Source organism: Sorex fumeus, unplaced genomic scaffold (genome assembly GCF_029834395.1).
Source record: "Sorex fumeus unplaced genomic scaffold, SorFum_2.1 ptg000009l, whole genome shotgun sequence".
NCBI classification, from domain to species: domain Eukaryota; kingdom Metazoa; phylum Chordata; class Mammalia; order Eulipotyphla; family Soricidae; genus Sorex; species Sorex fumeus.
Genome location: NW_026606066.1, coordinates 9,380,544 through 9,602,478, shown reverse-complemented (window position 1 = coordinate 9,602,478; position 221,935 = coordinate 9,380,544). Strand labels below are relative to the sequence as shown.

Sequence of the window (221,935 nt, the reverse complement as noted above, 5' to 3'; positions counted from 1 at the left end):
ATTTTGTAAAACATTCTATTTCTATGTTTGACAATGCTTTGTTCACTTTTCCTATAAGTGAAGACTTACATGGATTTTATACACTATTTAGCAGGAACAGAAATCCCTTTGCTCCCAAGGACTTCTAAACAGAAAAATGGGTTATTTGGGATTTTAAAATTTCATAGGACCTTAATAATAAGAATAACTTCTCAGACTGGAATAATAGTACAGTGAGTAGGGCGCTTGCCTGGCATGTACCTGAACCATTTGATCCAGCATCCTATATAGTCAGTCCCCTGAATCTCTCCAGGAGTGATCCCTGAGCACCATCGAGTATGGCTCCAAAACTCACAAACTAAAAAACAAAACAGTAAATAGGATTTTATGTTTTTCAGTGTTTAAATGCAAATTTTCAGGTATTTGACCATTTTTTTCTAAATTTTCTTGTATGTGGCATTTTCCTCACCTTTTTTCAAATCTTTTTGATCTCTTTTAAAATATTACAAAAATGGAGCTAGAATGACAGTACAATGGGTAGGGCATTTGTCCTGCATGCAGCCAAACCTGGGTTGATTCCCAGCACCCCATAACGTCCTACCAAGAGTCATCACTGAGTACAGAGTCAGTAGTAAGCCCTGAGTACCTCTGGGTGTGGCCTGATATCAAAATAACAAATGCACAAAAAGGAATAATCCAAAGTTTCATTAGTCCTAAATTTAAAAAATAGCAAAATATTCCTAGTGTCTATCCCTCTAAGGAAAATGAAAGATTTTGTTGCTTTGTTTCATTTTTTTCATGTTTTATAATTTTATTTATTGAATCACCATGAGAGCAGTTACAAAGGTTTCGGTTCCAAGTCTCGGTCATACAATGAAACACCCGTACCTTCACCAGTTGTTTCATTTTTTAAGAAATCTTTTTGTTTGATTTATTTTTGTTTGGGAACTACACCATATAAGGTACCAGGGATCAATCTGGGTTAAGCTGGTGTAAGACAAACACTCACCCTGCTGTACTGTGAACTCAAAAAGAGAGCCTTTGACATATAGATTATTTCACATATTATCAGCAAAATAAAAAGTCAGAATTTGAGACTTGTAAACATGTTATAAATTAATTATATGATTTGATTTTCAAAAGTTATAGATGTAAAAATCAAAGAGAAATTTATTAGTAGTTGCTAGCAAAATACCCACCATAGTACCTCACTATATTCAGTGTTTACCAATTAAAAGCAGTTAGCACAGCGGGTAGGGCGTTCGCCTTACAAGCGGCCAACATGGCCGACCCGAGTTCGATTCCTCCACCCCTCTCGGAGAGCCCGGCAAGCTACCGAGAGTATTCGATATGCCAGACACAGTAACAACAAAGTCTCTAATGGAGACGTTACTGGGCCCGCTCGAGCAAATCGATGATCAACGGGAGGGCCTTTACCTTTTTTACCTAGTATGCATTTAAACTGACCTTGGATATACAGTCACATAATGTTCCATTTAATGGAGATGATCAAATGTCATTTCTCTTTTAATTCCTGCTAACATACCTTACCCCCCATGGTAAAGTCAGTGAGAAAAACTAATATATATTCTAAGAGATAGAAACTAGTTTTTGAGCTAAAAAAGGCAGCCATTGGGGTGCTAGATAAAATTTGAAACTTGTGAGAATACACAATTTAAAATATTTTTAAATTTTATTAAAGAACTCTGATACACAAAGTTATTGATAGTTGCATTTTAGACATATGATATTCTAACACCAATCTCCCCCACCGGTGTCAGATTTCCTACACCAGTGTTCCCATTTTCCCTCCCACCTCCACCCCCAGCCTGCCACCTTGACAGGCACATTTTAAAGTGTGGTGGTTTTAATTGTATCTCTTATTTTCACCATTGTTGATTCTGTTGCTTGGTTATATAGTTGTACTACCCATTACTGGTATCCCCAAGATCCTTGACCCCAGCTCTCCGTTCCTTCCTTGTCATATCTTGCTTACTTTCCTCCTTCAGTTCTTTCCTTCATTGTCCTTTTCCACCTATACTTTGGGGTTAAGGGTGGTTTCGACATTCCCCCTTTACAACATTGCATAGCTGCTCTCCTTCGTGTAGGGATTATTTTCTCTTTTTATGTGTCAGAATGGGAGTGAAACATGATTTAGTAGTAAAATTTTCAGCCTTGTATAGAAATTTAAGTATTTTCTATTTACACTGTTTTCTCGTCAGTGCATCTTCAGCATTTATTTTCCTACATTCATTTCTTACATTTTTAGTACATTAAAAATGTATTTGCTGAATTTTCACAATTCCACCTCAATTTATGCTTCCTGTCCTATCATAGACTACTAGACCCCCTCTAGATTGCTATACACTGAATTTAAGATATTTCTTTTCCATACCTATGCATGAGATGTTCTCTTCAGACTTTCTCTAATAATTTTACCCTTAGAAGTTTGAAGAAGGTACTTGTTAATGACAGATAATGTTTTAACTTGATAAGCCATCTAATTATATTCTAGGTTTTAGCTAACATATAAAAAAATTTATTTGACCTTAGTACTAAATTCTTCTGAAAGATGGTGAACTTGGGCAGGGAAAATACATATTTGTAAAGTGATTGGTCAATTGATATCTACAATCAGTTTACATATTTATATTTCATATAGCTACTCTGTTTTGCTTTGGTCATATTTTAAAATGAGACATTCTGTATTTTTGAAAGATATTGAAATTTAATCCTCGTTTAAAAATCCTTCTTTATAACTGCTATTTGATAAAATCTGAACTCTGCTTATGCTGGATTTTAGTATTCTCAAATATAATTTTCTTTCCTGACCACTGGTTTATGTAACCCTTCTAAAAGTTTTTCTCTATACCTAAAACAATTTTAACTGGAAGTTTTAATCAGAACTATATAAACCTGAATGTTAACATAGCCACTAAAATTGAACTTATTAGATTGGCCTTACACCAACTGAGAATTGGCCTTACACCATCCTGCCAGCTGAGAAGCAAGTAGACTCTGAAATCCAATCTACATCAGATTCTCCAATGAAGAAATATTTTTGTATGTTGTAGAAACATATTTTGTATTTTGTATGTTGTAAAACTGGAGCGATAACACAGCAGGTAGGGCGTTTGCCTTGCACGCAGCCAACAAGGCCGGCGTGAGTTCGATTCCTCCACCCCTCTCAGAGAGCCCAGGAAGCTACTGAGGGTATCTCATCCGCACAGCAAAGCCTCACAAGTGACATATTCAATATGCCAAACACAGTAACAACAAGTTTCACAATGGAAATGTTACTGGGCTCCTCAAGTAAATCGATGAACAACGGGAGGACAGGACAGTTGTAGAAAAACATATTACATGCTTAATCTTCATAAATTATCTCTGCTTAAATATCTTCCAAAAATAATTCCCCATGGTACTCAATGTCTGCAAATCAAATAATCAATGTAGAAAAAATATTTTGAATTTTTCACCATAATTACTGCCAAGAGGTGGGTGGGGAGGGCGGTTGAATGTTCGGTTGATTACATTTTTCAACCCAGACCATCTGCAACAAGACCCTAATTTTTAGATCTCCATTGAGCTGTCATTCCATATGCGATAGTATTTATTTACTTTGCCTCAGAAGAGATGATTGTACTTTAAAGTTCTGTGTAATTTATGCAGGCACAAAGTGAGATTTACAAATATCTCCATTTTCTTCAAGGGCTAAATACCAGTAATCAATTATTTTTAAATCCAGTATTTCTATCTTTATCAAAAGTCAGGATATCAGAAAAGAAATAAAAGTGAGGATATCTGAACCAAAATCTTAAATTCTAGTTCATTTCCCCAGTGACTAGTGTCAAGAACTTATACTCTTCTGATCCTAGACTGGAAAAAATTATTCACACTTAATAAGTGTTTCAGGTTTTAAGTGTCCTAAAAACAGAAAATTAGATTCAATCTTAGAAAAAAAGGAGGAGAATTTTGGATTGACTTTCAAAGTACTAATACTAATTATACTTTTCTGGTAATGTGACTTTTTTCTTATACCTAAGAACATATTACAAATGTCAAAGCCACTGCATTTTGACATTGCAAAGCATGCCTTGAACTCTTGAACTACTGTGAAAAGAATCACTGTTGTAAAGACTAATTGTAAGCCAGCTGATATTTTATGTATGTAAAAGATACTGCCTTTCAAAAGACAGGGTCAAATCAATGTATATAAGAAATATAAAAAATAAATTAGGTTTTAAAATAAGAATTAGGCAACAAATTCTATAAAAATATGTAAACGGTAATTTGAGTAGTAAAAATTTTATTGTCGAAGATGAAGAGAATTTCAAATTCTAAAGAGAAATGAATGATATCAGATGTTTGTTATCTTCAAGTCTGTAGAAATATGCATTTTATAGTGATAGATATTTATAAATAATAGTTTAGAATTTAATAAGAAATCAGTGATAGGCTTCATACCAAAATGTTTAATTTTACCAACAGCAAGTCATAAAAAGTATTTATTTTAAAGCTTTTAAAAATTTTATTGTATAACTTTGAGCTGCCTCCAGATATAAATATGTATCTGCCTAAGTGTAATATTTTTATGTATGCACTTCATGAGAATGTATTGTTTTGTAAAATAGGAAAGATAATTAATTAAGCACTCCTTGCACTTGTTTCTGTGATGCATATAGAACTCTATTTTAAATAAAAAGAAAATGGGTCACAGTTTGGTTTCTATGAATTTTTCTTTTTATTATTTTAAAATTTTATTTGTATTGGCATGCAGTATGTGGAGATTGATTTTTGGAAACTTAAATGTTGACTGCAGTTGAATTTTGCTTCTTTCATTCGTGCAAGAGATACTTTCTTCTACAGTCATTTTTCCAGATAACCCTTTAGAATAATACTTTGTTCTTTTTTTCTATAGCATAAACATTCTTTACACACATTTAAGAGTTTTAGCATTTATTGAAAGACCACTGACTTGACTTGAGTTTTCACCTAAATAGTTTCCACATGAGATCGTTTTCATCACACTTAAAATTCTAAACACTCTGGTTATCTAGAAGGTCTCTGAGAATGTGGGACCTGACAACCTCTCACTGAATTTCCAGTTTCCCCCCAATCCTTCCAGTCCCAGCTGCAGACCCCTGCTCCTTCCTATTTCTTGAACTTGCCAGACACTAGCCTTTCCCAGGATTTGCTCTGACTACTGCCTCCATCTGGGTCTTTTCTCCAGATATGTGTATAACTTGCCTTTGTTATAATATCATATACCAAAATGGGTGTTTTCATGCCTTACATTTTATTCAAGTAGCTTAATTTATTTTTCTTTATAACAGTCTTCATTGGCTAACATTTTATTTATCTCATATATAATATTGGTATCATGGTGACTAAATCTATGAGCATTATAATAGGGGTCTTTCCACTTATGTTAGAAGATACAGTTCTGTTGCTTTATTTTTAAAGATTGAGAGGGTGTTTGAGTCAAACATGGTGGTTTTTAGATCTTAATCCTGGCTCTTTGCTCCTGGCAGTTCTTGGAGGACCATATGTGATGATGAGAATTAAAACAGTTTTGGCCTGTGCAAAGAAAGCACCTTAATTACTGTGCTATATCTCTGTTCCTTATTAATCATATCTTATTAATTTAAAATTTTGTGGCTTTTGAAACTCACCCCACTGTGCTGAGGGTGTTTTGCTCAAAAATCATTCTGGTGGTGCCTGGAGACCATAGATAATGCTGGGGACTGAACCAGTGACTTGTCATATATGACAAGTACTTAGCCCTTGTACTATCGCCAAAATCTATTACATTTTTAAAAGCATTTTTGCATTATAGTTTAGTTGCGTGTATGTGTTTCTTTAATGATGATAGAATCATTTTTGTACTTAGTGGATTATTGTACATAATGTAAATATTTTCCTAAGTGTGTCTTTATAGAAATATTTGGATCCTTTGCCCATTTTTCAATTGAGATGCAATTTTAAAAGACTGAGATTAATAAGATATTTGTCCGTATTGTAAGAAATATTCTATGAAAGTATTAAAGCTTGGTGTGTAATAAACTTTAAAGAGATAGTTGTAAATCCAAGCAAAAATAGTTTAGCCAAGATTAAAACATATCTAACTGACTGGGAGAAAATATTCACACAAAATACTTTAGATAAGGGACTATCATCCTTAATCTACTCACAAAACTCGGTAACAACAAAAAACAATAATCCCATCAAAAAACATGGAGAAGAGAAACAAAAGGACACTTCATAAAAACAGATAAGCGTATGAAATATGCTTATACTCACGAGCACTTAGTGAAACACAAATAAAAACAGTGAGGTATTATCTCACACCAATGAGAATGGTATATATCAAACAACCCGAAAAGCAACAGGTGTTGGTGGAGTTGTGGCAAAACAACAATTTGAGTCTCTGTTGGTCAGAATGTCTTCTTGTTCAGCCTTCATCAAAATCAATATGGAGATCTCTCAAAAAAAATAAGGCAGGAACACCCATTTCACCCAGTAATTCTTCTAGTTATTTACCCTAAACACAAAAGTATTAATTTGTAAAGCACCTATGTTCATTAGTGCTCTTAATACAATATTCAGGATATAGAATCAACCTAAATGTCCCCCAAATAGATGAATGGATAAAAAATTGTGACATATATATGTCACAATTGTGCTTTGTAAATCTATGCAGCAGCAATAAAACCCATGCTGTTCACAAGAGAAAAAAATACAGTTCATGTAGTTCACAAAATCATCCATGCAAAGAAACATCATGGATATTGGGCAATAGCAATTGATAATAAAACTTGGCTGCTGGAACACAGGTCAAAGGGAACTGAGGGAGGTGAATTACTGGCTTGTTTATTAGAAGTGAGTCAGAAAGATAGGTGGAGGGTTTGGAGCTCTGTAGGTGGTGGCTTAGGGAGGTGACAATATGCATCAAAACCATAAATGCCAATCAACAAATAATTGGGATGGGTATGAGGAAAGGAATGTCAAACCAGAGGTGTCGTGAGGCAGGTGTGGCAATGATGCAGTAACCTATATATCAGTACCGTAAACTTGAGCATTGTCATAATCCTATTACCTAAAGTACTATTTAAAAAATTTAGCGAAATTTATAGTGTCTATTTCAAAACAAAATTATGAACAAGTGAGGTTGTTTCATTTTAACTTTCAATTCTACAAAATTGATGTTTTACTGGGGACTCAGCATAAAATGAGCAAAGCCCTGTACTGGCTTTATTTTTTCATATGTGCTTATGGTTCTTTTCCTTCATTTTTTTAAAGTATGGGGGGTGGAGTTTTGTTAATAAGTGTTCTCAATATCTTAAGTAAATATCAACCTGATCCAAAAGCCATATTTCTGGTTTAATAATTACAATAGAATAATCAAAACACTTCACAACTAACTCTGTGTTTCTTCTCTTTCCTTCCCTTTCTCACCCCTCAAGCCCTTACTCCCACCTCTCCACCCCCAACACACACACACACACACACACACACACACATACACACGTACACACACTAAGGACTCTACAGTTTTGAGAACAAAAGCAGGCTTGTTTGAATAGATTTTGGACCATACATAACTCTTCTCTGGGAGACCACTCCCCCCCTTTTCACTTTGATTAAACCAAAACAAAGCCTTGACTAATACTTGTACTGATCCAGATCCTAGACCACTGGGTTTACAATATTAATCAGTGGAGACTGTGAAATGGAGCCTCAACTTTTAATCACTTTTCTATCCACACTGAAAAATTACCCTGATAACATTTTCCCACCATTTTCTGTATATATCATGTATGATCATATATGTCCTATGTATGTTCCTCCACTGTGCATGCCCATGTTTTACCCTCCTAAATGTGTCTGGCGTTTCTATTGAAAAATTAATAGATGTCAAACCTGTTAGTCACCTTAATTAACTCTACTGATCTAAAACCAGATTCCTATTTTCTCTCTTGAAAGTATGCTCATAAGACTCTCTTTTCTATTGAATCATTCTTATTTCTTTTAAAACCACATAGTTGTTAAATAAGGTTTTCAGCTGACTCCATCATTAGCTTTATCTCAGAGTTGTAGAGAAAGGCACATTTTTTAGTATTCTAGATTGTGAAGCCAATGCTTACAATATGTTTTGGTTTAAATAGCACTAGCAGTACTCTTCTTTCTTCAGTTGGAGCTTTGTAACAGCCCTGGCATTTTTATTTTTTAATACCAATACGTGCAAAAACTAAATGAATAGTCACAATAATGAAAAATTTACCAGTTCTTCCTCCTTAGGATAAATTCCTGGAGATTAAGTGGGTTTTTACTAAAACTAGACAATTTTATGTAATCTAGAAGTAAGATTTTAAAGAAATGCTTTTGTGTCAGAACCATATATTGTGGTTAAGAATAATTACTAATACTTTTAGTTGAGTAGTGTTTTACATTTGTATACTCAATAGGATTTTTTTTCTGTTGATTTTTTTTTAATGTAGGAGTACTGCTATTTACTCAACCACTGATTAGTTGATTGAATTGGGCATGACTCCACCTTACTTTTTTTTATAATTTTATTTATTTTTTTCTTCTTATATTTATTTGTTGAATCACTGTGGGAAAAGTTACAAAGCTTTCAGGTTTAAGTCTTGATCATACAATGATCAAACACCTTTTCTTTCACCAGTACACATTTTTTCACCACCAAGAACCCCAATATACCCCCCACCCCTCCCTATGCCTGTGAGGCAGATGATTTCTAATTAACTCTTCTCTACCTTGATTAAATTCATTATTTCGACAAAAGATGCACCATTATTGTTTAGAATCCCCCACCCCAAAAATCAGAATTGCTGAAAAGGCATTGTGAAATACTTTGTTTTCTATAGCTGGTTGTGAGAATCATATAATGTCTATTATATAGCTATCGTCGCCGCGCGATTTTGGATTTCTGTAAAGAGCCAGATAATTGCAAGATTGGTTTCTGTGCATCTGGTGTTATGGCTGTGCTGGAGAGCTGCTCGTGGCAGGGAGGGGGCAACTCGTGACCTCAGTAGGGCGTGAAGGACGAGCGGTACTGTCCCCCTTCCAATTAGACTGCAGTTGCCCCATCACTGCCAGCTCATACCTGGTTTTCCAATAAGCTCTGAGGCAGTGGCCACCTTGCTGCTGGGCGGGGAAAAAGGCGGAAGGGAGCAACACCCTTTGCCTCCCGGGGAGGCATGGTGCTGCAGTTTAACGCATGGTCCATTCACTTTTCTGCCACAAGGTGCTGGGCTCTGGACTAAGTCCTTTTTCCTCTGGAGCCATAGCCATGCCGGAGAGCCGCTTGTGGGGAGCAACTTGTGAACTCGGTAGGGCGTGAAGGATGAGCCGGTACCGTCCCCCTTCCCATGACACTGCATTTGTTCCGTCACTGCCTGCTCATACCTGGTTTTTCAATAAGATCTTAGGTGGTGGCCACCTTGTATGCGGTCCAGATGCATTTCTGCCAAAAGCCACTGAGTTTTGAGATTTGTTTCTGAGTCTCTGGGATCATGGCCATTAAGCAGCTTGATCAGGAGTCAGAGAGACCATTTGTAGGCGGCAATTCGGGGTCTCATTGGGATGGGGAGGAAAGGGCCGGTTCTACCCCCATCTGGTGAGGTCCATGTGTCTCATCACTGCAGACCCAAATCTGACTGTCCAGTGGCCTCTGAAGGATGGCGGTCACCGGGCCGCCAGGGGCAACAGGCCAAGGCACAAAACCTATTCCCACCTGGAGTGACCCAGCACCAGTAACCTACTGCAGGAACAGGACTCATTTCTGCCAAAAGCCTTTGGGTTCCGAGATTCGTTTCTGAGTCTCTGGGATCATGGCTGTTAAGCAGTTTGATCAGGAACCAGAGAGGCCATGCCTCCAATTATATAGCTGAGCCTGAGGTGGTTTGTAGGTGTGTACCTAACTTTTGGCCGTTTACTTTCTTGGTAAACTTTGCCCCAAGTTTTTGGGGTCTGGCCAAAGTCATAGCGGCAATTTTGGGGTATCTGAAAGTCTGACGGTGCCATTAGGCTGCTGATGCACTTGCCTCACATGTACAGATTGACCTGCTGGTGGCACCATACCCCCGTGTTGATCTTTTTTGTTAATTCTTTATCTAACAAAAGTAATTTTAATCACTTATATTATTGATATAGGTTACATTTTTCGACTGAACTTAATACCATTGCACGGGTTTCTATGGAACAAGGAGCTCCTATGTTTTAAGAAGCTTGTGTATGACAATAAGCTAACGATATAAATAGCTACCTAACATTAGAATCAGTAGCAATTTGATGCTGTTGGTGGGAAAGTTTTATGTACAAAGAATAGACAGGGAAGACAACCTTTTGTCCAAACAAAGGCAGGAATAATGATGGCAGGGAAAAGCCTATAGAATTAGAATTTGTATAAGGTTCAAATTACAGTATTTAAACTTAATCTTGCCTTTGAGGGAGAGAGAAAAATCTCAATACAGCAAGGATGATGATGTGAAGTTGGTAGCTAATACAGATTGTAAGACTTACCCTCTTTGGAGATTCATCAAAGAAACCTGAATATTGTACCATAACATTTGATTCCTAATTGGTGTGTATTTAACAATACCAGACAAGTGAATTTCAAGATGAGCTCTACAGTTGGTATGATGTAGGTAATTTTATTTGTGATATTTCTCCCCTCCCCACACACACTTATTTTGTTGTTGCTTGTTTTGTGACCACACCTGAAGGTTCTCATGGCTTACTTCTGATTCTGCACTCAAGTATCACGCTTGGTGGGGTATGGGGGATACTACGGGGTGAGAGGGAATCAAACTTGGATCTGTCATATGTTAGGCAAACGCATTTCCTGGTGTACTATTGCTCTGAGCCCTCCTCCCACTTTTTAAAGCACCCTAAAAGCAAAATTAAATGAACAAAAAAATGACGTATTATTTATTCATTTATGGCTTTAGGGCCAAACCCAGTGATGCTCAGGGGTTATTCCTGGTTCTTCACTTAGGAATTACTCCTGATAGTGCTAGGAGGGAGCATCAGATGCCAGAGATTGAACCTGGGTCAGCTGTGTAAAAGGCAAATTCCCTACCTGCCGTACTATCACTATGCTTCCTTTTTATTTTTTAAATTGTTGGGGCAGGTTCACATTGGTGACACATGTCTTTACTAAATTTTATAACAACATGACCAAGAAATGAGAGAGAGAAATTTTTAAAAGTATACATCATATTCCATCTCTGCATAAAGAAATTTCCAGGTTCCACTGAACTGTGTGCAGTAAACTTTAAATATAATCAAATTAGGTTTAGAAATACTAATGGCAATTTCATAGAAACCCTTCATAGAACCCTTGCTTCAGCAACTTAGGAAATTACACTTGATTTTCTTTTGAGTGTTACTCAATTGTGCTTGAAATTGTTCATTTGAACTCTTCTAAACAAGAAGCAGGTGGTTAAACGCAGGCACTGTTTAACATTTACACAACACATTCCAAACACAATGCACTTCTGCCCTTTGAATGTCAGCCTTCCCTTCTTTCACCTAGCCTGTCCTTCCTCGGCCATTTCAGTTGACCTCACTGCATCCCTGCGGGGAGAATTGGTTCAAAAGTAGTTACCTGTGAGGGAGCATTAGAGTATTTTTATAATCTTCCAGCAAAAGCTTTTAATATGACCATTGCTGGCTACTGAAGCAGTTTAAGAAAAAGGAACTGCTGAGTTTGCCTTTTGTTTTTAAATGGAGAAACAAGGTGACACAGTAGTATATGAACTAGAACAGGAAAATTGAGTTAGTCTGCACACAGCTAAAGAAAGACCATGGAAAACAGATGTCAATTCTACATTCATTTCTATATTCAATTCTAGAACTGAAATTCAAATTTCAATACTAAAAACAAATGTCAGTCTGGATTCTTGCTATTATATCATCCACAAAGTAGTTCATGAATGCCTTTGTCTCCAAGACTTTTCTTCTGTCGTAAATATATGAGTGATATTATGAACCTCTTACTGAGGTCTATTTGTTGTGGTGCTTTTTTTAAAAAAAATGTCTCAAATTTACAATCTGGTAGGAAGGAGACATTCAGAAATACAAAGTGTTCACTATTTCATTATTTTTTCTATCCTCTCTGAAACAACTTTTGTGGAAGTAGTATCCCTCCTCTGTCCCCACATCACTGCTCTTCCTTTACTACTCTGTTCACCTCCATCCATCTCCTGTTCTCATTGCTCCTCTAAAACTGCTTGCAGTGCTCACAAATGATCATTTTACCTTTGAGCATTTTGCCTTTTCTTTCTTTCCCTCTGAAATCCTTGACACAGAATGTTCTTTCTTAGAACTATTTTTCTTATTTTCCAAAATAAGAAGGTTTCCAAATTAAAAGTTTTCCTCTGGCCATTTACTACCTGTCTTCTCTTTCTCTGTTCTTTCATCACTGTATCACTGTCATCCCATTGTTCATCGATTTGCTCAAGCGGGCTCCAGTAACGTCTCCATTCGTCCCAGCCCTGAGATTTTAGCAGCCTTTCCTTACTCATCTTTCCCAATGCTGCCGTATTGGAGGCTCTTTTAGGGTCGGGGGAATGAGACCATTATTGTTACTATTTTTGGCATATTAAATATACCATGGGGAACTTCCAAGACTCTGCTGTGCGGACAGGATACTCTCGGTAGCTTGCCGGGCTCTCTGAGAGGGATGGAGAATGTATATAAGAGAATACAAGCAAGTATGTTAAAACCAAACACATGTGTGCTGCTTTAGGTACATCAGTGGGCTAGACTTTCATAATTTCCTTTTTACTATATGTCTCTTAATATTCTAGTAATTATCTGGTGCTGCTCAGATGACCAGATGGTTCTGGGCTCAAATTCTGTCCAGTGTATGTGACACTTGCAGCCCAGAGCACTGAGTTATCGCCCAGGCCCCTCTTAATCACTTTTAATCCTATATTGTATCTATTCTTTTATAGAGGGTCTCATATATATGTGATGAGATAACTTGATGCTGTTTCATTGATCACTGAGGTGCTCTTCACTTTTTTTGCCATTTTATTTCCACTGTTTAAAATGTCAGTTTATGACTCTTTTGTTTACATTTTCCCAGTTTCTGAATATACCCTTTCAGTGAAATTTTAATTTCAGAACTTGCATTTTCCAGCTCTAGGTATTGCATTTGGATCTTTTCTTTTCCATACCACTTCTCCTCCCATTATACCTTTAGCATACATATAATAGTTACCTTAAAGTATTTGTTTTACTCTATTTTATCTGTTTTAACCTTTATACATGGATCATGTTTTCCTCCTTATGTGTTTATCTATTATTTTTTATTAAAAACTAGACATTGTTAAAGCTACATTATTGAGTATTTGCATGGTTGAAGTTTGATTTAGGTCTTAGTGATTTTGGGGGAAGTTAGCCTCACCTGGCAATTAGGAGCTATCTTTGCTCTGTGATCAGGAATGACATCCAGTGGTATAGAGGGGTAAGGTGGTGCCAAGTTGTGAGCTGAGGTCAGCCTTTTTAGGAGGCATTATGGCATGAAGCCTCAAGGAATCACTTTACTCTCTCTTGTTTTTTTCTTTTGTTAGGATAGGACTAGAGTATCTAAAATCTAGATCGAGTTTAAGCTTTGTACAAAAAGCTAGCACTCAAGTGATTTCCTCTGAATGCCTCAGGTTTCTCTATACTTTGCCTTCTCAGTATTCAAACATTTCCCAGTTCTATGTGAGTTCAGGGAATTATTTAATTTACAGCTTCTCAGAAATTATTCTTTGCCTTGTCTCTAAAAGACTCATGTAAGCTACAGTCTTTGACATCTAGCAAAAAAAAAAATCAAGAAGACTTCTTAGAGTTATTGCTCTGTGAAACTCCCTCCTGTTCTTCAAATATGAGTTAACATAACCTCTTCAAATTTTCATCTCTGTTTTGTTAACAGAGCAAGACTCTTTTGTTTAGCTTGGTTCCTTCTTTCTACTCATAATCCTCCAGGAAGTGCCTTCATGAAAAGATCCTGGACAATAATGGAAATGCTATTTTTATGTATTCCCTTATTTTAGGATTATGTCTTGTTTTGTAGGACGTTTTACATATATGTGTGTTAAAATGGACATATATTATAAATAAAACATAAAATATTTACTGTATTTTACATATGTTTTATATATTATTGCCTTACAGTTTATTCATTTCTTTTTTTTGCTATTTATGGCAGGGGAAATTATAGTACTAGTAGAGTGTTATAGATGGAAACAAATTTCTGTATGAATTTTGAATTTTTTAATGTGTTAAATATTTTTTATTATTATAATACAACTTGTCTGTGAATGAGTTCCAGAACAAGTCCTGTGCAACAGAATAAGTAATCAAAATCATTTTTGACCACACCCAGATGTGCTCAGAGCTTATTCATGGCTCTGTGTTCAGTGATTACTCCTGTAATAAGGTTTAATAATAAGAATAAGTTAAGAATAAGGCTTAACTTCAGTGATGGTTGTCAGAGACAATATGGGTTGTCAGGGATTGAACACATGTCAACTCATGCAAGGCAAACACCTTACCCACTGTATTATATCTCTGGCCCCAACCAAAATCAATTCTAAAACTTAAACAATTCTGTTTAAGTTATTAAAATGTGTTAATACTATAAAGATCTGGATATGGACAAAGGGGGGGACAAAGAAGAATCACAAGAACTTCGCCACAGTCCTTTATTTCTTTGAGGTATTGTTACATACAAATGTTGGAAGATGGTAAATAAAAATAAATTTTTTAAATTTTTTTATTAGTGAAACACCATGAGGTACAGTTATAGACTTATAAATTTTTGTGCTTGGGTTTCAGTTATACAATGATCAAGTACCCATCCCTCCACCAGTGCCCATCCTCCACCACCACGGGTCCCAGCATCCCTCCCACCCCCCATTCTCCTCATCCCACCCTGCCTCTGTGGCAGGGCATTCCCCCTTGTTCTCTCTCTCTTCTTTTGGGTACTGTGTTTTGCAAGAGAGGCATTGAGTGGCAATCATGTTTGGTCTATAGTCTACTTTCAGCATGCTTGTCCCACCTAGGAGGATCTTCTTAACACCTTTTATTTGGTGCTCTCTTCTCTATCTGAGCTTCCTTTTCCCCTAGCACGTGTGGCTAGCCTCCAAGTCATGGAGCAAAATTCCTGGTAATAATCTCAGTCATTCCTGGGTGTTAGTCTCTCATTTTGTTGCTTTATGTTCCCCAGATGAATGCAATCTTTTTGTGTCTATCCTACTCTTTCTGACTCATTTAGCTTAACATGATACTTTCCATGTAGTACCACTTGCATGTAAATTTCATAAATTCATCTTCTCTAACAGCTACATAGTACTTCATAGTGGAAATGTACCAAAGTTTCTTTAACCAGTCATCTGTTCTCGGGCACTCAGGTTTTTTTCAGATTCTGGCTATTGTAAAGAGTGCTGCAATGAACAAACAATTGCAGATATCACTTCGACTATACTTTTTTGCCTCTCTGGGATATATTCCCAGCAGTGGTGTTGCTGGGTCAAATGGGAGGTCAAATTCTAATTTTTTGAGAATCGTCCATACTGTTTTCCAAAAGGGTTGGACCAGCCGGCATTCCCACCAGCACCGATTGCTTTTGTTCTTGTGGATGTGGGCCAGTCTATGTGGTGTGAAATGATATATCATTGTTGTTTTGATCTGGATCTCTCTGATGATTAGTGATGTAGAGCATTTTCTCATGTGCCTATTTGCCATTCGGATTTCTTCTTTGAGAAAGTTTCAGTTCATTTCCTCGTCCCATTTTTTGATGGGGTTGGGTGATTTCTTCTTGTGGAGTTCAACCAGTACCTTGTATATCCTTGATATCAACCCCTTGTCGGATGTGTACTTGGTGAATATCCTTTCCCATTCTGTAGGCTGTCTTTGTATTTTGGTCACTGTTTCTTTTGAGGTGCAGAAGCTTCTTAGTTTAAGATAGTCCCATTTGTCTATCTCTGTTTTCACTTGCTTGGCCAGTGCCGTGACATCTTTGAAGATACCATAAGCTTCAATATCATGGAAAGTTTTGCCAACTTGGTCTTCAATAAACATTTTGGATTCCGGTCTGATATTGAGGTCATAAATCCATTTCGATCTTACTTTTGTGCATGGCGTTAGGCAGAGATCTGAGCCCACTTTTTTGCATGTAGCCATCCAGTTTTGCCAGCACAATTTATTAAAGAGGATTTCCCTGCTCCATTTCACTTTTCTTGCCACCCTTATCGAAGATTAGATGATCATATGCTTAGGAGGAGATGTCAGTATATTCAACTCTGTTCCATTGGTCTGCAGCTCTGCCTTTGTTCCAGTACCATGCTGTTTTAATTATTACTGCTTTGTAGTAGAGCTTGAACTTAGGTAGGTTGATTCCTCCCATTTTCTTTTTCCCAAGAATTGCTTTAGCTATTCGTGGGGGTTTATTGTTCCATATAAATTTCAGGAATGTTTGCTCCATTTCTTTGAAGAATGTCATGGGTATCCTTATAGGGATCGCATTGAATTTGTACAGTGCTTTAGGAAGTATTGCCATTTTGACAATGTTGATTCTCCCCATCCATGAACAGGGAATATTATTCCATTTCCTCGTGTCCTCTTTTATTTCCTGAAGTAGCGTTTTGTAGTTTTCTTTGTACAGGTCCTTTACTTCCTTAGTTAAGCTGATTCCCAGGTACTTGATTTTCTGGGGCACAATTGTGAATGGGGTTGTTTTCTTCATGTCACTTTCTTCTCTTTCACTATTTGCATATAGGAAAGCCATGGATTTTTGGGTATTGATTTTATAGCCTGCCACTTTACTATACAAGCCTATTCTTTCTAGGAGTTTCTTGGTAAAGGTTTTAGGGTTCTCTAAGTATAGTATCATATTATCTGCGAATAGTCAGAGCTTAATTTCTTCTTTCCCTACCTGGATGCCCTTAATATCTTTTTCTTGCCTAATCGCTATTGCAAGTACTTCCAGTACTATATTGAACAGTAGTGGAGAGAGTGGGCATCCTTATCTCGTCCCTGACCTTAGGGGTAAGGCTCTCAGTTTTTCTCCATTGAGGATGATGTTTGCTGTAGGTTTATGGTAGATGGCTTTAATTATATTGAGGAAAGTCCCCTCTATCCCTATTTTGGCAAGGGTTTTCATCATGAATGGGTGCTGGATCTTGTCAAATGCTTTCTCTGCATCTATTGATATGATCATATGATTTTTACCTTTTATTTTGTTGATATGATGGATTATGTTGATTGATTTCCGAATGTTGAACCCTGGGATGAATCCCACTTGGTCATGATGTATGATTTTTTTGATGAGTTGTTGAATTCTATTGACTAGTATTTTGTTGAGAATCTTTGCATCCGTGTTCATCAGGGATATCGACCTGTAGTTTTATTTTCTTGTGGTGTCTTTGTTTCCTTTTGGTATTAGATATGGGCTTCATAGAAACTGTTTGGGACAGTTTCTGTTTTTTTCTATTTCCTGGAAACGCTTGAGAAGAACTGGCAAAAGGTCCTCTTTCAATGTTTGAAAAAATTTGCTGATAAATCCATCTGGACCTGGGCTTTTGTTTTTGGGAAGACTTTTGATTACAGTTTCAATTTCCTTGATGTGAATAGGTCTATTCGGGTACTCTATATCTTCTTGATACAGCTTTGGGAGATGATAGGAATCCAGGAATTTATCCATTTCTTCTAGGTTCTCTTGTTTCATGGCATACAGACTTTCAAAGTAGTCTCTGATGATCTCTTGAATTTCTTTAGTTTCTGTTGTGATATTCCCATTCTTATTTCTTTTTTTTTCTTTTTTTATTAGTGAAAAACCATGAGGTACAGTTATAGGCTTACAAATTTTGTGCTTGGGTTTCAGTTATACAATGATCAAGTGCCCATCCTTCCACCAGTGCCCGTCATCCATCCCCATGGGTCCCAGCATCCCCCCCACCCTCATCCCCCACCCCCCCCCGTCCCATCCTGCCTCTGTGGCAGGGTATTCCCCCTTGTTCTCTCTCTCTTCTTTTGGGTACTGTGTTTTGCAAGAGAGGCTTTGAGTGGCAATCATGTTTGGTCTATCGACTACTTTTAGCATGCTTCTCCCACCCTGGGAGGGCCCTCACAACACCCTTCATTTGGTACTCTCTTCTCTATCTGAGCTTCCTTTTCACCTAGAGCCTGTGACTGGCCTTCCATTCATGGAGCAAAATTCCTGGTACTAATCTCAGCCATTCCTGGGTGTCACTCTCCCTTTTTGTTGCTTTATGTTCCCCAGATGAATGCAATCTTTCTGTGTCTATCCCGCTCTTTCTGACTCATTTCGCTTAACATGATACTTTACATGTAGTACCACTTGTATGTAAATTTCATAACTTCATCTTTTCTAACAGATACATAGTATTCCATTGTGTAAATGTACCAAAGTTTCTTTAACCAGTCATCTGTTCTTGGGCACTCAGGTTTTTTCCAGATTCTGGCTATTGTAAAGAGTGCTGCAATGAACAAACAATTGCAGATGTCACTTCGACTATACCTTTTTGCCTCTCTGGGATATATTCCCAGGAGTGCTATAGCTGGGTCAAATGGCAGATCAAATTCTAATTTTTTGAGAATCGTCCATACTGTTTTCCAAAAGGGTTGGACCAGCCGGCATTCCCACCAGCAGTGAAGGAGGGTCCCTTTCTCGCCACATCCGCGCCAGCACTGGTTGCTTTTGTTCTTGTGGATGTGGTCCAGTCTCTGTGGTGTGAAATGATATCTCATTGTGGTTTTGATCTGCATCTCTCTGATGATTAGTGATGTAGAGCATTTTCTCATGTGCCTTTTTGCCAGTCGAATTTCTTCTTTGCGAAAGTTTCTGTTCATTTCCTCACCCCATTTTTTGATGGGGTTGGGTGATTTCTTCTTGTGGAGTTCAACCAGTACCTTGTATATCCTTTATATCAACCCCTTGTCGGATGTGTACTTGGTGAATATCCTTTCCCATTCTGTAGGCTGTCTTTGTATTTTGGTCAATGTTTCTTTTGAGGTGCAGAAGCTTCTTAGTTTAAGATAGTCCCATTTGTCTATCTCTGTTTTCACTTGCTCGGCCAGTGGCGTGACATCTTTGAAGATACCATTAGCTTCAATATCATGGAAAGATTTGCCAACTTTGTCTTCAATAGACATTATGGATTCTGGTCTGATGTTGAGGTCATAAATCCATTTTGATCTTACTTTTGTGCATGGTGTTAGGCAGAGATCTGAGCCCACTTTTTTGCATGTAGCCGTCCAATTTTGCCAGCACAGTTTGTTGAAGAGGCTTTCCCTGCTCCATTTCACTTTTCTTGCCCCCTTATCAAAAATTAGATGATTATATGTTTGGGAGGAAATGTCAGTATATTCAACTCTGTTCCATTGGTCTGCAGCTCTGCTTTTGTTCCAGTACCATGCTGTTTTAATTATTACTGCCTTGTAGTAGAATTTGAAGTTAGGGAGGTTGATTCCTCCCATTTTCTTTTTCCCAAGAATTGCTTTAGCTATTCGTGGGGGCTTATTGTTCCATATAAATTTCAGGAGTGTTTGCTCCATTTCTTTGAAGAATGTCGTGGGTATCCTTATAGGGATTGCATTGAATTTGTACAGTGCTTTGGGAAGTATTGCCATTTTGACAATGTTGATTCTCCCCATCCATGAACAGGGGATATTTTTCCATTTCCTCGTGTCCTCTTTTATTTCCTGAAGTAGCATTTTGTAGTTTTCTTTGTACAGGTCCTTTACTTCCTTAGTTAAGCTGATTCCTAGATACTTGATTTTCTGGGGCACAATTGTGAATGGGGTTGTTTTCTTGATGTCACTTTCTTCTCTTTCACTATTTGCATATAGGAATGCCATGGATTTTTGGGTATTGATTTTATAGCCTGCCACTTTACTATACAAGCCTATTGTTTCTAGGAGTTTCTTGGTAGAGGTTTTAGGGTTCTCTAAGTATAGTATCATGTCATCTGTGAATAGTGAGAGCTTAATTTCTTCTTTCCCTATCTGGATGCCCTTAATATCTTTTTCTTGCCTAATCGCTATTGCAAGTACTTCCAGTACTATATTGAACAGTAGTGGAGAGAGTGGGCATTCTTGTCTCATCCCTGACCTTAGGGGGAAGGGTCTCAGTTTTTCCCCATTCAGGATGATGTTTGCTGTAGGTTTGTGGTAGATGGCTTTAACTATATTGAGGAAAGTCCCCTCTATCCCCATTTTGGCAAGGGTTTTCATCATGAATGGGTGCTGGATCTTGTCAAAAGCTTTCTCTGCGTCTATTGATATGATCATAAGATTTTTATCTTTTCTTTTGTTGATATGATGGATTATGTTGATTGATTTCCGAATGTTGAACCATCCTTGCATCCCTGGGATGAATCCCACTTGGTCATGATGTATGATCTTTTTGATGAGTTGTTGTATTCTATTGGCTAGTATTTTGTTGAGAATCTTCGCATCCGTGTTCATCAGGGATATTGGCCTGTAGTTTTCTTTTCTTGTGGTGTCTTTGTTTCCTTTTGGTATTAGAGAGATATGGGCTTCGTAGAAGCTGTTTGGGAGAGTTTCTGTTTTTTTCAATTTCCTGGAAAAGCTTAAGAAGAATTGGCAATAGGTCCTCTTTAAATGTTTGGAAAAATTCGCTAGTAAATCCGTCTGGGCCTGGGCTTTTGTTTTTGGGAAGACTTTTGATTACAGTTTCAATTTCCTTGATGTGAATGGGACTATTCAGGTACTCTATACCTTCTTGATTCAGCTTTGGGAGATGGTAGAGATCCAGGAATTTATCCATTTCTTCCAGGTTCTCATGTTTCGTGGCATAGAGACTTTCAAAGTAGTCTCTGATGATCTCTTGAATTTCTTTAGTTTCTGTTGTGATATCCCCATTCTTATTTCTGATTCGATTTATTAGGGTTCCCTCTCTCTGTTTCTTTGTGAGTGTTGCTAGTGGTTTATCTATCTTATTTATTTTCTCGAAGAACCAGCTCTTGGTTTCATTGATCTTTCGGATTGTTTCTTTGTTTTCCATGTCGTTGATTTCTGCTCTAAGTTTTGTGATCTCTTTCCTTCTGCCCGATTTAGGTTCTTTCTGTTGATCCTTTTCTAAGGTCTTGAGCTGTGAGGTCAAATTGTTTATGTGCATCGTTTCTATCGACTGAAGATAGGTTTGCAGAGCTATAAATTTTCCCCTTAATACAGCTTTCGCTGCATCCCATAAGTTCTGGTAGTTTGTGTCTTCATTCTCATTTGTTTCCAGGTATCTTTTGATTTCATCCTTGACTTCGTTCCTGACCCACTCATTGTTCAGCATCGAGTTGTTTAATTTCCAGGTGTTTGATTTGGTTCTCCGTGTCTGTGTGTGATTCACTTCTATCCTCAGTGCATCATGGTCTGAAAAGATGGCTGATACTATTTCTATCTTCTTGATTCTGTTGAGGTATGTTTTGTGTCCTAGCACATGGTCTATTTTGGAAAATGTTCCGTGCGCACTGGAGAAGAATGTGTATTCTTTCTTTTTGGGGTGTAAAGCCCTGTATAAGTCCATAAGCCCTTTCTCTTCTATTACTTCTTTCAAAGCCAATAATTCCTTGCTGGGTTTTGTTCGTGTTGATCTATCCAGAGGTGATAAGGCGATGTTGAAGTCTCCAAGTACTATTGTGTTGGTAGTGATGTCCTCCTTAAAATCTGTTAGCAGTTGTTTTAAATATTTAGCTGTTCCCTCATTAGGTGCGTATACATTTAAGAGTGTGATTTCTTCCTGTTGTACATATCCCTTGATGAAGAGAAAATAGCCTTCACTGTCCCTTCTAATCTTTTTCAAGGTGAAATTAATGTTGTCAGATACTAGTATGGCCACCCCAGCTTTTTTGAGGGAGTTGTTTGCTTGCAGGATTGTTTTCCATCCTTTGACTTTGAGTCTGTGTTTGCTCTGGCTGTTGAGGTGAGTTTCTTGTAGGCAGCAGAATGTTGGGTTCTGTCTCTGTATCCATTTTGCCACTCTGTGTCTCTTAACTGGTGAATTTAGACCGTTGACATTGAGAGAGAGAATGGTTATGGGGTTTTGTGTCATGTTTCTGTGCGGGTTTGTTGTGGTTGTAGGGTTTGTCTTTTCTTATAGTAGCCCCTTTAGGCCTTGCTTTAGGTTTGGTTTTGAGTCTATGAAGTTCCTGAGCTGCTGTTTATCTAAAAAATAGTGTACTGTTCCTTCGATTTTGAGGGAGAGTTTAGCCGGGTAGAGTATTCTTGGGGAAGCATTCATTTCCGTGAGTTTTTTGACTATATCTCGCCACTGCCTTCGGGCTTGGAGGGTTTCCTCTGATAGGTCTGCTGTGAATCTATGGGATGCTCCTTTGTATGTGATTTCCTTCTTTGCTCTTGCTGCTTGCAGTATTGTGTCTCTATCGGCAGTATCGATCATTCTAAGTATGATATGTCTTGGAGTGTTTTTGTTGGGGTCTCTTTTAGCTGGCACCCTTCGAGCTCCTTGAACCTGAATGGCTGCATTGTGCAGCTCTGGGAAGTTTTCAGCAATGATTTGTTTGACGGTGTTTTTTTCGTTGGGATTGTTTCCCTGAGGTTCAGGTAGTCCCATGATTCTAATATTGTTCCTCTTGGATTCGTCTGCTAGGACTCTGATTCTCTGTAGAGCCATTTTGAGGTCCCTTGCCACTCTCTGTTGTTGCGTGTTGGCTTGTTGCAGCTGATCTTCCAGGTCACTGATTCTCTCTTCAGCTGTGGTCATTCTATTTTTAAGAGAAGAAACTGAATTTCTCATTTCATCTATGGAATCTTTTAATCGTGACATTTCTGCCCTCATTTCTTCTCGTAATTTGTCTATTTTTTCTGTGGTGTTACTGGCTGTCTGTCTGACTGTTTCATTGAGTTGATTGAACATCTTGATGACTTCGTACCTGAACTCTATGTCAGAGAGGTCCCTTAGGTGAGCTGTATTGACAGAATGGTCTAGATTGTTTTCGTTGTTTTCCCCTTGTGTTGGAGATTTTCTTTGTTTCTTCATATTGCTGAGTAGGTTGGGTTACTAGATTCCTTGGGTACTAGGTTCCTTAGTGTGGGAAAACAACCTGCGGCCGCCCGCTGGAAATTAAGCCACGCCCACTTTTGTGGCCACGCCCACTTTGAGGAGGCCACGCCTCTACAGAACCCTGGGTTTGGGATGAGATGGGCGCCGCCGTCAGGTCAGGAGTGAAGAGGGCAGGGCAGACGCTCAAAACTGCTTCTTTTCAGGCATCTCGGGGGACACCTGGGGTCCTGCAGGGAAAGATGGAGGTCCCAGGGTCGCGAGCCGGCAGCTGTTCTGACCTGGAATTAAGATGAGATGGGCGCCGCCGTCAGGTCAGGAGTGAAGAGGGCAGGGCAGACGCTCAAAACTGCTTCTCTTCAGGCATCTCGGGGGACACCTGGGGTCCTGCAGGGAAAGATGGAGGTCCCAGGGTCGTGAGCTGGCAGCTGTGCTGACCTGTAATTAAGATGAGATGGGCGCCGCCATCAGGTCAGGAGTGAAGAGGGCAGGGCAGACGCTCAAAACTGCTTCTTTTCAGGCATCTCGGGGGACACCTGGGGTCCTGCAGGGAAAGATGGAGGTCCCAGGGTCGCGAGCCGGCAGCTGTTCTGACCTGGAATTAAGATGAGATGGGCGCCGCCGTCAGGTCAGGAGTCTCCCATTCTTATTTCTGATTCGATTTATTAGGGCTCTCTCTCTCTGTGTTTCTTTGTGAGTGTTGCTAGTGGTTTATCTATCTTATTTATTTTCTCAAAGAACCAGCTGTTGGTTTCATTGATCTTTCAGATTGTTTCTTTGTTTTCCATGTCGTTGGTTTCTGCTCTAAGTTTTATGATCCCTTTCATTCTGCCTGATTTAGGCTCTTTCTGTTGATCCTTTTCTAAGGTCTTGAGCTGTGAGGTCAAGTTGTTTATGTGCATCGTTTCTACAAACCTAAGATATGCTTGCAGAGCTATAAAATTTCCCCTTATTACGGCTTTTGCTGCATCCCATAGGTTCTGGTAGCTCGTGTCTTCATTCTCAATTTGTTTCCAGGTATCTTTTGATTTTGTCCTTGACTTCGTTCCTGACGCACTCATTGTTCAACATCGAGTTGTTTAATTTCCAGGTGTTTGATTTGGTTCTCCGTGTCTGTGTGTGATTCACTTCTATCCTTAGTTCATCATGGTCTGAAAAGATGGCTGATACTATTTCTATTTTCCTGATTCTGTTGAGGTATGTTTTGTGGCCTCGCACATAGTCTATTTTGGAAAATGTTCTGTGTGCACTGGAGAAGAATGTGTATTCTTTCTTTTTGGGGTGTAAAGCCCTGTATAGGTCTATAAGCCCTTTCTCTTCTATTTCTTCTTTCAAAGCCAATGATTCCTTGCTGGGTTTTATTCTTGTTGATCTATCCAGAGGTGATAAGGCGATGTTGAAGTCTCCAAGTACTATTGTGTTGGTAACGATGTCCTCCATAAAATCTGTTAGCAGTTGTTTTAAATATTTAGCTGTTCCCTCATTAGGTGCGTATACATTTAAGAGTGTGATTTCTTCCTGTTGTACGTATCCCTTGATGAAGAGAAAATAGCCTTCACTGTCCCTTCTAATCCTTTTCAAGGTGAAATTAATGTTGTCGGATACTAGTATGGCCACCCCAGCTTTTTTGAAGGAGCTGTTTGCTTGCAGGATTGTTTTCCATCCTTTGACATTGAGTCTGTGTTTGCTCTGGCTGTTGAGATGAGTTTCTTGTAGGCAGCAGAATGTTGGGTTCTGTCTCTGTATCCATTTTGCCACTCTGTGTCTCTTAACTGGTGAATTTAGACCGTTGACATTGAGAGAGAGTATGGTTATGGGGTTTTGTGTCATCTTTCTGTAAGGGTGTGTTGTGGTTGTAGGGTTTGTCTTGTCTTATAGTAGCCCCTTTAGCCCTTGTTTTAGCTTTGGTTTTGAGTCTGTGAAGTTCCTGAGCTGCTGTTTATCTAAAAAATAGTGTACTGTTCCTTCGATTTTGAGGGAGAGTTTAGCCGGATAGAGTATTCTTGGTGAAGTATTCATTTCAGTGCGTTTTTTCACTATATCTTGCCACTGCCTTTGGGCTTGGAGGGTTTCCTCTGATAGGTCTGCTGTGAATCTAAGGGGTGCTCCTTTGTATGTGATTTCCTTCTTTGCCCTTGCTGCTTGCAGTATTGTGCCTTTATTGGCAGCATTGATCATTCTAACTATGATATGTCTTGGAGTGTTTTTGTTCGGGTCTCTTTCAGCTGGCACCCTTCGGGCTCCTTCAACCTGAATGGCTGCATTGTGGAGCTCTGGGAATTTTTCAGCAATGATTTGTTTGACGGTGTTCTTTTCATTGGGATTGTTTCCCTGAGCGTCTGGTAGTCCCATGATTCTAATGTTGTTCCTCTTGGAATCATCTGCTAGGACTCTGATTCTCTGTAGAGCTATTTTGAGGTCCCTTGCCACCGTTTGTTGTTGCCTGTTGGCTTGGTGCAGCTGATCTTCCAGCTCACTGATTCTCTCTTCAGCTGCGGTCATTCTATTGTTAAGAGAAGAGACTGAGTTTCTCATTTCATCTACGGAATCTTTTAATCGTGACATTTCTGCTCTCATTTCTTCACATAATTTGTCGATTTTTTCTGTAGTGTTACTGGCTATCTGTATGACTGTTTCATTGAGTTGATTGAACATCTTCATGACTTTGTATATGAATTCTATATCAGAGAGTTCCCTTAGGTGAGCGGTATTGACAGAATCTTCTCGATTCTTTTCATTGTCCTCCCCTTGTGGGGATTTTCTTTGTTTCTTCATATTGCTGAGTAGGTTGGGGACTGGATTCCTTGGGGACTAGGTTCCTTAGTATGGGTAAACAACCTGTGGCCGCATGAGCGTTGGCCTGCCGTAAAATTGGCCACGCCCACTTCTGAAGAAGACACGCTCACTTGCGAAGAGGCCACTCCTCTACGAAAACCTTGGTTTGGGAAGAGGTGGGCACAGTGTGAGGAGTGAAGAGGGGAGGGCAGACATTCAGAACTGCTTTTCTCCTGGCATCTGGGGGGATGCCTGGTGTCTTGAAGGGAGAGATGGAAGTCCCGGATTCAAGAACCAGCAGCTGAACTGACCTGGGTTTGGGACGAGATCGGTGCAGCGTGAGGAGTGAAGAGGGCTAAAATAATTTTTGAGTGATAGACTTCTTGTACGAATTGAACACTTCACCAACATTATTCCTGCATATTTAATTTCATTGTAGGCAAAGCCTGAAAATAATGTTTTGCATTATACTTTTATTTCTTGGATTATTGCATTCTTTATGAAATTTTCAATTTTTAAAAACTCTAGAACAAAATCATTGATTATTAATTTAAATAAGTGTAGGTAATTATATATACTTTTGACCTGTCTTATTTCTTACATTTATCTATTTTTGTCCTCTGGAATGATGAAGGTTGGAGTACAAGTGCTTGGAAACCTTTCTAATGTGGTATTGATCTCACTTTTTTTTTTTTTGCTTTTTGGGTCACACTGGCAATGCACAAGGGTTATTCCTGGATCTGCACTCAGGAATTACTCCTGGCAGCGCTCAGGAAACCATATGGGATGCCGGGAATCAAACTCAGGTCAGCCGTGTGTAAGGCAAATGCCCTACCCGCTGTGCTATTGCTCCAGCCCTGATGCTCCCTTTTTCACTACCATTTTTCCTTTTGTTCTTATTTATCTTTTTTATTCTTCATTTTTTACCCTTTATTTCTCAATGAGCAGTCCATTAAGAGAATGAGAGCAGTGGAGATTATTCTAGAAGAAGAAACATTTTGCTTCATTACTTTTCCTTCACATAGCTTGGCTATGTGTATTGGCCATTAAATATAGCTTAGACTTTTGAGGCTAGAATCATGAAATCAGAGCTTGTTTATTGAATCTGAGAAAGAACAACTCTTTGGACAGTTCAACACAGTCTCCATCAGGCTTCCAGTACTAACATGATGTACTTCTTTAATGCCTACTCTAATGGAAAGGAATTTTGAATTGCTACAAGTTGATTTTTCATTTCAGTTGAGAGCACTTTTAAGGATAGGATGCCTCAAAGAGATAATATATGTATGTTAATTGCAGCACTATTCACAATAGCAAAATCCTGGAAACAACCCAAGTGTCCAAGAACAGATGACTGGTTAAAGAAAGTGTGATATCTATCTATCTATCTATCTATCTATCTATCTATCTATCTATCTATCTACACATCTATCTATCTATCTATCTACCTATGTGTAGATAGATAGATAGATTTATACATACACACAATGGAATATTACTGGGTTATAAGAAAAGACAAAGTAATGCAATTTGATGCTATGTGGAAGACACTGGAGAGAATCATGCTGAGTAAAGTCAACCTTAAGAAGATGAACAGCAGCAGAATGATCTCTCTCATCTATGTGATATTAAAACAAACAAACTGTAGTACACAGCGGAGAGATTGGTGTAGGACATGGGGGTATGACTGAAACTCAATCATGAATAACTTTGGAACTGTGTATCTCAATGTGATTCAGTAAAAAAAATCTTTTTAATATAAATAAAAGTTAAATTTAAAATAAAAATACCACAGAGTAAAGGAATAAAAATAGACTGTAGGCAAAAGAATCTAAAAACTGGATTACAGAATTGAGCTTTCACTGGTGGGGAGACAGGACTTCTTCAGGAGGACTCTGAGATAATGGTGGAAGGGAGTAAACAATATGGTGGAGGGTGAAGTGTTTGAATTTTGTATGCATGAATCTATGTCATTAACAGTATTTTAATTCAGTGACTAAAAATTTAAATATATATATGTTGCTTAAGAATATATAATGAATAACCCAATATTTATTGGATTTTAAGTCTATATATTATATAATTTAACTTTTTAAAATCATTGTTCCTTTTTTATCCTGCTAATTCCTCTGAAGAAATATCTACAAAAATGACTTTCTGCATTATAGAAAAGAGATTACTTTAAAAAATGTATTCTAAAAATATTGTACACTATGATTAAATCTGTGGTGACATTTAGTTCCATATTTTTCCTGGCCACTGATATTTTAAAAATATGAAGGGTACTTTCCACATTAAAAGTAATTATTCATGGGGCTTGGGGAGATAGCTTAAGTGGTAGCCCATGTATCTTGCACATGAGTGTCCCTAAATTTGATCTACAGCATCACATAGTCCCATAAACACGGCTAGATGTAGTGTTGGTGACCTCCCAGTACCACTGTGTATGGTTCTGGAGACTCCCTGATATTCATCAAATGGTGAGACCAACACTACCAGACTGACTACCACAAGACTGGTCCTGCTCCTCAACCCAGTACTGCTGAGGGTGGCCTCTATAAAATTTTTACACATTTATCTATTCAGGAGAGTCTATATCCAATCCATGGTTTCTTTAAAGACCATTACTATACATATTAAAGTAGTTAAGAGAGAAGAGAAATGTATAATTTTGGGGGTAGGGACTACACCGGTGGTGCTCAGTGATTACTCCTGACTCTGTGCTCAGAGATCACTTTTAGTGTGCTTATAAGAGGTACTAATATGAACTATATGAGGTATTAAGTATGGAACCCAGGTTGGCCATGTTCAAGGCAAGTGCCCTGCCCACTGCACTATCATTCTGTTACCTCCTGGAAAATGTATGTTTTAAGAAAGAAAATTCAGATACCCTTTGCCAATGTCCCATATGTGGGAGCTATTTATCTTTCTGTCTTTCTTTTTTTTTTTTGTTTATGTTTTTGAGCCACATCCTGCCATGCTCAGGGATTTTGGCTGGCTCTATATTCAGGAACCCACCAGGTCTGGCACATGCAAGACAACCCCTTACCCACTATACTATATATCCAACTCAAGCTATTTCTTCTTCATTTGAACTTGTGCAGCCTGTGTACTGACGTACTGAACAAAATACAGCAGAAGTGACATACCTGACTTCTGGATCCATAAGGTTGTATATCTCTTCCTATGGGATATTTGACTAGTTCTCAAAGTGATCATTACTGAAATCCAGCCAAGTTCTAAGGAGTTCTAAGACGTGTAGATTATGTGAAGATGATCCAACCAACATAAGCAATAAAAATCTTAACCATCAGCCAGTTATAAAATTATTATAGTCTACAAGTCAACAATAGCATACTTCTATCAGCTGCAGCCCCAAATGCATCATGGAGCAGAGACAGCAATGGAATTCAGTTCTTAGCTTTTGAGCTGGCCCTCCTAAGACTTGAGTTGAGCAAAGATGAGCAATCCCCAGAGAGTCATTTTCTGATCACAGATTTCTAAACAAAACAAATGATATTCTTCTAGGACATCAAGTTTTAGGGCAGCTTGATAGCAGAAGCAGTAGTTAGCTGGAACACATATTGATTGTACAAGGAAAATACAGTCAAAACTAAAGCTAATGTACGTAGTAGTAGTTGTAGCAGAACAGGAGGCAGATGAAAATAGAAGTCTTCTTTACAAGAGTGATGGTGAAACCCTAACAGAGATCAAGGAGACTGTTAGAGGAGCTCCATCAGCTTTGAAAAGGCTATTAGTAAAAAACTTGAAGGTAAGGGAGAAAATGTCATTATTGGAAGCCAGCGAAAGGGAACTCTTATTATGTAGTGAAGAAAGTTTTGCAACAATGCCTCCTGCAGCAATGTGGAAAATAAGAAACATACCTATTTTCTAGCTAAGGCGATTTATTGAGAGTTGAAAGACTTTACCTCCTGTCTCCTAGCTGCCTGTAGTAAAAAGTAGGAAGCAAGATGAGCTAAAGAAAGAACTGCTATATATAAAGTCTCAGGACTTGCTGGGTTGGAAAAGAAAACTGTTTCTCATTCCCAGCCTCTCCAGATGGCAAATGCTGCTAAAATTAAGATATGGCTTGTGAACAGAGATCAAATCCAGGGTGTTGTCAGGAAAACATGTGCTAAATATAAAGCCTTTGTTAAGACTTAAGATTTGGAGATAATGCCACACTGACCATTTCAAAGGGACAAAAGGCCTGGCAGGTAACTTAAGGTATGCCTTACAGATTCCTTTCCTTAATCAACAGGATTTCTAATCATCATAAGGAGATATCCTTAAAAAGAGTCCAAGTTATAAATGAAGATGTATTTCAATACGATTTAGACATATTTATTTTATTTAATGGGGTTATATTATAATTGATTCATAAGAAACCCACAAAGTATTTAAAGGAATTTTATCACTTAGTACTGAAAAGGATACATACAGTGGAGGATTTAAAGAGATCTTTGGACTCCAAAAAATATATGGGCAGAAGGTGACTAAAAAAATTCAACTGCAAATATGACTTACACTATATGGAATTGAAAAGACTCCAGATGGTTGGTAGAGCCCAAAAAGCAGAGCGAATAGCCATGGAGAGTAATTTTTTCCCCATAGTAAAGGAGTTCTGATGCCTAATCAAGGAACTTATAACATGTACCAGCTGCATTTTGAAACTGTTAACAACCAGTGACTGCTGCCCTTCATATGATATCCCCCTTTTTAAATGTGAGTACATTTAATGATCTTCCTCTATCACACCATTGTATGTAAGGTGTGTGTAGAGTTAATTATCATCTTTTAAAGTCCACACATTTGCAGATCAAGAGGAACGAACGTCGCTCAGAGTACAGCCAAGTAAAAACACCCTCTAATTTTATCTGATCCAAATGACAATTTCTGAAATTTAATGAACTTAAAAAAGAGCTCATGGGAAGAGAGGATATATGTGTTTTGCATGAGGAAAATATGTGGAATTTTTGTGACCTAAAAGTGAATTGTAACAGTAACAGTAATACTTTTGGCTCCAAATGCTCTTACAGAAAATTATTTCTCCTCTATTAGTGGAATAATATGTCTCAACTTTTAGGGTCCAAAAAAGACATCAGTGCAAAAGTTACGCTCTAGATTTTCTCTTGAAACGTTTGCATTTGGAACCCAGACTCCATTCTGTAGATTGACAGTAAGAGGCTAATACAAAAATGTTGTTACTGCTACCATTAGTTGGGACATTAGACAGCCAGAATTAAATGACAGACCAATGATTAGAAGAGCCTTGCCATAATTCAGCCTTTACACTGAGTGAAGTAGAGTTTTCCCCCAGCAGACTCAGATTAGAGAATTTTGAGCAAGATAAATATCAATTTTTAAGACACTGGTTTATGAGATAGTTTGTTGGGCAGCAAGTCATGTGTCAAACAACCACTATATACTCTGTGATATGTATGATAACCTAGTTTTACAAGCAAGGAGATAAGCTGAGATTTACCTACACGTGGATAGCAGAGTTAAGCTGAGAGTCCCAAGGTATCTTAGTTCTTTCCACACTTTGATTCTCCCCAAACAAGAAGACACAATCTGACCAGAAAGTCCTTGAGTTGATCTAGAAAGTCCATTAAACTATAGCTTGAAAAGATTGAGCCCAGTAGTTAGAAAATAAGATTTGTAGTCTTCCAACAGTTAAAGACCTTTCTTGAAAACAAGGCTTATTTCGCTGTCAAAAAAAATTTATGGTCAAATTCTACCCTTTTATTTATGAGTTTTGGTATGACCTCAAGCAAGCTGCACAATTTCTCTGTGTTCAAGTTTCTTCAGTCTGCTAAAAGAATATAAAATTTGTCTTAAAAATTACAAGAATTTGAATTGTTTTTGGGAGTAAGAGAAACTGTTATTAGTTCAAATGTCTTATGTAGCCATCTGAAAGTCCTGTTGAAGTATGAGATACACAAATCCATTACTTGGACTTCTGCTCAGAGTGTCGGTGAGACTACTGTTTTTCTTGAAATCCTGCTACTACCTGCCATCTTCCTCCTGGCCTCAGTAACACACTTCCCCCAGGGCTTTGAGCTCTCTGAGGTCTTTGACTTGCTCCCACTCCGAAAATAGGCTCTTATTGTCTCTCCCATTTTACCAACTTTTATGCCTTGACTTTAACCTAAAAATGATTATTTGTTTAATAATATTTAGGTGCACATGAGGCTTAACTCTATGAGCCCTTTGCACTTTTATTTTTTTAAAATTTTTATTAGTGAAACACCATGAGGTACAGTTGTAGACTTACAAATTTTTGTGCTTGGGTTTCAATTATACAATGATTGAGTACTGATCCCTCCACCAGTGCCCATTGTCCACCTCTAATGCTCCCAGTAACCCTCCCACCCGCCTTCCCTCCCATCCCACCCCACCTCTGTGGCAGGGCATTCATTTTTGTTCTCTCTCTCATTTTGGGTGCTGAGGTTTGCAAAAGAGGCATTGAGTGGCAATCATGTTTGGTCTACTGTCTACTTTCAGTATGCATCTCTTATCCTGGGAGGATCCTCCAAACACCCTTTACTTGGTGCTCCCCTCTCTATCTGAGCTGCCTTCTCCCCTAGTATGTGCGGTTGGCCTCCAAGCCCTTTGCACTTTAAAAGAACAGCTCCTTAACTACTATGAATCTCTAACTGATAGAATTAGTGGGAGAGATTTTGTTCCCAGAGTTCTTTGCCTACTCTCTCTTTCCTCCCACAATTAGCAAAAAATATTCCTGAAAACTACTTTGTAACCTTTCTGCACCCTTTGTGGAAAACTCTATATCCCAACAAAACCCAAGAAAATGTTTTTCCTTTAAACCGAAATCCATTTTTGTTTTTGAAATTTTGACATTTTATTCCCTACCTGTCACTCTTCTTAAAAAATCGGGTGTGGGGAGGTGGTTGGGGGAGAGGCTTCCACTTTTCAGCTGGCCACAATGACATATCAGGTATTGGAAGCAACTTTTATTTAATGCCATTGTCTCCTTGCATATTTACCTTCTGCATTAAACAAGTTTAATTTTAAAAATATAATTACCATTAATGCATTTTTAATATTTTATATGGGAGGGGAGACAGAGACAAAAACCAAAAAAAAAAGGGACAGTAATTATGCTGTGCTTTTGTCTGTCATCAGGTGACACTATTCCATTTTTTCAAATGCAACATAAAGTATTTCCCTGTGCTGCTCCGTGAAGGATAATGAAGCAGAAATTACAAAGAATAAAATATATCATTGGAAGATCTTTTAAGCAGGCCTTTGATTTACATCTTAGGAAATGTACAAGGGAGAAAGGACACTATACATTCATCTAGAACAGCTACGAAAGCTACTCTGAAGGTCACGCCTCCCTATTGCTGGCTTTATAGACTAGCAGTTTAGAACTGTGGTCTCACAAGACCAAAAATATTGGTAAACTTTTAAAAAATTGATGTCTGAGGATTTGGCATCCAATAAGTCAGAAACTTGGTGCAAAGAGAATATCCCTATGTTTTGCATACTACCAGTTTTGGCATACTCCCAACAATGGGTACCTATCAATAATTAGGCTATGTAGACCAGGAAACCACACACAAAATTATGATTATTAGGTTGATGTCCCTGAACACCATTGATGAAAACTTTCTCAACAAAATATTGACAAATGAAATTCAACAAGACTTTGAAAGAATCATGGTCAAATGGGATTCAGTTCAAGGATTTAAAATTAGTTCACAAAATAATATAATAAATCAATAGAATTAAGGACTAAAATCACACAGTCATTTATAAACATAGATAATGAATTATACAAAATTTTACATTCACTTATGAATTAGAAAATACATTCAGTGTAGAGATAAAACACTCCCCCAAAATAAAGATTATATATGATAAACCCATAGCAAATTTAATCAGTTGTGAGGAGCAAACACATTTTTTTTAAATTAAGAGGACCCAAGTGGATAGCTCAAGATGTAAATTGCATGCCTAGCATGTACCAGAACCTAAGTTTGATCTACATCACTTCATGCCTTACTGTTTCACTCCACCCCAGCCACTTCACGTGTGAGGAGCAAGAAAATACATTCACTTTGCCCATTTTATGAAAAAGTATTAGAGAGGTCAGAGAAATTAGTCAGGAAAAAAATAATTTTAAAGAACAAATTAAATCTAAATAATGGCAGGAGCATAATTTTATATAGAGAAAATCTTAAAAACTCTTCCCCAAAATAACTGAAAGAAGAAAAAGATATTTAATTCTCATGAGTTTAAAGCTCACGATCATGACATGACCATCCTGTTATTCGTCGATTGCCTCAAGCAGGTTCCAGTAACGTCTCCTTCATCCTATCCCTGAGATTTTTGAAAAGGTGCCATATTCAAGGCTCTTTCAGGGTTAGGAGAATGAGACCCATCATTGTTACTGGTATTTGGCATATTGGGTACGCCACAGGGAGTTTGCCAGACTCTGCCGTGTGGGCAGGTTACATTGGGTAGTCTGCTAGTTTGTCCAAAGTAGGAATGAGATAATAAGATGTCGCGCGGCCGCAAAGGCGGCTGCGCACTTCCGGGAGCTGGGTTTTATAGTCTCTGAGTCTTGGCCGTTGATGGGATTACACAGCGCCAGGGGGCCAGTTGGTGGGTGTAACCCCTGCCTACTGGGAGGTAGAGGATCTGGGTGGAGGATGCTCAGCCCTGATCCGAGCAGGCTTGGAGATCTCAGCCCCGGGACACGCATGAAGGTACCGGCAGAGGAACAAAGGCATGTGTGTCCCGGGGCTGAGATCTCCAAGCCTGCTCAGATCGGGGCTGAACATCCTCCACCCAGATCCTCCAAATTCCAGTAGGCAGGGGTCGCACCCACCAACTGGCCCCCTGGCGCCGAGTAATCCCATCAACGGCCAAGACTCAGAGACTATAAAACCCGGCTCCTGGAAGAGAACAGTGCAGAGTCTCCTGCCCCCGCGCCTGGCTGTCCTCGCCGGGGGGCCCCCTTGATGGGGAGCGGGGAGCCGGTTGAGTTTCCCTCCCCGCCCCGACCAGGGCCCTGGCAGCCAAAGACCTCCAGAACTAGCCACCACCATGCTGAGACCACTCTCCACATGCATAAAGGTACCGGCAGAGGAGTTTAAAGAAATAATGTCAATGTCCATATTAACCAAGGCAATCTACAGATTCAATGTAACCCCTATAAAAATTTAAGTATTTCTTACATTAGTAGAATGATCCTGAAAGTTGTATCTAACCACAGAAAAGCCCAGATAGTAAAAAAATCTTGAGAATCAAATTTTCTGAATTCAAGCCATATTGAAAATCTGTAGTAATTATAGCTATGATATTGGCAGAGTCGAACAGATCAATGGAATAGTGAATATAAATTTAAATATATATATATATGTTCAATTAATTTATGTCAAAGAGGAAAAGAAAACAGAAGGAGTGAAAAGCAGTGTCTTAAATAATAAAACTTGAAATGGATTAAAGGTTTGACTGAAACATGAAACTATAAAATGCTTAGAATAAAACCTACTAAGTTCCTCAAAATAAAGCAGTAAGCTTCTCAAAATATGATATGCTTATTTAATATTCTTCCAAATTTGACCCCGTAGGCAATGGCATAAAAGAAAAAAAACTATCAAACAGCACTACATCTAGCTTAGAAACTCCTGAAGAGTAATAGAAACCATAAATGAAAAGGAACACAAAGAAATGAGAGATGTTCATAGTCATATGTTTTTAAAGAAGTTTATATAAAAATAAATAATTCAACAGAAAAAGGAGAAACAATCAGATTCAAAATGGACAAAAGAACTGAAAAGCTATTTTTTCTAGAGAAAACATAAAGATGACCAATAGGCACAGGAAAAGATGGTCATCATCACAATCAACAAGAAAATACTAATATCTATAATAATATAAATATCTCTTCACCTTTGTTAGAATAGATGATATCAAAGGGAAAGGAAATGAATGGTAAAGTTTGGCAAAGCTGATAAGAAAAGTTAGCTTTCATATACTGTTGTGATTGTAAATTTTCTCAGCACTGGAAAATAAAAAACAAATTATTGAGTTTCCTAAAAAAATAGAAAGAAAGAAAAGAAACTAGAACTAACATATGACACACTTCTATTTTGGAGTATTTATCAAAAGAAAACAAGAACATGAATCCAAAGAAATGTATGCAATCTGCGATCTTTGCACCATTTTTTAAAATTGAATCACTATGAGATATAGTTATGAAGCTTTCATGATTGAGTTTCAGTCGTACAGTGATCGAAAACTCATCACTCCACTAGTATACATTTTCTAACATCAATATCCCCAGTATCCCTACTGCCACCTTAACCCCACCCCATCCCACCCCCTGCCTCTGTGGCACATAATTTCCTTTTTATTCTTGCTCTACTTTAAGGCATTACGGTTTGCAATACAGATACTCAGAGGTCATCGTGTTTGGATCTTATTCTGTTTTCAGCAAATGTCTCCCATCCCTAGTGATCCCTCCAATCATCATTGACTTAGAGATCTCTTCCCTATTCCAGCTGCCTTCTCCCCAAACTTCTGAGGCAGGCTTTCAACTATGGAGCAATCTTTCTGGCCCTTTGTCTCTACTGTCCTTGGGAATTAGTTTCGTATTATGATACTTTTATATTCCATAAAAGAGTGCAGTCAATCTATGTCCGTCCCTCTCTTTCTTACTCATTTTCTCTTACGATATTCTCCATGTCCATCCACTTATAGTCAAATTTCATAACTTCATCTTTCTTAACAGCCGCATAGTATTCTACTTTGTAGATGTACCATAGTTTCTTTAACCAGTTATCTATTATTGGGCATTCGGGTTGTTTCCAGATTCTGGCTATTGTGAACAGTTCTGCAATAAAAATAAGGTGCAGGTATCATTTCTACTGTGCTATTTTGTACCCCTAAGATATATTCCCAGAAGTGATATTGCTGGGTCATATGGAAGCTCAATTTCTAGTTTTTTTGAGGAATGCCCATATTGTTTTCCAGGAGGGCTGGAGCAGTAGACATTCCCACCAACAATGAAAGAGAGTACCATTCTCTCCACATCCACACCAGCACTGGTTCTTTTTGGTCTTTTTGATGTGTGCCAGTCTCTGTGGTGTAAGATGATACCTCATCATTGCACAATTTTTAAAAATTATAGTCAAGACAAGGGAGAAACCTATATGTCCATTGGTGAATGAATGAATGAATGAATAATATTGTGGTATATACAATCATGTATCATTCGGCAATAAGGAATACTTCCTGAAAAATGCATTTTTTAAGGATCTCAACATCATGTGAAGAATATCAGAGAGTATAATCTTATAAACTTGCAGGTTATAACTTACTACACACCTAGACTATATAGTATAACATGTAAGAATGATCACCATTTTATATGTAGACGATTGAATGAAAAAAATTGTTAAAGGGCTTTCTCTGTGCACGCGCCCCAAGCATCCTCTAGGATCCTGGGATGGCCGGCATCCCTGAGCCTCTTCCTGTTCATCCCCAATGCTATGTTGGTCTTCTTACCCTCCCAGGTCTGTTAACCCGCCAGTATTTAAACCCAGGACTTGACTTTCTCCACGCACACGCCACAGGTGTCCTTTAGGACCCTGGGATGCCCAGCATCCCTGAGTCTCTTCCTCTTCATCCCCAACGCTTTGCCAATCTTGTTCCCCTCTCAGGTCAGTTATCCTGCCAGTATTCAAACCCAGGACTTGGCTTTCTCTGTGCACGAGCCCCAGGCATCCTCTAGGACCCTGGGATGACTGGCATTCCTGAGCCTCTTCCTGTTTGTCTCCAACGCTGTGCCGGTCTTCTTCCCCTCCCGGGTCAGTTAACCCGCCAGTATTTGAACTCAGGACTTGGCTTTCACCACACACACACCCCAGGCGTCCTCTAGGATCCTGGGATGCCCAGCATCCTTGATTCTCTTCCTGTTGGTCCCCAATGCTGTGCTGATTTTCTTCCCCTCCAGGTCTATTAACCCGCCAGTATTCAAACCCGGGACTTGGCTTTCTCTGCGCACATGCCACAGGCATCCTCTAGGACCCTGGGACACCCGGCATCCCTGAGCCTCTTCCTGTTCATCCCCAATGCTGTACTGGTCTTCTTCCCCTCCCAGTTGGTACACCCCACACACACCAGGTACCCGTGGTGGCGTGGCCTCTTCAGAAGTGGGCGTGGCTTCTGTAGAAGTGGGCCTAGCCTAATTTTAGGCAGGCGGCCTCTCACACAGCCGCAGGTAGTTTAGTCATACCAAAAAATCTAGTGTAACATCTCAGTCCCCATACCTCCACACCAACATGAAGAAGCAATGCAAATATCCACAACATGGGGAGGACGATGAAAAGAGTCCAGAAGCCTCGGTAGGTGCTACTCACCTAAAGGACTTCTCTGAGAAAGACTTCAGATAGCAAGTAATGAAGATGTTGAATGAACTCAATGAAACAGTCAAACAGATACCCAGTAACATGAGAGAAACTATCGAGAAATTGTTGGAAGAAATGAGCAGAAATTGGAAAGCTATACACAGAAATGTCACAGTTCAAAGATTCCGCAGATGAAATAAAAAACTCAATCTGTGACCTCAACAGTAGAATGACCACAGCTGAGGAAAGAATCAGTGAGCTGGAAGATCAGCTACACAAAGCCAACAGGCAACAACAAACAATGGCAAGAGACCTCAAAATAGCTCGAGAGTGAATCAGAATCCTAGGAGATGAATACAAGCGAAACAACATTAGAATCATTGAACTACCAGAAGGTAAGAGAAATGATTCCAATGAAAAAGCCACAGTTAAACAAATTATTGCTGAAAAGTTTCCAGAGCTGTACAATGCAGCCATTCAGATTCAAGGAGCCTGAAGGGTGCCAGCGAAGAGACCTAACAAAAACACTCCAAGACAAATTATAGTTAGAATCATGGGTGGCACGGATAGAGACACAATACTGCAAGCAGCAAGGTCAAAGAAGGAAATCACATACAAAGGAGAACCCCTAGATTCACAGCAGACCTATCAGAGGAAATCCTCCAAGCCTGAAGGGAATGGTGGGATATAGTGAAAAAACTCATTGAAATGAATGCTTCACCAAGAATACTCTATCCGGCTAAACTCTCACTCAAACTCAAAAGAACAGTACACTGTTTTCTGGATAAACAGCAGCTCAGGAACTTCATAGACTCAAAACCAAACCTAAAAGAAGGGCTAAAGGGGCTACTGTATGACGAGACAAACCCTACAAGCACAACAGACCATTACAGGAAGATGACACAAAACTCCATAACAATAATCTCTCTCAACATCAACACTCTAAAATTCACCAACTAAGAGACACAGAGTGGCAAAATGGATTCAGAGACATAATGCAAATTTCTGCTGCCTACAAGAAACTCATCTGAACAGTCAGAGCAAACACAGACTCAAAGTTAAAGGATAGAAAACAATCCTGCAAGCAAACAGCTACCTCAAAAAAGCTGGGGTGCTGAAAGTAGACTATAGATGGAACATGACTGTCAATCAATTCATCTTTTTCAAATCACAGCACCCAAAAGGAGAAAGAGAACAAAAGAGAGTGCCCTGCCACGGAGGCAGGGTGGGATGGAAGGATGGGGGGTGGGAGGGATACTGGGATTAGTGGTGGTGGAGAATGAGCACTGGTGGAGGGATGGGTACTCGATCATTGTATAACTGAAACCCAAGCACAAAAATTTGTAAGTCTACAACTGTACCTCATGGTGTTTCACTAAAAAATTTTTTAAAAAAATCTGGGGTTGCCATACTAGTATCCGACAACATAAATTTCAGGTTGAAAAAGATTAGAAGGGACAGCGAAGGGTATTTTCTTTTCATCAAGGGATACGTACAACAGGAAGAAATTGCACTCTTAAATGTATACACACCAAATTAGGGAAACAGCTAAATATTTAAAACAACTGCTAACAGATTTTCAGGAGGACATTGCTAGCAACACAATAGTAGCCAGAGACTTCAACATTGCCTTATCACCTCTGGATAGATCAACAAGAATAAAACTTAGCAAGAAAACATTGACTTTGAAGGAAGAAATAGAAGAGAGAGGGCTTATAGATCTATACAGGGCTTTACACCCCAAAAGAAAGAATACACATTATTCTCCAGTGCATACGAAAAATTTTCTAAAATAGACCATGTGCTAGGACACAAAACATACCTCAATAGAATCAAGAAGATAGAAATAGTATCAACAATCTTTTCAGACCACGATGAATTGAGAATAAAAGTGAATCACACATAGACGCGAAGAACCAGATCAAACACCTGGAAATTAAACAACTCAATGTTGAACAACAAGTGGGTCAGGAAGGAAGTCAAGGACGATATCAAAAGATACCTGGAAACAAATGAGAATAAAGACATGAAATACCAGAACCTAAGGGATGCAGCTAAAGTCATGTTAATGGGAAAATTTACAGCTCTGAAAGCATTTCTCAGGAAGGAAGAAAGGGCCCACATAAACAACTTGACTTCACAGCTCAAGATCTCAGAAAAGGATCAACAAATAGAGCCCAAATCAGGCAGAAGGAAAGAGATCATAAAATTTAGAGCAGAAATCAATGACATGGAAACCAAAAAAACAGTCCAAAAGATCAGTGAAACCAAGAGCTGGTTCTTTGAGAAAATAAACAAGATAGATAAACCACTAGCAAGACTCACAAAGAAAGAGAGAGAATCCTAATAAACCGAATCAGAAATAAGAAGGGGATATCAAAACAGAAACCCAAAGAAATTTAAAAGATCATCAGAGACTACTTTGAAAGTCTGTATGCCATGAAACAAGAGAACCTGAAAGAAATGGATAAATTCCTGGATTCCTATAATCTTCCAAGGCTGAATCAAGACGATCTAGAGTACTTGAACAGACCTATTAACATCAAGAACATTGAAACTAATCAAAAGTCTTTGCAAAAACAAAAGCCCATGTCCAGATGGATTCACTAGTGATTTTTTCAAACATTTCAAAAGGACTTATTGCCAATACTTCTCAAGCTTTTCCAGGAAATTGAAGAAACAGAAACTCTCCCAAACAGTTTCTATGAAGCCCATATCTCTCTAATACCAAAAGGAAACAAAGACACCACAAAAAAAGAAAACTACAGGCCAAAATCTCTGATGAACATGGATGCCAAGATTCTCAACAAAATACTAGTAAATAGAATTCAACAACTCCTCAAAAAGATCATACACCATGACCAAGTGGGCTTCATCCTGGGGATGCAAGGATAGTTTACATTTGGAAATCAATCAACATAATCCATTATATCAACAAAAGAAAAGATAAAAACCATATGATCATATCAATAGATGCAGAAAAAGCATTTGGCAAGATCCAGCACCGGTTTATTATTAAAACACTCACCAAAATGGGTACAGAGGAGACTTTGCTCAATACAGTTAAAGCCATCTACCACAAGCCTACAGCAAGCATCATCCTCAATAGGGAAAAATTGAGAGCCTTCCCTCTAAGATCAGGGATGAGACAAGGATGCCACTCTCTCCACTGATGTTCAATATAGCACTGGAAGTACTTGCAACAGCGGTTAGGCAAGAAAAAGATATTAAGGGCATTCAGGTAGGAAAGGAAGAAATCAAACTCTGACTATTCGCAAATTATATGAAACCATACTTAGAGAACCCTAAAACTTCTACCAAGAAACTCCTAGAAACAGTAGAATTGTATATTAAAGTTGCAGGCTATAAAATCAATACCCCAAAGTCCATGGCTTTCCTATACACAAATAGTGAAAGAGAAGAAAGTGACATGAAAAAAAAAAAATCCCGTTCACAATTGTGCTCCAGAAAATCAAATACCCAGAAATCAGCTTAACTGAGGAAGTAAAGGACCTGTATAAAGAAAACTACAAAACACTACTTAAGGAAATAACGAAGACACAAGGAAATGGAAAGATATCCCCTGCTCTTGGATTGGGAGAATTAACATTGTCAAAATAGCAATACTTCCCAAAGCATTGTACAAATAAATTCAATGTGATCCCTGTAACGATACCCATGACATTCTTTAAAGAAATGGAGCAAACACTCCTGAAATTCATATGGAACAATAAGACCTCAGGAATAGCTAAAGCAATCCTTGGGAAAAAGAAAATGGGAGGAATCAACCTCCCTAACTTCAAACTCTACTACAAAACAGTAATAATTAAAACAGCACAGTACTGAAACAATGGCAGAGCTTCAGGCCAATAGAACAGGGTTGAATATACTGACACCTCCCCCCAAACATATGATCATCTAATATTTGATAAGGGAGCAGGAAATGTGAAGTGGAGCAAGGAAACCTCTTTAACAAATTGTGCAGGCAAAACCGAACAGCTACATGCAAAAAAAGTGGGCTCAGATCTCTGCCTAACACCATGTACAAAAGTAAGATCAAAATGGATTAAAGACCTCAACATCAGACCAGAATTCATAAGGTACATTGAAGACAATTGATCACTTGATCACTTGATACCCCGTCACTCATCGATTTGCTCGAGCGGGCACCAGTAATGTCTCCATTCATACCTGTTGCGTGCTAGTGTATCCCAGTGGCATATGCTCGTTCTAGGAACATGAAGAGCCTTAAATAGATCATTCAGGGTCTTGACTAAGAAGTCTGACCATCTCATAGGTGGGAGTCCCCATGATCTTTTGACGTCCCATGGAATCCAGTCAGTAATGGCTCTAGTCCAGCGGTCGTCTCTAAACCTCATTACGTGTCCAGCCCATCTGATTTTTGATGCCTTGGCAAATGAGACAGAGTCCCTGATTCTTGAGCGTTGGTGGAGATCGAAACTCCAGATTCTATCTCTCATTTGAGTGAAGCATGATACTCCAAGCATAGCTCTTTAGATTCCTCTTTGAGAGACCCAAATAGCGCTCTCATCCTGTTTTCACAGGGCCCAGGTCTCTGATGCATATGTCAATGCAGGAAGAACAGTGGAATCAAAGAGATGTGCATGGAGCTGGAGGTTCTTTGTCCTCTTAGTTATTTCTTCAATGCTCTTGAAGGCATTCCAAGCCGCTCTCTTCCTCCTGCGTAACTCAGGTGCCAGGTGATTCATCATGTTGATTTCTCGACCTAGGTATATATAACCGTTGCATTCGGAGATGGTCGTTCCATTGAGAGTGAATGAAATATCAGGAACAAGACTGTTTCTCATGAACATTGTCTTTGTGAGATTCAGTTTTAATCCAACCTTTTCACACTCACGGTCCAAGTTGGTTAGCATTTATGCCGCTTGGCTGATGTTTGGTGTTATTAGAATGATGTCACCAGCAAAGCGGAGGTGGTATAGTTGCCAACCACCTATCTTCACTCCCATTTCTTCACATTCCAATCATCACATGATGTTCTCAAGGGTAGCATTAAAGAGTTTCAGTGAAATAGTATCACCCTGCCGAACCCATCTCTTGACATGGATGATTACTTCTTTGTAGAATGGTGAGATCCTGGTAGTGAATCCATAATATAGCTCATGGAGGATCCTGATGTATTGAGTTTGAATGCCATGATTGGCTAGGGCTTCGATGACAGCTTCCATCTAAACAGAATCAAAGGCCTTATTTAAATCAATGAACGTTAGACAGAGTAGCATATTGAACTCCTGAGAAACCTCAATTAGCTTGGATATCATATGGATATGGTCAATTGTGCTGAATCCTTTTCAGAACCCAGCTTGCTCGCATGGTTGTCCTTCATCTAGTGTTCTATCAATCCTATTCAGGATGACTTGAGTGAACAGGGTGTAGATGACAGAAAATAGGCAGATTGGGTGATAGTTGCCAATGTCGTGGATGTCTCCCTTCTTGTATAGTAGTACAGTCCTGCTAGTTTTCCATTGGGACGGAACCTTGCATTCAGACAGGTAGCGTGTGAAGAGCTGAGCCAGTGTATTGATGAGTACTGACGGTAAGTTCTTCAGGTGCTCAGGTCTGACCTTATCTGGGCTAGGTGCTCTTTGTTTCTTTACCAACGAGATGGCATGTTGGATTTTGGAAGGGAGAACATTGGGAACAACATATCCATCCTGTGGAATTTGGTATGTGGGCAAGTGGACGTGGCTATTAAAGAGATCTGAGTAAAAGTCATGAATAATCTTCTCCATTGCCCTTCTGGAAGATGTGATAAATCCATCAGGATGTTGGAGGGCAGTCATCTTGGTCTTGTAATTGGTGAAGGACAGGAGGGCATTACGAATGCTTTTCATGGCTTCTGCTGCATCTAACAGCATTGCTGCTCTTCTGTCTTTGAGGTCATCCTTGATCGCCTCTCTGCACTGTTTTGCCAGCTCGGACGTTTGCTTGCAGTTGCCTGTGGCATGTGCCAAGCCAGGTTGGCGAATAAGGTCAAGAGTGTTCGAAGAAAGGCATTTTTTTGTGGTTATCTCTCTCTTGGCATTCCTTGCATAATCATGGAGCTGCTGAACCATTCGCTCATATTCCTCATCAATGTTGTCAATGACGGCATCTTCCCATGTTGCCACAACAGAGCCAAAGAGCTCCCAGTTGGTGGTCGTTCTGGGAGTTCTCTTTTAAACTTTGCATTCTTTTCTCCCCGCTCTGTAAAGTAGAGTTTTGCACGAAGGAGATGGTGATCTGATCCCATTTGGAATTTTGGAACAACAGCAGCATCAGTCAGGAAAAATTGCTGATTGAATATGATGTGGTCTATTTCATTGTGGAACCGTCCACTGGGAGACTCCCATGCCCAACATTTAGATTCGGCCTTTTGGAACTGTGAGTTACCATGGATGGTCGTGGTTGACATGATGAACTCAGACAGTCTGTCACCCTGTTTGTTCCATTCTAGGCCATGGGTCCTGATGTGGAGTTCATTGGCTGATCTTCTTGGTCCTATCTTGGCATTAAAATCACCAGCAATGATCTTTTAGAAGGCATGGTCTTCTTTATAGAACTTCTCCAGCTCCCTGTAGAACTTCTCAATTTCTCCTTCACCATAATTGGATGTTGGTGCATAGACAACGAAGATAGAAACTGCCAGCATTGAGCCACATCTATTCAAGTGTAATCATCCGATTCAGGTTGTTAGGCATTCGAATGAATCAATGCTCATGGTTAAGTTCGTGTTGACAAGGATACCAACATCACCGATGCCTCTTTTGTCACATGTTCCAAGGAACAGTTCTTCTCCAGTGTCAAAAACGAAGTGATGTGATTGATGCCTTCTCGTTTCTGTCACACCAATGATGTACTTGATCTTTCTCACTTGTAGCATCAGGTCCTCGATGGATGCATCAGATGCCAGAGTATGTGCATTGAAAGTACAGACAATCATTTTTATCTTTCTTTGTTTTGGCAGCCTAGTTCGGCCTTGAGATTTTATCAGCTTCTCCCTCCACATCCTTCTTGACTCTGCTGTATTCAGGGTTAGGGAAATAAGATCCATTTTTTTTACTGGATTTGGCATATCGAATATACCACGGATAGCTTGCCAGGCTCTGCCGTGTGGGTGGGATATTTAAGGTAGCCTGAAAACATAAATAAACTTTACAGGTGTTCTTATTCAGGCATATGTGCTGTTATGATACTCTCAGTAGCCTGCTGGGTTCTATGAAAGCAGAGTTAGAGAATAAGAAATTGTGCGGCCGTGAATGTCGCTGTGTGCTCCTGAGAGCTTGGTGTGATAACCCTGGATCCTGGCCATTGTTGGGGTTACACGGCAGTTGGTGGGTGTAACTCTCTAGCTACTGGAAGGTCCAGTCCTAAACTGTGCAGGCTTGGAGATCTCAGTCCCGGATCCTGCACACCTGGGTTCCTCTGCTGGTTCCTTTATAAGTGAGGCTCATCCAAGAGTGTGGAGAGTGGTCTCAGCATGACTTTGACTGGGTCCCGGAGGTCTTCAGCTGTTGGGCCCTAGTGAGGACAGTCAGGCACGTGATAGGAGACTCTGCTTTGCTCTCTTCCAGGAGCTTGATGTGATAACCTCTGGATCCTGGCCATTGAATTGAAGACAAATTTGGCAGAACCATCCATATCATTGAAGCTAATGGTATCTTCAAAGATGTCATGCCACTGGCCAAGCAAGTGAAAACAGAGATAGACAAATGGGACTATCTTAAACTAAGAAGCTTCTGTACCTCAAAAGAAACAGTGATCAAAATACAAAGACAGTCTACAGAATGGGAAAAGATATTAGCCCAATACCCATCTGACAAGGGGTTGATATCAAGGATATACAAAATACTGGTTGAACTCCACAAAAAGAAAACATCCAACCCTATCAAAAATGGGGCGAAACTAAACAGAAACTTTCTCAAAGAAGAAATCCGAATGGCTAAAAGACACATGAGAAAATGCTCTATATCATTAATCATCTTGGAGATGTAGATCAAAACAACAATGAGATATCATCTCACACCACAGAGACTGACCCACATCCAAAAGACCAAAAGCAACCGGTGTTGGCACGGATGTGGCGAGAAAGGGACCATCCTTCACTGCTGGTGGGAATGCTGACTGATTCAGCCCTATTGGTAAACAGTATGGACGATTCTCAAAAAAGTAGAAATTGAGCTCCCATTTGTCCCAGCAATACCACTCCTGGGAATATATCCCAGAGAGGCAAAAAAGTATAGTCAAAGTGACATCTGCACTTGTTTGTTCATTGCAGCACTCTTTACAATAGCCAGAATCTGAAAAAAACCTGAGTGCCTGAGAACAGATGACTGGTTAAAGAAACTTTGGTACATCTACACAATAGCGTACTATGTAGATGTTAGAAAAGATGAAGTCATGAAATTTACATCCAAGTGGTACTACATGGAAAGTATAATGCAAAGCGAAATGAGTCAGAAAGAGAGGGACCGACATAGAAAGATTGCATTCATCTGGGGAACATAAAGTAACAAAATAAGAGACTAACACCAAAGAATAGCCGAGATAAGTACCAGGAGGTTTATTCCATGGCTTGGAGGCCAGCCACATATGCTAGGGGAAAAGGCAGCTCAGATAGAGAAGGGAGTACCAAATAAAGGGAAGGATCCTCCCAAGATGGTATATACATGCTGGAAGTAGACTGTAGAGCGAACATAATTGTCACTCAATGCCTCTTTTACAAATCACAGTACTCAAAAGGAGAGAGAGAAAGAGAGAACAAAAGGGAATGCCCTACCCCAGAGGCAGGGTGGGATGGGGCTGGGATGGGGGGTGAGAGGGATACTGGAATCAGTGGTGGTGGAGAATGGGCACTGGTGGAGGGATGGGTACTCAATCACTGTATAATTGAAACTCAAGCACAAAAATTTGTAAGTCTACAACAGTACCTCATGGTTTTTCACTAATAAAATTTCAAAAAAAAAACCCAAAAAATTGTTAAAGGACACCCTGACTGAACATCTACTGAATAATAATATTCAATTGTGCAAACAAGTGAAGTCTAGGCATTAGTAACAAAAAAATAGACCTTGAAGGAACTAAACTAGCTTAATGTAAATAAAATAATTACAGACAAAAATGATCTATTTCACTTGTTTGCAGAATTTTTTAAAAAATACCTAAACTAATTTTAGTTTAGGTCACTGTCACTGTCACTGTCCTTCCAGTGTTGATCGATTTGCTCGAGTGGGCCCAGGAAATTTTCCATTGTGACCATTGTTACTGTATTTGGCATATCGAATATGTCACTGGGAGCTTGCAAGCCTTTGCCGTGCAGGTGAGATACTCTCGGTAGCTTGCTGGGCAGTCCGAGTGGGAAAGAGGAATCAAACTAGGGTCGGCCTTGTTGACTGCTTGTAAGGCAAATGCACTACCCACTGTGCTATCGCGCCAGCCCTTTTAGTTTAGGTAGTTTTTGAAAAATTCTACAGAAACAGCATAAAGTTGTGACCAACAGTTGGAGATTTAAAAGAAAAATGAGAAGAGGATAGTGAGTTATAAATTTTAGTCATAAATAATATGTCAAAGATATCTAATCTCTAGAGTGAGGAATACGGTCAATACTATGATATGACAAATTTAAGAGTTCTAAGGACTTGATCTTTACAATTCACAATATGTATGATGTTATGTTGTACACTTGAAACTACAATAATATCGCCTGTCAATTTAATTTTTTTTTATGTAGGAGTACTGCTATTTATTCAGCCACTGAATAGGCTGATTGAATTGTGCATGAACTCAACCTTACTTTTTTCCCATTTTTTATAATTTTATTTATTAAATCACCATGAGAGCACTACAAAGCTTTCAGGTTTAAGTCTCGGTCATACAATGAAACACCTGTACCTTCACCAATGTCCACTATCCACCACCAAAATCCCCAGTAGGCCCCTATCCCAAACTCTCCCCCTACATGTGGGGCACATGATTTCCAAATTAGTCTCTCTATACTTTGATTACACTCAACATTTCAACACCACATCCACCATTAGTATTTGGGATTTTACCCCAACACTCAGATCTGCCAAAAAGGCAACAGTAGACAATTTGTTTTCTATTACTGGTTATGAACAACATATGATGTCACGTGGCTGCAGTAGTGGCTGCATGATTTTGAAATTCCGAAATTCAACAATCAAATCTGGAGAGATTTCTAGCCAAAACCTGCTGGCTTCTGAGATTTGTGGTGCGGAGGAAAGTGCTGGCTCCATCCACATCCTATGAGGCCTTGTGTGTCTCGTCACTGCGAGCCCAAACCTAACTGTCCAATGTCCTCTGGCGGATGGTGGACACCGAGCCGTCAAGAGGGAGCAGGCAGAGGGACAGCACGCTTTCCCCCCTGGGGTGGCCTGGTGACAGTAACTTACTGCGCGGTCCAGACACATTTATGCCAAAAGCTGCTGTGTTTCAACATTTGTTTCTGAGTCTCTGGGATCATGGCTGTTAAGCAGCTTGATCAGGAGCCAGAGAGGCCGTTTGTGGGTGGTGACTCAGGGTCTCATTGGGATGGGAGGAAAGGGCCAGCTCCACCCCCATCCAGTGAGGACATGTGTGTCTCATCACTGAGGGCCCAAACCTGACTATCCAGTGGCCACTGGAAGATGGTGGCCACTGGGCCACCAGGGAGAACAGGCCAAGGCACGAAACCTATTCCCACCTGGGATGGCCCAGTGCCAGTAACCTACTGCAGGGACTGGATGCATTTCTGCCAAAAGTCGTTGGGGTTCATGATTTGTTTGTGAGTCTCTGAGATCATGGCTGTTAAGTAGCTTGATCAGGATCCAGAGAGGCTGTTCATGGGCAATGATTCGGGGTCTCATTTGGACGGGGAGGAAAGGGCCGACTCCACCCCCATCCTGTGAGGCCCCGTGTGTCTTGTCACTGCTGACCCAAACCTAACTGTCCAATGACCTCTGGAAGATGGCAGTCACCAGTCTGCCAAGGGGGAGCAGGCAGACGGACAGCACCCTTTCCCCCCTGCCCCCGGGGTGGCCCAGCAACAGTAACCTACTGCGCAGTCCAGATGCATTTCTGCCAAAAGCTGCTGGGTTTTGAGGTTTTTTCCTGAGTCTCAGGGATCATGGCCATTAAGCAGTTTGATCAGGAAGCAGAGAGGCCATGCCTCCAATTATATAGCTGAGCCAGAGTTGGTTTGTGGGTGTGTCTCTTTTGGCTGTTTACTTTCTTGGTAAAGTTTGCCCCAAGGTTTTGGGGTCTAGTCAGAGGCACAGCAGCAATTGTGGGGTATCTGGAGGTCTGAAGGCGCCATGATGCTACTGATATACTCACTTCACTGGTACAGATTGACCTGCTGGTGGCACCATTTCCCCTCTGTCAATTAAGTTTTTATTAAAAACGCGATTTGGAGAGCTAGGATAGAGGTTAAAGCACTTCTTGCAGGTGGCAGAATTCAGTACAACTCTTAGCACCATCTGGACTCCCAAACATGTCTGGGTGTAGCACAGAAAGCCTGCCAGCACTGCCAGATAAAGCCCTGGAGACTTTTGAGCACTGTTGATGTAACTGGATGATCCCTGGAACCACACGTCCCAACCAACACTGCATCCTCACTCCCTTGCAATGAACCACCAGTCCAATAGGCCAGAAATCACTGGAGGGGCCTCAGGTTTTCTGAACGTCACTTGGTGGCTTTCATCCAGTGCATTATAATTTAAATAAATATTTAGGAATATTTATTATTAAACAATGTTAGATATCACCATCCATGTCTCTGACTCTATTTCCTGTCAATACAAAGTTGTGTGATTTATTATAATCCCATTAATATTCTTACAACTTAGCTTCTGTATGTGTAAATTTTCAATAAATTTGAATTTTTTTTATTTTTTATTTTAAAGAATCATCGTGAGATACATTTACAGACTTACAGACTTTCATGACTTCATTTTAGTCAAACCATGTTGTAGTACCCATTCCTCCACCAGTAATCATTCTCGGCCACCAATTTTCCCAGTATCTCAGTATCCCAGTATCCCTCCCCCTACCCCCACAACTCCTGACTCTGTGGCAGGCACAATCCCTCTTACTCTCTGTCCTTTTGGGTGTTATGGTTTGCAATACAGGTAACAAGCAGCCATCATGTTTGGTTCATAGTCTACTTTCAACATGCATCTACTATCCTGAGCAATCCCTCCAACCATCATTTATTTAGTGCTCCTCTCTCCATTCCAGCTACCTTTTCCCATAGGGCATGATAGAGATAGCCTATCAAGCTGTGGGGCAGTCCTCCTGACCCTTATTTTAACTGTCCTTATGTGTCAATTTCCTATTATGTTACTTTACATTCCACAAATGAGTGTAGTCCTTTTATATCTGTCCCTCTCTTTCTGACTCATTTTACTTAACATGATACTCTCCATGTCGATCCACTTTATACACAAATTTCATGACTTCATTTTTTTCTTCATGGTATTTCATTGTGAGATATAAACAGTCGTCTGTTCTCGGGCACTCGGGTGTTTTCCAGATTCTAGCTATTGTAAATAATGCTGCAATAAACATATGAGTGTATATGTCAGTTCTACAGTACTTTTTTGCATCTCTGGGATATATTCCCATAAGTGGTATTGCTAAGTTAAATGGGAGCTTGATTTTTAGTTATTTGAGAAACGTCCATATTGTTTTCCAAAAAGGCTGAACCAGTAGACATTCCCAACAGCGGTGAAGGAGAGTCTCTTTCTCCCCACATCCATGCCAACACTGTTGATTTTGTCCTTTTGGATGTGTGATAGTCTCTGTGGTGTGAGATGTCTCATTGTTGTTTTGATCTGCATATCCCTGATGATTTGTGATGAAAAGTATTTTTTCATGTGTCTTTTGGCCATTCGGATTTCTTCTTTGAGAAAGTTTATGTTCATTTCATTGTCCTATTTTCTCATGGAATTGGATGTTTTCTTCTTGCAGAGTTCAACCAGTGCCTTGAATTTCCTTGATACTAACCCCTTATTGGAGGGGTATTGGGTGAATATCTTTTCCCATTCTGTAGACTGTCTTTGTCTTTGTATTCTGGTAACTGTTTCCTTTGAAGTACAGAAATTTCTTAGTTTAAAATAGTCCCATTTATTTATCTCTGTTTTCATTTGTTTGGTCAATGGCATCTTGTTCTTGAAGATATCTTTAGCTTTAATGTCATAGAGGGTTTTGCCAAATCTTTTCTTCAATGTACCTATGGATTCTTGTCTGATGTTGAGATCCTTAATCCATTTTGATCTGACTTTTGTAGCACAGCGGGTAGGGCGTTCGCCTTACAAGCGGCCAACATGGCCGACCCGAGTTCGATTCCTCCACCCCTCTCGGAGAGCCCGGCAAGCTACCGAGAGTATTCGATATGCCAGACACAGTAACAACAAAGTCTCCAATGGAGACGTTACTGGGCCCGCTCGAGCAAATCGACGATCAACGGGAGGACCTTTACCTTTACCTTTACATGTTGTTAGGTAGAGGTCTGAGCCCATTTTTTGCATGTAGCTGTCCATTTTTGCCAGCACCATTTGTTAAAGAGTCTTTTCTTGCTCCACTTCGCATCTCTTGCTCCATTATCAAAGATTATATGATCATATATTTGAGTATATGTGTAAGGATGTTCAACCCTATTCCCTGGTCTGCGGGTTTGTTTTTGTTCCAATACCATGCAGTTTTAATTATTACCACTTTATAGTACAGTTTGAGGTTGGGGAAGGTGATGCCCCCCATCTTGTTTTCCCCGAGAATTGCTTTAACTATTCATGGGGGATTGTTGTTCCATATGAATTTCAGTAGTTTCTGATCAATTTCTTTGAAGAATGTCATGTCCCTTGTAGGGATTGCATTGAATCTGTATAATGCTTTGGGGAGTATTGCCATTTTGGCAATGTTAATTCTCCCAATCATTGAGTAGGGGATGTGTTTCCATTTCTTCATGTCCTCTTTTATTTCTTAAGGTAGCTTTTTGTAGTTTTCTTTGTACAGGTCCCTTACCTCCTTATTTAAGCTGGTTCTGAGGTACTTGATTTTCTTAGGCATGATTGTGAATGGGATTTCCCTTTTCATATCACTTTCTTCTCTCTCTTTATTTGTATATAGGAGAAAGCCTTGGGCTTTGGGGTATTGATTTTATAGCCTGCAACTTTACTATACAAGTTTACTGTTTCTAGGAGTTCCTTGGTAGAGACTTTAGGGTTCTCTAAACATAGTGTCATGTCATCTGCAAATAGTGAGAGTTTGATTTCTTCCTTTCCTATTTGGATACCCAGAATGTGTTTTTCTTGCCTCGAGGTCCTTTAAATAGGGTCTCTTTTAGCTGATACCCTTCAGGCTCCTTTGATCTTGATGCCTGCATTCTTTAGCTCTGGGAACTTCTCAGCGATGATATCTTTAACTGTTGCTACTTAATTGGGGTAGCCTCCCTCTCCTTCTGGCACTCTGATGATTCTTATGTTGTTCCTCTTGAATTCGTCTCCTATGTCTCTTATTCGCCTGAGTGCTATTCTGAGGTCTTTTTTTCCCCATTATATCTTGTTTCCTGTATGCTTTCTGCAGTTCATCTTCAAGCTCAATGATTCTATCTTCAGCTGTTGTCATTCTACTGTTGAGGGCGCCCACTGAGTTTTTTATTTTGTTTGTGAAATCTTTTATTAGTGACACTTGTGCTTGTAGCTTTCTTATTTCTGTTCTCATTTCCTCCTGTATCTTGTTGGCTGTCTGTTTCCACTATTTTTTTCATTTCTTCCTTTAATTTACTGGATTCCTGTTTCAGTGTTTCTTTGAGCTCATTGAACATCCTCAAAATTTCATCTCTGAATTCTTTGTTGGAGAGATTATATTTGTGGGAATTTCCTGATGAGGCTTCAGAAAATTTTCTTTTCTTCATCCACTCTTTGTGTATGTATGTGTGGGAGGAGATCTGCGCTGTTTCTTCATGTTGCTGTGGTAGAATGGAGGTGGATCCCTCCAGTTCACTATCATTGACCACCTCTTGTGGCAGGTTGCTTCAGTGCCTGTGGGGGGGTTAGAGCTCACTTCTGGGACTCCTGGGGCTCGTGGGTTTTCCCCTGACCAGGCAATTCACGGGGGCCTTGGCTGGGAAAGTGGCCTTCAGGGTCCCAGGTCTGGTTATAGGACACGCCCACCAGCCCTCTTACTTGTGCAGGGGGTGATGGGTCGCTTCAGTGCCTGTGCATGGCTTGAAGCTCACTTCTGTCACTCCTGGGGCTTGCGGGGTTTCCCCCAGCTTAGATTTGAATTCTTATCTAACTGACTTCTTATCACACACATGTCTAACAAAGCTTTCTGCTTTAATTTGGACTACCAAAACAAAAAACCATAGAAGATTTCTGGATGCTGAAAAGTACAATGTTAAAATCTTGACAGCTTCAGTGCCTAAAGGTTTTTATTTTTTTTTCCTGATCTTCAGAATGCTGACTCCTGTCCATTGTCGCATAGAGAGAAATCTCTGGTTTTCCTTTCTCTTCTTGTGCAGGTGTTATTTACCATTCTCCTGACTTCATCTGTTATTCATCGATTGCCTCGAGCAGGCCCCAGTAACGTCTCCTTCATCCTCGCCCTGAGATTATATTCAAGGCTCTTTAGGAGAATGAGACCCATCATTGTTACTGGTATTTGGCATATTGGGTACGCCACGGGGAGTTTGCCAGACTCTGCCCTGTGGGCAGGCTACATTCGGTAGCCTGCCAGTTTGTCAAAGTAGGAATGAGATGTCATAATAAGATGTCATTCGCACCCGCGCAGTTCCGGGAGCTGGTTTTTATAGTCTCAGAGTCTTGGCCGCTGATGGGATTACATGGCGCCAGGGGGCCAGTTGGTGGGTGTGACCCCCGCCTATTGGAATTTGGAGGATCTGGGTGGAGGATGCTTGACTCCAATCTGAGTAGGCTTGGAGATCTCGGCCCCGGAACCCACGTGGCTTTGTCCCTCTGCCGGTACCTTCATGTGTGCGGAGAGTGGTCTCAGCATGGTGGTGGCTGGTCCTGGAGGTCTTCGGCTGCCGGGGCCCTGGCCAGGGCGGGGAGGAAAGCTCAACCCGCTCCCCTCCAAGGGCCCCGGCGAGGAATAGCCAGGCACGGGGGCAGGAGCCTGCGCTCTTCTCCTCCGGGAGCTGGTTTTTATAGTCTCAGAGTCTTGGCCGCTGATGGGATTACACGGCGCCAGGGGGCCAGTTGGTGGGTGTGACCCCCGCCTACTGGAATTTGGAGGATCTGGGTGGAGGATGCTCGACTCCAATCCGACTTCATCTAAATGTAATTATTTCCCAAAGGCCGTTCCTTCTAAAATGCCATTATTTATGTCATGAGATGCCCTCCCGTTGATCGTCGATTTGCTCGAGCGGGCCCAGTAACGTCTCCATTGGAGACTTTGTTGTTACTGTGTCTGGCATGTTGAATACTCTCGGTAACTTGCCAGGCTCTCCGAGAGGGGCGGAGGAATCGAACTCGGGTTGGCCATGTTGGCCGCTTGTAATACAAATTTTGCTGAAATAATTAATCCATATACCTTTAGTATTATTAAAGAATTTATTCACAAAATTTCTTTTTTTTTTCTTTTGGGACACACCTGACTATAATCAGGACCGATTCCTGGTTCTGTGCTCAGGTGTCACACCTGTTGAGACTCAGAGGACCAAATAGGGTGCCAGGGATTGAACCTGGGGCAGCCACAGGAATGGTAATCGCTCTACCTGCTATACTATTGCTCTGGAATATATTCACAAAATTCCTTTTAGGTCATAAATTATTTTTTTATTATTCAAATAATTTTGAACTTTTATAATTTCTACTTTCTCTTTATTCATATTCATCAAGTTAATATTTCACACATTTGAGACCAGAGAGATAGTACAGTGGGTAGGGTACTTGCCTTGCATGCAGCCAATTCAGATTTGATTTCCCATACCCTATATGGTCCTCTGGGAGTGATCCCTGAGTTCAGAGATAGGAGTAAGAACTGATCACAGCCAGGTGTTGAGCAAAATAAAAATTTATAATAGGACCATATGAGGTACTGGGTTACTGGGTACGATATGGATCTTGGTCAACCACATGAAAGCAAGCCCTATCCACTGTACTATATCTATCCAGCCCCAGTCTTGATGCTTCTTTACCTCTACCTACTCCAGTATATATCTTCTAATCACAAGGACAATATCTTAGATAAGCATATTACAATAACAAAATAGAAATTAACATTGAAACAATACTATCTTTTAATTCACAGAGGATGAGAATGCAAATATACATCTGCAAATTACCTTTTCGTTGAGAATGGATAAATAACTCTTATAACCCAATTACAGAACAAATGTGGGGCAGAGATATAACTCAACAAACTGAAGTGTATGCTTGGCATATATAAGAGACAGGTTACATTTGTTCTGCTGCATGATCTCTAAGACACCAAACATAGCATCTAGCACCTCTAGGTATGACACAAAATCAAAAAAGTGAAGGGAAGAAAAGAAATAGAAAGCAAATGCTTCCCTCTGGAACAAAGACCAGACACTTCACAAAAGAAAGCTGACAAATGATCAGTAAGATGTTAGGGGGGTATTAATATTAGAAGTGCAATGAGATGCCCATAAAATCAGTTTAATACCTAAAGTTATAGAGATAATTTAGCACTGTAGCACTGTCCTCCTTTTGTTCATCGATTTGCTCGAGTGGGCCCAGTAACATTGTGAGACTTGTTACTGTGTTTGGCATATTGAATACGTCACAGGTATCTTTCCAGGCTTTGCCGTGTGGGCGAGATACTCTCGGTAGCTTGGTGGACTCTCTGAGAGGGGCGGAGAATTGAACTTGGGTTGGCCATGTTGGCTACATGCAAGGCAAGTGCCCTACCCGCTGTGCTATCGCTCTAGCCCAGAGATAATTTAACAACCTAAAAAGTTGCCAAGTAGATGTGGTTGGAACTATCACGTATTACTTATGAAATAGAAACTCATTCAATCACTTAAATAAAAAAGTAAGTAAAAGTAAAGTAAAGGCCCTCCCGTTGATCATTGATTTGCTCGAGCGGGCCCAGTAACGTCTCCATTGGAGACTTTGTTGTTACTGTGTCTGGCATATAGAATACGTCACGGGGGACTTGCCAGGCTCTGCCGTGCGGGCGAGATACTCTCGGTAGCTTGCCGGGCTCTCCAAGAGGGGCTGTGCTATTGCTCCAGCCCCTGTTAATCTTTTTTGAAAAATGATAGGGTTTCATGTATACAATGTTCCAACACCGCACCCTGCACCAGAGTGTCTATTTCCTTTTACTATAACCTATGCCTGCTAGGTTTCCCTTCCCACTCCCACCTCCTGAACAGTATGAAGTTCAGTTCTGTAAGTAAGTTCTTTTGTTCTTTTCCTTTTGTCATTTGTTATGTTCCTATTATGCTTATTTATATCCCACACATGAGAGTGATTTTCTGCGTCTGTCTCCTTCCTTTCCACTAACTTCCCTTAGCATGGAGTATCTTAAGGGGAAATACAGAAAGATATCTGTCATTCACCTTATTTTTATACAACCTCAAAGAGTTTGGTTTAATTGTCACAGTGGTAGTTTGGCTAAAGTACTCTACAGATTGAGATGATTCTAAATGAATGACTAACTCTGGAATTTACCTGATTAGTAACACTAGTGAGGACATGATGGAATCAGATTTGGTGTAGTGGTGCCTCTCCTCTCCACACTCTATGCTCTCACTGTGTTAAACTCAGCTCTGTAAACTGTAGACCAGTTCTCATGTTACCTTTGGCCATTTGTTTTTCCATTATGATGTTTCTTTATATCCCACATATGAGAGAAGTCATTCTGTATCTGGGTTTTGTTGATGTTGTTTTTGCTAGGGGCACACCTGTTTGTACTCAGGGATCATTCCTGGTGTTGCCTCATGCGCCAGGGATTCAACCAGTGTTAGCCTTGCAAATCGAACGCCTTAACCCATGTACTATCTCTCCAGCCAGATCATTCTCTATCTGTCCCTCTTTTTCTGACTACACTCAGCATGAAACTCTCCAGATTGATCCATGTAACTGCAAATTGCATGATTTTATTTTTACTTTTAGCCTAGTACTATTCCATTGTGTATATATACTGTAGTTTCTTTATCTAGCCATCTGTCTTTGGATACTTATGTTGTTACCAGATGTTTGGCTATTATGAATAGTTTTGCAAGGAATGTAGAAACATAAATGTCTTTATAGGATAAAGTTCTGGGGCCATAATGCATTGTTAGTGAGTATTTTGATTAGTTTAACCTTTTTGTAAAACAATACGAACACTTCTCAAAAACCTTAGATTTCAGTTTCCAGAGCTTCACTTTTATCCTTGATCTTTTAGTTGTAATTCTTGCCAATCTTTTTTCTTTGTTGGAGCTATACTGACTTTTTATTAGTAAATCTGCTCACTCATGCAATTCCATGTATCCACTAATACAGAACTTAACATTATTTCAATAGGTTTCCATTGTTTCAAGACTAGGAGATTATTATGCTCATTTTTTTCTTGTTTTGAAGGTGAAATCTTGGTGCGTGCTGCAACTTGGATGGAAATAAAGGGCATTGTGCTAAGTGAAATAAGTCAGGGGGAGAAGAACAAATGCTGGATGATCTCACTCATCTGTGGTATAAAGATGAGCAAAAAATGGGGTATACAATACTGAATGAAAACAAAATTTTGGTCTTTGAATGCAAAACAGATATTCCAAGCAGTGGGGTGGGGGGTGCTGTAGTTCTAGGGATGACACAGAGACTATGATGGCAGGACTTGTGCATTTAGGAGATGGTGAAATTGTAGTAACTTTGGTCATCAAAATCATTAAAGCAGATACTTTTGTGACTATTTTACCTAAATGATAAATAATTAATACTAAAAACCCTGTTTTGTCTTATTTAGCAACATATCACTCCATCATCTTCCAGAGCACCAGTCATACTAACCTTTCTGCTCTGTTCTTCAGGGTCGTTGAATGCATTGTCTGCTTTTCTGGCCTGTTCCCTCCTTCGCTTTCCTGGGTTTCACTGGGGTAATCAGTACTCATCAGCAAAAACTCAATTCAAATATCACCTCCCCAAGGAAACCATTCCTAACATTTCAAAGACTGTGTGTACTCGCTGGACCCTTTACATATGTGTGAATATGAATCCTTCTGAGGGAGACATTCAAGGAACTATCTCAAATGGGAGATATTTAAATTTTATGTCATCTCCTTTGTCTGAGGTTATGCTTGGTTGGTTACTGAGGCATTATTACTATTGGCATTCATGAGAAAATATCCTTAGAAAAGTCACAGTGAAGTCTTGTTTAATGACAAGGTAGGAAAAGAGTCTAGTGTAGGATAACTGGTTCAGCAAGTATGCAAAGCTGCTGAAGTTCTCTCAGATTATGCCGTTAGAGACAAGGGATTCTGATTCCACTTTGAAGAATGAGTGCTGACTTGGAACGCATCTTTTTGGTTCAGGATGAAACAGGTACCACTGGGTCTAAACCAGCAGGGGCGCTTCAGTGCAGGGAAAGCCCAGAAGCTCCTTGTGGTGGACAGGGCCCTGAATAGCGACACCATGTGGTAGCAAAAACCAAAAACGGGTAAGGTTAGATTTCAAAATGTTTATTTATTTTTTTTAAGTGAACAATTAAATAGTTGTTTTGTTTTTGCTTTTGAAGTGACATTGTTTGAAAAGACATTGTTTTAAAAAGTGACATTGTTTAAAAAGAATTAAAATGTAAATGTTTATGTGTTTTAGAGGTACAATGTTGTCATATCATACCACCAAAGCGCCATCTCCACAGTCTACTGAACTCTTTCAGCCCTTTTCTCCACCTCCTTGCTAACCTCTAAATCTAAGGGTTTGTTTTCATGGAATAACCTGTATTCCTGTTCTAATGGAGATAGAGGAGAGTGGGAAGGGGTGCCACTGTCCACTGTCCTCCCATTGTTCATCGATTTGCTCGAATGGACCCATTAATGTCTCCATTGTGAGACTTGTTATTTCTGTGTTTGGCATATTGAATACATCACGGGTAGGTTGTCAGGCTTTGCCTTGTGGATGAGATACTCTTGGTAGCTTGCCGGGCTCTCCGAGAGGGGTGGAGGAATCGAACCAGGTCGCCTGGGTTGGCCATGTGCAAGACAAACGCCCTATCACTGTGCTATCACTACAGCCCAGGAAGGGGTGCTAGGTAATCTAATAAAGACAACTAGTCTTTTATGTCTTGCCAACCTGAAGCGTAGTCAGTCATATAGATAAGGAAAGTGGCTGAGGGGAAGGGATATTAGTACTCAGATGGGTATCATAGATCAGGCAACTTCCTCTCTTTGACACTTAACTGCCCCCAGTTGAAGTTCTCAGCCACATGCACCTGGTTGGAGACAAAAGGAAAGCCAAAGGGACGCTGATGGGCTATAGACCTGGAGAGGCAAACCTCAGAGTTCCAGTGACAGACTACAAAGCATCAGTGACTGACCAGGGAGGACAGCTGTGGACAGAGAGAGAGAGAGACAGAGACAGAAAGAGACAGAAAGACAGAGAGAGAGACAGAGACAGAGAGACAAAGAGATAGAGGGAGAGAGAGGAGAGAGGGGAGAGAAGGGAGAGAGGAGAGAGGAAAAAGGAGAGAGAGAGAGAGAGAGAGAGAGAGAGAGAACCAGTGAGAGACCGGCATAAGCTAGGATGGCATATATGGAAACCAGCATGAGACCTGGACATAAAACACTGGGGAATCCAACACTACTTTTTTCAAAACTGCTAAGTAAGTAATTATATCTTCATAAGCATTGGGAGATTTTGTTTTGCTGTTGGACTACACTAGTGATGTTCAGGGCTGTGTTCCAATAATTCCTGACTGATAAATTATTCCTGGCAGTACTTATTTATATTCCTCTTTTTGTCTTATTTTGCACTATGTGATACTCTCCAGTTATGAGTTATAGCCAAATGCAAGATTTGGGCTGGACCTTTTGGAAAACGGTATGGGCGATTCTCAAAAAATTAGACATTGAGCTCCCATTTGACCCAGCAATACCACTCCTGGGAATATATCCCAGAGAGGCAAAAAAGTATAGTCGAAGTGACATCTGCACTTCTATGTTCATTACTGCACTGTTTACAATAGCCAGAATCTCGAAAAAACCTGAGTGCCCAAGAACAGATGACTGGTTAGAGAAACTTTGGTACGTCTATAAAATGGAGTACTATGCAGCTGTTAGAAAAGATGAAGTCATGAAATTTACATACAAGTGGTACTACATGGAAAGTATGTTAAGCGAAATGAGTCAGAAAGAGAGGGACAGACATAGAAAGATTTCATTCATCTGGGGAATATAAAGTAACAAAATAGGAGACTAGCATCAAGAATAGTCGAGATAAGTACTAGGAGGTTTACTCCAAGGTTTGAAGGCCAGCTGCACATGCTAGGGGAAAGGGCAGCTCAGATAGAGAAGAGAACACCAAGTAAATGGTGTTGTGAGGATCCTCCCAGGATGGGAGATGCATGCTGTGCATGCTGAAAGTAGACTACAGACCGAACATGATTGCCACTCAGTGCCTCTTTTGCAAATCTCAGCACCCAAAAGGAGAGAGAGAACAAAAGGGAATGCTCTGTCACAGGGGTGGGGTAGGATGGAGGGATGGGGGGGTGGGAGGGGTACTGGGATTAGTGGTGGTGGAAAATGGGCACTGGTGGAAGGATGGATACTCGATCATTGTATAACTGAAACCCAAGCACAAAAACTTGTAATGTCCACAACTGTACTTCATGGTGTTTCACTAATAAAAATTAAAAAAATAAAGATTTGGGCTGAAGCGATAGCACTGCAGTAGGACATTTGCCTTGCATGGGGCTGGCCCGGCTGAGCCAGGTTTGATTCCTCTGCCCCTCTCAGAGAGCCTGGCAAGCTACCGAGAGTATCTAGCCCTCATGGAAAAGCCTGCCAAGCTCTCCTTGATGTATTTGATATGCCAAACATAGCAACAACAAGTCTCACAATGGAGACGTTAACTGGGCCTGCTCGAGCAACTCATGAACAATGGAGGGACAGTGCTAATCTTTTTTTATTTTTATTTTTATTTATTTATTTTATTAGGGCGTTTGCCTTGCATGCAGCCAACATGGCCGACCCAAGTTCGATTCCTCCGCCCCTCTTGGAGAGCCCGGCAAGCTACCGAGAGTATCTCGCCCGCATGGCAGAGCCTGGCAAGCTCCCCGTGATGTATTCGATATGCCAGACACAGTAACAACAAAGTCTCCAATGGAGACGTTACTGGGCCCGCTCGAGCAAATCGATGATCAACGGGAGGGCCTTTACTTACTTACTTACTTAAATCACTATGGGAAAAGTTACAAAGCTTTCGGTTTAAGTCTCGGTCATGCAATGATCAAACACCTTTCCCTTCACCAGTACTTATTTTTCACCACCAAGAACCCCAATATACTCCCCTCCCACCCCTGGCAATGCCTGTGAGGAAAATGAATTCTACTTAACTCTCTACCTATTTTGATTACATTCATTAGTTCAACAAAAAATGCACCATTATTGTTTAGAGTTTATAACCAACAATCAGAACTGCTGAAAAGGCATTGTGAAATAATTTGTTTTCTACAGCTGGTTATGAGAACCATATGATGTTGTGTGGCTGCTGTTGCAGCTGCATGATTTTGGATTTCTGATATTTTACTTATTAAGCTGGAGGGATTTCTGCCAAGAGCCAGATAATTACGAGATTGGTTTCTGTGGCTCTGGAGCCATGGCCGTGCTGGAGACCTGCTCTTGGGGGGCAACTAGTGACCTCGGTAGGGAGTGAAGAATGAGCTGGGAACACCCCTCTTCCCATGAGGTTGCAGTTGCCCCATCACTGCCAGCTTATACCTGGCTTTTCAAAAAGCTCCAAGGCGGCTGCTGTCTTGCTGCCCAGGGGGAAAAAGGCAGAAGGGAGCGACACCCCTTCCCTCTGAGGAGGCATGGTACTATGGATTAACGCATAGTCCATTCACTTTCCTCAGTGCTAATCTTTTTTAGACGTGGAGGGTTGAGGGGGTCTAGAGGGCTCTTAAGCAGTTTCAGGGGACCCAGGTGCCTTTATGCTGATGGCCAACCAGACCAGCAGTTTTTGTGCAAGCCCCAAAATGTGGTGCTGTGTGAGACCTAAGGTTCTGAAGATCACATGGGTTATACTTTGTGGTGCTGAAGACTGGACAGGATCTGGCCACATGCAAGCCATGCAACCCTTGTGCAATTTATCTAGCCCCTTATATTTGAGAAGGATTTCATTATGTATTTGTACCATGTCTTTGTCACTCATCTGTTACCAATTACTGGGATTATTTCCTGATTTTTGTTGTTGTAAATAGTGCTGCAGTGAACATAGGTGTGCATGTACCTTTTCAAAATGGTACTTTTGTGTCTTGGGATATATAACTAGGAGTGGAATTGCTGGATCATATAACAGTTTGAGTATACACTTTTGGAAAATCTCCATATTTTTTTCTGGAGAGGTTAAATCTGCTTACATTACCCCAAACAGTGAATATGGGTTTTTTTTTCTCTTCATCACTCGTTTCTGACATTTTTATATAGACCATTCAAACTATAGAAAAGTGTCATTGTTCTTTTGATTTGCATTGGGCAATAGATTTCAGCAAATCAGACCAGACCCCTTGAGACCATCAAGGTCACATCAAGGGAGGATTCAGCAGTTTTCCTTTACAATGCCTAGGCAATGGCTCCCCAGGCAGGATAACTTGGAAAAACACTAGCAGACTGTCTTTGGGGCCAGAGAAAGAGTACGGGGGTTAAGTTGCATGCCCTTAATGTCGTTCCCTCCTTTCTGTCTCAAAGTTCCAGAGTCATTGGGTGAAGCTAGAGGCACCCACCCCAGCACCAAGCCCCTGGGGAATGGCCTGGGAAATCACTGACACTGCAGGTCCACGAGCAACAAGCACCCATCCTTGGGCCTTACATTGAACCTCTGCCCGGATGGCCAAGAACCTGTGCCCAACCCTGGAATTTGACAAGAACTCTCTCTGCCAAAGAAGGACCCTTTTTGAAGAAGCAAGATGAATACCCTACATCTTATCTCAGAGTCATCCACATCCCATTACTCTGAACATGCCTTTCCCCCCCACTATAACTTTATGGGACACACTGTGTGTCTGGACTTGTTTTCATGCTACCTTGAGGTGTGTAGCTCTTCTGTTTGACTCTCTCCAATCTTGCTTTCTCTCTGTCTCTGTCTGCCTCTGTCTGTCTGTCTGTCTGTCTCTCTCTCTCTCACTCCTTCTCCCTCTCTCTGGAAAAACACACATTCCCCCGGAACATGTTCCTTCTCTCTCTCTCTTCTCAGATATATTTCCCATGGGCAACTCACAGTGAGGTTGTGGTGGGCCAGGCAGGAGGTAATGGCAGCACACATTTAGGTGACCACTTTCCCCTCTGTGGCTTCCATACCCCCATCAGCAACAATATCAATAGTGGTGTGGTTTACCCAATACTATACATTTATGTTGACAATTACTCAATTGTACAATAATGTAAAAAATGATGGTATATTATCACATAGCACTGTCCCCCCGTTGTTTATTGATTTGCTCCGGCAGGCCCTGTAACATCTTCTTTGTGAGACTTGTTGTTACTGTGTTTGGCATATTGAGTACATCCTGGATAGCTTGTTAGGCTTTGCCGTGCGGACAAGAACTCTCGGTAGCTTGCGGGGCTCTCTGAGAGGGTCAGAGGAATTGAAACAGGGTCGGCCGGGCTGGCCTTGTGCAAGGCAAATGCCCTAGTGCTGTGCTATCGCTGGCCTCATTTTTTGGCCAGTTATATATCAGAACATTTTTGGTAGGTCTTAGACATTTATGGGTATTAGAAATATATCAGGATTAAGGCTTCTTGGGTGAACTTGGGAAGGGAGCTGCCAGCTCCCACCCTACCAAGTTCCTTGCAGCCTCATTCATGGCCCAAAGTTGCCACTATGCCTCTGGCCAGGGTATCCAGTTAAATATTCTTGAATTTTATGGAGTGATATCTCCAAACTCTACAATACAATGCAATGCAATGCAATGCAATGCAATGCAATGCAATGCAATGCAATGCGATGCGATGCGATGCGATGCGATGCGATGCAATGCAATGCAACGTAATACAATACAATACAATGATGTCACATCAGTGTAGTAGCACACAAGATTGGGTGGGAATATAACACACAAGTCAACCAATCTTGACTAATAAAAACATTAACACAGAAGGCTTAACTTGTAGCAACAACTTAGTAAAACCTCAGACAAGGACTTATTGTCACAATGGTGAGATACAAAAATTTTCATGAATTTTTTACACAAATATTTTTTGACAATTTGTTAGCTATTTAGAAGTCACAAGCAATATAAAATAAATTATTGTAAGCCTGCTACAGGGGCAGGCATGAGGGGTATTTGGGGAATTGGAGACAATGTGAAGGGAAGGTGACAGTGGAGTTGGTGTTGGAAATTTTTAAAAATTTTTAACTTTCTTTTTTTATTAGTGAATCACCCTGAGGTACAGTTACATACTTCAAAACTTTGGTGTTTGCGTTTCAGTATTACAATGATCGAGTACCCATCCCTCCACCAGTGCCCATTCTCCACCACCAATAATCCCAGTATCCCTCCTACCACACCCACCCTACCTCCCCCCCAACCCATCCCTCCTCTCTTTCCTTTTGGGTGTTGTGGTTTGCTATAGGGTATTTGAGTGGTCATCGTGTTCAGTCTACTTTTGGCATCTTCCAACCCGAGCAGATCCTCCCATGGTGTTTTGAATTTTGAATGCCTGCAAAAAATCATCATGAACAACTTTGTAAACCACAGTATTTAAATTGTGTGGGAGGAAAAAAAAGATATTCAGGGTGGAGGGATGGTGTCAAAGGATGATGCGATTAGAGGTGGGAATATTGTATGTCTGAAACCCTATTGTGACAAATTTGTAAATCACGGTCCCTAAGTAAAAATTTTTAAAAAATTAATAATAAAGGCACAGCTGCACTTATGCTTTAAACCCAGTAGTCCTAGAGAGACACACCTCCAGCAGTACAAATAATATATGAGCAGATTATTTCTTGGAATATTGTTTATAAAGATAAAATATGAAAAATTGGATAAGAAGAAAATATAAAACTAAAGTAATATTGGAAGAAAATATTTTGAATATATATTACAAAGACAAAGAAATGACACACAATATTGAGCTCTAAAATAAGTTTTTTAAAATAGGGCTTAATTAATTTCTTTTTTAAAATTTTTTTTTGCTTTTGGGTCACACCTGGCAATGTACAGGGGTTACTCCTGGCTTTGCACTCAGGAATTACTCCTGGCAGTGCTCAGGGGACCATATGGGATGCAGGGAATCGAACCTGGGTCGGCCACGTGCAAGGCAAACGCCCTACCCGCTGTACTATCACTCCAGCCCCAGTAAATAATTAATTTCTGAGTAAGAAATTTCAATTTATTTATGTCAGGGAAAGGAGTTACAAGTGAAGAGAGAGCATTTACACTCTGTAGATTAGAAATTCAAGTATGAACTTCTACTACTGATTTTGACTATTTAAAGAGATAAATAGATTAGATTAGATCTGTAGATGTTTCTATATGAATATTTCTTCACTGTTAATTAATATATGTATATAAATTTCTTAACTGAATCATCTTTTTGTTCCCTAAATAAGTGTTAAATAAATGATAAGGACATACAGGAAATATGAAATCAATCCTCAATAGTTCTCAATTTTCAAAGTTGGGATAATTTGGGCAATAAAATAATGAACATTGGATTTGACCTATATAATAAAACAAATACTCATGAGTCTGTATTGATTACTGTCATCCTGTTGTTCAGTGATTTCCTTGAACAGCTAGGAGCCAGTAATGTCTCCTTCACTCTAGCCCTGAGATTTTATCAAGTGCCACATTGGAGGCTCTTTCAGGGTCAGAGGAATCAGACCCATCATTGTTATTGGGTTTTGGCATATCAAATACACCACAGGGAGTTTGCCAGACTCTGCCATGTGGGCAGAATACTCTCCGTAGACTGCTGGGTTTTCCAAGAGTATGAACTAGAAAATAAGAGGTCTAACTTCCAGGAGCTGGGTTTTATAGTCTCTGGGTCTTGGCCGTTGATGGGATAACACGGCGTCAGGGGCTGTTGGTGGGTGTAACGCCTACCTAATGGAAGATGGGGAATCTGGGTGGAGTAGGCCCAGTCCCGATCTGAGCAGGCTTGGAGATCTCAACCCTGGGTTCCTCTGCCATTTCCTTCATGCATAAGTCTGTATTGATAAAACAGAAAGTTGAATAAATAAAATAAATATCTATTTCTAGTAGAATTACAAAGAGTGTGTATAGAAAAATTCACTGTCACTGTCACTGTCCTCCCTTTGTTCATCGATTTGCTCGAGTGGACCCAGTAACGTCTCCATTGTGACACCTGTTACTCTGTTTGGAATATTGAATACATCACGGGTAGCTTGCCAGGCTTTGCCATGCGGGCGAGATACTCCTAGTGCTTGCCAGGCTCTCCGAGAGGGGCGGAGAAATCAAACCTGAGTCAGCCAGGTCAGCTGCATGCAAGGCAAACGCCCTACCTGCTGTGCTATTGCTCCAGTAAAATAAAAAATTGCCACGTGGTACGGGTCACAGAATAATTGTTTTAGTAAATTATGGGTGTTAAAAATTAGTGTGCAAAAATATAACTAGAAACAACAGATTTGCATAAGATCAGTAAATTTAAACACTAATCAAAAACAGAAAAAACTATATGTTTTGTTTTGGGGCCACTCCCAGAGGTGCTCAGAGTTTATTCTTGGCTCTGCACTCAGGAATATACTCTGGTGATTCATAGGGAACAATATGGGATATCAGGGATTGAACCTGGATTGGTCATGTGCAAATTAAGTGCCCCACCTGCTGTACAATACAGCTGTAGCGGGAAGTAATATATTTTTAAAAATAAATGTATTTATTGAATCACTGTGAGAGCAATTAAAAAACTTTCAGGTTTAAGTCTCAGTCATACAATGATGAAACACCTGTCCCTTCACCAGTGAACATTTTCCATCACCCAAAACTCCAGTATAACCCCCATTCCACCCCCTCCCCCTACCTGTGCGGCAAATGATTTCCACATTGCTCTCTTTCTACTTTGATTACATTCAATATTACGACACTGGACCCACCATTATTATTTGGGATTTTACCCCAACACTCACATCTGCTAAAAAGGCAACATTAGATAATCAGCATGATAGCACAGCGGTAGGGCGTTTGCCTTACAAGCGGCCAACATGGCCGACCGGAGTTCGATTCCTCCGCCCCTCTCGGAGAGCCCGGCAAGCTACCGAGAGTATCTCGCCCACACGGCAGAGCCTGGCAAGCTACCTCGTGATGTATTCAATATGCCAAATACAGTAACAACAAGTCTCATGATGGAGACGTTACTGGGCCCGCTCGAGCAAATCGATGAACAATGGGAGGACCGTGATTGCTGATTATTAATAGCATATGATGTCTATTGCCGTGGGTACCGTGGCCGTGGGATTTTGGAATTCTGAAATCTTAATAACTAAATCTGGAGGGATTTCTGCCAAAAGCTGCTGGGTTCGAAGATTTGTTTTTGAGTCTCTGGGAACAGTTATATAGCCAGTAATATGACATAGAGACAACATGGACCTCCTGGCGGCTGTGCTGAGACAATTATTTCTTGTACCAAGTTAATAACTTTAATTTAATTATGAGGAGTTATCAAGTAAACCCCAGGCAAATACCAAATTAAAGAATGTTCTACAAAATAACTGACCAGTACTATTCAAATATATAAAATCAATTAAGATGAAGAATAAGAGTAAGAAAAATCTTAGAATGGAGACCAAAGAGAGAGATATGAGGACAAAATGTCAAGTGGGATCCCTGAACAGCTTGTTGGACATTATTTGAATATACAATAACTTAGTAATTAAGCAGAGGTGGCAAGATGAATAATCCAGGATGTTACAGAATGACTTTTTTAGTCCTGAATTATAGAATGATTAAATGCAGTTTACTTGGGACTGAGGCGATAATTCAAGGACCAGGGATGCATGTCTTGCATGGCAAGGACCTGAGTTCTGTTGCTGGCATATCATAATGTTCAGCACACCACTGGGTATAGTCAGGTGGCTTCTAGCATGTCTAAGCCCTAATTGTCCGGTCTAGTTGGCCAAGTTTTGCAAGGAAGAGACCCTCAGCTCCCTAAGCATTTCTTGACCCCCTCCCCAAAGAACATTTTGATAGCATCCTAAATGTATCAATTTATCAAATTTTAATCACATCTGTCTCCCCTACTATAATGCAGATTACTTACTACCTCAACATAGTCTTTTTTTTTAAGCATGCTGGGGAATTGTGACTAAGTTTTTTTTTTGTTGTTGTTGTTGTTGTTGCTGTTGCCTAAGTCCATGTAGGGATATTTTGTCTCTAGCTTTTACTTCTGGTAGGTCCATTGGGTAGGATGTTGTCCACACACAACTGGGGACTCCATTTTTTTGTTTAATGCCTTCCTTCCTTCAGGATCAATGCAAACACCATCTTCCAGTGGAAAATACATTGTGCTTTAGTGGCTTAAAGTATTCAGGTCCCCATGGTATTCCATGTTCCCACCTTGAAGCCTCCTACAGAACTTTTCTATCTCCAGACTTGGTTTTTTTTTTGGATTTTTAAGTAAAAATTTTCAAATTTTAAAGTTAAAATAATTATTATTTAAAGTTAAAATAATTATTTATGAAAGGGTTTTCTAGCCCCTCCCCCTTTAAAAATAAAATATTTGTATAGTACCAAAAGATGTAGAGAAGTCACTGTCACTGTCCTCCCGTTGTTCACTGATTTGCATGAGCGGGCCCAGTAACGTCTCCATTGTGACAATTGTTATTGTGTTTTGCATATCGAATACATCATGGGTAGCTTGCCAGTCTTTGATGAGCAGGCGAGATACTATTGGTAGCTTGCCAGGCTCTCCGAGAGGAGCGGAGGAATCGAACTCAGGTCGACCATGTTGGCTGTGTGCAAAGCAAACATCCTACCCGCTTTGCTATCACTCCAGCCCTGTAGAGAAGTATTACAGATAAATATAAGATTGCTTTCCTCTCATTGAGAGAAAGTGAAAATACAGTAGTGGACTGGAGAGAAACATAGAGCTCAGGGTAGAAACAGAGAGAGAGACAAAGAGACATTGAGACAGAGACAAAGGAAGACAAAGACAGATAGAGAGACAGAGACAAATTAAGACCGAGAGAGGTCAAGAGAGAGAGAGAGGTCAAGAGAGAGAGAGAGAGAGAGAGAGAGAGAAATAGAGAGTTCAAGTGTTCAGCTCAAGTGTCTGCAAAGCATGTGTAGGCCAAGGTTTAATCCCTGAGCTCTATCAGGAGCAACTCCCATGCACAGAGCCAGGAATAACTCCAGATATCATTGGGTGTGATCCAACCCCCCCACCCATAAGAAATACAGAACCTGACTAACCCCAATTTCTTCCCTACTCTGGAAATATTTACACTGCATACTTTTACAGTAAGCCTCTATTCCATGATTTGAAAACTCTAGAACTAGATTTTTCAGGCTTTTGAAAACCACTGTCAGAATCTCTCCTGTGAGCCGTTATGTTCATTCATCTTGCTCCCTTCAATTTTGTATTTGTCATGATACAACGTAAAGTAGAAGAAATGGGTCATGACATTTTATGTTCATAATCAGGTACAAATCTTCACCTAGTAAATCACTTGATAAAGATATCTTAAAAAATGATCAGGGGTCCAGTGTCTCTCAAAATTTCCTGAGAGATAGACTTTGAATCAAGCCTGGAGAGAAATAAGACCTTTATTAAACAGTCTAATTCTTTGTCTGGGAGGCCTGTGATCATGAAAGACATAAGGTCACTCAATAAGGACTCTTGAGGAGTTTTGAAAGACATATAGAGAGATAGTAAGTGCAGGACCACATGGGGATGGTAGGTGAGAAAGGAAATGTGTGTGTAAGGACATAGTTAAGATTTGAAACAGTCTAAAACCAGACACATAAATTATTAGGTTACATTTTAAGTTAATTTCCCAGTATAGCCTCTTCAGCAAAGATATTACAGGAAGAAAATTGCAACTGGCTAATTTCCAGGTCTCTAAAAGATCAAATCTCAAATTAAATGTGGTAATTTTTGTGGAAACTTTTCCTGAGGTTTCCCAGCTCTGGTTTCATGTGCCCCATTCTCAGCTCCGACCTGCACCCTCTTTTTATACTCAGGTGAGAAAATTGCTCTAATGCCTGGCATTTATTTGTTCTGATGCTGTTGGTGACTCCATCTCTGGCAGTTGATAGGCGCATTCTGCCCTCTGCTGGATTTGGCAGGAAGAATTTATATTGTTTGCTAAGGTATTAAGGCTGAAAGTTTTATTTTTATCTAAAAATAAACATTGGCTTGCATGTTGATGATATTTAATTAATCAGAAATACATCTTAAGACAGCTGGGTCTGTAGGTGATTTCCTGGTATCCTGGGAAGAAAAATCATTGTGTTTCATATATAGACTTCTGGCTCAGTAAACTGGGGGTTTACATAGTCAGTGCTGGCATTTTAAAGAAAAGCAAAGAATCAATAATGCATCCTTAATATAGATATATTTATTTAATGTGGACATAGTTGATGTAATAAAATTTTAGTACTGTAAGATTGCTTGGGTTTACAAATTGATTCTGAAAGATCCTAACTCATTCTAATTCAATCTTTTCATAGGTAAAGAGGGAATGTACTAACAATGTACATGAAAGCACTTTTTTGTGCCCATTAAATGTATATTTTAAAATATGCTTGCTCTGTACAAATTCACACTCGAGAACAAATATACAGGCACACTACACACAGAGATTTTGCAAACCTAGAAAGCAACTTTAATTATTCACTTCTGAAATTTGTTTTGGGCAAAACTAAAAAACATATATCAATATTTAAAATTTAGAGAATGAAAAAAATCTTCCTATGCATATTAAAAGAAAACAACTTCTTTATTTTAAAATTGAATCTCCATGAGATAGAACACTACAAAATTGTTCATGTTAGCATTTAAGTCATACAATGTTCCAACACCTGTGTAAGTTTTTAGCACCCGTGTCCCCAGTTACCCTCCCACCCCTTCAAGTCAACCCCCACCCCAGCCTGCCTCTATGGCAGGCAACTTTCTATTTTCTCTCTCTTTCTCTTCTTTCTCTCTCATTTTAGGCACTATGTTGAAAGCAACTTTTTCAAAATAACTTATGTAAGAGGCCTGAGTATCAAACAACTTTTACTAGGTAGTATTTATCAATAAATACTTATTATTGATAATAATTACCTGAAATCCTATAAAAGTACCCTAGAATCCTATAAAAACATCTGCATTTCTCACTTATGGAAAGAGAAAAATGGGGAAGTGAATTCCCCTTTGAACCTTTGTTGTGGTTCCTACCCTATTCCTGTCTTCAGTTTTCCTCCCATTCAAATTGAACCCAGAAGTAAATGTTCACTAGCATCACCATTATTGGCAATGGTCAGCTGTTTTTAGTTTCAATATGGAAACACTGTAAGCATATAGTTTTCTTTTTGTACATTATTATAATTGTTGTTGAATAGAATCTCTTGCACTGTCATTGGCCATCTAAAGGGTAAAAACTGAACAATAGTGTGATTGATGAAGTTGCCCTTAAATTACAAATAATGGCTGTTTTAAACTTCATTTGATTCTATTTTCGTCATTAGCAGTTTTGCTTAATGAAGGTTATTAACTGCATTTTTTTGTTATTGTTTCTTGGCGCTGATTTTATGACCCATAGTTTTCTCACAATTAGACTGGGATTATGGGTTATTAGAGGGAAGACCACAAAGGTAAATTACAATTTTCATCACACCACAACTAGAATAGATGTGATCAATATGATTTATGGGATTTATGGCTGTTGACAATGACCTTAATAATTATTGTTGCTGGGTTTCTCCAATGTAATATTATTTTGCCTGCTTCCATATCTTGTCTACTTTTAAACATTTAATTAATACTTTCAGCTGAAGAGTTAACCCAAATATTATTGATCACCTTGCTAACCTCCAGAAGAGATATACTAATTGGTAAAAATTTAAAGTACTAGTTACTAAAAATATAAAGGCGTATGACACAATTGATAAACATAAGATATTAATACTTTTGTTAGATATTTATATAAATAATTATGTGATAAACCTGCTGTAGGATAAAATTGGTATGTCCTGTTTCCCTTGCCACAGGGAGCTTAGGTTTATCAGTGCTCCTGAGGCACTGCCATTCCTCTCTGATTATCTGTAAACTCTTTCTCCATGCTATGCTTCCACAACCAGTCTATCACCATTTTCCACTAAGCAGTACCTGTGTCTTGTAAAGTGTAATATTGCTTTTATCTTCTCCTTATATCTTTTGCATTGTTACTTCAGAGCAATGTTCTTTTTGTGTAGACATAGGAAGACAGTTAATGCTATGCTCTTGTAACTTGGGAGTTAATTGACTCCAAATAATATTCACTCCTGGGCATCTGTTTTCTTGACTTAAGCCTAAGTTGCCCTTAGTTCCTAGCACCCCAAAAGCAGGGTCCCAACGAGGGACTGAATGGACATAGGGCAAGCTGTGAGCTACCCTGGCATCGAAATGGGTCAGGCCAAGTGCCATAATACTTACCTGTAAGTTAAGAGCATAGTCATGAACAAATTTTGTCATGATCCAAAAAGTATCAACTGGATTAGGACCCTGCTAGGGTTAGGAAAGACTAATCTGACCTGAGCAGTGTAGTCTGAGATCCATAGTGAGATGCCCCCAGGAGAGCCATCCTATAAGCTTAATGTATCTCTTGCTGTGTTCATACAAAATGACTAATATTATTAAGAAATAGAATTAAGATGAATGTTTAAAAGGTTGTTAAACTAAGGAAAGGAGAAATACACCTATAGATGGTATTTTGCCCTTAGGTGGGTCTTCTTGCTGAGTGAGAGTTTGTCCTGAATGAAACTTCCCCTGAGGGAGGGACATTACATCTGTTTACTGTATGATGACATCTATGTGTAATTGCTACCCCAATTCCGTCATGATTGGAGAGATAACTAAGGCTGTAAGAGTGGGCAAGGGAGGATCAAGGGGATGGAGGATGATTGGGAAGAAGAGAGAAGAGCAGGACCAGGAGGAGAGGGATGGAGAATCAGGAGAGAATGAAGATGAGATGGGAATCAACTGCAATTGAGACCAACCAACCGGCAACTTGTTTCCTCTTTCATCCTCCAGTTGCATCAGCCATCCCAGGGTGGGGGAAGGGTCCCGAGGCCACCGAATGCAGGCATTGAGAGAGAGCAGTGGGCTTCACATTCATTTTTTGAATATACACTAGTGATATAGAAATTAATGGGAAATTAACCAGAAAGTGTAAACTAATCATGAAGAGCTTTCAAGTAAACAAAGTATGCACTTATGTGAATGTTTGTGCTTTGTTTGTATATGTTTATTAGAGTGGGTAGGGTAATTAATTTCAAGGTGGAAGATCCCCAATAAATATGATGCAGTAATATAAAAGTCTTTGTTGGGTCTGGAAAAATAGGGAGTACGAGTTCAAGTTCAGAAAGTTAATTTGGAGACCAACTGGGTACTTACCAACTACTCAGAGACAGAGTTTGAATGTCTGTTGGTGTGTGTTTAATCCAATACACTTGCGTGATGGATCAATATCATACCTCTATTATGCTTTAATTTAGTCAGAATACTGCTTGGGAGAGAAATGTTTTAGGTGGTGCAATTTCCTAAGACTTTAAAAAACATGAGTAAGTGGAGTTGGAGATGATAGCACAGTGAATAGGGTGTTTGCCTTGCATGCGGCAGACCCGGGTTCGATTCCCAGCCACCCATATGGTCCCCTGAGCACCGCCAGAAGTAATTCCTGAGTGCAGAGCCAGGAGTAACCCCTGTATATCGCAGGTTGTGACCCAAAAAGTAAAAAAACTTGTAAGCCTATGAGCAAGAACTTAGACAGTCTAATGTTCAGTCCGACCTGGATTGAGTTAATGAATCATAAAAATTAGAATTCTTACTTTAATCTTCAAAATAAAATCATTTGAATTCTTTGTTGAACATCAAAAGATCATGCATTTTTTATAGGTGGATCAACATGGAAAGTGTCATGTTAAGTGAAATGAGTCAGAAAGAGAGGGACAGACATAGAACGATCACACTCATTTGTGGAATATAAAGTAACAGGATGGGAGACTAATACCCAATAATAGTAGGAATAAGTACCAGGAAGATTACTCCACAGCTTAGAAGCTGGCCTCACATACTGGGGGAAAAGGCATCTGAGATAGAGAAGGGACCATCAAATAAAGAGTGCTAGGAGGGCCCACTTGGGTTGAGAGATGCAGGCTGAAAGTAGACTATAGACTGGACATGATGGCCACTTAATAACTCTATTGCAAACCACAACAACCAAAAGAGAATGTCCTGTCACAGAGGCGGGGTGGGGTGAAGTGGATGAGGCGGGGGTGGTGGGAGGGATGCTGGAACCATTGGTGGTGGAAAATGGGCACTGGTGGAGGGATGGGTACTCGATCACTGTATGATTGAAATGCAAGCACGGAAGTTTGCAAGTCTGTTTGATTTTTACAGGCTGGAGTGATAGCACAGCGGTAGGGCGTTTGCCTTGCACGCAGCCAACATGGCCGACCCGAGTTCGATTCCTCCGCCCCTCTCGGAGAGCCCGGCAAGCTACCGAGAGTATCTCGCCCGCGCGGCAGGGCCTGGCAAGCTCCCTGTGACTATTCAATATGCCAAACACAGTAACAACAAAGTCTCCAATGGAGACGTTACTAGGCCCGCTCGAGCAAATCGATGATCAACGGGAGGGCCTTTACTTACTTTACTTTACCTGTACCTCAGAGTAATTCAACAATAAAAAACAAAACAAAACAAAACAGGGACCGGTCTCTTTAGTCCAGGTATTCTTAAACAATCATCTATTCTAAAATATCTATGTGGACTAGAAGAGACATGGGGCAGTTGTGGAGGATGTTCAGCTCTTTAAGAGACTGAAAGGGCAGTAACTTTGTAGACCCAATGCAGAAATGTTAACATATTGTAACAATATTACTCAATTATGATAAAAATTTTGAGGTTTAACAATCTATAAAATGTTTAAGGCAGTTTGTGGATAAAGAAACCCTGAATATAAAAAAAGACAAATTACTGTCACAGTAAAAACTATTTCTGTAATGATTTCATTTCATATGTGAGTAGAGAGAAGCAGGGCAAGGAAATAAGCAGCAACTGAGGCTAAGAATCTCTGAGAATCTGTGTGAGACCTGAGTTTGTGGTATGTGTCGGGTGGTGGAAATGACAAGGTACCTAGAGACAGTGGTGGATGCAGATTGATACTCTGGTGACATATGTGGAGCAGTGATATTGTATCCCTAAAACTTTCGTACCAAACTGTTATAAATCCCAGTGCCTGAATATTAAAAATTAATTTAAAACAACTTCGATATGCCAGACACAGTAACAACAAAGTCTCCAATGGGGACGTTACTGGGCCCGCTCGAGCAAATCGACGATCAATGGGAGGGCCCTTACCTTTACCTTTACCTCTATGAAGAATAAAATAAAGTATTCTATAAAACTTATAAAATACTTATGTACTTGGGCCGGAGAGATAGCTTAATAGGTCGAAGTATATGCTTTGTATGACAGAGGCTCATGTTGAGAGTCCTTCACATCTCAGGGTCTCCTACCGCCATGGAATGTGGCCTTAAAACATACAAACAAAAAATCATTATTACTGTAAGAGTTACTACTTGTACATTTAAAGAGCCTATAGCAGAAGGAGAAGGATTTAAAAAGGCCTCAGTCACTTTCTATATTTGAACACCTATTTGTCACATAAACATTCAGAAAATATTTCTGATAAAGCTTCCCTGTGTCACCAAATATATTTGCTTTCTGACTAATTTTTTAAAAAGCATGTAACTTATATAAGATGCTTGGCATGATTACTGACCTTAACTCTCCTTACACACCTATTGTTATTATTCAATGTTGTAAGTGACATAATTGCTCACAATGAAGCTATGTTTATGGCTTCTTAAAAGAAAGCCTCTTCGAAGTGATGGTCCCCAATTCCTACCATCATAGTGAGATTGACAGGTAATTTAAATTTATGTTCGTGTGTGTTCACTCAGCACTTAATACATTATAAATGTTCTAAAGAGTGGAGCACATTCCATTAAAGAATTTGGGCAAAATAAAGTGTAAATAAAATGTGATAAGTAACGTAGCCAGGAGCTTAGTGCTCTAAAAACAAGGATAGAATGAGAGTCTGTTAGAATACAAACTACTATGTCTTGTATGCTCTTCTACCAGATTCCAGCAGAGTAGGTGCCCAGAAAATATCCTGAGCAATAATGAAACAGTGACTAGACTCCCTTTCCTTCTGACTTTGCGTTATAGTTGTGATGTTGAAGGCTTTTTATTAAGCCTTTACTTTATTAGTAAAGTAACTGCTCCAAGACTACTTGGGCTCATGAGTTAATGTTTGCAAAGCACTTTGAACTTCTTGGGAAAAAGAATGGTGTTTTTGTTGGCACGGGATCTTGTTTGCAGTGGCACATGAACCACTCCTCCTTCTCTTCCTCCAGTGGCCTGAGCTTTGCCCTCCCCCAGCTCAGTGCAGGGACAGGATCTCCCGAAGGCAGACACATTGCTCCAGCCTCCTTCCAGCCATCTCCAGCCCAACAGGAGAGGTAAATGCCAAAGAATTTCTTTAGCCCTTTACAGAATTTCTGGAAAATGGAATTTGGTTTGATTCTAGTGTCTCTCAGAGAGCCACTGTGTTTAGAAGGTGGGTTCTTGGTCAGTCATGAAGAAGCTAGAGGGTCAGAGAGGTTTATCTGTGAGCACACATCTAAGGAGATCTCAAAGAGACGTGGAGGTGTCATCAAGGTGATCGAGTGTATGTGCCAAAAAGCAACCAGTATCTAAAATATGATTTTATACAAATGTTATGATACAAAGCCCTGACAAGTAACTGGCAAAATGTGTTTTTTTATTGAAAGGAATGCAGAAGACATGCCAGGGTCCCTTAATTCCAGTAAGCGTTTGTTATTATGACAACTTTCCTCACTTTTGGTTTTGGCTTCTTAATTATAACAACTAATGGAGTTCTGTGCCACAGAGAAAATCATAGGCTACAATGTATTTTAAACTATATAAAACTGCCTTGATTTTTAGGAATTCAACAATTAAATAGTTCAAATGTGATACAGGAAACAAAAGCTGTTTTATTATCTGTTAAGAAAAAATACAAAAATATGTTTTTGGGGGCTGGGGAAATAGTATAGTTGAAAGGGTGCTACCCTTGTACAAGGCCAACCCGAGTTCAATACTCGGGACCCATAAGGTCCCCAAACTCAATTAGGAGTGATCCCTGAACTCAGAGCCAGGAGTAAGCCCTGAGCACTGCGTTTAGCCCAAACACAAACAAACAAAAAGTGTTTTCCTTTTGAGATTACAATATATTATCTTTCAACTGATCGCACATGATAAATATCTCAAAGTAATTTGGAGAAAGCCAGTTACAAGTGCAGAATAACTGGACTGACTTATCGGGGGCAGATCTTGCCTTCAAGGCAGGAACAGGTTCTATTTTTCAACTTTGAAGTGATTTGTTCCCTAATCCAAACCATAAATTTGCTGCTGTGTGAGGAAGTTTTCCATGCTATGTATTTATATATTTTTTGTTGTGGTAAATTTTCTCTATGTATAAATTGTTTTTAGGACTGTAAATAAATGTTTTGTGGGCAAAAACAAAAGTGCTTTACTGTTAAAGTGCTAGTTTGTTTTGATTAGAAAAAAGATCAGACAGGTCTAGTATAAATTGAACAGAATGACATTAACTAAGTCTTAAACTTGGCTTTAAATTTCTGTGGAAAAAATGTTGGCGAGATAGTCCAGGGTACTTGCCTTGCATGCATATGGTCAGCCCACATGTAGTTGACCCTGTTTAGTTTGATTCTCAGACCTGTCAGAGCTCAGAGCTATCAGTCGTCCCCAAAACCTGTTGGGTGTGGTCCCAACATCCCCACAAATTAAATAAATAAAATTTAAAAATTAATACAATTTTTGAAAGGAAAGACTTCCTACCAATTAAATTATACTCATTATTAATCTAAAAGAGAAGGGAACCAAGAAAATTGGTATATATCATTTGAAACTTTGAAAGCTGAAAATCTCTAGAAAATCAAATGTGCAGCATTTTTGTTTTCTCAACAATGTCCTTTATCAGTGTTTATAACTTAGTTTTGAATCAGAGTCTTTAAAGGAATATTATAAAGACTATTCCCTTTTCTCTGAAAAGTTCTGTTTCAGAAGTTTCACATATATTTTACAATTCATCCATGAATTTCTATTAAGAATCCTGATTTGACTGGTTTACAATCTCCATGGTACAAAGTTCAGTCTCTCTGGACTTTATTCAAGATGCATTTCTCATGATAAGAGTCCATCCCTGCCCCAGTGTATTTTTTTATTTTTTCCCACTGCCTCATATATACTCTATCTTCCATTCATATGGAAATAGCTACAATTCCTCTTTACTTCATGTTTATGTTATCATTTTACTTAATATTTTCTATAGTTCTTTGTTCATAAAATCCATATACAATGTATTTCTTATCTGTGCGTGTAAAACATGCACAACTTTTGCAACCAGGAGCTGCACCCTCACCTTCTGTATTAATTACTTAAGTTTTCATTGTTATATTTGCTCATTTTATTTACTTATTTTGGTTAATTTTGGTCATAATAGAGGGTTCTCAAGACTTACTCCTGGCTCTGTGCTCAAAGATCACTCTGTGTCACTCGGATGACCATATAAGGTGACAGGGATTAAGCCTTGGTCAACTGTGTGCAAGGCAAATGACCCACCAGCTGTGCTATTGCTTTGGACCCCGGCTTGCTCTTTTTAAAAATCATAGCTCAACTTAATCCCTATACTGGACACGTTGCCTGAAAATTCTTTATTTCCTTGTTTGATTCTACTGAGCAGTGATTTCTTTATTATTTGTCTATGAACTTCTAGTGTCAAACACACTGACACATGGTGATTTCATTCATTAAAGCCTTTATTGACATTATTTATGATAGTAAAGTATCACCAGAGAGCAGAATAGATGAAGTTATGTCTCTGGTGGGACAATACAAGACGGAGCAGACAGTAGTCTCGGGCTGGTGCTGGGAATGAACAGATGTCTGGCAGACCCTGGGACATTTTCTGCTATGGCAGGTGTGCTGAGATCTCACATTTTAATGTTTGAAGCTTGTGGTGGTAGGCTGAATCTTCCGTAAGCTAGCGTGAATTTCCAGCAGGATTCTGAGTATAAGATATGGGTGGAGTAGATTTCTACAGTCATGTATGCAGTTTTGTATTTAATGTACTCATTGCATTTTTACCAGATAAGTCAGAAGGCCACTTCACCAGATAAGTCAGAAAACTATTACACTTCTATTGAAAACTCTCCAGGGGCTTCTCATCTCAGGGTAAAACCAAGACCATTTCAATGTCCTTACATGATCTAGTCCTGTAAGACCTTATCGATCTCATCTTATTCCTGCCCCATTAGTTTACTGTTTTCTAGCCACGTGTTATTCTCACTGGCTTGCTTTTGTACTTAATATTTCTCCTGCCTCAAATTCTCATGTCATAGATATTCACATAGATCTCTCCTTCACAGATATCCACATAGACCTGTGCTTCTTCCCTTTTTAGTTATTTGCTCATTGTTTCTCAAACGTTCTACCCTGATCACTCTAGATAAAGTAGGACCCACTATTCTCTACTCTTTACCCAAGTTCCCCCATAGAACTATTACATTGAGTGTTTTCCTTCCTTCCTTCCTTCCTTCCTTCCTTCCTTCCTTCCTTCCTTCCTTCCTTCCTTCCTTCCTTCCTCCCTCCCTCCCTCTCTTCCTTCCTTCCTTCCTTCCTTCCTTCCTTCCTTCCTTCCTTCCTTCCTTCCTTCCTCCCTCCCTCCCTCCCCTCCTTCCCTCCCTGCCTCCCTCCCTCCTTCCTTTCTCCTTCCTTCCTTCCTTCCTTCCTTCCTTCCTTCCTTCCTTCCTTCCTTCCTTCCTTCCTTCCTTCCTTCTCGTTCTCCCTTTCTTTCTTTTTTCCTTCCTTCCTTCCTTCCTTCCTTCCTTCCTTCCTTCCTTCCTTCCTTCCTTCCTTCCTCCCTCCCTCCCTCCCTCCCTTCCTCCTTCCCTCCCTTCCTCTCTCTTTCTTTCTTTCTTTCTTTCTTTCTTTCTTTCTTTCTTTCTTTCTTTCTTTCTTTCTTCGATTCCACATAAGGAATGTTTTTTTCTCCACTGGACTCATTAGAGAATGAAGAACATGTGTTTTCCATTTGCATAGGACTTGAGAATAATGTAGACATTGCTGCATGTTTGCTGTTTTATTTTTTATTTTTTATTTTTCTATGTGAGGTATTTAACACTAGTTGGTTCATATCCTGAATTGGAGATCCCTAGAAAATGCCCAGGGGGTGGGTATAATTTAGGATGCAATTGAATTTCCTATTAAGAATGTTAGTGGCCTTTTGCTTTGCAGGGGGCTGTAAATTTCCTTAGGGCTGGACAGATGAAACCTTATATACTCTCTGGTGTGGAGAATAGGAAGAATCACTGCCAGTTATTTTCCAACAGAACTTCTATGGTAAGTTTGAGTGTGAAACACTCAGGTTGATTCTCATTATGTTTTCTTGGCTTTACTATGGTAGAAGGAAGAGGTAAACAGGTTTTAAAGAAGTATTAATTATTTAGAAAAATAAAATACTCTTATTATTTATTCTTATTCTTTTTCTGTTGCCAAATGAGTAAACTGTCGAATTTTATTTGTTGCTACTCCCCAAGTATTAAGGATTTCTACTTGACATCTTATCCTTTTCTTTTGGGATGGTTATTCTGGTTAAAGACAAATGATGAGTGGATGTGATATCTTCTAATCAGGGAAACACAGTGTTCCTAACAATTGGACAATCTGTGCGGTAAGGGGCTAAAGATTCAATAAATACAGGAGTGTGATGTCTTTGCACAGTGAAAGGAAAAGAGATGAGATTGGTTTAGAATGCTGAAGATTTATATTAAGAGAAAAAAATCCAGAAGCTGATGAGAATTTAAATTAGCCAAGCATGAGACTCCAGATGTAATATTCTAATGATCAAGGCAGGGTAGAAGAGTTTATGGAAATTTATTGTGTATATATTTAATGAGAGAAATTGATAAATTACTTATCCATGTGCACAACAGCCTTTCTAAGGACAAAATCTCTGTACTTTAAGCTCTGTATCAGCTGCAAAGCATAGATGATCTACAAACCTTTAAGAGATTGAAATAGGCATCCGTTTTCATAGCTGCTACAAAGACATGTTGGCACACTCATTGCTCTATGTGTGAAACAGGATTTCTGGAGCAGAGGCCTGAATGAGGTCATTCATGCTCAGGCAGAAGCAGCTGAATCTTAATCAAATTTAGTTCCATCAGTCAAAAGGTGAGCTGTGAGCACATCGCATAAAATTCCCTCAAAGATCCATCTTGGTGCAGTCACACTTAAGTGGTAGACCACCAGGGGTCAGGGCATTTTCTCCAAGAAAACTTTGTAAAGAATGCTTTTGGTATTACTTATTATGTTGCATTTCCTTGTCTTATTGTTCAGAAAACTACACATGAGTGAGATCACCAGCTCTCAGTCCCCTTCCCCTCTGACGTAGATGAGATGGATATTAGTCAAGGGTCTTGGGAACTTTAGTGATGGTGAGGTGAGGTCATGGTGTACAGCAAGCCATAAGTGTTAACCTTATTGTAATATATATATTTATATATGTATCTAAACATATTTATATATTGTAGTAAAATATAAATATATGTACAAATATATATATTTATGATTATACTATATGTGTGTGTGCACGTGCATGTGTGTGTGTATATATAATGTTTTTGGTACCTAAGAAAGACACTGAACAGTAGATCTCAAATTTTTGTGTCTTGGCTCTCAGTCCTAGAGAGACTGGTTCAGAAAGTCAAAGAGAGGAGTGTTCCTGGGGATCTTTATTTTATACAAATTGCAGATATGAGGACCTTACTTTTGATAAAAATGTACTTGTTGATCTGATGAGCGGACTTTCCTTCCAGAACCACCAGTGCCCTGAAAGAGATTTGTAGTTTAGATGAAAGGACAGTTGCTCTGCCACAAAGATCCTGGTTTCAATTTCGCAGAGCTTTGGGCAAAGTAACTTTTTCTAGATTTAGGTTCCTCCTTTTAATATTTTTTCAAAATTTTGTTTTATTTTTGTTTATTTGTTTGTTTGTCTTTTGTTTTTGGGTACACCCAGAGGTACTCAGGGATTACTCCAGGCTCTGTGCTCAGTGACTATTCATGGCAGGCTTGCTGGACCATATGGAATGTGGGGACCATATGGGATACAGGGAATGGAAACCTGCTACGCCATATGCAAAGCAAACATCCTACCTGCTGCACTATCACTATGACCCCAGGTTTCTCCTTTTTAGAGAATAGAATACTATTGTTTATCTCACGTCTTAGAGAAATAATGCACACAAAATGCTTAGCAGAGTTATGGCACCAATTACAGAAAATACATGCTAGCTTTGCAGTGGAGAAAGAAAGAAATGTATATGATAAGCCTTGTGTAGCCAAGACAATGATTTGAGCCAGGGCAAAACCAAATGGGATGCTTGTTCTTGGGTCTTAAGAGCCAGACCCAATGTTTGAAGGAAGTTCCTAAACCAGAAAATAAACTTGAGGATGGAAGAACTATTTTATTCATCATTAGTTTTTTCCCCTGAGAGTGGTCATGTACAGCCAAGTTTGCAAAGGTAACGGTAATTATACTTAATCCCCAAATAGTATCTAACTCAACAGTTTAATTGATTTTTCTCTGGAAAACCATTATATGAGCTTCTACGTGGGATAAAAAGTAAAATGCTTCAAAAGCAGTGATTTGTTTATATTTTCCACACATTTTGCAAGAAACACATAATGGGTGAAAAGAAATATGGTCAAAGGCAGGAAGGGAACAGAGACCACAAATCAACTAGACTATCATTAAATCAAATTTTTGTCTGGTAATTCAGTGTGGTGTCAGGTCGTACTGAACCCGCTGGCTGACTGCACGTAGCTGTTGCCAAGTGCTCTCCCAAGAGGAGGCAGGAAAAGTTGAATAAACAGGGCTGATGCTGTAATTATGTATTCTTCTCAAAATTGAAAGATAAAATTTAACATCACTCACATCTATTCTATGACAGAAACAGCCAACAAGTTAATAATGGAGAGTATGAAGGAGGAGTGGGCGAGGACTGATCAAGCTGTCCTGAGGCAAATTGTTCAGCTTCTTTAGGCCTTTCTTTCTAAAGTGCTTTTCTGGTCCTCCTGCTTTTCTTAGATGCAGCACAGATGTTGGCCAAACCACAGCACCTTCTTCTCACCTGGACAGTAGATCCTAAACTAGTGTACCTAAGTTATCACCAAAGGTTACTTGTTTTGAGGAATTCTGTTTATGTTGAATTGTTTATTTTTCAGTGTTCCTCTCTCCTCAAATTTCAAATTTACTGTTATTATCGGTGTTATCAATTCTTTGAATGCTCCTATCATCTCAGTAATTGTAATAATAGGGGTAATAATAAATAAAGCTGAAGAAATAAAGATAATAGTAACCTTTATTTAAAGAAACCTGTCATTACTAGGTGTTATGCTTGATCCACTTGATTTGCATCCTTAAAAATAATTTTATATATTTTTGTCTTATTTTCATCCTGTGAAAGATATTTTCCTTGAGAATCTGGAGAGTTTACAGAAGAAGCAAAAAGCAGTCTGAATTTGATTTTAGGTCTTTAAGCCTCATGTTTTGCACCTTAACTTTTAAATATTAAGGGTATGGCAGTACATGATAAGGTAATTACAAGTGACACTAATTAGAGAAGAAAGTAATTGTTACTTTTGTAATTGCCAAAGACAACAGAGTATGAGAACTGGTCTACAGAACTGACTTTTTTTCTGTTTTATTTATTTACTTTTAATCGAATCACCGTGAGCTACAGTTATGAAACTTTCATGTTTGAGTTTCAGTCAGACAATGATCAAACACTTAGCCCTCCACCAGTGTGTATTTTCTGCCACCAATGTCCCTGGTATCCTGGTATCCGTCTCCACGCTCTCCCTGCAGTCTCCACAACTGTACAGCCTTCGATGTGGAACATCCAGCACCAGTAAGATCTTATCCACATAAATACTCCTCCTCCAGCCTCCTCCTGCTGGGGTATGCTCCTTCTAAGAAGAAAAAGGCAAGATACCCCAAATCTGGTTACTTCCCAGGAGCTTACTTCATCCACAGACATATCCTTGCAATATACCTCAAGCTGTGTTTCCATTTTTTTCTTTCAAAGCAGCGTTGAAATAAACAGACTGGTCAGATGGCTGAATAGACAGGTTTCAAAGCTAGAAATGAAACTGTGGCTTTAGCTTCCTCCAGGCACCCCACTGAAACTTTATGAACAGCTTTTTGGTGACTCCTGCTCTTGGCTCAGTGTTGAGAGGTGTGTGCTTAAGGAGTAGAAAACAATCTTTAGCATAAATCCTTCCCACCCTTACCAAAATGACCTCATTATCTTGCTGATTTCTGTCTCGGTTCACACTCCAGAATTCCTTTTTGACTGAAGAAGACGCGGGGGGGAGGCACAGTTTGAAGTGACAGCAGGAACAGCAGATCTGTTAACCTGTGCTCTCGTAGTTCTGAAGGTGACAGGTTCCTATTGTGAGAGCTCCAATTTCTTTATCCCAATATAAGGGATACATGAACAATTGTGTGTGTGTGTGTGTGTGTGTGTGTGTGTGTGTGTGTGTTTGGCCACACTCAGCGGTGCTCAGGACTTACTCTTGGCTGACTTAGAAATCACTTCTGTTGATGGTGGAGGAACCACATGGGATGCCAAGAATCAAACTCGGATTGGCTGCTTGCTAGCAAATGCCCTACCTGCTATCCTATTGCTTCAGCCTTCTCATGGACAACTCTAAGGAAACAGGAAAACATTTAGTTAATAGTCTTTTAAATCAATATGTTCTTGGGAACAAAAATAGATATGCAATTTAAAATGTATTTTCTGCTAAACACAGTGACAAGCAAGAGATTGAAAAAGCAGGTCCACACTGGGAGAAAAACAGAAGCAAAAGACATATCTGATAAAACACTTATCCAAAATGTACAAGAAGCAAAGTTTATCATAAGAACACCGTAGCACTGTCCTCACATTGTTCATCAATTTGCTCGAGCGGGCCCAGTAACATCTCCATTGTGAGACTTGTTGTTACTGTGTTTGGCATATCAAATCGGGTGAGATAAATTTGCTAGCTTGCTGGACTCTCTGAGAGGGACAGAGGAATTGTACTTGGTTCGGCCAGGTTGGCCACATGTATGGCAAATGCACTACCTGCTGTGCTAGCGCATCATAAGAACACAATAACATTAATGAATGCATAAAATACTGAGACAAAAACCATTCCAGACAAAACAGAGATGACAAATAATCACATATGATGATGTTAAACATCACCTGTCACTAAGGAAATGCAAGTTAAAACAAAAGTTAGTTACCGCTACATATGTATTAGGATGGTGAAAGTTCCAAATACCAACAATAGTAAGTGCCAATAAGACTATGTAGCAACCAGAGCTGGAGTGATGGTACAGCAGGTAGGGTGTTTGCCTTGTATGTAGTGAACCTGGGTTCAATCCCTGGCATCACATATGGTCCCCAGAGCCCACCACGAATAGTTCCTAAGCACAGAATAACTCCTGAGCATAGCCAGGCATGGACCCCAAACATAAATAAATAAATAAATAAATAAATAAATAAAATGGAAATAAGAATGTGAAGTAACCAGGAACTCTCATTCATTGCTTATGGAAATGCAAAAAAATACAGCTATTCTGGCAGACATTTTCGCGGTTTCTTATAAAATTAAACATACTCAACATATAATACAAAAATTGTGTTCTTTAGTCTTTACATAAATTAGTGAAAAACTTGCAAAAACCTGTTTAAAGAAGCTTTATTAATTGTCAATTTTAGAAGCAACCAATATTGTATTCACGATAATGAAATATTCAATACTAAAGATAAATGACCCCTGAAGTTATAAAATGCTATAGGAATATTTTAAATACATAATACTAAGTGAAAGAAGCTCATAATAAAGGCTATATAAATTGAATAGTTCCAATGATACAGCATTTTCAAATGCAAGTAATGTGGGAATAGTAAAAGTACCAGTGATTTCAGGGTTAGGGAGACAAACAGCCAACAACAGAGGAACTTCAGAGCAGGGATTTGTCTGTGATCTAGTTGAGTGGTGAATATGTATCATTCATTGTACACTTATCTAAAATCTAAAATGTACTACACCCAAAGTGAACCCTAATCTAAACTATGGACTTTGTGTGGTAATGATGTATTCATTACCATTATGTAGGTTGACCAATAGAAGAAAATCTCTGGTGTTGGTTATTGTTAGTGGAGAAGGTTGTGTGAAGTCAGGAGGTAATTTATTAAGCCATTTTTTGTATGAAACTAAGTAGTGTTTTGTTATCTAACTTCATCCCATGGATGAAGAATGTTCAGCAAATGATAAGCATGGTTCAGTCTTCTAACACTCTGTGTATTAAATATTCATAGGTACTTGTTCTGAGTTAACTATGTAATAGTGCAGATGAATGAGTGGAGACACCTCCTTGTTGGAAACCCAATCTTTGATAACGCAGCTATGTCTACAGCTGCACAAAACCCGTCTTACAGGTTCTGTTCTGTATGATGTTCCTTATAGTAATGCATTATTGCCTTAAAAACAGTAGTCCCCTAAACTTTGGATTCATTATTCTGGTGCTGGGGGACCATATGGAATGCCCAGGATCAAACCCAGCACAGTCATGTACAAGGCAAGCACTCTACCTGCTGTACTATTATTGTTCTGACCCTGGATCCATCAATAATAAAACATTTCTGAATTCAAAAGTTTATTATTAAATACAATATAAAAAGCAGAGAACTTCCCACCAAAGCTGACAAAATGGGCATGGTCTGGCACCAAGAAATTTAGCCATTTAGTCTATACTGATATTTACCTATTCTGTATAATTTTCAGTATTTATACCAAACACTCATTTCCTACCTTTCTAGATCTCGCAGATTTCCTTCTATCCAAATAAGAGATTTTGTATAATTAATGAGAGTTAATACTTAGTAATTTCCTAATCAGGTGTTATAAATGTGTACCAGGGTGATGGGATTTATAGTTTTAAAATTATAAATGCATTTAAAAATAATTTTCTTATTCTGAATATGTATTCTTACCACCATAACGTGTGAAAAAGTCAACTTGCAAAGAAAAACATAAAATAAAAATGTATAGTAGCTTTAATGTTTTAAATATAAAGGTTGCAAGAAGAACTTATCCTGACCAATAATATGACAACAAAACTAACAGCCAACACTTTTGCAGTACTATGTGCCACGCACTGTTCTAAGGAATTTATTTATTATCTAGTTTAATCTTAACAACTTATGAGGTAACCAATATGAGTAAGCCCATTTTACAGATAAGGAAACAGTCATTGAGGAAACATCATAACTAGCCCAGTGAAAGATAATAAGAAGCAGATTTGAAATCAGAGAAATATTATTTGGCTCTAGCTTAGAACTCTTTTCAGGGTGGAGAGGGCTTGGAGCCTCTCAAACTTGACTGATATCAGGGGCTATTATTTAGGCTTTGTGCTCCTGGCTTTGTGCTCTGGAATGATTTGTGGTGGTGCTTGGATTTACACTGGGTTATTACAAGCAAGGCAAGTTCCCTATTCTCCCTGCCATCCCTCTGGCCAGAGAGTAGGATTCTTTTTTTTTTTTTTCTTTTTTTTTTTTCCCTTTATTTTATTTTATTTTTTTTAAAGTTGTAGATTTACAATTTTTTGTGCTTTGGTTTCAATTATACAATGATCAGATACCCATCCCTCCACCAGTGCCCATTTTCCACCACCATGGATAATATCCCTCCCACCCCCATCCCCCCATCCCCCCTGTCTCTGTGGCAGGGAAATCCCCTGTGTTCTCTCTCTCCTTTTGGGTGTTGTGGTCTGCAAAAGAGGCATTGAGTGGCAAACATATTCAGTCCATAGTCTACTTTCGACATGCATCTCCCCTCCTGGGAGGATCCTCCAAACATCCTTTATTTGGTGCTCCCTTCTCTATCTGAACAGCCCTTTCCTCTAGGATACCCGGCTGGCCTCTAAGTTATGGAGTAATCCTCCTGGTGCTGATCTCAGCTATTCTTGGGTATTAATCTCATACTTTGTTACTTTATATCCCCCAGATGAATGCAATCTTTCTATGTCTATCCCTCTCTTTCTGACTCATTTCGCTTAGCATGATACTTTCCATATTGTACCACTTGTATGTAAATTTCATGACTTCATCTTTTCTAAGAGCTACATAGTACTCCATTGTGTAGATGTACCAAAGTTTCTTTAACCAGTCATCTGTTCTTGGGCATTCAGGTTTCTTCCAGTTTCTGGCTATTGTAAAGAGTGCTGCAATGAACAAACAAGTGCAGATGTCACTTCGACTATACATTTTTGCCTCTCTGGGATATTTTCCCAGGAGTGGTATTGCTGGGTCAAATGGGAGCTCAATTTCTAATTTTTTGAGAATTGTCCATACTGTTTTCCAGAAGGGCTGAACCAGTGGACATTCCCACCAACAGTGAAGGAGTGTCCCTTTCTCGCCACATCCATGCCAGCATCGGTTGCTTTTGTTCTTTTGAATGTGGGCCAGTCTCTGAGGTGTGAGATGGTATCTCATTGTGGTTTTGATCTGCATCTCCCTGATGATTAATGATGTAGAGCATTTTCTCATGTGCTTTTTTGCCATTCGGATTTCTTCTTTGAGAAAGTTTCTGTTCATTTCATTGCCCCATTTTTGGATGGGGTTGGATGTTTTCTTCTTGTGGAGTTTAACCAGTATTTTGTATATCCTGGATATCAACCCCTTGTCAGATGTGTATTCGGTGAATATCCTTTCCCATTCTGTAGACTGTCTTTGTATTTTGGTCACTGTTTCTTTGGAGGTGCAGAAGCTTCTTAGTTTAAGATAGTCCCATTTATCTATCTCTGTTTTCACTTGCTCGGCCAGTGGCGTGGCATCTTTGAAGATACCATTAGCTTCAATGTCATGGAGGGTTTTGCCAACTTTATCTTCAATGTACCTTATGGTTTCTGGTCTGATGTTGAGGTCTTTAATCCATTTTGATCTTACTTTTGTACATGGTGTTAGGCAGAGTTCTGAGCCTATTTTTTTGCATGTAGCCGTCCAGTGATGCCAACACAATTTATTAAAGAGGCTTTCCTTACTCCACTTCACATTACTTGCACCTTTATCAAAGATTAGATGAGCATATGATTGAGGAGAGATGTCAGTGTATTCAACCCTGTTCCATTGGTCTGCAGTTCTGCCTTTGTTCCAGTACCATGCTGTTTTAATTATTACTGCTTTGTAGTACAGTTTGAAGTTCGGGAGGTTGATTCCTCCCATTTTCTTTTTCCCAAGAATTGCTTTAGCTATTCGTGGGGGCTTATTGTTCCATATAAATTTCAAGAGTGTTTGCTCCATTTCTTTGAAGAATGTCATGGGTATCCTTATAGGGATTGCATTGAATTTATACAATGCTTTCGGTAGTATTGCCATTTTGACAATGTTAAGTCTCCCGACCCATGAGCAGGGGATATCTTTCCATTTCCTCATGTCCTCTTTTATTTCCTGAAGTAGCGTTTTGTAGTTTTCTTTGTACAGGTCCTTTACTTCCTTAGTTAAGCTGATTCCTAGGTACTTGATTTTCTGGGGCACAATTGTGAATGGGATTGTTTTTTTCATGTTGCTTTCTTCTCTCTCACTGTTTGCGTATAGGAAAGCCATGGACTTTTGGGTATTGATTTTATAACCTGCAACTTTACTATACGAGTCTATTGTTTCTAGGAGTTTTTTGGTGGACGTTATTGGGTTCTCTAAGTAGAGTATCATATCATCTGCGAATAGTGAGAGCTTGATTTCTTCCTTTCCTACCTGAATGCCCTTAATATCTTTTTCCTGCCTAATCGCTATTGCAAGTACTTCCAGTACTATATTGAACAGCAGTGGAGAGAGTGGGCATCCCTGTCTCGTCCCTGATCTTAGAGGGAAGGCTCTCAGTTTTTCCCCATTGAGGATGATGCTTGCTGTAGGCTTGTGGTAGATGGCTTTAATTATGTTGAGGAAGGTCCCCTCTATACCCATTTTGGCTAGGGTTTTCATCATAAAGGGGTGCTGGATCTTATCAAATGCTTTCTCTGCATCTATTGATATGATCATATGCTTTTTATCTTTTCTTTTGTTGATATGGTGGATTATGTTGATTGATTTCCGAATGTTAAACCATCCTTGCATCCCTGGGATGAATCCTACTTGGTCATGGTGTATGATCTTTTTAATGAGTAGTTGGATTCTATTTGCTAGTAGTTTGTTGAGGATCTTTGCATCTGTGTTCATCAGGGATATCGGCCTGTAATTCTCTTTCTTTGTGGTATCTCTGTCTGCTTTTGGTATCAGTGTGATATTTGCTTCATAGAAACTGTTTGGAAGTGATTTTGATACTTCAATTTCGTGGAAAAGCTTAAAGAGCATTGGGAGTAAGTCCTCTTTAAAGATTTGGAAGAATTCACTAGTGAATCCATCCGGGCCAGGACTTTTGTGCTTGGGGAGACTTTTTATTACCATTTCAATTTCCTTGATGGTGATAGGTCTGTTCAGGTATTCCAGGTCTTCTTGGTTCAGCCTTGGGAGTCTGTAGGAGTCTAGGAATTTATCCATTTCCTCGAGGTTTTGATGTTCCGTGGCATAAAGCTTCTCAAAGTACTCCCTGAGGATCCTCTGAATTTCTGTAGTTTCTGTTGTAATGACCCCCTTTTCATTTCTGATTCGGTTTATTAGGGTTTTCTCTCTCCCTTTCTTTGTGAGTGAGAGTAGGATTCTTAATCACTATACCAGTTTGATACAAGCCACAATAATAAAAATATGGTACTGTTAAAGATCAGAGCTATCAATGTAATGTGACTAATTGGCCGAAAATACAAACTTGAATTTGAAAAATTTAATAGGACAGATGAAGCACATAAGTTAGTGAGACAAAGGAGGGGTCATTTTAAATGCTATTAAAATGAGTGTAGCTTGGGAAAATATAGATAAATACTCATCACTCTCTGGATGGTAAAAGATTTCATAAACTAAAAATCAATCACAGAGGAAAAGAGGTGAATAAAATAAAAAATTCTCTCTGCCATAAATAAAAAGCATGTTTATGAAGTTGTATTATTTCAGGGCTGGGAGATACAGAAGTTAGGCTACTGACTGTGTTTTGATACCTTATACCACATGCCCGTCATCTACGTATCTCCCAAGTATCTCCAGGTATAGCCCTGGAGAGTCTAAAGAAGTACTAGTCCCTGGGGATCCCCAGCATTGCAAGCCCAGGACAGCACTACGTTTTTTGGGTCTTATGTTCAACCACCGGTCTGGTGAATTCTGTTGGGTACAATAGCCCCAGTGATCTTGAGCACCACATAGAAGCCGACTTCCTTCAAAAAGAGAAAAGAAAGGAAATTGTAGTTTTTTTAATGTATCTGTAATAAAATAACAAAACTTCTGAAAAAAATAGAAGTGTTTAACAATATATTAAAAATATTCTCTTGGGGGGTATGGTGCCACCAGCAGGTCAATCTGTACCTGTGAGGCGAGTGCATCAGCAGCCTCATGGCGCCTTCAGATTTCCAGATACCCCAAAATTGCTGCTGTGCCTTTGGACAGACCCCCAAAACTTGGGAAAAAGTTTACCAAGAAAGTAAACGGCCAAAAGTTAGGTACACACCCACAAACCACCTCCGGCTCAGCTATTTAATTGGAGGCATGGCCTCTCTGGTTCCTGATTGAACTGCTTAATGGCCATGATCCCAGAGACTCAGAAACAAATCTCGAAACCCAAAAGCTTTTGGCAGAACTGAGTCTGGTCCCTACAGTAGATTACTGGCATCAGGCACCCCAGGTGGGAATAGATTTCGTGCCTTTGCTTGTTTCCCCTGGCGGCCTGGTGGCTGCCATCCTCCAGAGGCTACTGGACAGTCAGGTTTGGGCTCGCAGTGACGAGACATGCAGGGCCTCATTGGATGGGGGTGGAGTCGGATTGGGGTGGAGCTGGCTCTTTCCTCCCTGTTCCAACGAGACCCCGAGTCGCTGCCCACGAACAGCCTCTATGGCTCCTGATCAAGCTGATAAGCAGCCATGATCCCAGAGACTCAGGAACAAATCTCAGAGCCCAGCAGAAATCCCTCCAGATTTAATTGTTAAAATTTCAGAATTTCAAAATCGCACAGCCACTACTGCAGCTGAGCGACATCCTATGTTATTCATAACCAGCAATAGAAAACAAATTGTTTACTGTTGTCTTTTTGGCAGATCTGAGTGTTGGGGTAAAATACCAAATAATAATGGTGGGTCTGGTGTCAAAATATTGAATGTAAAAAAAGTAGAGAGAGAGTAATGTGGAAATCGTCTGCCCCACAGGTAGAGGGAGGGAGTGGGATGGGGGTATACTGGGGGTTTTTTTGGTGGAGAATGGGCACTGGTGAAGGTACGTGTGTTTCATTGTATGACCGAGACTTAAACGCGAAAGCTTTGTAACTGCTATCACTATGATTCAATAAATAAAATTATAAAAAATGAAAAAAAAGTAAGGTGGAGTTCATGGCCAATTCAATCAGCCTAATCAGTGACTGAATAAATAGCAGTACTCCTACGTTTAAAATAAATAACTAAATAAAAAATATAAAAATATCCTCTTGTCCTAAAAAACAAATTTTTTTTTAATTTTTCTTTTTTTATTAGTGAAACACCATGAGGTACAGTTGTAGATTTACAATTTTCTGTGCTTGGGTTTGATTATACAATGATCAGATACCCATCCCTCCACCAGTGCCCATTTTCCACCACCATGGATAATATCCCCCCCACCCCCATCCCCCCATTCCCCCCTGCCTCTGTGGCAGGGCAATCCCCTGTGTTCTCTCTCTCCTTTTGGGTGTTGTGGTCTGCAAAAGAGGCATTGAGTGGCAAACATGTTCAGTCCATAGTCTATTTTTGACATGCATCTCCCCTCCTGGGAGGATCCTCCAAACACCCTCCATTTGGTGCTCCCTTCTCTATCTGAACTGCCCTTTCCCCTAGAATACCCGGCTGGCTTCTAAGTTATGGAGTAATCCTCCTGGTGCTGATCTCAGCTATTCTTGAGTATTAATCTCATATTTTGTTACTTTATATCCCCCAGATGAATGCAATCTTTCTATGTTTATCCCTCTCTTTCTGATTCATTTCGCTTAACATGATACTTTCCATGTCGTACCACTTGTATGTAAATTTCATGACTTCATCTTTTCTAACAGCTACGTAGTACTCCATTGTGTAGATGTACCAAAGTTTCTTTAACCAGTCATCTGTTCTTGGGCATTCAGGTTTCTTCCAGTTTCTGGCTATTGTAAAGAGTGCTGCAATGAACAAACAAGTGCAGATGTCACTTCAACTATACATTTTTGCCTCTCTGGGATATTTTCCCAGGAGTGGTATTGCTGGGTCAAATGGGAGCTCAATTTCTAATTTTTGGAGAATAGACCATAATGTTTTCCAGAAGGGTTGAACCAGTCGACATTCCCACCAACAGTGAAGGAGTGTCCCTTTCTCGCCACATCCGCGCCAGCATCGTTTGCTTTTGTTCTTTTGAATGTGGGCCAGTCTCTGAGGTGTGAGATGGTATCTCATTGTGGTTTTGATCTGCATCTCCCTGATGATTAATGATGTAGAGCATTTTCTCATGTGCTTTTTTGCCATTCGGATTTCTTCTTTGAGAAAGTTTCTGTTCATTTTATTGCCCCATTTTTGGATGGGGTTGGATGATTTCTTCTTGTGGAGTTCAACCAGTATTTTGTATGTCCTTGATATCAACCTCTTTTCAGATGTGTATTCGGCGAATATCCTTTCCCATTCTGTAGTCTGTCTTTGTATTTTGGTCACTGTTTCTTTGGAGGTGCAGAAGCTTCTTAGTTTAAGATAGTCCCATTTATCTATCTCTGTTTTCACTTGCTTGACCAGTGGCGTGGCATCTTTGAAGATACCATTAGCTTCAATGTCATGGAGGGTTTTGCCAACTTTGTCTTCAATGTACCTTATGGTTTCTGGTCTGATGTTGAGGTCTTTAATCCATTTTGATCTTACTTTTGTACATGGTGTTAGGCAGAGTTCTGAGCCTATTTTTTTGCATGTAGCCATCCAGTGATGCCAGCACAATTTGTTAAAGAGGCTTTCCTTACTCCACTTCACATTACTTACACCTTTATCAAAGATAAGATGATCATATGATTGAGGGGAGATGTCAGTGTATTCAACCCTGTTCCATTGGTCTGCTGTTCTGCCTTTGTTCCAGTACCATGCTGTTTTAATTATTACTGCTTTGTAGTACAGTTTGAAGTTCGGGAGGTTGATTCCTCCCATTTTCTTTTTCCCAAGAATTGCTTTAGCTATTCATGGGGGCTTATTGTTCCATATAAATTTCAGGAGTGTTTGCTCAAAAGCAAATAATAGGTAGGATTTTGCAGAATATATTCTAACAATTTTTTTAAAAAATGCAAAATAAATGAGTAATTTCATGTATAGTCTTTCTGCCAAAAATCTAACTATACTCCTGGGGAGCCATATAGACAACCACAATTTTCCAACCAATATATATTTTTTCCAAATAAAGATTTTACAGAAGAAAAGAGCACTGTAGCACTGTCCTCCCATTGTTCAACGATTTGCTTGAGCGGGCCCAGTAACATCTCAATTGTAAGACTTGTTACTGTTTTTGGCATATTGAATATGGCACGGGTAGCTTCCAGGCTTTGCTGTGTGGGTGGGATACTCTCTGCAGTTTGTTGGGCTCTCCAAGAGGGCCAGAGGAATTGAATCCCGGTTGGCCACATGCAAGGCAACTGCACTACCCGCTGCACTATTTCTCCAGCCCAGAAGACAATAGATGGGTGAAAACTTATGTTCCAACTTTTATCACATCATTATTTTTTATTTAAATTTTTTTGTGAGATAGACCATTGCAAAGCAGTTGATGATTGAGGTTCTGTCATACAATGATCCAATACCCATCCCTCCACCAGTGTACATTTTTTTATTTCCCACCACAAATGTCCCCCATTTACCTTCTACCATCTCCCCCACCCCAACCCCACAGCTTACCTCTATGGGCAGGCATTTTTCTTCTTTCTCTCTCTCTCTTTTGTGCATTATGTTTGTGCATAAGTACTAAGAGATCATCATGTTTGTTCAGGGTGTTCAGTATTTTTATTGGAAAGGTACATCTGGAGTAGCTTTTTAATTGGGTGACAACTTTGGAGTATGGATGTGACTGCTGAGGCTTCCGGAATTACAGTGAGGTCGGGAGAGGTAGCCCATTCTGACAACTAAGATTTCAGTCACAAAACTGGCATAAACCAAATTTTCAGCAGATTATATCTTGGTGAGGTCCATCCTGAGACAGTGAAGTCTGGCTAGGAGCATGGTAGCGATTTGGAATTGTGGAAGTAGGCTAATGCCAGAGGCTCTGCTTTGGTGGGTACCAGACTGCCCTCCCCTCTCTGATTTACCCCAATCTGTTCAGCCTTGTGCAGTCTGAGATTAACTGTAGCTTTTGATCTTCGTCAAGATTTATTTATGGGTCTCTGAAGCAAGGCTGATAAAAAAAAAAGCTTGTATAACTGAGGCAGAGGTCATTTTGTGATGGTTCCCACATGCCTAACTTTTGGTCATTTAATTTCTCAGGAAACTTTCGCCTGAGCTGTTGGGCCAGAGACACAGTGGCAATTTAGGGGTATCAGGAAGTCTGAAGGCACCATCAGGCTGCTAATGCACTCGCCCCATGGGTACAGGTTGACCTGCTAGCAGCATTACACCCTGTACACCATTTATTTTTAAAATAGTTAAATATTAGAAACAACATATTTAATGAAATTAGATTAGATGATAATAACTAGAAAATATAGAATATATGATGGAATTGAATCATCACACAATAAAAATAGTAGTTCTTGGTGGAAATAAAAGTTTTCTAGAAGCCAATTTCAGTATAGTAAGAGAGTATATGTTGTCTTATCTGGTCAAAATTAGTACCAAGGAAGCTCTTTCACCAGCCATAATACAGAGACTCATACATAAATCTTGAAAGAGCTGAAAAGTTGCAGAGATTTTTCTAGACCCCACTTAAGACTGGTTTGTCCAAGGTACCCCAGAGGGGTCTAACTGAGAGCCCCGATAGCCAAAAACTCTGCACTCCACAATCAAGGGCATGATTCTGGCTGTAATCCACTGCTTGGAATGAGCTTTATCCAGAAATAATATGTTGAAAAACTAAAGGTGAAGGTTTTGTGACTAAAATCTCCAGGCTTTCACAAAATCAGGGATGGACTACCTTCCCCCATCTGCGTGTCCTTCTGATAGTCTTGGCAGTCATGCACACACCCCAAAATGTCACCCAGGTGGAAATTTAACTTAACTGTATCACCTCATTAAAATATTTGAACTTCCTGGAGTCCACGGTCTCATTCGTGGCTGTGCAACATCTCAAACTGTACAAAACTGATAAGCCAGGAGTAGCACACCAGATTGAATGAGATGTAATGTAAAAGGCAACCAAACATATCAACACAGAAGGCTTAACCTATAACAGCATCCTAGTAATCACTTATACAAGGGCTTAATACCTTCATGGTGAGATACACAATCTTCACTAACTTTCTTCTGAGGAAAGATTTTTCGATCATTTTTTGTTTTAGCAAATTTTAACAAGCAATATAAAATAAATTATTGAGAGCCTGCTATGGGGACAGGCTTAAGGACTGGTTGGGAAAATTGGAGATAATAATGGTGGGAAGGTGAAATGGCGGTGGGGTTGATGTTATATTGAATATCTTACAAATCGTCATGAACAAGTTTGTAAACCATAGTGTTTAAATAAGTTGTAAGGGAAAAATAAAGTTTAAAAAATTTAGTACAATGGACTATTAGTGTCATGAAAGTTATTCATGATGTTATTGGCCAAGAGAACGATCTCTATATTCTATAAAATTTAATTTTATAACTTAGATGGATATTTACAAAATTTATAACAGACATAAAAATTGAGGAAACTTGTAATTAAGAAACGAAAGATACATGAGAAAAAAACTACAGAGACTGAGACAAAAATGATAGATTTTTGCAAATAGTGAAAGGCTCATAAATATCCAAATGCATGATCTGTCAGTTGGGATAGAGTTTAAAGAAGCAAAAATAATGGAACAATTAATGATTTTGGCTGGTTTCATCAAAGCACTGAAATTAATGGAAAAGCTTTAAGGAGAGATTTGTGTTTCTCTCACATTGGAAAGGAAAGTCAACCCAACAATTAGATATGTTTATAGAAGCTGATATTTTTCTAAAACAAACCAATTTTCTGCTCAAAGTCACATTTTACATGCCACATAGATTTTCAACTTCACTTCTAAATTATTTGTCTAACAAGATATCTTTAAGGAAACGTGTCTTGGAACTCAGGTTCTAACATTTATCTTCTCAGTTTGTAAACTTTTCACTTCATGTTATACATTTAGGAGTGAGGGAAAGCATAAAAAGTAGATGTAATTTGTCTATTAGATAATAGTTTTATTTTTTTCTATAGGCTAAGTATGCAGACATTTCCAAATTTTCCTAGCCCAATCTCAATTGGTCTCAGGAATTTGAAGATATAATTGTTTTCTTTAAACTGTTTTTTTCTCTGGAATGCTATCTGCACTGTACCTCTAATCCATGGCAGTGAGAGTTGATTTCTCTTCATTTTTAATTTTCATATAGAACTCTTAGTTCTAATCAACCTTCCAGAATCAGGTCTCTATGAAGTGATCTCAGCTTTAATCAACCCCGGATCACACACTCAAACTTATACTTTCAGTTTCTGACTCCAAATTTTTCTGGGAAATTTAATCTTTCCCAGAATTAACTTGCCTCCTACTACATCCATTCCACCCCTCTAATTTCTAGTGATCTCCATGGTAAGAAAAAATAGTTATTTCTTTCATTTTTAGCTGGTATTAGTATATTTTGTTTGCGACATGAACATAACTATTTATGACTAATAAACTTGAACAGAAACAAAATGTTTTTCAAGCTGTATTTTCCATTGAGTCATCACTGAATGTTTTATGTAATGGGGCACATTTACTTTTCCCTCAGTCTCAAAAAGATTATATGTTCTCCATCCTGGACATGTAATGCTGATTACTGGATCTCCAAATCACCAAATAATGGTGTCATGGAGGCCTAGGGCATTAATCAGCCTCACATATATATTATTTTACCACATTGCTGAACTGAGCCAAGAAGATGATTTCACATATGCATATATATATATATATATATATATATATATATATATATATACAAATTCACTGTAGCACTGTCCCCCCATTGTTCATCGATTTGCTTGAGTGGGTCCAGAAATGTCTCCATTGTGAGACTTGTTGTTACTGTGTTTGGCATATCGAATATGTCACAGGTAGCTTGCCAGGCTTTGCCATGTGGGTGAGGTACTCTCGGTAGCTTGCCGGGCTCTTCGAGAGGGGCAGAGGAATCAAACCTGGGCCGAGGGGGTTGGCAGCATGCAAGGCAAATACCCTACCTGCTGTGCTATCGCTCCAGCCATAAATTCACATTTTTCCAATATTTCTCTACCTGTTTAATCTCCCATCTTCACTTTCTCTCTGACAACAGTTATTGTTCCCCTTGATTCTGCTAGCCCACATGTCAAATTACCACCTTTTTATCAGGATGTACCATATATGTTCACAGGAACATATCTGTCACTAAGGCCACTTCATTGCTCAATGGACATGCACACCTGAAGTTAGTATGGCTATAATTTGCTTTGTTGCATTGTAAATATAAAATGATACTTCAATTTATAAAATGCTAAATTAAAATGTGAATGTCAGAAAAGTATGCACAAATGTCAGGGGAATCACGAAATCTAGAGGTATAGAGCTATGGCAGCCACATCAAGCAGAAACCCCACTCTTCCCTCTTGAAATCTTATTGCTGTTGAAACTGGGTGCAAACCCTGCCATGTTGCTTCTATTCTAACATTCAAGCATTTGTTTAGTAAATAGAAAGTGAGCACCAAAGATTGCTAGGCACTCTGCTAGGTGCTCCAGAAATAGGAGTGAAAATGAGGAAAGAGTCCCTGCCCCCAGGGAGCTCAGAATCTACTGGGAACCACCAAAAAGAGAAAGCCAATGGCAGTGTGGTGGGTCAGATAAGATCCCTGCTGCGAGAGAACACAGAGAACAAGAGTGACATTGGGGCTTTTGGAGATGATAGTCTAGGAAAGTTTTCTGGAGGAGCAATGTAGAGCCTGGAGGAAGGACACCCAGAGCTTTGTGAGTCTCACGTTTACAGTTCCCTCTTGTAAGGGTGGTACATACCTATACTTATGCCTATGGCCTGACATGAACACACACTGGCATTCCAGAAGCACCTGTTAATAGAACAATAAATTGTTCAAACCAACTTTGCCTCTGGAAAGCATGGGGAAACTGAAGACCACGAATCCTTGTTTGTATTTTGTGATGTGTGTGTTTTATTGTCTGCTTTTGAGTCACATCCAGAAGCACCCAGAGGCTACTCCTCGTGTAGCACCTAAAGATCTCTCTGGTCAGTGCTTAAGGCAACATACCGATTTGGGAATCAAACCCTGGCCTACTGCATGATTGCATGCCAATCATTTCTCCAGCCCTTTGAGCAATCTCATGGCCCCGGGTGATATTTTTAATCATTAAAATTTGAGAGCAATGCGCCTGAAGAGATAGTGCAATCAGTAGGGAATGTGCCTTTCCTGTGGCCTACCCAGGTTCAATCCCTGACATCCCATATGTTCTATGTTGCCCTCCAAGAGTAATTCTTGAGCGTAGAACCAGGAGTAATCCCTGAGCACTGCTGAGTGAGGCCCCTAAACAGAAGGAAATAATCAAATAAATTTGGTTTCTCAGTGGTACTTTATGCATAGAAAAAAAAGAATAAAAGCAGTGGGTTTTTTAAAAAAATTTTATTTTTTGTTGAGTCACCATGAGATACAGGTAATACAATTACAATGCTGATCATGATATCAGTCATACAGTCACACCCATCCCTCCACTAGAGTACATTTCCTACCACCAATGTCCAGTTTCCCTCTTGCCACCCTTCCCTAGCCTGTCTCTATGGCAGACAATTTTCTTCTTTCTCTTTCTCTCTTTCTCTCTCTATCTCTCTTTCTTTCTGTCTGTCTCTGTCTCTCTCCCCTTTGGGACATTATGGTTTGCATACAGGTACTGAAAGGTTATTATGCTTGTTTTCAGCATGCAGTTCTTATCCAGAGTAATCATTTCAAACTATCTTTGTCATGGTGGTTCTTTCTCTTCCCCAACTGCCTTCTCCCCCAGCATTTGAGGTAGGCTTCCAACCACGGACCAATCCTCCTGACCCTTGTTCCTACTGTTAGTGTATATTGGTCTAAGAGAAAGGAACTCTTTTTCATTGTTGGTGGGAATGCCAACTGGTCTAGCCTTTATAGAAAACAGTATGGGCATTCCTCAAAAAGCTGGAAGTTGAGCTTCCATATGACCCAGTATTACATTTCTGGGAATATATTCCTGGAGTGCAAAAACACATAGCATATTTGACATCTTCACTTGTATGTTCATTGTAGCACTGTTCACAATAGCCAGAATCTGGAAACAACCCGAGTGCACGGGTTGTTAACAAATGACTGGTACAGCTACACTATAGAATACTATGAAGCTGTTAGGAAAAATGAAGTTATGAAATGTACTTCTAAATGGATGGACATGGAGAACATCATGCTGAGTGAAGTGAGTCAGAAGACATAGAATGATGTGAGTCTTTTGTGGAATCTAAAACAGTGATTTCTTTTTTGTGAACAAAAGTTCTGAAGGAACCATGCAAGAACCTTTTAGGTTAATTTTTGACTGCATATTAAGCTTTTCTGGAGGTTGGTTCAAGGCCTCTCTATCTGGCTCAAATGTGAACAGTCTCACTGAAAAGGATGTACTCAGAGAGTACTCCTGGGATATTGCCCTTTAACTGTGATGCCTTCTTCAAAATTCTTCAACCTTAATATTAGAAGGCTTTCCGGGATCACTTTTACTTGCTCAGCCTATAATGTCCTGGGTCTCAGTTTGCTCTTCCGTTCTCCTCATTGCTTTAATAGCATCCTAGATATTTTTGTTAATATTTCTGCTACTATTAATACTGTTTGTACAACTTCTACTAACACTGCTACCGTTACTATTATGTTACTACTACTACTACTACTACTACTACTACTACTACTACTACTACTATTTTCACTACTACTTCTACTACTCCTACATTACTATCATAACAATGACAACAACTATCACCTCCTCCTTTACCACCAATACTTTTTAATTTTTTTATAAAATTATTAGATTCCCAGCAGCATTTTTTTCTGGGTATTTTTCTTATCAGAGAAATCTTTCAAAAATGAATACATTAACTTCATTTTTACAGATGATGTTAATGAGGCCTGGTGAGTTTAAGAAACTTGATTCATCAAATATTATCCTCAGCAAGTGAAATAAACTCAATATAAAGAACCTGGGAATGGCTCAGTGGTACAGTGTTTGCCATAAGTTTCATCACTGGCACAACCCCATGTTCCAAAGTGCGCCTGTGGCACTGCTATTGGGATACTAGCATTACAATAAGGTGTGTGTAAGCACCACAACTAAACACTGGGTGAGTATGCTAGCCCCAAAGTTCTGATAGCATCACAGCCGAGGGTTCAAGCCCAATCATCACAGCAATAACAACAAAGGAGGAGAGGAGAGAAACAAGGTTAATGTTATCCTATTCCAACCATGACTCAGGTACCGAACACGCTGGCAACAAAGTGATTGGAAGGACCTGGGCAGCCTGGTTTGATGATGATCATGGGTGTGGAGTGTCTTAATCTGATCAGGATGTCGTAAATTGTCATCTGGAAAGGTAGCTTAAATATCAACCATTTATTTCTTACTGTCTGGTGATGGGAAATTGCAGGAGCAAAGTGCCAGCAGATTTGGATTCTGCTGAGAACCTGCTTCCACCTTGGGTGGATCTGAACAAGGTAGAGAGACATGAGATCTTTGTCTCTTCATGATTAGGTAACTAATCCTTCAAGGTCAGTCCATTCCTGGGACCTAATTACCTTCCTTACTTCTCAGCTCCAAATACCTTCACATTGGCATTTACAGCTTCAGCATACGATTTTGAGGGGACACAAATATGCATTCTATAACATATGACAAATAAAGGGCATTTTTTTCCCGTTTGGGTCACACCCGGCCACGCACAGGGCTTACTCCTGGATCTGCAATCAGGAATCACTCGTGGTGGTGCTCAGTGGGACCCTATGGGATGCTGGGAATCGAACCTGGTTCAGCCGCACGCAAGGCTAATATCCTACCCGCTGTGCTATCTCTCCAGCCTTGTAAAGGGTATTCTTGAAGGTAAGAATACCCTGGTGCAGGGGAACTTGTTAGAGAATCTGTTAGATTCTGGAGCTAGCCTGAGTTCCTGTGCCTTAGGGTGACTGTGTCACCAGATTCTCAGTTTCTGTTTTGTTTTGTTTTTGTTTGTACTATCTGCTTAGTGGTGGTTGTCATGGACTTAGAGTTGCTAATTCTTGGGGTGAAAAAAAAAGGTTCTGAAATAGGTAGCTGAAACCACCTCTCTTGGGGACAGGGAGAAGGTTAATCAATGTTAGTAACAACAGAAATCTCTGGTACCATTACAAATATGCTGATTTTTCAACATGCTGTAATATATCTATGTTTAAATTAAAAAAGAATTAGAGATTAAAAATAGTCATCAAAAGAAAATTTATAACTATACAAAGACTGAACTAGACATAGTGGTAATCATTTTGCAAATTATACAGTTACCAAATTATAATTTTAACATAACTGAACTATAAGTGTATAATATAATCTATTAATCATAAATCAATAAAATATAACTGACTTTTTTGGGGGGTTAATCATACTTGCTCCACTGTGTTAAGGAGTGATAGCACAGCGGTAAGGCTTTTGCCTTGCACGCAGTCAACATGGCTGACCCAGGTTTGATTCCTCCTCCCCTCTAGGAGAGCCTGGCAAACTACCGAGAGTATCTCGCCCGCACAGCAGAGCCTGGCAAGCTACCCGTGATGTATTCGATATGCCAAACACAGTAACAACAAAAGTCTCCAGTGGAGACGTTACTGGGCCAGCTCGAGCAAATCGATGAACAACGGGAGGACAGTGACAGTGACAGTGACATACTTGCTCAAGGAATTTTCTTGGCTCTTTGCTCAAGAATTATTCCTGGTGGTACTCAGGGAACTCTATAGAGTTATAAGAATTGAGTCTGGTTGGACACATGTGAGGCAAACACCTTACCTATTGTACTGTCTTTCAAACCACAATAATAACTTTCATAAAAGAAATTTTACTTATTTTTTGCTACAAAATGAGAATGACGTATTCTAGAGTTCTAGTTAGATAAACTTTGAAGAAGGAATATTCTATGCTCTATTAAGCTCCATTGTCTGGGAATTTATCATTATTGAAAACAAGTTAGAAACTTCTCAAGTACTCCACTGAACCCCAGGCCCTTGATACAAGTTAAACTGACACATATATTGGCTGTACTACAAGTAATGAAGGATACTGAAAATAAGAAAGAGCATGGATGGTGGATATTAACTTGACTTATTAGCATTTCAAAGTGAGACAAATATCCAGTAATCATGCTTTACACTTGAAACAATGTTTTATGTCAGTTATACCTCACTTAATATTAAAATGAAAAAAAAGTGAAAACAAATTCATTTTTTTGCTCGTTACACCAGGTAATGGTGTGTGTGTGTGTGTGTGTGTGTGTGTGTGTGTCTATATGTGTGTTTAGGAGAGACTAAGAAAGTGTAACAACGTCTTATGTAGAAAACAGAACAGGTGTCAGTTTGGTTATGATAAGATTATCCAAGAGGTACTTTCAGTGGTGGAGAAAGACATACAGTCCAAGTGGCTAAAAATAGATAATTTAGTCATGATTTAGTGAGGTTCTATTTCTTGATTTGAAGTAATATAATCTCTCCCCTGTGAAAAGTATATAATTTCAATTGAGGTTTACAAAGTATGATAAAATATTTAAAGTGTTAAAAAGACTAACAAAAAAAAGGTAGGTCTTCTTGGTGGCTTGTGAAATATGTTGCAGTTCAGCTGGTCCTGAGTGCCTCCTCTAATCTTGCAAGTGACTTAGGTGAAGTGAGGAGGGAGGTAATCCCATCTAGAGGGGAAGAATATGTCAGCTTTCCTACGTGGTCACTCTGTGAAAGTGTGTAGGAGGATTAGGACTTAAAGTATGCCAAGAACACTCATCATATATGGATATTCATGTCCCACCAGACTAATGAGGCAGGCATCAAGCTATGCCCAAGTTCCACAATATATTGATTATATGGGAACTTGACCCTCTACCTGAATTACTAGGGATCTGTGGTCACAGGCAGGAGTGAGGGATTTCTTTTTGTAGGAAAGAAAAATATATCCGAACCTCTGCTAAGTTTCCAGATTTCCAGGTTCATTGATTGTCATTGCAGAACAGAGTTGCAGAGAGGAGACTAAAATACCTCTATCCAAGAAAATACAGGGAAGAAAAAGAGAAACACACATTTAAGAGAGAATGTAAGAGTTCACATCTCAAACTGAGAAGTAGAGATGCAGGTGAATTCCTAATATGGGGAAAGTGTGTTGCATTGCCTCTGAAAATTTATATTGGGTTTTCTCAAACTGCTTTTGACTTGGTAGTTCCTATGTAAATAAAGTCTGTTGCTAAAGTATTGCCAAAGAAGAGCTGCGACTTTTTGATGGATAATATATATATATATATATATATATATATATATATATATATATCTTTGTTCCTGAAAGAACTTCTTTCAGGGGCACACCTAGTGAATGCCCTGGTCTGTTTCTGCATCTCAAAGGCCTAGATGCCTATAGCCTGATTTGGAGAATCTTTTGGAGATACTTTTCCAGGACTGCCCATCTCCCTATAGCAATAATAGCCAAAAATTGTGAAAGAACTCATCTTAAGTTAATTAAAACATTCTTACATAATATGTGTGTATGTGTTTTGGGGATTAAACCCAGGAAATCACGCATATAAGACATAATTTACTGCTAAACCAGATTCCTTGTCCTCTACATTTCATGAGGGAGAACTTTTAAACACTTTTCTCCTTGCAAAGTTCAATTCTAAATATCATGTTATTAACTAGTTACATGTTATAATTGAGACCCCCAGATCTTATCATCTTATACTACACGGCTTCTTGTTGTATAAAACATTAAATGTCATACTTGGGATAAAAAGTACTCTTAGAAGATATCAGAGAATCATTGCCTCATTCTTTTGGAAGATGAACTTCTACTTCTTTTCTGTAATGTTGCCATTGGTTAAGACCTTGGAAAGAAGAGGAAAGTGGTCTGGGAGAGGATCTAAATGTTGTATTACATAAATCTTCTGGAAAGTATATATGTATTTTTTTCAGTAGCTTGAACTGACTTTCAGAAGTGTCAGATAAATGTTGCCAGAAAGTATTTTGTGAGTAAATATTTCTTCTTTTGTAGGAATAGGACTTTGGGTGACACTTAGAAGTGTCCTTAGCGGTGCTCAGGGGGTCATATGTGGTGCTGGGGGATTTGAACCAGGATTTGAACCAGAATGCAAGGCGAAGGTTTTAACATCTGTAATATGCATCTGCTATCTGTAGGTAACTTTTTCTTCAAAAACTTCATGTAGGGTAGATTAGGAATGTTTTATCTTTTTACAGTATACCAGTGTAAGTACCAAGGATGTGATTTATAAAGTTCACATTTGCATTTATTACAATTGGCATATCTATTCTTTCAGTATTCTCTACACAGTGATGAAATGAGTGAGGTGTTGTTTGGTATAAAGACAATATCTTGGTTTATTTTATCCCATTCTAGTTTAAATATATCAAAAGGATTTAGAGTGGTTAAATTTAAGTCAATTCAAAAAATTAGCTCATGACCACATTTAGCAAGGTTTCTTTTTGTTTTGATGATTTTGATTTTCTGGTTTGTTTAATTCATTGTGTGTATAGAGAATTATCTTGCATTCAAGAGACTGGCCTTGTCTCTAAGTTAAATAAGGAAAACAGAGATAATAACTTTTCCTAAAATACCAGAATTTGCTTGAGGTGAAACACTGATTTTATAAGGGAAAAAGATCCAAGTTCAGTGATTTTTTAAGTCCAGTGACTTTTAAGAAGATGAAATACTGCTTTATCTGTTTCTATGATACTTGGGTAAGTCAGACCAAACAGGAAAAAACAGATATTCCTGAGTCAAAGAGGAACTACTCATTGCTCATTTGCCTCATTAAGTGGAACGATGATACCATTTGCCCTTAAGTCTACAAATTTTAAAAAAACTCATAGACGATTATGAAAATACTATTAATATGTTCTCATCTATGGTAACTTTATCTTCTCTATTTACTTAGTTAACCCCAACACTCTGTACCATTAGAACCAGAAAGTGTTGGGGCTGGAGCAATAGCACAGTGGGTAGAGCGTTTGCCTTGCATGCAGCCAACCCAGGTTTGATTCCCAGCATCCCATATTGTTCCCCAGTACCCCCAGGAGTAATTCCTGAGTGCATGAACCAGGAGTAACTCCTGTGTATTGCCGGGTGTGACCCAAAAAGCAAAAAAAAAAAAAAAGAACTAGAAAGTGTTTGCAACAAAGTTTAGAAATTATGCATTCTGAGGAAGAAGAAGAAGACAACTTACGTCATTCTGTCTTTTGGTTAACCTAACGTATTCTCTACAATTTAAATGAGAGAACTATATACGAGAACAAATGGAAAAAAATCAATGTTCCTTTCTTTTTAACTAACTGAGAGAAAGCCACAGGAAGAAGTTGAACATTTGATGCAAAGATATGGTCAATATTAATCTCTTGGATCTCTGTGGATGACGATCATTTCAATAGGCAGACTTGTCACACCCAGTGAAAACCATGAAGGGGAAGCAGAATGGGGAAGTGGAATGAAAAGCTCTAATTTAGTAGTGCTTAAATATGGAAAATATAAGTAAATATGGCATTTGCAGAAGTTCTCAGATTGTTATCAAAACCATCCTCTTCCTCCCTTGTAATTGCACCTTAAAATGCTAGTTCCTTTTTCTCTTTTAACCTAAATGGCAAAGACATCATTTTTACTAAACAATGGTCTGGTTTTACCTTTGAGCCCATTACATCCATTTATCATATCAGTGCTCAGCATCTCAGAACTTTTTAATCTTATATTAGTACTTATTGAGTGCTTATGATTGTGTTAGTTACTTCTACTAGCACTTTAATTTTCACAAATGCTCTATGAGCTTAGTACTATTTCATATATATTTTAAAAGTAAGGCACAGAGGGAGAAAAATATAGTTATTTGAAATAGCATCGCTTCATATATTCTCAGGGAGCATCTGGGGCACTTGTTTAGCTTTTTCCTTGTTTATCATTATTTTTTAGATGTAAACTTTAAAAAAAGTTACAGACATGAGTGTACATGTGATGCAAGGATTAAAACATACAAAAAACAAATAAAAGGAATTCTTTTTTTCTCCTTTCCATCTAAAGTCTGCTCCATAGAAGGAATTACTGTTTAACTTTAGTGCATTTAGAATTTTTCAGGGCCATACCGAGTAGTGCTTATGGTTTACTCCTGACTCTTCATTCAGGGATCACTTCTGGAGGGATTTGGGGTATTATAGAGGGTCCCAGGGATCAAAACTAGGTTGACTGTGTGCAAGGTAAGAACCCTACTCACTGTACTATAGCTCAGGTCCTCCATTTAGATATTTTCTATGCATAAATACACATGCATATTAATATTTCAGCATGTATACCTATTTATGAATTGCTGAAACTTTTGTGTTATAAATTGATATTGCAGTCATTTGTGAACATTGATTATTTCTCTGAATGGACAATCGACCCTCACAGGTTATGCTATACATATTGTTCTGGTTATCTATTAAGAAACAAGTGATACCAAATGTTAGAACCTAAAACGAATTCCAAAATTTCTTTGCTCATAGGCCTGAAAATGGAATATTGAGATAGTGAAATGAGATCAATTTGTGTTGACTCTTCTCAAAATCAGTTGCATGATGGGGCTGAAGTGATAGCACAGCAGATAGGGCATTTGCCTTGCATGCGGCTGATCCAGTTTGATTCCCAGAATCCCTTATGGTCCCCTGAAAACTGCCAGGAGTAATTCCTGAGTGCATGAGTGAGGAGTAACCCCTGTGCATTGCCAGGTGTGACTGAAAAAGAAAAAAAAGGAAAAAAAAGAATTAGTTGCACGATCTGGACTGGACTGAAATTATCTGAAGATTCAGTTATTCACAGTTGCCATTTTTCTGCTCAATCTCAGCCAGGTCTTTGGGTGATATAGTGACTTGAACACCTTACAGATTTGCATGTGGCCATGGCTGTCTGCCTTGCCATTTTGTTTTGATTTGCTTTGTTTTGTTTTGTTTTCTGGTCATACCAAGTAGTGCACAAGATCTGTTCCTAGAATAGTGCCAGTGATCAAACCCTGGGATATTGTAAGCAAATTATGTTCTCCATCTCTTGAGCCATCCATATAGCCCTAACCACAGGTTTTCTATGAAGCTCCTTGACTTACTTAGAACAAGATATCTGGGTTTTCCATCCAAAGAGAATCAGGCAGAAGTTGTATTGACTTTTATAACTTAACATTGGGCATCACATAACACCATATCTTCAGGCACCATGGCTTTTACCATATTTAAGGGAGATAATGTACAGTCCTCTTCTCAAAGATCACTGTAAAGAGATTGGGTGAGATGAGCTACATAGATGAGACCTTGTTTGAAAAGTTTAAGGGTCTCTTCATGTTAGGCTCGTCCCTCTACTATTAACTCTCTGCACTGAGTTGGGCTTGAACAGCATTGAGAGTGGAGATGATGGCTTATATCAGTGAAGATGATGCCTATTTTTCTCAAAAATGAGATCCATAATAAAAAAATCTCACCAGGGAAAATTGCTAAGGGTTTCTAGAAAAGGTTTATGTAAAAGAATTCCCATGCAGATGATTTACAGGTGTTTTGAGTCTATTTCTTTGTCCTGGAATGCCATTTTTATTATGACTGGGAAACATTGCAGAGTTTCACATGAGCAGATGCAAAAGTCATGTAACCTCTAGAAACCACAACCAACTCAGAAAGTTCTATCTCTTTCGAGTGAAGCTCACTTGAATTTCTTGACAGCCTTCCATCTTTAGAAGGGACTTCATTTTTAGAAATGTAAAATTTTTAGAAAGGTAAAATTAGCACTGCACTGTAGCACTGTCTTCCTGTTGTTCATCGATTTGCTTGAATGGGCACCAGTAACGTCTCCATTGTGAAACTTCTTGTTACTGTTTTTGGCATATAGAATACACCATGGGGAGCTTGCCAGGCTCTGCCATGCATGTGGGATACTCTCAGTAACTTGCTGGTAGAGGAATTGAGAGGTACAGAGGAATTGATCCTGGGCTGGCCAGATGCAAGGTAAACGCCGGACCCGCTGTGCTATTGCTCCAGCCCAGAAAGGTAAAATTATCAGTAGAAGTACTAATGGCCAAATCTAAGGGTACTGTCTTGCTTACTCTTAGATTGTTTGAAAATAAATATTACAGGTGCCTATTAGAACAGGGCCTGAAAAATTCAAAGGATTTGTGATGTTGCTCTCAAGTAATACCAGCTAAGATCTGATATTGAAGAGTCTTCTGATTAGACAAAGAGCACCAAGCTATGCAGAAGGGAGTTGTGGAAACAGTATGAAAGTCCAGAGTCACAATATTTTGTTTCAGAACACATATTTGTTGTCTTACTTCATCTGTTCCATTTTCTCTGCATTGTCTCATCTTCAGTTTCATCCTCATACTTGATTTCTTCAGTATCAGCTCTCAACCCCTTCTGATCACTAGGCATTGGTTCTCTCCTACTATTGAATCTCTTCAAACGGACAACCATGAATCTAATCAACATGACCCCTGAGAATAATCCTATTCTCCCATATTCACATCTATAATTGGCCATGCAAACAATTATGATCTTTCCTGATAAGGCACTCAGGTTCCAAGGATTCTACTCCTCTTCCCCATTTGGACTTGCTAGAATTGCAGCATTTATAAGACCTCTGAATGAAACACTTCAAAGGCTTTAAAAATTAGAGATATAATTTTAAAAGAGCTTGTTATGCTCATAGCTTGGACAACATCTGTAAGAGAGACAAGACATCAATATATTTTGTTAAATGATTCTGAGTACATATACAAATCGAGTGCAGTGGGCACCTGCAGTATTGTTTGACTGCATTTTACTTTAATTAAGTTTATTAATATTTTAATATTTAAATTAAGGTATTAATTTTAACTATTCTTAAAGGTTAACTCCAGTTGTCTATCAATCACTTTTCAGGTGCTTACCCTATCAACAAGATGCACTGGTACAAAATGACTTGTAGGGGTTACCACTGGGGATAGCAAAAGGAAGAGGTGAAAATTGACACATGAATTTCATGACAACATTTTGAAGGTCACAGTCTTGAGTGCCCATTTGTCTGAAGGGATAATTATACACTGGAGTATCTAGTCTACTGCAAGGTGCACATTTAATGTGGCTTTTAGAATTACTGTCTTTTGAAAACTGTAAGATATTGATACTGTGTGACCTCAACTACAAATGGCTTTAGTAGTGTGGAATAAAGGGGTGATTATGTTTTTCAGTTTAATTTAATTTTTTTACCTCAGAAATTGAACACTGCTTGCTAGAGCTTTACCACAATGGTGTCAATATAATTGGATTCAGATAATGGAAATTCCTTTTTTGTTTTGTTTTTGTTTGGGGGCTACCATCAATAGTGCTCAGGACTCCTGATTCTGTGCTCAGGAATCAGTTAGTGGGAACATGTGGGTGCCAAGTATCAAACCTGAATTGATCATGTACAAGACTAGTGACCTATCTGCTGTACTATCTCCTCAGCCTCTAAATTAAATATCTTAGTTTCTGCACCATCACTTCTTCTATCACCATTCTATTTTGTAAGATGATTCCATCTTCAACCAGATCTCACATTGTTCTTAATTCCTAGATGTCATAAATCCTATTGCTAATTTCCTGTCTTTGACTCTTCTTTTTTCTTTTACCATTTTATCTCATGTTCAAGTTTTGCTTGCCATTTTTTTAAATTTTTATTAATGAAACACCATGAGGTCCAGTTGTAGACTCACACATTTTTGTGCTTGAGTTTCAGTTATATAACGATTGAGTACCCATCCCTCTAACAGTGCCCATTCTCCACCACCAATGATCCCAGTAGCCCTCCCCCCCCCATCCCCTTGCTTCCCTATTTTTAAGGTCATGGCATTCACTGATCTGGTCTTCAGCTTTATTCTACCTTGTAATCCATTGTCAAGTCTATTTTCCAAAATTTTCCATTTGGTTAACTTATGACTCTGTTAAAAATTGGTAAAATTGATTATTTTCTTTTGATTCAAGTCCAAAGTTCCTATCATAGAATATAGGGGTCTCATTAATCTTGCCCCAGGATGAATGTTTCTTAGGCAATTCTCACTAAGCAGTCCATGCTCTTGGTACGTCATTCTTGTCACCAATTTCTGATCAGTCATTTATCTTAAAAGTTTCTTTTCTCAATTTTTCCCCTTATACTTTCATTAACATGTGAAATATTAATTCCCCTGACAGTCATCTCTAACTGTTAAAATTATAGTGGCTTCTAAATAGGTCTTCCTTTTTCAAAAGTAGTGTTTGCCCCATTCCAAGAAACATTAATATCTCTTTTCTTTCTTTCCAGCCCTTTGTTCTATTGCTCCAGCCGTTTGCCTTGCGTGCAGCCAGCCTGGCTGAGCTGGGTTCAATTCCTCTGCCCCTCTCGGAGAGCCCAGCAAGCTACCGAGAGTATCTTGCCCGCGCGGCAAAGCCTGGCAAGCTACCCGTGACGTATTCAATATGCCAAAAACAGTATCAACAAGTCTCACAATGGAGACATTACTGGGCCTGCTCGAGCAAATCGATGAACAATGGGAGGACAGTGTTTGTTTGTTTTGTTCTTTCTTTCAGAAGTATTTTGTCCCACTTTGTATTCTGTACTCTGTGGATATAGAAATGCTGAGTTTTTAAGAGAGATTTGTCAGGAATTCTCTTGGCAAGTCAAGAAGGCTCTTGTCTTGAAAGTGGCTAATATGAGTTTGACTCCTGGAATATGATATGGTCTTCTGAGCACTAAGAGATGTGACCCCTGAGCTTAGAACCAGGAGTAAACCATGAGAACCAACAGGTATAAGAGAGAGAGAGAGAGAGAGAGAGAGAGAGAGAGAAGGAGAGAGAATAGTCAAAGGGCACCAGGATTGCTTTCTCTCATTTGATACATGCAGAGATTGCTTATATGTATCAGATCTTATTGACTAATAATTCATACCGACACAAATGCTAAATGCAGAATAATGACAATTTACTCAATATAGTTATGTGGAGAATCTTAAAAATTCTGTATGTGCACCTTGTGAGTTTATTTTTCTTATCTCTCTCTAGAGAGGAGCTCTAATGTGTGGTATATTTATAAGAAATGAGAACAGCAATGTGGTCCTGAGTTTTCCATTCTTAACTATACTGTTATCAAGATAAAACTTGCATAAACCAGAGAATAGGGGTCAGAAAAAATTGCATAAAAGTTATAAATTGTTATTTTAAAAGAAAATTACTTTATTGTGATATGATGCTCCAAATCTTTTTTCTCCCATATTAAAGATAGTTTCCAAACTCTTTTTTTCACCTTGTAACAATAGTTTTCAGAATTCTCTTTGCACCTTAAAAAATATTTAGTAATCCTGTTTTCAGTTTTGAATAATGTGTCATTTTTCCATTACTACCTTCAGAAAGCAGAGAGGTTTTTTTTTGGTAACGTTATTCATAATGGACTTGCTTTTCAGTCAGCACACATTTAACTATTTCTTTGGGGTCAAGAACTTCCTTTGAAGTCAGTAGGATCTTTGTTCCCACATGAAATTTGCTACAGGAAAGGGGCTCATTTTCTATCTTCCTCTTTCTCTAACTCTTTCATCATGTGGAGCAATGTTTTCCACTCCTCTGTAGATAGGAATCTTTTTTGAAATTTCTATATTTAACACCAACACATAAGGCTGTTAAGCAACATAAGTCTTTCTTTCACCACATCCACCCAGATTAAAAGAATCAAGACAACTAGGTTACTCTGGCAGGAACTGTGGTCTTATACACTGGCATTTTTTGATACCTTTTCAGTCCACATAGATGCAAACATGTTTTCTTCTGCAACTGATAGTAGACAAACTCAGGCAACTTCATTTTTATAAGCTATTTGGATATATAGATATTTTTTCCTTCTCGACTTGATGCTGGGTATCGGCCCCAAGTGAAAAGACCTGAAGCAGGGAAATTGTGAGGATTAAAAAAGTAGTCCGAAATCAGAGAGAAAAAGCATGGGGTTAGTGTGCCAACAGCCTCATGGACTGAAATCCCCAACAGTCCTCCACTACAGATTTATTGCTTAAGAACCAATAATAATGAAAAGTAATATTTGACCATTCTTTGGTCAAATGCTTATTTAGACTGTAACATATAGGTGGGCCTTAAGTCATGATAATTATTTGTGTGTGTGTGTGTGTGTGTGTGTGTTTCTTTTTGGGTCACACCTGGTGATACACAGGGGTTATTCCTGGCTCTGAACTCAGGAATCACTCCTGGTGGTGCTCGGGGGACCTTATAGGATGCTGGGGATCAAATCTGAGTCAGCCGCATGCAAGGCAAGCTCCCTACCCGCCTGTGCTATCGTTCCAGCCCCAAGTCATGATAATTATTATCTCTGTAAAGAACTTTCACAACAGTTGATAGACCTTCCAAGGAAGGAGACAGAAAACATACTGGACTGACAGAACCCCATAGGGGAAGCATACTGCCTCTGGATGCCAGTTTTACGGATTGAAAGATCTCATTGAAGTGTCCCTCCAGTTCTTTCCTGTATCTGTCTGTCTGTCTGCCTGTCTGTCTAGTTTCCAACAATTTGATAGAAAGAGATAGTTGCTATATTCATACTTAGTTCTCAGATGACCAGTTCCCATGTTCTGAAAAAAGATTTTGTCCAAACACCAACCTTGAATATATTAGGAAAAAATACTGTAAACTCCCTTGATAAAATATGCTTAATTTGAGTAGTTTTCCTTGACTGGAACACGTCACTTTAAGAGTCATTTGAGGAGTAGTTTTTTTTTCTGTCAGGATATCTGAGGACTTCTGTTACATCCTCCTTTAGATCACTCAGAGACTAATATCAGTAACTTATGTTTCATCCAAATCACTTCATTCAAGTCTTAGTTTCTTCCTGAGTACTCCTCTGAATCTGTTTCTAGATATCTATCATCTATGAAAGACTAAGATTGGGGCTTTTATTTACTCTAAAATGTTACATCTTTTAGTTTCTTCTGTATAAAATACATTTGGTGGGGAAAAATTTGCTTTCCACTAGCCAGATTATTTCTAGTCTTATAGTTAAGAAATTTAAGAGCCAGTCATAGCTGTTTGTGTGTAAACTTTCATATTTTCTTTTTTTGAGTGGGGGAAAGGATGGTGGTTTGGGCCAATCCAGTGGTGCTAAGAGTTTATTCTTGGCTCTGTGCTTAGTGATCGCATCAGGACGTGCTACAGAATGTCCATGAAGCTCTGTATAGTTCTTTCAAATATGCATGATAATCTAGCTGGAAAGAGTATTCTTGGTGAGGTTTTCATTTCATTAAGTTTTGTGCTCCATCCCTCCATATTCTTCTGGTTCATAGAGTTTCATTTGATAGATCTGTTGTACATCTTATGAACTTCCCTTTGTATATAAGTTCCTTTTTTGATCTTGTTGTTTTCAATATTCTGTCTCAATTTTTTGATTTTTTCCATTTTGAATGTAATATAGCATGGAGTATTCCTAATTGGGTCTATATTCACTGGTACTCTTCGGGTCTCTTGGATGTCAGTGCCTGTATATTTCCTCATCTCTGGGAAGTTCCCATAGATTATTTCTTTAACTATTGTTTCTTTATCACATTTGCCTTCCTATTCTTCAGGGACTCCGATGATTCCTGCACCATTCCTCTTGAATCCTAGCCACAGCTCTCTGACCTGCTGTTCACTTCCATACTATTTTCCACCTCTTGTTGTTCCCTAATGGTTTCCTCCTCATCTCAGAGCTCCTTGATCTTTTGCTCATCTTCTATTATTCTACTTTTCAGAGAATCATTTACTTTTTATATCAATTATCATGCATCTCCACCTGAGAGTGATAGCACAGCGGTAGGGCGTTTGCCTTACAAGCGGCCAACATGGCCGACCCAAGTTCGATTCCTCCACCCCTCTCGGAGAGCCCGACAAGCTACCGAGAGTATCTCGCGCGCACAGCAGAGCCTTGCATGGTAACCGTGATGTATTCAATATGCCAAAACACAGTAACAACAAGTCTCATGACAGAGATGTTACTGGGCCCACTAGAGCAAATCAATGAACAATGGGAGGACCGTGACCACCATGATCAGTTATCATATTCTTCATTTCTGACTGTGGTATTTTTTTCATTTTAACTTTTATACTTTCTTGTGCTTTGTGAAATACCTGTTCTATTGTTCTTTGAGCTCATTGAGCATCCTCATCATAGTGTCACTAAAGACAGTTTCTGGGAACATATTGGTGTTATGTCTTTGGTGATATTGTTTTTGCTTATTGAGATTGTAACCTTCTATTTGTTTTCCCCATTGGTTTTAGTGTTCTTACTGTGCTGGAGATGAATTTTTGTAGTAACCCCTGCTGGAAGATGAGGAGGGATTAAGCTGGAGGAGGCTCTTCATCTTCTCTGCATTTCCAGGGCTGTGAGAGCAGAAGGCAGACAGTTAGAAAGGTGGTGTGGGCCTTTACTATGGCTCTGGTCTTCTGTGGAGGTTGCTGTGACATTGTCAGTAAGGAAGGGCTCTGACTTCTATTTGGAATAAGTGAGTGATATACCAGTCAGAGGCAAGCCTCAGTTGAGATGATGGAGCAGCAATCAGTAGGTCCCACAAGAAAAATTTTTAAAATACTTTAAGTGTATTAAATTTTAAAATAAGGAAAAGTAAAATCACTATTTGATTTTAAAATTTGATGTATTTTTTCTATTCATATTAAAAATAAGAATGGAACTTGTTTTTTGTTTCTTGTACTTTTGTTTTAGTAATAAAGGGTTTTTCTTTTTTTTTTTTTGGTAAGAGTTTATTTCTAGCAATTTTGTAAAGTGTTGTAAATCAGTCAGAGTCTTTAAAAAATTTGTCCTGCCAAGACTGTGAAATACATCCTTACATATTCATTTTTGAATTGATGGATGGATGACAGGCAGTAGGCAGCAGGATTGAGTACTAAACGATTCTTGTGTCAGGCTTCAGAAATCATAGCAATCTGATCTGTAGCACATGGGATAGGAAAAGAGCAAAAAGAGAAATATGTATGAGAATTTGGTCTTGAGTCAGAAAATAGCAACAAAGAATTATTTTTTCTAGGAGGAATAGAGAAGTCACAAAGCAGAGAGCTGTAACTTTTGATACCATTATGGCAAATTATTAAAAAGTTAGCTTTTTAATATGACATGCAGGAATCTCAGTGATTAGCTGCAAGATCATAGGAATGAAAGCTTGGTAGGCAGGATTTAGTAGGAAAGACATAAAAAAGAGAAAAAAGAAGGCCGGACTCTTATGCTGATTTTCCAGTAGAGTTGGGCAGAAAGAACTTTGGTTTGGGAAAGCGGCCTGTGCTTTACTCCACTGTTACTCCTACCCACCTGAACTATCTCCATGACAATCTTTCTTATCTGTGTCAAAATGTCTGTATCACTAAAAGGATGATATTTTGTTGGTAATTTTTAAGGACCTCAGCTCAAACTTTATGATAGTTGCTCATCTATCAAAAATACATAACAAAAGAAAATGTACCTAGTGCATGGGATTACTTCTGGTAAGACACTAAATACAGCATCAAATACAGACACTAAATACCAAACATTTAGGTGTACTTAGAGATATGTTATTCCACTGATTATTTGGCATGTGAGTTCAAGTCTTATCTCTTTTACCTTTCCATTGCAAAGCCCACTGGGTCTTGCTTATTCTTTTTTTTAATTTAAAATTTTATTTTCATAAGATTGTTCACATTAATTGATTACATTCAATATTTCAACACCAATCCCACCACCATTACACCTTCCCACCTATTTCTAATTTTCCCACTATTGCTCAAGCTTGTCTGCCGCAGACAGGTGCTAGATAATTGGCAAACTACCCGTGATATATTTGATATGCCAAACACAGTAAAAACAACGTCTCACGATGGAGACGTTACTGGGCCCGCTCGAGCAAATCGATGAACAATGGGAGGACAGTGACAGTGACAGTGATATTATGAATATCATGAGAGGTCAAGCGGCCGTGAAAAGCAGCCGTATGATCCTGGAATTCTAAAATTGTAAATGACTGGGGTCCGAAGACATCTCTATAGGGAGCTAATCCATTTTGAGATTCATCTGTGAATCTCTGGATCAAGACTAGTGATGCCCTTAAATATGACCCAGAGGCAGTTTGTGGTCTTAACAGCCAGGACCCTGAGGGGGTGGGAGAAGGGAAGGGTCGAACCTTCCTGCTGCCTCCAAGTGGCCTGGAGTGTTTAGTTCCTGTTCCCCTGAGCCTGACTTTTTCTTTTGGAAGTTTGTGGCCACTGGGGATTCATCTGGAGTGGGTAGAGGAGGGACACCCACTCCATCTGAGGAACCCCAGTGAAATCGGCTTGGCATAATGTCCAGAGAAATCTCCAGTGAGCTGCTGTCTTCTGGGATTCACTGCTGAGTCTCAGGTCTTGCTTATTCATAGCAGTGTTCAAACACAGGCTGTAAGTAAAAGAGGAAAATAGAAAAATTAGTGCAAATACAATTTCTTCTAGGGAGTGCACTGGTTTTCTCTTAGTCTGAGCTCCTTAAAAAAACACAAACTTTGTTTTCATAAATTTGCTTTGTAATGCCAATTTTTTGCTTCTTTAAAATTATTATTATAGTTTTGGCAAAAGGGCAGGAAGAAAAGAAAGATAATTACAAAAGGGATAGATGACCTGTACTTAGGCAAAATGATTTAGGATTGTATTCTTCTCTTTAAGTCCTTCCAGAGCCAACAAAATCAAGTAAATAATTAACTGACTGGCTTTCAGAATGACAAAGAGTGCCTGAGGATTTATTGAGAAAGGATAGATGATCTTCAGAGTTCCATGTAGTCCAAAGGTTCCTAGACATGGGTATGCCCCTGAGGGAAATTAGGTTGCAAAAGTATAAGAAACAGGAAATTGACTCAAAACCCAGGTGGTTCACTGGAAAACACAGCATAACTCAGTTTACTTCTGATTGTGTCCCTAAACAAACCCAGTACTTCACACAGATCCTATATTTTTCCTGGAGAGCTCAGATTTAGATGTTTGTTTGTTTTTTTACTTGCTTGGGACAGTGACCTATGTTCCCAAAGGCAGTACATTAAACAAAGAATACAACAACTAGTAAAAGTGGAGAGTGATAATGATGGTATTCACCTAGGGATTATTTATTATTTTTATTATTTATTGAAAATAAATATGTAAGAGTATATTTTTCTTTAAAAAATCCAGAGGCATTAAGCAAAATAAAGTCACAAGCTAGCAGTAACTAAAAAGCAAATAAAAATGAACTGTAATAAATACCATTGTCTATGTTATACCTGTATATTAGAAAGACCCTATCAAAATCATCTCATTTTAGAAATCTAATCTAAAGTATGACTAGTTAATTGATTCTCTAAGTCGTATAGGTGAGGAAAGAGGAATTAGGTGTCACTAGCCTCACCAAAATAACCTGGTTCTGGAATTATAACTTTGGGGCTACTTTCTGGAGTATAAAGGAAGGAAATATTCCCTCTCTGATGATGTATCCATGTGTCATGTGTACAAAAGTGATGTTTTTTACCAGTTTTTAGGAGGGAGACAAAATAAATGACACAAACAAATATACTCTGTCCTTTCAATAGCAGAGGCAAAATATGACACAAACAAATAAAACTCTGCCCTTACAATAGCTATTATTTAGGAAGATGACAGCAGCCCAAGGAAGACCAGAGAATATTAACAATCTGGCTCCCGGGGAGAGCAAGTGCTGTTCTACACACTGATTGTGGCACTGAATATGATATCATAGATAGGAGCGACAGATCGATGCAATCTGGCTTCTTCATTCAGTTTCTTAGCTTGTGGATTGATGCCAGTAATATATTTTCTTGTCTTTGTTCCTTACTTCACACGTGCTCCGGGAAGCACTTATTATGCTTTCCTTTCGTTGCTTAGTCGTGATCACTGTGCTTCTTTGAGATTTTAGTAAGAATTTTAATCAGTCCTGGCCAATAATTACTATCTATCTCCAGATACATTTCCTATGCAGACTTCATTTTTATTCTTCTGTAGCCTTATGGAACAGGGTGGTCCTTGAATTCTGTTTCAGATAGTTTAATACCAGCAGAAAAGACATAAAATGCTTCCTTCTTTCATCCTGTAACGTTGTATCCTTTTTTTTTCTCTCTTCTCTGTGACATGGTGATGATATCTTTTTTTGTGACATAGCTATCTCAAGTCTATTTTAGAGATTGCATACACTCTAGCCCTGCCAACACACTCTCAGAATATTCACCTTTTCATTACTTTCACTTTGTGTTTGTTTCACTTGATCTAATAGGTCAGGAGCAATGCCTAATTTACCTCCTATTGTATCCCTTAAACATGCCCAGTGTCCCTCTTCCACACTTGAGTATCTCAGCAAATGAGCATGTGAAATAAATAGCTTGGAGTGAAAATTTTATTTCACCATTTTGTATCTTTCCTAATCTCTCCATGTCATCTTAGAAATCTGTATGCAGCATAGAATCAACCATTTTTTATGCTCCCAAAACTTATTTATTAATTTAACATACATTCATTCAATTTTTACTATACCAATAAGTTATTTAAGTCTGAGGATTATAAATGTATACACATAAATACATGCATACTAAAATATATACATATATATATAAAGTTATACCTGTCATCATAGTGGAATGACCAAACAAATGATTGCAATTTATGTCAGAGGTGATATGTGATTGCAGATACTAAATCTTATACAGAATTAATAGTAACCATAACATATTCTGGCTCTTTTTTGGAAAACAATTGGATGTTTCTCAAAAAACTAGAAATTGAGCTGCCATTTGACCCAGCAATATCACTTCTGGGAATATATCCCAGAGATGCAAAAAATTGCAGTAGAAATGACATCTGCACTAGTGTGTTTATTATAGTACTATTTACAATAGCCAGAATCTGGAAAACACCCGAGTTCCCCAGAAGAGATGACTGTTTAAAGAAACTTTGATAATCTACACAATGAAATACTATGCAGCTGTTAGAAAAGATGAAATCATGAAATTTGCATATAAGTAGATAGACATGGAGAGTATCATGCTAAGTAAAATGAGTCAGAAAGAGAGGGACAGACATAGAATGACTGCATTTGTGGAATATAAAGTAACACAACAGGAGACCAACACCTAAGGATAGTAGAGATAAGGGCCAGGAGGATCATCGCTCCACAGCTTGAAAGCCGGTTTCACGTGCTGGGGGAAAAGGCAGCTGGGATAGAGAAGGACCCCTAAGTAAATGATGGTTGGAGGGCTCGCTTGGGATAGTAGATGTCTGCTGAAAGTAGACTATGAACCAAACATGATGCTGCTTAGTACCTGTATTGCAACCTAAAAGGAGAAAGAGAGTAAGAGGGAATGTGCCTGCCACAGAGGCAGGGGGTGGCAAGGGTGGTGGGAGGGATATTGGGAATATTGGTGATGGAGAATGGGCACTGGTGGAGGGATGGGTACTTGAATATTTTATGACTGAAAAGCAATCATGACAATTTCTAAGTCTGTAACTGTATCTCATGGTGATTCATTAAAATAAAAGCAAAAAAAATAAAAAAACATATTCTGGTTGTTGTCATGGGGAAAAAGTTTCACACAGGAGGTTGCATATGAGCTCTGCCTGAACAGAAACATTTAAACACAGACACAGATTCTCCAACAACAGATGAGTGGATAAAGAAATTTTGTTACACATACACAACATAAAATACTATGTTTTCACCAGAAAATAATTAAGTAATAGTCAAGAGTTTGCAACAATTTGGATAGAATAGGAGACTATCAGGTGGGGTGAAATAGGCGAGGGTCAGAAGGAAAAATACAGAATGCTATTACTCATCTGTGGTATAAGGAGAAACAAGTAAAGGGTATGAGAAATAGTAATTGCTAACATAACTCCACTATGGGGTGTGGCCCCAAAAGACAAATAAAACATCTCAAGTACTACAATACTTGCCTGAGAGTGCTAGGTAGTGAGGGGTGGGGAGCAAATGAGCTACAGGGGAGCATAAGTGAATGGTCTCGAGCACAAGAGTGGTGGTAAGGGAAGTAGCAGTATGTACTCAAACCATAACTGTCAATCAAAAAATAATGGAACATTGGAGCAGTGTGGACATAGGAGTGGGGGAGGGTCATGGTCACCTTGGAGGCAGAAAGTGGCAGTATTTCTGAGCATCAGTACTAGAATCTTGAACATAATCATAACTCTGCCACCTAAACATAATGAAAAAATATAAATTTTAAAAAATACACAGAAATATGAAAATACTAGGTATATTTTCAGCAAGAAGTCTATTGCATCTTGGAGAAGTGAAAGTATTTATTTAGATTAAAAGTTAACAAGTGGAAAATAGGTATTAGAGTATGGATGATTTTTGAATGCCAGGCTAAGTGTAAACTTAAATTGGGGGTAGGACTTGTTGAAATATGTAAATTTGAGTCACTGTATACAGAGAGCCCATTGTTGGCTATTGTACTGTGTTATTGCATTGTGACTGGGCTAAGATGCAGCAAGTCACAGAAAGATGTTAGTTTCTAGGGACAGAAGTGACAGAAAATGAAGTCCAATCATGTAGAGACACAGAAGACTGAGACTAATGAGTTAGGAAGCTGCATTCTGCTCTGCAGAATGACTGGGTGAGTCTTACACTTTTCATGATATAACCTGATCCTGTGGTTTACCGTGGTGCACAGATGGGGATGCATTGAAGACAGAACCTTAATACTTCAAATCTCATGAATGTTGTCTTCAAACTTAATAGTCCTAAAATTAGGATCCTTCTTAATCTATGGGTAAAATTTTCTCGAAAAATCGTAAATTAATAGTAAATTGATGGGAGTTTATCAAAGTACGCAGTGCATATTATTATTGTATTGGATTTTCCTTCTAAACTATCAGATCATTTTTATACTAATTGTAAGTAAACAATCCAGTGAACACAAGGTGTATTTAACCATTTGGATCTATAGAACAATCTACTAATCAAATTTCTACATTGCCCAAAATTATAAACTACTGACTGAGAGAATAAATCAACTGTCACTGCTTTGGGCAGATTGTGGATGTATTCATCAAATGCTTACTGAGCAGTTCTTGTAAGAAAGTCACTTTTCTAAGCGCTAGAGGGATACAATGATGAATGAGCAAAGAACTCTGTTTTGAGATAGAAGTGGGTGAAGTGAAATCACCACTCATTGGGGAAAATATTGATACATCTAATGTGAGTAAAAAAGGGAAAATATAGTTTATCAAAGAGATTCTCCAAGGCATGCATTTGTTCATCTGTAGAGGAGATACTCATATATTCTTGGGAACAGCAAATAAGGTTTCATGAAGGATATCATTTTTAAATTGGATCTAGGAAAATAGGGTTTTCATAGACAGAGGGAAAGTAGGTAAGTCCAGGTGAATATAATGTTGTGAAAAATGGAAGAAATGATACAGAACCATGTGTACTTAGTGAACACAATTGTCCAAAGTAGTCAAATCATTTGATTTTAGGAAATGATTATTATTAAGTTATCACTAATCCTAAATACAATTGCAAATGTTTTAGTGAAATGTAGCATAATTATTGTTTCATAATTGAAGACACTGGCGCTCGGATGAATTAAGAAGCTTCCCCAAGAGCAAAAGAGTTCAAGCTAAACTAGTTGCACTTAATCCTTTCCTAAACACATTAGGATTTACAACTATGAAAAATTTGTTTAAGGAAGGATGCTATATACATTATGTGAATGATCCTAAAGTTCTGTATCTAAAGTGACAGCATTCTTTGGTTTCAGCAGCATCACCATTACTACAGGGAATACATTTATAGTTGGATCAGAATGGTCTTTAGAATGTGATGTAAGAGGAATAAAAGGTTGGCTGCATTTCAAATTCTAGCCTTCTCTGGGAAATTTTTTAAATCATCTTATTTTTATTTGATTGAAAAGTCTTAAAATTCATTTCCATCCCATATATCATTAGTTTTAATTCTCATTTTGATGTGACCTTTATTCTTGCCTTGGGTATATGTGGAAACATTTCCTAGACTGACTCTGACATTATCAGAGTCTAGCGCTGGTAGGTGGGCTGGAGCGATAGCATAGCGGTAGGTCATTTGCCTTTGAGCGCAGCAGGCCGGCCAGGGCAAGTTTGATTCCTCTGCGATTCATGCGCCCTTCTTGGAGAGCCCAGCAAGCTACCAAGAGTATCTCGCCCACACGGCAAAGCCTGGCAAGCTAACTGTGAAGTATTTGATATGCCAAACACAGTAACAATGCGTCTCACAATGGAGACGTTACTGGGCCCGCTCAAGCAAATTGATGAACAATGGGAGGATAGTGACAGTGACAGCACTGGTAGGTGGTCAAGGTAGGGAAGGAAATAAGATGTAGAAAAGAGAAAAATGCTAATGTATTTTACTTAATCTTCTCATAATTTTGTTTTTCATTTTGTTTGGGTCTTATGGTTCTTATGGCTTATTCCTGACTCGGTGCTTAGGGATCATTCCTGGCAATCTTGGAAAATCATACGGGATGCTTGGAATGAACCAAAGTCAGTCATATGTAAGGCAAATGCCCTTCCAGCTGTACTAGAACCCCTCTTTCACCAGTTTTATTGTGACAGTCTACTCTTTTACTATCAGAGATGTAAAGAGTATACATTAGACCATCAGTAGATTTTCTCAACACTGGAAATCAGAAACGGTGTAAAGGAAGATGCTATATAAATTATGTGAAGGATCCTAAAGTTTGTTGCATTTTTTGATGCAATTTTTACAGAGCCTTTGAATAGCAGGAGTGGAAATTACAGATAAGGATGGGACTCTTCAGCAGGGCTCAGTGGTTGCCTGTCCTGACAGATGCATAGGTGAGCCTAGACGGGTGGCCAGGCTGGTTACTGAGGTCAAAACAGAGGTGCTTAATAAACCATGTTCGGAGGGAGTATCTTATTTTTTATTTTTATTATTTTAGAAAAATACTGCTTTAATAAAAAATATTACTAGTTATGAACAATAATTCCTAAGGATAAAATATTATCATTACCTAAAAAATAGACTGTTCTCTGGTGAATGCTAGTAAGAACCCCATTATTGGGTAAAGTACTTGTTACTGTACTTTTCCACTGGTGAGGAAGGTGCAGTGTTAGCTGACTGCTTTTGGAAATTAAGTGTCCGCACTGCATGGCCATTTCCCCAGGCTTCTATTTTGGGAACTCTGCCAGTCAGCTGTCCAACACGCTCAGATTAAATTATTCATTTCACAATGACCCCTACCTTTACTCCAGTTTATACATAAAATAGAATGTTGGCTAAAGAAAAGGTGTCAGTGTTTTTAAGATCACCATAATTCCTTGTCATGTATTTATATATAAAATTTTATAGTTATTTCAAAGAACTTCTACTGTGTTTTGAGTCAATATGTAAGTCTTGGAGGTATTGAATAATCACCTGCTCATAATATTGAAGGACATTGCACTTTCATTATTGTCATAATATTTCTAGGAAGAATGGATTTCATGGGAATGGACTTTCATAACAAATCACAAACTTGGTTTACAATGATTAAGAGTTTTTTTTTTCTTACAGCTCTAAAAACTAAAATCAAGGAATCTTCGGGTCCTATTTTCTCTGAGACTGTGGCGATTTCTGTTTTGCCTCTTCCTAGCTCTAGGGGGTGAGGTGGAAGTTGTCCATTGATCCTTGATGCTAATTGGCTTATAATTACAAAGCTTATAACCTCAAACCTGCCTCCACAGTCATACTGTGTTCTTTCTATATATCATTATCTCCAACATTGCAGTGTTTTCTTCTTACAAGAATACCAGTCATTCAGAATTGGGTACACTCTCTTTATCTTATTTTAGCAGTTTAGCAAAGACCTTATTTCACAGTGATAAGACTTTCACATCCTTGGGGGAAAACAATTCAGCAGGCTTGGAGATCTCAGTCATGGGTCCCGCATACTTGGGTTCCTCTGTCGGTTCCTTCATGCGTGAGGCTTTTCTGAGGATGTGGAGAGTGAGCATGGCTGTGGCTAGGTTCTGGAGGTTTTGGCTGCAAGGATTTTGCTTGGGGTGGGGAGGGAGACTCAACCCGCCACCCTCCGAGTGGCCCAGTGAAGACAGCCTGGAGTGGGGACAGGAGATTCTGCATTGCTCTCTTCTGGGAGCTTTGCTTTATAGTTTGTTTTATACTTTGTTTTGGCTCATTAACTTTATTATTTTAATGACTAAAAACTATATATTTACACCAATTGCTAGGCTTTGTGTTGGGTTATAGGTGCATAGAAGTAACTGTTACACAATTTATTATTTCTTATATCAAATTTGAATTCAAAGAAATAGTGAAGTTTTCTAAAATTGTAAATAGACTGGAACAGAAATCACAGATCACAGATCACAGATCATCCTGTTACTCGTCGATTGCCTCGAGCAGGCCCCAGTAACGTCTCCTTCATCCTAGTCCTGAGATTATATTCAAGGCTCTTTATGAGACCCATCATTGTTACTGGTATTTGGCATATTGGGTACGACACAGGGAGTTTGCCAGACTCTGCCGTGTGGGCAGGTTACATTTGGGAGCCTGCCAGTTTGTCAAAGTAGGAATGAGATGTCATAATAAAATGTCCGAGATCTGGTTTTTATAGTCTCTGAGTCTTGGCCGCTGATGGGATTACACGGCGCCAGGGGGCCAGTTGGTGGGTGTGACCCCCGCCTACTGGAATTTGGAGGATCTGGGTGGAAGATGCTCGACTCCAATCTGAGTAGGCTTGGAGATCTCGGCCCTGGAACCCACGTGACTTTGTCCCTCTGCTGGTACCTTCAGGTGTGCGGAGAGTGGTCTCAGCATGGTGGTGTCTGGTCCTGGAGGCCGTCGGCTGCTGGAGACCTGGTCGGGGCAGGGAGGAAAGCTCAACCCGCTTCCTCCAAGGGGCCACGGCGAGGAACAGCCAGGCACGGGGGCAGGAGACTGCACTGTTCTCCCTCCGAGATCTGGTTTTTATAGTCTCTGAGTCTTGGCCGCTGATGGGATTACACGGTGCCAGGGGGCCAGTTGGTGGGTGTGACCCCCTCCTACTGGAATTTGGAGGATCTGGGTGGAGGATGCTCGACTCCAATCCGAGTAGGCTTGGAGATCTCGGCCCCGGAACCCACGTGGCTTTGTCCCTCTGCCGGTACCTTCAGGTGTGCGGAGAGTGGTCTCAGCATGGTGGTGTGAATTTCACATATTCAAAGTTACCTTATTGTTTATCTGTAGTCATCTCTCTCATAGACACACAAACACACACATTTTCCTAGACTGAAACAAAAAATGGATATAGTAAGGAATTTACTAACAGTTGCTTTGTGCTGGCTCCTGTCTGTTTAATTTCTTATTGTCAAAGGTCCCCTACAGGAGTCACAGTTCTCTAAGTCACCAGTTCTCTAATATGGTGGTGGGCAGACTGAAGGGAATTCCATGGTTAAAACTTTCCCCAAAGCAGTTCCTCGTGGTTCAGACAGGCTTGGTTAAAACCTAAGAGTTGGAAACTTTTTTTGTAGGTAATATTGAGCTTAGAGTGGAGTGGGAGTGAACAGAGAAACAAATACAGAAAGCAGACATTGAGAAGAATGGGGCGGGGGAAGCAGAGAGAGAGAGAGAGAGAGAGAGAGAGAGAGAGAGAGAGAGAGAGAGAGAGAGAGAGAGAGAGAGAGAGAGAGAGAGAATTGATAGATTGATGGGGGTGGGAAGTAGTGTTTGAGACAGAAGGAAGAGTAAGTGGAAAAGCCTTAAAGAGGAATTGTTCTCTGGAGGAGGGTTAGAAGGAAAGTTAGTGTGACCAGGATGTGGTACAACATGAAATCATAGATTACAGGAATTTGTAGGCTCTCAAATGGCAGACTGAGTCTGGATTCTATTCAAAAGCCAGGTGGGAAAATAACCCAGATCTCATATGGGTGTTTTATTGTTCCAAGTATTGTACAAAATTCCAGTCCCAAATAAGTTGTTGATTTCTAAGAAGCCATTTTCTAATAACCCCACAGTAATTTCTTTCCAATTTTGTGGGGGAAATCCTGGCTATAGCCATTGGGTAGATTCAATAAAAGCTGAGCTAAAAGCTGAGAAAGAAAGTTACTAGGAGTAACTCGGGGTTATAAATTAGCACAGTAGAGGTGGATGTTTTCTTGCTTATACTGAATTTGTTATAAGATGCATATTTTGAAATGAAACAGCATGTATCTTGTGAGGGAGGGTAGATAGAATAAATGATTAACAAATAAATTAGGTAGAAGATAACTGCTAAAATTCCATTAAGGTATAAAACGATGATAATTCAGTGGGTAGGGTGTTTGCCTTGCATGAGACTGACCCAGGTTCAATACCTGCCATCCAGTATGGTCCCTTGAACATCACCAGGGTCACTCCTGAGTGCAGAGCTAAGAGTAACTCCTGAACATCACTGTGTGTGTACCAAAAAAAAAAATTCAATTAAGAAAAAGAATACACTGGCCTGCAAATAGACTCCAACTGTCTAGTAGATAGACAAATAATCCTCATTGTACAAAAATAGAAATATGAAGATCTATAAAATCATATGATCAAATTATAAATAAAATCTTATTGTCCTTTAAAATATACACTGCAAATTATTTGAACTCTTAAAGTAAATAAAATTATATATATATAGTTATTGAAAAGGTTTAAATAATTCGTAAAACAAAATTTGAAAGTCTTCCTTTGTTCTTGTTTACTTTTGCTTACAATTTCTTCTCCAGAGGGAAGCATTTTTTGTAGGTTGATATATATGTTCCTAGTTTTTAATGTTAATATATGTTTTATACAATATAAATATGCAGTCTTTCCTTAAGAAAAGCAAAAATGTGAGAATTTTATTTATATTTTCTACTATCTGTTCTTTATTTTAAAGGTTTTTGTCACTTGATCACTTGACTTCCTGTTACTCATCTATTTGCTGAAGTGGGCGCCAGTAACGTTTCCATTTATCCCTGTCGCATGCTAGTGTAATGGTTTTTGCCATCATGCAAATATTTATTTTGTATTTTTCAATGGGCACATCAGTTCTTTTACATTTATTTATCATAAATCATTTAGCTACTACTCAATTAGTATACATTTAAAACTCAAATTTTTAACAACTACAAAAATGCCACAGGAAAGTTTCTCGTGTTACTTTTCTGCATCTATAAAAGTATTTCTGGGTCAGGGAGCTAATACAGGAGGTAAAGCACTTGTCTTGAATATAGTCACTTTTATTCTATACCTCGGTTCAATCTCTGGCACTGACTATATGGTCTCCAGAGCATGGCAAGGAATGACTGGTGAGCACTACAGGATGGGACCCCTAAACCAAACAAATAATTAAATAAAATGCATCTGTAGAGTAAGTTTTTATTTCTTCCATAAATTATATGTTCATAGCCTTCATATGAAAATGCTTTGCTCTAAGTTTCTATTAGATTTTAGTAACTGTGTATACAAATAATTTTTGGAATCTATTAGTTTCTGTGGGCTGGAGCGATAGCACAGCGGGTAGGGCGTTCGCCTTACAAGCGGCCAACATGGCCGACCCGAGTTCGATTCCTCCGCCCCTCTCGGAGAGCCCGGCAAGCTACCGAGAGTATTCGATATGCCAGACACAGTAACAACAAAGTCTCCAATGGAGACGTTACTGGGCCCGCTCGAGCAAATCGACGATCAACGGGAGGGCCTTTACCTTTACCTATTAGTTTCTGTGTTTGGGGGAAGGTTACTGTGTATTGTAATATGTTTTGCCTTACTTTTATAGTTAACAATATAAACCATCTAAAATTTATTATATTGTAATAAATGACGTATTTTTCCCATTTCTGCCATTTTTAAACGATTTATTCTTTTTATAATAAGACAAATAACTTGATGAGCTTAAATTTTCAAATAGCATAGATATATTTTGGAATTCTTTTTTCATTTTACAATATATTGTTAATACAATTTTTATTAACCTATTCTGTTAAACTGTAAAGTTCTAACTCATAAAACTTTGATACTTAAAATTTTCTCAATGAACATTATTTCACTATTATTTTAAAATTCTTCTTGAAAAGCCTTGCATACTTTCTCTGTTAGATTAGTATAAGTACATGTTCTATATGTTTTTCAAATGAACAAGAAAACAAGCAAAGCCAATTTATTATATTGCTATATACTTAATATATTTTAATTGATAATAAAACTACCTTACCAAATTTGTCCTTCAATAGATTGTCTTAGCTATTCTAGTTATACAACCACATTATCAAAAATCTTTCTTGCCATTTGCTTTATTCTTTATAAAATTCTTACCTTTTATCTGTAATATGGAATATGGCAGTGTGTTAATGAGAATTATGATCATTTCTGTCCTCTTTCTCACAATAACAGAAATGCACTTTAATAAAGGTAAAAGGTAAAGGCCCTCCCATTGATCGTCGATTTGCTCGAGCGGGCCCAGTAACGTTTCCATTGGAGACTTTGTTGTTACTGTGTCTGGCATATCGAATACTCTCGGTAGCTTGCCGGGCTCTCCGAGAGGGGCAGAGGAATCAAACTCGGGTCGGCCATGTTGGCCGCTTGTAAGGCGAATGCCCTACCGCTGTGCTACCCCAAATAGCACAGCAGTAGGGCGTTCGCCTTACAAGCGGCACCTTAATATCAATATGATATTTGATAGCCATTTCTGACAGATATCCTTCATTCAGTTAAGAAATTTTTACTTCTATTCATAGCTTACTTAGAAATTTCAGAAAATTGCTGAATATTCAAAGATTTAGAATATACTGCACTGTATTTTCTCTTTTATCAAGACTTTGATTTTTGATACTATTTTATAACCGTTTATTGAACTATTGCTATATTCCTGGAATATATCATATTTGGTTGAGAAACATTGATTTTAGATCCACTGATGAACTCAATTTAATAACTGAATTAGGACATTTATGTTAGTATTAATAAGTGAGATTTAAATTCTTCCCTCTCTGATTTTCCATTTCCTCCTCTTTTCCCCTTCCTCTCAGCTTCGATTCTTTTTTATACTCTATAAGTATTTTATGAGGTTAGCTAGATTTATAGAATGAATTTGTCTTATTTTCTGTGTCAATTTACATAAGGCAACCCTATCCTGAAAAATCAGAAAATTAATGGTAAAATGTCCCGAGCCTTATGATTTTTAAGGACAGTTCTTTCTAAATTTTCTCTACAATTTTAATTCATTTCTCATTTCTACTTCATCTCTCATGCGTACAACACACAATGAATATATATAAACACACACACACACATATATACACACACTATGTACATACTAACATATATAAACTATGAGTATTTTTTTACCTAAATATAAAATCCAGCTTTTGTACTCAAAAGACTTCAATGAACTAACTTCAAAAAATCACTACTGAATTTTAATGAGAACAACCCACTTTGACAAAGTTACTTTTCATTATTTATGGATGATATCACTTATTTTTCCAAAGTTATAACAGTAAAACAACATGTATTGTGACCTTTACATGTATTCTTGGACACATTCTTATATACTGTATTAATCAAATGACATTTTAAAGATGCTGTGATTTGAATTCTGTTAGCAGTAGGGTTATGTGCGTAAAACATCCCAGTACCACACTCTCCACCAGACTGTCTGCTTCCCTCCACCACTGTCCCAGAGTCTCCTCACCCTCCCAATATTCCCTCACCCCACCCCCCCTTAATCAAGTAACTTTCAAAAATTCTTTTGGCTTTTGTTATGCACTGTTTTCCTCAGGGGCTAATCCTCACTCTGTGCTCAAGGGTCACTTCTGGTGATGCTTGGGAGACTTTATGTGGTGCTAGTGATTGAACTTCACCTGCAGGCAAGGAAAGTACCTTAACCTGTATATTATCTCTGAGACCCCACAGAAAAAGTAACAACAACAACAACAACAAAATTACATTGTGTGTATGTGTGTGTGTGTGTCTGTGTGTGCATGTGTCTGTGTAAGATAATAGTTCTCAAGTGAAGAAAACTATTCAAGAAGAACTCTAGACAAAACCAGAATTAGGAATCTTTTGAAAACTGGTTGCACTGATACTGATTTCTTTGTGTTTATGCTTAAAGTGAGTTGTTACTATTCAGACTTCTTCCCTCCCAAAAGGAGGCACATTTGAAGAAACTTTGAAATGTATTAGTGGCTTGACATTTTGCTATTGAGGGGCTTAATAGCCTATTATTCTTAGCACAATGTGTGCTAATTCTTTCCCTCTTTGTAGACCTGTTACTTCCAAAGTTTACAGTTCAAGAAAACCATGTGGTAGGACTAGGAACACAATGTAAAGCAGTTAAAAGCAGAACTGCTCTGACTAAACCTGGGGCTGGAATGCTTAAAATCCTCTTTTATGCCTTCTTCTATTCTTTCATGCCCATGTAATTCAGAAAGTTGTCTTACATTTGAGACAACAGATAATTTTGCAGATAGTCTCCTAAATTCATTGTTTTTTAACACTTGGTATATGTATATTCTTTAATGCTTGTTATATATGTATATATACATATACACACACACATATATATATATATATATATGTATATATAAGCATCTTGCATATATACCAAAATAGTATTTTAACACGTCCACAAAGGTCCTTTTTAAAACATACACACATCTTGATGTGACCACACATGCTTTGTAGCTTCAACTTGGCCCTGTGATAGATGCTTTTATCCCAGTAGCCCACTGTACACAGAGTATTCTCTCTGAACTTGAATTCAAAAATAATTAAGGTGAGGCCTAGGAGATAGCTTGAATGGTCAAGTGCACAAAAGACGTCAAAAGACTTTGCACTTGATCTCCTGCATCACATGGACCCCAGTGCACCAAGGGAGGTAACTCTGCTAGCTCTGAGCACTACTTAGTGGAGCATTGAACCACCAGTGCTATAGATTTAGCATCTCCTAAAGTTGTCTAAGACCCCCAGGACCACTGAAATTATTCCATAAGATGAGTGTACTAAATGAATGTATAAAGAGATCCAATTCTATATTTAAATGAAGACCTGAGGTGCCTGGGGTGATGGCTCAAAAGTCTAGAGATTATGTCTGTTATGTGGAGATTCAGTTCTATCTCCAGCACCAGTAATCCCCAAAGAACTGCAATTTGGTCTCCAGCCCTCCTGGCACAAGCAGCATAATATATATCTATATATCTCCTGTCTGGAGCACCAAACCATCAGACCCTCACTGCCACATATCACAGGGAGTGGTCCCAAGGCTCCAGGGCACTGCTGGGGAGAACCCACTCTCCCTGCCTGAAAAAGATGACAGCAATCTTACTGAGTGAATTTATGAAAATCCGATCACAATATCTTGTCTTTTTTGCTTTGTTTTTGTTTTGGGCCCACACCTGGTGGTGCTCAGGGCTTATTCCTTTCCTTTTTGCTCAGGAATCACTCCTGACAGTGCTCAAGGTGATGTCGGAGTAACCCTGGGTCCTGGGTGGCAGAGGCGGTGGGGAGAAAGTGACCATCTTTCTCCTCCCCACTTCACATAAGTCACCCGTGGGGCCCACCGACATCAAAGGGACCATATGGGGTGGGGCTGGGGAAGTTGAATGTGATTTGACTGTGTGCAAAGCAAGAGCCCTGACCACTGTACTAACTCTTTGGCCTTTCATTATTCTTTTTAAGCACCCAGATTAATTCAGGGGCATAATCTTTTGGATGATATTGCTACCAATTCATAACACAATAACTTGATTGGATTGTAATTTACCAGGTCATAATGTTGCTTCCTTGTACTTGTATTAAAAACTATAAAGGTATTCAAAATCTAGCTCTAAAGGAACAGGGGAGTAAGCAAGAAAATGTTTCTACGCAGCTCTTATAAAGCAGAAACCCACAAACACTCTGGTGTAGTTCAGAAGCAACCGGCACAAAAGTTGTTTGTGAAAGTTCACCTTCTTTTGGAAGGGTCGAGAAGCCTTACCTTTACAGTCACATTTCTGTGGCAGTCTGGAATGAAGTATTATCAGAAGTCTGCTGACTTCTGATTCACAAACTGCCCTTCCGATGTTTAGTTTGAGAAAATGTTCAGTACTTCAAAATAGATATGTATTTAGGCTAGTATTGGTGCTTTGCAAAAGGCAAGTGAGGCTTATCTGAGTGGCCTCCTCATAGACACCAACCTGTACTATCCATGCTAAAGGATACAATTATTCCAGTACATAATTATATCAAAATTGTATATCAGAACATGACTTGTGTGCATGCAGCATAAGCAGAGAGTGTGCTTAAAATTCCACAATGATGAGAAACATTTCATTTTTTTTTTTTGCTTTTTGGGTCACACCTGGTGATGCACAGGGGTTACTCCTGGCTCTGTACTCAGGAGTTACTCCTGGCGGTGCCCATAGGACCATATGGGATGCTGGGAGTTGAACCCGGGTCGGCCACGTGCAAGGCAAATGCCCTACCCGCTGTGCTATCTCTCCAGCCCTCATTATTTTTTTTTAAAAAAGGTTGTTTTATTTTTTCTCTTTTTCCTGTTGTTGGTAGTTATGAACATTAGATTCCTCTCTCTCCACGTCCACATTCCCCATTTGGATCAAAAGTCACTAAAGTATTTGATTTCATGTAGAAATAATAATTGGGGTCAGAAATCATGTATAAGTGGCTCATGTATTTCCATTTTTATTTTAATATAAATGTGAGTACATAAAGCATTAATGCAAGTCAAAATGTTTCAACAATTCAAAATTATAACAACTGTAAGTAAACCAATTAAAATTTTCTTGACAAAGTTTAAAATACCATAAAAAGGAATCATTTTTTTAAACATATTTCTTAATGTTGGCAATTAAATGTTGTTTGTAGCATTTTTATCTTACAGTAGATTTCATTCACTCATACTTTTCTGAGTCATCCTAAACACATGAAGGTATATGAGTTTAGTGCTGTCTGTCTTATATACTAGTCTGTAAATTTTCTATTAACAAAATATATAAAGAATATTAGCTAGCGCTATATTCTATAGTTAAAGGTTTTATTAATGTGTTTATATGTTTCTTTAAATACATCACAACTCTAAGCTAAAATTTGGCTTATATTTATATTAGAATATCGACTTTAGGGGACTTAGTCACCTCTGTTCTGTTATTTACTTTTTTCAGAGTTGGTTACTGTTTAGTGAATCCTGATTGTAAGGTCTTAGTTTTTTTTTTTTTTTTTTGAAGAAGATTGCTCTCAGGCAGGGCATTGAAAGTTTGGAGAAGCTGGAGACCCCAGTCACCCAGGACAGTCACTCAGATGAGGTGACAAATAGACAAAGCAAGTTATCATGGTTCTGGAGCTTTCCTAATGCAAATACACTTACCAAATTAAGTTGACCTTAAGTTTTTAAAAATCCGAACAAAATCTTACAGTATTTCAGGAGTTCACAAAAAAAAGACATCTCAAGCAACTAAAGGCAAATAGCCAAAACAAAATAAGCAAATAGGATTTGGCAACTAACTCAAATCAGAAGGACAAAGAGAAATTTTTATTTTTAACAAAGCACTTATTCCTTTCCTATGTGTAGCCTGATGACTAAATGAGGTGACTAGCAGTAATAGTGAGCATTCGAATATTAGCTTTGAGTATGCTTTGCACACAGTGACACATCATAGCAGGAGTTTCATGTGTATTTTAGCCTTTAGATTAGGGGTGGAATGGGTGGAATGGGTTGTTCTTACTGCATGCATGAACATTTAACCACGACTAGGACAATTCATGTATATTTAAAGTAATTTAAAATTTTTTTCTTTGAATTTTTTTTTTAATCTGAAAATTTTTTTGTTTCCTTTCCAGTATTTGTATGACTTTTTAAAAAAGGTCTTTGTTTTAGGCAGTGTGGTTACAACATTGTTAACGATAGGGCTTCATCCACAACCACAACACATTCATCACCACACCTTCATCTTTGGTCCACTTTCCTCCATGATTGTTCCTGCATCTCTCATTATTCTAATCCCCTATTCCTCCCCTGGGATAAGTCTCTACTGAAGACCAGTTTTTGTTGCCTTTGCTCATTTGTGATATCCCAACTATGTTTCTTTAAATTCCACTTATGAACTAGATAATTCTCAGTCTATCCTCCTTTTGACTGACTTCACTCAGCATGATACTTTCTAGATTCACCCACATAGAAGCAAATTGCATAACTTCATCTCTTCTTACAGCTGAGTGGTATTCCTACATATATAGAGCACAGTAAAAATGAAAAGATTTACATGGCTTCTGTTCTCAGTGAATATGCAGTAAACTATGACCTTAGTATTTTCTCAAAAGAATGACTTCCAAAGGGACATATTTCAGAGGACAAAGTTAAATAAGAATTTGATATTAATTTATTTTATCTTAGTACTTAGAGCACTTCTAAAATCTTCTGGGTAGATAGCTAGCTTGATCTTACAGAATCATCTAACATTAAGGGAAGAATACAGGAGAGTAATAAAATAGCCCTAAGTTATGTTCTAAGAGAAATGTATAAATAATATTATAACATCATTGTGATTAAGGATTTGGTGTTAAATTACATATGCATGGAAAGATTACTGCTTTTCTATATTTTTTCATAAAGGATGCTTTTGAATGGGATGTTGTTTAGCATATCTAACGACCAGTAAAATATTTGATCTCTTATAATGAGGACAGGGAACTGACTAACCAAAATAGATTAGGTCATAATATACTAACATGTACTGACTGAATGTCAGAACTTCCTTTTACACTTTGATTTTTTGTCCATGACTTCACAATGGAAAGAATCTACTTATCAAATATATTTTATAAACTAATAAAAGTAATCTATTTTACTTTCTTAATTTAATAGCATACATCTATAATTTATATAAACATTTCTCAACTTGGAACCATATGACTCCATTGTGGGCCCCCAGGATATTCTAAAGGGGCCATGGGTGAAATTGCATTAATGTGGGACATAGCTTAAGACTAGTGGGTCAACTAGTAGGACTGGGTGCTGCAGAAAGGAAACAAGGTTGGAATAAAACCATGGCCAAAATAAGTAGTAGAAAAACTGATTTATACCATGTTAAAATCAGTAGTACGTATGAAAATAATAGACTTTTAGCATTCATTCATAAAACTTGCTTTGTTATTTGATATCAGAAAAATTTGTGATTTACATTTTCAAATAATAAAAGTGATACCTTAACTTTATAAAATTTCTGGAGTACTGGTGGCTACTAATTTAGTAGGTTTGCTTTAGGTTATGTATCTTGTGGCTGGAAATATTTTTATAATCAATAAATCTCTCTCTTCTCACCATGTACACTTTCTGTCTCTCTGTTCCTTCATCTCTGTCTCTGTCTCTTTGTGTCTCTCAGTGTCTCTCTTTGTCTCTCTCTGTTTCTGTCTCTGTCTCTCTCATAAACACACACACATTATAGAATATTAAAGGATTTTTTCGGGGTCAGAGTGATAGTACAGCAGGTATGGCGTTTGCCTTGCATGCGGCTGACCTGGGTTCGATACCCGTCATCCATATATGATTCCCAGAACACCGCCAGGAGTAATTCCTGAATTCAGAGCCAGAAGTAACCCCTGAACATTGCTGGGTGTGACCCCCCCAAAAAAAGTAAACAAAAAAGTTTTCATTCAGTACTGGAGATTGAAGCTACCTTTGAGTATACAAGGCACACAATCCAGCCATTTGAGCTATCTCCCCAATCCTGTCTTTTGTATTTTAAATAAGTTTTCCTACTATTTTCCATAAAGGCTGTACCACTTCACATTTCTACCACCAATCACACAGTCTTTCCTTGTCACAGGGTCTCTACCATTGACTTCATCTTATACATTGTGGCAAGTTGTTTAATTCATCTGGTCTTTGAAGACACCTGTGCTTATAATTCCTGCTTAGATAACTCTCTGCCTTTTTAATGAATAATTTTGTCCACATAATAATCCAATTTTGTTATTATACATATACATACTGGTGTTTTGAAAGTTTCTGAATTGACTCTATCTACTGAAGTACTGCTAACTCAGATTTACCTGTTTAAATTTGCTTAGAAGTTCTGTTTTAGCCGAATTCATCATTTTAGTTCAAACACTTAACACTTTTGAAAAATATACTATTAATTTTCAAAATTATCTTAAAATGACAATTGACTTTGTGGGGTTTGTTTTTGTTTTTGTTTCTGGGGACCACATTCAGTGGTGTTTGGGGGCTACTCTTAGCTCTGTGTTTGAGGGGATCAAATCTGGATAAGTTGTATGCAAGACAAGCACCTTTACCCCATACCATCTCTCTGGCCCTGAAAAGTTGACTTGTTGTACTATATAAAAGTTAGCTTTAAAAATATATATTTTGGGGGCTGGAGTGATAGTGCAGTGGGTCGCGCATTTGCCTTGCACGCGGCCAACCCAGTGGTAGGGGGCGTTTACCTTGCATGCAGTCAACCCAGGTTTGATTCCCAGCATCCCATATGGTCCCCGGATCAGCACGCCAAGAGTAATTCCTGAGTGCAAAGCCAGGAGTAACCCCTGAGCATCGCTGAGTGTGACCCAAAAAGAATATATATACATATATATATATAGTTTCTGGGGCTGGAGTGACTGTATAGCCCACATACCTTCAACCCTGAATTCAATTCCCAGATGCCATATGGCCCTCCAAACCCCTCCAAGAGTGATCCCTGAGTGCAGTGCCAGGAATAAGCCCTGAGCACAGCCAGGTGTGTCCCCAAAACAAAACCAAAAGGAAAGAAAAGAAAAGCAATTACTCCTCTATACCTTCTCTGCTTCTCCCCTGACACCCATTTTCTTAAAAGTACCCATCGCCAAGCCAGGTCCCAGGAAGTTATCTGTAATCTTGAGTATTTTATGACTGCATCCTGGGTCCACATGCACACACAGAGGCCAGCTGGGAGCCTCCTTATACTTCCTTGTTTCTGGCAATTTTTTCCTCCTTCTTCATTTCTCCTCTGGAGCCACTTTGTGGATGATGCAGCAAAGTCCTCTCTAAGATATGGGCACCTTTGTCTCCTAAATTTGCTAGTTTTGTCTTCCTTTTATTCCTTGTAAAAATGATGATAGGTAATTTTTGTCAGGACAAGGAGTAGAAGGGCAAGGAGAAGAATGCTGAATGGTAACAGTTCAAATGGCAGGTATAATGTCTTTTTTTATGAACGTCAATGAGCAAAATTGTACTTTGGGGAAGTACGCTGCAAGGTCCCTGTGAGAGAACATTATGAGCGGACTTATAATTTTGCTTATATTCACAAGAACTGAATGTTCACAAGTCCTTACATTTACATTGCGCAACTGCAACCTCTGTATTAAGAGAATTGATGGGAAATAAATGGCAGACATGAGGAAGTTTATATTTTTTCCTTAAAGGGAAAAAAATAAAAACAAAAACAAAGGGCAGATGGTGTTTTGAATACCGCTTGCCACAGAACATCAAAGCATGAGATTTCTGGTCATTTGAAGGAGACAAAAAAGAAAAATCTCTCTCTCTCTCTCTCTCTCTCTCTCTCTCAGTGGTAAAACTAGCTTTAGATTCTCCCAAGGGCTAAACGGAAAAAAAGAAACCATTGAGAAATGGGAGTGAGCTGCAAGATAGGGTTTGTGTAACAAGCACCTCAAACCACAGAAGTCACATGGGTTCTTTCTGCTCTGCTACTGTGAGAGGGCTATACTTTTAGCTTCCCCCATCCTGCAAGGCCACTCAAGCATGTGCTAGCTGGAGTAATCTTTATTCATAATGTCTTTACAAAGGCTCATACAACAGAGCAGCAATGGCAATTTGGTGGACTTCTGCGCTGGTCCTGAATATAGCTCTCACTCCACACTCACAGACAACCAGATGGATGATAATAGAAGGATTCAAATGCTGGCAGACACCGTGGCCACTTTACCTCGGGGACGAAAGCAGGTAAGATTCCTATTTTGTTTAAAAATTTTATTTCTTGGGGGGGGGGGGGCGACTGATAAATTTGTATCTGACTGTATCCTAAAAATATTATTGGGGGGGCTTTGAAATTAGTGACTACAAGTAAGGATGAGAAAGGATAAGGAGTTCCAAGATCTATACATTAGTCAGTTTTAAAACTACCATTCATTTTTGTGAAGGCCATACTTTAAAAACAAGTCTTTCTCATATGAAGTTTTATTAAGATAACCACAAGTTATGAAGCACATCAAACTAGAAGATGTTTCTTATAGACACAATAGTTGTGACTTATTAATATGTTTCCCTTTTATTTCTACCACTGATTTTTTTCTTGTTTAGTTTTCTACCTGGTCCATGAGAATAAAGTTTGCTCCCAATTAAATGCGCTTACTTATTTTTTAAAAACTTATATAGCACAATTTATTATTATTTCACTTATTCTTTGATCATACTTTTTGTACTTTTTTGAGGACAAGTTTTAGTAAACGAGCAGTCTGTGTTTCTGGACAGGGGCATGTATCTCATGCAACTGGGAATTAAAACTGTTTTGGTTAGGCAAGTACCTAATTGAGCAATATGTTGGCCACTTATTAGCTGTGGGATCTTGAACAAGACATTTGCCTCTCTGGACTTCTTAGTTTTTTTTTTATAAAATGAAAATAAGAAAAGAACTGGCATATGGAAGTTTTCTGTGACTTAAGGGTGAAGGCATGCAGTTATTTACAATATGTTGACATGGAATACATGCTCAATCATTTTGTTGTTATTTTATTGCAATGTGTTAAGGACATTTGCCTTGCATGCGGCTGAGACGGCAGACCTGAGTTCAATTCCTCCACCCCTCTCGGAGAGTCGGGCAAGCTACCGAAAGTATTTTGCCTGCACAGCAAAGCCTGGCAAGCTACCTGTGACATATTCGATATGCCAAACACAGTAACAACAAGTCTCATGATGGAGACGTTACTGGGCCCGCTTGAGCAAATCGATTAACAACGGGAGGACAGTACTACAGTGCTACCCTAGAGGTGAAGACTCATTTGGAAAAATCCATATCCAACAGAATTTATTTGGAAGTTTGATTTTTTATTCTACAGTTTTCCAGTTTCTTAAAGAAATCACATGGGGGGCCAAAAAGATAGTAAAGGGCTTAAGGTGCTTGCCTGGCACAGGGTCAATCCCACTTCAATCCCCGGCACTACAATCCCTAAGCACTAAGCCAGTTCTAAACCTTGAGACCCTCCAGGTATCGTCCAGCAGCTCCCACCCTACAAACATTTACAAAGAAACAATGATCTTAACACCTCTTCAGGCTTTAGTGGTCTACCTTGCTATAGCACTCCAAGAACATATCAGCATTCGGATGAAGGACTTCTGCAGAAACCATTCAGATTTGCTTTTAGTAGGTCTTTTGGCCTTAAATCTTACATCGATTACACATCACACATCACATATTTATCATAGACTTTCTAACTTCAGAATTAGAATTATAACATAGAGGAAGCGACATGATTATTTTTTGATGATGTATGCTGCTGATTCTTTGTTACTTTCCCCAGTAAACCTAAGGGCAAAATTTGCCATTGTTTGGGTTGTTGATATATATTTTTTAATTCCAAATCGATTTTATGACATTGAGTTTAATATAATCATGGAAATTTTAATCAATGTACCATCACTGTTAAATGAAACAAATATGAGTAATTCTAAATTATCTATTTCATTTTCAGATATAGAGAAATTTAGGTAGTACAAGGGTAAAAATAAAGAACACATTCATACCTTTTTAAGTAGGCATAACAAATGAATAATTTTATACTTCATATATGAATTATTTTATACTGCATATAAATTAAAATGACATAAATTCTCTAACCCAAGTTTATGCCATTAAAGGATATGTATTTCAGAGCAAAACTAATTGTGGCTCACGCATGGATTTGGGAGTTTCCAGGGCTGGTTTGGGAGGCAAGCACACTGTTGTGTTATCTCAGTGTGTGCCTGTGAGGGGAAGAGGGCTGTCTGGGAGGGCTGCTTCCCACATACTTGGACTCTTCCTTCCAGAGAGCAGTCATATGAGCTTCAAGGGCAGTCACTGTATCTGAGCAGTGGAGAGCTTTAGGAACTTTATCTAGAAATGCCACATGTGGTTGAGGAAGGGGAGACTAATGATCAGGAAATGGTTTTTGTAGCAGTTGGAGAAAGAAGGAATGAGGGAATGGAGATGTGCCTTAAAGAACTAAATATGAGCTGAAAAATCCTGAAAACTGTCCCAGAGCAATGGGACAGCAGATAAGAGCACCCACCTTCTAAGCATATGGTCATGAGTTCAATCCCCCAGTGTGCCATGTATTCCAAGCACGATCCTGCCAGTTTTGCTGCCTAATACTCTCTGCAGTCTCTGGCATTGCAAGTGGATTCTAGCCACAATACAGTAGTAGGTATGAGCATCAAAGGAAGAAATGAGACCCTCCCACCCCCCATGAGTACTATAATAAAAAAGATGTTCGAGTATCACAGTAGGGAAATGCAACTACTGGCAAGCAGGGGGGGCAAGTACCAAAACTATAGGAAAGCACACTCTGGGAGTTTCATGGCCAAGTGTGCAAACAGGCACTGCAACTTAACATGTGATCCCCAGGGAAATATCACAGCTAAAATATGTGTGAGTGTCACAGCCAGCCCTACGTACAATGCCAGATCATGACAATGACAACATCAGTAACAATACGCTGAAGGGAAGGAGGAATGAGAAAGGGGAAAAGACTTGACTCTAAAAGGTAGTAAGCATGGAGTCACATTGAGGTTTAAGCCTGAATGAACAGCATGAACTTTAAGGGTCCGTCAGAAGAGAGAGGAGTATCAGAGAAAACTAGATGGAGTTTTTGGCATATGGAATGACCACAAACTCTGTACTATGTGTATGTTACTAATATATATGTATATATATGTATATATATAACAAAAAATGAAATAAGGAGAAAATATATGCACATAACATGCCACACCAATTCATTCATTTATCAGGCCATTTATTTTATCCTGTCTCATCCTCTCCTACTCTAACACCATTTTATTCCTTTTGTGAAAGTTTCTTTTAAGGAAAAGAATGAAAAATATTTTGTAGATAATATTTTTGATCCAGACAGTTATTACCAGTGAGGCTTGTTGCCAATTTATTCCAAAATTTCAGAATTTTCCAAGTTCATGTTTGTTTCCTTGAACTGGTTTTTGGAGAACAATCACCCACTTGGCACTGACTGAATTGTGGGCAAACAGATCCCAGCAAGGCTGTCACATGAGCAGGTGTTTCCGTGCTCACTGTTATTTTCAACACTTTCAGGGCTGACGTCAACCATTCAGACTTCTCATTATTGTTGGCTTTGGTTTCTGCCAAGATGAACTCTTTGGCCTGTAGTTTCAGATGAATCTTAGTCATTTGGGTATTCGCACTCAGATTACTTAAAAATAGATGTCTATATGTGCATACAATCTTAATACCTGTATTTGGAGGATGTGACAGACACATCAGCCTGGCTTCTAACTTCTGAACATTGTTTTAGAGAAAAAAATGCCCAGGGAAACTACTGTTGGAAGGAGACAGGTGGGAACAAGAATTGTTTTATAAATATGATGATGCCAAGAAAGGAGGTATTGTGCCTTCCCTTTTTCTCCCCAGAGGGCAGCCAGCTGCTTCTGGAAAGTAGTTTTTACTGAATGCTTCAGTGAGAATCAGGATGGGGGTGCAGTGGGGGTGGGGTGGAGTAGCAGGCAGACAGGTGCAAAGCTTGAATGTATGTTTGTGGTAATCCAAACTATATTTGCCTAATTTTCTTTGAGCTATTGCGTTATTGCTAAGTGGGTAACTCTAGGAAAGGTGATTTTACCTAAACAAGTTGGGATATAGGCTAATAATCTAACCTGGAATTCAGATTTGGTGGGTCCTGTCTTAGGAGCTTTCAGATGATTTTTGGCAGCACTGTCTGTGACCAAATTCTCAAGTGTTCTTCACTGCCACAAAGTATTTTGATCATTTAAGGAATGTTTTCAGATACAAGACAATGTTAATATCACCATTTGATCAAAACTCTAATGCATACGGTGACATTCTTGAAGTCAATATCTAATAATGGAGTTGAAAACAAGGTTTATAGGGCTGGAGAGATAGTACAGGGGTTTAGGTACTTGCACAGAATCAGAGCCAGGACTAAAGCCTGAGCACCTCTAGATATGGCCCTAAAACAAACAAACAAAAAAAAACGGAGGAAAAAAAACTGAAAGGAAAATGAGGATCTTAGGGATATACTGAGAATTCCTATTCCTAGGACACTATCTTCTAATTGGGTATCCCCTGGACACATCCAAGTTAGGAAATAAACTGAGTTCAGCCAGTTTAGTTTGCTATATCTTAGAGTGTGGGTAGAGTGATAGCACAGCAGGTAGGGCATTTGCCTTGCATGTGGCCGACCCAGGTTCGATTCCTCTGTCCCTATCGAAGAGCCTGGCAAGCTACGGAGAGTATCCTGCCTGCACAGCAGAGCCTGTCAAGCTCCCTGTGGTGCATTCGATATGCCAAAAACAGGATGAAGTCTCACAATGGAGGTGTTACTGGTTCCTGCTTGAGCAAATCGATGAACAACGGGAGAACAGTGTTACAGTGCTGCAGTGCTACCCTCTCCATTATCTCATTATCTTAGAGTACTTTATGGCTAGCCCTCTTAGGGCTCCAGATATGAAAGCTATATGTGGAACAATTAGACAGAGGATGACAAGGGACTGGAAGAAGAAGGGAGCTCATGTTTGGGATTTCTGAAAAACAACAAGTGACCAAACCAGAAAACCTCACCTCTAAATAAGTATCCTCCCTACCTCCACCCTACCACTTTCAGGAAATGAGTACAAAGAGAGGGGACCAGGAAGTCACAGTGTGTTCCTTAGCAGCAGAGGTGGCGATAATAGTGAACTCTGCATTTCTTCAAGCAGACTGATCTGCACATTGTACATAATTTTTGCAAACTGATCGCTGGAAGCATTGATCTTGGTTTGCCATCAAACAGGGACATTATAAACCAGTGCATGGCAGCAAAAATTACACTCAGAGGATTAGTGCCTGATCTTTTCTGTCATCTGATTATAAAGAGAAATAAAAGGACCACAGGCTCAACCACAGCCACCTTGATGTTAGTGGCTGGCTAGGGGTTAAAGAGCGTCATCCACTCAGAACTCATAATTAAATGTGTAGATCGCAGGCCTGCCAAATAGCTAAACCAAGATTTCTCATATTAGATAATGTGTAATAAAAGACAGCTGTTGCCAGCATATGCTGTTCTAAGCACACCAATTCCTCATTCATGAGTTTTGGTGCCTTTGCTACAATATTAATAAAAGACACTGACTGGGAAAGGAGGGTGGGGAGCAAGACTCCACTGGTGAGACCCTAACATGGGCTGCATGTTCTAGGAAAAGAGCTGCAAGAAAAAAATTATATTTCCCTCCAAAGTGCAAGACCATTGATAATACCTTAGAAATACTTCTTTGCCTTATGCAGATCATTTAGTGCGTGAGCAAGATAGAACCCTGAGAATATTACATGTTGCTGGAGTTTGACAGCCCAGATCAAAAGCAAGCAGGCTTTGTGTCAAGATGTGGCACGTGTCAGAGATTTTGATGGCTCCTAATTTATTTAAATTGTTTTCTATCTAAACGTTAGGTACCTAAGACAGGTTCATTGCTAATCCAAAATGAAAACTAATTTATAATTTGAAATGTAGCTTTTTTGTGTGGGTGTCACTGATAACCAAAATCAGTCCAGAGAAACTGAATTGTCTGTACGGGGCTCACTTTGTGTTAGGCAAATATTTTCATTTTTGACTAGTCAGTTAGCTACAATGAAAGGTTATTAGAAAGAAATCTTCATATTTTTTCCATAACGATTGAACAGACAACGTTCTCACCACTAATTTTACCATTTCCCCATCACACTGCTGAAATCGAGTTCCCATGTGATCCAGTGATTCCACTACTTGACATCTATCCCAATGCTATGAAAATATTAATTTTAAAAAATACATATCTTTCACACTACTCTGGATCTTAGCCAAAAGGGCTGGAGCGATAGCACAGTGGGTAAGGCGTTTGCCTTGCATGCAGCAGGCATGATCAGCCAGGGTTTGATTCCTCCACCCCTCTCGGAGAGCCCAGCAAGCTACCGAGAGTATCTCGCCCACACAGCAAAGCCTGGGCAAGCTACCCATGACGTATTCAATATGCCAAAAACAGTAATAACAAGTCTCACAATTTGTTGCTGGTGCCTGCTCAAGCAAATCGATGAACAACGGGAGCACAGTGCTACAGTGCTACACATCTATATTCATTGCAGTGCTTGTGTAATTATCAGGGTATCAAAACAAGCCAAATATCCAACAATAGATGAATGGATAAAGAAGTAGCAGTATACTTCTGAAACGGAATACTGTGGATTTCCACAACGGAATACTATGCAGCTATAAGAAAAGTTAAAATTATACAGCTTGCTGCAACTTGGATCTAAATTAAGGATATCATTTTCAAGTGAAATATGTCAGAGGGAGGGTAAATATTGGATATTTTCACTCATATGTGTTTTATAGAGTACCAAGTCAAGGGCATGGAAAGTGTCAAGTGATGACAAGCCCATGGCCCTGGATCATAGAACTGAGATGTAGTAGGGAAATTATGGAGAAATAATGAGGTGGACTGGAGGTAACGAAAGGATTTTGGGTAATATTGAAGTTATGCACCAAACTGTATGTACCAAACCCATATGAATAAACACTAATAAAGCATGTGACACAAACTGCAATAATTTTTTTTGTATATATCTTTTCGTTTTTTATTGAATCACTGTGGGATACACTTACAATGCTTTCATGTTTGAGTTTCAGTCATACTATGATTGAACACCCATCCTTCCACCAGTGCACATTTTCCACCACCAGTGTTTCCAGTATTCCTCTCCACCATCCCACCCGTCCCCTGCCTCTACAATTTTCCCCATACTCTCTCTCTACTTTGGGGCACTATGGTTTGCAACATTGTTTATTTTTCATAAAAAATATATTTATTTATTTATTTATTTATTTATATTTTGATGTTTCACTGTGAGGTACAATTACAGACTTACAAACTTTCGTGCTTATGTTCCAGTCATAGAATGATTGGGTACCCATCCCTCTACCAGTGCCCATTCTCCAGCACCAATGTTCCCAGTATCCCTCCCACCACCACCCCCATTCCCCCTCCCCCCGCCCCCTGCCTCTGTGGCAGGCACAATCCCTTTTGCTCTCCTTCTTCGAGTGTTGTGGTTTGTAATACAGGTATTAAGTGGCCATCATGTTCGGTCTATAGTCTACTTTCAGCACACATCTCCCATCCCAAGCGGGCTCTCTAAGCATCCTTTACTTGGTGGTCCCTTCTCTATCTGAGCTGCCTTTTCCCCCAACAGGTGAGGCCAGCTTTCAAGCTGTGGAGGAATTTTCCTGGTCCTTAACTCTACTATAGTTGGGTGTTAGTCTCCGATTCTGTTACTTTATATTCCACAAATGAGTGCAGTCTTTCTATGTCTGTCCCTCTCTATATGACTCATTTCACTTAACGTACTTTCGATGTTGATCCACCTATATGCAAATTTCATGACTTCATCTTTTCTAACAGCTGCATAGTATTCCATTGTGTAGATCTACTAAAGTTTCTTTAACCAGCAAACTATAATACTTAAACTGCAAATTTTTTGTTAAGAAGGCAGAATGGGAGATAGAGGATGTTAGGGAGCACTGGGACATTGGTAGAGAGATGGTCATACTGATATTTGAATTGGAGTTGGGATATTGTACACTGAAACTATTATTAATAGATTTGTGAGTTGTGGTACTAAACAAAAATTTAGCGAAAAACAGAAAAAACAGAAAAGTTAACAGGGTATAAGGAAATTTCTGTAGATAGAATTATTTTACTTTGATCTTATTTAATTTTTATTAAAGCACTGTAGCACTGTCCTCCCATTGTTCACTGATTTTCTCAAGCAGGCACCAGTAATGTCTCCATTGTGTGACTTGTTGTTACTGTGTTTGGCATATTGAATACATCACGGGTAGCTGCCAGGCTTTGCCATGCAGGCAAATACTCTAGGTAGCTTGCTGGGTTCTCCAAGAGGGGTGGAGGAATCAAACCTAGGTTGTTTACAAAATTTTTCATATTTGAGTTTTAGACATACACTATTGCGGCACTGAGCCCATCAGTGTCAACTTCCCTCAATCAATTGTTCCCAGGTTCCCTCCAATATCCACAACCCCCCCCCCCCCCCACACACACACACATGCCTTCTGCCTGCTCTCTTTGACCAGCACATTTCTGTGGATATTTGGATCTATTATTCCTTAACACCACTGTACCTGAATCCCCAGACATGGACACTATTGCTTCTCATCTGTCTCTTTTCAGCCCCTTCCATTCAACCTTGGCCCCAGAATATAGGGAGAAGGAAACTTTTTCTTTCTTTCTTTCTTTCTTTCTTTCTTTCTTTCTTTCTTTCTTTCTTTCTTTCTTTCTTTCTTTCTTTCTTGGCTTTTTTGGTCACACCTGGTGATGCACAGGGGTTGCTCCTGGCTCTGCACTCAGGAATTACTCCTGGTGGTAGCTCAGGGGACCATATGGGATGCTAGGAATTGAACCAGGGTCGGCCACGTGCAAGGCAAATGCCCTATTTGCTGTGCTATCACTCCAGCCCCCAGAAATTTTTTCTTGATGGCAGCTTTGGACTTATATTGTGCTAAACAATTTTGGACTTGAATCTTTATAAAATTATTTCTTATTTAGAAGGCAGATTGAAGATAGATCAGATGAAATTCTGAAGTTCACACAAATTCCATGATTCTTTGCCTAGCAAAAGAGCATTTAAAGTTATAGTAGAAAGTCTCAAATTTTTATAAATTTATTTTCTCACTATTTATTCTGCCATTATATAGTTAAGCATTACTAAATGTGTTCTGTTAGTCTTTTTTTCAGGATGAAAGTTTTAGTTGATATTTTTATTTCACTATTGTTTATTTTATTTTTAATCTTGACACATATTTTGAGTGTTAGATTTGATTTCATATTTTTAATCAAGGACCCGTGCGTATGTCCCATGACTTATTTCATGGATAAAGTTGAAGAACAACTTAACACACTCTTACTGAACTTGAATATTATATGTTGGATCCCTTTTATCTGATATTTGGGCTATACCTGGTGGTACTTAGGACTTTTTTTCTGGCCCTGTGCTCAAGAATTACTCGTGAGGGTATTTGGGGGACAGTATGCGGTGCTAGGTAATGAAAAATGGTTGGTTGCAAGTATCTAACCCTTGTGCTATATTCTTCGGGCCCTCCCTTGAATCTTGAATCTTAACTTGTTAGAATTGTTGTTTAGTAACCTAATCTTAATTGCCAATTTAGCTATTTTCAATTTCCATTCTCCTCCAGTCCCTGTCCTATCCATTTGGCAGGAGAAAGAAAATAAAAAGCCCAGAAGCTTAAATTATACAAATAATTATGTACAGAAATGAGGTGTTTGATCCATTCCTTTTTATGAATATACATATATGATGCCAAAGAAATATTTCAGGGGTTAAGACATTTACCTTCCATGTGACCAACTGTTTGATTTTTGAGTACCTCCAGGAGTGACCTCTGAACACAGAATCACAAGTAAACACTGACCACTGTTGAGTGTGCCCCCCAACAAGAGAACAAGATAATAGCTACACAAAGTCAATATACAAATATGTTTTCAGATAACATATGAACTCATAAATGTTGATAAGTAAGGGTAGCACTGTAGCACTGTCTGTAGCACTGTCTTCCCGTTGTTCATTGATTTGCTCGAGTGGGCACCAGTAACGTCTCTATTGTGGGACTCGTTACTATTTTTGGTATATAGAATACACCACGGGGAACTTGCCAGGCTTTGCCATGCGGGCGGGATACTCTCAGTAGCTTGCCAGGTTCTCCGAGAGGGGTAGAGGAATCAAACCCGGGTCGGCTGCGAGCAAGTCAAACACCCTAGTCGCTGTGCTAAGGGTAATATTTTAAAATATGAACACAGTTTTGATTAACACAGGGGGGCTGGAGCAATAGCACAGCAGGTAGGGTGTTTGCCTTGCATGCAACCAACCCGGGTTCAATTCCCAGCATCCCATATGGTCCCCTGAGCACCGCCAGGGGTAATTCCTGAGTGCAGAGCCAGAAGTGATCCCTGTGCATCACCAGGTGTGACCCCAAAAAGCAAAAAAAAGATTATAAATAGCATAGCTAAATAGGATCTACTTAAGAAAGTTAAAATGTGAAATAGGGAGGAAGGATATCACTGTCACTGTCACTGTCCTCCCGTTGTTCATCGATTTGCTCGAGTGGGCCCAGTAATGTCTCCATCGTGAGACTTTGTTGTTACTGTGTTTGGCATATCGTATACGTCATGGGTAGCTTGCCAGGCTTTGCCATGCGGGCGAGATACTCTTGGTAGTTTGCCGGGCTCTCCGAGAGGGGCAGAGGAATCAAACTTGGGTCGGCCATGTTGGCTGCATGCAAGGCAAACACCCTAACCACTGTGGTATTGCTCCAGCCCAGGGAGGAAGGATAAGCAGATGCAAATGATGGAAACTGATTATGAAAATATGGAAACTGGATGGTAGGTAGGTCAAAGGACCAGTGTGCAGGCCTCACATGCACTAGGTCTCAAGTTTGATCCCTGGCAACATTTGCACCAAGTCTCCCCTGCATTGGCTATGGCCCTGGTGATCCTGACACTACTATGCCTGAAGCATCACTTCACTGGGCAGGAAAACTGAATTACCAAGCACTCATAGCCAGGAGTGTCACTGAAAGTGGCACCTGGGTCATCTGCTCCCTTGCTGCCCTTCCCAAGAAAATATGACCAAAGTGAAAGGGTTAGAACACTCAGTGTCCTCTCTACCACAAGAAGCAGCCCAGCACTAAATCGAACACTCCTTTCTTCTTCTGGAACATACAAAAGCCAAACTAGGTTGAAACAAACATCTGAATGAGAATTTTATTTGTACAATAATTTCTTATCCATACTCTTCTCCTCCTTTTTATTCCCTCTGTATTTATATTCATTTGCACTGAACATGCCTGCATCTCCTGACATTTTCCATGTTCCTGATAGATGACAACCACATTAGATAGCTAGGTCCCTTGGGCAAATGAGCAGCCTGAGCATGTTTTTTTAAACCTATGACTAACAGTTGAAAAATGACTAATTGGTATTTTTTAATTCCTTAAGAAACAAACAAGAGTGAGAAAAAAACACACACACAACTCACTGCAATAACTTGAAAAGCAAAATGCCTTCTACTGTTAACTTTCCCTCCATTTATAACGGTAAAATGCATATGGAAGCTTATTTCATCTTCCCAAAACATGCAGAGGTGTGAAGGTGGAATTACTTTTATCATTTGTGCCATTCGGATCACTTACCTTATTGACTGGCAATCTCACTTATTTTGCTCTTCAAAAATTTATAAAAATAAACTGCAGAAGTGTAGTAGTGTCGTATTACTTGAATTGTGATTCCTGAAAGAGTGTTTTATCCTGCAAAGAAAGTTACATGTTGAACTATTTCAATAAACACTTTCATTTCATTGGCATCTCCAGAAGTGAAAATATTCGGATTTTATATGCCATTCGATGGGTGTGTGTTATTATTCTTTGAATTCCAGTGTGATAACAAATTGCTGTGATTAATCAGAGGCTATTTTAAATACAGATTAAGTATCTAGGGTCTTTTGGGAAACTTTGAAGTTTGGCCACATTACATGAACTCTTTTACCACAGGATATTATCTTTAGCCTGAGTATTATTATCTAAGCTCATTTTTCAAAATCTAAGCCTCTTTTAATCTTTATAAAAGAATGCCTAAATGACCCTTTCTCTGCAGTTCTCTTTTGCTATCAGTTGGAAGTGGAAATTACTGACTTCATGTAACAGTTCTCAGGAGCCTGGCCAAAGAATGTGATAATCAACAAAACTCCTTGCAACTTAGAGCATTTTACAGATCAGTTTTAAGGACATTTCTAACTGTGTTTTTTTTTGTGTGTGTGTTTCAGCTTGCTTTGATGAGATCAAGTTCTTTAGGTGACTTTTCCTGTTCTCCAAGGTAAAAAATCACTTACCATTTAGTCTCTTACTAAGATACTTAGAAATCTCTCTTACTCTCTGAGTCATACTATAGTTTACATAAATACCAGTTATTCTTAACCATGAGTTAATTTTAGTAGAAAGTATGTGTCACATGTGATCCTTTGATCTCCATAAACATTTATTTGTTTTGTTTACTCTTTTTTTTTTATTTTACAGGAAACTTGTTTCTGTGGAAAAGCAGGATAATGGGACATTTGGCTTTGAAATTCAGGTGGGCAAATTTCAAATTCTTCAGACGTTCAGTGAAGAAAGCAGCTTTGATAGTGTTATTGCATTTACAAAGAAGGAATGAAATTAGGATTTGAGTCTGATCAAAATGGTACCTTTTTTCCAATGTGTAATTGTTCGGGGTAGCTTTTCGCTTTGTTTTTGGTTCTTGCAAGGAAACCACTGAAGTGAATAAAGAAGACTCTGAGACATGCTTAACTTCCTGCTGCCATCTTCCTCTAAGTCTAACACTGACAGAAATGCTCGCTATCATCCAGACTTTAAGAGAATGAAATACTTTTCTGCATTTGATGTATTTTCATTTCTGATACATATAGTTTCCTAATTATTATTTGTATTGTATGTCAGATTTTCTGTCTTTACATTAGTGTTCAAAGAATGCTTGAAAGCATGGGTATTCATGTGTGAGGACTGCATCTATTTAGGAATATAGTATCATGTTTTGTTACATTGAAAAAATAACAGAGATTTCATATAATATATGGAATAATTTCTAAGTGAACTTTTTATGTGGATTCAAACTCGTTGACCTGGTTTATATAAAATAAGTAAAAAAAATCTAAGTATATACAAACATTTGTTTCTATATTTTTTATTCTTTAGGAAAATTTGAAGTATCTATTGTAATTGTATAAGAATTTCCTTTTTATTTTCTATCTGCCTACTTATGGCTTTATTTGGTTTAGGTTCAAATAAAGTCTAGTCAAATCAAATGCAGCACTAGTAGTTGTTTTTTGTTGTTGTTTTTTTTATGTAGCACTTGTGTTTCTTTTAGTATGTTTTACATAATCTTATTCTTACACCGCATGTCAGCTTTTAGATTTTAGCTTTAGTGTTGCTTTCAGAAAACTCTGGTGGCTGAATATAATCTCCACATTGGAAAGTCAATGTGTATTTTAAGATTAGGAACTGGAAGCTGCTAAATAAGTAAAATATATTTTATGTGTAAAGAAACAAGATGGAACACTAGCTGCAAGGAACAGAAAGAAGACTAGAAGATATCTTCTACTTTCTGTTGTTATTGTTTGTGAGACACACTTGATAACTCTCAGGATTTGCTTCCAGCTCAGGGATCACTTTTGGAGTGATGGGGAAAATCTGTGGCACTGGAGACTGAACCCAGGTCAGCCTCATGTGCAGTAACTGTTTTACTCACTGCACTGTCTTCTCTGGCCCCAACTTTCTACTTTCTTTTTAAATTTGGTGAAAATGAAAATGATTCTTCTATAAGGTATTAGAAGCATAGGGCTCTCTCTTATTTTAAATTCACATGAAACACTTTCAATTTGTTATAGAGACACTTTTCTTTCTGTGATGAACCATTTTTTTTAATTGTAGTCAGAGAGAGAGGACAAGGGATAAGGCACTTGCCTTGTCTGAGGTCAACCTCATTTGAATCCCCAGCATTGCATATGATCCCTTGGACACTGCCAGGAGTGATCCCTGAGCACAACGCTAGAAATAAGTCCTGAGCACTGCTGGTGTGGCTTCCAAAGAAAGCAAAATGGATTATCCAAAAGGATATGTATAGAAGTTATTCCCCAAAACACATTCAATGAGTGCTACATTATGCTTATTTATTGTGACAAATTTCCTCACTCTTCTAGAATTCATTGCTTCTCCATATTTCTGGCTTATACCATGTATTCTATATGGAAAAGGGAAAGAGTCAAAATCACCAGGCCACAGCATCATATCATGTTATATGTTACCATAAATGACACCTTCACTACAAATTGCAGCACGTATATGTTACCCAAGTAATGTAGAAACCCACTTCTTATCAAATATGTTTTTAGTGTATGCTTTCCATGAACTACTCCTCCATTCCTTTATCTATTCTTGGATTCTCTTAAGACTTTCAGTAATCACTAAATAGGGGGATGTTCTGAAAAAATTTTAAAGACAGTTAAAACCACATATGTGTAACTGTATTATATACCATTGCAACATGTGTTTGGGCTCTGGCCTACCAGGTGAAAGGTGTTACAGAAAAGAATAGGTCTATCCTTCTGTGGTTTAACATGATTGTTTTACTGAGACTCATACACCTTGATAGGAACATAGACTTTAGTTTATGTTCATCTGAGTTCACATTCTGTAAGTACTAATTTATGGGGTACTTACAGTTTCAAGTAAAGTACACATATAAGTGCATATTCAGGTAAAAGCATCAGCAAGTGACAAGTGCTATAATGAAGGTCATTGGTCATGAGCAAGACTTTGTGGCTTCTGTTTTTTCCAAGAAACTTAGGTGATTTTTGTCACCAGTCCCTAAAAATGAGAGATGAGAGAGGACAGAAAGAGATGATAGAGTTTTCTTTTTATTGCTTTAGTTTTTCTGCCTTTTCTTCTCACCCACAAATTTCACACCTATTTTTCCCATGTACATATAAACATAAAGGTGCTGGCGGCCCCATAAGTCATTATGTTCCCCGTCACTTCAATTACTGAACATAGAGGACAGATTCATGCTGCTAATAAGAATTGTTATGACAGTGGTATCCCAACGGACTTTCTATCATAACTGGCTCATGTTCCGCATGAACAATACCTCTTCTTTATCTCTGAAAAAAAGACTGCATTTCTGAAAAGCTATTAGAGTGGTCTTTAAAATGACAGGAAGGATATTGTATGATTCTTAAAATGGGCCTGCTTTTAAAACATGGCAATTCCAGGGAGCAGAGAGATAGTGTAAGGGTTAAGGCACAGGACTTGCAATGTAACCTATGCCAGTTTGAGCCCCAGCTCCACAGAGTCCCTTGAGAACTACCAGATGCAACCCTGTGTGACCTAGGACATCCCTGGCTCTACAGGACAATAGCATCACTACATCCTCGGACCATTGCATTGGAAAGCTCACCCATTTAGCTGAGAATCTCTAGGAATGGCCCTTTGCCCCCTTGAATGCCACTTGTGAGGCCCTTCCCTCCCCTGCAAAAAAGACATGAGGATTCTAAATACTTTATAGAGTGAATACAAATACTTTAGAGGTTAAAAAAATATTAAATTGCTTGCATACGACCATCTTCTGTAAACCTGTAAAATATCAGAATGAGTATCAGACATTCACTTCTTCAAATAGATGTTTACTATAATGTGGGCTGATTTTAGGAACTGGATGTTTTAAATATAATTCAGTATTCTTTTTTATGTAAATGAAACTAGACATTATAAAATTAAGTTTGTGAAAAAGAAAAATATTTTGCTGTAGGCCATTGTATCATTATCTAGAACAAATATTTACACAATGTTCTTGGTATAATTTGTAAAAAGCAGAAACAAACTCCCACCACCCTGAGTACATGACTAAGATGCTTTTGCCAAATTAAAGCAAGGAGCAAAGCATAACTTTTTTTCTATTTTAGTTGGATGACTAATGATCCGGTGAGTATTCAGGGCAGGCATACCGGAGAGTGTTCAGAAAGGAAGGTAATTGAGTCAATTATAGTACTTCTGAATTAATGCGGGGCAGATTGTCATTATTTGCAGAACTCTGATTTAAAATAATTGTTGTTGGCATGTCTTCCTTGCTAAAATGTGTACTGTTTCATATATTCTTATAATGAGTACCTTAACTTGATAGAAGCACATGGTTTTTTTTTTTCTCTTTGCTTTTGGCCGCAACTGTTTTATCTTACTAATAAATAATACAATAATGTTAGCATCAAGTGGTCTTTCCAGCTTGCTAGCTTGATATTGTAATGTCTCGAGGTAGCCTTATTCCTCTTTCTAACTCTAAGCAGATCATTTTTATAAAGGAGACTGGCTATCGATTGGTAATGGAAATTGTCATCTTTGATTCAGGAAAGTTTCCAAATTGTTCTTTGTACCTAGGTACCATACCAATGAATGTAATAGGTATATTTTTAAGTTTTTTACATAGTTTTTGATTTGGGGTGACACTTGGCAGTTCTTGGGGCTTACTCCTGGCTCCGTACTCAGGGATCACTACTGTCTGGAGGACCATATGTGGTGCTGGCGATTGAGCCCAGATCAGTGCTTGGCAGCAGTACCAACTCCAGCCACTAATTGGCATTTTTTTTCTTTTTTTAAAGTAGTAATTATGTCTCACCTTCACTTTACAGACATGCAGGTTCCAGACCCAAAACCCCTGCTCCTCAGAGACATGTACTCTGATCTGCAAGATCCATGAATGTAGTCCAGCACACCATGCAGGCCTGAAAGCTGGTAACTCATTACTTTTGTCATATTTGGAATTATTTAACTAGCCAGGAAAGAAAAGTTTTAGCAGTGAAGGTCAGGACATAATTGTGGCATTGAATTTTCTCAGCTCCTTTTTGTTGCTGAGGCTTGATGGGCCTTGCTTGCTTGCCTGTATCTCTCTCTCTCTCTCTCTCTCTCTCTCTCTCTCTCTCTCTCTCTCTCTCTCTCTCTCTCTCTCTCCATCATATACACATATGTGTGTAGACAGATAGATATAGATATAAAGAGGGATATTTAACTGCTGGAACACTCACTTTTTTTCTATGTCCTAGGTGATGTCCTTGCAAATATCAATGGTGTGAGCACAGAAGGCTTTACCCACAAGCAAGTTGTTGACCTGATCAGATCATCAGGAAACCTGCTAACGTAACTATTCATTGGCTTCCTGTGGGGCTTAACAATATTGAGGTCTCTCAGAAGGCCTGTTGAGTGAGAAAACTTTTGTTCAGGATCACAAGAAGAGAGGCAGCTTGGGGATTAGGTACAGAGGTGTTTTTTTTTTTTTAATTTTTTTAAAAAATCAGTTCCTTTTGTTTCTCAAGGTTTCCTCAAACATAAACACAGTATCAGCATCTGAAGCAAAAGGACATCAATCAATGGCCCAAACTTCTGTGTGGGAGGGCTAACATGAAAACATTAATTTTTTTTTATGTTGAGTTCAATTAAATTGACACACGTTCTTTTTTGGACAAAGAGGAACTGGTCCAATTTTAATGGTTGATTTAATCCTGTGGTTAGAACACATGAAAGGTCAAAAAAGACTGATTTTCCCCCATTATTATATCTCAAGTCAGTTTTTTTTTCTTGTGTTACATTTGGAAAGAATAAGTCTGTCCAACATTCTCTTCCCTGCAACACATGCAACTATTATTGCAAATTTGCTAATGTGACATTGGCAAATAGAGTTAATGTTGTTTCTCCATATCATCCCTAAAACTTAATAAGACCTTAGCATTTATTAAAGGATGGAATTCTCTTATTCACTAAAATATTTGTTGAGCAAAAACTACATTTCTGGCTCTGTAATAGACCCAGGGAAGGCAGATAAAGACTTTTCCAGTGCTTTATGAACTTCAAAGATGGATAAGAAAAGCCTGTCAAAATAAGTAATTTTGATATTTTACTTATTGAAAGCTGCTATAAAGAAAATAAAATGAGGAATGGTATAGAAAATTGAGAAAAGTGTTTTTAAGGAGGGGATTTTTTTTGCTTTAATTAAAAAAAATTAAGACACTATGATTTGCAAAGCTATTCATAACAGAATTGTTTCAGGCATACAATGTTTCAACATCAATTCTACCACTCGTTTCCTACGGGGTTCTTGTCATCCCCCAGCCTGCCTCCTTGACAGACATATATGAATTTTTTTATGTTGCTTGCTCTAACAAAACTTAAATAAATAAATAAATCATTTAAAAAAAAACCAAAAATGTGTGAAGAGGGCACACTGCAGGTGGCTAATTGAGAAGTATGTAGCAAAAGATATGCTAAAAATATATGAAGACAGAAAGAGAGAGACAGAGAGAGAGAAAGAAAGAAAGAGAGAGAAGAAATGTGCCTGCCAAATCAGAAGATAAATCCATAAAAGTTGGTTTGTAATGATAAATTACTATATGATTTTAACCTTTTAAAATGAAACTGAAAAAGAAAATGAAAATCACTTAAAACAATGTAATACACTACCTTTTTAAAAATCTGAAGTCTAAATGAAGAAATGTGATGATTATATGAACTTCTGGTGGAAATATTTCAGGTGAAGAGCAAGATCTCTAAATTCTCGAAAAGAGCTTAGTACATCCAAAGGACAGAGAAAAATCCCAGGTTGTTGTTAGCTTGTGAATTATAGAGCATATAACAAGAAATAAAGACAGTTGGCCAGGGGTCTCATCAGCATGCTAGGTAATTCAAGTTTTTTTTTTAATTAATGTGGGCTCTGTATTTTCTCATTAATTGTTCAGAGTCACCTAGTGAGATTAGTTTTATGTATATTTATAGATAAACTGAAGCTTAAATAAGAACAACTGCCTAGTAAGTGACAGGGCTGGCATTTGACCACCTGCTTCGGATGCCAGAATCTGTTCCTTTGAGCTGTACCAAACTACTTGCACACAGCTGATAAGAAAACTTCTGAATGTTCTTTAGTGATTAAAACTAACTTTAAAAGGGAATTTGGGTGTGTGTTAGGTAGTGTTGAAAGATCACTGGTGGTTGTAAAAAACTGAGGCCAACTCTATGAATTCTACAAGTTTGGGGTAAAGGCGGGTGTGTGCCTTTTTGGATATGGGTGGTGGGAGGATGTTTTTGCTTCAGAAAAACCTGAATCTAAAAGGTAAAATTTAGAGAGCAAGAAAAAAATAGTGGTTAGAATCAAAAGTTATACTACAAATACATGAAGAGAGAAAGAGAAAAAACTGCCTGTGATAGAGGCGGGGCGAGGGTTGGGGTGGTTGCAAAAAGGGAAACTCAGGACATTGGTGGTGGGAAATGTACACTGGTGAAGGGACAGGTGTTGGAACACCGTATAACTGAGACCCAATCATGGTCAACTTTGTAACCACATATCTTACTGTGATTCAATTTAAATAAATAAATAATTTTTAAAAACCCCACAAATGTGTGAAAAGGACACACTGCAGGAGGCTAATTGAGGAATATGAGTGCAGGCAAATAGAAATGTGTGCAATAATCGGTACCTTTGGTTTTTACTTATGTGCATTTATTGTCTGAATAAAATAGATCACATAAAAGTCCCATTAAAAGAGTTTCATAAGAATCCTCACTATTGCAGTCAAAATCACCCTAGGAGAAAGTATCTTAACTTATTATCATCTCAAACTTTATAAATGATGGCTAGAGGAAATAACAAAAAAAATCACACTCCACATTTAATTCTCTTCTTTCACTTAATACCTTTAAAACATCTTGCATTTGTAAATAGTTATAGTTTATTTATCAGAAACATATTGGCGACTGTATTTGAACAAATACTACAAAAATGCTTAGAACCATTAGTCATGAAGGTTTTTCCCTCTGGTAACTAAGAGGCAATCAAAATTGAGCTTTATAACTTGAGCTCACAAAACAAATCATTGAAGGTTAAACAACATTTAAAAAAACTTTAGATAAGGAAAATCTTATCATGAAATTGATAATTCTAGAATAAAATTTGTAAAGGCTTAGAGATGACAGGATTATATGAATATAATTTTCTAATAGCAGGACTGTTCTATTTCTTCTAGTTTTAAAATTTATGGAGGCAAAAGTTCCTAGAATGCTAAAGGGGAAAGAATGTTTTTCCTCTTTCAAGAAATAGTATGTTCTATTTCAAAGTCTTTAGTGTCTATTGTTTTTAGTAGCCCACAGGCTTAGCAGTGTCTAGAACTTGCTTATAGTGGTTCTTCAATAAATATTCATTAAATGAAAAAACTCATGAAAATAAATTCTAGAAGAGAACAATGATTGTTATTACCATATAGTGACTTCTATAAATTAAGCTATAACTTGGAAATTAACCAGAATTATTTTAAGCCACTATCAAGAGGAGGATTTTTTGAAAATGTTTTTAAACATAAATATTGTCACAAGATTTGACTGAAGGTCCAGATACTATAAGTATGATGAGAATAGAAACATTTGTGCTGAATTTTAAGTATAATCTGTGCTCAAGTATAGTACTTTGTAAGATATAACCTGTTTGAAAGAATCACTTATGCTATTTCCTGTCCCCCCCCCCACTTCTTTTAAATCTTGAAACAGGATAGAGACTCTTAATGGAACAACAATTCTCAAAAGAGCAGAGCTTGAAGTCAAGCTGCAAAATTTAAAGGTAATTTAATTTAATAAAGTGAGGCACAGTTTTCATTCTTGAATGTGTGAGTGGAAGAATAAAGATCTATTTGAGGAATCAAGGTAGCCCTTGAGGATGAAATATCGTGATAAGTCTAAACTACTGAGTTATCAAAAGCTACCCAATTACCTTTGCAGGAATATTAAATTCCACACACTAGTGCAAAATCACTCTCTTCCTTCCTCCTTCTGTGTCTATGAGACTTAAAAAGGCAACAGGAAGGCATATTGCTTCAAGGACTTTTCATTAATGCACCTGTGATTTCTCTTGATTTACATTTTGTGTGGAAAAAAACAGAGAGGAGGAACTAGACTTTTGGTTATTTTCCCAAGTGTTGCACATGTCTGCAGCAGAGCCTGGAAGTTTTGCTTTTTCATTGTCCTCCCCTGTGTCCTTTCATTCTACCTTGTTTTTGCTTTTTAAAATCCTGCCCCTCTCATCCAGTCTTTGGAATCTGCTTTTAGGACCAAACTCCCAGTCAACTCTAAAGAAGTGAAAATATTCTATGAGGGTATGGGCAATTTAACATGTTTGATAAACGTTCTTTAGGATGGCTTCTTGAGGCTCCTAAGAATGTTCAGTTTGCTAGTCTGTTGAGGCTCTGCCATGTCCTGGAGGCTAGATCATTACTTGTGAGTCTCAACCTAGCCCTTCCTTCAACCCCAACTGCATGCTTCCTCCAAGAGCACCCATCTGCCTTGGCAGCTATGTCTGAGCAGGAATTGCTCGGCTTATGGGGCCATTTGAAAACTTCCTTTAAGGAAAAATGCTCTTTTAATTAGCAAATTCATGAGGGTGGAGTTACTGAATTTCTATTTTACCCGATAGTCTTTTCTCCCCCACATTTAATTAATTCATCAGCAAGCCCTGTTCTCTTCCTTGTCAACAAAGGTTTTATGCTGTTGCCATTCTGTTTATCCTTTTGATTTATTTTTAAATCATTTTGTAAAATTCCTTGGGGGAGCAATCTTATATTCAGTTGTAGTAGGAATTGAATCACATTTGGAAAGTAAGTGGTAGAAGTTCATATTTTGATGGTTTTGATTTTTTTTGCTTCTAACATTTTATCTTGAGCTTTTCATTCAGGTCTTCTATATACTTAAAAAAGACTTTTTAGTAATTTTTTAATTTTTACACATACTTTATTATATATATTCTTAAATGCCACCTTGTTTTATGCTATTAAAAGCTTTATTTTTATTTCTTCAACTGCTTACTGCTATTGATTTTTGTGCAAATTTTAAATCTAGTAGATTTTCTTCTTAATCCTAATAGTGATTGGAACTTATTTTACACTTTTTATACAGAAATAGTACTTAAAGATGCAGTTTTGTCTTTACTAACAATTTTTGTTTTTGTTTTTGTTACCATACCATCAATATCCTGTATTGCTCTTGGCTTTGTGCTCAGGTATCATTTCTGACAGGGCTCTGGAATTGTATGTGGTGCTAGGAACCCATCCCAGGTTTTGCTTGTGCAACTCAAGCACTTTACCTGACTTTAAAAGCAATGTCTTAAATATTAAATTATTTGAGTAGTTAATGGAATTTAAGTGATAGTACATTTAGGTTTACAACTTTTAAAAATTAAAAACATAGTTTTCTGTATAAATATTTGTTAGTAAAAATATAATGACTTGTTGAATTTATGTGCTTGCTGTTGTTTATTTTATTTTATGAATTCTTATAATTTATTCCTAGGTAAAATGAAAGACAATCTTGATTGAAAAACAATTTTTATTTCACTGTTACTATTGAAATAGACGTTGGTCTATTTCTATTGGTAAGGCGTTTGTCTTGTGCAAAGCCAGCCTGGCAGAGCTGGGTTCGATTCCTCCGTCCCTCTCAGAGAGGGAAGCAAGTTACCGAGAGGATCTCGCCTGCACGGCAAAGCCTGGCAAGCTCCCCATGATGTATTCGCTATGCCCAAAACAGTAACAACAAGTCTCACAATGGAGACATTACTGGGCCCACTCGAGCAAATCGATGAACAACAAGAGGACAATGCTAACTAGGACAGTGCAGTGCTAATGTTATACTTACTGTCAAAAATTTTCCAAAAGTTACTTTGCATTTTTCGAAAGTGGGCACATCTTTTGAAAAGAGGATTAAATTTTCAGTCTTCTGTTAAAAATAAGGTAAAGAAATATAAAATAAACTAGTGATATTATTTAAAACATAAACAAGTTCATAGTTCATGGAATAAGAATTTCTGTATACAACACAGTTTTATGCTTCAAAAATTTCTATTCTTTAAATTTAATATTTAAATCGTACTATAGGATACATATATACTTAACTATTATTTTAATTGTGAGAATATTTTATTTATATTTATACAAATGTTAAAAAAAATTGTCCACTCCCTGATAATTCTTAACATGCTTTAAATGTTGATTTAAATCTCCATCTTCCTTGTCATTGTTTACATTTAGGTTTACAACTTTTAAAAATTAAAAACATAGTTTTCTGTATAAATATTTGTTAGTAAAAATATAATGACTTGTTGAATTTATGTGCTTGCTGTTGTTTATTTTATTTTATGAATTCTTGTAATTTATTCCTAGGTAAAATGAAAGACAATCTTGATTGAAAAACAATTTTTATTTCACTGTTACTATTGAAATAGACCTCTGTTTATCAACTGAATTATTTTGAGTTGATATTTTGTTCCCTTAGCACGTCAAGTGTATTCCTACTTTGATATCTTTTGTTTATGAAAGAGCACCAGATTGTTTTTCCCTTGAGGTAGTGTCATTTTCTATATTTTCTTCCAAATCTTTTTAGTTTTCTTTTTTTCAGACTGAATTTTATAATTCATCCAGAAATAATTTTTTCTATTTTATTTTTTCCACAAGAATACTCAGTTGTCCCTAGTACCATTTTATTTATAGTCTCTATATTTGACTAGTATTTCCACCAATTGACGTATAATAAAACCTCTATTTTCAAACAAGTTCCATCTACGATGAATTTCTAGTACTCCTTATACTGATCCATCTGTCAATTTGTTTATCTTAAACTCACTTAACATATCCTTGCAATAAATCTTCATTGCTGCTTGAGTTCCAGGTTACTCTTATTTTTATTTTTTTTGACAATTCTATGCAAGTTTTGATATCAGATTGCCAAGACTCATCAATGTGGGAGTTTTGACTGTTATCACATGGTGTGTGTGTGTGTGTAGGTGTATATGGGAGAGATTTGATTTCTATATGATATTGAGTTTTTTTAGGCAATTTCACTGTTTTAAATATTTAAGAGAATCAGAATTCTATTCAAGTAGATCATAGGTATTTTTTGGGGGGACAGCTTACTAAGCAGTGCTCACAAGGCCTAGAGGCTACTGCTGTGTGGTTGGGTGAGAGGTTGCTCAAGACCTGTGGTGCCAAGGACTGTGTTGCTGGGCTGCCTCCAGGGCTCTGCCCTGTGGTACTTAGCAGCCATTGGAGCTAGGGTTTGAACTCTGTTTCCTGTGTATGTGTACATGCTAGTGAGCTATCTCTCTGACTTCCAACCTGCAAAAATACACACAGATATCTTTTCTTAAGAGTTTTTTTCTTTAAAAGAGTAAATGATTTGATTGAGGTAATATATATATATATAAAACAAAGGTGTATCTGCTTTATTTTTTTTTTTTTTTGCTTTTTTTAGTCACACCCAGCGATGCACAGGGGTTACTCCTTGTTCATGCACTCAGGAATTATTTCTGGCCGTGCTTGAGGGACCATATGGGATGCTGGGAATTGAACCTGGGTCGGCTGCGTGCCAGGCAAATGCCCTACCCGCTGTGCTATCACTCCAGCCCCAGTCTGCTTTAATTTTTAACATCTTGCTAAAAACTCTAATTAAAAAAATTTTGCCTCTTAATTGTTTTTGTCTTTTCAGTAAATTAATAACTATCTATTCAGAGTTCATTCAGTTCTTTTTCTCACTTTACCACAATAACCAGGACCTATAATGATAAATAGGAAATATTTAGCATCCTTATTTTATTCCTGATGTTAAAGCCAATTCTTACATATTTTTATAGGAATGAACTATCTCCGGGAGTGTATTTTATAGATTAATAAAGTCTTTTAAATATCAAGTTTCCTGCTAGTTTTTATAACTTAGGTATTAAATTTTGTGAACTTTTCCTTATATTTTTAACATGGCCTTCAATTTATTTTCTAAAAATCTGTCATTGTGGTGACACTTAAAGTTTTCTAATATAGAACTCCTTTTCTTTTTAAAAGAAACCCATCCTAGTCCTAATTTATAATTATTTTTCATGTTTGTAGGTGTTATTTGCTGACATTATCTTCAGTTTTTTTTTTTTGACGGTAGCTTCATTTCTCGCACTTACCTATACCTTCCTCCCTCCCTACCTTAGACTACCTTTAATTTTGCTATAAAGTTTACTAGACAATTTGCATAAATTGGGTAATTCCCCATTTTGTTCCCTGATAGAATTCTTGTAATTCTAGCTGAATCATCAGGGTTTTAGGTCTTTGATGAAAATAATTTTAAACTACTGTTTTAGATTCTTTATTAGTTTTAAGGTTGATCAAACTTTCTACTATTTTTGATTTATTCTTTGTTGTTTTGTATTTATTTTCTCCATTTTTATACATTCTCTTATTTTTGTTGATAATTCCCTCTAACAGAGTTTTTGACTTCTAAATTCATCAGTATTTTACTGATACAATGTTTTGTCAAAGGGGTCTTCCTAGCGGTATTCATATCCCAAGACACTGGAGACTCTGTCTTATGATGAAGGCCTGTATTTTTTTTTTTTGGTTAAGTGCTCAGACCCAGTGATGTTGAATCAGACCCAATGGTGTTGAAAGAAGTCAGGGTCACCCCTGGGTACTGGAGGGAATAATTAACCAGTGGAGGGATTGAATTGCACTCTTTGAGCCATTATCTTAGACCCCAGATACAAAATTTGATTAGTTTTTTTGCTTATTTAGTTTTAAGATGTTCTTCTGTCTTTATAGTTTAGCCATAATATGATTGGTATGTTTAATAGTTTCACCACAATATGCCTATTCTGTATTAATTTTTACCTTTATATAATCTCTAAGTTTATCCTGTTTAGAATTAGTAGTGTCCTTTCAACCTAAGGACTTGTGACTTCAATTTAGAAATACTATCAACTTTATCTCTTTGAATTTCATCTTCAGTCTTCTTGGGTTATTATTTATTCTGTAATTCCTGTTAGATATACATTAGTCTCTTTATTTATCTATTATACTTCTTGTGTTTTTTCATACTTTGTATCACTATCTTTTTGTGTTCTTAAAAATTCCTAACATATTATGAGGGTTTAAAATGTGTTTTGTAGAGAATTTTGTATTCTAATAGATTTTAATAAATAATTTTCTTATTTCCAAAGTTAATTTCCTACTTACTTGATCTTTTATTTCTTATTCTTTTGTTTCAAATTTCTAACTCTTTTGAGCATTGATCTTATTTCACTTTTACGGATTATAAATATCTTTATTTCAAAGGAATCTCTGAAAATTTATTAATTGTCACTTTATTTGGAAAGAATTTTTATATTGATTAGTTTGGGTGTCCTCCCTTTGAGGATCAGTGTGCTACTTGATAGTTTACAGCATAGCATTTGTACATGCCTTTGCCTCTATAGCTTTAGGGGCTGCAAGAAATCTCAGTAGCAACTTTTCTCAGTATCCTTTTGTTTTTGGTGATAGAGCTTCAGCCAAGCAGAAAACTTGATTTTGTCTTTTGTTTTAGATAACTGCATGTAAATAATATATCCTCTGAACATTTCAACTCCTCTGTACTTCTTTCTGCATTTCCAGGATCAGCTGAAGTCAAAAGAATGAATCCTTCTCAAACTTCTATCCCATTTATTATCTTGAAACCATGTAATTCCAATTCATTTCTTGACCCATAAATGTTAAGATCTGACCTTTAATCAAGGTTATTCTGGCTTCCCCTTCACACAATGACCTTTAGTTTGTGCGTCTTCTGTAAGTGTTCCTCAAAGACCGTGGGGCTCCAATATCTTCTTAAGAAACAATGATTCATTCTAAGATTGTTTTCAGGGATCCCCTTTTTTGTGATCTATGATTCAAATATTTAACATGAAAACACAATTCCCCCTAGCCTAGTAGGAGAGCTAGTTTGTAACCCAGCTCTGAGATTTACAGGATCTTGAGATCTTGAGGTTTCTGCAATATTGAATGAATCTTTATGTTCTAGCTTGGAATTTTCTAGGACATTTAGGACAACTGAACAGCACAGTGTCTGTGAAAACAGTGTAAAAGTATAAAGTGTCATAGACTGTTCAGTTATCTCTTATGTAGATTGAAAACATTGAGTGAGTATTTGGAACCACTCCAAATTGCGATAGTTGAGTGTCATTTCAGGAAATTCTTTCCTATATTTATCCAACCAATAATTGAGCAGCTGTTATGAATAGGCTCTGAGCCAGGCACAGTGAGGTGATGTTACCCTGTATTGCTGATTTCACAGATGCTATAATTTTCTTCTGAATGTGAGAGGTTACATTTGTCCAAATATGCACTTGAGATGCTAACAAAAGGCAAAAATGTGCTTGAGTAAAATAGGAATGCTCTAGTAAATCTCTTAGTTACCTGGAAACATTGGCTCATATATATATATATGTGTGTGTGTGTGTGTGTGTGTGTGTGTGTGTAAGTGATGTCATACTTAAATGTTTGGGCATGATCAGGCCAAAACAACAGAGATTATATTTTTAAAACCAGTATTTTCTCAAAAATCATCTATTTGCCTAGCACTGGCTTTGCATTTCTAGTGAGTAAGGGCACACCCTTTTGCTTTTGTATTTAACTAATTTTTTTAGGACACCACACCCATTATAGTCCGGGTTTGTTTCTGGCCTTTTGCTCAGCAATCACCCCTGACAGTTATCAGGGGACTGTTTACGGTGCAGAGGATAGAGCCTGAGTCCCTCACATGCAAGGCAAGTACCTTACCTACATACAATCTCACTGGTCCTCCTGTTATTAGTTTTGACTTTCAACCTACCCTTGCTTTCCCTTTCCTCCTGTAGGATAAAAATATATACAAAAAACAAAGATAGGTTTGGTATACTTGCTAAATTCTTTCTAGTCCATCTATTCCCTGGGTCTCTACTGAACTTCCATGTAACCACAGGTGTATACAGGTAAAAAGTAGAGTAATTAAGGTAGCTGAGTAGTTTTAAACCTACATAAAGTTACATTATATACTATATTACAGTTTGGAAAGAATAAAAAATGAGTCAAACATTTTATTACTTTTTATTGCTTTGATTTATTACTTGCACATTGTGCACATTGTATCCCTAACTATAGATTCCAGCTGCTAAATGTTGCTGTTATCAAGTCTTGGAAATACCAGTCTATTGAATGTTCAGTATCTGACCTGAGGAACCAGTCATTTCCCTTAAGTATCTAAATGACATTTACACAGTGTTAATATTTTCTTGTGTTCTTAAGCTACTCCCTGTAAAAATGTACTTTATTTTCTCTTCCTTTTTTACCTTCACCTGTCCTTTCTGGACTACATCCTAGAAAGTTCTGCTGGTTTCCTACAACGTTGTCTTTCCTGTAGAGAAAGTGTCTATTGGCAAATCTGAGGTGTGCTTCTCTAGAGGACTTCCTATGGAGACTCATGAGATCAAAGAAAGAGTTGGAGAGATAGAACAGCTGCTAGGGTGCTTGTCTTGCTTGTGATCAACCTAGGTTCAGTCCTGGGAGGACTCATACAGTCCTCTGAGCCTTAAGAGTGATCTCTGAGCACAAAGCCAGGAATAATCTGTGAGTACCACTGATCATTCCTCCAGACTAACATAAACAAACAGGTGTCAAGGAAAGGGGTGAACAGAGGATGGCATACAGGCAAGAAAGAGTCTTGTCTATCTTGTCAATGGCCAACTTCCTGTTTTGTTTTAGCATCCTATTCCCTTAGTCCTGTCAGTGGGCTCTGCCAGGGCCTCTGGGTTTAACTATTGGAGCTGTCCCTTATTCCCAATTTGGGCTGCTTCTCTGTGCACTGGGTCAGCCAAAGAAGGAGGTTGTTAAGAAATAAGGTACTTTGTTCTTTTTTAAGTTTGGTCCTTGAAGACTTTCAGAACATGCCTGCTTTCCCATCTTAGTGTGGAAAACAGATTTTTTTTCTAAAATAAAAGACGTAGGTCCTCAGGTTTATAGACTGTTAATTTTATTGACTGATAATTTACTGAATTTAATCTCAACATTTTAATATACCATGCCAATTTAATCTCATGATCCTGCGATTTAAGTGTCATTATTGTTTTTATCTTGCAGCTGGTGAAAGCTTAGGATGCAAATCCTTGCCTAAACAACTACTACCTGGATATAAACCTAATTAATTTGGTTCTATCATAATTTTAAAAGTGAAAATACAAGACTGGAGACATAATAAAAAAGCTGGAGTTCATGCTATCATACCTAGATTTAATTCTTGGCACTTCATGTTTTCCAAGCATTGGCGAGAACAACCCTTGAATACTATGCCAGGAGTAACCTCAAGTTCTGCTGGATGCCTCCTCACCACACCAATTTATAGCCACGTTTTCTGTCCTATTTTTTAAGAATATGTATTGTTATTATATTATAACTTGAGAAAATAGTATGCTAAATGTCCTTTTTTATTCAGAAAATTATCTTTCAAACGAATGGTAAGGGTTGTTCATGCCAGAATGAAAAGGAAAAAAAAATAATGACAAATCTCAGCACCAAGAAAGAAATTGCTATCTTCACTTGAATTTCCTAATAATTAAGGGTGTTTTTCTTTCTTGCAGCAAACCTTGAAGAAAAAATGGGTGGAGTACAGATCTCTGCACTTACAGGAACAGCGCCTGCTTCATGGTAAATGCAATTTCCTGTTCAGAAACCACACAAATTTATTTCATTTTAGTATTTCTGCCTCTAACTTGTTTTAAGATAACAACTGTTACAAGAAAACTTTGTCTAGCATGAATCAAAGATACTTGTCCATGTTTTTTAAACATGACCTTTGGAGTTACCTGTGATTTTGAAGGAGGAATAGTCACACTCCATGTATGTGAAAATATACAAATGAACACATGTGCACATGCTTGAAAAGGCTCTTGGAAATTTGTCCTATTTTTCTACTACTTCAGCTAATGTAATTTAAAGCTTCTGTACATCGATGATGCTTGGTGGGCCATGTGGTACTGGGAATCAAACTAAAGTTGCCTAAATGTAGGCATGCATCTTAACCCCTGTACCATCTCTTTAGTCTACAAATTAACTCATTTTAAGACTAATGTTGTATAATTTTTTTAAACATTAACAGAAGTTTACTCTTTCTAGATTATGATAAATACACATGCATGAAATTCTTTAAGGAAGTCACTCTCAGATTGGAAGAACTCATTAACTGTTCTTAAGATGAAATAAAATAAGATGTACTGCATTAGGACTAGGTATTGCATAGATGGCCATATAATTTTTTTGTTAAATTAAAACACAAACAATCTCTTTACATTGTCAACCAAAGATATAGGAAAGCACCGTAGATGTAATCAGCATAAATTAAAAGCATTTCTGAGTGCTTTAAAGCCGTGACCTAATTATGCCATGCTCAGAATTGGAAATACTCCCAACAGCACACCAGAAAACTCAAATAATACAGTAGTAAGTGGAATATGGACACTATGTTAGTGTGTGATTAGAATTTGAATTTGGAAAGCCCAGATGTAGGTTATAAAAGGTTCATGAAAAATTAAGCTAAATAGGTAAAATTTGATTCCTTAGAATGAATCATTACTTACTTGAGGGTAGATATTTTTGTTTTAATCTAGCATCATTCCTGAGCTTTTAAATATTCTAAAAAGAAACTTTTAATATTGAATTTATGTTTTAAGTCCTTGATTTCTCCATAATGGTCATATAAAGCCAGGTTTTACAACTATTTTCCATATACTTACATTGTTGTAAGTACTAAGAACTTTGCAATTATTTAAAAATATCGGTAACTAGAAATCAGAGGCACTTGGGCAAAACCAATACAGTAGTATTTCCTTCTGAATATTCTTTCTAACCCTATTCTGAAAAAATTTTAATAAAAGGTTGAAAGATCACTGAAGTTTTAAAGATGATCCTTTAGGAAATTCTAAATTAAACTGACATTTTGTCAAAGAAGGTAGAGCTGTTCTCAGATGAACAATCTTGTTTGAAATAATTTAATCTAATACAACTGCTTTCATGACCACGGGATGTTTTTAATCTAGGAAACCTGAGATAAAGTTTATCAATTAGGCTCATATACATACACACTCTCATTTTCAGGGCTCAGTGAACAATGTTATTCTTTCTTCTTTCTTGTGCACTTTGTGGAGAAATTTTGAAGGGTGTCATTTACAGTGAATGAAGGATGTTCAGATCTATTTACATGGAAGGAACAATATCCATTCCATAGTAATCTGTGTTCTTTGCCTTCTAGGTGATGCAGCTAACTTCCCAAGCTTGGAAAACATGGAAATAGATGAATCGACTTTGTTTGGAAATCTACCTGGGCCAACCTCAGCCTTCCTGGACCGGCATAGCTTATCCAGTGAGAGCAGCTGCAGAAGCTGTCTCAGCTCCATGACAATAGACAGTGAGGACAGCTACCAGACATGTGTGTCTGAGGACTCCAATAGGGGAGCATTTAGCCGCCAGGCAAGCACGGATGACGACTGTTTCGTCCCCAAGGATGTGGATGATGTTCTGAGGAGGTCTTCTTCGAGGAGAAACCGGAGCATTAGTACGGCCAGCAGCGGATCCATGTCCCCATTATGGGAGGGCAGCTTCTCCAGCATGTTTGGGACCCTGCCACGGAAAGGCAAACGAGGAAGTGTGAGGAAGCAGCTCTTGAAATTTATCCCCGGTCTTCACCATGCAGTGGAAGAGGAAGAAAGTCGCTTTTAATAGCTTCTAGTGTCTTTTGTGTTAGTTTATTTCACAAACGTTGCCAGATTCAGTTAGATCAGCTCTGTCTAGCTTAGTGGCATTTCAGATAGATTTCAAAACTGACCTGCTATTTCATCATAACAGTGACCTTTATTAAAATTTGTTACCATTAATTTTTTTTAAAAAATCATTTTCCAACTAGATAAACTCCAGTTCTAAGCTGACATCAGGAGAAGTAAGTAATGAGTTTAAACATCAATTGACCCAGGATTTTGGTTTTTTTTTTTTTAATGCTGTCTGTGAAGGCAGGAATCGTATTTATTTTATAGACTATGTATAATATTGAGACATTTTTTGCCAACTATATAATGAAGTAATAATAATGATTATATTATTTGAGAGTATTTTTCTGATTATTTGGCAAGTTCTAAATAGGTTTGGTGTTGGGATTACGTGCATAGAAACTATCGTTACTTGTATACTAAACTACAATCTCAATTAAAAAATTAAATTAAAAAATATTAAATTTTATGTTTAAGTTCAGTAGCAGCTCCCCGTGGTGTATTTGATATGCCACAGACAGTAACAACAGGTCTTACAATGGAGACGTTACTGGTGCCTGCTCGAGTAAATCGATGAACAACGGGAGAACAGTGCTACAGAGCAGTTCTACAGCATAGGGGAAAGCTTACTAATAGACTATTTAAAATATTTTTGCTCAGGGCAGGAGAGAGAACTCTAAGGGCTGCATGCAAGCTTTGCATGTAGGAGGTCATATTTGATCTCTGCCATGTGTGGTAGTAAGCCCTGAGCACCACCCAAAAATCTATTTCTGTTCAAATCTATGAAGAATTATAAATAAAAATGATCACCAGTCATTTTTTAACATCTGTGGGAGCTTACAGCAGGGGAAGCTGGATTTTTTGCAAGTATCATGAAATAAGCATGATGAAATCTGTAGAAAGATTTTTAAGGTGCATGTTGAGAAAGATAGTTATCAGGTGCTATTTCAAGAATGTCTAAGCCAAATAGGTGGAAATATCATTTTTCTAACCTTTTTAACTATGTTTGAAGGTGATGACAAGTTCTACAACTTTGTGATTATTATTAATTTTATGTAAATGTGTAAAATTGGAAAAAGACTTAGGGAAAAAAGTTTTCTTCTGTAAATGTTTCCACATCTCTCCTTCATATCATGTATTTCAAATAACTGTCTCAATAGTCCTTTTAAAATTATATCACATTACTTTCAGACTTTCACTTATGTTTTCATTCATTACCCTTTAGTGATTTTTCTGTAGTGGTAATACAACTACTTTTTCCTATATACTAGAGCAGATAATCTGGACAAAGCAAAATAGTTCTACTGACTTTATGCTCTGTGTGTGTATGCGTGCATGTGTGTGTGTGTGCATGCAGGAGTAAGTGTGTGCATGCCTGTGTGTGTGGTGTGTGTTTAGGAAGAACAGAGATATTTTATAGTGACTGGATGTAACTGCTGCAACTCATTAAACTAATTAAGAAATGAAATGAAATGAGCTGGAGCAATAGCACAGCGGGTAGAGGGTTTGCCTTGCAAGTGGCTAACCCAGGTTTGATTCCTCCATCCCTCTTGGAGAGCCCGGCAAGCTACCGAGAGTATCTCGCCCACACCGCAGAGCCTGGCAACCTCCCTATGGAGTATTTGATATGCCAAAAACTGGTGCCTGCTTGAGCAAATCAATGAAAAATGGGAGGACAGTGCTACAGTGCTAAGAAATGAATCAATTTTTGAAAAGAATCAAAAGGTAAACTTACAGATTAGAAAATAAATAATAAAGATATAAAATTATTCACTTTCTATTATCTCTCCAAACTTATAAACATCAAATAGGCAATCAGACTGATTTGCATGTAAATCAGTATGCAGTATGCATCACAGGACCAGTGCAGTACGGTCTTCCCCTTATTGAAAGTCAAAAGACCTTTCCATGCGTTTCTGGCTTAACAGTGCACAGGTGTTAGGTGCACAGATGAAGAAGTGGGAATTTGGAGAATTCCTTGGTCAGTTGTTGCAGGCATTTCTTGACTTATTTCTCTAAATATTGTTTGTCTTTTTGTCTTTTATGCAGTTAAACAGGACAGGACTCTATCCCACTAGTAGGGATATTTAAAATATACAATTGTAGATATATTCTATAGGTAAGAATATTCTCTTTATTAAATAGGAAAACAAATCATGTATAATGACTTTCTTCTGGTGCCTATACATTTTTAGATATTTGGAAGTAAATAATTATAGTGCATTTTCAATGAAGAGCTTATATTTGATTTATAATACTTATTTCTCATGGCAGGCTAGAATTATCATATTAAATATATCTTACATAAATGCACAATTTCTTGTCCTACTCTACTAATTGCAGGAGAGAGATATATTATATTTGTTTGAGAAACCATGGCTTCAAAGTCTTCTACAAAGGATTATTTTGAGAACAAGTCATCTGGTAAATCATAACATAGGTCATTATTACTTATTGTAGATTTAAATGGTAAATGTAGTCCAATACTTCTTTTTTTACTGTTAAGAGTCAAACCCAAAAAGGATGCACTAACGGGAAAAAATAAGTTTCAGTATAATTTATTACAAGAATTAAAGTCAAAAGTTAGATGTATCTATTCTGATGGGGGGGGTGCTTTTTAAACAAACCACAGGAAGTAAGTTTATGCTATGGTCTGTGTGTTTACAAATTGTGAGAAAACTATGTATTTAGTGGAAATGAGGGTAAATTTCTCACAGCATAACTTTTCAGACAGTCTAACTTAAGTGCTACATAGTGACTCATTTTGATGTAATTTACTGAGAAATAATTGAAAAATTAAGACTATTTTTATTTAAAATTATCAGCTATGTAACATTGGTAAATTGCATTATTTTACAAATTTATAAAAATGAATTTTTCTTGTATGGTAACAATAAACCAATTGGATCAAATATGTTAGAAATTTGTCATATGACTAAAGAAATACTACTGTATCAAACGTTGAAAGTGTATTTTTGCAATGAACATTTGTCATAACTTTATACTTTTTATTTACTACATATCTTAGGGGAATGATGAAAACAATATCTAAGAATTACAGTTTTTTTTTCTTTTTGAGTCACACCCGGTGATGCACAGAGGTTACTCCTGGCTCTGCACTCAGGAGCCAGGAGCCACCCCTGGCGGTGCTCAGGGGACCATATGGGATGCTGGGAATCGAACCTTGGTTGGCCGTGTGCAAGGCAAACACCTTACCCACTGTGCTATCTCTTTCGCCCCTAAAAATCACAGCTTTTAATGAAGAAATCACATTTGGACATAGTTGTGAGATCAAGACAAGAACAAATAAGTATTTATGGAAGTGTATAATCTAAATATAATAAATCATATACATTAGCAATATTTACCTCTTCACTTCACAAGCATACTGGCATTTTATATTTATTTCCCTATGAAATTTAAGGCAATAAAATAAAACTTTGATACCTTTCTGAAATAGAGAATGTTATTCTTCAGAGTCAGAAATTTCTTCCTGTTCTCTCTCCATCTTTAGTTGAATGAAATGACTCCTAAAAGCAATTGAAAAAAAAATCCTTGGGATATTCATTGGTATCTATCTCTTTGAGATCCTTAAAAAGCAACTTAATTGGGAGTTTCCCTTATTTTAGCCTTCTCTTTCTCTTTAACACACTCCTTGTATAAATACATTATATCACAAAAGTGCTATGTGTCAGGAATATGTAAAACTTAGCTGGGTTTGCTTAAGGTTTTATAAGGCTACCATCAAGCCTGATAAGAATTCATTATCACTTGAGGTTTGGTTACGGAATGGGCTACTATATTGCCCAGGAAATTGTCAGAATGCTTTTTTGTGGGGATGCAGAGGGTTCACACCTGGCGATGCACAGGGGTTACTCCTGGTCTGCACTCAGGAATTACATCTGGCAGTGCTCAGGGGTAGATATTGGGTGCTGGGGATCGAACCTGGGTCAGCTGCATGCAAGGCAAATGCCCTTCCCGTTATACTGTTGCTCCAGCCCTTCTCAGAATATTTTCCTGTGACCATAGGACTCATAGAAACTTGCTTTTTAAAAAAGTCAGCAATGAAGAGCGAGAAAAAGACTTCAAACAAGTTCAGTATAAATGTGATGTAACCGAATAAGTGATATCCTATCATATTTGTCATATAGTATAATAGGCCACAGTTGTGATATTTGATCATTTGTGCTTTGTTCTGTTTATTAGACATAACCACAGGAGTTATGCATACTCAAGTATTAGGGTTTAGTCAGGAGGTGAGGAATAGGGAGGTACTGAAGAATCTGCTCACAATACCTTCAAGGAATTCACAAACAAAAATAATTAAAAATTATTGAGTAGTCGGGCTAGAGTGATAGCACAGTGGTAGGGCGTTTGCCTTGCATGCAGACAGCCCGGCCGAGCCGGGTTCGATTCCTCCACCCCTCTCTGAGAGCCCGGCAAGCTACCAAGAGTATCTCGCCTGCGCGCCAAAGCCTGGCAAGCTACCCATGACGTATTTAATATGCCAAACACAGTAACAACAAGTCTCAAAATGGAGACATTACTGGGCCCGCTCAAGCAAATCGATGAAAAATGGGAGGACAGTAGACAGTAGATTGAATAATCAATAAAACACTTAGACAAAAAAAGAGATGCTATTATTTTATTTTATTTAAAGAGATGGTAGTATTAAAGATTTCTGAAGCAAAAAAATCTAATCAAGATTATACAACTAGCTCAAAACATGAGTTGGGAAATGGATCCAGGTCTATTTGACCTTTCAAATTTGTATCCTAGATGCATTAAATGATACAATTTTTGAAGAATAAAATAAAGTAATCATTTTCTTTTAAATTCTGCTCAGAGAATCTAAATATATTTGATTCATTTCAGTTATTTGCATGCTCAGTTGTCACTTTTTGTGGGATTATTGTTTATTTGCTTATTTTGGGATTATCTGGTGAAGCTAGCTCTGTGTTCTGGAACCACTGTTAGTGATTCTTGGGGTGACCCCATCAGATGGGGTGCTAATGATTGAACCGAAGTTAGTTGTGTGCAAGGCAAATGCTCTGTCCATTGTACTATGGATTTTACCCCTATGGGTACACTTTTAGAAGTAGAGGACAGGAATTAAATCATATAATAAAGAAATACCCTAATAATAAAATTTTCAAAGAACAGAAGAAAATAATCAACCATCAGCAGAAATCCAGAGGTATCATAGAAAGAAGGATTTTCAAGACTTTATAAATGAAATAGTTTGAAATTGGATAAAGCATGTATATTTCAGGCATAAAGGATAATCCCCTGTCATTGACAAAGAACGTGTCAAAAATCTTAGAGTCTGTGTTGCAATGATGAGAATCTTGACCAGGCACAAGGGTACAAGCCAAGAAAGTCCTTTCTAGCACTTCTATTTAACATTGTACTGAAAGCCATAGCAAATATAATAAGATAAGGAAGAACAATAAAAGGTACAGAAATTGAGAAAGAATTATTTTTGGTTTGATTTTGGGTTCACGTGCCATGGTGCTCAGGGATTACTTCTGGTGACACTTGGAACCATACGTGATGCTGCGGTTCCAACCTGGGTCATCCAGGTACAAGATAAGCTCCCCACCAACTGCACTCTTTTGCTTTCTGTGGCCTGGAAACAAATAAATGAACTGTTGATAATAGATGACATTGTTATTTATATATAAATGACCAATAAACAACAATAACTACAAAAATCTGGAGTGAATATGTGAGTAAATCAAGATTACATTATAAAAATACTACAAAAGCAGTAGATTTCTGATACCAACAGCAATGTACAACTGGATTTGAAAACTAAGCAAATAATGTAACTTAAAATGGTACCAAAAATGAAACACTTTGGTAAAATGAGAAAAAAATGCACAAAATCTATACACGTGGAAACTAAAACTCTGTTGAAAGAAATTTAAGAAATGTCAAATAACTGCATTAATACTATGTCTTTATAGATTGAAACACTCAATAATGTTAAAATATCAACTCTTAATAAGGTTCAGTATAAATTCCCGCAAGCTATTGTGTAGCTATTGAGAAAGGGAAGGCAAACAACCTAGAATAGCCAATATAATGCTGAAGAAGAACACATCTGGAGAAAAAACATTATACAAATTTAAGACTTTCTGAAAACCAACAATAATTAAAACTGACATTGGCAAAGAAATACACACACAGATAATAAAACAGAATAAGTGTCTGTTCTTATCTTGACAAAAGAATAAGAATAAAGGAGAAAGTGTTCCAACAAGCAATTGTGTAACAATGTATATTCAAATGCGAAATTATACATTTCACCAAAGTTAACTAAAGAAAGTTAACTAAAATGGGTTATAGACTTAGATGTAAAACATAAAAAAGTATAAGCTTTCTAGAAAATAGTGCAAAAGTAAGTGTGTTTATCATTGCATTTGGACATGTAAATAATTTTCCATACACTGAAAGAATAAATTATGAAAGAAACTACTTATAACTTCATTGATATTCAAAAATTCTGTTTCAGGAAAGACAGTGTTAGGAGAATCAGAAGGAAGGTCATAAACAGGGAGAAAATATTTGCAAAACATTTATCTGAGAAAGCACTCGCATCCAAAATCTGTGCCAAACCCTCCCCCAAAACTTCTAAAGTTCAAAAATAAGAACACAAGTAAACCAAATAAAATATTCAAAATATCTGAATAGATGCATCTTCATTGCTGATATACGTGGCAAATAAATGTTCTAAAAGTGCCCACTATATAATTTTATCATTCAAGAGTTTAAAATTTAAATATGGAATTAGTTACTGCATATTTATTAGATTGGAATAGCTAGCCAAAAATATCTGAGAAAATTAAGGGTTGATAGGGTTGTGAACTGACACAACAGAAAGAGTAACTCTTTCATTGCCATAAAGATGAAAAAATTCTATAGCCACTTTGAAAGGCAACTTAGGACTTTGATTTTGTTTTAACAAAAATTGGAGATAGTTTTACCATATGATTCAACGATCACATATCTAAGTGCTTACCCAAAGGATGTGAAAATATATGTCCACCAAATAACCCACATTCAAATATTTGTTGCAGTCTTACTCTAAATAAATTTTGAAGGTAATTAAAATGCCCTTTTATAGGCTAATGAATTAAAAAGCAATGGTGTACTTGAAATTCAGCTATTAAAATGGGCTAGTATGGGATAAAAAAGAGAAGAATCTTCGATGCAATGTTCCTAAGAATGATTGACTGAAAAGACTATGTACTGTACGATTCCATGTTTATGCTATTCTGGAAAAGGCAACACTATAGTAGTAGTAAAGACATCACTAGTTTCAGCGTGTGGATATAGTGTGTGAGTCTGTGTGTGTGTGTGTGTGCTGTCTATGTGTGTAGATTGAACAGATGGATGGCATTGGTGAATTTTAGAGTTTTTTTAGTCCATTTGGGCTGTCTTCTAAAGTACCACAAATGAGGTGGCGGGGGGGGAAAAAAACTCTTTTTTGTCACATTTCTGGAGGCTGATTACCCAGCAGAGGCTTGAAGGTGGGAAGGCCACTCGAGGACGAAGCAGTCATTTGCTAAGACAGAAAGAGCACGCTCACCAGAAACTGAACTTTGCTGAAACCCTGATCTTGCACTTACTAGTCTCCAGACCTGTGAGAAAAAATTCTTTTGTTCAATCTACCCATTATGTGGTAATGTTTATGGCTTGCTGACTAATACAGACTTTGGTATAGAGAGGAGGTAGCGTCTTTACAAATATCTTAAAACGAGAAAGAAGCTTTGGATCTAATTGATGGTAAAAGGTACTGGATTTTGAGGAGCTTGCTGTAAAAGCACTAGGCTATTTGTTGGTATGAATATGGATATTAAAAGTGAATATTGTGAGATTTAAGAAAGAAAGGAGGAGTGCTAGAAGAAAGACTTCATCCTATTAGAGAATACATAAATGATCAGAGACAATGTTATTAGAAAAAGAAGCACTAAAGTGCTTCATTAAAGTGCTTTTGGTATGCTATTAAATGAATAGGGAACATGGTATTGGATAATAAAGCAATGACAATTCTTTTTGGTTATTTCTGATTTTTGGTTTTGGGGTCAAACCTTATAGTGCTAAGGGGTTACTTCTGGGTCTGCACTCAGAAAATCCTCCCAGCAATGCTCAGGGGAGCATATGAGATGTCTGTGAATCAAATCTGTGTTGGTTACGTGCAAGAAAAATGCCCTACCTACTATTTCATTGTTCTGGTCCTATAAAGACAATTCTTCTTTTAAGAAGGCAAAGAACTTGGCTAAACTGTGTCATGTCATTTTCTGAAAGGTTGAACTTGTGGGCAATAAGATTGAATATGTATCAGAGGAGAAAATTAAGCAAGATATTAAAGGTATGACTTAGGTTCTCTGTAGTGCTCATGGTAAATAAGAGAGGAGACATTTGTAAAATTGATTGTTAGGCAAAAAGGATCTAGAATATAAATATTTGAAATATTTTCAGGCTTGCAAGAAGAGAGAAAACATGTTATTAAGTGAACAGAAAGAATGTGGGTTAAAATAAGGGGCCATGAGACTGAAGATAATTTAGAGATGATCTGAATGCATCGTCGCTCCCCTTTGCCTCTGTACACTGACTCCCACACACTGTTTTTAAAGAGTGAGACTTTTGACTTTTTACAGGCTAGTTTGCTTCTCTGGATAGCATCTGGTTTTATTCCTACCCAGATGGCTCCAGAAGGTGGATCATTTAACCAAAGACTTTTTAAACCTTAAAATCTACTGGATTTTACTTTACTAGTTTTTGTATTTTATTAAGACATGTCACTACATTCTTCACTCTGATTCCTCCCTTTTGAAAGGTGAAAGCTATCTTATTGTTCTGAAATACTTGTCTGGATTCATTGGTTTAATGCTGCAGGGGGATGTTATCTCAGAATTAATCATAATTTAAAACTCATTCATATCTTAGTATGTGATATTGAAATGAGACTTGACATTATATTTCAAACTGCTTAGGATATTGGAGATAGTTAGGATGAAAGAATTATATTTTGTATGTGAGAAAGGCATGAATTTTTTGTATATTTGTTTATTTTTGGACCATACCCATCGGCAATGTTCATGGATTACTCCTGTTTCTGCACTTAGGAATTACTGGCAGTGCTTGTGGGGGCCATACAGGATGCTGGAGATTGAACTGGGTTGAACCCATATGTAAAGCAAGCACTATGTAATCTCTTTACCCCCCAAAGGATGTGCATGTTTAGTTTTGGTGAGGTTTCAGGTAAAAATGTTATGGAGTTATATTTTATGTCCCCATTTTTGATCCCACAATTTATATTATAATGACCACCAAGCATTAATGTAATTGAAGTTAGTTAATAATTTAGTTTAAGTCATAAAGGTGGTGTGATTTACTAGAAATAAAAAAGCTTTGTGCTTAAGACTAGTAGTCCTTGAAATTTTGTGATGACAGTTTGAGATGATCAAGGCAACAATGGTAAAATTATTCTGCATAATATTGTAATTGTGGATACACTATACTGTGCATTTGTCAAAACCCACAGAACTTTACAGCACAGAGAATATATGACTCAATATATGCAAATTAGTAAAAACCCACTGAGAAGATTGGGGGATCCCAGCATGGAAAGTGAAATATGACAACTTAATTATGTTACTAATATATACAACAACTTACTTAACAAAGTGGAAGAAAAAGGAGCTGACTAAGTGACTTGGGAAATAAGTTAGTCTATAAAATTTAAGATAAAATAGAAGTATACATGTGTACTACAGTTGAAAAGATTATTTCCAATGAGAGTATCAATTAACCATTTTGATACATAAACTTCTATTTATATATATGGGAACTAGACTATTAATAAATAAGTAGGTAATGCTAGATGTCTTGTTTCTCATTATTGGAATAGGGTTTACAGTTAAGCCGGGGAAGAGGCTAGGATGATCCATGTGAAAATGGAGTAATATTGGAGACATCAGTTTACACTCAATATTAGCTTAATATAGATACAGGAATTACACAAAGAAACCACTGATATTTTGTATAAACAGGTTAGCATACATACATTATCTTTGTCGGCTTAGAGATCCTTGTAGCAATGAATACAGCAAGCACTATGGTCTTGGATCCTAATACTATTTTCCACTATAAAAAACAGAGAAAAAAATTTAGAGAAAACACTGATTCTAGAATTCAAACAGGAAATGTACAAGGAAAACCTGAAGTATTTTGTGGCTACAGAATATAAAAAATATAAAAATAAACAAAATTTCACATAGTTGAAATATAGTAAAGAGATGCAAAAGCCTATTGTTTGAGTCTCCATGATTAAATATGTACCAGAATGGACAACAAATGAAGAATACAATGTTATAATATGAAATATAATGTAATGTGCATAAATTCATATTTAGATGACCAATAAATTTTAAATGGTAAAGACACAATTATATGCAAATGAATTACATGTAATTTATGTAGACATTTTTCACCCTCCAGGAGATAAGATGTAACTCTCCATTCCTTACGCGTAGGTGGAGTCTTTATTTCAAAGATTGTAACATTGAAAAGACAGAAAAAGAGCCGGTTTTCAACCCCTGAGCCGCGTGGGACGGGCACAGAGGCCCAGCTCTGGGCAACAAAGCTGAACGGCTCCAATTCCAACAGGTACAGCCCGCCCCCAAGGGCCTGGGTTCCTCTCTGGGCACGCGCAGCTAGAAACAGCCCCGAGACAGCCGGTTTTCAACCCCTGAGCCGCGCGGGACGGGCACAGAGGCCCAGCTCTGGGCAACAAAGCTGAACGGCTCCAATTCCAACAGGTACAGCCCGCCCCCAAGGGCCTGGGTTCCTCTCTGGGCACGCGCAGCTAGAAACAGCCCCGAGACAGCCGGTTTTCAACCCCTGAGCCGCGTGGGACGGGCACAGAGGCCCAGCTCTGGGCAACAAAGCTGAACGGCTCCAATTCCAACAGGTACAGCCCGCCCCCCAAGGGCCTGGGTTCCTCTCTGGGCACGCGCAGCTAGAAACAGCCCCGAGACAGCCGGTTTTCAACCCCTGATCCGCGCGGGACGGGCACAGAGGCCCAGCTCTGGGCAACAAAGCTGAACGGCTCCAATTCCAACAGGTACAGCCCGCCCCCCAAGGGCCTGGGTTCCTCTCTGGGCACGCGCAGCTAGAAACAGCCCCGAGACAGCCGGTTTTCAACCCCTGATCCGCGTGGGACGGGCACAGAGGCCCAGCTCTGGGCAACAAAGCTGAACGGCTCCAATTCCAACAGGTACAGCCCGCCCCCAAGGGCCTGGGTTCCTCTCTGGGCACGCGCAGCTAGAAACAGCCCCGAGACAGCCGGTTTTCAACCCCTGAGCCGCGTGGGACGGGCACAGAGGCCCAGCTCTGGGCAACAAAGCTGAACGGCTCCAATTCCAACAGGTACAGCCCGCCCCCAAGGGCCTGGGTTCCTCTCTGGGCACGCGCAGCTAGAAACAGCCCCGAGACAGCCGGTTTTCAACCCCTGAGCCGCGAGGGACGGGCACAGAGGCCCAGCTCTGGGCAACAAAGCTGAACGGCTCCAATTCCAAACAGGAGATATTCCCAACTCCTCGCCCAGTGCCAGGGACTCTTTCCGGAGCCGCGGCCGCTAACGCGGCCGCGAAATATTTTCCCACTACATATGCCATAGGAACCATAAGCTAACTTCTTAGATGGAAACTTCTCTATTTTAGCTCAGCCACTAGAAATACAGTTGCCAATAACTCATAAGCCTATCTTAACTCACACTGCATATCAAGCAGAATAGTAACACTGAACGTGAAGGACTAAACCACACCTCTCACAATGGTAAAGCAACGCAAAAGCCCACCAAACATTCATATTGAAGAGTCTAGCCCAGATGACACCAACAGTACTGTAGTGTTAGACAACCTCTCTGACAAGGAATTCAGAAGGGAGCTACTTAGGATGCTTAGGGAATTAAAAGAAACAATGGAAAGCAATGCCAATAGAAGACAAGAGGATCTAAAGGCAGAAATGAGGAAAATGCAATCAGAAATGTCAGACCTGAAAAATCTCCTAGGCGAATTGAAAAGCTCAGTGGAAGGCCTCAGCAGCAGAGTAACAGCGGCTGAGAACAGAATCAGTGAGCTCGAAGATGAAGTTCAGAGACTCTCCCGAAAAGAGCAGAAAATGGAAAAGAGACTCACAATTCGGGAACAGATGGCAAGAGAAGATCGTGATGAAGCCAAGAGGGGTAACATAAGAATTATTGGAGTCCCAGAGGGACAGGAAGAAAACCTCGATGAAGAAGAAACTGTCAAAGACATCATTGCTACAACATTTCCAGAGCTGAAGAAAACTTGTGACCACATTCAGGAGGCCCGAAGGGTACCAGCTAGAAGAAATCCGAATAAAAATACCCCAAGACACATTCTGATCAAAATGACCAAAACCTTAGACAGAGACAAAATTCTGAAAGCAGCAAGATCGAAGAAAGAAATCTCTTACAAAGGAGCATCCTTAAAATTCACAGCTGATTTTTCTGATGAAACCCTCATGGCCCGAAAACAGTGGTGGGACATAGTAAAAAAACTCAATGAAATAAATGCCTCCCCCAAAATACTTTTCCCAGCAAGACTCTCATTCATAATAGAAGGAACAACACACAGTTTCACAGACAAACAACAGCTCAGGAACTTCATTGACTCAAAACCATGGTTACAAGAACAACTAAATGGGCTACTTTAAGGCAAGAAAGGCCCCTCAAATACACCCAATTTTAACATAACAATGGGACAAAATCCCATAACAATAATCTCTCTCAATGTCAATGGGCTAAACGCACCAATTAAAAGACATAGAGTGGCAGGATGGATTAGAAAATTGAACCCAACATTCTGCTGCCTGCAAGAAACGCATCTCAATAGTCAAAGCAAACACAGACTCAGAGTCAAAGGCTGGAAAACAATCCTACAGGCAAACAGCTCCCATAAAAAAGCTGGGGTAGCCATCCTTATATCAGACCACATTGATTTCAGAGTGAGGAAGGTCATAAGAGACAGTGAAGGCCATTACTTATTGATCAGAGGATCTGTACAACAGGAAGAACTTACAATAATAAATGTATATGCACCTAATGAGAGACCAGCAAAGTACTTAAAACAACTACTCATAGATTTGGAAAAAGACATCAGTAGCAACACAATACTAGTGGGAGACTTCAACACTGCTTTGTCACCTCTTGATAGATCAACCAGACTCAAGCTTAGCAAGGACATACTTCATTTGAGGGAAACAATGGAAGAAAGGGACTTAGTAGATATATACAGGACACTTCATCCACAAAAAGCTGAATACACATTCTTCTCAAGCGTACATGGAACATTCTCCAAGATAGACCACATGCTGAGCCACAAAACATGCCTCCATAAAATTAAGAAGGTAGAGATTGTATCAACAATCTTCTCAGACCATAATGCGCTGAAATTAGAAGTAAATCACACACAAAAACAGAAAACTAAATCAAACACCTGGAAATTAAACAGTGCACTATTGAACAACGAGTGGATTAGGCAGGAAATCAAAGAGGAAATCAAAAGATTCCTAGAAACGAATGAAAATGAGAACACGAGTTACCAAAACTTATGGGACACAGCAAAGGCTGTGTTAAGAGGAAAGTTTATAGCTCTACAAGCATTCCTCAGGAAGGAGGAGCGAGCACACATAAGTAACCTAACGTCACAGCTTAAGAGCTTGGAGAAGGACCAAAAAAAGGAGCACAACCCGAACAGGAGAAAGGAAATAATAAAACTCAGAGCAGAGATTAACGAGATGGAAACCCAAAAAACAATCCGAAAGATCAATGAAACCAAGAGCTGGTTCTTTGAGAAAATTAACAAGATCGATAAGCCTCTAGCAAAACTCACAAAGAAAGGGAGAGAGAAAACCCTAATCAACCGAATCAGAAATGAAAAGGGGGTCATTACAACAGAAACCACAGAAATTCAGAGGATCCTCAGGGAGTACTTTGAGAAGCTTTATGCCACGGAACATCAAAACCTCGAGGAAATGGATAAATTCCTAGACTCCTACAGACTCCCAAGGCTGAACCAAGAAGACCTGGAATACCTGAACAGACCTATCACCATCAAGGAAATTGAAATGGTAATAAAAAGTCTCCCCAAGCACAAAAGTCCTGGCCCGGATGGATTCACTAGTGAATTCTTCCAAATCTTTAAAGAGGACTTACTCCCAATACTCTTTAAGCTTTTCCACGAAATTGAAATATCAAAAACACTTCCAAACAGTTTCTACGAAGCAAATATCACACTGATACCAAAAGCAGACAGAGATACCACAAAGAAAGAGAATTACAGGCCGATATCCCTGATGAACACAGATGCAAAGATCCTCAACAAACTACTAGCAAATAGAATCCAACTACTCATCAAAAAGATCATACACCATGACCAAGTAGGATTCATCCCAGGGATGCAAGGATGGTTCAACATTCGGAAATCAATCAACATAATCAACCATATCAACAAAAGAAAAGATAAAAAGCATATGATCATATCAATAGATGCAGAGAAAGCATTTGATAAGATCCAGCACCCCTTTATGATGAAAACCCTAGCCAAAATGGGTATAGAGGGGACCTTCCTCAACATAATTAAAGCCATCTACCACAAGCCTACAGCAAGCATCATCCTCAATGGGGAAAAACTGAGAGCCTTCCCTCTAAGATCAGGGACGAGACAGGGATGCCCACTCTCTCCACTGCTGTTCAATATAGTACTGGAAATACTTGCAATAGCGATTAGGCAGGAAAAAGATATTAAGGGCATTCAGGTAGGAAAGGAAGAAATCAAGCTCTCACTATTCGCAGATGATATGATACTCTACTTAGAGAACCCAATAACTTCCACCAAAAAACTCTTAGAAACAATAGACTCGTATAGTAAAGTTGCAGGTTATAAAATCAATACCCAAAAGTCCATGGCTTTCCTATACGCAAACAGTGAGAGAGAAGAAAGCAACATGAAAAAAACAATCCCATTCACAATTGTGCCCCAGAAAATCAAGTACCTAGGAATCAGCTTAACTAAGGAAGTAAAGGACCTGTACAAAGAAAACTACAAAACGCTACTTCAGGAAATAAAAGAGGACATGAGGAAATGGAAAGATATCCCCTGCTCATGGGTCGGGAGACTTAACATTGTCAAAATGGCAATACTACCGAAAGCATTGTATAAATTCAATGCAATCCCTATAAGGATACCCATGACATTCTTCAAAGAAATGGAGCAAACACTCTTGAAATTTATATGGAACAATAAGCCCCCACGAATAGCTAAAGCAATTCTTGGGAAAAAGAAAATGGGAGGAATCAACCTCCCGAACTTCAAACTGTACTACAAAGCAGTAATAATTAAAACAGCATGGTACTGGAACAAAGGCAGAACTGCAGACCAATGGAACAGGGTTGAATACACTGACATCTCTCCTCAATCATATGCTCATCTAATCTTTGATAAAGGTGCAAGTAATGTGAAGTGGAGTAAGGAAAGCCTCTTTAATAAATTGTGTTGGCATCACTGGACGGCTACATGCAAAAAAATAGGCTCAGAACTCTGCCTAACACCATATACAAAAGTAAGATCAAAATGGATTAAAGACCTCAACATCAGACCAGAAACCATAAGGTACATTGAAGATAAAGTTGGCAAAACCCTCCATGACATTGAAGCTAATGGTATCTTCAAAAATGCCACGCCACTGGCCGAGCAAGTGAAAACAGAGATAGATAAATGGGACTATCTTAAACTAAGAAGCTTCTGCACCTCCAAAGAAACAGTGACCAAAATACAAAGACAGTCTACAGAATGGGAAAGGATATTCACCGAATACACATCTGACAAGGGGTTGATATCCAGGATATACAAAATACTGGTTAAACTCCACAAGAAGAAAACATCCAACCCCATCCAAAAATGGGGCAATGAAATGAACAGAAACTTTCTCAAAGAAGAAATCCGAATGGCAAAAAAGCACATGAGAAAATGCTCTACATCATTAATCATCAGGGAGATGCAGATCAAAACCACAATGAGATACCATCTCACACCTCAGAGACTGGCCCAAATTCAAAAGAACAAAAGCAACCGATGCTGGCGTGGATGTGGCGAGAAAGGGACACTCCTTCACTGTTGGTGGGAATGTCCACTGGTTCAGCCCTTCTGGAAAACCGTATGGACGATTCTCAAAAAATTAGAAATTGAGCTCCCATTTGACCCAGCAATACCACTCCTGGGAATATATCCCAGAGAGGCAAAAATGTATAGTCGAAGTGACATCTGCACTTGTTTGTTCATTGCAGCCCTCTTTACAATAGCCAGAAACTGGAAGAAACCTGAATGCCCAAGAACAGATGACTGGTTAAAGAAACTTTGGTACATCTACACAATGGAGTACTATGTAGCTCTTAGAAAAGATGAAGTCATGAAATTTACATACAAGTGGTACAATATGGAAAGTATCATGCTAAGCGAAATGAGTCAGAAAGAGAGGGATAGACATAGAAAGATTGCATTCATCTGGGGGATATAAAGTAACAAAGTATGAGATTAATACCCAAGAATAGCTGAGATCAGCACCAGGAGGATTACTCCATAACTTAGAGGCCAACCGGGTATCCTAGAGGAAAGGGCTATTCAGATAGAGAAAGGGCACCAAATAAAGGATGTTTGGAGGATCCTCCCAGGAGGGGAGATGCATGTCGAAAGTAGACTATGGACTGAACATGTTTGCCACTCAATGCCTCTTTTGCAGACCACAACACCCAAAAGGAGAGAGAGAACACAGGGGATTGCCCTGCCACAGAGACGGGGGGATGGGGGGATGGGGGTGGGAGGGATATTATCCATGGTGGTGGAAAATGGGCACTGGTGGAGGGATGGGTATCTGATCATTGTATAATTGAAACCAAAGCACAAAAAATTGTAAATCTACAACTTTAAAAAAAATAAAATAAAATAAAGGGAAAAAAAAAATTGAAAAAAAAAAAAAAAAAAAGAAAAGACAGAAAAAAATAATTGCCAAACAGATATGCTTGCAAAAAAATTCAAACCATGTTATTAAAGTCATGGTATTAAATTTGTAATCACAGATTATGTTGAGAACATGTATCTGTGGTAAAATGAGTTTTGAATGATACTTTATCTCTGAATGAATTTAATAATTAGGAAACATGAGACTATTCAAACTGGGAGACATTTTATAAAATACTAACTGATATTTCCTTAAACTGTCAAAAACAAGTCAATTAATAAAAAAATTGTCAGTCAAAAGATATCTAACTAGACATGATGACTTAATATAATTTGGTAATCAGGGTGGCGTCCCGAAACATAAAATATATTGAGTAAATGAAATTACAAAAGAAGAGTGGAATGTAGTTAATATTATATCAGTATTATTTTATTAATTATAAACAGTACACAGAATGCATATAAAATTTCAAACATACAAGAAATAAAATAGTTATATATGATTCTTTGTACCACTATCTTCATAATTTTTGGTATGTCTAAAACTGTTCTAAAGGTTTTTGGTTCAGTTTTTAGTTTTTTGTGAGAAAGCCTACCAGAATGTTCTCAGGGCTTACTCCTGGCTCTGCACTCAGGAATCACTCCTGGTGGGGCTCAAGGGACCATATGGGATTAAATCCGGGTCAGCTGTGTGCAAGGCAAGCATCCTACCCACTGTACTATCTCTGCAGCCCCTAAAATATTTTAAAAATAAACCTGAAGTTGACGAAAGAAATAAAAATAAAAAATAGAAAAATACCAGCATCTTAACATTGACTCACAAGATTTAAATATAGGCACAATTTTATTCTAAAGACATTGTCATCGAAACAATAAATCTTCATACATAGCATCATACAAAACACATTTATAGATGGAAAAATCTACATTATTTTAAGAAAAAAATTATCCCTTGATGGGGAGAGAGAATTACTAAGCATAGAGTGGAGAGAAATAAAATGTCCAATTTATATCAAATGGATGATCTTTAAGGATACCACTTTAGCACTGTCCTCCCGTTCATCAATTTGCTCAAGCAGGCACTAGTAGAGTCCCTATTGTGAGACTTGTTATTTTTTGGCATATTGAATTCGGGTAGCTTGCCAGCTTTGCTGTGTGGACCTAATCTCTCGGTAGCTTGCCGTGCTCTCCAAGAGGGGCTGAGGAATCGAACCCAGGTTGGCCGCGTGCAAGGCAAATGCCCTAGCTGCTATGCTATTGCTCTGACCCCAATCTTTAAGGATTTAAAAATAAAAAATGAGTAAAATTAAAGCAAGCTTATATTTGAAGACTTAGTGACTGATGCTTTAATAAAACCCTTTAAAATGTGAATTAATATAGTATGAAAGACTGTCTTTAGCAGAATAAATAAAAATAAATATACATTATAACTGCATAACACAAGTAATAAAATAATCAAAGAGAAAATACAGATAAAGCACTGTAGCACTGTCCTCCCATTGTTCATCGATTTGCTCAAACAGGCCCAGTTACGTCTCCATTTTGAGACTTGTTGTTACTGTGTTTGGCATATTGATATTATATATCCTTAATCACAGGTAGCTTGACAGGCTTTGCCCTGCGTGCGAGATACTCTCAGTAGCTTGCCGGGCTCTCCAAGAGGGGTGGAGGAATCGAACCCAGCTCGGCCAGGCTGTCTGCACGCAAGGCAAAATACCCTACTGCTGTGCTATTGCTCCAGAAAATATATATAAAAAAATAATAATGGTGTTAGTTAACAGTGTCATGTTTCCAAACCTGAAAGACTGAAAAGGAAACCTTCCATTGCTAAATACACAATGGTAGAGCTTTGTTTTGTGATATCATTGTGGTCTATTAGTCTTTCCTTGGCATATGACTGAACTCATCATTGGTGTTGCATCCAATTTTCCTTCCTTCTTATATTTCTGCAGTTTCCAGATTAAAAAAGTCACTTATTGATGAGGCAAGCTTTTTGATAAGCAACAGAGCATGTAAGTTTAATTTTCATTTGTCTCTTTATTATCCAGTTCAATGAACAATTTGGAGCCAATTCAAATTAATGGGAACTGTCAGAAACTCCAAAATTCCTCATATTAATACTTAGAATTGTGTCAAAAACATACGTATAGAGTATATGAAAATATTAAGTTAAAGGTAGCTGATATACTTTAAGAGTCTATTTTAAGGATCATTTAATTCAGACTGGAGCTAGAAAGGATATATATATATATATATGTATATATATATGTGTGATGTATATATATATGTGTGTGTGTGTGTATCACTTAAGGAAAGAGTGAAAATAGCTTTTTTTCATGACATTAAGTCAGATTGTAATAAGGGATATTATAAAATTATTAATGAAAGCATATGTAATTAGAAATAAGATTTCCTCTATTTTTTAAACTGTCAATTTGGCAAATATAGTCTAATAGTTTTAGGGTCAGATTACAAATTTGACATTAATGAATGCTGGTGCACAGATGAATGATCAAAATTTGCTTAGTACACATTTTCTTTTCTAAAGGATGTTTGAAGAAACTGGCTTCCATCCTGACCATAGTTGTTTCCTACCTGAATCTTCAACACTAATAAATCCACAATGCCAGAGAGGAAATGAGAAAACACTATTTCTATTTACACTATCTGGAGGGTAAAATTACAATGTAATTGTCTTGTTCTCAAATGTACAGAATGTAGAGTTACTCTGCCAATGTATCTTCAAACCTCATCACTACTTTAGCTAAACTGGAGAAAGAAAGAAATTAGATAGAAATTTAATATTCTAAAACTACTTAATTATGTGAACTACATTCTTCACCATTAAATAATCTATTAATGAAGTTTTGTAGTGTTTTCTTAATAAAGGTAGGCAAAATAAAGAAGGTAATGGATGCAGATTTGATCTTCACTTACTTTTTTAAAATTTTTAAATTTGATCTTTACTTACTGAACTTGAAGACAGTTGTAATTTCCTCACCACTGTGTGTGACAATTTTATTTTAGTTTAAAATTATAGACAAACCACTGATTAAAAACAGGATGTGGGTGAGCAGTCATGCACAAGACTCCCTGGACTAGACATGAGCTAAGATTGTGGTTCTGAAAGGCAATACTCAGACAACTGCTGGCTTGCTGCCATAAGAATCACCTTGAATCTGGGGCTGGAGAGATAATACAGAGAATTGAGAGTGGAAGGCACTTGCTTCGCCTCTGACTGACTGGGTTCAATTTCTAGCATCCCTTATGATCCCTTGAGAATCAACAGGCATTATCCAGGAGCTCAGAGCCAGGAATAAGTCTCCAGAACTTCTGCCCCCACCCCACAACAACAACAACAACAACACCAAGAACAACATTAAACTTAAAACATATTAAAAAGAATCACTTGGAAACTTATTAAAATTCAGACTCCTAGGCATTTGATCATAAAGATTTTGTTGAACAGGCCTGGATGGGATTGAGGATATTCCTTTTAAACAAGCTCCCCAAGATAGTCTCACCAAGTAAGCCAAGGAATCACACTTTGAGAAACACTGCTCTTGGAACTTCATATTTCTCTGCTAGCCCTTGTGTTTCTAAAGAGACTCTGAGTAACACAGAAAGAGGCATAAGATCACTTGATCACTTGATCACTTGACTTCCTCTTAATCATCAATTTGCTCAAGCAGGCACCAGTAACATCTTCATTTGTCCCTGTCACGTGCTAGTGTCGCCCAATGGTGTCTGTTCATTCAAGGAACATGAAGAGCCTCAAACCGATCATTTAGGATCCTGACAAAAAAGTCTGTGCATCTTGTAGGTGGGCGGCCACACGGTCTTTTGATGTCCCGTGGAATCCAGTCAGTAATGGCTCTAGTCCAGCAGTTGTCTCCAAATCTCATTACGTGTCCAGCCCATCTGATTTTCGATGCCCTGGCAAACAAGACAGCTTCCCTGATTCTCTATCGTAGAGGGAGGTCAGAACTCCAGATTCTTTCTCTCATTTGAGTGAAACGTGATAGTCCAAGCATAGCTCTTTCTATTCTTCTTTGGGAGACCTGAATAGTGTTTTCATCCTGTTTTCGTAGGGCCCAGGTCTCTGAGGCGTATGTTAATGCAGGAAGAACATTGGAACATTGAAGAGATGTGCCCAGAGTCAGGAGATTCTTTGTCCTCTTAGCTCTTTCTTCGATGCTCTTGAAGGCATTCCAAGCTGCTCTCTTCTTCCTGTGCAACTCAGGTGCCAGGTCATTTATCATGTTGATTTCTCGACCTAGGTACACATAACTGTTGCATTCAGAGATGGTCATTCCATTGAGAGCGAATGGAGCTTCAGGATCGAGCCTGTTTTTCATAAACATTGATTTCGTAAGATTCAGCTTGTAGTCCGACCTTCAGATTGTAGTCCGACTTTTCCACACTCATGGTTGAAGTCGGCCAGCATGTGTGCCGCTTGGCTAATGTTTGGTGTTATTAGAATGATGTCATCAGCAAAGCAGAGGTGGTATAGTTGCCGACCATCAATCCTCACTCCCATTCCTTCCCATTTCAATCGTCATATGTTGTTCTCGAGGGTGGCACTGAAGAGTTTTGGTGAAATGGTACCACCCTGCCGAATCCCTCTCTTAACATTGATGATCACTTCTTTATAGAATGGTTAGATCCTGGTAGTGAATCCATAATACTGCTCATGGAGGATCCTGATGTATTGAGTTTGAATACCCTGATTGGCTAGGGCTTCAATGACCGCTTCCATCTCAACAGAATCAAAGGCCTTCTTTATATCAATGAACGTTAGAGAGGAATCTTTAACTCCTGAGAAGCCTCCATGAGCCTGGTTATCATCCGGATATGGTCGATGGTGCTGAATCCTTTTGGAACTTGACTTGTTTGCATGATTGTCCTTCATCTAGTGTTCTGCCAATCCTATTCAGTATGACTTGAGTGAACAGCTTGTAGATGACAGACAATAGGCAGATTGGGCAATAGTTGCCAATGTCGTAGATGTCTCCCTTCTTGTACAGTAGTACAGTCCTCTGGTTTTTCATTGGGACAGAACCTTGCATTCAGACAGGTAGTGTGTGAAGAGTCGAGCCAGCGTATTAATGAGTACTGACGGCAGGTTCTTCAGGTGTTCTGGTCTGACCTTGTCTGGGCCGGGTGCTGTTTGTTTCTTTACTGACAAAATGTTGTGTCGGATTTCGGAAGGGAGACCATTGGGAATGTCATATCCATCCTGTGGAATTTGGTATGTTGGCAGGTGGACGTGGTTATCAAAGAGATCTGAATAGAAATCATGGATAATCTTCTCCATTGCCCTTCTGGAAGATATGATAGATCCATCAGGACGTCAGAGGGCAGTCATCTTGGTCTTGTAGTTGGTGAAGTACAGGCGGGCATTATGAATGCTTTTCCTGGCTTCTGCCACATCTACTAGCACTTCTGCTCTTCTCTCTTTGAAGTCTTCCTTTATCACTTCTCTGCATTGCTTTGCAAGCTCGGACATTCACTTGCGGTTGCCTGAGACATGCACCAAACCACGCTGGCGAATAAGCTCAAGAGTTTTCAAAGACAGTTGTTTTTTTTTGTGGCTATCTCTCTCTTGGCTTCCCTCGCACAATCATGGAGGTGCTGAATCAGTTGATCGTATTCCTCATCAATGTTGTCAACAATGGCATCTTCCCATGTTGCTGCAAAAGTGCCAAAGAACTCCCAATTGGTGGTTGTTCTGGGAGTTCTCTTCTTTAACTTTGTAACCCTTTCTCCCTTCTCCGTGAAGTAGAATTTTGCATGAAGGAGACGGTGGTCCAATCCCATTTGGAATTTTGGGACAACAACAACATTGGTCAGGCAAAACCGTCAACTGAATATGATGTGGCCTATTTTGTTGTGGAACCGTCCACTGAGAGAGTCCCATGTCCAACGTTTTGATTCGGCCTTCTGGAGCTGTGAGTTACCATGGATGGTCTTGGTCAACATAATGAACTCAGACAGTCTCTCACCCTGTTCGTTCCATTCTAGGCCATAGGTCCCGATATGAAGTTCTTCGGCTGATCTTCTCGGTCCTATCTTGGCATTAAAATCACCAACAATGATTTGTAGAAGGTTTGGTCTTCTTTATAGAACTTCTACAGTTCCATGTAGAACTTATCAATTTCTCCTTCATCATAATTGGATGTTGGTGCGTAGACAATGAAGATAGAAACTGCCAGCAATGAGTCACATCTATTCAAGTGTAATCATCTGATTCGGGTTGTCAGGCATTCGAATGAATCAATGTTCATGGCCAAGTTTGTGTTGACAAGGACACCAACGCCTCTGACGCCTCTTTTGTTGCATGTTCTGAGGAACAGTTCTTCTCCAGTGTTGAAAATGGCATGATGTGATTGATGTGTTCTTGTCTCTTGTCTCGGTGAGACCAATGATGTCGTATTTGATCTTTCGCGCTTGTACCATCAGGTTCTCGATGGACCCATCTGATGTGTGCATTGAAAGTACAATCACTTTTGTCTTTCTTCGTTTTGGCAGCCTAGTTTGGCCTTGAGATTTTATCAGCCTCTCCTTCCTCATCATTCTCAACGCTGTCATATTGGTGAAAAATTTGTTAAATACATGAAAAATATTAAGTGTCTTCAGAAGAAAGTTCTCAGTAATTTTTTTAAAAAATTTTTATTAGTGAAACCCCAGTTGTAGATTTACAAATTTTTGTGCTTGGGTTTCGATTATACAACGATCATATACCCATCCCTCCACCAGTGCCCATTTTCCACCATTATGGATCCCAGTATCCCTCCCACACCCATCCCCCCATCCCACCCTGCCTCCGTGGCAGGGCATTCCCTTTTGTTATCTCTCTCCTTTTGGGTGTTGTTGTCTGCAACAGTGGCATTGAGTGTCAATCATGTTCAGTCCATAGTCTACTTTCAACATGCATCTCCCCTCCTGGGAGCATCCTCCAAACACCCAAACACCCTTTATTTGGTGCTCCCTTCTCTATCTGAGCTGTCCTTTACCCTAGAGTGCCCGGCTTGCCTCTAAGCTATGGAGTAATCCTCCTGGTACTGATCTCGGCTATTCTTGGGTATTAATCTCCTATTTTGTTACTTTATATCCCCCAGATGAATGCAATCTTTCTATGTCTATCCTCTCTTCCTGACTCATTTCGCTTAGCATGATACTTTCCATGTAGTACCACTTGTATGTAAATTTCATGACTTCATCTTTTCTAACAGCTATATAGTACTCCATTGTGTAGATGTACCAAAGTTTCTTTAACCAGTCATCTGTTCTTGGGCACTCAGGTTTTTTCCAGATTCAGTTCTCAGTAATTTTTGAATAGAATTGCGTCCTGATTAGGCGGTAAACTTACTTGTTTTCAGTATTAATTATTCCAACACTTTCAAAGTGTGATCCTGATTTACACGTTGCTGAAGTGTTGGCCGTCAAAAAGAAGTTTCCTCTGTTCCCCTACTCTACCTCTCAATTCTCTCTACTCCCATGATCTCTGTAGTCACTCTTTCAGGTGTCCCTCCTCCCCAGATTGTACCTTTTATTTCTTTTTCTTTTCTTTTTTTTTTTTTGTTTTTTGTTTTTGGGATCACACTGGATTTGCTCAGAACTTTTATCTAGCTCTGATCTTGGGACTCAACTGTAGTGTGAGTTAAGGGACGATACATGGTGCTGGGGATTGAACCCATGTAGCTCATTTGCAAGGCAAGTTATCCACTGCGTTTTTGCTCCTATTCTATATACCTGCTTTTTATTTATTTTTACATTTTTACTTATTTTATTGAGGTAAAAAATTGTTTTTTACAGTGCTGTTGATATTAAGTTTATGCACACATGTTCTAACACCATACCCAACAACAGTTGGGCTGCTTCCCTAGCCAAAAGACCTCACTTTCCAACCCTCCACCCCTAACTCCTTTAAACTCAGTTCTTCTACTAGCTTCCAATGTTGTCCAATTCTGTTGTCTTTGGCCATCTGCTGATACCTTACCATATATATTTATATCCCACATATATGAGAGAAAAGAGTATCTATCCCTTTTCTAGTGACTGAATTAACTCCCTTTTATGTCCTCTAGCTTTGTCGGTGTAATGGGAAATTGTATGATCTCATTCTTTCTAACAATGCATAAAATTCCGTTGTGTATGTATGTTACAACGTCTTGATCCACACATTTTTCTTTTTGTCTTACAAAGGATCGAATAATGCTGTCTGAAATTCAGGTTCATTTGAGTATCAAGCAGTTGGCTGTTGAAAACTAATAGCAATCAGGGGACCTGAAAGACAGCACAGTAGGTAAGGCGCTTGCCAAGAGAGATTCCTGAGTGCAGAGCTAGTAGGAACCCTTGAACATTGCTGGGTGCAGAAACTAATGGGAAAATTTATAGTAATCATATTGTTTTGATGGTATTAAAAATCTTTAGAGACTTAGATTTTGATTCAGAATTAAAAGGTCAGTTATAATAAATGAGTTTCTCTCCTTTCTGTTATTGGAAATGGAAAATAAACTTGTCTTGGTATAAAAGATACTATTAAATTAGCAATGGTAGGCCAGTCAGTGTTCAGCTAATGTTTCTTGTTTTCAGAAAAATATTTAGAGTTTAATACTGATCATGTTTGCATTTTTTCTATGCTGATTTACTGTTTGAGGGCGTATTTTTAAAACCCATGTATTTTAGCTGGAGGTTTTAGTTGTTGCTGTTGTAAGGGAAAGAATTTCACATTCAAAATGGTCCAAAAGATATTTATTGACATTTTTGCCTTAACAAAACTGAAATTTTGTGCATGCATCATTAAGCGAGGAACAGACAAAAAAAATTGGCAGTCATTTTTGAAAGCAATAGATACATGTGCCTTTGGGGCTGATTTTGGAAACAAAAGAATTTGAAAATGTCAGGTTTATAAAACCAAAATATCCTTGTGAGGTGCCAGAGCAAGGAATATTTTTACCAGGAGTGAAACAAAAATTAGCAAATGCCCTCAAATGAGAATGTTCATGAGCATAGTTGCCTGGCAGTAACAAAGTAATTTTTATGGTTTTATTAATTCAAGTTTAAAATGTTCCCAATTGAATCCTACTCACTTCCTCAAACATATTGTTTTTAGCAGTTTAGAGAACTTTTATTGTTTTCTTATACTAAAAAAGACCTTAGGGAACTTTTTGTAATAAACTTGTACTTAACTTAAAAAAATATTTTATATAATAAACTGCAATTTCTAATACCTAAAATAATAAATATTTAATATATTTACATGGTTAATTTAAACCAATTACACTGTAAACTAATATTTAAATTTTAGTAGAGGCATTTTTTTCCTGAGTCTTTGATTATCAGAGGAATTTTTCTTTTTTAGGCATTAATTTGTGAAAACATCTCTGCTTTCTGAGATCAATGCAGTATTAATAGAATAGTTTATTTAGAAAAGCAGTTCTTTCTCAATATTATAATACATATTGTTTATTCTCTAGACTTCAGATTTTGCAGGTAAACAATCCACAGGTTAAGTTCATTCATTCATTTTTTCATTCATCATCCTGTTATTCGTCGATTGCCTCGAGAAGGCCCCAGTAACGTCTCTTTCATCCTAGCCCTGAGATTATATTCAAGGCTCTTTAGGAGAATGAGACCCATCATTGTTACTGGTATTTGGCATATTTGGTACGCCACGGGGAGTTTGCCAGACTCTACCCTGTGGGCAGGCTACATTCGATAGCCTGCAAGTTTGTCCAAAGTAGGAATGAGATAAGATGTCATAAAAAGATGTCCTGATAAGACATTCGTGGCTGCGCGGTTCCGAGAGCTGGATTTTATAGTCTCTGAGTCTTGGCCGCTGATGGGATTACACCCCCGCCTACTGGAATTTGGAGGATCTGGGTGGAGGATGCTCGACTCCAATTCGAGTAGGCTTGGAGATCTCGGCCCCGGAACCCGCGTGGCTTTGTCCCTCTGTCAGTACCTTCATGTGTGCGGAGAGTGGTCTCAGCATGGTGGTGGCTGGTCCTGGAGGTCTTCGGCTGTCGGGGCCCTGGCCAGGGCGGGGAGGAAAGCTTAACCCACTCCCCTCCAAGGGACCCGGGTGAGGAACAGCCAGGCACAGGGGCAGGGGCAGGAGACTGTCAAGAATACTTAGATTAAATTAAAACAGAATCAAGTTCCATTTATAAAAATAAAAGAATAGAGAAACAAGTTATATACCACTAGAATAATTCAAAATGTCTTTCTTTGGTAAGATTTTTTTGTTAAGTATTTTTTGAAATTCTAATTCCTGGAATTTGATTTTTTTTTTTTTTTTGCCTACCAATCAGACTAAGAGTGTGAGAGTTAATGTGTTTTTGTAAATGTGTCTAGATTGATATTTTGATCTTAAAAAAAAGTTACACGTTTTTATTTCAATGCAGGTTTGCTTCTTATTTCCCCCTGATTATTGTTTCTGTTTCATCTCGTCCTTTTCTTGAATTTCCGTTTTTGTAGGAAAAAAACTATTTTGTTCTTTAAGCCTTTTACATTTGTATGCCAACTTCCTTCATTTTTCTTGTCTTGATTTGAAAACTTTTGTTTGCAAGCTATTGTTACCAGTATTTTGATTTTGTCTTCTAAACATACAAATTAAATATAAAACAAAGATTATTTTGTAAAAACAATATTATCCACTCTTCTATTAACTACCATTTTTGCATCTCTGAATCAGATTGCATTTTTCCTTCTTAATTTTGGTACTTTAAATGATCTTTTAGTGAAAAACTAGTGATAAATGAATTTCTATTATAAAATGTATTTAGTAAATTTGGAAATAAGAGCTTTTTTATTATAGGTAAAGAACACTTTCTTTTAATACATTAAAGATTTTAAAGAATTATTTCTATATATTCTTTATTTAATATTTCACTGTTAATTTAATATTTCAGCTCTCATTAAATTGTGTCACTGTCACGGTCCTCCCGTTGTTCATCTATTTTCTTGAGCGGGCCCAGTAACGTCTCTATTTTGAGACTTTGTTGTTACTGTGTTTGGCATATCGAATATGTCACGGGTAGCTTGCCAGATTTTGCTGTGCGGGCGAGATACTCTCAGTAGCTTGCCGGGTTCTCCAAGAGGGGCAGAGGAATCGAACTCGGGTTGGCCATGTTGGCTACGTGCAAGGCAAACACCCTACCCTCTGTGCTATCGTTCCAGCCCATTAAATATTTACTCTTTAGAAATCTTTAGATTTTTTATCTTCCCTTGGTTGTTTTTTTTTTATTTTAATATTTTCTTGCTGGGCTGGAGCAATAGCACAGTGGTAGGGTGTTTGCCTTGCACGCAGCCAACATGGCTGACCCAAGTTCGATTCCTCCGCCCCTCTCAGAGAGCCCGGCAAGCTACCGAGAGTATCTCGCCCGCACGGCAGAGCCTGGCAAGCTATCACTGTTGTACTCAAAATGCCAAACAGTAACAACAAGTCTCATGATGGAGACGTTACTGGGCCTGCTCGAGCAAATCGATGAACAACAGGAGGACCGTGACCATGACAGTGAATATTTTCTTGCTATCTCTGTTAGCTACAATGTTACAGTTTTATTTTATCCATCCGGATTGTTATATTTTTGATTTACATATCTAAGACCTTTCATTATCATTTCTAGAAATTTCTCCCTTTTCTTGACTATCGGCTCTCATTAAATTGTGTTCTTCTGTTTATATATTTAGATGAGTGTGTTAAATAATCCAAGTACATTATTCTTTGTCTTGATTCTCATACTCTTCAACTCCAAGTTTTATTGTGCTTCTGTCTTGACTGTTTCACATTTAATTAATCCTTGATTAGTTCTTTAGACTTTCCTTTTAACTGTTTTATCTCTTGTTTAAGCTATCCCCTAAAAGTTTAAATTCCAAGTTTATCTATTAAAAGTGTTTTATTTTGTTTTTTTATTTTTCTGTTATGTTTGTAATTTTTTAAATTTTTATTAGTGAGACACCATGAGGTACAGTTGTAGACTCACAAATTTTTGTGCTTGGGTTTCAATTATATAATGATCAAATACCCATCCCTCCACCAGTGCCCATTTCCCACCACCACGGATCCTAGTATCCCTTCTACCCCCCATTCCCCCCATCCCACCCTGCCTCTGTGGCAGGGCATTCCCTTTTGTTCTCTCTCCTATTGGGTGTTGTGGTCTGCAAAAGGGGCAATTATTTTGTTTTCTTGCAAATTTCCTTCTGTTATTTCCTTCTTTTCTTGTCTTAACTTTCCCCCAAGATAAACTCAGAGGCCTGGAGCCATCCTGATCCTGGTTGGCTCTGTTGCAGAGGGCCTGATAGTCAAGAAAGAGGAGAAATTTCTATATTTCTCACTGGTACTTACGGATCAGTAGGCTCACCATGGCTGTACTCAGGAACTGTGTTGCTCAGGGATTCAAACTGAGAGCCTTATGCAGGTAAGACATGTCTTCTCTAATTTAAGCTACCTCCCTGTTCCCATTTAAATTTTCGTCATTATTTGGTTTTCCTTTTACCTTGTTCTTCTTGTTTTTTTTTAAAATAAATCAATCTTCTTTTTTTTTTACTTTTAATTATTTTTTGCTTTTTCTGAGGGAGGTGGGGGGTGGGGTGTGGGGTCACAGCTGGTGAAGCTCAGGGGTTACTCCTATCTCTGCACTCAGGAATTACACCTGGTGCTACTTGGGGAACCATATGAGATGCCAAGGATTGAATCCCAGTAGGCCAACACCCTACCCCCGTACTATCATTCTGGCCCCCAATCTTCTATTTTTAAAAAATACCTAGTTACATAGCTGTTTGAGATAGTTTCTGGAAGCTCCAGTGTCTAGAGATTATGATAATGCAATCAATTTATTGTTTCTAGTGTCTTTCTTATGTATTGTGGAGATAGGAACATCTACATATGTTTAGATGAATGAAGCTAAACTCAAGAATTTCCACAAAAGGAGGTATGGGGCCACCCAGCAGGTCAATCTGTACTTGTAAGGTAAGTACATCAGGAGCCTAGTGGCATCTTTAGACTTCCAGATACTCCAAAATTGCCCCAAATTTGGCCAGACCCCAAAAACATGGGGCAAAGTTTACCAAGAAAGTAAACAGCCAAAAGTTAGGTATGTGGGAGACACACCGACAAACCACCTCCAGCTCAGCTATATAATTGAAGGCAAGGCCTCCCTGGTTCCTGATTGAATTGCATAACAGCCATGATCCCAGAGACTCAGAAACAAATCTCGGAACCCAGCACTTTTGGCAGAGATACGTCTGGTCTCCGCTTGCTCCCCCTTGGTGGTTCAGTGGCCACCATCTTCCAGAGGCCATTGGACAGTCGAGTTTGGGCTCACAGTGACAAGACACATGGGGCCTCATGAGATGGGGTGGAGCCAGCCCTTTCCTCCCAGCCCCAATTGAAACCCCGAGTCACCACCCACAAACGGCCTGTATGGCTCCTGATCAAGCTGCTTAACGGCCATGATCCAAGAGATTTAAAAACAAATCTCAGAACCCAGTGGCTTTTGGCAGAAATGCGTCCAGTTCCTGCAGTAGGTTACTGGTGCTGGGCCACCCCAGGTGGAAATAGGTTTCATGCCTTGGCCTGTTCTCCCTGGCAGCTCGGTGGCCACCATCCTCCAGAGGCCATGGGACAGTCAGATTTGGGCCTGCAGTGATAAAACATGCAGGGCCTCATGGGATGAGGGTGGACCTGGCCCTTTCCTCCCCATCCCAATGAGACCCTAGTCACTGCCCATGAATGGCCTCTTTGGCCCCTGATCAAGCTGCTTAATGACCATGATCTCAGAGAGTCAGAAACAAATCTTGAAACCCGGTGGCTTTTGGCAGAAATGTGTCTGGAGCCCGAAGTAGGTTACTGTCGCCAGGCCACCCCAGGGAGGAAAAGGGTGCTATTCCTTCGCCTTCTTCCCCTTGGTGGCTCGGTGGCCGCCATCCTCCAGAGGGCATTGGACAGTCAGGTTTGGGCCAACAAGGACAAAAACACGTAGGGTCTCATTGGATGGGGGTGGAGCCGGCCCTTTCCTCTCTGCCCCAACGAGACCCCAAGTCGCCACCCACAAATGGCCTCTCTGGCTCTAGATCAAACTGCTTAGTGTCCATGATCCAAGAGACTCAGAAACAAATCTTTGAACCCAGCAGGTTTTGGCAGAAATCCCTCGAGATTTAATTGTTAAAATTTTAGAATTTCAAAATCACGCAGCCACTACTGCGGCCACATGACAACTTACATTATTCATAACCAGCAATAGAAAACAAATTGTCTACTGTTGCCTTTTCAGCAGATCTGAGTGTTGGGGTAAAATCCCAAATAATAATGGTGGGTCTGGTGTCAAAATATTGAATGTAATCAAAGTAGAGAGAGAGTAATGTGGAAATCATTTGCCCCACAGGTAAAAGGAGGGTGTGGGATGGGGGGTATACTGGGGATTTTGGTGGTGGAGAATGGGCACTGGTGAAGGGACTGCTATTTCATTGTATGACAGAGAATTAAACCCAAAAGCTTTGGAACTGCTCTCACGGTAATTCAATAAATAAAATTATAAAAAAGGGGAAAAAAAAGTAAGGTGGAGTTCATGCCCAATTGAATCAGCCTAATCAGTGGCTGAATAAATAGCAAATACTCCTACATTTAAAAAAAAAAGAAAAAGAAAGAAAAAGAAAGAATTTCCACAAAATTTTATATCTATAAGTTGGTAAAGTTTTCCTAAATATTGTATATTTTTTATGAGTATAAATTAAAAAAAGGTTCGATCAATGGGAGGGCCTTTACCTTTTTTTTATAAATTAAAAAGTTTGATAGTGTGAATAATTCCATGCCAGTACTCATTGAATATGCAACTTAGTAAGTATGAAAAGATGAGAATTAACAATAATTTTTAAAAATATGAATAGGACTATAAAAGGTAAAGGTAAAGGTAAAGGCCCTCCCGTTGATCATCGATTTGCTCGAGCAGGCCCAGTAACGTCTCCATTGGAGACTTTGTTGTTACTGTGTCTGGCATATCGAATACTCTCGGTAGCTTGCCAGGCTCTCCGAGAGGGGCGGAGGAATCAAACTCGGGTCGGCCATGTTGGCCGCGTGTAAGGCGAACGCCCTACCCACTGTGCTACCGCTCCATATAAAATTATAAAAGTGTGTTTTACTCAGAAAAGGAATATTAACTTTACTTTAGAAAATATTGTGTTACAGACAATGCATAAGTATCTGTATTAATAAGTAAAATGTTGTAATAAAAATCTATATAAATGTAAAAATGTCACCAAAATATATATAACATATTAAATACAAATTAAAAATTGATTTATTATTGAAAAAGCATATAATTTTTAGCATGCTATGTATAAACAGACATCTCTTTATTTGGTATAAAGCAACCATAATTGTCATAAGTGAATGCCATACTCAAAGGTAAAACACTACGAAGTTTGTCTTGTCTTTTATTTCTTAATTTTTATCTTTCGTTGTCTTATCTTTTAATTTAAAGAAACTCTCTTAATGCCTCTTGAAAAACTGGTTTCAAAGCTATGAAACTGTTTCTTTTTCATGAAGTTTTGTATCCTTTCAAATATCAATAATTACCTAGCTGTATACAGTATTCTTGCTAAGATGTTCATTTGATTTAATTTTGTTTGTTTTTTCAACTATATCCCACTATTCTCTTTCAGCTTATAGAGTTTCATTTGATAGATCTGATGTGAATCTTATGGGTTTTTCTTTGTATGTAAGTTATATTTTCGATCTTGCTTCTTTTGAAATTCTGTCTCTACCATTGGCTTTTGTCATTCTAATTATAATGTGTTTTAGAGTTGTTCTATCTGGGTCTGTTTTCACTGGGAACATTTGTACCTTATGGATCTTGATGCCTGCAATTTTCCACTTGGAAAGACTCTTATCTATGATATTTGAGCTAGATGTTCTTCATGAAACTTGCCTTCCTGTTCCTCAGGAACGTAGACAAATCTCATATTACTCCTCTTGAATTAATCCGTAGTTCTGTGCTGTGCTGTTCATTTCTTTTCAGACTTTTTCCAGTTCTGTTGTTTTCTAGAGGTTTCCTACATCCGATATTGGAGCTACTCAACCTTTTCCTCAGCTGCTATTATTCTGTTGCCTGGACCTTCTATTGTCTTTGTGGTTCCGGAGACATAGAAGTGGACCTACTGAGATTGTAGAGGGTGGACATGGCGGCTGCTGCATCTGAATGGGGGAGAAAACTGTTTGCCATTACAAAAAAACCACTGGGAATGTCAGTTGGGAAGGTTAACCTCAGTTGGAAAGGCGAGGAACAAGCAGAGTGTCTAAATGTGGCCACCTGCTCAGATGGTGAAAGGCATTTCTAGATGCCTTTAGGACTGGAGCAATAACACAGCAGGTAGGGTATTTGCCTTGCATGCGGCTGACCCGGGTTCAATTTCTCCATCCCTCTTGGAGAGTCCAGCAACCTACTGAGAGTATCTGCCAGCATGGCAGAACCTGGCAAGCTCCCTGTGGCATATTCAATATGCCAAAAACAGTAACAACAAGTCTCACAATAGAGACATTACTGGTGCCCACTTGAGCAAATTGATGAACAACGGGAGGACAGTGCTACAGTACTACTAGAACTTAGCTTGGAGAAGAATTTTTCAGTGATCCTTATACAAAGTAATTTGTCTCCTTGGTGTGTTTTGATCATTTGAGACTCCATTGAATCTCTCAATGTTCAAAGACATTTTTCAATGTCTTTTCAGAGTTAAATAAAATAATCCCTTTAATTTCATAAAGGAATAGAGTATTCAAATTTCCTTCTATTTCTTACTCCTTCAGTAAGCTCAATATTCTGCATGTTTATGATCTTTATATTCTTGTTTATTCTTTAATTCTGGTTGAAAGACTCAGGTTGGAATCTTTATGTTACTGCTCTTGTTAAATGAAGACATTAATGTATACCTGTTCTTTGAGTAACAGCAGCCAACAAGCACATTGGCCCTGAACTGAGGATGTGGATGACTTCAGACCAGTCCTAACCCTGATCAAATCCTTCTCAACTCAAGGTTGTTTTCTGATCTAGAGCAAGTTTGCTTTCAGGGTGAATGGGTGAACTGTCAAAAGCCACCTTGGGTTTCAGTAGAGCCTCTCAATTTACAGTCATTTCAAAAGTGATCCTGGTGGAATTATTTCTGCTCAGATTTGTGTTTCATTGAGCATCAGTTCTTTATTTCCCTTTAATTATTTGCCTCCTTAAGTTACCTCCAGATGGTTCTTTGAGATCAGATATCCCATCCTCAGTTTCTTTATTCTATTTGCTTAGTGTTTACTTTGATTTTCTTAGGGCTATACTCTGATTCTTTTGTAGATTTCCCATTACCTGATTCCTTCATATTTTACAAAAAATGTCACTGAAAGAATATTTAGAGATACTTTGACTTAAGATGTATAACATATAGTTTCCTTCCAACTTTTCATCCTCATTTAAATGAAATTATAAATTTTGTGTTTATTTTTTGTTTGGTAGATATTTCCTAAACTTGTAGATGTAATGTTCTTCCATATTAAAAAATAATTGGGCATACTTTTTGCTAGATTTCAATGAAGCATTTATAACAAAAATGTTTTTAATGTGGCATGTATACCAGAAATTACAAATCAGTCAATTTTAGAAGAATAGGACTTAATGTAAGACCTGATTATCCTCTGATATAAACGTGAGAGATAGTTCTATCATGTAATGTGCTATGAGATGCCAGCAGCAAGGCAGTCAGTCTGGATAATGAAGCAACAGAATAGTGTATACGCCAAGCATTTTCCAATAAACAAGGTAGAAAAGACTCCTTCTGAGAATGATTCACCTAAAAGCATAGAAATAAAACACATATTTTAAGTAACTCACGTGTTTATTGCCAGAGTGTGCCTAATCAATCTAAACATCTGCATATTTGAAGGTGGGGACCCAAAAGTCTATAGATTTGGTGGAATATGGAGAATAAGGTCATAAGATAATACTCAAACTCTAAAAAAATTGCACTATTCATAATATCAAAAATCTGGAAACAATAAAGTTCCCAAGAAGACATAACTGGATATACAAATTTGTACGTATACACAATGCAAGATATTCTGCTATTTTTTTTAAAAAGGATGAAGTCATGCAAGTTGCTGCCACTTGGATGGATCTGGGAAGTATCATGCTGAGTGGAGTTAGTCAGAGAAGAGAAATCAGCACAGAATGATCTCTCTCATGGAAGGAAATAAGAAAATTGCAGAAAAAAACAATGCCCCAAAGCACTAGAAATAGAAAACTGGCTTTTAGTAGGAAGCACACCACAGAGAGAGAAAGAGGAGGCAGGATGGGGATGGGGACACTGGGACAATTGTGGAGAGAAATGTCACTCTGATGTAGGGTGTGGTGTTGGGAATGCATTATATATAAAATGCTATCAGTTATGGTATTGTAAACTACAGTGCTTAAAATTTAAATTTTTAAAAATGAAGACTAGAAAACTCAGCAAAACATAATCTACAAAGTCGACCCTAATCTGAGTCAATATATAAAAGAAGGAAGGAGGGAAGGAAGGAAGGAAGGAAGGAAGGAAGGAAGGAAGGAAGGAAGGAAGGAAGGGTAAGCAAGCAAGAAATAAAGGGAGAAAGAAAAAGAAGAAAGAAGAAAGAAAGAAAGAAAGAAAGAAAGAAAGAAAGAAAGAAAGAAAGAAAGGAGAAAGTAAAGAAAGAAAGCATCAACATATTATGCAATCAAATATTGGATATGAGAATGGAAACAGAATAAACAGAACACTGAGGAGACACAATTCTGAACTTTGACCTCAGTGATATATTTGGAGACTCAAAACACCAGACACAGGAAATAAACTTAAAAATAAATATATGGAACTATATAAAATATAAGGTTTTAAAATGCTTAAAATGCTATTTTTTGTCATACCCCACAGTATTCAGGGTTTACTTCTGGCTCTGAACTCTCTGAAATCTAACCCTAGTTGGCCATGTGCAACACAGAACACCCTACCTGCTGTACTATTGCCATATTATAAATGTGTGGAGCACCAGTCCACATATTTTAAGGTTTTGATCTTTTGAGAGAAAGAACACAAAAATAAAAAGGGAAAGGATTAGGAAAGGATGTTTGTAAACCAGAGGTCCTATCACATGTTAATATTTAAAATAAATAAAATAATCACACAGAACAACACAAAATAACAAAATACTTGAATAGACACTTTGACAAAGAATGGTCGGTGAAAAGATCGGTATAAAAATAAAAATAATGAAAACACAAGTGTTTGTGATAATGTGGAGAAAAAGACTTATCAAACAATCTTGGTGGGAATGCAAATGGTTCAGTCTCTAAGCGAAATGAAATGAGTATTTAAAAACATGAACATTGAAATACAATTTACTCAAAAGCATTTATCCAAAGGATAAACAGTAAATCAAACAAATCAAAATGATATTTGCACTCATATGTTTATGGCTGCACTATTTACAATAACCAAAATATAAAATTAACCTAAGGTTCATTAGTGAATGGCTGGATAAAGAAACAGTGATATGTAATGGAATACTATACAGGTATTAAGACAAATAAATTTTTTTTCTCTTAGGAAAACATAAATTAGTAATAAGATGATTATACTAAGTGTAAAAAGTCAGGAAGAAAAAGAAAATGGGGGTTGAGTCATTTAAACATGGAATATTAATAACTGAAGAAAGCAAACCAGCAAAAAGGCAACAAAATATTCTAGACTATATGAAAAAAATTGAGTCAATCACCATAAAAGGGAGGGAAAAATGGGAAAAGAGAATAGCTTTTAAGTGTGATAACATAAAATCTTTAGTGTGGTGAAGCTTATAAACCTATAAAGGTTTAACGCTTTTCTACTGAAATTATATGGTGTCATAAATAAATAAAATTTGCTTTAAAAAGAATGCATGTTATTAGCTTCTTCCGAGAGATTTTCTTTTTTTGTTTATTTTTTACATTAGTACCAATATTATTTTTATTTGTTTACAGTACTACACCACGCCCACTACTAGAATGTCAGGATCTCATGATCCACACCCAACCTGCGTACCATCAAATCACAGTCTATTAATAATATTTTAGAGTTGTTTTTACTAGGGATTATCTAATCCCTTGCTGTATTTCTTTTATAATCTTCATATGAGTAAGATTATCTGGTGTTTGTCTTTCTTTCTGATTCACTTCACTTAGCATAACTTCCTCCAATTGAATTCATGTTTCAGAAAATTGCAAGATTTTCTCTTTTCTCATAGAAGACTATTATTTCATTGTGTGTATAAACACATACTTTCTATAAATATTGTGTCTAAACCACAATTCCTTTACCCACTTGTCTGTTCTTTGGTACTTGGGTTGTTTCCAGATCTTGTATATTGTAAATAATACAGCAATGAAAGTACCTCAAATCCATTATCTTTCTAATACAACAGCCATGTCTATAGTAATGTTGTTCATATTGTTTATATTGTCAGTCTTAAGAGTTATCTATAATATATCTTGGTGCACATTTGAGTGAGGGAGCCATACCTGGTTACTTGTGGTTATTTGCTCAAGGGTTACTCTGGGTAGTGTTCAGGGAACCATCTGGGTATGTAGATCAGCCCTGGTCCTTCTGTATGGAAACATTGAGCAAACTCTCTGATTCAAAAATGATATGCTCTTTAGGATAAATTTTTTTTAAATTATTGGAATAATTGTTCAGAAATGGAATTTCTGGGTCTGGTGGAAATTTTAGTAGTAATTTCAGAAAATTATTCTTTAAAATTCTATTCATTGTATTAACTTTGGTTTACAAGAGTGTAAAGTTCTACAAATTTTAGTGTACAATGCCATCATACTGCTCATATCACCATAAAATCAATATGTGTCTACCACTGTCTAAAGGATCGTTTCCATCCACTTTCTTGGTAACCTCTGACCTGTCACCAAAGTATTTGTTTTTATTAGACTTTGTCTATTATCTTTCTTGCTTTCTGTTCCACACACAAGTGACATCAGTTATTTATTTAAATCCTCCTGACCTTTTAGCTCTATCCGTGTTGCAACAAAATGTGTTTTTTTTCCATTTTGTATATATTCGCTTATCTATTGCGCATTTGGACTATTTCCAGAGCTCTGTTACTGTAAACAGGCCTGCAAAAAAGCCATATCTTTTTCAAGATGAACCAAAATGTAAGTTCATTATAGGAAAATATAGGAGAAAATCTATATTATTAGATTAGGAAGGAATCATTCAATAAAGATGTAATAAAGTAAGAATTATTTTTAAAGTGTGAGGGTTGTTATAACATAGGAATAAGAAATCTTTTTGTGTTGTAAATCAAGAAATAAACATAACATTTACATGTATCATAAGCAGGAAAAAAGCAGTTGACACACAATCTACAGCATAAATACAATACCCAGATTATTAGTGGAGGTGATAAAGGCGGCAATTATCTATGAGGACTTATAGACATTAGGCCGCTTATTTCCTTCAGCCATATTCTGATGTGGGCCTGCTGTAATCTTCATTTACATGTGGATAAAAATATTCATGGGATGCACTTATTTTTTAAATCATTGTTTTAGTGTTACTAGGAAATAAAGCTAAGAGTGGAATTGCTGGATCATATGGTAGTTCTATTTCAAATTTCTTGAAAATTCTTCACGCTGTTTTTCATAGAAGCTAAGTCACTTTACATTTCCACAAATAGTGTATGAAGGATTCTTTTTTGTTTGTCATTACCAGCAATTATTGTTTTTGACATTTTTGATACAGGCCATTTTTATAGAATGCACTATCTCTTTGCCATTTTTATTTGCATTTACCCAGATAATCAATTAATGTGCATTTTAAATGTGCTTTTAAGCTATATGTATGAAGAAGTGTTTATTCAGTACTTCTCCCCTTTTATTTACGGGTTTGTTCGATTTTGTTGCTGAATATTGTGAGTGCTTTAGATGTGTTGTATATAAGACCTTTTTATCAGGTGTATAGTAGTAGCATTTTCTCCCATTTAAAGTATGTCTTCTTAATTAACTTCTTTTGCAGTACAACATTTTTAGTTTGATGTAGCTCTTGTGTTGTTTTTTGCTTTTGTTTTTTCTTGACAGCAGAGCCTAGTCAACAAACATCTATGTGAAGTTAATTGCATGAGGTGTTTTCTATATTTCTATGATTTTATGCATTTTATAATTTTGGGTCCAATATCTATGACTCTTTGATCCATTTAAAGTTAAATGTTGTGTATGATGTGGTACAATGGTCCAATTTCTTTTCTTTTCTTATCTGTTTTGCATCCTTCTTAATGCTGCCATATTGGTGGCTCTTTCAGAGTCAGGAGAATGAGACCCATTGTATTTACTGGTTTTGTCCCATTGTATTTACTGGTTTTGTCATATCAAATATGCCACGGATAGCTTGCCAGGCTCTTCCATGAGGGCAGGATACTCTCAGTAGCTTGCCAGGCTCTCTGAGAGGGATAGAGGCTTTTAATCACCCATGCAGGTGTTCCCATGGTTCAAACCATATTTGAACCCCATAAATTACAGTGCGGTAATCTTGGAAGATAGGTATTAAGTGTCTTATGATCTGTCCAGAAAGCAGCCTGGAGTGTGGCAGCGGCTGGGTAGTGGAGGTAGTGGAGATAGTGAAGGTCAGCCAATAAGGTATTTATCTGGTACCGGCAGGGTGGGGCTTCTGGGTGTGATCCCTGGGTCACAGGAGATTGGTGGGAACAGGCAGAGGATCTCTGTTTCCGGGTCCCGTTGAACCTGGAGTCCAAGGTCATAAAGTTCCACTCACCTGGTTCTGTGGGGCTTCACTCATGAATGAAGTCTCAGCCTGAGCATCCAGAAAGAGGTCTGGCTTGTGGCAGCAGCTGGGTAGTGGAGGAGGAAGAAGAGGCTGATAAAATCTCAAGGCTGAACTAGGCTGCCGAAACAAAGGAGTAAAATTACTGTCTGTACCTTTGAATTCACGTATACTGGCATCGGATGCATCCACCGAGGACCTGATGGTGCAAGCGCAAAAGATCAAGTACAACATCATTGGTCTGACAGAGATGAGAAGGCATCAATCACATCATGCCACTTTCTACACTGGAGAAGAACTGTTACTCAGAACATGTGACAAAAGAGGTGTCCTTGGTGTCAGTGTCCTTGTCAACACGAACTTGGCCATGAACATTGATTCATTCAAATGCCTAACAACTCGAATCAGATGATTACACTTGAATAGATGTGGCTCACTTCTGGCAGTTTCTATCTTCGTTGTCCAACATCCAATTATGATGAAGAAGAAATTGAGAAGTTCTACATGGAGCAGGAGAAGATCTATAAAGAACACACCTTCTACAAGATCATTGTTGGTGATTTTAATGCCAAGATAGGACCAAGAAGATCAGCTGAAGAACTCCACATTGAAGGCCATGGCCTAGAATGGAACGAACAGGGTGAGAGACTGTCTGATTTCAACATGTTGACCAAGACCATCCAGAGTAACTCACAGCTCCAGAAGGCCGAATCTAAACGTTGGACATGGGCGTCTCCCGGTGGATGGTTCCACAGTGAAATAGACCACATCATATTCAGTCGATGGTTTTGCCTGACTAATGTTGCTGATGTCCCAAAATTCCAAACCGGACTGGACCACTGTCTCCTTCGTGCAAAATTCTACTTCACGAATCGGGGAGAAAAGGCTGCAAAGTTCAAGAAGAGAACTCCCAGAATGACCACCAACTGGGAGCTCTTTGGCATTTTGGCACTATGCCATTATTGACAACATTGACAAAGAATATGATCGACTGGTTCAGCACCTCCATGATTGTGCGAAGAACACCAAGAGAGAGATAACCACAAAAAGATGCTTTTCTTCGAAAACTCTAAAGCTCATTTGCCAATGTGGCTTGACTCAAGTCTCAGGCAACCACAAGCAAACGTCCAAGCTCAAAAAGCAGAGCAGAGAAGCGATAAAGGAAGACCTCAAAGAGATAAGAGCAGCAGTTCTGGCAGATGCGGCAGAAGCCAAGAAAAGCATTTGCAATGCCGCCTGTCTTTTGCCAACTATAAGACCAAGATGACTGCCCTCCGAAGTCCTGATGGATCTATCACATCTTCCAGAAGGGCAATGGAGAAGATTATCCATGACTTCTACTCGAATCACGCTGATAGCCACATCCACCTGCCCACATACCAAATTCAGCAGGATGGATATGTTGTTCACAATGTTCTCCCTTCCGAAATCCAACACACCATTTCATCGGTAAAGAAGAAAACAGCACCCAGCCCAGACAAGGTCAAACCCGAATACCTGAAGAATGTGCTGTCAGTACTCATCAATATAAATACACTGGCTTGGCTCTTCACATACTACCTGTCTGAATGCAAGTTTCCATCCCAGTGGAAAACCGGTAGGACTGTTCAACTGTACACAGAAGGAAACATTCATGACATTGGCAACTATCGCCCAGTCTGCCTATTGTCTGTCATCTACAAGCTGTTCACTTGAGTCATACTGAATAGGATTGGCAGAACACTAGATGAAGGACAACTGTGCGAGCAAGTGGGATTCTGAAAAGGATTTAGCACCATCGACCATAGTCACACAGTAACCAAGCTCATTGAGGCTTCTCAGGAGTTCAAGATTCCTTTCTGTCTAACGTTCATTGATTTAAAGAAGGCCATTGACTCTGTTGAAACTGAAGCGGTCATCAAAGCCCTAGACAAACAAGGTGTTCAAACTCAATACATCAGGATCTTCCGTGAGCTGTATTATGGATTCACTACCAGGATATCACCATTCTACAAAAAAGTGATCATAGATGTCAAGAGAGCGGTTTAGCAGTGTGATACCATTTCACCGAAACTTTTCAGTGCCTTCCTCGAGAACGTCATGCGATGACTGGAATGGGAAGGAATGGGAGTGAAGATTGAAGGTCTGCAATTACACCACCTGTTTCACTGATGATATCGTTTTAATAACACCAAACATTAGCCAAGTGTCACAAATGCTGGCCGACTTCGACCGTGAGTGTGGAAAGGTCAGACTACAGCTGAATCTCATGAAGACAATGTTTATGAGAAATGGACTCATTCCTCACATTCCATTCACTCTCAATGGAAGGAACCTCTCTGAATGCAGCAGTTATGTGTACCTCGGTCGAGAAGTCAACATGACAAATCACCTGGCACCTGAGTTGCATAGGAAGAAGCGAATAGCTTGGAATGCCTTCAAGAGCTTCGAAGAAATAGGTAAGAGGATGAAGAACCTCTGGCTCTGGGCACATCTCTTTGATTTCACTATTCTTCCTGCATTAACATATGCCTCAGAGACCTGGGCCCTACAAAAACATGATGAGAACACTATTCGGATCTCCCAAAGAGGAATCAAAAGAGCTATGCTTGGAGTCTTATGCTTCACTCAAGTGAGAGTAAGAATTCAGAGTTCCGATCTCGTTGATGATCAAGAATCAGGGACTCTGTCTCATTTGCCAAGGCATCGAAAATCAGATGGACTAGACACGTAATGTGATTTGGAGACAACCGCTTGACTAAAGCCGTTACTGACTGGATTCCACAGGATGTCAAAAGATCATGTGGCCGCCCACTAAGAGATGGTCAGACTTCTTTGTTAAGACCCTGAAAGATTGGTTCGAGGCTCTTCATGTTCCTGGAGCAAGCAGATGCCATTAGGCTACACTAGCACGTGACAGGGACGAATGGAGATGTTAGTGGCACCTGCTCGAACAAATCGATGAATAACTGGGTGTCAAGTGATCAAGTGATCTTTTTTGAAGTTAGCAATTCATTTTACAAATGTCATTTGATGAAACGCTTTCCTTTAATAACTGAGAATGTGTTTCTTTTTTATTTATTTATTTATATATTTTATTATTAGTGAAACACCATGAGGTACAGTTGTAGATCTACAAATTTTTGTGCTTGGATCTCGGTCATACCACGATCAAATACCCATCCCTCCACCAGTGCCCATTTTCCACCACCAGGATAATATCCCTCCCCCCCCGTCCCCCCATCCCCCCATCCCCCCCTGCCACTGTGGCAGGGCATTCCCTTTTGTTCTCTCTCTCCTTCTGGGTGTTGTGATCAGCAAAAGAGGCATTGAGTGGCAAACATGTTCAGTCCAGTCTACTTTCAACCTGCATCTCCCCTCCTGGGAGGATCCTCCAAACACCCTCCACTTGGTGTTCCCCTTTCTATCTGAATTGTCCTTTCCCCTAGAATACCCGGCTGGCCTCTAAGTTATGGAGTAATTCTCCTGGTGTTGATCTCAGCTATTCTTGGGTATTAATCTCATATTTTATTACTTTATATCCCCCAGATGAATGCAATCTTTCTATGTCTATCTCTCTCTTTCTGACTCATTTCGCTTAGCATGATATTTTCCATATTGTACCACTTGTATGTAAATTTCATGACTTCATCTTTTCTAACAGCTACATAGTACTCCATTGTGTAGATGTACCAAAGTTTCTTTAACCAGTCATCTGTTCTTGGGCACTCAGGTCTCTTCCAGTTTCTGGCTATTGTAAAGAGTGCTGCAATGAACAAACAAGTGCAGATGTCACTTCGACTACACATTTTTGCCTCTCTGGGATATATTCCCAGGAGTGGTATTGCTGGGTCAAATGGGAGCTCAATTTCTAATTTTTTGAGGAATGTCCATACTGTTTTCCAAAAGGGCTGAACCAGTCGGCATTCCCACCAACAGTGAAGGAGTGTCCCTTTCTCGCCACATCCGCGCCAGCATTGGTTGCTTTTGTTCTTTTTAATGTGGGCCAGTCTCTGAGGTGTGAGATGGTATCTCATTGTGGTTTTGATCTGCATCTCCCTGATGATTAATGATGTAGAGCATTTTCTCATGTGCTTTTTTGCCAGAGAATGTGTTTCTAATATCTTAATTATGTTCCATTGATTTGAATGTCTGGTTCTGAAAAGGTTAATTTTTTAAATTATTTTTGCAGTTTTTAAAGAATTTTTATGATTAAGGAAATCATAATAGAGTTAAAATTTATGATACTTATACAAAATCATTACACCCTCATAGCACAAAAGAACCCAAAACCCTCCACCACATTCCATTTGTCTTTTCTAGTCTTGTCTTTTTTCCTCTTTTACCTTTTTCAAACACAAATGATTTGGTAATTGGCTCTGTATTCCAAAGCCAGCTGTCATTTGTCTGCATTTCTCTAGCATCACAATGTTTTGATTACTATAGTTTTATAACATAGTTTTAAGTTGAATAACACAATGTCACAGTGTCTCCTATCTCACATTATACACAAAGATCAATTATAAATGGATTAAAAGCTCTTCTAAAAAATACACTGAGGAAAACAGAAGCAGGACTCTCCAAGTCTTGACCTCAGAAGGGTTTTTAATATTATGACCACATTAACAAAGAAAACAAAAGGAGAAAAAAAAATAGGAATATATCAAACTAAAATGTTCTGCATTGCCAAAGAAATTAAACCTAAAATTAAAAGACACCCCACTGATTGGGAGAAAATATTTGCAGATGAGACATCAGAGGAAAGGCTAGTATCCAAGACATATAAAGCATTCTCAAAGCTCAAAAACAAAAACAAAAAAATATCAAAAGGAGATATTAACAGATTCCTACTCAAAGACAACATAAAAGTGGCTAACAAATGTATGAAAAAAATGTTCACTATCACTAATTATCAAGGAAGTGAAAATCAAAATGGCAAAAAGGTATCATCTCATACTCTCAAGAATGGTCTACATCAAAAGATCTGTAAACAATGCTGTGAGGTGTGGAAAAAAAAGAAAAACTCTTATTCCCTGCTGTGTGGGACTATTACTTGGTTCAGCCTTCTTGGGAATAGTTTGAAGACATCTAAAAAAATAAAAATAGAATTTCTAAGTGACCCTGAAATTACACTTGGAAGCTACCCAAGATCACAAAACATTAATCTTAAAGAACAGGTTCACACTTACATTTATTTCACCATTATTCACACTATCCAAACTCTGGAAATATGTTCCCAATAACAAATGAGAGATAAAGATTGTGTTATCCATGCACAATGAAATACTACTCTGTTCTGAGAAAAGTTTCATGTTGCAGTTTTGTGCAACGCTAATGAACTGGAATAAGTCATGTTTAGTGATGTAAGAAAGAAAAAGGCAAATACCAGATAATATCACTCATCTGGTGCAGAGTATAAATCTAATCCTCTCAAATAGATAATTAATCTCTTTCTGTATGAAGAAGCACAGCAAAAGATTAAATGATTCAATGGAAACAAATCTTAAGATATGTTTAAGAGTTGATCTCAGTATATTAAATGCAGGGTGGAGTAGGGGAGAAAAGAAAACTTGAGATAATGGAGAAGGAGCATTAGAACTTTGTTCATGGCTATGATGTAGCACGTAAATAAATAACAAAAATTAAGCAACATGCATGTAAATAAATAACAATAATATTGTTCAATATTATTTTTTAAAAAGGAGAAACAATGGTGGAGAATCTTTTGCACTTGAGTAATGGTGGAGGTGAGTAATCTTTGTATCAAAAAGCATAAATATTGACATAATTGTAATCATGATACCTCAACTACAATAAAATAAAATTTGAAAATATAATGATAATTTTAAAAATTGAATGGAAAGTTCGAACCAGTTGAAGTAGAATCAACTTGACTATTTTAATTGTATTGTGTTTAATTTGAGATCTTTTTTTCAAATTTTTGTCCTGTCATTATTGCAGCTTGATACTTAATGGAAACTAAAATAAATCAAAACATGTCACGATTATGATCATTCGTTGTTCGTCGATTGTCTTGAGCAGGCACCAGTAATGTCTCCTTCTTCCTATCACTGAGATTTTAAAAGAGCCATAGTCAATGCTCTTTCAGGGTTAGGAGAATGAGGCCCATCATTGTTATAGGAATTTGGCATATTGACTACGACACAGGAAGTTTGCCAAACTCTGCCGTGTGGACAGGATACTTTTGGTAGATTGCCAGGTTCTCCAAAGTAAGAACGAGATAGTAAGATGTCACACGACTGCAATTGCGGCTGTGAGCTTCCGGGAGCTGGGTTTTATAGTCTCTGGGTCTTGGCCATTGATGGGACCAACCTGGTGCCGGCAGCAGCTGGTATGTGTGACACCTACCTACTGGAAGATGGGGGATCTGGGTGGAGAAGGCCCAGTCCTGATCCGAGCAGGCTTGGAGATCTCAGCCCCTGGACCCACATGCCTGGGTTCCCCTGCCGGTTCCTTCATGCATGAGGCTTGTCCGGATGTGTGGGGAGCAGTCTCAGCATGGCTGTGACTGTTTCTGGAGGTCTTCGGCTGCTGGAACTCTGCTCTGTCCATATATATATATTTATTTTTATTTATTGAATCACTGTGAGAACAGTCACAAAGCCTTTCAGTTCAAGTCTCAGTAGGTCATACAATGATCAAACATCTGTCCCTTCACCAGAGCACATTTTCCACCACCAAGAACTCCAGTATACCCCACCTCCCACCCACCTCCCGCCTGTGTGGCAGATTTCCACTTTACTCTCTCTCTCTCTCTGTCTACATTGATCACATTCAATATTACGACAAAAGACCCAACATTGTTATTTGGAATTTCCCCCAACATTCAGACCTGCCACAAAAACATCATTAGATAATTTGTTTTCTATTACTGATTATGAAGAGCATATGATGTCATCTGGCCACAATAGTGGCCACACAAATTTGGATTTCTGATATTTTAGTAATAAACCTAGAAGTATTACTGCCAGAAGCCCCTGGGTTCTGAGATTGGTATGTGTGCCTCTGGGATCATGGTTGGTCGGAATCCAGAGGAGGCGTTTGAGGGTGGCAACTCCTGAGCATTGTCATGGCGGATGGCAGGGAGCAGGGCCAATTCCACCCCCATCCCATGAAGCCCCACGTATCTCGTCAATGCAGTCTCATACCTGGCTGTTCATTAGGTGCTAAAAGATGCAGGTCACCATGTTGCTGCTGCAAACGGGGACAGGCAGAGGGACAGACACCCTACCCCTCCCAGGTCGGCATAGCACCATAGTTAAATACAGAGTCCAGATGTACTTCGGTTGGGCATTATCTTTTGCTCAGATTTTCCCACCACCATTCAAACCTGATTTTCAAGGACAAGTGTTAGATCATTACTTTCCATTGATCACTTTGCATATCATGGCTGCATGGTTCAGAAAATAGTCCTGGTACCCGCATGCCAGAGCCATGCTTGTAGAAGCTGATGGTCACTGGGATTTCATCTGGAGAAGGCGGGGAGACAGCACCTACTTATCTGGGACTTCTCCGTGATATCGGCTCTAAATGGGGTCTGGAGAATTCTTCGGGAGCTGTGGGGCTCTCCAGTCAGTTTTTTTCTTCGCTGCTGTGTGCTGTAAGATGGCACCGGACACATATTTTTTCACTTCTGTTTAAAGAATGTTTTAGGATAAAATTAAAACTTTATTAAGCATCTATGCGATTTTAACTTATGTATGCTTTAGCACTCTCAAAACTTCTACATATACTTATCTCACATAAGATCAACTATGTCTGAAATCCCAGTTTTAATATGAGGAGATTGTAAAGTTCTATGCCTGATGAAAGCACACTGAGATGCCAAGGTTATAGCTCAATAGCTAAAGCAGTTGGTTTGATTGGGGCCAACCTTAATTTGATTTCTAACATCACTTGGTCTCCAGAATACCATCAGGAGAGGCCTCTGATCACAGAGCCATAGGAAGCTCTAAGCACCATTGTACGTGCCACTGCACCTTATCACTCCACCCCCCCCAAAAAAAAACCAATGTTCACTGAGATGATATAACGTGACATTAATATTGTAACACTGTACCACTGTGCTCCAGTTGTTCATCACTTTGCTCAAACAGGCACTAGAGCACTAGTAACATCTCACAACAAATCATAAGACTTACTGTTACTGTTTTTAGCATATGAAATACATCATGGGTGGCTTTCCAGGCTTTTGCAGTGCGGACGAGATACTCTCAGTAGCTTGCCAGGCTCTCCGAGAGGGGCAGAGGAATCGAAACAGCGTCAGTTGTATGCAAGGCAAATGCCCTATCTGCTGTACTATTGCTCCATCCCAACATTAATACTATTTAGCAATTATTGAAAGTTTGCATTTTTAGTTTTATAACTCTGGGGACAAACCCTATTTCTAACTTTTTCTTGTTTTATGATATTGAACAAATCATTTCCTGCCCACTGCCCCACCCTTTGTTTTCAAAGAACTGTAATTTTTAAAGTTATCAATAGTTGAGTTTCAGGTACATACTATTTCGACAACATTCCTACCACCAGTGCAAACTTCACTCTACCAATGTTCCCATATTCTTTTCCCACCCTCAATCTCCACCCCATCTCTGTCTGTCAACTTGACAGGCACATTAGAAAGTTCCAGTGGTACAACTTATATCTCATGTTTTTAAGTGTTGTTGAGTCTGTGTTTTGGATATATGGCTATACCACTCACCCATATTACAAGTAAAACTGAAGCCCTGATTATTGTTCACCCATTACCTCCTATTCTCTTCTTCCCTGCTTGATATCTTTTTTTCCCCATCCTTCTGCTTTCTAAACACTGGGGTCAAGGGTGATCTAGGCATCCCACCTTTACTACAATATATTACCTTATCCAGTATTCTGTATACAACAGATAAGTGAGTTCAAGACTTTGTGTCTTAGCTTAATCAGTCATAAAATGGAGATACTGGTAATATTTAACTCTCGATATTTGCAATTACTTAATTAAATAAATTTAGAATAAAGTTTTACATAAATAGCAGGTATTTAGTAAATATCAGTAATAAAAACACAAATTATTTATATCTTCACCGAAAGCAGGAAATTAAATCAGAAGGAAGAAAACTTGTAATTAATTCTGCAAAGCATTTTACTGAAATTAGTACATAACGATACTTACAAGTAATAAAGAAACTGAAATTATTTTGTTTATAAAATCATTTAAAAATAGAAAGTTTACCATGTAGGATCTAATGGACAATTTAAGAATATGGGTTTTTCTCTCCTGATCTGCGCGGGACGGGCACGGAAGCCCAGCTCTGGGCAACAAAGCTGAACGGCTCCAATTCCAAACAGGTACAGCCCGCCCCCAAGGGCCTGGGACCCTCTCTGGGCATGCGCAGCTAGATCCAGCTCCTAGAAAGCCGTTTTCTCCCCTGATCTGCGCAGGACGGGCACGGAGGCCCAGCTCTGGGCAACAAAGCTGAACGGCTCCAATTCCAAACAGGTACAGCCCGCCCCCAAGGGCCTGGGACCCTCTCTGGGCATGCGCAGCTAGATCCAGCTCCTAGAAAGCCGTTTTTCTCCCCTGATCTGCGCAGGATGGGCACGGAGGCCCAGCTCTGGGCAACAAAGCTGAACGGCTCCTCATTGCAAGCAGGAGACGTTCCCAACTCTTTGCCCAGTGCCAGGGACTCTTTCCGGAGCCGCGGCCGAGTTATTTTCCCACTACGTATGCCATAGGAACCATAAGCTACCTTCTTAGATGGAAACTTCTCTATTTTATCTCAGCCACTAGAAACACAGTAGCCAATAACTCATAAGCCTATCTTAACTCACACTGCATATCAAGCAGAATAGTAACAGTGAACGTGAAGGACTAAACCACACCTCTCACAATGGTAAAGCAACGCAAAAGCCCATCAAACTTTCATATTGAAGAGTCTAGCCCAGATGACACCAACAGTACTGTAGTGTTAGACAACCTCTCTGACAAGGAATTCAGAAGGGAGCTACTTAGGATGCTTAGGGAATTAAAAGAAACAAGGGAAAGCAATGCCAATAGAAGACAAGAGGATTTGAAGGCAGAAATGAGGAAAATGCAATCAGAAATGTCAGACCTGAAAAATCTCGTAGGCAAATTGAAAAGCTCAGTGGAAGGCCTCAGCAGCAGAGTAAGAGCTTCTGAGAACAGAATCAGTTAGCTCAAAGATGAAGTTCGGAGACTCTCCAGAAAAGAGCAGAAAACGGAAAAGAGACTCACAGTTCGGGAACAGATGGCAAGAGAAGATCGTGATGAAGCCAAGAGGGGTAACATAAGAATGATTGGAGTCCCAGAGGTACAGGAAGAAAATCTTGATGAAGAAAAAACT

The 221,935-nt window shown here is 38.5% G+C and overlaps 1 protein-coding gene across 2 annotated transcripts; it reads left to right on the top strand.

The window, feature by feature from the left end:
- The first annotated feature begins 77,033 nt into the window (after nucleotides 1-77,033).
- CYTIP (cytohesin 1 interacting protein) lies at nucleotides 77,034-171,916 on the top strand. 2 transcript variants are annotated; one of them, XM_056110374.1, is made up of 10 exons: nucleotides 77,034-77,091; nucleotides 80,948-81,052; nucleotides 140,034-140,190; nucleotides 152,348-152,397; nucleotides 152,598-152,652; nucleotides 156,758-156,860; nucleotides 157,169-157,262; nucleotides 160,653-160,722; nucleotides 169,546-169,612; nucleotides 171,213-171,916. In XM_056110374.1, the coding sequence occupies exons 3-10, from the start codon at nucleotides 140,122-140,124 to the stop codon at nucleotides 171,677-171,679; spliced, it is 975 nt and encodes a 324-aa protein (XP_055966349.1). In that variant the 5' UTR covers nucleotides 77,034-77,091; nucleotides 80,948-81,052; nucleotides 140,034-140,121; the 3' UTR covers nucleotides 171,680-171,916. The 2 variants fall into 2 exon arrangements, with proteins under 2 accessions (XP_055966349.1, XP_055966348.1); XM_056110373.1 differs by lacking the exons at nucleotides 77,034-77,091; nucleotides 80,948-81,052 and having other exon boundaries at nucleotides 140,000-140,190.
- Nucleotides 171,917-221,935: the final 50,019 nt, after the last annotated feature.

What these genes read in the sequence shown, in the direction of transcription:
- CYTIP (XM_056110373.1), top strand. Translation starts at nt 140,020, where the DNA reads ATGTCTTTACAAAGGCTCATACAACAGAGCAGCAATGGCAATTTGGTG. An exon ending in CCATGCAGGCCTGAAAGCTG is followed by an intron (nt 156,861 to 157,168) that starts GTAACTCATTAC and finishes TCTATGTCCTAG; the next exon opens with GTGATGTCCTTGCAAATATC. An exon ending in GGAACAGCGCCTGCTTCATG is followed by an intron (nt 169,613 to 171,212) that starts GTAAATGCAATT and finishes TTTGCCTTCTAG; the next exon opens with GTGATGCAGCTAACTTCCCA.